The 288,358-nt window shown below is 40.8% G+C and overlaps 1 protein-coding gene across 3 annotated transcripts; it reads right to left on the bottom strand.

Moving 5' to 3' along the window:
- Positions 1-52,217: 52,217 nt before the first annotated feature.
- STXBP6 (syntaxin binding protein 6) lies at positions 52,218-278,693 on the bottom strand. 3 transcript variants are annotated; one of them, XM_058540806.1, is made up of 6 exons: positions 278,624-278,693; positions 211,366-211,554; positions 95,162-95,292; positions 94,055-94,220; positions 58,693-58,850; positions 52,218-52,498 (listed from the first exon to the last, which is right to left on the bottom strand). In XM_058540806.1, exons 2-6 carry the CDS (start codon positions 211,517-211,519, stop codon positions 52,475-52,477), a joined length of 633 nt encoding a protein of 210 aa, XP_058396789.1. In that variant the 5' UTR covers positions 211,520-211,554; positions 278,624-278,693; the 3' UTR covers positions 52,218-52,474. The 3 variants fall into 3 exon arrangements, with proteins under 3 accessions (XP_058396789.1, XP_058396788.1, XP_058396790.1); XM_058540805.1 differs by having other exon boundaries at positions 94,055-94,133; positions 278,624-278,670; XM_058540807.1 differs by lacking the exon at positions 278,624-278,693 and adding an exon at positions 262,440-262,469.
- Between the last annotated feature and the right edge of the window lie 9,665 nt (positions 278,694-288,358).

Below are 288,358 nucleotides of genomic sequence, written 5' to 3'. Positions count from 1 at the left end.
CTACCCTCATGACTTTGTCTAAACCTAATACCTCCCAAAGACCCCACCTCCTAACACCATCCTCCTGGAAGTTAGGGTTTCAGCATATGAATGTGGGGGAGATAAACACGCAGTCCATAGCATCCTGAGACAGGTTTTTAACTTCACAGACACCAACTAAATTCTCTTTAGTAGCATTTTCTCTGGTCTTCACCCTGTGTTCAAGCCTGAGTTCTCAGATTGATTAGCCATTGGGAGATAATTGAAACTACTCAAAAATCACATTAGTCAGAAATATCACATCTTAGAGAATGTTTGATTGTGGGAAAAGGAAACCCAATCAACTAATTTAAACAAACAAACAAAAAATGGGGGCTTTTGGAAAGATAAGTCAAGCCCATGGACTGGAAGTGTAGCCGGGCTATCGAAGGATCCAAATCAGGACCGGTTGGCCAGGCAGCAGCTATCACCTCTGTTCCTTTGGGGCCACATAGTCTCTCATCTCTGCGTGCCTCTGGGAAAACGCTCCTTTCATCCGACTCTTTGCTACCACCTTTCTCTGCTCCATTCAAACTCAAGTTAAGAATGGCCTCTCCAGCCCTAGGTTTAAGTCCCCAACAGAATAATAATGGTCTTTGTGTGCCAATTCCAAGTTCTTGGGAGGCAAAAGCTAATGGATGTTACTTGAGTCCGATGGTCATCCTGATCTGATCAGTTATTGCTGTAGAAGATGTTAATGGATGTACAGGACTGCAGGGTCCAGCCCTGCCAGAAGGTAGAGATTTGGCTGAACAAATAATCCCCCAAACCAGAAAACAGTTACAAACACATTCCAGATTCCCCTCCCAGCTCCAAGGGGCTATGGAGCAACAGAAAAACGAAAAAAAGAAAAGACAGGCATGGCCTTTAATCATGTACATGTGTATGAACACATGTGTGTGTGTATGCACACATGCATACATCTCTCTGACCCTGGGGATTGTATTCTTTAACACAGTGAATCCTCCTTTCCCCCACCCCCACTTGCTGCCCTCTTCTTGTACCAGTTTTACTGCCTCAGATAGAGGGTAGAGGGCTCCTTCAGGGCTGTGGTCAGCAGGGAGTAAGTCAGTCTCTTGGCATGCAGGTGACCCTGGATGAAGAGAGCACATGGAGTCAAGCTAATGTAGGGTACGGGGTGAGGTCTGAAAGACAGCGGCTTTCTCTGCTGTCTTTCTCAAGGCTCTGATTTCTCAGTCCCAGCACCAGAACTCGCCTGGCAGACAGTAGGCATTCAATAATTTTTAATGAGTGGATGAATGGAGACTAAACAGTGCATCGTGACAAGGGTGAGGGCCAGAATTGGATAAGCAGAGCTCAAATCAGGGCACCAGGCCACTGAGACCAGAGTAACAAAAGAAAAAGGTAATCCAGGAGCAGGCCTGGCGGTCACCTACAGCTGCCTACTGCCCTGTCCCTGCCATACCTGAGGGTGAAGAGGGGGGAGTGAGGACAGATTGCATTTAGAGAGACAGGGACAGGGCAGAAATGATGAGAACATCTTTAACCTTATATTAAAATTGTGTTTATACTCATTTATCTCCTCTTTCATTTGCAAGCTTCTCGAAGGCAAGAACGATGTCTGATTTATCTATCTATCTTCCTAGTCCCTAATAATAATATATTCTTGCATACAGCTGGCATTCAACAAATACTGGTTGAATGAATTAATAAATTAAAATTTTAGGAAACCAAGAAAAAATTGTTCTCAATTGATTTGATATAGCGTTTTTAGTGCAGAAAGTGGACTTTAATAACTGTTTTTGCCCTCAAGAACTCAAGTACTTGTCAATAATGTAGGAATATTGGGGATAATAGTTTAATTTTTATGTTCATTTTAAAAAATCCTTATTTCTACAGATGACTATTTCTTGAAGTTTGATTTACAACTGATTTTCAATACTTCACGTTCAATGAGAACATCTTCTTAGCTTAATTTCCACTTGTAATATTTACTGTATGTTTTGTGTACTGTGCATTCAATCAAACAACATGAAGCCTATCTAAATGATATTATTTCTATATCAGCTTTAGTTGTAGCCCTTACACAAAATAAGCTACATCTAGTATTAGCTGGAGAAATTTATTTTTTATACTGAATTTGTATCCTGTAAACTTGCTAAACTCATTTAGTAGTTCTAGTAGCTTTTTTATAGCTTCCTTAGTATTTTCTATGTATGATCATGTCATCTGTGAATAAATACAATTTTACTTAACTGTCTGCCAGAAAAAGGCAAACACTCTTTAAAGGAATGCAATAAATCCGGCACTCAACAACATATATTAACAATGTTCCGCATCCAATTAAAAGTGATTAGCTATTCAAAGAAGCAGGGAAATGCGACACACAACCAGTAGAAGAATCAGTCAATAGAAACAGACCCTGAAATAGCAGAGATGATCAATCAGCAGACAAGGACTTTAGCTGTTATATATTCTCAAGAATTTTAAAGAAAACCTGTACATAATGAGGAGAAACATGGAAGATTAAAAGAAAGAACCAAACGGAACGTCTAGAGATGAAAAATATGCTATCTCAAATTTAGAAAAAATTACTGGATGGGTGCATAGGTATTCTGTTGGCCTTTGTCCTTCGACCTAGCAATGCCATTTCCTCTCTCTTGAATTCCCTCTGCCTGCTCTGAACAAAAACAGGCTCAGGTGCAACTCCCTCCTTCCTAGAATTCAGGAGGCAAGACCAAGGGAGGCTGGTCAATTGATGCTGTCAGTTCCACCATCTGCAGTGTTCTTTTTTTTTTTTTAATTTTTTGTTTATTGCAGTAACATTGTATAAATTTCAGGTGTACATCATTATACTTCTATTTCTGCATAGATTACATCATGTTCACCCCCCAAATCCTAATTACAACCCATCACCACACACTTGTGCCAAATTATCCCTTTCGCCCTCCTCCCTCCCCCCTTCCCCTCTGGTAACCATGAATCAAATCTCTGTCTCTATGCATTTGTTTGTTGTTGTTATTATCTACTACTTAATGAGGGTTGTGTTCTGTGATCATCTTTCACTCTGAAACATTTGGGCCTACCTTCAGCTCTATATTTGGGAAAAGATGAGAGGGAAGATGGCTTAGGTGATTATTTCTACAACTTGATTTGATCCTTTTTCTTGATACTATTTATTTACAGCATCTTCCAGTATTATTAAGCAGCTATTTCAATGTCCTCAGCCATTTCTCCCCTAGAATATAGATGGTAGATTCAAAGACAGGAGTCTGAGGAGGACTCCTGGTCTCTGGTTGGGGTTGCTCAAATCCTCTTTCCCCACAAGTTTTAATGTAAAATATATTCATTTGGCCTCTGCTTTTAGAACTAGGGCATTCAGAGTCTTGATTATAGAGACAATTGTTGAAAATGACCTTGGAATATACTGCTGTTATAGGCATATACAGAGGGATGAAAATTAGACCATAAAATCTATTTCCCAATTTTCAAAAAAGTTCTTCCAGCATCTCTGTACAGAGCTTGTGTGACTAATAGGCTATAAATAAACATAACTTTGATGCATTATGCCCCATAGAGTCTGACAGGAACTGAGACAAAGGAGGCAAATAGATGCTCTATTCAAAATCATCAGAATCTTTAATGATAAAGTTCAGCTAAAGCATATGCTATTTTTTTTCAAGCCTGAACACATGTGAAGGAAGTACTTTTAGATAACCCTTATGTGCAGATATTAAAGTTCATGTATTTTTATTTCTCCTTTTTGTAAGATATGAGAAAAACTGCAAATTTGTAAAAATGCTTAAGAAAATTGGTAAGCATCCCCCAAAATATATTATTGGGAGGGAGCGTTCCTTGAGTTACCCGTATCTGTCCTATTTCTTTCTTTCATTATTGTTTCAATTTAGTTTTAATAGGTAATATGTTTACATGGTTAAAAAATCATATAGAGATGTATACATGTTTTTACACGTGTGTTCACGTGTGTGTGTGTGTGTACGGTAGAATTTCTCTCTGCAACCCCTGTTCCCCCACCTGCTCAGATCTGTACCACAAATGCTACCACTGTTACTAATTGCTTGTTTATCCACCTGGCATATCTTTCTTCAGATTCAAGCTGATATCATATATATTCTTATTTTCCCACCTTTTTACCCAAAAGGGAACATACCATACACTGTTGTGTACCAGTGGCATGCCAAAGGCAGGGTGGTGGAACTGCCCCACCCGGGCCTAACAGAAACTTCAGCAATTGTCTAGAACAGAGACCCATAAAAGAGTTTTGGAGGAAAGACCGTTGACCTACATGGTTTAGAATTATTGGTACACAGCTATTAAAAAAAAAGCAAACCAATTCTTAGTCTATTTTTAAAATTGCTTCAAAATTTCTACAGACAATGAACTTCAGATTGCTTGCATCAGAGGTGTAATGCTCCGCCTAGTCTGTTCTTAGTGTACCACTTCACATACTAATCTACAGATCTTTCCGTATTAGTGGAGAGAGACTTCTCTGTTTTCACAGCTGCATAATATTCCACTGCATGGAGGTGCAACAATTTATTTACCTAGTCTGTCACTAATACTGATGATCTTTTAGAGCTGCTTCCAAGCTTTTACGAACTACGCTGCAGTGAACCGCTCATATTTATGTAGTTTTCCATATGTGCAAAGTATCTGTAGGATAAATTTTTGGTTATGGAATGCTGGGATAAAAGGTTTATGCATTTGTAACTTTGATCAAAATTGGAAAATTTCTCTCCGTAAGGGAGAGTAGATTTACACCCTCACCATCAATGTGTGAGACTGCCTGTTTCTCCAAAGCCCTGCCAAAAGAGTGTATGGTCAAAATTGTTCTATATTTGCTAATCTGGTAGGTGAAAAAATATGTATCTCGGTGTATTTTTAGTTTAGATTTTTACTGTGAGTGAGGTTGGACATCATTTCATTTTGTAAGGTGACATTTTATTTATATTTCCCTCTCTGTGAACTCTCTGCGTGCATGCTTTGCTCATTTTTCCATATGGCTGATTTTTCTTTTCTTATTTATTTCTAGGAGTTCTTTACACATTAGAGAGATTAGCTCTTTACAATATGCATTGCAACTTTTTATCCAGTGTAGCATTTGTATTTTAACCTTGCTTGTGATGTTTTTGATCACACAGAATTTTGTGTGAGTACGTGTATGTGTTTTCAGTGTGTGTGAAGTTGAATTTAGCAGTATTTTCATTATGACTTCTGGAATTTGAATCCTGCCTTTCTTCTATGAACTCAGGGTACCTCAGGGTAACCAAGTAGTTGTTGAGGGGAAATTTTTTTAATGGAAGAATTCCACCAATAAATAGAAAAAGAATGATAGAATCAGAATGTCACCTTCTGCAAGCCCTGGTGGATTAGTGAATCTCAATACTGACAATCAATGGCTGCTAACATCACAAAAAGAGAGACCTGCAGGCCTATTACTTGCCTCCTAGTAGAAAGAGATAAAATCATGATGAAGTGGTCTTGGCAAAATAGTGAATCTAAATTTTATTAAGCCCATAGATCTAACTATCAATTTACAAGAAGTATAGAGGAGAGTAAGGGATGAACAAAAACATTTCTTCTTCTCCATGGAAAATTGGTTTAACTCTGTTTCCTTGAAAACTAGCTTCTCTGCCCCTGCAAGTCTGAGAGGCTAGATCTTAAGCTAACTCCATCCTGGAAAGATCAGATTAGCCAATTGTTGGGTTTTCAGAACATTCTATTTCTTCCTGGTTAATAACAACCCCAGGCCCTATTACTCTGTGGGAAAAGCAGTATCCATTTCCAGGGGCCACCGGCAAAACATCATCTAATGGACTTGCATGAGCCCTATAGGCTCAAGTCTTTCTTGAAACCCTTTCCCTCTGCGCCTATAAAGTCTGCAGAGTAAATCCTTATTAAACTGATAGCTATTATTCAAAACAGCTCACATTTCAGAGCAATTATATTCCCCAGCCAACTAAATGCTCAACTAGTCTTTAATAAAAACAGCACCTAGCACAGTGCCCAGCAGAGAGGGTATTTAACAAATCCTTTATTGCCCAATTCATTTAACTTGAGTGACCTACCTAATATTTATACATTTTTTTTCTGAAATAAATACTACCCATGGGTTGACTATGAAAGAATTATCTTGACTAACTCCCTTGTTATAATGAAGGCTAATCCACAACAGGAAAGGCATGTGCATTATTCCTTTTGTCCTCACGTTATCCCTGTCAAGAACAGGAGGACTGGTCATCATTATTCTTTTAACATAGACTCAATTTAGGGCAACGATCATGCACGTTTCCTTTCCTGTCCCAACTCCTACCCGCCTGCTCTCCGAGGTGTATGGGTGTGCAGACAGGAAGGGGGGATCTGTCCCCACTTGAGCATCAGCACAGGGAGAACCAGCTTGTAAACCCCACTGGGGACACATGAACATGGCACTAACACTACTGTACTGGCTTCTCAAAATATAAATCTAACCAACAGGGTTTTTTTAAAGTGAAACATCAAAATGGATAATCTTAAATGGATTTACTGGATTCCTCAAATCAGTATTTCAACAATTTTGAGCTTAATTTTGACCACTAAGTCCTCCTGCCAGAGCTGGCAGTAGCTCTTTGTCAAGAGTGTCCTGGTAAAGTGTCCGTGTCCCACTTCTCCATCATGATGTATTACTATGTTGCCCTCTTTTTATTCATGCTGCAGAGGACTCAGAATATTCCCTCCTCAAGGTGTTCAATGTACAACTCTTAGGTTAAGAGAGATTTGCTATGCTTGCTACAAATGCTTATAAGGGCATTTTTTTCCTTGCACATTGTAATAGCCATGCTGCTTCCACGCACTTTTACTGTCTGCCCTGAGCTTGTGGATAGTGTTCTCGGTTGTGCTGCTCACTTGCACGTGCTGGCTTTGTGTGCATTTGCAGCAGAACACTTTCTGCAATCCTATTGTTCATTTTGAGCTGACTCTCTGCATGGGGGCAAGTGCTTTTTGTTTTTGAGGATTAGCATGCTGTTTTGGAAAGAGCATGGAATTTGGAATTGAAAGACTGAAGTTCAAATCTCAGTTCTGTCTTACCAGACATATGACTTTGAACAATTTGATTAATGTTTCTTAGCTTCCCAAATCTCTTAAACAGGAATATTACTAATCTTGTAGAATTTTGCGAGGATTAAGTGAGATAATAAGTAATATTTCTAATACATATTCCATGCATAATACTATATCTTATTGATTATAAAACATACCATTATGGGTTGATAATATTTTCTGGGAGCAGGATTTAACATCAGAAGAATATGTACCAGAAAATCCCATGCATCCAAAGAGAGCTAGGATTTGGAAAAGTGGGGAAGAGCAAAAACATGAGGATAGAGAGTTCCAAGGAAAAACTTAGCCTAGTTTTCTTGGCCCAGCTGTAAACCTTCAGATAGAAGAGAGACTGAAATTTACAACTCTTTTGAACCATGTTTTGGTTTCCTGCAATTCCTTGCTATATTAGATATTTTGACTACAAGTAAAAGGAAAAACCAAGAGCTTTAAGGAGAATTCACCGAGTCCAAGGTGAGATCAGATGGCCTATGGCTGCTGCCCTGGTCCAGGACACCTGTGTGGGTGGCCTCCTACCATCTCTGCTCTAGACATTGGGACGAAAGCTCTGCATTGTCTCCCTCCTGCATTTACTTCTTGTTGATGCATAGGAGAGGCGGCATAAAAGGGACTGAAATTTGGGTAAGGGCCTAGGGGGAAGGGAACATATAACTCCTTGTTCTGCTTTGTTTCAGGCCCTAGGTCTGTCTCTAATCTAGACAAAGGAATTCCTTGACCACCAAGGGACAGCATGGGTGCAGCTCACTGAGTATAGGATTTAAGGACCCCGGAGCCTCCTACCTTTTTCAATGCCTTTCCATTTGCAACATCTGATGTACCTGCATGAAGGAAAAGACACAATGGAGTGAATCTAAAAGAGTCATATTAGGAATTTCAATGGCTGAAAGGGACAGAAACAAAACCTTTTAATTCAGAGGCATCTAGAAGTTCTGAGATAAATATGTGCTGTCTGTTTATTGAAGACACTCTGCCCCTGTTTTCTCTCCTAGCTCCTCCTTTTCCATCACTCTAGCAATACTTCCCTTTCCCCTAATCTCTTTAAACATCCAAGGAAGTTTCAGATTGTCTCAGAGAGATTCTAGGCATAACCTCTTTTCCAACCTTGGTAGAACAAATCATCTCAGGAGTTGCTGAGAGAACCTTATGGCTGAACATCCACCAGATTATTTATATCCGTTGAATTGTTGCCACATCCATAAAACAATTTACCATGAAGTGGTCTGTGGCTTCCCTCACCAAGAGGACTTCAGTAAAGAAAAAGGAAGAGGGCTGAGCCTCGGGGTCAGGGACTATGCAGTCCTGACTCAAGATAGCAGTTCTCGAAGAAGTAGTAGCTTCTTACCTCATGGGGAAAGGTGTCTGGCAGCTGCTGGGGCTGCAGTCAGGAGGGATGGAAGCAGGTAGGCACAGTAAATAATACAGACCAGACCTCATGGGCTTAGGCCTGGGCAAAGGGTTTCACATGCAAAGGTCAACATGACACCAGAATAAGGTCTCTACTTCTGTAAGGCCACACTAAACTAACTGTAGCCTGAAGCCAGGGGAATCCCAATGGGCATGAGATTCTTTGGGCAGAACTAAAATTATTTCTCTACCTTTTGCTCTAAGCTCTGAAAGCTCCCAGCTTGCTCACCAAACGGCTGCATTTTGTGTTTGCTGATGCAGAAGAATAGCACCTCCCTATAGCTTACCACCAGATGGTAATTGGATTCTAATAATAGAACAAAATACAGAGAATTCCCACTGCTTGGCTGGGTTTTAACTGATGTGACAGCAGAGAGCCAGCCCCTCTGCTGTGTACCCGGGTGGGGAATGAGCTGTGAAGATTTGGACCTGTTAAGCTCTCTTAGACACATTGGGTCAGGGGAGGAGTCACACAGTTACTGGTTGGGGTGGCCCCGGGGGCTCCAGCTTTCTCTTTTTGGGTTGACTCTAGGTGATTGTCTGCTTCTTGTATTTTCAGAAATCCCCAAGGGACTTTGGGCTTCTGTATGTGAAGCCAGCTCTTCTCCCTTCTCTGTGGTCCTCAGGGGGAGGCAGTCTTCCAGAACCAGTGCTTCAACCTCAGGAAGGAGCCGATTTCTCTCTGCCACCATCCTCAGACCAAATCCTAAGCACATGGTGACTCCCAGGAAGACCCCTGCCATAAACCATAAAATACCTTGGATGGAATTGGTTTTCCTTAGGGTCTTGACTCCAATTTCTGAAAAAATGGGAATTGTGTAATTTAGGTATGAGAATATGCGACCTGCAGCACATCTCAATTTATCTGTACTACCTAGAGGACATTTCTCAGGAAAGCTGCTCAGCATGAGAGAGTTACAAGAAATTTGAACTCCCTGAAAAAATAAGGCCAGCTGATCAATGTAACTTTTGTTTTCCAGAGATCATTTCTAAAAATATGCCCATGATGGCAATCCACTAGATCAGGGCCCATCTCCTAAAGAATTAGGACTACAAAGACACTGACGATAATCACTGATTTCTTGATTAATCTAACAATATTAAGCACCAATATTTGCTCACAGTGCAGAAGGAGCCAAAAAAAAAAAAAAGGAAATCAGGACATGAGGTGCCTGACCTAAAGGCGTCCACAGCCTGAATCATAGACCGAGCCTCAGTAATCACCTAGACCAGCCTCCTCCTTTTGTAGATGAGGAAAATAAGGATTAGATAAGTAAAGTGACTGGTTCAAAGTCACGAAACTAAGTTGTGAAAGAGCCAAGAGTGGCATCCAACATGCAACTCATATCCATAATTATATTCACAATGCAAATCTAAACTATGTGTGCAGCCTGGAACAAACTGGGAAAGGAAGAGGAATGTGAGAGTGGGGGAAGTCAGAATTCAAGTATCTTGATCTCTGATCTCTGTGGTTAACCTTGTAAGAGACTGTGGACGGCCCAGCAGATGGTTTGGAGAACTTGAAATGCAGACACTCACAGGGAAGGAGAGCAAACTCTACATGTGCGTGACCTTTACAACCTCTCTGCTGTGGAGGTTCAGAGAGATCACTTTGGGCTGAGCAATGAGGGAAGGCTTCCTGGAGGTAGGAACATTTGAACTAAACTTTGAAGGATGCTACAACTCAGATGAGGAGGAAGAGTAGGACCAGGAGGCCTAGCCTGGGCCCAAAGGTGCAGTCCTGGACATGTACCAGCATGAAGCCAAGCGCCCTTTCAAATGCGGCTACAGAAAGAGCTAAATGCCTGCGTTATTCAAGAAAAACATTAACAGTGCTCAAAGCCTCAGAGGTTACACATCAGGAGCAAGAATGAGAAAGTCGATTATCCGAGGCCGTGGTAGAAAGGACTCACAAATGTTGCCTGTTATAACGTTGTCTGGCCCTGAATCTGGGTGTTTATATGTATACAACTGTATATTGAGATCCATGTCTGCAGGAGACGAAGACATTTGAAGACTAATATAATAATAGAATTCTTGTGTTGGTTTTGGGGACTGAATATGAGCCAGAGGGAAATATCTAGTGAAGAGCAGAGGTTAGCTCTCATGGAGCTAGATATCTTTGGGGCTTGGGTTAGTGAATAAATTACTTCGGAAATTACATACACAGATGTTTCCTGCCCAATGTGACCTAATATGAGACGCTGGCTGCCTCCCCTGAACCAACCCCAAAGATGTCACATAAACAAGTTTGATGCAGCTAATAACATGGCAAAAAAAAAAAAAAGGTAAAAAGTCCCTGGGGAGGCAGAATGTGATTGGGACCCAGGGTGTGTGCATTTGGGATGGGGAGGGATGAGATTGAAGAGGGAGAGGAGATCTGGTGCCAACTTTGGAAACAGATTACAGAGGGTTTTCTAGTTGTTTCCTGCTTATTCTCTTACATTGCTAGGAGCAGAAAATTGTTAACCAGGCAGAAAAGCAGACTTGCTGGCCCAGAACCAGCTAGCAGGATCAGGGTGACATCAGGGAAGTGCTGGAACCCACCTGGGTAAGAGCAGATAATAAATTGGGGCAGCGGAAGGCCTAGTTCCTGAGATGTCCTCTTTCCCAGGCTTCCCCCGCCCATAGTATAGAAGTTAGGAGCAAACAGCCCAGACTCCAATCCTGCTCCACCCCTTACTGCTCTGTGGCTCTGGGACTGTTACTTACTTTCTCTCTGTCTTTGTTTTCTTGTCTCTAAAATGGACATAATAATACCACGTAGCTCTTAGCATGGTTTAAAAGACACAATGCATGTAAAAGTACTTAAAATTGGACTGATGCATTGTAAGTGCTCAAGAAATGTTAGCTGTTATTTTGAAAACTGGAGGACATTGCCTTGAGGGGCAGTGTTGCTTTTATGGGAATTGGGGAGTAAAGAGGGAATGGTGGAGCCCAGAGGTATGTTTTTCACACACTACCCATTCCCTGAATTCAGCAAAAGAGTCACAAGCAAGGACCTGAGCTTCCGCCCTTTCTCCCAGATCCCACTATCAGCCAAGATGATTGATCCTCCCAGGGTAATATGAGTCGCAGAGAAAAGGTGACAATACATCATCTACACTCTCAAATAAAAGCAACAAGAGAAATCATGCAGAATTAATAAACCAGACAGAATCAGATTTAAAATAAGCATAAGGAACACCCTCAATAAGATAGGGAAAGATTTTGGAAACATGAAGCAGGAACAGTCAAAGAAAAACTGAATGAAGATGCTGGAATGAAAAATATAATTGTTAAAGTAAGGAAGTCAGTGGATCATTTGGATAACAGAATGGATATAACCACAAAAATGAACAAAACAAATGAAAGATCAGGTCAAGAACACTCCTGGAAGATTTTTAAGAAAGATTAAAACAGTTGAAACTATAAAAGTAAAGGTTAAGAGAGATGGAGGATAAAAAGAGAAGTTAACATCTGTATGTTAGGAATCTCAGAAGGAGAGAGCAAAAATAAGTGTAGGGGAGAAAATACTTGAAAAAAGCAATCAAGAATTTTCCAGAATAAAGGAGGATGTGGTAGATTTTGCAGTGATGGCCCCCAAGTTGTTTGACCTCCCTATATCCATGACCTTTGGTAGTCCCCTCTACACTGACTCTAGGCTTGGCCAAATGACTTGTTTTAGCTGATGAGTCAAGAGAAAAATTAATACAAGCAGAGACTTTAAAAGTGCTGTGCTTTGGGACTTGCCATCTTGTGTTGCTTTGAGAAACTGAGCCACCATATGTAGAGGCCCAAGCTAGCCAGATGGATAACGGGGGACATATGGCCCAGTTGACCCACTCTTCCAGCTGACATCCAGTTAACATCCAGAAGCAGAACCATTTATCTGATTAGCAGCTTACTACAGAAGAACCACCAGCAGAACCCCACCCAAATTGCCAGCCTGTAGAATACAAGTTGATAAAAGTTTATGCTTTAATCCACTACGTTTTGATGTGTTTACTACACAGCAATAGAAAGCTGATATAGAGTATGTTAACAGACTGAAAAGGCAGATAGTGGGTTAGACAGGACAGATTTAAACACACACACACACACACGTGTGCGCGCACACATACACACACCACTAGAACAAGAATATAAAAAGCAAAGCGAAAATTCTAAAATCTTTTGGAGAGAAAAAAGCAGATCATTTTCAAAGGAAAAGGAATCAGATTGACATCAGAATTCTCAACAATCCTGGCTGTGAAAAAATGGATATTTTTAAAGTATTAAAAAAAAAAGAGAACATCAAATCCAGAATTTTTTATCTAACCAACCATTTAAATATGAGAGTAGAATAAAGATATTCTCAGACATACCAGGCTCCAGAATATTTAACATACAAAAACTGCTTGAGAAAATCATTAAAAGAATTATTTCAACAAGAAGAGAAATTAAAACCAAAGGCTATGGATGTAAGGGGGAGAAAATAAAATGGTAAACTTAAGTTTCATCTGAATAAGCACTGAAGAAAGGAAGAAAGAATGGAAGGAAGAAAGGAAGGAAAAAAGGGAGGGAGAGGGAGCAGGCATATTCTTAATAATCCAGAAGTAAAATTTTAGGTGACAGTAACAGGCAAAGACTGAACCACACCGTGGTTAAGCAGTAGGACTCTAGAGCCATATGCTCTGGGTCTAAATCCTGCCTTGTCCTTCCAGCTGTGATCTTAGATCAGTGACTTAACCTCTCTAGGCCTCGGTTGCCTCACTTGTAAAATAAGATTGATAAAACAGAACCCATATCATAGGATTATTTTAAGAATTCAAAGAGCTTCGTTTTAAAACTCTTGGATTCATGCCTAGTTCATAGTAAGCTTTCAATAAATGCTTGATGTTGTTATTAATATGGGGAAGGGGCTAGAGTGAGACAGGAAATAGACAGTTAAAATAAATGAGCCAAATGAACCACATTAATTTAGACAGCAATAAGCACTTTAAAGAAAATCACTTGACTTGGATGACATGTGGATTGTGATGCTAAGTACCAAGGACAGAGACACATTCCCTTAGAGCACTCCAGAGAGGGGGCAGGTCATCAATGAGGAATGGCTCATGCTTTCCAGGGAGGTACAGCCCCAGAAGGAGGACTAGAAGGTGCAGAGATTCCTGAGCCTGTGTATCATACAGTCACAGCAGAACCTCTCATTTTCAAGAGGCTATGTGATCTATATGAGACGACAGTCAGCAGGGACACGGGGACGGATTGCCAGAGGGGCCTTCCTGAATGGCCTGCTCCGCAAAGGAGCTTCAGGACCTTCACGTGCCCCTGGGGGGAGGGCAGCGAGAGAAAGAACCCTAGCAATGACTAAAATTGAATTGCCCACCAATTCAGAGTGATGGGGACCTCAAAGTCAACTTCATTAAAGAAAATGTGACATTTCTTACACGTTCTAGTTTGTAAGATTGAGATGTCTACTACAGAAACAATTCTTTAACTTCCTTATTTCTTCTACTTTCCTTCCTCGTCCTTCAACCAAACCCTATCATCGTCATCTTTGAAGTCATCTCTGGAAAGGGATGCAGACTATTTGACTGGATTCAAGAAACGGTGTTAATTACTAAAACACCTGTGACCACAGCTGAACCTTTTAATCAATCCACATAGACCACTGCTCAGCTAATATCATAAGGCTCAAGCCAGTGTCTCTTTAGAGTGAAGAGATCTTTCAGAAGCCTAACTTGGAAGTCAGATAAGAGGATTTTAGGTCTCAATTCAGTTGGGAAGGTGACAGGGATCAGAATTCAAGACCCTCTTACAGAGCTTCTTGAAGAGCTGACCACAACCATCATCACCATCACCAACACTTCTCCTGGCCCAACCTCTGATTAAAAAACCAGATCTGATTTTTTAAGAGTGTCCATTGGCACCAAGCGCTTCCCTCCTGTGTTCCTAATTTCACCGATAGCTTTAGGTCTCTGATCACTCTTACTCCGACAGTGTTTTTTTAGAGCTCGGTCAGAATGACTACATTGTTGGAAGATGCTGATTCACTCTGTTCTTCCACTGGACTTTCAAAATGTATTATCATGGAAAAGTGTGACCCAGCTGGCCAATTTCATAAAGATATTGTCTCTAAAATTCTATGACTCTGTATATCTTACTGCATGACCTTGGGCAAATTACTTAACCTCTCCAAACCTCAGTTTCATTATCTGTAAAGTGGAGGAAGTAACAGGATTGACCTTGTAAGGTTATGTAAGGATTAAATGAGATAGTACATATAAAGCACTTAGCAAAGTGATTGGCTCTTGGGAGCTTACAGTAAGTGCTTAACAAAATTTGTTACACGTGACATTGGTGAGAAGGGAGAGGTTTGTATCAGACCAGGTCCAATCGGGAAAAAAGAAGTCATGCTGTACATTCCTGAATTATAGGTCTTAATATAGAGAATCAAGGGCTTATAGAACCACGGGAATTGCTGAGGGAGCCAAGGGTCAGGGAAGCTGTCCCTCAAATCTCAGCCTGAAGCACTCAAGTGGATACTTTTCATGAGCTCACCAGAAATCACAGTGGTTCTCGACCATTTCTGGGACATCCCCACCAATGATCTCAGTCTGAGTCATGATGAAAGTATAGCACATCAAGAGCTTGCTGGGAAGCTGCTGAGAACCCCAGGTCGGCCACGGCTGGTGTCACTGCCCTCGGAGAGGAAGGCCTCGCCTTCTCTTCCACCTGCCCATATCAGGTGAGAACCCCTCAGTGTAGACTCCAGCTAGGAACCGTAGAGGGAAGGGCACTCTGGGATATGTAGTTCCAGTGCTTGGTCTGCATCCACACCAAAGCTTTAACCAGAGTTTCTCTCAAGTAGCAGGCTGAACTGGTTAGATTTTCTCATCTTATTTCCACTCCGTAAGGAGATGCTAATGAACAGGGAAAGAGTCAAGAAAAGACCTAGGTAGGTGAGAGAGTATTCCCAGAATAACTGAGGTTTTGCTGTAATCTGCCTAGATTTTTCTTTTCCAGAAAGAACTCTTTGCATGACCTGAGGATGTATTTCTTATTAAAATAATGGTTGCTTGTATTGATACAGCATCTTTCAGTTTGTAAAGATCTTCTATCATCATTAGCCTCCTTTTACCCTCACAACAACCCTATGAGGTAGATAGCATTACTTCAGGGTCACAAGTGTCAAAACCAAGACTCAGAGACCCTCCCAGCCAAGACTTCCTAAACTTGCAGTTCAGAACCTGCCCTACCACTATCTTCCTTAGTGAAATAAGTAAATTAGAAAGCATCTGGAGAGGCTATTTGTACCACAAGTAAAAACAATCTAAACACAAAATTTAAAAACTATATTGTTCACATTAAAAATGTTTCACAGGCAGCCCCGGTGGCCTAGTGGTTAAGTTCAGCATGCTCTGCTTCGGCAGCCCGGGTTTGGTTCTTGGGTGTGGACCTACACCACTCATCAGTGGCCATGCTGTGGCGGCAGCCCACATACAAAATAGAGGAAAATTGGCAACAGATGTTAGCTCAGGGCAAATCTTCCTCAGCAAAAAAAATAAAAAAAAAATTTCAAATATACGCGTCATAAGGATCTTTTGTCAAGTTATAATCAGACTGATGGTATATTAAATGCAGACAGGACATTACAGCCCAACCTCATTAGTCCAGGAAAGCTAAATCTCTTGCCCAGAAGTATGACTTGAAAATAATGGATTTAGAACGTAAATTTAAGTGCCTGGACTCCACAGCCCACTCTTGATTATTGACAAGTTGACATGAACTTGGTACATTACATTGGTACTTTTAGCTCCTGAGATTACCTTTAAATTTTTGCCTCATTTCCCCCACTGCCTATTGGAATTATGGATATCAGAAACCTTTATACAAGGCAGTAAGTCTTTGATTAAACTTGGAGGCTCAAGCACCAAGTTTTGGCCAACAGTAATGGAATCCAGGGCAGGAAGTGAGCCTGAAATGGGTTCTAAGGAGGAGAGTAACAATATGCCTCAAACAAGATGAAAACAGCTGCGCCAATTAAAAGGCAATTAAATGTGTAATAAATGGAAATGTTACAAAATTGTTCTGTAAAAAAGTCCAAATGGGAATTGTCGGGGTGTACTTGCTGAGTAAGGAGTGTGTGACAAGATGACGGTTACCCGTTTTTTAGCTGATGTGCTGTTCCGTAATACCAACGAGGCATCTTTCAAGATGACAACTCAGAAACAGTCCTTTTCAGAGCATGTGTGAGTTGGGTAAATTCTGCTGGCCCCTGCATGGCAGAGAACGGAATGTAAAACACACAAATGGGGTGGGGTGGGGAGGATGGAAGGAAATAGTGAGAGGAGGACAGCTTGGCAGCTCTTCCTTGGCCAGGATCCTGCAAACCTGAGCATTAAATGGTATGAGGGCTGAGACAGAAGCAGCAGAATGTCAAAATGATGTTCTGAACCAGTAAAATGAGCTAATAAGGAAATTCACAGACGATAGCAGTCAATACTCTCCCTTTGGGAGAACTGCTGTCCCATCTTTTCTGTCTGATTTCATCACTTCATAGTCCAGGAAGAAGATGCTCAGGTTAAATCCTTATATGTCAAATATTGATCACCCACTTCTGTATTACAGGCCTCTCTTGACCACCAGATATCAGGGCAAATCAGCCAGGGTTTAATCAGAGAAACAGAACCACTATTCATCATGGGATAAAGGGTTTCTTATAAGAACTAGACCTAACTCAATTATGGGAGGGTCTGGAGAGGTGAAGGTCCAGGAGGAAGTTGGAGAATCAGAGAAGGAGTCAATATCCAATGTGCTTGAAATGCTAAGTGTGACTGGCCTCCAAAATGGGACTCAACAAAGGAGAAGGTCATGGGAGGTATATGGGCAGCTGTGCCTCTGTGGGTCTGCTGGCAAGTGTCTGGGGAGGGACCTGGAGCTATCCTTGTCAACAGAATCACCAGACAGGAAGAAGAGCTGGATGCAGAAGGGAGGAGAGCAAAGATAAGCTGGAACCCACTGGCGCCATTGGAATGATCCGATTTGGAGCTGAGATTTCAGGTTAGCATGCAGGGTGGGGGACAGAGAGGGGAAAAAGAGAGAAGGAAAGGGGGACTCAGAGCCAGGTCAAGATATTGAAGAGGCAGGCAATGGAAAAGTTGGGTGTTCTGAACAAGCGCATTTCTGAGAAAATAAAATTAGCTTTATTTCAGTATGAGTGCTGAAGCAGTGCTCATTTTAAGTACTCAATTGTGTTGGCGTGAAGGAGGGGCATGAGGTTCCTAGATGTTAAAAGGGTTCTCATCTGTTAAAATATCCTGTCACCTGGTCTATATAATCAGGACAACTCCTTGTCGAAGCACCAAGACAGGGCCAACCTGCAGAGTTGGCTGGAGCCACCCAAATTCAAGTGTCTCTCAGTAAGAGAGACATTTTCTCTACCTCGAGTTTTAGAATGACCCTAAAGGGAGGTGCTTGAGAGGGGCTCAGCTACATTATAGATGAAGTTTGTACAAGCCTACTTAGGTAGTAATATATAAAGACTTATAGATACATAAAATAAGCACTCTACAAATAAAACTATGTGTTCTCCAACTACCATTTTTTTTTTTTTTTGTGAGGAAGATCAGCCTTGAGCTAACATCTATTGCCACTCCTCCTCTTTTTGCTGAGGAGGATTGGCCCTGGGCTAATACCCGTGCCCATCTTCCTCTACTTTATATGGGATGCAGCCACAGCATGGCTTGACAAGTGGTGCGTCAGTGCGTTGGTGCATGCCCGGGATCTAGGCCTGGGAACCCTGGGCTGCCAAAGCAGAGCATGCGCACTTAACCACTATGCCATCAGGCTGGCCCCAACTACCATTTCTTTTTAACCCAAGCATTAACTACTAACTTGGGTTATTATAATTTGGGTATGAGTATACACTTGCCCAGGAATGGATAAGGTAATTTTTTTGTAGGGGTTGTCTGGATCCTGCAGGTAGATAATAGAATGCCAAACCCACATGAGGGCAGGCTTAAGGTTACACATTCTCACAAGAAACATTTTGTAAAATTTCCAACCAGAATCCATATCAAGATGGGCCAGCTTCCTCACCTCCCTTTGCTGGTGAGATGACTTCTTTTTCTATTGTGTTTTTCTCTAAGGTGTAGGCCTTTGAGGGACCTGAGTTTATGTGGGGCCTCTCACTTTCCACTTTGCATGGGCCCAAGGCTTTGTCTCCCCAACGAGCACTACCATTAAAACCCAGGCCTCCGCCCTGTGGCTTAGTGGTTAAGTGCGTGCGCTCCGCTGCTGGCGGCCCCGGGTTCGGATCCTGGACGTGCACCGACACACCGCTTCTCTGGCCATGCTGAGGCCGCGTCCCACATACAGCAACTAGAAGGATGTGCAACTATGACATAAAACTATCTACTGGGGCTTTGGGGGAAAAATAAATAAGTAAAAAAAAAAAAACAAAAAAAAAAACAGACCTCTTAGTTCCTGGAACTGGCTCCTAGTTTGGCTTACAGCAGTGCCCTATTGGAATTCCCTACTTTCTTCTGAATTCAAACATGCATTTAAAAAATACTTGATATATTTTATGCTGTATTTCCAGTTGTTTTGTATGAGTGGTTCAGTGGTTTTAGAATGCTAGATTTCTGGAGGATGAAGTTGCCAAGATGATCACTAAAATTCCATCTGGCCTACACCGTGCTACAACACACTGCAGGAGTCTGACTGGAATTCTAAGTCCTGGGCAAGAGAGGTTTCCTTGTGTCTTATTATCTCAGAGTGTTGGGGTGGGAGAGTAACCCCATCCATTATCCTACGTGCATTATATTGTCAAGGTTCTTTGAAATAATGAAATATAGCCTTTGTTATTGAGTTTGCATTCTTAAAGTTTATTGTTGGTGAGAAAACCAATCGTTACCTATCTCTTTGAAGGCAAAAGACCAACTAGCTCTCGGTGTAGCTGTCTTAGTGCTCAGCTGTGGTTTTGAAGCTCCAAATTAATGATCTGTTGAGTAATGGAGACAAGCTCCTGGGAATTCCTGGATCTGGCAAACCATCTGCTCTTCTCTCCGGGTGCACCGAAGATAATCCAAGCCCAGAAGTCAACGTGCCTTTTTAGATTAAGAACCAGTCAGTACCTAGAATAAAGGAACAGGAGTGGAAAATCAACTTTTTTTTTTTCACTCCTAGTTGGAAACATTTAAATGGAGCCTTTGACTTGTTCTTCCTTGTCATTTATTCAGATGCTACCTTCATGAAAGTAATAAGCATCTCTTACCTGAGAAAGAGCACTAAAATGGAAACAAAACTTATTCACTCAATAAATAGTTATTGTACCTCTTCTATATCTTCTCTGTTAGGCATGAAAAGGATAGGTCTCACAAAACAGGTCAGAAGACCAAAGGAGACTGGCAGATAATGGGCTGTTCTGGACCTATGTTTGAGAATTGGAGCAGATGTGGTTCAACTCAGGGACTGAGCATCTCAGTGCATGTAGTCTGGCATGTGTGCAGCATCAGAGAGTAGAGACAGGTGAGTGGGGTTGGGAAGAGGGCAGATATGTTGTCCCAGTCTCCCAGAAGAATGTCTTGTTGAAAACCTGATGCAACAGTCAAAAGTACCTAAAATCAGATGACATGTGAAGTAAAAGTCACATTTCTATTCATTCTATAACAGCATAGCTAAGTCTTCATGAGGATAGAAAATAAATACAAAGAAAGGTTATGAGTGCTATTCTGTACTTTTAAGTTATAAGTGTAACTCTTCTTCATTTCTTTTACCATTTTATGTCCCTAGCCACTTAATTGGTGGGTAAGTGTAGGCTTCTCAGTTTCCCTCAAGCTCTGACACTAGCACATATCTCCCTGCCATCCCAACACCACCATCCATTCTCCTTCTTAATTCCATCATCTCTGCTTCCATTGATGTTCAACCAATGGTAGGTATTATTACAAAATTTTTTGAGCACAGTCTTTTCATATTGGAACTTTCTACAACACCATGTTCTCTCCCCTAAGCGAGGGGTACTTGTGAGCAGAGGCAACATGAAATTAAGCAAAGTGGATGGAATATGATCTTCATGAGGCTAGGGACAGTATCTAGTTCAGTGCCGTATCTCCAGGACTATAGTGGCCAGTGCCTGGAAAGTGGTGGCTGCTCAATAAATATTTGTTAACTAAAGGAATAAATGAGGAAAGGAGGATGTCTGCAGGAAAGTCTACTGCAGAGAAGTTGATGGGAGTCCTTGCCAGGAGAAACGTCTCTCCCCAAGTGGGAACTTTAGGTGCAAATAGTTTTCTTAGGACATTTGGAAGGTTATGGATCTGCTGCCTGCTAAAAACCAATGAAGTTCTCCCAGGCCCCTGACACCTGAAAATAGTTGGACACAATCTCAGGCCCCACAAACCATGATCATTACGAAAGACAGAGAGTTAAAGCTGGCAAGAAGGCAAAAAAAAGTGTGCGGAAGGCTATCAATGCATTACTCCTTCTTCAATATCATCAGTGTCAACAGTGGTCTTGGTGGCACCAGGTAAAACGTATTAAAAGTTCATGCACTGAATTGTCCTGCTGAATACTGCAGAGAGGAAAAGTGACCACACTATGGTCTCTACTTCTGGAAACTCGGAGAGCCCTTCTGTGATTCCACTTGATATGGACCACAAACTCACAAGTAACAGCTCTGTCTCCACTTCCCCTGCCTCTTTAAGAGATATTGCCAGCCCTCCTTCTTTCCAAGATCCTAACTAAATCATAAGTTGATTACAGACAAAATTAATAACCAATAGATAAGTATGATTTACATAAAAAAAACAATATAAATATACAAGCATAAAAAGAGGCAAACATATAAATGCATATAGTTTTGTGTCCAAACTGAAGTATTTTCCAGCAGCAGAGGAGGGAGGAAGGGGTGACTTGAGGGGAGGGGGATAGAGAAGAAAGAAGGGAGTCTAATAGCTTAGGAGTTAGGAAATCCAGCACTGAATAAAACTTGCCCAGTCATAAAATTCCCTTAAGATGGGCTCTTTGAAATATCCCCATTAACCAACATAAAGCGCCCACAGATGTTCAAGCAGTCTAAGCAGTTGATCAGCAGAACGTCTAAATGTCTCCATTATGAAAAGAGAGACGTTCTCTTTCAGAAGCAATAATGAGCCGTTTCCCGTTGATTCCATTGGAAGGGAGGCTAGGGGACTTCAATCATTTTTTTTCCTCTATGATGTTACTGCAATTGTAAAGTTGAAAGTTAAATGTTAAAGTAAAAAGTTAAAGAGAGGTCACCCATCTTCACCCACCCATCTGCACCATGGCTGAGATAATTTTGCGCTGATCCCTCATAAATTCTCACTCCCATAAATTCTTCAATTTACTACAATCTGACTTATCTTCTCCAGTCTCGTCACTAAATAATTTTAAGATAGACTAAACTATTTTAAGATTACCAGGACCCTAAAATTTACCAAATACAAAAAATTTTATTTTTCCCTCTGAATGTTTCTGCAGAATTTGACACTATCCATTTAAATTCCTCTTCTCTTGGCTTCCTCAAGTCACTTCTCTTGCTACCTAAAATCATTTCTTATATCTCCTTTAAGAGGGTCTTCTTCCTTTGCTGACCCTTAAATGTTGCTGCTCCCTGGTGCCATCCTGGGCCTCTCATCTTCTCACCCTACTCACTGTCCTGGGCGATCTCATCTGCTGTCATTGAGTCAACTACCATCATTAGGTTAGGCTGTTCCCCCCAACTTCATCATTATAAACCCAACTTCTCTATGGGCATTTTTCTACGCAAACTCAAGATATCTGAAAATGCATCATCATCTTTGCTAAGCTGGCTCTCATTCCAAGATTATCTCATTTTTTTTAGTTCTCCATCCATCCAGGCATCCAAACTAGAATTCTAGCAGACAACTTTGATTCTTTCCTCTCCCTCACTCCTCATATCTAATCAATCACAATGTCCTTTTAATTTTTTTCTCCTAACAATTTCTCTAATTTATCTCTGAAGGGTCGTCTCAAGTTTCAGAGCTCCCATGGAACTAATGTTTACAATAAAAACAAATCAAGGATGGATGATCAGGAGGCTAAGGAGTCATTTTCAGATCTAGAACCCACTAAGTGAAGGAAAGGCTGGATTCCCTATGAATGTTTATTTGGGTAACTAGGAAAATGGGAATATACAGTCATTTTGAGGAATGGTGGACATAGATTCTAAGTTAACACTGATGCTCAGAGATCCAAAGTGTTACTATGGATCCCTTTTTTGGGGGGGTAATTACCAGGAGAAAGGTAATAACTAGAATCTTAGCCCAGGACCAGCTCACAGTGAGTTCACTGGGTCCATGGAACCATCCAGTGGTCATTTCCCCACTCTCCAAAAATAATCACAAGCACAAATGTGGTTGGAAGAACCGCCACACTGGTTCCTTGAAACTAATCCCTCCCCCAGACAAGATATAAAATAAAAAATATTCTTTCCCAAGATGCATGGTGGAGATTAGTACACTCTTAAAGAACTGAAGGATGCAGAGCTAATGGTCCTCATTTAATTCACCAGTCTGATCCTGACAAAAATCAGACAGATCTTCAATGATGACACTTGAGTGAGTACTGCAAACTCAACCAAGTGGTAGCTCCAATTCCTGCTACCTTGCTAGAAGTGGTATCTTGGCTCTAAATCTAAATAGCAGATTAGCACATCTTTAAGTACATGTTATGAGACCATCAATTTGGCAAATGTGTTCTTTTCCATCCTAATCAAGGAGAGCCAGAAACTCTTCACATTCACAGGAGATGGACAACAGTATACTTTTGTGGTTATTCAGCACAAGGATACCACTCCTTTAGCTGTGAAGAGTGTTGACTGCTGATGGCTCACAGCTGAGTCTCTCCAAGGATTCGCCCTTTGCTGAAGGGAGCTGCCATGGAAAATGTTCCTTGGAGCCAGGAGCTGGCCCAGCGGCGTAGTGAAGTTCACACGCTCCGCTTCAGGGGCCCAAGGTTCACAGGTTCGGATCCCGGGCACGGACCTACGTGCTACTTATCAAGCCATGCTGTGGCAGGCGTCCCACATATAAAGTAGAGGAAGATAGACCCAGGGCCCATATTCCTCAGTGAAAAGAGGGGGATTGGCAATGGATGTTAGCTCAGGGCTAATCTTCCTCCAATAAAAAAAAAAAAGTTTCCTTGGAGTCAGTCCATGTCCAATGACTGGTCAATGCAATGGTATAAAGCCCATCTCATTTACCTTGATTCAGGACATCTCTGAGCACCATCCCTGGGGGATTGGCTCATGTCTCTGCTGCAACTGCAGTTCAACTTCTCCCTTTACCCAATCCTGCTTCCCTCACTCCCTTAAAGATGTTGTTCCTGAGACCACTCCATAATAAACCACCTGTATGCAAATCTCTGTCTTTGTCTCAGAATCTGCTTCCCATGGAACCCTTTCTGCGACAAACCCTGAATCACTTGCATGGCACCCACATGCATCGGTGTTTCTTTCTTCAGTGCCTTCCTCTGTGTAGAAAACCCTCTCCTCCCTGTGGGAGATGCTGTGATCTATTGGCTAGATCCCCTTCAGGAAGGAAGGACTTATTTCCCCAGCATCTGGAATTGCTGCTGGGAAACAGTCCTCAATGAAGAAAATTACTCATCCTAAGCCACACCTCCTTCCAGGGGCAGGCTGCACTCAATGACTGATCCACATGATGGTGTAATGGCCTGGCTCCCTCACCCCTACTGGGAAAAATTCTGACGGGACCACCTCAGTTCTAGAGCTCTTCTGGGATTGCCCAACGCCTTTGTTTGGATTGTATCACCACTCAACTCCTCCATCTCCCCAATCCTGCATCCTTCCCTCCGAAGAGCGTTTTCTACTAAATGTCTCATATGCTAGTCCCCATCTTAGAATCTGCTTTATGGGGAACCCAACCTGCAGTGTCCCTCTTCTCCAAGGTAATTCTTACTCATCCTTTAAGAATTCAGTTCAGAGGGCTCCTTATCTAGAACCTCCCCCAGCTGTACCCATATCCAATCTCCCCTTCCAGACTGGGTTAGTTTTCCTTTGTAGGTTTTCCCATAACATCCTGTATATGGTTCCATCATCCCTATCACAGAAATTCTCTCTCTTTCTCAATATTTATCTACCCATGTGGTTTTCTTCTGCACTGACTGTGTGTTTTTTGTGTTGCCCGGCTGATCATCATTCCCCTGTGATCAGGGGAAGAAGAAAAAGCAGTAAAGTACGCTTCAAAGATCTGAATTCTAGTCTAGCTCTACTAGTAATTTTTTGTGTCCTTACCTCTCTGTGTGTCAATTTACATAGCAGTAAAATGGAACAGTAATCTCCATCCTTCCTCATTCACCCAACAAGTTTAAAATCTATCATTATAGTTGTAGTTGGGGAAACTCCAGGCAGGACTCCCTCAGGGGTGGTTAAAGATACTCTCCACTTAACAACGTCACACTTCCAGCCTTCCACAGGTCAACAGGGGAGCTAGCTGCCTGCAAGGAGACAGGTGCAGAACATCAGTCTTTTTTCTCAGGCCAGAGATATGCAAATGTCAGCATAGATCAGGGTTTTCTGGGGCAGCTTCAATTTAATTTTTAATCCAGATGATTAATTAAGCATATTTAAATGTAATTAACACTCATGCTTTTGTAGCACTTTGCCTATAAACAAATTCCTAAACCAGAAAAAAAAATCCTTAGACCATGTGACCCAGTTTGGTTTTGGAAAATTATTAGTCCGTATACACACTAAATCAAAGTAGTAAATTGGCATTGTGATTTATATAACTGCCCTTTATGCATTTGATTAGTGTGAATCCATTCCCCGGACACCTGTGTAATGAAATTTAGTTGCTAAATTTGCAAGGCTGAGGCTCTGACTTCTTGGAGTGCTCAACAACGTAAAGTCACTTTCCTAAAGCCTAGCTTAAAGTGATAACATGTAGTGACAATTAATTGAGCTCCTAGTGTGGATCAGGCTCTGTTTTGGCCACTTTTTAGTTATTCTTTAATGTTTATAATGCCCCTGCAAAGTACCTTATCCCTTTTGTACAGATGATAAAACTGGCGCTTAACTGGTGCCTATAAGGCTTACTGGGTGCCGGAGTCAGTTTATAGAGGCTATGAGAGCCAATAGTACAAATCTCTTCCCAAATTTGCATTCAGTGACAACACATTAGTAGCTTAAAATTGGCCATGGCTGGAGTATTTGCACCACAAAAATTGGCATATGTTACAAATTAGGGCCTTATTTATTTATTTTAAGAGTCTGTTGTTAAACATCTACCAGCACACCACAGTTTGCAGCTACTAACCAGCTAGGCCAAGATTCAAACTCAGATCTGCCAGTCTCCAAACTCTTGCTCTGTTCCCCTTGTTAGGAGAAACGACTTGCTGATGTCAATACCTAGCGCTTTCCTAAGGCTCTGTTCTGAAGACACCACCTCCCCTTCCCAACTAAATTCTGCTAACTGAAATAGGAGGCAAATTTCAGCCAGGGCCTATCCAGAATTCTCTTTGTTCTATTTCAACTCTTGCCAAAAAGGAAAGTCAAATGGCGAAATTGTTAGAGAAAAACGGAAGAGATGAAGTTTGGCTCCTGTTTGTTCAGTACCCACAAATAAATGCTAAGGAGAAACTGAATAAACCATTAGTTTCCAAATGCTTTGAGGAGCTTCACTGGAGAGCTCTTTTACTTGGCAGTGAGGAGAAGGACCCCATGGAAGCCTTAATCAACACCATCTAATTAAGGAGATGGAGTTTAATCTCTGGGCCAAGTGTCCATCTGCTTCCCATTTCCAGTCATTTAGCACACATTGAAAGGGAACACAGCATAAATGTAAAACAATCTCAGTGATCCATTACATTTCCGAGACAGGAGTAAGACAAGAAAGGAACTTCAAAGAAGACAACAGCAAAACAGGCCAAATGCCCAGCTAACACCTGCCACGGGTTGAGCCAGATATTCAGAAAACAACCTTTAATAAATAATTTTGTTTTTAATGACACTGGACTCTCCACTGGCTAAGATGATTTATCCATCCTGAGGCAATATTTAATCATCTTGCAAATTCATTTCGCATGTATTTTATAGTCCTTTTCTTTGCATGTTAGTTTCACCTTCGGTTTTAAATTGTTAATTCTTTGAGGATAGAGACCATGTCTATTAAGTCCCTGTAATAATAAATTGAGCGCTTTTTGCACCATAAATATGATCTAAGATTGAGTTGCCAATACTGGTGATTGTCTCCGACTTGCAGAGAGACACCCTTCAGGACCATCCCTCCCTCCTTACACGATGACAAAATTTCCCACAGTCCTGTGCCTCACTCTTGCTTACTTTGCTTCAAATAAGGGAGTGGGCTGGTAAGGGTTGAGCTGGCAATAGCACAGGACAATGTTCTGCTCACGCCCAACACAGAAACCACCGTCTGTGACCCTGTGACCTGCTGCCTTCTCAGTCAGTAAAGGGTGTGAGCAATTGCCTGTTCAGAGCAATCCAGGCCAAAAGGCGAGTCTTGAAGGACAGCAGAGGAAGGCTGTCTTTCCAACAAACCTAGGGAACGCGTGGCCCAGGGGAAACATTTGCCCTTTGAATATTAACGGTGAGCACATTAACAACATTAATAACAGCGTAATCAGGATTTTGAAAGAGCTTTGTTCATACGGTAGAATAGAAAACACCTTTATCCCCATGCCCACCTGCTCTCTGATATAGTTTTTCCTCACGCCTTAGATGAAACCTGGAGCAAACTCGCTGGTTTCCAGGTCATTCTCAGAGAAGGAAAAGTGCTGTGACCACTGCATATTGCAAAATAGCACTAACTGTCTCAGTAACCAAAATTTCCAGGGTAAGAGTCAAAAATCCAAACTTTATTTTAAAAATAATGTTTAAAACTCCTCCCTCCCCTAGCTTGGCATTGCTCAAGATAGAAAGCTCTCGGTGGAAAGGAATGTGGGGTGGGAGAGGCTGGGTGGTTCGTTTCTTCTTTCTTGATTCTGCCATCTCCTCGCTCCACTCCCAATTTGCCACTGGGCCTTCTGTTCCCCTCCAGAGGAGTGGAAAGCAGGGCTACAGGTGAGGACAGGTCTTACCTGACTGCTACAGTTAACAACGGGCACGGCTGTCTCTGGGCTTAGCAGATGTTCAGTGCTCTCTTGCCTTATTGCCTTAGCAAGCATCTCCAGTAAGTACAATATTGACCATTTCTGATCTCAGGTTTTTTTGGTTTCTTGTAGACACTATCAGATTTATCCTAGTATGCCGAAAGTTTTTACTATGAATGACTTGAATTCTATAAAATTTTGCTACATCCATTGTGATGATCAAATGATCTTTTTTTCTTTATTCTGCTACTGTGTGAATTACATTGATTGACTTTTTAAATGTTAATGCCTGCATCCCTGGATTGAACTCCACTGAATCATGATATATTATCCTTTCCTAAATCACGGGATTCAATTTTCTAAAATTGGGTTTAAGATTTTGCATTTATATTTTTTGAGGAAGACTGACACCATTTTTTCTGTTTTGCAATGTCTCTATCAGGTTTTGTTATCATGGTTATGTTGTCCTCATAAAATAAGTTGAGAAGTATATACTCTTTTTCTATTCTCTGGAAGAGTTTACGTAAAATTGGTGTTATTTCTTCCTTAAATGTTTGCTAGACTTCGCCAGTATTCTTCACATTAATCTTGGAGGTGTCTTCACGGGATGAATCTATTTCTTTTGGATGCTCTGTGGGTTCTTTGGAGATTCCCTCATCACTAGGGACCATTCATCTATGAATTTCTGCTTCTGAGGATGCACTTTCCAGCTGACTGCCAAATACTCCTGTATTAGTCTGCTCAGGCTACCATAACAAAATATCACAGACTGAGTAGCTAAAACAACAGACAGTTATTTTGTCACAGTTCTGGAGGCTGGAAGTCCAAGATCAAGGTGCCAGCAGTCTGGTTTCTGGTGAAGCCTCTCTTCCTCCATTGCAGATGACTGCCTTCTCACGGTGTCCTCAGATGGCCTTTCCTCTGTGCTCAGGCGGAGAGAAACACCAGTGATATCAGATTAGGGGTCCACGTTTATGACCTCGCTTAGCCTTCACAAACCTCTTCAAGGCCCTATCCCCAAATATAGTCACTTGAGCTTTAACGTATGAATTTTAGGAGACACAATTCACTCCATACCAACCCTGACTCTTTCTGACCACCTCCACACACTCTCTTCCCTGGTCTTTTCCCACTGCTCCTCCCGGTGGCCTCATGGGCAAAGTCCCTCTCAGATGGTTCTGGACCATCTCTCTCTCTCTCTTTCCTTACCTCTGGTGCAGAGAAAATATCTTCATCTTAAATCCTTCAGTAGAGGGAATGAAAATTACTCCCAAACAGGAACCTCTACACTGTTGCCACAAGATGCTTCAGCTAGCCTCCAGCCACTTCAGATTTCTCACCTGTGAGTCAGAACCAGAAGACTGTTCTCTTAGAGGGCTCATCGGAAGCCTTCTGTAGGGTCCCCTTGACACTCTTATCACTAGGCTCGGGGTAAGGCATAAACCTCCCTCATGGAAGGGGTAAAGAGGCTCTCAGCCCACTCACCTCCAGATAAAAGCCTCTCTCTAATTCCCATCTTTTCTTTTGATCTCTTCAACCTCTTGGTAGGCTGGAGATGAGCGATGGGTTAAGAGTCACAAAAACTGGATTTCACATACCTCCATCCCAATTTACAGGACTTAAGTGTCTGGCTGGCACCTAGTCTTGAAGCCATGGCTGACATTGAGACTGTCCCAATCTAACCTCCTGCTACGTTAGCTCGCATACTATAAAATTATCTCTATTAACAAATGCATAGGCAAGGACACAGAGATTGAAGATTATTTTATACTGAGACAATTTATGAGTAATGCACAATAACCATTTAAAAATGATACTCCACAAAATGTAAGTCTATCACCATCCTTCTTTCTGATGGTTTCCTGAGTTTGTCTCAGAACTCACAATGCCACAAGCACTCAGAGTAGACAGTTTTGCATCTCACGGTGCCAGACTTATATTGGGCCCCATTTCACGCTCCCTTTGAGAGTGAGGACTAGGAGACCATAGTCCTGCTATGATGTCTCTTGCTCAGATCCCAGGTCCACTGCTCCAGTGTTAGAGACCTCAGCTTTCCACTAGACCCTTTACTCATGGCTGCCTAAGAGTCGCTGGCCGCTATGCAAAGGAAACAGAAGAGAGCAGCAAGAAGTGAATGTAGTCAGAACCTTAGAAAAATCACAGAGCAGAAATGAGACTCTAACTTGAGTTTGGAGAGCTGGAGAAAGGCATTCCAGTGCCTTAGCTGGGGAGGGGACAGAGGGACCTCCTTGGCTGGGCTCAGAAGACAATACCCAGCAGAGAGGAGACCCTCGGGTGTCAGGACAGAAAAACTGGTGGGGTAGAAATTCGTGATTATCCATCTGCTTCTGAACCTTGACCTACCTAGTTTTGAGGCTACTTTGCAAATGAATGTCGAAAGACTATTATGGGCAGACTTGGTTCTAAAACTCAGGAATTCCTTGGTATGCTAGTGAGGTCTGGTATTGGGGGAATTGTTTACAGCTACCAGAAGTCTCCTAAAAATCCCAATTTAGTGACAGTAAGGTACATGGCTGATGAGTCCACTCCCAGTTACATAGAGAAGAAAAAGCAGTGGATGTAGGGTGTATGCAGAATGCTATTTAGAAAGACCTAAAATATTAGAGGGTTGCATTGTCAGAAACTAGTTTCTCTTTACCTTAAAATGTTCCCAAGGTCTCCCACATACCACTCCCTTGTTTAGAGTTCAGGTGGTGACTCCAATGACCACTATGGGCGAGATATTTTGCTGGCTCTAAAGAGATGGCTCTGCTTATGGAAAGGACACAACCTACCATCACAGGGAACAGTTGAAGTAATCATATATATGATAGGGGATAGCAACAGCATACTTCTGCAAAAATAAATTTTGCATTTTTTTCTCTTTTCAAATTGATTTGTGCTTCAGGGTCTGGCTTAAAAGAAAGAATGAGGGGCCAGCCCCATGGCCTAGTGGTTAAGTTCAGCATGCTCTGCTTCCGCAGCCCGGGTGCAGTTTCCAGGCGTGGACCTACACCACTCATTGGTGGCCATGCTGTGGTGGTGACGCACGTACAAAATAGAGGAAGACTGGCACAAATGTTAGCTCAGGGCAAATCTTCCTCAGCAAAAAAAGAAAAAGAAAAAGAAGGAATGATAGCATGGTGGTTGTGAGGCTATTGGGTCAGCAGAGGCAAGCTGGGATCTTTTGGGGGTTTTCTTGGGTAGTTGATGAGAGAGAAAAGGGTTCGAAGTCAGAAAGGAGGTTAAGGGAGACAGGGAAGGAAGACAATTTACTGGCACCCACAGTTGCCTACACTGCTTTCAATTTTCAGTCCCACTGAAAGGAGTTGCCCTGAAATGAAGAGAGGCTAGCAAATAATTTTGGTGCCTTATTAGTTTTTCTAGGGCCACTGTAGCAAAAGTACCTCAGACTGGGTGGCTTACTTGACCGAAATTTATTGTCTCACAGTTCTGGAGGCTACAAGTCCAAAATCATGCTGTCAGCAGGGTCGGTTCCCTCTGAGGGCCATGAGGGAAGGATCTGTTCCAGGCCTCTCTCCTCGGCATGTAGGTGGCCATCTTCTCTCTGTGTCTCCTCATATTGTCGTTCCTCTATGTGTGTCTCTGTGCCCAGATTTCCCCTTCTTATAAGGACCCATCATATTGGAATAAGGCCGACTCTAATGATCTCATTTTAACTTGATTACCTCTGTAAAGACCCTGTCTCCAAACAAGGTCACATTCTGAGGTTCTGGGGGATAGGACTTCAAAATGTGAATTTTGGTGAGGGGTGGAGAGTCACAATTCAACCCATAAACAACAGGTGCCATCAGCAAAGGCTGCTGGTTCATCCTGGGGGCCCAGCCTCGGATCACATAACTTACTCTGCTCACAGAAGGGGCCATGGAAAAACAAGAGTCAGGCCACTTGGCTCTGCTCTCAGTTCTGCCCCTAATGATCCACATGGCACTGGGCAAGTCCCCTCTCCTCTCTCAGCCTCTGCTTCGTCGTATAGAAAATGAAGTAATTGGACTAAAGCCCCTGATGCTCTGACCTTCTATGGTTCTAAAGAAAACTACAGGAGAGAGCCAAGATGGTGGCAGCTGCGGCCACCCAGTGGACCTCAGAGCCCACTTTTGTTGGGGGAGCACAGAACCACTGTTCCTGACAAGACAGCGACTTAAAGCCAATTAACGCCCAGCTCAGGGTTAGTGTTTTTTGAGTACTAAGTAGATTTTCAGGTGGTCCAGCTCTCTCAGAATGCAAACTGTGTATTTCCCTCGGCTACTTTTCTTCCTCGTGTAAGCCGATGAGAGGATTAATGCTGTAACGCTTTATTTCTGATCTTTGGGAAGAAGGCAAAGGAGAGCTAAACAAGAGAACTGGGTCAATATGCATCATTTCTGCTCACAGGGACTTAGAAGCACAGGGCATTAAATCCGGAACCTCTGATGCTACCTCGACCAAGTTCCATATTTTATAGTCAGGAGTACTGAAACCCAGAGAAGTTTAGTTAATTAATTGCTGTCACTCACACCACTAGTTAAAGGGAGCATCAGAATTAGAATCCAGCTGCTTGGGGCATACTGCACTTCTCTGTAGAAAGAAGAGTTCATTCTTGTGTCTGTGGGAATTAAGATTTGAAAAAATCAGTTCCGCCTTTGGGTAAACAACTTTGGGATTGTCTGCCATGCTGAAGAACCAATTCTTCTCCCACTTTTCCTGAGAGCAGCAGTGTGGTGGTGAGGTGACCATGTTAACCAACCAGACCATTTCCCTGGGAGATTGGGAATCAGGATTAGCCATTCTAGTCCAGCCTGGGCTCCTTTCAACCCTAGACTGTGCTGTGGCCATCCTCCAACTGCTCTGTGGGCTAACAGGCACGCAAGCCTGGTCTTTGGGGAAGAAGAGATGGGAGATGGAGAGAGCACACTCTCTGGTGCCAGGGGCTTTCATATCCCAGTCTGGTCCTCTCAGAGGCTCTGCTGCTTTCCTGTCTCTAGGGTCTATGCAACACCTGCATCTCAATATGAAGCACCTTCATCTTTTTCCCCCCAAAAGCTGGTTTAAGTTGAATTGGTGCTGTTATTGCCACCAACAATTTTAACTAACAGGGTTTCCTCTTATCTTAGGGAAAGAGTCATCTTGAGGAGTTGACATACATTTTACTTCCATGTAGTTTAATAGGCATGCTATCACAGAGGACCAGTCTCTTCAACTCCTTCCAGAAGCCAACATAATAGCCACCTCTCCCTCTCCCATCCAATCAACTGCTGGACAATTGCAAATCTGGACAGTTTTTCTTTCATAAGAATTTTCAAATCTATTGCTTTTATCCATAACTAATGCCACTAAATGTAGAACCTTATTTCTTCACGCAGGTCATTTGCAATAATCTCGCAACTGGTTGACTCGACTCTCGTCTCTCATTTTCAATTCGCGGTCCCTTCAGGTGCAGCTCCTGGGCTCGCTGTGATTGTGCCCCTGCCTAAGTGTTAAAGAGGCAGAGTTTGAGCCACCGAGCAGGAGAGTGCCAGGAAGGGGCTGAAATAGTGTATTGCTTTTCTATTGCTACATCACAAATTACCATACATTTAGCAGTTTAAAACAACATCCATTTATAATCTTACAGTTCTGTCGGTCAGAAGTCCAGCCGACTTGTCTGGATTCTATGCTCAGTTTCTCTGAAGGCCAAAATCAAGATGCTGGCCAAACTAGACTGCTACCTGGAGGCTCTGGGGAAGAATCTTCTAAGCCATTCAGGTTGTTGGCAGGACTCAGTGCCTTGTAGCTTTCGGTCTGAGGTCTCCACTTCCTTGCTGGCTGTCAGCTGGGAGTCACTCTGCTCTAAGAGGCCACCCACATTCCTTCTCACATGGCCCATCCATCTTCAAAGCAGCATCGAGGCATCGAGTCCTTCTCATGCTTCAATCTCTGACTTGCCCTTCTGTTACCAGCTGAAGAAAACTCTACTTTCAAAGGGCTCATGTGACTAGATTAGGCCCACTTTCTCTGATTAGTAACCTTAATTAGATTTTCAAGATCCGTTTTGCCATATAACATAGCATAATCATGAGAATGGTATCTCATCATATTCACAGGTTTCCCCACACTCACAGAGGGGAGATTATACAAAGCTGAGGGTCACTGGGGTCATCCTTAGAATTCTGCCAACCACATACAGGGTCATGTGGGGATTGCTCACCTAAGCAATTTGGGAGAGGTCAAAGGTATGAATTCAGACATGTACAGTGCAATGGACTGAAGTCAACGATGGCCAATGACTTGAGTCTGAGGGAGGTCAAGGTAGCAGCAGGGTCAGGATTGGAGACAACAGCTGGACTTTTTCTGCAGTGTTTGGGGTGGGAGAGACAGTGTGAGGAAGGACAGTAGTGGGATGGAGATGTGCCACCAGAGGAAGGTAGTGGAGAGTTATTTGCTATTATACAAGCCTATGAACAAGCTGTCTGATGGGTCTAGAGAGAACATTTCTTTTTCTTTTTTTTTTTTTGTGAGGAAGATCAGCCCTGAGCTAACATCTGCCAATCCTCCTCTCATTTTGCTGAGGAAGACTGGCCCTGGGCTAACATCCATGCTCATCTTCCTCTACTTTATGTGGGACGCCGCCACAGCATGGCTTGCTAAGCGGTGTGTCGGTGTGTGCCTGGGATCTGAACTGGCGAACCCCGGGCCGCTGCAGTGGAGCGCGCGCACTTAACCACTTGCGCCACCAGGCCGGCCCTGAGAATATTTCTTTTCTTGGTGCAACCAGAGCTCCAACAATCACCCTCCTGCCTAAAATATTCAAGAGCTTCCACGTACTCCTCAGTCTGGCATTCAAAGCCTTCCTTTACAGGCTCCCACTTACATTCCGGCCTTACTTCTCATAAATCCTTCCAATGCATCTTCTGCTGACATTTCAGTAGAACTGGTACAGAGTGAAACTGGTAACGTAGTGAAGGATCAATGTCAGGCAATTGCTTCCTAAGAGGAATCACAGGTGGTGCTGTTAGTTTGGTGGATTTACAGTGATCTGGCGTCTATCTCCAGTCTTCAGGCTCACATACTTTATTTTGTCAGGACCCCAAATGCAGGCCCATGCTTGGGGCAGTGCTCAAATTGACACTAATAATATTGGCCTTCTATGATTCCCTCGCCCCATGTACTGATCTTTGCCTCGCAACCACTGGCTAATCTCCGTCACGTCTGGAGTTTCCAGCCTCTAAGCTTTGGCTCAGGAGGTACTGCTTCCTGACCCCTTGTGAATGCTCCCCTTTTCCAATAATTGTAGCAGAACCAGCCACTAATTGGTGGGACCCAGTGCAAAGTGAAAATGCAGGGCTGTTCAAAAATGATTAAGAATTTCCAGATGTCACTGCAGAGTGTTGAAGCGAGTACGAGGCCCTGTGTCACTGCACAGGTCACTAATAATTCACCCTCCCTTATAAGGCCCCCCCATTTCTCCCCACCCTCACTCTTGTTCACATCCACATAGTAGGTTCTCAAAAATTACTTTTGAATGACAACCAAGGATCTCAGATGTGCTGGAATGATACAGAGCTCTTGAAAGTTCTTTAAATCCATAAACGTTGCATTGAGTTAAGTCTTTGGCCTAATGCATGCTGTAAAAATGATAACAGATGTGTCTGGTACTTTAAGTGGAAAACGGCAACTCAGTATAGGAAAAGTCACCCAGACTTTGAGATGTGGAATACTGACGGGCCAGCTCATGGGAGCAGCAAATAGTAGGGAAGGCGAGGGACATGTTTTTGAAAAAAATGAAAAAATAACCCCCACCTAGCAAACATCAAGGCTTTTAGGTTTTGGAGAACTGCTTTTTCTAAGGGTGTCAGAGGCATTCTCAAAACCACCTTGGAGAGAGTTGGCACAGTGGGGCTGGGGTGGAGCAGGACAGGGGTGGGACAGAGCTGAGGTCTTTAAAACAGCTGTTTAATGAGCTTGAATAGTTAGCAGGGCTGCATTCTGCCTCTCCATGCTGGGCCTGACAGGGCAGTGAGAATCATGAAATGGCCGCTGGCAGATGAATGGGGATTGCCTCCGCCATCTGTCTTCCAAATGATCCTGTAGGTACAGCTATTATTTCAGTCAGACACTGGCAGGCGGGCCATTGTTCACAGCCTCTGTGAAGAATAGTGGCTGTCAAGGGTTTGGTGAGTGTTACGACTTTCCACAGATCCGTTTCCAGCTTGTCTGAGACATTAAAACCTGGAGGGGCACAGGGCCTGTGACTGAGCAGGAACTCTTGGGGGTTTTCCCATCACCTGGCCTCTCCACCCCTCTTCCTGCATTTCCCTCCTCCCTGCTCCCCCCACCTCCCCTCACCCCAGGCTGTCTCCCCACCCCTTTCTCCTCCTTTCTCTTCCTCTCACAAATCTACACCAATATCTGGGGAGAAAAGTTACTGTTGCCTCCAGGAGGCCTGGAGTGAGGAGGTAGAACGTGCAAAGGAGAAGAGACTGACACCACTGCAAACCCAACCAGAGGTCAGCTCTGATCCCTGGTGGTGTTTCCCCAGGGAGGGAGAGGTACAGGCAGGAACTCAAAAACAGAGAGAGGAGGTGCCAAAAAAAGACACACAGCTTTAAATATTGTTAATCCTAATAAGTTGGCCAGAAGATAAGAAAACCAGCTAGAAGACACAGAGTCTCATCAAAATCCCCCAAAGTTAGGTGTGAACTTGAGCACACTCAATAGCTTCCTATAATTGGACAAATGTGCTCATTTATCAGCATTGTAATTCTCTTCCCTTTATGGACCAATCTGAGTGACATGATTCGGCCCACATCAGGTCCAGTGTGACAGATGGATTCAAAGCCCCACACGTAGCTCTCACCTCTGCACTCCAAAGCACCGTCCTGGCACAGACTCAGAGCTGAGTAGGGCCCCACTGTCTTTGAAAGGATAGCACCCTGAGAATCAAGTTCAAGGGTAGAATCCAATGACTGCTCTGTAAGCCAGGTAACTATGACAAGAGACCTAGAACTCACTGTCTTTCTCCTTCAGCCTAGCTTACATTATATTCTTCCTCTCCGCTCTTTCCTCCTTCCCTTCCCCAGCTCTCCACCCACTGCCACCATCCTGCTCATACACAACGCTTAAAATCAAAACAAACAAAAAAAAAAACTCTTCTCCTCAGCTGCTTCAGCTGCGGGAGGTGTCTTATATTCAAGTCACCGTATCCCATTAGACAATGTAATTTATGTTTCCTCACTTTAACTCTGCCAGGAAGAGAATCCGAGTGCTGTATGTCAAGTAGTATTGAAATGTCTGTTTTACTCACAGTCAATCTACTGAAAGTGTTCTCTACTACAATTTCGGTGGTACAGAGACTTGGGGATCATTTTTTATTCTGTGCTGAGATTAGAGCTCAAAGTTATTCTTAACAGGGCGTGGAGTGTCTAGTGGCTTCCTGTCTAATCTAAGGCCCCACCATTAGAGTGACCATATGGCTAATGATGAAGCCAGGCGCTTCTGAGAATGAAAGGAGTCCGTGTTCATGATGACACCAGCACGATGGATGCAAGCCTGGACTGTCCTGGACACACCTGGGTTCACAGTCCCCTGTCTCTCATGGGAAGGCTGAATAGGAGGAGAAGCTTTTCATTGCAGGCAAGGATGGTTACCTCCTCTGAATGCCTAAAGCCCTAGCTGTACTTTTCACCCATTTGGCATTTAGTATATTCTGCCTTAAAATTTTATTTTTCTTTATATGGATCTATCCTTGAGATTGGGGTCTGAATTCCTATTTTCATTCCCCAGGAGAGATCCAAAAGACTCAGTAGATCCTTGTTGATCATGACCAAGTTTGGCCAGAGAGGAGCTATTGGCTCTCCCTGCTTTCAGAGGGACACCCCTACCCCCCACCTTGTGGGACATCCCCCCTGAGAGCTTAAACACCTCACCTTGGGGGTTAAGGACTATGTTAGTTTCCCATTGCTTCTGTAACAAATTACCACAAATGTAGTAGCTTAAACCAACACAAATTTATTATTTTACAGTTCTGGAGGTGGGAAGTCCTCAAATCAAGGTGTTGATAAAGCTGTGTTCCTTCTGGAAGCTCTAGGGCAGAATCTGTTTCCTTGTCTTTTCCAGCTTGTGGAGGTTGTCAGCTTTCCTTGGTTTGTGGCCTCTTCCTCCATCTTCAAAGCCAGTAGTTTAGCATCTTCTAATCTCTCTCTCTGCTTTCATTGTCACATTGCTTTTTCCTGACTCTAACCCGCCTGCTTCTTTCTTATAAGGACTCTTATGATTACATTGGGCTCACCTGGATAATCCAGGATCATCTCCCCATCTCAGGATCCTTAATTTAATCACACCCACAAATTCCTTTTGCAACATAAGGTAACATATTCACAGGTTCTAAGGACTGGGACGAGCTCATCTTTGGGGGGCATTATTCAGCCTACCACAAGGACCCTCTCAAGCCAGACTCTTAGGTTGTTTCATTAGGCACTTTGTTATCTATAGGTCACAGCCATCATTAGTGTTTCTCATAGATCTGTTTTCAGTCCATCTGAACAGATGACATTTATTCCTTGCAAGGTAGCTAGGGGAGTGAAGAACTCCAGTGCATGGGTAGTTACAGAAGTGCCATCGAGTTGATCAAAGAAAGGAAGAAAAATTCTTCCCCAGGTGGCTTAGACATTCACCCCCTGGGGCTGAGTACATACTCTCAAGGTTTCGTCTGGCTCCTGTTTTGCTCACCTTGGGGTTCTACATGCATGATCTATATACATACTTCTCCTGAGAAGGATCTAGGAGAAACCTTCAGAAAACAGTAGAGATACCTAGAATGTAAGAGTTCGTGACCAGCACTCCCTCCCCAGGCCTACACCTCCTTAGGAAGGACCAGGTCTGCTCCCCCTCCTCTCTGCACCCTTGCCCCCAACTCCACCTGACTTGATGGTTCAGAAGTACCAACTGTGTTGCTGGTGTCTGTATTTCAGAGTAAAAATATCTACCACCATCTCCTCCAACCACTGCCACACAGAGTTTCATTGTCAAGACCAGTGATGTCCCCTCTGTCTTAGGCTCTCACCTTGCTTTCTGTTCCAGGGATGTTATGATCTCATTCTCTTTCTTCTGCATGACCAGTTAGGGACTTATAATAGTCTTTGCACAACGTACACTGGCACAGCTCACACGTGCCTGTAGATTAAAGAGTCTTTTAGACATATTGTAGTGAAAAGGAAGACTTCAGCTTTCTCATAGCCAAACATCCATACAACCACCACCATAATAAATTTAACAGGCGTTGAATGCCTACAGTATGCAAATCACCATGCTAAGTACTTTACATGTACTATCTCGTTTAATCCTTACAACAACCCTTTGAAATGAGTCTTATTTTCTAATATTATAAATGAAGAAACTAAGATTTAGCGAAATGACTTGTCTAATGAGTGCATACACATATACGCAACATATAATTCTCAGCAGAGTTTAGGTTGAAGAAAAAAAATATCCAGATTAAATAAATACAGACTAAATAGAAACAGTAAAAGAATATTAAAGAAAGAGAAAAATACTTTAGTTGGCCTTTTCTTAAGTGGGGGAAGATGTGATAAAGCACTATAGCAACATGTTTTCATCCATGTCTGCTATGGACTGAATGTGTCCCTCCCCCCAAACCAAATTCATATGTTGAAGCCCTGATCCTCAATTTGATGGTATTTGGAGGTGGGGCCTTTGGGAGGTAATTAGAGTCAGACTAGGTCATGAGGGTGGGACCCTCATGATGGAATTAATGCCCTTATAAAAAGAGGAAGAGACACAAGAGCTCTCTCCCTCAGCCCTGTGAGGATACAAGGAGAAGGCAGCCTTCTGCAAGCCAGGAAGAAGGCCCTCAGCAAGAACTGAGCCAGCCCCACACTAGTTACCGCAGCCCAAGCTGACTAAGACAACGTATTCATTCACTACACGAACACACAGCTATTGAGTATTTACTAACGTGCGCTCTGAGATATACAGGTGTAATTGAGATTCAGTCTCAGTTCTCTGGGAGATGCCTGTTTAGCAACGAAGGCAAATCACATCTATAATATACAGAAGAATATGCCAGAGTATCAAGAAAAGCAATGGCGGTGTATAGGAAGAAGTGGTTATATCAGCATGGGAAAAAATCAGGGGAAATTTGGGGGAAGAAGAGATGTTGAGTGAAGCCCTGAAAGATAGACAGGATTTGAACGGATCCGTGGGAATGTCATCCCAGGCCCAGCATACAGTGTGACCAAAGGCATGGAGGTGAGAAAAGCAAAGACCTCTCTTAGTAGAATTATGACTGAGCTGTCATATAGGAAAGGGAGGAGGAGGTTGGGAAGATGGCTGGGGTTAGATCACGTAGGACTTTGTATGCCAGACTGTGGAATTCAGATTTTATTTTGCAGATAATGAGTAGGCCTTAAAGGTTTTTGAGCAGAAAAGTGACATAAAGGAGACATCTCCAAATGGGATATTTCACATAAAAATACCTACTCCTGGTTTCTCTTTTAAAAAGCCGGAGGATCTGGCAGCACTGGCCTGCATCCCATATGGCCACAGTGACTGAAACTGTGTAACAGCATGCCCCTTTAAGGCATATACTCATGCACTTTTGCCACAGTCCACAACACTCCTTATTGCTTTCTACAAATCTGTTTCATTCCATTTCATTCCCTGTCTGACCTCTGTTGGCATGTGAATTTGTGGGCTCTGACATCAATGATCAGATCTGTCCCCCTGAAGATAAATCTGACAGTACTCACAGGCGGGTTTGGATAAAGGAGACAGGAAAATGCTATTACAACCCCCAATCTCTGGTGCAGCCCTCAATTCATTTAGGGTTTTATTCAATTTATATGTTTGCCTTTCCCACCAGAGTGGAAAGTAGAACTATTTGAGACTGGGTATGAATTATCTTATTATCCTCCTTCCCTGGGAACATTCCTGCAAGGTTGCACGTAGAACACATTGTATCTAGGAGACTACTGATAAATGTTGACGAATTTGAGTAGTTCAGGTAAGCTGAGGGTTAGAGCTAGGTCAGAGGCAGTGTGCAAAAACACAGGCAGGAATGGCTATGTATAAGAAATATAATCGTCAGACTTTCACTACTCTAATGGATTATATTAATAAAAATCATTAACCTCATAATGGTTTTACAACAAAATTTTATCCTCGCACAATCCCATGAGATATGCATTATTATTATTCCAGGTTTACAGTTGAGGAAAGGGAGAGAAAATCAAGGAGAGCTAAGTTTTAAGCCTGAGTAGGATGTTAAGAGAAGGAAAACAGGCTTGTGAGGAGAGAAGATGAATTCAGACTTGGACCTATTGAGCTATGTGGCAATTTCTAGCAGGAAGTCAGAAATTCAGTTCTGGAGTTCAGAAGAAAGGTCAAGGCTAGAGTAGTAGTATTGCACAGAAGTAAAAAAAAAAGAAAAAATCAGTTTGTGGAATGAATTCCTTGACTTGGAAAAAGTGTGTAAAAAGAGAAGAAGGCAGGACAGAATCTTTGGAAAAATATGCTCTTAGGGGTTGGAAAGAGGCAAGCAGAGGCTAGAAACTAGAAGATTCCAGTGCCACTGCAGAGAAACGGGCATTGGACTTCTGGTTGGGGCATCCCTGAGAGAGCAACCACAGCAGCGTAATGGGGAACAAAGCCAGACTTGTGAGGGCAGTGAGTCGAAATCACTCACTCATGAAGTTTGTTGTGCAGGGTGGTGAGAAGGTGGTATCTTAACGAGTAGTGAGGGCAAGGAAAAGTTTTTAAGACTTCAGGATTAAGGAGGCAAACACGTGTCCTTCGAGAGAAGGAAAAGTGGAGAGGGAGAGACTAACGATACAAGAAAATGAGGTTATTGTTGACGGAGTAAGGTCCTTGAACAAGTAGGGGAGGTGGGGATCAAGGGCTCCAGAAGAGAGGTCCTTCTTAAATAGGTGGAGGGGTATTAAAGTTGGGAGTGTAAGAGAAGCAAAAGAATTTAGAGAAGGAGGTGGGCGAATTGAGATTATTTTAAAAAGGATAGGGGCCAGCCCAGTGGCATGGTGGTTAAGTTCACGCCTGGGGTTCGCCGGTTTGGATCCTGGGTGCGGACCTACCCATCGCTCCTCAAGCCATGCTGAGGCAGCAACCCACATAGAAGAGTTACAACCCTACAACTCTGATACACAACTATATACTGGGGCTTTGGGGAGAAAAACGAAAAACGAGGATGATTGGCAACAGATGTTAGCGCAGGGCCAATCTTCCTTAAAAAATAAATAAATAAATAAATAAATAAATAAATAAATAAATTAAATAAAAAGGATAGTCCTGATCTTAGCAAAGTAGGAAATTAGACCATTTGCCAAATCCCTAATAAGGGATTTGCCAAGAGACCTGGGGAGAATGGTAAAGACCTGGAGCGCGTGCTGTGTCCACTTGCCTGAGAATCTACTGACATGGTAATGTCAGGAAGGGTCCAGGCAGGAGGAAGAAACCACGCGGGTTATTGGAATAGGAAGAATGTAATATAATTGTTAATTAGTAAAAGGTAGTTAACTGCTGGGGGGTTCAGAAGCGGAGGTGGAAGGTGACAGAGTCCAGCTCCAGCAGCACAAAGCAGAGCAAAAAAGGGTAGATTTGGAACTGAGAGATTCAATAAATTCATTACTGGCATAGATTCATAGATTCATTACAGGCAAAATTCCTTTATTCAATTAATAAATTGATTACTGGCATAGATGAATAAAAAGTTTGCCTAATACGGTAGATAAATAATTTTCTAGCTTAGAAAATCATTATTCCTTCTTTCCTTTCCAGATGCAGAATCCCAGAGAAAAGGAAAGTACTGAAGAGGCGAGGACAACACATCAGTGCAGAAGTTGGATGGGAGCAGTGGGGGATCTGATAATATCAAATATAAAACAGGAAAATAAAAAGCGGGGCTTATTTATTGTATTTGTTTTGAGGAATTAAGTGACCCCTGATACCTGCTTTCTGCCTTCCAGAGGCTGGAGAAATTTATTGTAATTCAGCTGCTCTGATGAGGGTGAGCTAGGAAACAACCATGCGGGTGTAGGTACAGGGTGGAGTGGTCGCAGGAGTCTGGTGGTTGGACCCACAGAGCAGGGACCTAGGAGTGGGGCTGAGTTGGGGGGCAGGTATAAGCAATTTGAATCTTGACAAATGTTGACAATGTGCCTTCAAAAACGTGGTCTCAATTTATACTCCCATTCAATAGTACTTGATCCTCAAGTGTCATCAAGCTTTGGAATGCTCCCTTTTTAAAAATTTGCATTGCTCTAAGTATGTGTGAGGCTAACTCTCTTTTCACACGTTTAGCTATTTGGATTTTTTTCTGCTAACTCCCATTGGGGTCCTGCATGGGGGCTGTAAGCGGAGGATAGTTTCTTTACGTAATAAGTGTATGAAGTGCCTGGAAAATCTGAGGTCCTGATGCAACCTGGGGAACAAAACGGACATGGTTCCTGACTTCTCAGAGCTGAATGTGTCTGGGTGAGACAATAAAGAAGAAAACAAATGTATAAATACACATATTCCAATAAGTTCTATGTCAGGAAAGAAGGGATGCTGTTTGAGGGTCTTGCCTTTGGATGCAGTGACTAGAGAAGAGCTTCTGAGGAGACAGTGGAGCGGAGACTTGAAAGACAAGAAACAATCACCCACGTGAAGAGTTGGAGAAAGAAGTATTCTTGGCATCAGAGACTGCACAGGTGAAGATTTTTTTTTTTTTTTTTTTCGTGAGGAGATCAGCCCTGTGCTAACATCCGGCAATCCTCCTCTTTTTTTTGCTGAGGAAGACGGCCCTGGGCTAACATCTGTGCCCATCTTCCTCCACTTTATATGGGACGCCGCCACAGCATGGCTTGCCAAGCAGTGCGTCGGTGCGCGCCCAGGATCCGAACCAGCGAACCCAGGGCCGCCGCAGCGGAGCGCGCGCACTTAACCGCTTGCGCCACCGGGCCGGCCCCCCTACAGGTGAAGATTTTCAGATGCAAAAGGACCTAGAGTGTTTGAGGAACTGAGAAATGGCCAGGTCATTAAAGCAGAGTGAGTAATGAGGGGGACATATTCCCGGTCCTGACTGAGTTCAGGGGATAGATCCCTTCAGGCCTAAGCAGACCTGGGCACTATAGTCAAGCCTTTCTTTTCTTAGGCACAAACCCTACGATGAAATTTTAGGCCAATGCCTTTCCTAGGTTTGCTTGTGGAATTAAGGTTTGCTGGGACTTTTAGCTGACCTCTGTCACTAGGCAAGACTACTGTTGGATCATTCCTCGCAAAGAAGGACAGGTTTGAATGGCTTCGGAAAGTAGATTCTGCACTTATCCCTAATTGCCCCTTCCTGTCTCTCAGACTTCGTAAGGATGATATTCGTTAGAATTAACTGCTATCCCTCATGTGACAACATCGGCCTCCTTCTGCCTTTCACCTGCCCTCATTTCACCTCAGAGGAACTGAGTAAGGGGGAAAACAGAATAAGGACCTGAAAGGAAGCCAGTGGGGTGGACTGTGGTTCACACGCCCTTGCTCCTGGTGGAGTCCTCAAGCTCCCTCGTCTGACTTAGCTGGTGAGTAGCATGTGCCGATGGCAGCCTTGTGTGTGTGTGTGTTGGGGTCAGGTGGTGAGGGGCTCACCCACCACAGAGAACCTGGGGGAGCCCAGAGAACAGAAGCATGAGTAGGTGGCTTAGACCAGCTCAGCATTAGCTTTGAGAGGAGACAATTATGCTTTCTTCCAGCCCTTTCTCCTGCTGTTTCCACAGGGAAAGTGAGGCCAGGTGAGGCACCCCCAAAGGGGTGTACAGAGCTGGCTGCCCAGGGCTCCCCTAGTTGGGATAATAATGCTGCTCCCAGTGAGTGGAGCTGAGGAGTGTTGGGTCTTTCCTGCGTCTGAAAGAAAGTTCTCAGATCGCATCCTTCAGTCGGTATCCTATCTCTCTGGAATAACTGCTGATTATCACTCCTTTGTACTCAGTGAATTCCCAAGACTTTGGCCATTTCTGTGGCCCTCTTCATGTTAATCTTACGTTAGCACAACCAGACACCGTTAAGGACCTGAATGTGCCTCCATCCAGGCCCTGTACGTGGGCAGTGTGTCCGACCTCCCTGATTGGTTTCTGAAACTTGGTTTTGTTTTCAAGGAGTCTTCCTATGAGGGTGAAGACCAGCTTCTCCAGCAAGATGTCAGGACCCTCGAGTTACCCGTGGTCCTGGGGTGAGCTGTGTCCAGGCCCCCTGCCCAGCACAGTGCTGTCCCTTAGCCCCTGGAACACTCTGAATCTTTTCCCTGGGGGGTTGTCTCTAAGCCTGCTGTCCCCTTCCTTGAGCAGTGTGGGACTGTTTCTTACCATTGCCTTTGTTCCGCTTCCCATGATGGCTGGTAGCCCCAAGCTGTCTGTAGGGGATTTTTTTCTTGGGAGAGGGGGACGTGGAGGTGATGATACCGCCTAGTACTGCAGGATGGACCTGTAGGGGAGGGGAGGGGCAGATAAAGGAACCCCTCAGGCTTTGGGTGGGTACGGTTGAAGCCCATGCATTTTAGGGAGTGACCCACACCTCCTTAGAACTTTGTATTTCGCAGGGCTCTGTCACATTCCACATCTCACTTCAGCACCAGGACTCTTAGGCAGGCAGGATGTAGATTACTTTCCTTTGAAACATGAAGAACCAGGTACAGAAAAATTATGTAATTTACCTGAGGACAAAAAGCTAATGACAAAGCCAAGAGGCTCTCTGATGGGAAGGATTCTGGTTAATTTACTTTTTAAAAAGAAATTTGAATGGCTTATAATTTGTTAAAAAATCACACAGTGCAAATTTTAGAGGAGTAAAGTCTGGGATTTTGGTTGGGGGAGGTCCACTATTATAACCAGCCAGATCCTTCTTATCTGGACAGTCTTTTACAAATGACCTATTTCCCAAATAACGTTGAGTTTCCTTGGACATCATAAATAATAACACCATGACAACTATGGGAAAACAGTATGCCGACACCTTGATTTTTCTGCGGCCTTCTTTCCTTATTTTAGCTGAACGCCTAAAGATGCTTCCAGAAAAGGTGTTTTATCCCGATTTACACTTTAGTGAAAAATTAGTCACTTCCTTTTTTCTCTTAGGGCTAGTTTCGCTCTAAGCCCAGGTTCCATCTGTGGAGTCAATGGTTCTCTTTAAGTTACTCTCAATTTAAGTTGTGTGAGAATAGTTTGAGTAGCAGCATCCTTGGAATCACGCTAATACATCTGTAGACATAACTTGAACTTCTTCTTTAAAGAGGAGTATGAATTACTGCCCAAAGGACACGTCAGATAATCTCCCAGGCTATAAAACCACTCACTTCCATTCCCATAGTTGATGACACAGACACTGAGGCCAATTTCTCTTACTCTTCTCTGTTGTGAATTTAGTCTTTTTGGGAATTTCCTCCAGAAAATGGCCACCACTGGGTGCCTTTAGGCCAGGAACCTCTCCTTTATCCCAGAGCTGGGATATATGAAAGGTCAAGGGATCTATGTCCCCAAGCCATAAAAATGGCCAGGGAGGCCTGGATAATGTGTGCCCATGTGACCTGTGCCAACATGGGTTTAAGAAAACCATTCTTCTGGCCAGCAGCACAGTCTGGCAGGCACGCAAGCCTGTGAGGTTTACCACTTTATTTTGGATCCAGCCCAGAGAAGTAGCTCACATACAGTGGAGCCCTCATGTGCCAGGCAGGGGGCTAACGGCTTTGCATGCGTTATTTCATTTAATCCTTATTTTAACCTGCGAGGTAGATAACCGCTCCCATTTTAAAGCTAAGAAAACAGGCACAGAGACAGTAACTTGCCCGAGGCCACCCACCTAGCAAGACGAGCTGGATCTGGAGGCAGGGCAGGACTCCTGGGGCCCAGTCTCTTAACCACAGTGCAACACTGCCTCCAGGAAACCACCACAAGAGGGCACCCTGCTCACGTCCACTCCAGTTAAAGATGTGGTGTTTTGTTTTTCCCCCTGGGAGTGTGGGGTGGGGCACAGTTCGTGCATTCTTTTTTCCCAGTTTCTTTCTGTCCAAATACTGAGGCTCCTTCAGTATTGGAAAGTTTCAGATGGATGTAAATTACAGTGACCACCAGTGTCGGTCACTGTAATTTCAGGCCTAAAAAAGTAAAACTCCCTGAAGGAAGCCACCATACCGTGAATAAAAAAGCACGTTCAGTAGTAGGAACTAGATCCTCCTTCCTGGGGCAGTAAGAGAAAGGATTGGTTTTAAGGAAAACTAACAGAAAGTTCTAGGCTTCAATCTCCAAGGATGTGGTATTATAATTAGAGCATTTGGTGCACATGGTCAGAGCATGTAACAGGAATGTTCTTTAGAAATTGTGACTCAGCCATGTTTTAGATTTCAGGGTAAAGCTGAGAATTCATGGGCTCATTTTTCTTCTTTCCACGTCGTCTGACAAACAATCTGAGTGGCAAAGCAATTGGGAAACATTGTCATAGGACAATGGCTCATACCTAATGTTGACGAGTGACACCTGCGCCTTGCAGGACTGGAGATTCCTGTCTAGCCTCTGACACGTGGAAGTATGGATGTGGGACGGGGCCTGGCCCCATCTAAACAGGCATCCTTGAGCCGGCTGAGCACACGAAGACAGGAAGCAATGTATGTATGTTCTGTAAAAAATCTTCACTCCATCAGAGAGAATCAACAGCGTTTAAAATGTCTAATAGACAAAATGTGAGAGCAGTGACAACACACCTCAGCAGCTGCTCAGAATCTCTCAGGTCTGTCCACCAGTTCCTGCGGACTGAGGGAGGCAAGGCAGCTTTGCCTCACCAGCCCACGTCCAGCAGTGCCCAGTGCTGGGGCCACGGAAGCAGGCCCACCCCCTGAAGACCTGTGATGCCCAGGACCATGACTCATCGGCAGAAAGAAGAAAATGTGGCAGAAAACTTTAGGGGGGAGAGGAGAGTGGGAAGTGAAGATATGACTCAGGACATCCTGAGGCTCCAGATGAGGCTCAAGGGATAAAATATAAGGGGGGTCAAGGCAGAAGGCTACACTATAGCAGTCATCAAGCTTAAATGCTCATTATATTTAATTTCCTTGACAGCTTTAATTTGCTGGTTTAAATCTAGTAAGTATCTGGGGAAGCCAGAGGCCCCACCATCCGGGGCCTGCTGGAGTCATTTTTTTTTTTTTTTTTTCTTTGCAAAAGACAAGATGGCCAGGGACTCCAAGAAGGCAAAGTTGGGAGTAAAATGTGAGCCTTGCTAATAGCTCCCAAGTGACTGACACACAGCCAGTATGGAGCAACTGCCCTTAGCCACTGTAACCAGCGCTTCAGGCGTGGGTAATACTTTAGGACGGGAAGCTGAAGCAAGATTAAGAAGGATCGAGAAGCAAGGTGAAGGCCATGGAGGTGAGAAAGGTGATGGCTCCAAAGGCTGGGCTGGAGATATAAATGAGGATCCGTTTTGTGTCAGGCTGACCCTGGCTGTACAAAATCTTTTTATATGTAATTTCTGGATTTTCAAAAAGCAAACCAAAAGAAACTCCACGTTTTGCACTGTCTTGTTGAGAGAGTAGTTAGCACATTCACATTTAGAGAAGCGAGCCGTGCCTGTGGGTCGGATGGGCTCTTTTCCAGTTCTCAAGTCTTGGCATTTCTCCGTCTCTATAAGGGCCCACCTGATGCTCTTTCCAGTTAGCTGACCTCTGGAAATGCTGTCACCTGCCTAGCCATGACCAGAAGGGCAAGAAGGTGTCATGAAGTGATTTCAGGGGCAGCTAGGAGCACAGATCAGCTCCTTTCTTGACGCCAGCTGTGTGCACACGCACGTGAACCTACAACCTGACCAGCTCCAACCAGGCTTGCCAGCGCCAGGGGAGGGGGCACAGAACAGCATTAACAGGAAAGAAGACTCAAATATTTGCATTTCCATTTAGAAATTTATTTCTGGCATTTTTTTCCTCTTCTTCTTCTATCCCCCCCTTACCCTCAATCTGCTTATTCAGGCAGACGATGATCATGATATCAATAGTTTTGCCTAAGCATGTTCTCATTGACGGCCAGAGGAACGCACCATTGATTTTTTTAAAAAACATTTATCATCTTAATCCTCCCATAAAATTTGAGAGTTGGTTGTGGTATAATTGCTAATAAAAGTTATATTAAGAAAAAAGATCATCTTTACAAGGCAATCAGTTTATAATTAGTTCATAAGAACTCGTGCCTTGAAATACATAATTAAGGCTGGGTCTTCATCTAGGCAAACCATCTCTCTATCCTTCTTCTCTGAAAAGGTGAGACTGCAGTGTTCCCTTCCACCTGCCGTCCTCCCAGCAAGTATTTCAAAGTCCTGCCTGCTTTGCTGAGTGTCCATGCCAACCCAGAGGTGCCAGTGATACTATAGTTGTCACCTAGGTCACTTCCCTTGAAAACAAATGGGGTGATGCGAGAAGTTGCGTTTGCTTTCTAGAAAAATAAATCTACATAATTTGATCAAGTGGTCTTTCCAATTTCACAGGACATAAAACTAGTCTGCTGAATAAGGGTATACACTGTAATAAGTACTCGAGTTGAGCACATCATTAATATCAGCAGAGAGGTAACTATTAATCGGCTTAATTGCTTTGCCCAAGAGAAGAAAAAATATTAACTCTTGCTGGATAGAATCTCATTTTCTAAATTAAGATTAGCTCCTTAATCTTTTTTACATTTCAAGATTTTCCATTAGAACGTATATCATAATGCTATGAAACTTGATCGTAATGCTGATCCTTGTTCTTAGATCTCCTGTAGGCACACAAAATCTTCCCATTAGCACATAAAGTGTGATGATGCCTACCTATTTGAGAGTTTTATAGATTTCACAAATAACTGAGAGAAACAAACTTCCATCACAGAGTTAAAATATTTAATGACAAAATTAGAGTTTGCTGTAATAGCGAATCATAGAGCGGGTATTACTTGTCTCTGAAAGAAACGAAAATTATCTTTGACATTTTAGAGGACTTCCAAAGAATTGATAACTGTACAACAGACATCAGCAGTGTCACAATTCTAAAAATTAAAAGCGAAACCTATCTCTTATTTAGGGCATTCTGTAAATATTTTTACATAAATGCACAACTTTTGCTAGCCACAAAAGTAGTATTAAGACAGATTTCACTATAATTTTAAGTCTAATACATCATCTTTATCTTTTCAGAGCTTAAAAAAAGTTTACTGATCTTGTTACATTTTACAAATACATTCTTTAATATGAAACATTAACCTGAATAACTGTATACTTCTTGTACACAGATATCTAATAATACTAGTGAAGAATACTACAGCTATGTTCTAGGAAGAAGTGGAAACACTGGGAAGTTGCTTTTCTTTATGCGTCATCAATTCAAGAAGTCCTTCACAGAAATACAGTACCCCAAAAACTCCAGAAATGAAACAAACAGAAACTGTTTTCTAGCAAGCCGTTGAATTGGTCCCAAATGAATTGGTCCCAATAATGTGAGTCATTTTAGCAATTTTCTCTAGGTTACATTGTATAATCTTTTGTACTGCAGCACCTTCTACAAAAGGATAGCAAAGAACTTCACGTGTGTCATCACAGGCTCCTCTGCAAGAGGTCAGGAAGTAGAGGGACAGGGATTGCTGTTATAGCCTCTCTGTAGGGTGGAGGCCTAGGCAGGACTTTGACACAGGGAGGTCAAGGGCATGACCACGGCCTGGAAGCAAATCAACAGAAGAAGCTAATAAAGATTCAGATAGGCATTTTTCTAATCCAGGCTATTTCCAGTAAGACTTAAGGCTAAAAAGATAAACCGAGACTGAGGAAAGAGACTAAGATGTGGAATACTTACATTTATGAAGCATAACTATCACAATTCCACCAGGGAGGAGGAATCTCCAATTTCACAGCATGCTATGACCTCATCCTCTGCTACTTTAGAAGCAGCTTTGCAAACACTTGTTAGATAGTTGGCAACAAGTTTTATTTTCGAGTTTGGCCAATTGTCAGGGGCTCTTCGATTGACCTTTTCAATTATTTATACCAACTACCTATCTCTGAAGCTAGAATCCAATTTGGGAAGATGAATATCTCTGTATGTGTGTGTGTTTTATGAACCGAGGGCTGCAAACAAAACTTATTTGGAGTGATATATTGGGCTTTTCTTAGAAATTATAAATGCTTCTAATGGTACTCACTGGATAGCAAGTTCTTTGCTTCTTTAAACTTTTTAAAAACCAAAAGTACAAAATATTATAGTAAACTTATATAGTTTACCATATAAATTTTACAGAGAGTTTTCTTGAAGTGGATCATCTACCTAAGAGGATTCAGAAATTTGTCTCCAGCAAATCCCATCCCTTTGACACATATTGCCTACGACAATTTTTTTTTCCAATAGCCCAACTTTCTACCTCCCTGGGAATGTTTCATCAGGAGAACTTAAGCTATTTAAATCAGCATAAATAATCCAATAGTCATCTTATGCTGCTGTGTAGGAGGCTACAATACACGAGGACTCGGTCAGCTCAATGGATAGGGAGGAACAGAAAGGGGTCCTGAAGATTCAGGCAGCTTAGAAATCAATGCACTGCAGCGTGGGGCTGAGGAGGTGTCTGGGATGTGCGGCTTGCCTCCTTGTGTCCTGATGACAAAGCACAGCTTCTATGTTTAGCATTTTACCCCTCTGAGAAACAAATCTCCCCGACTCTAAAGCCAGTACTCTCTTGAGTAATACAAAATCAGGAGGTATGTGAACCAACTTGATTCAATCTGACTGCAATGTCAAGGATTCATGACTGTGCTGTCTCATGTCAGACTGGGCAAAATGCAATTGCCATGAAATGCAATTTGTCAAGAAACTCACACTTTAAATTACATTAAATAAATAGACAGCAATAACATCAAAACCTCCAAAAATCAGATACCAAGAAACTGAAGGCCATTTCCGAGGGACACTGTGAGAGTGTCTCTAAAACAGCATGACTTGGTAAAAAGAAAAGAAAAAAGGTTTTAAATGTAGTATCTTTTCCTGTTATCATTTACACAGACCTTTATCTGGACAAATCAATTATTGATAAAAATCCAAGCTCTTTTCAATCCAGCTACATAATTTGCGACAACAAAAGAAAGAAACATCCACGAATGCATTGAGGCTTTTAAATAGGCTTCTCTTTAGGTCTTTAATCTCAAATTTTTATCCTTCATATGATAATTCCAAATAATCAGCCTGGAAGCAAGGAGCAGGAAGTATTTAAACTGTAGCTCAGAAAGTAGATTTCTATCTGTGATTCTGATTTGTTCTTTTGAATGCTGGTGATGGCTCATGCAAAAGATTACTAAATAAAAAGCAAAATCTAAGACGGCTGTTTCCCCTGATAAATCCAATTGTTTTCCATAATACAGACTTATGTCTCAGGATAGAGGATCTTAACCTTCAAATTAAGAGTAGCTAGGAGACGGAGAAGCCAATCACTGCTTGACTTTTATTTCCATCCAGGAACAATAACATCTGATATCACCATATTAAAATGTCTTCCTGCTTAATATCAGGGAAAAAAATACATGTTGTCAGTTTAGACTCAGCTCAGTATATCATTTGGTCCAAATTTCATATTCAAACTACCAAAAAAAAACTTTTCAAAAAGGGAAAACACAAACACACACATACACACAGTGGAAAAAAATGAAGCTGATGCTATGCGGCATGTCTTAGCAAGATCATTAGGGAAATGTATAAACACATCTTCTCTTTCATCTTAACATCCATAAAGGAAAAACAAAAAAAAACCTAAATGTCCATATATTGGAAAAAAAGAAGCAAGTGGAGGTCCGGAATTCTTGTAAAAACCGCTGAACAAGCTCTTCCATTTCTCTTAAGAGGGTCACCAGGAGAGGCAGTTTCTCAACATTTGTGCTTCATGGCAAGCTAAGGAGAGAGAGGGATGAGAAGAGTCCAATGTTATTAGCAGTGGGGAGAATCCACTGTGTTGCCCCTTTCCCACATTCACCATGAGAGCAGCACCAAGATTCAACTGGCTGTGGCAGAGCCCCATTACTAGGACACCTAGTAGATGTGCGACATTTTCCCACATAGTTCACTGAGCTCTACATTCGCATGTGGTGTTCCTTCATTCCGCTGAAGGAACAAATGGAAAACCCAAAGCCCAGGCAGAATGAGTGACCTACCCTGGGAACAGAGGTGAGTAGAACAAAGGCCTCTGGGCTCCCAGGTTACCAGTTACCCAGGAAAAACAATACTCCTCAAAGGTAAGTATTTACTGACATCTCATAAATTATTACAAATCAACAACTACAATAATCCACTCAATATCCAACCTGGACATTCAACCAAGTCCAAGGCACTCCATGACACTGTGATAATGACATGGGCTGAACAACAGACCAAATCTAGACCTTGACTGACAACCCCTCCCACTGGTATCTGAGAAATGTGGTTTACTGAAATGTTAGATCTGTATAAATGGGAAGACTAAATACCGTTCAATCATTCCCAAGCCCAGATGGAGCCCATGATGACATATTAAAGAAATGCATACAAGTATAAAACATAAAATTAAATCTGATTTTGCTTTTCTTAGCCAGATCCTTTCCAAGGGTCCCATACACTGATGTGAACCAGAAGGGAGACTGAGGCTAAATTGCAATTCCTCAAGTGTCCAGAGTCCGATATTAGGAATTAATCCCTGAGGCTGGGGCTGGGAGTGGCGGGGTAGGGGCCAGGGTTCTGCAATTCTGAACGTTTCTGAGCAAACAGCAGGAGATTCTCTGCAGGCAACGACTGTAGAAAGCCCTGTCATCTGCATCATGACTAGGTTCTCGGCCCTCGAAGAATTAGCAAGGGATCTCCCTGATTCCACCCAGTAGCATTCTGCGTCATCCTGGAAGATGTTGATGATCCATTTCTCTAGCGTAACCCGGGGCAATCCTAGTCTCCTCTTCCTCTTCTTGATGTCTTCAGCAAAGAAGTTATAACCCTGGGGCCACCTCAGCTAGGGAACCTGCAAGACCAGCACTAACATCTCTCTCATAGCTGGTGCCCCTGGGCCAGGTCAGCATGTGATGGAGACGGGACCTGCGGGCCTAGCCCTTATGTTGCTAAATTAACCTCTGCTTGGGGAACCTCAGGTGAAAGAGCTCCCATCTCAGCCTAAGCGGAGACCTCCACAGACCTTCTGCAGTGCTGATGCCAACAGTTAGTTAGCTGTCAGACAGTGTTTGTGAAGCCCTGAGTATGCTCAGGCTCCCCGGCTAAGTGCTGTGGGTTTTTGCCAAGAAGGATGGAGGTGGCTATTAACTCCTGACCTCGGGGCGTTTATAGTCCAGGAAACACAGTGGGTGGAAATGGCAGAGCCAGGGCTTTCCCTCAATTGGTCCCACTCCCTGGCTACACTTTGAGCCCTCTGCTGTGTGGCCTCCACTTCTTGCTGTGTGTCTAGTTTTTATACATTATTTAGCAACATGGATCACTCAAATCAACACAGAGCTGTTAAGTGTTGTGCGTAATGAATACCAACCATAAATATTTGATCAGTGCTGCTGTCCTGTTATTCACTAAGCTGTTAACCTTCAACTAATGGGCTTGTGCCAATTCACCCACAGTCATTAATCTTCTGCTGCGACCGTGCTGCTGTTCACATCAGGCCCTGATTACCACTACGGCGTGTCTAGAAGGGCGCTAAGGGAGCCCCAGCAAGGCGGGGCGTGGCCAGCTCAGCTCCGCAGAAATACAACTGGATCGGACATTTTGCTATTGGAGTATTTTTGCAGAAAGTGGCATCATTTGCATGCTACCTAGTTTTGTTTTTTTTTTTTTAATTCCCTGGGAGTTAGGAGCTTTAGAATACAGAAGGCACGGTGCTGTTGCTGCTGCAAATGTTCTGTGTGAGCTTGAACTCTCAAGTCACAACTGCTCTGTACCTCAGTTTCCTCCTGTCTATAAATATGGTCTCTAACTCAGATGCTGATGGATCAATTTAGAGGTCAGGGTCCTTTAGAAGAGGAGTTTAAAATTTCCTTTTGATATTGGGGGAGATCAAGATTTGGCCACCCTGAAATATATCTCTTTACCTCGATTGTTTTCTCTGAGGGACATTTGACTTCCCCCACTAACTGCCTAAAGAATTTGACATGGTGGCTCCTTCCTGGAACAGATCTTCTATCATGATGGCTGTAAAGATAATGTAGGATAGAGGTTACAGTAGAAAAGGCACCAAGCCTCTTTTATCAAAAACTCTGTCTCTCCCTGACCACATTATCTATAGATGACCCTGAAAAGAATTGTCTTCCTGGCCTCTGAAGTCCCAGACCACTACCCACACCCAACACATTCCTTGCCTTTAGCTGCAATACTTAAGCAAGCAGCTTAGACAGAGGGACGAGTTGCTCATTTCTGAGTTTCTCCCATGTATACATGTTATTAAACTTGGTATTATTTTCTCCTGCTAACCTGTCTTGTTAATTATTTGGCCAGCCATAAGAACCTTAAGGAAAAGGGCAGAGGGAGATTCTCCCTCTTCCCCCGACAATATCTTTTGTTTTCTTAGTATCTGATAGAAAGCTTTCTCTTTCAAAGCTGTGTAAACCACTCCATTAAATAATAATAACAATAATAAATCATTACTCATACTGGGAGGATTCTTTAAAAGGCATGGACTCTTGAGGGCCCTTCTGGCTCAGAGACCCAAAGGGAACAGAGACTGTAGTAGGGACAGAGGCAGCCACCCCCTGCCAGTGAGAGAAATGCCACTGACCACTCCCTCTCCCACAAACGTGGGCTCGTGAAAACAGGGCGGTTCACAGTTCCTTTCTGCGGGAGATGTCCTCTGAGGATGCCTAGGTGTGGGCACCGCCCTCATCTGCTGACTCACCACCCGTGGCGGGCGTCAAGGAGCTGCACACAGTGCCATGTCATGCTTTTTGGGGCAGGGGAAAGTAAGCAGGTCCGCTCCATGGCTGAGCTGCACTTTTTCTAAGGCCTGAGACTGTGCCAAGCCCACAGCTCAGGAAGGAACCACACTTCCTTAGGCCACGATGAGCGGAGCTGGGGGAAAGGGGACGCAGAAGAATTTTCCATCTGCTAAGCAGGAGACAAGCACGGGCGTACCCTGATGACAGGGTCACGAAAAGGCGATCCACTCACTAATGTACCTGGGTCATTGCAGGAGTCCTGGGAAAAGCTAGAAAGCCAGAGATCCTTTTCTACTGCAGTCTAGAAAGGCGTGCTGCACTCTCCAGCTGGGGTTGCGCGCCCTTATTCGACAGGGAGCACAGAGGAACTGTCACCTGGAATTGCCATTCTCTGCTCAGGGCTCTAATATGTGCACTGTGTCTCCACTTGTGGACGCAGCCCATTCTTTACGAGTCAACACAGCCACGTGTGTCTGGGGGCGGGGGGGAGTGGAAGGCCTGAGTTCCATCTCTGAACTCTCTCCTCCCCAGCAGGTCTGGTGGGGGCTTGGCCAGTGAAATGACATTTTCACCGTCAGCCTATGTCAGTGCGTTCAAATCAAGTCTGAGTCCCTGGGAAAATAGCCACACCTTGTCTAAAGAGGTCAATGCCCTCGTTAGGAACCCCGCCAATGCTGGTGATTCATAAGCACACAACCCAGTTTCAGAAAACTGCACATCTGGCTATAACAGTTTCTCTCTCACACTCCCTCAAACACACTAACAGACACTAGCAGCCCCCCACCCTCCCTCTCCCCTTAGAACACCCATAGGAGGGGCAACCAAAACAAGTAAGTGCAGACTGTGAACACAGGTAACTGGGTGGCACTCATCTCCCAGTGGTCAAAGCCAGAGGCCCCTTTGCCTTTGGTGGCCTAATCAGGTTCAGTCCTGACAGGCCCCCAGGGCTGCTCTGTGTTTAGAAAGTATCAGCTTTTAGCAGGAGGCCCTCCCCACCCACTTTGGAGGGCACAAGATCTTCATCTCCAATCCCTCCCCATCCCTACACTGGGATCCTCAATCACATTTCTCCAGCTCCCTACAGTGCTCATTACGTGACCGAATAGGTCAGGTTCAGCTGAAACCATCTTTACAGAAATAATTATAACTCATATTAATTTAGATTGATACATGCCAGGAATTGTGCTAAAAGATTTATACGTTTGAATGCATTCAATTCTCTCAACATCCTAGGAGACAGGTACTATTATTAATAAGTCCAATTTTACTGATGAGGAAACTGGGGCTTAGAGAAATTAAGCTCTCACCCAAGGTCACTGAGATGGTGAGTGAAACACAAGATGTTCACAACCATCCTACGCTGCCTTCCCAACTACTCAGCAAACTTGGCCACAATATCAGGGAAACAGGGTGAGCAGGGCCAAGAATTCGGCCATCTGGTTAGGTTATCAAACCCAGTGTTTGGACAACCCCTCTGCAGGGGCCGCCTACGTGGATGACCTCCATGTACCGTCTGCTCCAGCAGGAAGAGCGATTTCACAGACTTCCTTGGTAACCTGGTTCATGGTATAATCATTAACCTAAACTCTTGTTTTAGCAGAATTTTATCAGTGCACTATTGATTGCTTTATTCTGTGTGGTAAGGCATGAAAGAGAATTGCCTGGACTATCATCACCCTTCCCAGACTGGTAGACAATTAAAAATTATTCCCTTTAGTCTTCTCTTTCCCAAATCAGCACTTTAAATGTTTCCCCAGACTTCCCGTGTCCATCCCCCACTTAAATCACGAAAACTGTTGTTGTTATAAATGAAGCTGGGGCTGGAATCCTAGCACGACCATCTTATCATTATCTCTGTATCATTATCTCTGTATCATTATCTCTGGAGAAGGGGCATAGGAAGAGGGGAACCTTAAATCTGAGCTTGCTCCTTCTGACAATAGCAACAAGCTGAGGCTCTGGCCTCCAGCAGGGCTGCCTGCATTTTCAGACAGATCTGGCCAATTCTCATCCAGGGAACTTCAAATGGGTCCCCAAGGCAGCAGTGCAGTAAGACGCTGTCATGATAGAGAATTGATGACACAATGATACAGGTCTGTGCAAAGGGGATGCAGGAAGAGAAGGCAGGAAGCATCCATTCAGAATTGAATCACAGTCTAGCCTGACCCTGGGGCTCTGCGAGAGGCCAGCTCGGCTCAGCTGGGGAGATTTTTCTCGTTACTTTTCAGGCTGTCCGTTCTTGTTTCTTTAGCAGAAGTGGGGTTTTCTGTTGAAGCAAATTATTTTTTCCCCCAAAGGTCACCTGAAAAGTGTATCTGAAGGGCCAGATCATGAGTCTGAGACGCCAACAGTTATCAGCAGAAGTTGTTTCTGGAAACCTAAATCCAAATCACTAGCCAGAAAAGAACTGCCCTTTGATCTGAAGCATAAGAACAGTAATAAATCCTCTTTATCACCTGACCACCAGGGCCTCTCTTTCCCTTGGTTTGTGACTGCCGTAGATAGCTGGCTGCCAATAAAAACTCCCCTTTCCCCTTCTGAAAGGCGCATTCTTAGCAAGTGTGTGAAGGTGTGTGAGTGTTCCCACGGTCACGCGGGAAACACTTTTCTCTGGGTTCAGAGGCAGGAGGGGACCTTGCAGGCAGCTCTGCACTGTCAGGCCAGCCTCAGAGGCCCACAGCCCTGCAGAGGGGAAACCAGCCCTGAGGTGTGCTGTGCCCTGGACTAGAGCTTGCTCTTCACACGGTGAAGAGAGAAGAAGGATGCTAAGCTTGTGACCAGAAGAGACAGCAAGGAAAAGTAAGCAGGAGCAGCCCAAAGTCCTCTTTCAAGTATTGGCCAAGGGAGGAGGGATATTCTGAGATCTGACCTCTTCCCCCGCCCCCATTCTGTTCCCTGAAACTTGAGCCCTAAACTTCTGGGCAAGAATTAAAGATGGTTTACGTTTCCCAAAGATCCAAGGTCAGAGAAGGGGATGAAGACATCACAGAGGAGATAACTGAAGAAACAGGTACAAGAAGAAATCCTCATGATTCTGGCCCTTCCTAAGTGGCAGATGGAAATTGTATAAAGGGGGGAAAAAGGCTTGATTTTGTATCTGTCATTATGGGAAACATACTGAAACAAAGCTTCTTGGCACTGAAGCTCCCTGACAGCGCAGAGCTGAGACCTCTGCCCTTCTGCAGAACTCACCTTGTGTGCAGTTTCCGCAAACTGCTGGGCGCTGTTCTTCATGTCTTCCGTCTTCTCCTCTGCTCGGCCTAACCGCTCCCCACGCTCATTCAAGGCCTGGCTTGCCTTCTGTACGGCACTGGTCACACTATCGGCTGCTGAATGGAGGATGCTGTTTCCTGAAGAAGGACATCAAGAGCATCAGAAGCTGGCTCGGCTGACCCGCAGTGACAGACCCCTGCCGGGGTGAGCACCCTATAAGAGCAAGGCAGGTCATACTAGAGAAAGGCTTCAAATGCAGGAAACAAGTCAACATTTCTTCTGATTTGATCTGACTGACTTCCTTGTAGGGAGAATCCCCATTGACTGCCAGACCCGGGCAAATACTTCTCTCACACCCCCATCCCCAACATACCACTCATTTCCACTCTACTGGCATTCTGTTTGGTGAGGCTCAAAAGGACCAGATCCATCTGGATTTAGGACTTGGCTTGCAGGAGTAAATGGAAATCCTGACAAGTTCAGAGAATTAGGTAAGTTCAGTGAGACGTATCTGGATGTTTTGTGCATTTCCTCTTGACCCAGAGTTTAGGTGAATAACCACAGGAAAACTGAAGGCACAGAACTTTCCCAGTATAATGCTCTATATTCCTTTCAACTCTTCCCTTCCATTTTACCCCTTCATTCTTAAATGTATGGTGCCACGTAAGAAGCTCTGACTCAGTCTCGAAGTTCAGAGTATATGTGTCACCCTTGAATACTGAGCCATGGCCTGGTTGGGTGGGCCTCCTTGCCTCTGATCTCCAGTATACGAAATCTGGGGCCTCAGTACCACACTTAGCCAGCAGGTAGAAAACAGAGACAGAAACCAGCCTTAGAAGAAACTTAGACTCACAGATTCACAAGTGATGATACTGAGAAAGTTGAAAACCATCACATTTCAACAGTTTACACATCTCTGACATCCCAATTGCCAGGACTGGGAAACAGAATTCAGCAGTGAAGAAATGGCAGATCCATAACCCACCGAGAACAGGTAACTTGCAAAATGACAACCAAAGGAAATTTATAGCTGTATTTTGTTAACACTGAGTGGAAGATATTTAATGGCATTTTGTGTAATAGCTTTATGTCTTTGAATAAGTTTATTACATCACTTCACTTTGTACCTGGGATGGATATATCTAGCCACAGACAGCTTTTAATAGAAATCTAATTTCCACTGGTCTCAGCTGCAAATTTCTCCTCTGTGGGAACAGTCTGTGGTTTGTGGCAAAGGTTTTCAGGCAGAGAAAGTGCCTGGCCCAGAGGAAGCACTTTGTAAATTGTTTTCCATTTTTCTTCTTTAGGGGTGGATTTCAAGGGCTCCCACCATGCACTAAGGGAAGGAGTATGGGGTTAACTTAGTATTACTCAGTTGCGTCAAGCACTACAGGAGCCAAGACAAACCAGCACTGATTAACAGGGACCAGAGGAGATGAGGCTGTGGAGAAATCTGGCTGAATGCGAGGGTTGGAACGGAAGGTCTAGGTCTTCAGAACAGATTTAGGAGGAGAAAGCCTGGTCCTGCTTTGCTTTCACATCATACTCATGACTATGATGATAACCTACCACCACTGCCTAACATTTGACTAGCATTTTGCAATCATAAAGCACCTTTATGAATATTATCTCATTTGATTGTCACAGAATTCTACTAAGAAGACTGAGACTAGCTGAAGTTATGTGGCTTGCACAAGGTCATATCACCAGGGAAGTGACATGGCAAGCACTGGAACCTGGCTTTCCAATGACTTTTCCTTATTCTGTACCTTCCTCTTTGCAGACATGGTGTCAGTCGTGGGAAGCAGTCACTGTGACAGAATTGTGAGCAGACTAGCCTAGATAGGTTTTGACAGGTTATTTCCCAAGGTCACGCCTGACTGTTTCTGTCCTCAAGGTATTCCTGTTGGTAAATGAGGAGTTATTGCCCATGCACTGCAAGTCAAGTGTTCTCAAGAATGAAGAGGCCAATGGGATGGAATGGGAAGATGGAGAAGGGACTGGAAGGTGCAGAGGAGTGGGGGGAGGGCACAAGAAAATCTCCTCCATTTCTGCTTCCTTCTACATACCCACAGCATAGCCACCAGAGGCTAGGGAAAAGACAAAATGGGGCAGGGAGTCTGCAACCTCACAGGAACCTCAGCCGGGAACAGCTGCCTTTAAAGCAAAGAGATTTTAGAATTGGCTACGAACAAATTAAGAGAGTATATAACCTGGACTTGTCTTTTCCCATTGGAACTGACTCTCATGATCTCAAAGTTGGACACATCTGTGTTTCTCAAATGAACCTGCTCTGCATACGCCATATTGCTCTCCTGTCGTGACTTCCTTAATCTTGTCTATGATGTCAGGTAACGCTGCACCCTGTTTTACATGATACCGTTTAACCAACAGTCGTTATAACTAAAAGAGAACAAAATGTTATAACTAAAAGAACCAAATGCTGTCACTATTCAAAGATGACACTGCTGACCTCTATCAGTAGAAAATCACCTTCAGTTATTTCCAGGTGTGAGGATGGATTTGAATAAATCTCATTGCCTCAGTTGGAATGCCCTCTCCTGGTTTCAGTTCTATCCATATTTCAGGCCCAATGAAGTCTCATCATCTTTATTAAGCTTCAAGTCAATTCCATCCGCTCCTTCCTCTCAGCTCCATAAGAATTCTCTATATCTTTCTTGGGGGCTTAATCAAATATAGTCATGGGCAACTCTTCTGCCTCATTTCTTCACCTGTAGATACAGTGACTTCCCGGCTGGATTATAAATTCCCTGAGGGCACCATTTTACTCTGTTGACCATTTCCTAAATCTTGAATCTTTCTCCTCCTGATTTGGGGCTCCTGGTTGCTTACTTTCTCCTCGGATCCTCTTGTTAATGCTGTAATTCCAGCATCTTTGGCCCTTTTCTCCTTCACCCTCTGCAGACTTTCCCTGGGACAAGTTTACTCAGCTCTTGGCTTCAGTGACCAAATTTTTGTGTTCCCCTAGGTTATGCTGCTGAGCTCCAGACCCAATGTTTTCTTACTGGACAACTCCAGGTGAGTGACCCAAAATCATCCTGAATTCATCATGTCTAAACCTGACCCCGTTATCTTTCCCTCCACACTTGCTTTTCCTTTGGGGTTCCTTGCTCAGTAAATAACCCCACTATCTGCCCAGCTTCTCAATTCAGAAATCTGGTGGTCCAGTTTAGATTTCTCCCTCTCTTTTACCCTATACAACTAAAGGTCACCTCCTACACAGCTCTCTACTCTCTGCCCTCTGTACCATCCTCATTGTCTCTGTATTGATCCAGAGCCTCTTGCCTTCAGAGATATAGCAATAGCCTTTTGTCTAACTGTCCCCACACCTTTTCTAGTCCATCTTTCACACTTCTATAGTAAACTTTTTTAAAGGCAAATTTGTTACCACCTCCCCACTACTTCAAGATAAAATTGAGACTCCTGCCCTGCCTCTCTCTCTCAGATCACCTCTTAGAACCCTATGCATTTTCCCTCCTACCCGGCATTCCCTAATCCCACGCCTTGCCAAATTACCCCAATTTTCACAAATGTGTCATGTTTCTTTTACTTGTATGCCTTTGTACATATTGCTACCTCTGTCTGGAACTCTGCTTCTCATCTCAGCCTTCCCACTCACTCCTGAGTGCTTCAATATACCTCAGAGCCCTTTCCTAGGAAAACTTGTCATGTCTAGCCCACTCTACCCACTGCTTCCCACAACACACATATTATCTTGTGTCATGAAATAGACATTTCAAATGGTGCATTCATTTTTTCTGCATGTAATTGTCAGATATCTGGTGTGAGCTCCTTGAAGGCAGGGACTGTGTCTTTCTCACTTCTGGATTCCCAATCTATGGTACACAGTAGACACTCAATAAATGTTGGTTGACTTAGAAGCAGCGAGAATATATAACCCCTCTCGTGTTTTCTTCATGGCTTAGCAGAGAGTTGGACACATAAGTGATGCTGTCACATGATCTAACTAGGTCCTGAAATTCTGAACTTGCCAAATGACTAAGAATCTGTTTCTAGTGAAATAACTATGTCCTCTAGAGATTGTGCCAGGAATTTAATGAATTAAGTCAACAACAACAAGCAAAAAAAGAGAATGTTTTTGCTATAGTAAAAGTAAAGGGGGAGTTTATAAAAAATCTGTTATTAGCCTTAAATAAACAACTGTAAGGTATAAAAATAACAGAAGTTAAATAGCTTAATAAATCCATTAATAAATGCAAAAATGACAGTTGCCTGAATACTTACTATGTTCTAGGCACTTACTAAAACCTGCTCCTCACGACAACCTTCTGTGATAGGCATATCATTAATCCCATTTTTACAGATGGGAGCACCAGAGTACAGAGAGAGGTTTAGCAATCTGCCACGAATTACACAGTAACCGAATAGCAGAGCTGGGTTTTGAATCCAGGAAGTCTAGCTCCAGAGCCAGTTCTTACTCATTGTGTTACATCGGCTTTCCATGGGAATTCTCTTGTATTGAGATTAATGACAAGGTCTGCATTAACTGTATGGAATGAAGACTTCAGTGCAGCAGTACTTAATGCATTTCTTAAAATTACAGTACAAAACAAAACATCCTGTTAGTATTATAAGTTAAAAAAACTCACTGTAGAAAATTTAGAATAGACATTACTATAAAAAGGCAATAAAATCATGTAATATTCAATTGCTTAGAGATAACCACAATTTACATTTATGGTACATTTTATCCTAGCAATTTTTCTGTCTATGCTTTTCTAAAACATGGTTGAGACCATACCACATACATTTAGTTCTATACCCTGTTGTGGGTACCTTCCCATGTCACGAAAAATTTTTTGAAAATACTTTATAATGGCTGCATGACACCATTGTAATTTATTCAACTATTTTCTTTTTAGGTATTTGGTATGTTTCCAAAAGTTTTGCTTTTTTAAATAAGGCTGCAGTTACCTTCTTGCATTTATATGCGCACGCACACACACACACACACACACACACACACACGCACACACAATCTTCGCCCACATCTCTGATAATTCCTAGAAATGAAACTGCTGATCCATAGGATATACACATCTTTTTTTTTTTGGTGAGGAAGATTTGCCCTGAACTAACATCTATTGTCAATGTTCCTCTTTTTGCTTGAGCAGGATTAGCCCTGAGCTAACATCTGTGCCACTCCTCCTCTGTTTTGTATGTGAGTTGCTGCCACAAGCAGCATAAGGTATAAGCATAAGCATAAGCATAAAGGTATGCTTTGTAAATAAGATGCCTAACTCAAAAGCTGGGGCCCCTCGTATTGTGCAGAGTTAAATCTGAAAATAAAACAGTCTCCAATTTTATTATCTATATCTATATAGATAGAACAGTAATTCTCTCTAAATAGACAGGAAGCATATTAATACCCAAATGTATTCAAGCGGTCTGAGAAGGGGTTGTCAACCACAGAAAATAAAGTCAACTATCTTTTGAATTACAGTCTCTGGAGAGTAGAACAGAGATCAGTCTTACTTCATTGATGATGTATTCACATCAGTTTCACTCAATATATGCTTTTAAATATATATATATATATATTTATATGCTGGCATCTTTTATGTTAAGTGATTGAGAAGACTTGATCGAGACACAACTTGAGATAAAGCTATAACATTGTATTCAGTCACTGTTTGAAAAGAATTAAAAGAAATTTAAATGTATAGGAAAATGAGGAAAAAAGAGTAGGTATATTGAAAAGTAACAATAGAACAGAAAGAAGAGGAGAAAAGATCTTTAAAAGCACACGAAACACACTGACAACTCAAATATCAGCATAATTTCTTTTGATAATCCTAGACTTCAGGCTGTATCTTGGTAATCAAAATCCTAATTCTACAGCCGGTAAAGAGGCAATTTAAATAGAATTTTCAGCAGCTACTTCCTATATCAAATGCACGTATAGATTTTGACATACAAAGTACTCATCCTGTTTGGAAAAAAGAAAGCAGAAAAATCATTTAAAAAATAACTGATTGATAAATCTGTGCTAATCTGTACTCAGTGCTGAGTAGACATGCTCATCTCAGAGCACTCTTTTAAAACTGAAATCCGGGGGCCGCCTCGTGGCATAGTGTTTAAGTGCGCGCTCCGCTGCGGTGGCCCCGGGGTTGGGATCGCAGGCGCGCACCTACGCACCGCTTGTCAAGCCATGCTGTGGCGGTGTCCCATATAGAGTAGAGGAAGATGGGCACGGATGTTAGCCCAGGGCCAGTCTTCCTCGGCAAAAAGAGGAGGAGTGGCATTGGATGTTAGCTCAGGGCTGATCTTCCTCACAAAAAAAAAAAAACCCTGAAATCTGCTCAAGTTTTGCTTGGACTACTTCTATTCCATAATCAATTTAACCACCTAGGAATTACTGTACAATAAAGTTCCATTTATTCAACCTAACTTAAAGGAAAACCAATTACGGGAAAAAAAATATATATATATAGTGGATTTGGGTTTTAATACAATAAACTCACAAAAATTGTCAGGGAGATCTATTATATTAAATCTGTTCATAGGCCAGGAACATTAGTAACTTTCATATTATATGCCTAATGTGTTCAATAATAATTTATTCTCTGGGTAGATTAAATAGTCCCTATTCTATTCTTATCTATGGTATTAATTTTCTTAACAAAACCATTTCATGGTTAGACATAAGGTACATTTAAGTGTGGTCCAGTATTAGTGATATTCACATTAATTTTACTGGATACAAATCTATGGGATTCATGCAAGATATTTTTTCTTTCCTTTTTCTACTTCCAATCTTCATTGCTCAGTGTCTCTACCACTAGAGGACATATTAGCAAAAGAAAAGAAAATTCGCACAGAAGTCTGGTTCCCTGACTGCAGGGTCCCTTCACAGTGCTAAAGCCACTCTGAACTACTTACACACTATTCTGCTTCCAGAGATGAGCACCCTCATCTGCCTCCATCAATAGTAATTCAGTTGCTTCCAAGGAGGTTGTGCTTAGTACTGTGGCTTGCACAAAATATTTTATAAGCACATAATAATTTAAATAATGATGATGATATTAATTTCTATTTCTACAAAAAGAGGATTAAATGCAAAGGCCTACCCAGTGAAACAAGCTTGTTCTTAATTCACAGACTCCATTAATTATCCGTGAGCTTGGGTAAATTATCAAGCTCTTTCTACATTACATTGACTAATCAATATTAGTTACACCACTGCATTTCAATGTTGGACAACCTCTAGGATCCCCTTTTAAGATGGAGATTCTTTCAAAAGGTTGAATTTCATTTGTACTTTCGTGGTAATGACTAATCAGATAAATTCTGTAACAAATCCCGGTTATGTTACATCAAGCCTTTCTAAAAGGAAGAGCTGCTAACTCGTGTTGGGCACAGACGCAGTGTCATGACCAGCCAGTCACTCACAGGAACAGCTACCATTCATTGAATGCCTACTATGTGCAGGTGCTTTGGTCAATTGTCATATTCCTCAAAGAGATATATTCTTACCCTATTTTACAGTTGAGGATACGAGTGCTCAGGGAGGTGAAGGAGTTTACCCAAGATCACTCAGATCTTGACTCCAAAGCTCTTTTTTTTTTTTTTTAAATACAAATTGTCTATATTTAAGGTGTAGAACATGATGACTTGATATACATATACATAGAGAAATGATTACTACAATCAAGCTAATTAACATATCCATATCCTTACACAGTCACCACTTTTTTTTTTTGTGGCGAGAGGAAAAATCTAAAATCTAAAACCTGAAATCTACTTTTTCAGCAAATTTCCAGTATTCAATACAGTCTTATTAACTATAATTGTCATGCTGTGCATTAGATCTCTACACTTATCCATCCTACATAACTTCAACTTTGTACCCTTGGACCAACATCTCTCTATCTCCCCCACCTCCCTGCCTGTAGTAGTAAGACACAGAAAGAAAAAAGCTGCATGATCACACTTACATGATGTAGAGTCTAAAAAAAGTTGAATACATAGAAGCTGAGAGTAGACCCCAAAGCTCTTAAAGACTTTGTCAGCATTTCCCAAAGTGGTTCTGTGGTTTTAAAAAGCGCTACATAGAAAACTCAATTCTATGATAAAATGACTTTAAAATGCCAATCCAGCTAGCTCCTTTATTGCAGAACTTTGGAAAACCTTTAATATGCTAATGTAAATTGTGAATCCAAAAGAGGTAGGGGTGGGAGCAGGAAAGATCTGCTAGCAGAATTTCCCAAACATATTTACTCACAGGGTCCTTTTGCATATTATCTTAGTAGGGTAGATTTCTGCAGAATTTGCTTTGGGAAATGACTCCTGAACTAAAGGAGGAAAAATAAATCCAGGCTGTCCTCACCAATTTGGTAATAGATGGACAAGTCATGTAATTACATTAAAAAGGCTTGCTTTACAGAGGCAGCAGAACAGATATAGTATGCTGAACGCCAGTTCCAGAATTATCTTTTGTCTCAAGTTGGTGGCTAATTTCAGGGACCATGAAACTTGTGTTTGTTGCCTGCAGCTGGAAGACAAAGAAAAATGGACTCAGCGCCCAGGAATACTTTGTAAACCCATAAACTCAAAAGTCTACTTGAAGGAGACCTTGGAATTATCTATTGCTGGCATTACCAAAGGAGGAAGAATGAACCATTCTATCAGGCAAACACCTTCTGTTGGCAATGTTCTGCTAATTTAGTGGAACCATGCCTGTTCCCAAGTCACAGGCATGCCCCACAGCTAAGCACTCAGGAGAAAGCCCAATGCCTGCCCCCCCATCAAACATTTAGGATTTTAGTCATGTCTCTTTAAACACTTAAACTCAGGATATGTGGAGAAATTCACCAGTCCTTTAGTATTCACTTAGGCTTGGTCCTTTTGAACATGTTCTTATAAGAGTTATAGGACATCAGGAGAATGAATTCAAGGACACCTAAAGTGGCTTTAAATTTGGCAAAATGGATTTTGTTCCCTGTCTTTGGTATCTATGGTGATAAACCAGTTATGATCTGCAGCTCTCTGCTTTTATTACAGTTGGCAGCTAGTGACTTTTACTTTAATAACCACAATTTCAAGTCCTGATATACACAATTTGAAAACCTTCCACAATGCTACTGGCCAAGACTAATTCTGTTGCACATGTGGAGCCTCCTACCTACTAGCTGGGTGACCTTGAACAATTAACTTACCTCCTCTGTGCTTCAGTCTGTTTCCTCACCTGTTACAGGGGTTGGTCTAGTATCCACCTCACAAGGTTGTCATAAGGAATCAATGAGGTAATGTACAAATGAGGCACTTAGCACAGTGTCTGGCACAGAGTAGCCACTCAACTTTAGCCATTACTAGAGGGATAATCTTGTTATCTGGCACTAAAGAGTCTTTTGTTAAACTTTCCACTTTAGTTCATCTTTCCCTAATCTCATTCGCCATGAAGATTCTTGAAGAGTCTACTTCTACTGTGACCTCTCACACTTCCCAGTCACTCTGAACTTTCAGTGAAGTGGCTTCCACCCCACTCTACTAACACTGTCTTTCAAACTCACCAATGACCTATTAAGTCTATTGCCTATTTTAAGCTTCCTCCACTTGGCAACTGACCACAAGTGGACTGACCACTTCTTGTTAAAAGCTGCTCTTTCCCTGGGCTTCTACAACAAAGTATTTCTTGATCTCCCCCATCATTTTGATTATTCGCTGTCAGTTTCATTCCTCTCTTAAGGGTATGAGGTCAGAAAGGTCTGGGTTGGAGTCTGTCTCTATCAGATACTAGCTGTGTGACCTCAGGTAAATTACTTAATCTCTATGAGCCTATGTTTTCCCATTGGCATAATGGCAATAAAAACAGTACCTACTTTTCAGAGTTTGTTGTGAAAATTAAATGAAACATATACTCTGCATAGTGTTAGTAATGCAGTATGAGCTCAATATACATTTTGTTATTGGTAATATCCGATTCATTCAGCACATTTACTGTAGAATAAACATGGGACAGACACTGTCTACACTTGTCTGCTTCTCAAATTATACTTTAATATTAACCCATTCTTTCCCTCCCCATCCTCCATCTGACCTCCTCCTCCTGAATTCACTGCATTAGTTAGTGGCCCTTCTGCCCACCTAGTATCCTGTGCTCAATTCACCTTTGACTGTAATCTCTTCGTCATATCCCACACCCATGTTCATGCAGTCCAGGGCATTTATCTTGGCAAGGGCTCTTCACTCAGCCCTCCACTCTATTTCTAGTCCCCACCAGGTCTTACTGGACCACCACAGCCGCCTGGGTGGTTTTCCTGCCACTGGTCTTTCAGTTCTCTATACATCATCCTTTTTCCACACTACTAACCTGATCATGCTCCTTCCTTGCTCAGCCCTTTTTTGGCTCACCCATAACACAACACAATCAACTAAAGAAGGTCCTTCCTGATGTGGTCCCAAGCTACTCACTTGCCGCCCCTCACTGACTCTAGTCTGTACCTACTACCTCATTGTTTCTTGACAAGTTTTTTCTTAGAAAATTGTTAATGTTTTATCAGTTTCTTAGTATAGGTGGAGTAGAGCATATAATAAATGAATTTGGAAAAAAACCAATGTGATAAAAAGCTTAACAAGGAACACGGTGTCCAGCTCTGTCCTTAAGGGTGTTCAAACATTAGCAATAGCACTTGTTGTTTTTGCAACATTAGTACTCAAATGCCAACCTTGCGCTTAGATTTTGGTCTAACACTCTTTTCTGCTAGAAGAAAGCAAAGTTCTTTGGAAAGTAGCAGATTCCATGACTTGCGGCAAGGAAAACTCAGGTGGCCTGAAATATTTTATTATTGCCAGACAACAAGGATACCTTCAAAGATGGTAGGAACACTGCTAAAAGGAAGAAGAAGCCAGTTTAAAGCTGGTTCTACTGGGCAAGTTGTGATATTTGGAAAATCAATAGTAATAAAAGATGAAGATGATAATAATTTCATATAACTTTGTGGAAGCCATAACTTGTTAATGTTGAGTTAATATAAAATGTACAAAAATGAAGTTGAAATACAAAACAAGGCTGACTATAATTGGATGCTTAATTTATTTTATTGCTTTCAATAAGTAAAGAGTATTAAAATGTTTGGGTATTTTGTTTCTTCTAAGTATTTATCTATATATAAAAGTATATACTATATATATACATTATATATAAAAGTATGATTTGTTTCTATCTGTGTGAGTAGAAATGGGTAAATACAGGAAACTATGAGTAAGCCAAAGAGTTTCAGAAAGAGTAGAAATTCTTCCAGAAAGGACTGATGAGCATCAAGGGTCAAACATAAGCACTAAGTAGAACAAGTGGCAATGACACATCCTAAAGTAGTGAATGCATTCTCCTCTTAACAAATTTGGCTCTATGTTCAGACTAGATTGCATCTGCTAGGGGAAGAAGCCTCTAGATAACTTGAGAAATTACAGTATTAATAAGGTATCTGTATGTTTCCAATAATGATAACATACCAGATCAATGTATACTAATGACATGGTGGAGAATTTATGTAGTGCTGGCCAAGCCAAGCAAATGATACACTGTTCTGGGAGAAAATCCAGTAGGATGACAACATAGGACTCTTGTAAAAACCATGGGCTTAAATAGTGCTATTGATGTGAAATATGAAGTTCAATTATGAAAAGGGACCCAGTGAGATATTTAGGCTCTCAGGTTTGAATCATTTTGGGAGAAGAAAGCAGGCCTGAGACTCCACCCACCAAAAACCAATTGTTTGACAACCCAATTCCTCTAGACTCAGGAAATATGAAAATAAGCATTTCAATTAAATTGGGAACATGTCTGAAGAAGTAAAGAAATAAAGAAGACATAAATTAAACCCACGGTGTTTCTACTTCATAACAAGTTTAAATATAATACTCTAAGTATTGTAATTGTTATTTTTGAATATGTTTTGCCTATTTAAAGTATCTAAAGTATTGAATATAATCAATCCTATTAAATTGTGATTGAAGCTTAAATTGTTTAAGAGAATTTAACAAAGTTTAGTGAACAATGTTCAAAAATTTAAGAAAATTTGATCTTCTAAGTTTAGTTTAGTAGAAATATTTAATAAATCGAGCATGAAAGAAAGTGAAAATAAAAGTGTTACCCCTCTATGCACAAAATCCCATCAGTCTTCAAGGAATATAATCAATGTCCTCAAACATATCATCCCTTTTCTTGCCTTTGAGCCTTTGTACACTCTGGTCACTCAACCTGTGCTGTCCCTTCCTTCCTTGACCAACTGGTAATTCATACTCATCAGATGTCACTCCATCTTTCTCAATGTCTCTGCTGGTTTGTTTGTTTATTCACTGAAATGTCTTTGGTGGCCTATTTTTTGCCGTAGGCACAGCAGCAGGTGGGGAACACAGTTGAAGGTAAAATAGACACGCTCCCCCCAACAGTCCCCCACCCCATGCCAGGTGAGGAGCTTACCCTCTAGAAACAAGAGGCAGATTATGTATAGGTTAAATCAATATATATGTAGGTGTAAGGTGTGTGGGTACACATAACATATATGGGTGTGTACATACACACACAATTGAAAAATTGCCAGGTAGTTAACAATGTGTTGTGAGAGTGAATTCAAGAGGAGGGGGACTGACTTAGGAAAGTCTGACTTAAGAAAGAGACTGACCTCTTCAGAGAGGTCTTGACTTAGGAAAGACCTCTCTGAAGAGGTGACATTTAAGCTGTGATGTGAAGAGACAAGCTTGGGCAAAGTCCATGTGCAAAGGCTTGAAAGGGGAAAAAAAAACTTAGATGTTCCAGAAACTGAAATAAGACTAGTGTGGCTATGGGGGGGAGGGGGGGAGTGGCTTGAGATGAGACTAGAGAAAGAAGCAGGAGCCAGACTACACAGGGGCTTATAGACCATGGAAATGAGATAGATATTAGGTATAACTGGAAGCCACTGCAAGGTTTTAAAACAGGGGTAGCCTGGACTGAGACTATTTTTGAAATTATTACTCTAGCTATAGTTTGTGAACAGGAGAAAGAGAGAAAACAGAAGGAACAGTTAAGAAGCTATTATTGCAGTAATTCAATAAGAGATAATGGTGGCCTGTACTAGAATGATGTTAGTGGAGATAAGAGATGTGGAAAGATTACTGATGAGCTGAACATGGGAGATGGGGGAAAAGAAAGAATAGCAAGGGAATCCAGGTTTCTGATTTGAGCAAGTGGGTATATAGTGGTGCAATTTACAAGATAGAAAAAGCTGTCAGAAAAACAAATTTCCTTGGAGGGTGAGCAGATATGAGGATCAAATATCTCATTTTGGATAAAGTTATGCTTAAGTTGCCTGTGAAATATCCAAGTGAAGCCAATAAGGCAAATAGGTATTCCTGCATGATGCTTTGCAGAGAAGTCTGGGATGGAGATAAAGTTTGTAAGTCAACAGCATGGGGAGAGAATGGGAATAGATAAGCTTACCTAGGGAGCAACACTAAAGAAAGAAGGGAAAGGATTCACAAACTCTACTTTAAGAATTTTAACATTTAGAGTTAAGTGAAGGTAAAAATGCCTGCAAAAGACACTGGGAAGAAATAGCTTGAGAGGCAGGAGAAAAACCAAGGTGAATTGGCACAGAAGAAGTTAAGTCAGGAAAGCACATCAAAAAGGTGTCTACAAGAGTGTCAAGATGATTCAATGGGGAAAAAACAGTCTTTTCAATGAATGGTGCTGGGAAAATTGGACATCCACATGCAAAAGAATGAAGTTGGACCCGATCTCACACCATATACAAATTTAACTCAAAATGGATCAAAGACCTAAACATAAGAGCTAAAATATAAAAGTCTTAGAGAAAACATAGGCATAAATGTTCATGACCTTAGATTAGGCAATGGTTTCTTAGATATGACACCAAAAGCACAAGCAACCAAAGAAAAGAGCAGATAAATTGGACGTTATCAAAACTAAAAAGAAGGTTGTGCTCCCTTCTCCATGCTTCGCTAGCACTTTATTCATGCCTCTGTTACTATATATAACACATTATAATTATTGGTTTAAGTGTCTGTTTAGCCAATTAGGTTGTGAATTTCTTAAATTTCCTTGGCTGTCTCCTTCCCATTTGTGTACCTGCTGCCAAGGAGAGTACTAGACTGATACATCACACGGATTATGTGGCTGGCACCACCGTATGAAGATAAACACATTTTTATAAATAGGAAATAAGAATATAAGGGGTTGAAAATACAGAGAAAGCCCACCAAGGCTAATTTATTAACATGGAGTGGGAAATTAAATGGCCTTGGATTAAGGTAATAAAAGGCTAAGTTGTTTGAGGCTCTGAGAATAAAAAATGATGTCTGAGGTTGAATATCTTTTACAAAAAGCAAAAATGAATTTACCATGCTCTTTGACTCAAGAAACTATACATGCCACAATTAGTATGTGTCCAGGCCAAATAGGTTCTTAGAGATATTTTACTTTAATTCAAATTATGTCACAAACCTATTGTCATTAAGTGATCAGGCTCTTTGGGAGTTTAGCATGACTTCCTCACGTAAAACAAACAAATGCCCCATTGCTTTACACTGGAAAGCAACTTTGTAATCATCTAATTCCTTGGAGAGAAAACTGTGGTCAGAGGGGTAAGAGAAAGAATTTGCTCAAAGTACAAATGCGATTACATCCCAGGCTATAGCAGAGCTGGCCCCAGAAGCCATGTTTCCTGACTGGGAGCTCAGTGAGGTTTTCGATGCACTTACGGTCTTCAAAATTTAAGAAAAACACACAGGGAAGCAGAGAATAGAAGCTGAGAATCTGGCAATTGATTTCCTTAAAACAATCCGCGCTCATGCCCTCTTTGGAAAGTGTTACCATTACCTTTTGGAGAATTTCACCCCAGTTTGTGATTTTAATATACAACACCACTCATCTTTGATTTCATAATAACAAAATCCAAGGGAAAAAGCCCCAGTGGCCGAGTGGTTGCGTTCACGTGCTCTGCTTCAGTGGCCCGGGGTTCGTAGGTTTGGATCCCAGGCGCGGACCTACACACCACACATCAAGCCATGCTGTGGTGGCATCCCACATACAAAATGAAGGAATATTGGCACAGTTGTTAGCTCAGGAACAATCTTCCTGAAGCGATAAGAGGAAGATTGGCAACAGATGTTAGCCCAGGGCCAATCTTCCTCAACAAAAAAAGAAAAAAGTTAAAAAAAAATCATACGTTTCAAGGAAAAGTGCATACATACCACCAGGGATATCTTACATGGTCAATTTTTGTGTCCAAAGGACTAAATAATTGTGAAAAAAATTTTCAGTTACTGACTGCTCTTCTGTCTGACAGTTCAGTCCTTAAACTGGCCAAGTGACTAGCATCGAACAGTACACAGGAAACATCTTATCTTGAGCAGGAGAAATGAGAGAGATGAACTCACACAGACAAAGATAATCTGCTAAATTTAAGGTGAAATATGCTGATTATAACCAAAATCTCCTATTATAGTCACCAAGGTCACTTTACTACTGGACTAGGTAATTATTGCTGTAGTTAAATACTATTATTTAGGAGATAATAAAGAGAATCAAATCAGTCTGCAGCCTTGACCTAGTTCCTTTTATGATATTGGCAACTGAAAATTTCAAAGCTTGGGTCAATTATGCTTCAGACATTGTCATCAGGGCAACAGAATTCAGCACACAGCTCACTGAAGTCCAGCTCCTCTTTCCGACTCTCCCATGCTGGTACCCACAAGAACTTGAAAGGCATTTAATTTCTTGTTCTAATTTGATGAATACGAAACCGAGAATCTCACCTCAGAGACAGATTGGGAGTATGGTGATGAATGAGTGGCTATGCTAACACATGTCAAGTACTATTTCCATCCAGGCTGATAGTTGTAGGGTTTTTTTTTTTTTACCATGTCTCTGGTATCACACTTAATTTTGAAAATGATATGAAATCTCAATAGGTTTCATGACTATTCATTAGTCATTCTATGGTCTGAATGTATTTTGTTTGATTACTAATGAATTCCTGTGACACATTTTACTTCCTAAGAAGGCTGCTCTGAAAACTCCTGCCAATTTGTCATTAAAATCCACTACAATTATCATCAATGGAATAAAATTACTATCAATTATATAGAGGAGTTAATCCACAGTGCATCATTTTAAACACAAACATTTTCAGTTCATATTAACAAGATACAAACTGAAGGCAAGAATGCTCAACCAACTGAAGACCTGAATGTCTATTACCAAAGTTATAAATGCAACCCATTTCCATTTATTATAGGAAATCTGATTTTCTAAGTGCCTGCTATGTGCCAGGAACTGTGTTAAATGCTTTATATCCATTATATAAACCTTAAGGGCTACCTTTTAAGATAGATACTATTATTACCCTCTTAAAACTGATGAAACTTACCTAATATTATACTGCTAGTCAGTGACAGAATCTTGATTTGAATTCAAATCTGGTTGCCTCTAATATCGATATTTTTTTTTTGTATCACGAGAGTTTCCAAAGTTTCTTAAGGGTACACCTTGTGAGATGAAATCTTAAAGTACCCAGAGCAGATTTTCACTTGTTCCAGCCTCAGAATGGTACATTTGTACCTAAGAGATGTGCATGGCATTCACATGCTGCTTTCCTGTTCTTGATGTCTCCTCCTCTTTTCAAAAGCTTGGTTACCTAACCCCAATTCCTCCTCCAGGAATCCAGTTCTGATTCCCTGAGGCTGAGTGAGGTCTTCTGTCTACGCTTCTCATAGTACCCTTCTCATTTCTCGAATGAAGTATTTATTACAATGCACCAAGACTGTTGGCCAACTTATTCATATACCTCATTAAACTAGAAGCTTCTTCATCACAGGGGTAAATCCTTTATTTTTTGACATGTCCAGGCACAACGTCTATCTGTAGATGTTCAATAAGTGCTGGTTGAATGGATAGTGAATTGATAAAGAATGGAAGATGTCTTTGGGTTTATAAAGATGTGATGAGGTTACTATTTACACCTAAATCATCATTTTCATTGGTATTCACCTTGGATTGTTCTATGCTCATCAGCACACAGAAAGGATCAACTTCTGGATGTATTGAAATATAATTCCAGTTATCCAGCGTTTTTCTTAATTGTTCTAAATTTTTTTTTTTTTAATTCTGTCAAAGATATAATCACGTACAAAATACAAGCTCAGGATATCTGATTAATATGGAAAAATTTACTTTCAACAGAAATAGCAGTATTTCCAAAATTGTTATGGTTCTAGTGGGAAAAAGATGACACACAAAGTGAGTGAAAAACCAAAACAGATTTGTTTCTTCCTGTGTTTACTCTACTTAGAATATGAAGGAAGGCATGTTTTTCGCACCTTCTGTTTAAATGCCACACTTTTAAAAAGGATTAAGCATTGAAAACTCAATTTAGAAAAGTAAACTTTTAGTATATTTCATCCCTAGGCAACACACAGGTTGCAATGTTAACAGAATCACATCTAAAAGATAAAGATTTCTGTCAATTTAAAATTATTTTGTATTTCACTCATTGAGTTTTCCAAGTGTCATTATAAGCCATTTACAATCCTTGTTGTGGGAAGGATCCTTATGGTATGTGACCCTTACATAACACATGAGCAATACAGAAGGTGATGCTTCTTGGAATTTATGAGGTGAAGAGACCACACAGGGCTGAAGAAATAATGATGATCTAGTTGGGGTGGGACTGATGAAAGGAAGTAAGGTGACCAGTGATTGGACTATTGACATTATTTCAGGAAAAGATGACAAGGGTCTGAGCTATAATGGTAAAGATGGGAACGAAAAGAGAGCACTCAGCAGGGTAAGGGAGAAAGGCTTGTTAAAGATGACTTGTTTGAAGACAATGTATCATGGATTTCTAAAGGGAGAAAGCACAGTCTTGGGGTTGATAACTTACTATAAGATCAAGTTCAAGTCACTTGATTTAAAATTATGAATCTCAAAAAGTGCTTCTCAAGAGTTTTCCTCCACGATACACACAAAGGGTTTGACAAAAATAATGGTAGGTCTTCAAAAAATTGTTTTGCTTTCTTCTCCCTGGATACCTAGAAAGTATCTATTTTCCAGCCTTCCTTGCCTTGTTAGATTGGTAACATGGCCAGTGGGCTGTAATCAGAAGCAATGAGTGTTACTTCTGGACTGAGGTAATGAGAAGCCCTTGGGTGGCCTTCCACTCTCTCTTCTCCCATAGAATTTGACTCTGGAAGGTGCTTGTTGAGAGGGTGGATAAATGAGATACAAGAAAACTGGATCTTTGAGTCACCACTTAGAAGCTGTCCTAGAGAGTCACTGAACTCACCGACCTAGTTGGAGTGAGAAATAATGTCTTATTTGTTAAGCCACTGAGATTCTGAGATATGTTTGTTATTGCAGCATAACCAAGTGTTCTGACCAATAAAAGGAGTGATGTCCACATTTTCAACACATTCTGAGGAAAGTACCCAGATTTAGACGACTTCCTTGGAAATGTTTTCTTTAACTAAAACAATTCGAGTCAATGATATTCTATTTTGCATATAATGGTGGGAGAAATGGAATTCATAAATGCGTTTTATAAGCATGTAATGAATGAAATTAGCCACTTAAAGATTTTTAAAATATTGTTTTAGAAGAAAAAATAAATATAGATTATCTGTATTAGTCAGCTCAGGCTGCTATAACAAAAATACCATAAAGTGAATGGCTTAAACAGTGGAAATTTATTTCTCACAGTTGTAGAGGCTGAGAAGTCTGAGATCAGGGTGCCAGAATGGTTGGTTTTTGGGGAGAGTTCTCTCCTTGTGTTGCAGACGGCCATCTTCTTGCTATGTCCCCACATGGCAGAGAGCAGAGGGAGAGAGGAAACAAGCTCTCTGGAGTCCCTTCTGATACAGGCACTAATCCCACCATGAGGGCTCTACTCTCCTGACCTAATCACCTCCCAAAGGCTCCACCTCCTAATACCATCTCATTGGAAGTTAGGGTTTCAACACACGAATTATGGGGGAACACAAACATGCAGTCCATAGCATTATCTAATTAAAAAAACACTAAATTTTATTTTTTAGGAAGTTCATTTCTTTCTCACTTCTATGCTATAAGAACAAAAAAGTAGTATTGAAAAATAAGCATTAGCAAACCTACTTTTACGGTTCAAAACATAAAAACATAGACTTTATAGATTAATATACTAATATGTATACTATTATTAAAATCTCATTTTCCGCTTTGAACTTGTAACTGTGGCTACTCTTAGTAACAGTATCCATAGTGTCATTTTCCCTCTTGTGCAGCGTGGATGCACATATCCATTCTCTGCTTGCCTTCCTATTAAAAATGTATGCATGGGTAAACTAAAAGGAAAAAATGGCAGTAAGGTAAGAAATATAGTATCATACAAGTGAGATCGTATATTGCAATCGCCGTGACTACTAGGGGAACTAGAAAAAGGAGCAGAGAGAAGTGGGGCAAGAGCTGTCACTCTCCTTTATTCACTGCCACCCAGAAAGCAGCAGCAATACTGAGTGAGCAACACCCGTGAATATACGCACGAAACCACACTCAAACCTTGGTACTTGAATGGTTTTTAATAAGATTATTGATAACATGCCCTTAATACTGGTACTAGTCGATTCGGTACAGAAAAGGAATAAGTATGAAATATTTATTTTGCACTCAAGACCTGGTCAAAATACCAAAGATAAATAGCATTTGAAAACTCACAACTCAGAAGTGAAAATCAATAGCCAGTCAAGAGGGCATCTATTAATCGACAGACTAAATTTTTCTTATGTTAGTTCTTACAACAGGGGAAAAATAGGGTGGAAGGATGGAGAAAGGTCAATAAGTGAAAAAGGAAGATGAATGGGAAAAGATACTCTTTTTCTTAATTCGTTAAACCTTCAGAAAAAACAATCTAGCTTCAAGGAAAATCTTACATGAGTCTAATTAAGCACTTTTACTGTAGGACGAAGCTATAATTAAAGTTTTACCTTATATGGTTTACTGACTTGCAGCTGCAAGCTGAATGTTTTAACATATCATCATATTGGCATTGGTTTGACAAAATGTAGTAATCGTTTCCTTTTGTGGACCAGAAGACATCAAGGACATGCATATTTTAATTCACATGTTAGCCGATACAGACATAATTATTAGAGGTTACAGGGAATACACGGCGTTGCAATTTTTTCTATTCCCTTTTTTTGGGTAATTGAATGCTTTGCTTATTTTGAATAAATGTGACTTGACACAAATGATCTAAAACAAGGAGTTGAAACAGCAGGGGAGATGGAAGAAAATAGGACCAATTCCTAAGCTCTGTAGAACATAGGAAAATTTAGTATTCTTAACGATGAAAAGCAGTGTGAAGGGCCACCAGACAGTTATTTCCACGGAAATACTTAAATTTACACTCTTGTAAGAAGCTAGACTACTATCTCTCTTGGTTTAAATTCAGGAATGGAAGCATATCCATCATCTGAAATCTGACCTTTTATTGCCACCTAACTATACTCTCAAGTGGCATAATCATGTAAGTTCTTCCACACATAATGCCTTAGTCAAAAGCAAGAAAAAAAGCCAGAAAAAAGTTCTTCTGTGGCTTTGGGAGCTGGAGGAGGAAATGTGTGCACAGGTTGGAACTGTCAATCTCCAGGACTTTGGGGCTGAGTCCAAGGAGGGCACCTACCAGCACAGTCACCCAGAGCTCTGCTACTCAGGGACATGTGCTCATTTCAGGGAGGGCTAGGACAGAACTTCTCTGTAAGATTAAACAGAAAGGCAACAAATGAATAGGAAACATACTATTGCTATTAATCAGAGGTCTAGGCCACTGCTCTAACATGACCAGCTGTAGACGAGTGTCTTTATCTTGGACTTTCCCACCCTAAGTGGGGTTGGCCAGAAAGACTGAGTTATCTCTAGGGAGTGAAGTGTTAGAGATGTGCTGGTTGAGTGATGGTGGCTGGAAATAGGAACTAGAAAGGAAAAACAATAGCTAATGATCTCTGGGTGTTTGGCAACCAAAAATAATCTTTTTCTTCTTGTTAAATTCTGATCAAAGATCTGGATTCAGTTTCCCAACTGAGAGCTTCACTGGCTTTTAAAAGAGCATCAAACACATTTGTTGTGGTCTGTTGTCATGGAATTGAAGAACATATACACATTTTTAATAAAATGGCCAGTATACTTGAGGGTCCTTCCATGTTTTATTATTAAGTTATTATTATTACCTAGCATCCAATTCCTTTCAGAAGGGTACTCAGGGAGACTGAGTGGGTTTGAGCATAAACACCTATATGCATGGACAACTCAAATACCCTCCCTCATTTAATTCCTACTACTTCCTTCCCATGTTAAATTCCCAACAGATTTAAACAGTGATTTTTTCTATAGGCTGAGATTAAAAAGTCAATCAGTCTACAGAAAACAAAAGGTCCAAACCACTAAAAGAAAAGAAAAAGGTAGCCCCAATCATCCAAGTCCAAAAGGCCTTGAAAATGAATGCTGGAAAGATTACAGAAATCTCCATTCTCACTGGGAACCTGGCCAAGCAACCCCACAGGGACTTGAGTTCTGTGATTATGAGTGAAAGTTGCATTGTCTCTCCCTGTCTGCCCTCCTTCTGTTCTGTTCTCTAATTTTAGACATACTGGCCTTGAAAGCATCCCTTAACAAAAGGATCAGCAGCGAGAGCTCAAGTCCTAAATCTGACATTTTCCACACTAAGAGAAAGGTGTGGGATTCCCTACCATCTTCGTGTAGGTCAATAGCCTTTATGCAATCACAAAAAACATGGGGGACGGGAACCATATCACTACCAATTTCTTTCTAATTACATTAAACTTCATATTTTCAAAGTACACTAAAGCCAATTACTAAATGTATCCAGAAATGCTGTTTTTAACTAGCTAAAGACTTACTGAAAACTTCTACTCTAGGTCAGGAGTCAACAACTTTTTCCGTAATGTGCCAAATAGTAAATATTTTAGACTTTGCAGGCCGTGGTGCTCTGGTGCAACTACTCAACCCTGCTGTTGTAGCATGAAAACAGCCACAGATAATATGTAAATGAATGGGTGTGGTTGTGTTTCAATAAAACTTTATTTGTGACAACAAGCTGGATTTGGCCTAAGGCCTGTAGTTTGTGGACTTGTGCTCTAGGTTCATAACTAATAAGTTATCACAACTGGCTGGTACCAGCACACAACCAATGTATTCAACACACTGTGCTGATCTACATTAAAAAATAACTAACCATGGGCAAAAGAGAATTTTGTTCCTGATCCAAATAAACCAAAATTTGGAATACACAATCTAGCAATAGCGAATTATACGCAGCAAAAAAAAAAAACACTTCAGTCAATGTTTGGTTCTGTGTTTAAAGGATCATATTTCCTGACAAGGTGACTGTTTTTAAAAACCTGAGAAGTAGGATACACATATCTACAGTGTGACTTGTATTTCTTGAAAAATAAAAGTACTAACAGTTAATACATACTGAATACTTACTCTGTGCCAGACACTATTCAAAATGCTCTGCAAGAGCTAGCTCATTTAATCCTCACAACAACTTTGTGAGGTAGGTACTATTATTATTCCCACTTTACAGAGGGGAAAACTGAGGGTCAGATAAACAATTTTGCCCAGATCATAAGGCTAGCAAGTGAAAGAAGTAGGATTTGAATCCAGGCATTCTTGCTCCTGAATCTGTGATCTTAATCATTACTCTTCAGCGAGGAAGAGGAAAAGGCAGGCAAGTCAATGCTTCGCCCTGGGAATTCTGCCTCATAGACATCTGCTTGGCCCACTCTTTGTTGATCAGCAAATATTTACTGTCTCTTTACTATGTGCTGGGTAACATGCTCAGTGTTTTATGTATATCATATCATTTAATCCTAACCATAGTGCTATATGGGAGGAACGATTACCCTATTTTACAAAAATGGAAACTGAGGCTAGGAGGGTTATGAATTGTGTAAGAACACACACCTAGTAAGTGATGGAACCACCTATGCTGGTTCTTTGGGGTTTCACATTCTGAAAATACAGTGTTCACTTTCTGAATACATTACTGAGGAAGGAACAGGACCAAGTTTCAGGCTAGCGGGCAGCAGGCATTCTCATTATGACGCAGAGCTGTGTATGTGACAGAAGCCTCTTGAGCCTTTACTTCCTCCAAATGAGATCTGTGCCACAGGGTTGCGGAGAATTCAGTTTCTTCCCTTCCTCATCAACAGATTGGTTCTCACAAATATGGATTTGACTGTGTGACTCTTTGTCCAGCCCTTCTTTCCTGGCTTGTCCAGGCATCATGCCAGACTGAGTCCATCAAACTTCCAGAGCTTTCCTGGCATCTGCTCATTGTTCCATAGAAGGGATTACCGGCATCCACTTTGAATCATTTCATTCTGCGGGCTTTAGGCTTTGTGCGAGACTGCAGCTAAGAGAACTCTCTCTGGGATCTACCTTGACCTTTCCTGTGCTTGTCAGCCCTTCCCCACATATAGGGGTTTGTAATTAGAGAGAGCTACTCATCTCATCTGAGATGGCTTGCATTCCTACATTCTCCCAGTTGACTTTGGATAATGTTCAAGAGAAGAGGAGAAAATCATTTTTTTTATTCTATAATTTTAGAACCAGAAGTGTAACAGATGCAACGGTTTTTTTTTTTTTCCCCTATCAAAGTCAAATTAATTCAGTAACTCTTATTCAAAGTACAGACTTCAGCGTGGATTAACTAGTCACTGGACACACAGCATAGGACATTCCTCATTAATTCTGTCAAGAATTTTAGCTCCTATTTTTTTAAGGAAACATTCAGAATAATTTTTAAATAATCATTAGGCAATTAGTTTGGTAATTTTTGTGATCACATATTTGCGATCACTGGCATTTCTTACACCCTACACCTTCCCTTTGGGTTCACTTAGCTTCATGTTGGAGCACATCATTTAGTAGTTCTTTCAGCAAGGGTCAGGAGGTGGCAAATAATCTTTGCTTGTCTGAAAATATCTTTGTTTTCCTTTTCTACAGTATAGTTTAGCTGGGTGTGGAATTCTAGATTGACAGTTATTTCTGGAACTCTGAAGATATTAATTTATCAACTTCTGGCATCTCTTTTCACTGATGACAAGCTATTAGTTTGTCCTTCTACTTATAGTAAACATTCTTTTATTTTCAGTATCTTTTAAGATTTTCTCTTTGTCTTCAATGTTTTGCAACTTCATTAAGTGTTTGTCTAGGTATAGCTTTGTTTAATTTTCAAGTGTGACACTTGGCAGTATTCTTAATTTGAGTCTTCAATTCTGGAAAAGTTTTTGCATTATATGTTGGAATATTGCTTTTTCATCATTCTTATACCCTCTTCTTCAGAAACTCCTATAAGATGAATGGTAGAACTTCTCATTCAATGTTCTATGTACACCTGCTCCTTTATATTCTTCATCTTTCTGTACTGTATTATGGGTGAATTTCTCATTATCTTCCAATTCATTAATTCTGTCTTTGACTATGCCCATTCTAGAGTTTACTCCATCAACTGAATGTATTTCAAAGACCATATTTTTTCATTTCCGGAATTCATTTCTCCCACTACCTTGTCTTTTCATTTAGTGTTGTTTTTGTTTTGTAACATTTTGTTCTTTTTCTAATTCCTTTATCTTTTGAGTATCATAAATATACTTATTTTAAAGTCATTTTCAAATTGCTCTGTTATTTGCATTTCATTTGGAGTGAATTTAATTTAAATAGAAGAAAACCAAATTGCTGCTTTTCCACTAATAGTATCCACTGAGTTTTAAAAGCATGCACACACACACACACACACTTGCTATCTCAAAATTTAACCATTCAAAAGTTGGGTAAAGTAAATAAATCCCTAAGCCAATGAAGACTAGTCCTCATTCTCTTTCCTAAAGCATGTATTTTTACCCCAATATAATGATATACTTATTTTCTTGCTTTCCTGCCATTCTTGTATTGCAATTGAAATGTTTATGCTTAATGTGCTCTCACAGTCAGAAAATACTGAAACAGATATCGTTCCCCTTTCACAGGTATGAGCCATTGAATGGTTTGTGGCACCTGCAGCAGCATCATCTTTGGATGCTAGACTCATATAGAGCTGGAAAAAAAAAACCCAAACCAAAGCAAACAAGCAACAGCTAAGCCATGGTTATTTTCCATGCTTGTTTACCTGACAATGAGAGACGGCTTCAGATGGGCAGCGTGATGGATGAAGGTGAGCCAGAGCTTGTAGGCAAGCCAGAGGGTCTGTCAAGGGATCTTGATAGACCAGCCATTTCCATCACCAAGAAAACCATTAGACTGGTGAGAGAGGAGGCCAAATTTTAAAGTAGCAGCTTCCTGTTAGACTTCTTTATTCTTTTAGTTCTTGAGACCATGGAGCTTCTTACCCTGCCTCCATAAATGGGAGCCTTTGTCCTGCTGGGCGCCCCCACGAGTCTATGGCAGGGTCCTTTTTTTGTTCTTGAGAGTAAACTCCCTCCTCAAAACCAAGCCAAAGACATTCAGACTCAGAATTGAGCTTTCTCCCCTGTGCAAAATTAACCAGGAATCTCATGTTCAGTTATAACAGTGCTGTAGTGGAGTTCCTATACTTACTGCTAACTATAGTTTGCATTTTTACAGTGTTATTCTATGCAGAATAGCTAAAATAAGACATGAATGCTCTAAATTCTTCCAATAGCCTTTCTTAGCAGACTGTCTCATATTTTTATGTCTGTTTGTGTCTTTTTTGTGTGTGTGTGAGGATGACCAGCCCTGAGCTAACATCTGATGCCAATCCTCCTCTTTTTTGCTGAGGAAGACTGGCCCTGGGCTAACATCCTTGCCCATCTTCCTCTACTTTATATGGGATGCCACCACAGCACGGCTTAACAAGCGGTGCGTCAGTGCACGCCCGGGATCCGAACCAGCGAACCCCAGGCCGCCGCAGCGGAGCACACGCGCTTAACCACTTGCGCCACTGGGCCGGCCCCTGTTTGTATCTTTGAATGGCTAACCTAACATTATGTCTTTGTGATCTCCATCTCAAATTATCTTCAAGTCCTAATAATTGTTTGGCCATCATAAAGTTTGACTACATAACAACATATTTATTTTGTTTTCCATATTTGTTATTGTGGCAAGAAAATGGGAGGGCAGATGCCCATGAAGGTTGCCAGGTAAAATACAGGACACACTGAATACCTTCTATTTTTATTTCCTAAATCTGACAACACTAATGCTCTTGTTTCTTGCAGGACACCTAACGAACCCAATCCTGGGTAGGCATATTGCAAGTAGGAGGGTGAGGAATGTTCAGTCTCATAAATCTGAAGTCTCAAATTTATATCAAGGTCCAGATTTCAAATAACTACCTATGCTAAATCTAGTGATTTAGTCTTACTAATGATCAGAAACAAGGCTGAAATTTTTAGAAGCTTAGGATATAATGTGGACAAAAGATAAGTCATTTCATTTACCCCTTCACTAAAGGTTTTGGAAATCTCATATTCCTGCATGGTTTCTCAGGTACTGTGCACAAGTTCCTTACTTCTCTTCTAGGTAAGGACTGAGACTATGGGCTTCAACTCTCAAAATGACATTCTGATCTGCTGTCCAAAAGGTGTGTGCTCTGAGTGGTTTCCCCAGAAGTGGGGATGAACTTGATACATCACTAAATTACCATTTTTGGAACCAGTTATTGTTCTTGAGAATTTACAGCTTCTCTTCACTGACATTGCATGTAATTTTTAGTTCTTGATGTTTCTATGTCACAGCAGAGCAACAACTTTTAACTGCCAGGTAATGATGAAGTTTTATTGGTCTATGTGAACTAAGAAAAACAAGGACAATGTAGTAAGTTTTTCATAAAGGTAAATGTTTCCAATTTAAGGAATAGCCCTTTATGCCTAGAAATTATGTCTTTTTTATCTTGCAGTGTTAAAGTAAACTTTCCTTTATGAAATTATGGTGATACTGGATATGAAGATTTTTTGTAATGTCTTTATATAGGAAATTGGTTGGCAAACTTATGTCTCCCAAATTCTTTTAAGAATTGTACTTTTCTGTAAATCTAAAAGGATGGACATCGTGCAGCATGCCTTTTCTATCTGTTTCAGAGATATCAATTCATGTCTAACAATATTAAACAATTTTACCTCTGATTCATGTATCTCTACTTTTGGCTGTGGAAAGAGAACTGGACTCAAAGAAATATTCGAGGCTGAAGACATGTTGGTGGAAAAAGAATATTTCTATTCTCTTGTAAGGTTCAGAAAACATGATTTAGGTTTTTTCTTTCCTACGATAAGATCTGGATGATGTGCCCTGATCTCTGGCACAGTGTCACTCGATATAATTTCAACATTGTTGTTTTGGTAAATCAGCAGTAACATACGTACTCTACAAATGTCAAACACGAAATGCAACACATTCAGCATTCTATAAACCCGAGCAAACAGTTCAGCATTCCAGACATTTGAAATGTCTATAATATAGCTTAGTTCACTCCCACTTGGAACAAAGGAATTACTATTTTTCTGCAATGCCGACAGGGATTAAGAAAGCTCAGGAATATGTTCTTGTTTCTTTCATAAGAAAGGGCTTTTGATAAATATCTTGGAAAAGAATCTTGTAATATTGTGAATATGCATATTACAATTTTCAAGTTTTTTAAATAGACTATTCAGATGTGTACTGGCACTTTGCAAAAATCCCACTTGACTGAATATTTTAAAATTCATTTTAATCCCCACACAATTCCTTCAAGGTATATGTTACTATCCATGATACAGAAAAGCATGGAGAGGCTGAGTGTAAGTTAAGAAAATTAGAGAAAGCTACAGCGTGAATGAGCGATGCCCTCAAAGGCAGAGGTAAGTGAATCCAGCCTGTGCTCTTTTCACTGTATCAGTTGTGCAGTTATGTCTTCTGGTTGATTCTGAAAGCAGGAATGGCTCTCATCTATTGCAAATTATTTAACCATGGGATAGACAAAATATGTTCAAGATCCTCATCAAGCCAATAAATGATACCTCGAAAGTACCCTTACGTAGCCTTGGTTTGGTTCAAGATTTTGATGAGCAGATATGATTGAAAAGTGTTTAATGCACGAAGTCACTGCTGGCTCAGGATGACTAACCATAACCCACTAGCAGTTTCACAGCATGCATTTCAGTGTAGCTTACAGCCAACGAGCAATGAAAAAGAGAAAAGCACATCTGTGACCCAGTTTTTCTTTAGTTACTAGTCATTTATATCATGCACGGAATTGGATGGAACCTAAGGAAGTAGTCCTTGGTTACTTCAATTTTCTCACTTAAAATAAAAGCATCTGCTCTTGATTCACCTCCTGGGAACACGATAAGGTTGAATGACTGACTCAGAAAATATGAGAAAGCACATAAACCACCCAACATAATGACTGGCAATGTTTAAAATTTAAACAATAAATACATTAAAGATTCAGATCCAGAAATATCTCATAGTTTCTGCTAGAATGTCCTGCTCCAATTAGTGCTCGGCTGGTGTCAGATGGTTATGTCAGTAGCTCACACAGCACCATAAATATCAAACTTGTTTGATGCAGCAGTTACACTGGTGGGATCCCAAAAACCAAAACAAAAAAATGCCTCGAACTGGGCTTTTCCAATTGTGTAATTTAAATATCTGCACTGTTATTTTTATTGATGCATTTTTCTGGATTCCTCTTTTTAATTTCTTACCTTCTCCAAAAAGTTTCTATAAAGCAAGTCTTTAAGGAAATATCACGCTTTCTATCATGCAGTGTTGGCTGCAATGAAGAGGATGGAGTGATGGAAGAGTGGATGATAAGTGTGTATACATGCTTAATATAATTAACAGTCATTTATAGAGGACTTTCAAATAGAATTTTTAATTTGATCCTCAGAAATATCGTGTTAAATTGGTGTTATCTCCTCTTCTGCTTAGTTGAACCAATATAAGGAAAAGAAGACTTGTGCTTATTAAGGGAACTTGGAAGTCAAGGTGTTCATTGAATGGGATGGGGAATAAGGGACAGGCCTTGACTGAAGCACTAGCTCTCTCCCTTATTAGCTGTGGGATCTCGGGCAAGTTCCTCATAAATCATTTACCTTGTTGTACCATGGTGGAGGGTAACTGAAGTTTTTTACTTTGTTATTTCTTCAAGGGTAATGAAAAGAGTCACTAGAGGAACTATGACATGGATTCCTCTTGATTTAAAGAACTATAAGAAACACTTCACAGCTCTCTCACAACAGTGCATCAGCTAAGCAGCCTGGCCTCCTCCTCCGCTCTGCATCTACATGTCAGCGTCAAGGAGCAGTAATATGGTGGTTTTAATACAATTTAACTTGGTATGTGAATTATAATCAAATATACGTGTATGTGCGCATCCCCAAGTATATTAAAGTTTGAGTACTAGCGGAAAAATTGCACGTGAATTTATTCTTGAGAAATAAGCAATTCATTATAATGTGTCCCTGGCTGAAGCATGTATAAGAGTGTAAGGTTCACATGCCACAAAGCCATTATTCATTGACAGAAAACATTAAAACACAAGGAAGAAATATAAAAGTTGTGGCAAATGCTACAGATTCCCTTTAAGCAGTATATTAATATATTGGGATTAAGAATGACCATATTGATCGTATTTTTTTCCTATTAGGATGCACATGTGTGCTCTCTTTATAATTCATTTGTTACCTCACCTTACACAAGCCCATGCCTGGGGTTCTCACAAGCTGAAATATTCGCGGCCTCACTCAGGGATGACCCTGCATTGTTTGGAAGAAAAGTACAATACAAAGTCACACTTTGAATCCTGCAAGTCGATTCTACCCCAGGGACTCCAGGGTAAAGCCATTGGCCCCTTTAGCATACCAATCCACAGGGGCAAATGAGGGCCAGCCTGCTATGAAGGAGGCATCAGAGACATCTGTGTCCCTGGAATTCTAATAGAGCTCAGAAGTCTGGGCTTTATATCATCATCTGAAGGGCTGTGCATAGACAGGCAATGCTTAAGAAATACCCTTTGATGATGATGAAAATATATGGCACTTCAAAATAGCCTGCTTTGTGGAAAAACAATCTGCCACATTCCGAATTCTGAATGTAGTTAACATTGAAATGAAACTGTCTGGATGAACTCTTGCAATAAGAGAGAGAGAGCTCATTTCATCCTGCCCTTGTCTGTCTGGTAATGGCTAACCATCCTTTAAAACGCAGCTTGGCAATCACCTTGGTGTTATCGCATTGTTTTATATCTGTTTACATCTTTTGTCGCCCCAGAAAGGTAAGTAAAATTGGCAAAGGTGTCTGCTTTGTTGTTGGATGTCCAGAGTTAGCTCAGTGCCTAACAGGCAGACGGTGCCAAGTAAATGCCTGTGGAATCATGAGGAAATGTGCACAACCAGGACACAAATGATATAGGTGGGGCCCACTGAAGGATGACCCATAAAACAGGAGAAAGAGTAAGAGGTAATTGAGTTAGCCAAGGGTGTTTGGGGTTAGAGTTCAAGAAAAATGCTAGGATATGCTTCAGTTTGTACAGAACATCCTCTTGAAGGATAAATCATATTTTTTTCTGCAAATAATTTGCAACACATTAAAAAAGAAAACACATTTGCAAAGAATCTACTTTGTGGTTCTAACACAGAAGTTGCCAACACTACTAAAGATTTCCATAGTTCACAGTTCAGGTAAAAAAAAAAAAAAATAGGCCAACAGTAAACACTACAAAAGTTCAGTGTAAAGAAAATAGTGATGGGGGACCTTGTGGGATTTGCCTACATTTTACTAAGAAGAATGAAGAAATCAAAACAACAAAGTCCCCCTTGGGATCTGGACTTAATATGACACGCCCATTATCTAATCTATTCTTTGGAGCAGAACATGTTTCTTTGAAATGAATTATTTGAAAGCAAGTCTCTCTTCTGGAGTCTAAAGTTATACACATGTGATTAACTCCTCCAAGGCATCTTTGAAGTACAAATGTGTTATCACACATGTAACAGTATATCATCATCTCTGCTTGCAATAAACAGAAAAATGCTACCATCTCAGAAGAAGTAAATATAACCTATATGAACCTAAGACTTCACTTTCAGCGCCTCTGATGATGCCATGAGGCCATGTCACATTTCAGGAGCCAGATTGACTCCACACCTTTGCCTTCAATCTCTGTGGGTTGCTGGGTAGCTTAGGGACATAGTAACTAAATGAATGGCTTTGTATTTTTGAAGGTTACCGATCTTTAATAACTAAAAGAGAGGTAGAGTGGCAGTTAGGAAAGACCAAGGCTTGAGGAATTTGTCCTAGCTTACAGGTCCTCCAACCATCCAGAGAAGAGAAGATGGCTGCAAAGATGCTGACAGAGCATGAGAAGAAACCAACACTTCCCCCCTTCACACTTGCTTAGAGCATCCTGCCCTCTTTCAATTTACAAGGGCCTTCACCCAGTCCTGTAGACTGCACACGTGTCTCCTGGATTCTGTAACCAACATCAGAAGATCAAAGCTTCCCAGTCTGTCCTCTGGAGATAAGGACATATGTTTGGAGGAGAGAATTTCAAGCATGCTAAAGAATCCATTTCTGTGTAACTGACTTTCCCCAAGGAAAGAAGAAAAACATGGTCGTATGGGATATATACAATTAAAATACAAGAGAAGAACTGCATGAAATTGTAGATATTTAAATGATAATCTTATTTGAACTGGTATTAAAAAAAGTATGGTTCAGTGGGAGTCAGGCAGACTTGCTTCCAGGCCTGTGACCTTGGTAAAGTCATTCAAAATCACTGGGCCTCAGTTTTCCTAATGATGGAGTTGGACCAGATGCAGAATACTTGAGAGGCCCAGTGAGTAGCCAGGGCTCCATCATATGCCCCATTCACTAAGACAGTTCATCTCTTTAATATACTGAAGTTCAGATGAACAAAAACAAAAAGCAAGATGATTTTAAGGGTCCTCGATGACCTTTATTTCCTGATGATCCTTCATTCTCAGGACAAAAAAAAAAAATGCTTAAGAGTTACCATCTTAATTATATATCTGTGATAAAACTAGACAAAAGTTGAAACTACCTATAATCTCTCGCCCTCTCCTTTTATATCCCTTTTTTAATACCAAGGAATGTGCTGAATTAAACATTTCCAAAAATTCCTGCACAACTCCAGGGGGCACCATTCATACCAAAGACAACATCAGTGGTGTTCCCTGGACTGGGGCGCTCAGTGGCCCTGAGGAAGATGCTTTTAGAGTGGAGAGGGCCTGTGTTTGAATCTCATCTCTGCCACTTACTAGCTATATGAACCCTGGCAAGCTATTTAATAATCTCTCTGATCCCATTTCCTTCTCTGTAAAAGGGAGACAATGTATTTCCAAAGGCTGCTGTAAAAATGAAATGAGATAAAATATGTAAAGAACCTGGTGCAGGGCAGCATACCAACATAAATGTTAGTTCTCTAAAATCGCAGAATCTATCACATCTCACAGTACAAAAAACAATTATGTCTACAACTTGTGGCCCACGCTATAAAGACAGACAAAAGGATATTGTGAAAGTTGGAACAGATCTCATCTGCTGAAGATGGGGTAGGTATCCCAAAAGTTAAAGGGGTTGGAACGTAGTGACCCAAGAATTACATAATTTTTAAGTCACCAAATCACAATAACTGGCAGAAAGGAAGACTAATCAGTGTGCTAATTAACTAGGGTGTGTTGGTACAACTGTTACCAAGGACAAGCAACTATTTAAATAAGACAGGTTGCACTCATTAAGCACATATGTGCTCCCACAAATTACATTGTGCTTAATTCAAACTTTTTTGTCTTCCTTAGGAATCGGGACCAGTCAATATTTAACTACACCAAAGTTTTGATTCTTAAATTAATAAGTGGCTAACCTCCACAGTAAGCTATAACTTAGGAATTATAAATTCTCAAAATGATAGAACTGAAAAGGATTTTAGATATCATCTAGTCTAACCTCCACATGTTACACCAGGGAAAACTGAGGTCTAAGGAAGATGAGAGACACCAATGGTCACAAAATGTAGAGCCAATTCTGGCACTTGGTCTAATTTTTTCTTCTTCTTACTACAGAGAATTAATCTTTAGCTTTATCCAATACACACACCAACAATTTAACATTGGATATATGGATTCCTGTCTGAACTCTGCATAATTTGGGGTTTGTAGGGCACTGGAAGACAGCTGAAGGACTGGGTCAATGACTGACAGAGCAGCTGGGTGGGACTGTGTGGGGAGGTCTGAGGATACTCAAGAAGGGAACGAAGAGCATATAGAAGGGCTGTTAGGGATCTGCCAGTCTGGGATTTGGGTGGTGGAAATAAGTGTCTAGTAAGGGAGCAACTACAGAATGATTCTCCATATCCAGGATGTAGCCGAGCGACTAGCACGTAGTAGGTATGTAGCACTTACTCGGTGTACAATTAGATGATGAACCAAGAGTGGATGAATGAATGAAAGGACCTGTTCTGAGAGAAGAAATGAGAACTTCAGAGGCAACAGAGAAGAGGGACTGCCTAGCTTAGTCCCTTAGGAGAAGAGGAAGAAAAGAACAACCAAAGCTCGCCTAATCTCAGCAGGAAGGAGGTGGCTCGTGTCCCTTGCAAGGACAGTGGAGTGAGTTTGTGGCTCTCCCTCTTCAGCCTCACATTTCCATTCTGAGGAAAGGTAGTGGTTCCTACAGCACTGCCTCTGCTTCTGGCCACTCTGCTCTCAGGATGGAACATGGAGAAGTGGAACGCTTCCGGGGAGTCTATCTCCAAGGGCAACAGAAATTTCAAATCCATAATGTCACATTATTTCTAAAGGGGACTCTGCTTAAGTGCTGGCCGTGCAAGCTACTGACCATACTGACGCGAAAATGTTTCATACGAGGCACTTCAGATCAAGAAACAGTCTGATTCTAGGGTAGCAGAGAAAATCCTATCTAACGAATAATAAGGGAAAGCTGGGATTTCCTGGCCAATTTTCCACTCACTGAAAACACAGCCGTGTGGTCTTAAGCCCGGTGTGCTTTGACCTTCTGCCAAGTATGTTAAGGCTGGACTTGCAAAGCAGGATTCATTTGAACAGCACTGGTGGCACAGACATGTTAGAAAGCTAGATCTCATTATATTTTCCAAACAGTAAGAGGTTAGTGTTTGATATTCTCTTTCCTTTCAACATCTATGTCTAATTGTTTTCATCTTTGTACCACAGGATGTGGCTAATGCACCACACATCACCTCTTATATTTTTCTAGGACTAAATAGAGAAGATATAATAAAAGACTCTGCATCAATGCTTAAGAAAGACCTTTCAAGGTTCTTATCATGTAAGCAACTTCACCTTTAAGAGGAACATTAATGCTTCAGTGGGTAACAACGAAGTATTGGACAGCGTCTTCTCCATACAACGTCCAGCAGACTAATGGCAAAATGACAGCAGCCCATCGGTTGCTAGGACAGAATAATGGATTCTGCCTCATATTCATGTATATATCATGGAAGATATATACAGGCAAGGAGAAGATGTAATGTCTCTAATGTGACCTTCATCTGCCATTTGATTAAGATAAAGTTGGTGCATTTTTTAAAGGATTTCTTTCAAAACCAGGAGAACAGGCCAGAGAAAAGACCACTGATATAAACACTCTTCCTCAACTCACAGAGTTATTGGCAAGGCTTTTATATTTTTAGCACAGTTTCAATTCCCTAAAAAGAAATGCCACCTAAAAGAAATGTGTGAAGCATCCTCTAAATGTTTCTCCTTCAGTTGCCAATGCTGGTACTCATCCCTCGGCTGGCTTACAGAACTCGTCCTAACTCAGCTCTGGACACCATTCAAGGAATAAGTATGAGACTAATCGCTGTTTGAAAGAAAGGGTCTACATCTATAAGAATTTTTATATTAATATTTGTAAAATATCTTGAGAAATAATAGGAAGAAGCAATCCAGAAAACAGTGTTCTGAAATGAAATTATAGAAATGGTGGTAAAGAAACCAAACTGAAAGGTTTTTCTAATTAAGAGAGGTTTGTTCTCATAGTACAAATCATCTTAGCTAAGTGGATAATTCTTATAAAAACACCAGCTTTTAGATAAGAGTGAAAACATTGTGTTTAGATTTAGCACTTGTCTAGATTTAGCATACAATGAACTCCCTAGAATGGTTCTCATGCTGCCTAGCTCTGAGCACATTGAGTCTTTTTATTTTTTTTTTGTCTTTAATTATGGTGCAGAACACTAACTTTTTTATGTACAAGTGAGTCTAAGGAAACAGGATGAGTCAAGTCACACAAATGCTCACTTACCTCCCATGATTTTGGATTGGCAGTTAATGAATTCTGGCTTCCTGTCCGTGAGGTACCTCTGGCAGGTGTGGTGGAGTATCTGGAAGAAGGTGCATTTTTCTGAGGCTGTGCTGGCTACCCACTGGTCAAAAGCATTTTCAAACAACAAATCAAACTCTGCAGAATCCTGGAAAAGACAGTGAAATAACTACTGATCTCAATCTATAAAAACTGCTGCTTCCAGCCTACCCCCAACAAAAGATTCATAAAGGCTAAAACATCTTTCAAACCTTTGGTCCTAATCATAAGGCTCGTCTTTATTAGCACCCAGGTGCATGGCAAGGACACCTTTCTCTGTTTATCAAGCAAACCCCAAATCTCACAGTATTTACAGATGTCCTTAGGAAGCTGGTATCACAGAAGTCCCTACAGTCTACTACACATTGACTTGTGTCAGAATTCAGATGACTTACTGCCTTTCCAATTACTCGGAAAAGGATTCCTTCAGGTTCTCAGCACTGAACCGTATTAATCCTGCCCCTCATCTTTGGTAGGAAAAGATTCTCCCTTATTATCTTAGCATATAGTTACAATTTACATTTCAGCTTTCCTCATTATTGATGCTTTGTGTAGTGAGTGGGTGTGAGTAAAAGAGAATGTGCTCTGAATAAATAATGCTACCATAAAATAGTTCTCATATTAAATCTAACAGAATTCTAACACATAATTTTTAAGATACCATTCATTGATTATTATTATTTTTTTTTGGTAAATAAACCTCATCATTGATGGCATTAGGAGATAAATGAAGCTTCAATGAACATGGAGTCTCATGTTGATAACCATGGGCATATCCGAACTCTGCTCTCTGCACTTTGCTGATAAACTTATTCCTAGAGGTAGCATTTCTTCAGTATGCATCCCCTTAGGTTTCTGCATCAAACATGATGAAAAGATTTATAATTCCCCCTAAGAAAGGCACAGAAATCAGAAAGTCGTAGTCACATAACTGAAATAGAGAAACAGCTTTGTGAAAAATGACACAGACAATTACCACCACCTCCAAGGTCAGTGAGCGAGTCATGGGGTAAAGAGACTGCTCCGCTCAACACCGGACAGTTCACTCACTCGATTAGGGTCGATGCCATTAACCTGGCGAAGCTGCTCCAGCATCCATTGTGATCTCCGCACGAACGACGTGGAGCCTTCAAACTGTTTGACCTTCGTGATGGACGCCTGTGTGGGTTTCTTGTTTGTCACTGCCAAGAAAAGACCACTCAGATTAGCGGGCGTGCAGGTTGGTTTGTTTCCTCACCCAGTGGTGTTTCTATCTTATACCCACATGCATATGCACAATGAGAGAGAAAGAGAGGAAAAAAATATATATATATATATAGAGGGAGAGAGAGAGAGAGAATGAATATGTGTGCCTTTGGTGAGGGGTGAACTCAAAAGAAACAGAAGTTATAATCCCCACTCTCTAGCAGTTACAATATAATTATAATCGTAAGGGCTGCCTCATTTATGTCTTCATCCATTCAAACTGAACGTGACTTAACCGAGTAACACCAAGCACGTTTCATGGAGGCTACAAGTGCACAATGACCAACCGCAGGGAAAGAAACACACAGGGCTGACCGGCATCAGGTAGGAGTCAGTGGGAAAGGCTGAATTTTAAAAGTGGAGGTTACTGGCTTCCCTAGGGAATTGCAATGCATGTTTCTAATTTTACAGTCAAGTATAAATATTTCAGGCTTCTGTGATAAGGAGTAATACCTCATTCCAAAAAACAAACAAACAAACAAAAAAAAACAGAACCATCTGGCTTTAAAATATAATCCAGTTTGTATCTAGTCTGTGTCTGATGACGACTGCATCTGGCATTCTGGGTGCCCCCTCTGCATGAATTCCGGAGGTCACTGCACCTGCAGGACCAGGACAGCTCCTCCTCCCGGCCTGGCTCTACCTTCACCACCTTCCATGCTGAGGATGTACAGTGTCTCCTCTCAGACAGACGTCAAGCACCAGCCACCCGGAGAGCGCCACTCTGGATATGTCTCTGTCTGCTTACTTCGTGACCTAGAGCCTCAAGGGTAGGGAGGAATTAAGTGTTTAAAAAGAGCTTTCCTAAAAGCTCCTTCTGAGCCCTGGCTGTAGGAACTGTAAGATTTAACAGAAACAATGCTATTTAAGGGACTAGGAAAGGTGGAAAGCACTACTTGTCCTAATGAATGCAATCCTAATAAGACTGGGCATCCGTGGCATATTCTTTCTTTGTTTCAAATCACTCCACAGATCCCACATTTTCAAAGTAACTATGCAGATGCTCAGCAGATGGCAAAGAGAATCCTTGAGGGATGAAGGACAGAAAGCCCCGACTCCAATCATGGTTGGTGGTAGGAAGAGTCTCCTTCACGCATACCAGAGTTCACTGAGGTTTCAGTGCCTGGGCTCCTTAAAGCAGGAGAGCAGGACCAAGAGGGGAAGGAAATGTGGGCACCCTGCCATTTGGTCTGATGAGAACTCTAGGGTTCCAGGACTGAAGACTGTTTTTATGATCTCAGTATAATCTTCTCCCTTTCCTCCTAACCACAATTTAGCAAACATTTTTTTTTTTAATTTCAAATAATACTTAAGTTTATTACCCATTATTTCAGTTCTATTTGGCTAAAAGCTTCTGAACATTTCACACCAATTATATTTACTTTCATGGTTAAAAAGTCATCATCCCCTTAATACCCACGATCAGAGGAAATTTTATAGTCTTCTATTCACAAACAGCCTGTCTGGCCTACAGCTCCACGTATAAGCCTGTTAAGTCCCATTAGGAACAACTATTCCCCTAACTAAATTCAGGCAATCTTACCGGTCTGCCCAGGGCTCTGTCTATCCACTTAATTTCATTCATTTCATGTGTCTCCTATGACACAAAAGGGAGATCTAATAGGTTTCTCTGATAGTCATGCTCTGCCCTTGTGTTTTAATATTAAAGGAAACAACACACCTGGAATATATGCAAGTCCTAAAGTGTGCTTAAAAGATTAAAGAATGCTTTTCAATAACAGGAAAACACGGGTTCCTGTATTAGATACACATCCCTAAACACACAAAGAGGATTTCCTCCTTTGTTTATGTAAATCACTCGACATTTAGGCATCCTGGGCAACATGAAGGTTTTCTTTCTAACTTTAAAGTTGTTGTGAATTCCTGTTTTTACTTCGGATCCATTTATTTCCAAGTAGTTTTACAGCATTATAAAAGCTCAAACACAATGCAGGATCGCTGTAATTATTGGCATGTTTAGGATTGACATTTTAGGAGGCAAGTTCCATTGGAAGTTTGCCACTGACATAAGAAGGGCAGGAACCCCACCCACACGACAGATGTCCCAGGGAATTGCTTCACCGCGACCCTACTGCAGAGCGGTCCTTTTAATGCAGGCAGTTACAACTCCATCCATTCCTGCCTTTTTCCCCCATGAATTTATTCCTTGCCCAGTTCTTGGAATCTGGGTAGTTTTCCTGGGCACTGAGCCCGGTTTGGTTTAATTTTTGTTTATTGTTATTATCTCCAACATCCCAGTTTCTATTTTGAAGTAGGTGCCTAAAAATTATATTATTATATACACATTATATAGAGTTAAATAAAGACTTTCCCCTTCTGAAATCAAATCACTCGCACAAACACACCATTGCCTGACTTTCTGAGTTCTGTGCTTGAAAGAGCCATGTTTTAACCCTTTCCTTGTTTTGCTGTTTACCATCACAGATAAAAAATAACCAAATTCCAGATGTCTAGTGAAAAACAGTAATTTACCTTCTCCTTTCAAAAGAAAGTTAATTGATAGCACACCCTGAAAAATGCAACCCAATGACCTGGAGCAGAATATCCTAGTGCTGTAGGTCCAGCTCCCCCACACAATAGACTCCATAGCCAATAACCAGGGCACTTCTGTCATGCCTTCAAATTCAGGAGGAAAAGGTAAATATGAAGGCATTTAAGGGGTAGGGTGGCATACTTCCAGGAAATACTGCAGACCACCCAGAATCAGCCCCAGCCCCCTGGTTGTCCACTCCAACCACATGTCAGAATCACTGGGAGTTTAACAACAAATATACCAAACACTGTGAACCAGAATCTCTGTGGTTGTGGCCCTGGCATCCATATTTTAAATCTCCCCACGTAATTCTGAGGCACACTGACTCCTGAGATCACTAAACTTGTGTATGTACTCATTTTACAAATATTTATGGAACATTAATTAGAAGGAAGACACAGAATAAGTTTTGTGGGCAATTCAAAGATTGAATAAGATGTGGTTCTGAAACAAGACCTTAGGTGGTGGGGGCGGATAAAAATGATGCAAAACAGTATTAAGGCTTAATAGGATAAATGACATAGGAGTCATCTGAGGTGTTGGAGGGGCGGTGGGAGGGAGGCAGCTTTAGGGACCAAGACAGAGCTGGGGAGGGTCAGGGACGCTTCGTGAAGTAGCCATATTCCAGGCAACACACCATTAGCCCTCCCCTGGACTTCTATGATTTCCCCTAAACTGGCTTCTCTGACCAGCTTGGCCATTCGAACTTAAACAAAGAAGACTGAACCATCTTTTAAAAATTCCTCAATGGCATCCCAAAGCCTTTAGAGTAACACCCAAGCTCCTCACCATGACCTGCAGGGCCCTAGAGGATCTGGCCCCTGAGGACCTCTCTGTTCTCATCTCCTTTCACTCTCCCCGCTTTGGTCCACCAAGCGTCAGACATCTTTTGCTCCTGGGAAACAGCAACCTCTTTCTACTCTTTGCAAACGCTGTTCCCATCACAGAAATACTCCTCTCCCCCACATTTTTTATGGTTTTACGGTTATCTGGTGTTCACTATTCAGATTTCAGCGTACATGTCAACTCCATAGAAAAAAACTTCTGTGATCATTTATCCAGGTAGGTTCCCTCCCCATGTTCTTTCTTTCACTGAACCCTGTTCATTGCAAAACAGGTCCATTTCAAACCTGGATAAAATATTCAACATTTGCTTCTCTGACATATTTGTGAAGAACAAAACCAGATTGCTATTATGTCTATCTAGTCCTAAAACATGAAGATGTGGATAAACCCCCACATGGATCTTTTAAGCTACCCCTTACCCGCCTGTGATACAGGAGCCTAAACGTTGACACGATAACAAACCACATTTTCCACAGCATTTAAAATTTTTAAAAATCTTTTTTATATAGCTTCGTTTTTTTTGTCTTGCACTTGACAACATGTCTGAGATAGCGGCAGGGTTATTGCTACTATCCCCCATTATACTTATAGACAAGGAAACTGAGGCACAGGAAGAGCTGACTTGCCAAAGGAATACTGTTAATGAATGAAAAACTATAACTCACACAATGAGCTTGGAGCCCACTGCTCTTTCCACTATAGCTTTTTGCTGCAACGTCAAATGCCACATTTTATTGGGTGTGGGATGCTCATTAAATAAGGATTAATTGAATCATTTTGTTCTAAAAATGATACCACTGTTGCGATTTTGACAATATCCCGAACGTTTTTCCTTACTATTTCTCTTTTTTACTTAAATAAGTTAGTGAAAAAAATACATATTAAAGCCATAAATAGATACACAGCTCTGCCCACATTAAATAGAAAACTGTAAAAAATACAATTAACACACAAATGCTATTAATTTCAAATTGGAGCATTGTCAGTGGAGCGCTCGGATCTGAGGTCTACTCTTTGGTAAATAGTGATTAGGAAGTGCAGTCAGGTGTTAAAGACTTTCACAACACAGATGTTCCCCTAGATATAATCGCAAAGCTTAACCGGAAGTGGTTTCTCTAAGATTACTGCGTCATACCCACTGGGGCTCACTTGGTCAGTCAAGTTTTGGGGTTATCTAAGCCTAACACTGCTTTTTCACTCACTCCGACTCCTGGAAGCCACTGCTGTCTATGGTGGTTTCAGAGGAAGACAGAAACATGGGGCCAACCAAATTCAGATCCTTTTACTACTAGCTTTGACAAAAACACTGTGGTTTTCATGGCCGCATGCCTCCTCTTCAGCTTTCATGTAGACTGGATCTACGTCTCAGCTGCAGTTAAGAAGCAGTGATAGGAGCTATGAGGTCCAGATTATGATCACCATCATTACTCAAGTGATGTAATATCTCTATCTCACGAACTAATGGCTTAACAAGGTCCTTTAAAAGATGGTCCCTCCATGAAACATTGTACAAAAATAAAATCAGACATTTAGCTACAGTCAAAGAACGGAGACCACCAGCCTTGCTTTTGCCCAATCAGAAAATTCTATTTAATTAAAAACCAATACACCAGCCAATAGCAAAGCACTTTCTTAGATCAAACCTAGTCTTGCAGCAAGTCAGGAACTGGTGGACGAGTGGACAAAGACTGATGAGGAAAGGAAAGACAGAGATGCAAGTTACTGGCATGTTATGCAAAACAGCAGAAGAGTGCGCACTGCCAGTGATTAAGAGGCTGGTCCTCCATTTCAATGGTTGAGAGACCACTTTTTTTTTAAAGAGCCACATTCTTTCCCCTACAATCTCATTATTCACAGCATCATTTCTCAATCATTCCAAACAGGAAAATCAATTTTGCCTCACATACAAAATATCTAGTCTCAGTCTTAAAATATTATTTTAAAGGAAATAATCAGCAGATAAAATTATTACTCACCACCTCTATATCCTCTACATCTCATCTTCCAAAGGCATTTTTGTATATTTACTAACATTTGCACAAACATTCTTTTACACATTAAATTCAAATTGAATCATCTTATAACATTATGTGGTCATTTCTATCAAAACAAACAAACAAAAAAGGAGCTGAAGAACAAATACTATCTACAATATAGTTTGATGTTGAGGCCAGGCAGCTAAAATGCAGAATTTACCATATCTATGTACCTAAGATACCTTAAAATTTCCTCATGCATAGTCTTACCATGATCTTATAGTTAAGTGAAGGTCAGTGTTTTGCGGTATGCCTTAGCTCTGTACTCTGCTGGAGTCTAATGGCCAGACATTTTGATTTCAACAAGACTGTTGATGAGAAATAAATAATTTGGAGCAAGAAAGAAAAGGGATATCCACATAGAATCTTATCAGGGCCACTCTCTAGCTGTATCAGAGGTGATTGACACGAAGGGAACAACAACAACAACAAAAATCCTCTGAAATGTGATTCAGGAAGGAAAAGCAAGATTGAGCATACCTTCTTGGTGCTGATGTGGTGAAGAAAGAAGTTAACAGGCCAAGGTGAAAAACGATTACTTGGAACTGGTTTCCTTAATGCTCTTCCAGAACTCTAATGTATGATAATTCTAGGTGGATTTCACAGTATTTATGGAGAAATAAAGATCAGGTGTGAGGCTGCATCAGCAATTTTATTTGGAGAGACGGCTGAATGTTTACAAAGCTTACAAACAAAAATATCTAAATTGTTACCTCAAATACTTTCAGAATAGGGACACGTCATCACCACTATAGTTAATGGGAAATGGAGCATGGTGCGCTCTGCGCGGGGTTATGGTTTGCTTCTCACAGTGTTTCTCAAAGGTGTGTTATGATTTAGGACATAGTGAATGTTGAGACTCCACAGGCTCCAACCAGACCAATTCATGAAATGGCCAAGTTTGTCTTTAGGGCCCTATCCCTCTCCTCCCCGTGTTGGGGACTGGGGGCTCTCTGGCCAGATTCCTGATAGGACCCAAGTAAACCTGAAAGGGCATTCTCAAATCTGTGTGTTTTTAGGAAGAGGTTTCTAATCCAAATAAATAATAGCCACCACAACAAAAATCATGGCACTTCAGTCATGAGCACCAAGCCAGTAGGGAAGAAGGCAGGATGGCCTTCAACAGTCCCTGCTCCACTAACCCCAAAGGGGAGGGAAGGGGAGAGTCAATGCATAGGGCTTTGAGGTTTGTTTCTTTCTTTTTTTTTTTGCTAAGGAAGATTAGTCCTGAGCTAACATCCATGCCAATCTTCCTCTATTTTGTATGTGGGACACTGCCACAGCATGGGTGACGACTGGTGTTAGGTCCACGCCTGTGATCTGAACCTGCGAATCCAGACCGCTGAAGTGGAGTGCTTGGAACTTTAACCACTAGGCCATGGGGCCGGCCCTGAGGTTTGTTTCTTAAAATAGACTTCCTTGGTCTACAGAAGGGATAGCCACAAAAAAAAAAAAAAAAATTTTCCACACAGAAGATTCCTTATTTGGTATCACTAGTTTCTCAGCCTATAGCTACATCACATTCTCACCTCCAAATTGGAGGAAGAAGGGGAGAAGGAGGAGGAGATTGAAAGTCTAGGAAGTTTCTCCAAAGGGATACTGAAAAAGGAACTGTTTGTATGGGAAACTTCTTTCTTGTATAGAAGTTTGGATAAGTCCTTCAGTAGAATGAGAAGAATAAGAAACATCTTGCATCAAGCATACCTTAGGAAGGATGCTTTTAATACGAACGTACAGCACCATATGGAGAGGAGCTAACAACTACACATTAATAGAGCAAGCAAGCCCCCTACACCAACTTTGCAGGAAGTACAATCTGGTTTTAATATTTCCAAATTACCAATAAGAAAACAGCATGACTTTGGTAATGCACAACTTCAACGTCACATGCCAATATGAGATCTAGCTGGTACTTCCAAAACCTAGTCCCTTCTAGTTGTAATCTTCTTTACCCTGTTCATAATTTTACTATATTTTTAGCAGTAAAAATATGTATACTTTTATTTTGAAAAGGTATTCTACTTTTCAAGTCAATGACAGGTTCAGGTACACTACAGGTAGTCTTGAGCTGTTAAATCTTTAGCCTGAAATCAGGAAGCTTAATCCCCAGAAGGCTTGAGTTCCCCACTGCAAGACCAGTACTGGCCTCTCCAGACTAGCACCACAATGTTCTGTATGTTATAAATTGATACACAGTACCAACTTATGTACGCATGCAGAAATGAGTAAACAAATGGCTCCTCAACAAAAGGAAAAATAGTTCTGTGCCCACTAGAAACCACAAATAAACTAAAAACTTATTTCAGGTTCAATTGTTCTGTTTCAAGATCAAGCCACAGTTTTAAGGGATTTGAATTATTTTCTTACTGGAAAAGGGGGGTATCCTGAGAACTAGGGAGAGAAGAGAAAATGGTAAAAACCAAGAAATCATAGAAATATCAGGAGACGAGAAGGAAAGAAATTTGAGGGTTAAAAAATCTCTTTTCCTGTAATCCTTATTGTAGCAACATCTATCTTAAGCAATTCTGTTTCAGCCTCCCAGAAAACACAATTTCAGGGTTGAGATTCAGCAATCCAAAGTTTCCCATTGTGCTTGATGTTTTAACTTCCTTCAATCTTTCCTCATAGACCTGAAGAGAAAATCAATTTGCATGCATTTGGGGAAAAGGATAAACATACAATGAATACAAAACCTGGTTAATGTTAGTTATTGCAACTTAATATGGAATATATACCCTTTATATGGAAAGGGTATAACCTGTATGATTTACATAGTGTAATTGTGAAACAAACAGGTCCGAGCCAAGAAGTAAATGCCTCGAGTTGTGAGAACTGTGATGGCTTCTGAAAGAGATTAAATCAAAAATCAAACACTATAACATACAAGGAAGATAACAGAAGGGGTTAACTCCAGTCATAAAGTCTTATTCTGTTCTTACTTCCTCAATTCTGGAAACAGATGTAAACATCATTTTTGATCTATTCTTAGGAGATATTTACAAACAGAGGAGCTAAAGACAAAGGCTTCAAAGCAGCAGCTACCTGACTCAAGAATGATTACTCCACGAGGAGCTCAAAGGCTGGGAATAAGAACTTGAAAAAGAGATTCCTTTAATGTTATGCTTTCCTTTAACATTATCCATTATATACTGAAAAATATAGGCCAAGCAGCAACTCTCTTCAGGGAAATGTCACACTTGGTAGAAATTCAATACATATTTTACCTATGAGAGCTGCTGAAAAGCATTATTATTATTATTATTATTTTTTTTTTTTGGTAAGGAAGATTAGCCCTGAGCTAACATCTGTTGCCAATCCTCCTCATTTTGCTGAGGAAGATTGGCCCTGGGCTAACATCTGTGCCCATCTTCCTCTACTTTATATGTGGGATGCCGCCACAGCATGGCTTGATAAGTGGTGTGTGTAGGTCCATGCCTGGGATCTGAACCTGTGAACCCTGGGCTACTGAAGCGGAGCATGCAAACTTAACCACTATGCCACCGGGAGCCCCCGAAAAGCATTCTTAGAGCTCAAACACCCCTAGAGTGAGAAGAGCCTGAATCTTTGTGCAGCTGCTACTTCCCTGGCCCTCAGCAGCTATGCAGAGGGGCATTCCCTCACCAGTGTGTGAGCGAGGGGCCTGGTGCCATGTCCCTGACACTGTGAACCCCACTGCAGAGCATAATCTTTCCTCGGAAGGATGTCATGTAGATACGGATCTCCTTTGATGTGAGAATGGTATTCTGCAAAACGTGAGACTAAAACTTGGAAAAGGCAGAGCCACAGAGAATTTTCCAGTGGACTAGGTACTAAATATCATTAGGTTTTTGGAAAAACCAAAGCTGTTATTACTTAGCCATCATATGCTGTCAAGTATAATTACAACTATCAGTCAAACAAAGATTTACCTATTCTCTCTGCTTTCCTCTCTCTTTACCATGACTTACTCAATTCTTTTAATAATACATTTTAAATGAGGGTATACATCACTGAAGTTCTAAAAAACAACTGAATGATATCACTAAGAACCTGTCACCTTCACTCTTTACTGTGTTAAATCGGGGAATAAAATCTAGCAACATTATCTGGTTAAAATGAATGTCAATTACATTAGTGAAAATTATCTACAATTAAAATTAGCTGAATTTATTTTGGTAAACTCCAGGCAATATCTACTAAAGCTAAACATGTATATATTCTATGACTCAGAAATTCTAATTCTGTGTCTACACAACAGAAATGAGTGTTATGTCCACCTTTCTGTTGGAAGAAACAAACATGGACAAAATATATGAAACAATGATAGTGATCACTGAGAGATGGGAAATGTAAGAGGTGAGCCCTCTGATTGCCCTAGTTTAATGGTTTGAGGGAGTTTTCCAGGCTGTGGTGCAAGGAGGAAGAACCCAGGCAGAGAATGGCACACTCCTAGAGTTGAACAGACAGAGCTGAGAGCCCAGGGAGACCAAGGCGATTAAAATTCTCAGGACAGAGTAGCGAAGAGAGAGAACTACACACAGAGATAACTCCAGAGATCTGCAGAGAATCGCTCTTGAGTATCTAGTGGAGTACTTCTCACCACCTGTGTGTGAGGAAATTACCCAAGGCCTGAGAAAGAACCATTCAAAATGAATAGAGGAAACTGTACTCCAAATAGGGCTGGGAATAGTCTCTGTTCCCACCAGCCAGACTGGAAAACCTCAAGATTCAGGGGGCACTGGGTAGAATACACAGAAGGGTCTTGCCCCATTAGTGAGGAATAATTAGCCCTAGACTGAACAATGCTCTAGCCTTGCTTCCAAATGACAATGTGGTATGGCGTTAATAACACATGAAAATGTAAAACGTGTGACAACAATAGCATAAAGGTCAGGATGGGAGAAAGGGAAGTGAACTATTGGAAAGTTCTTACACTATAGATGAAGTAGTATATTATCACTTGAAGGTAAAGCATGTTAACTTAAAGACGTATACCATGAACTCTAAATCGCCAAAATAACAAAACAGAGTCATAGATGTGATGATTAATTTTATGTGTCAACTTGGCTAGGCCATGGTGCCCAGATATTTGGTCAAGTATTATTTTGGATGTTTGCCTGAGGGTGTCTTTGCATGAGATTAACATTTAAATTGGTGAACTCTGAGTAAAGCAGATTGCACTCCATAAGGTGGTTGGGCCTCATCCAATCAGCTGAAGGCCAGAATAGAACAAGAGACTGACTTCCCGAGAGCAAGAAGGAATTATGACAGCAGATGGTCTGCAGACTTGAACTGCAACATCAATTCTTTCCTGGATCTCCAGATTACTAGCTCATCTCGCAGATTTTGAACTCAACAGTCTCTATAATCGCAAGAGTGAATCCCATATGTAAATATAAATATAGATAAATATAATATATATATATATATTCCTTTCTCTACATATATACACACATCCTATTGGTTCTGTTTCTCTGGAAAATCCTAATACAATAGCTAATAAGGTAACAAAGAAAACAACTCCATGTACAATAATATCAAAAAGAATAAAATACTTAGGAATATATTTAACCAAAGAAGTATACGACTTGTATACTGAAAACTACAAGATATTGTTGAAAGAAATTAAAGATGATTTAAATGTAAAAACATCCTATGCTCAAGGATTGGAAGACGTAATATCACTAAGAATGACAATAATTGTCAAATTGATCTATAGATTCAAATAGAGAGAAATACTATAGTCATGGGTTAGAAGACTCATTATTATTAAGATGTCAATTCTCCCCAGTATAATCTACAGATTCAGTGTTATCTCAATCAAAATTCCAGGTTTTTTTTTTTTTGGTAGAATATGACAAATTGATTATAAAAATTCATATGGAAATGCAAGTGATCTAAAAGAGTAAAAATAACTCTGAGGTGAATAAAAAACAAAGTTGGAAGACTTATACTATCTGATTACAAGATTCGTTATAAGACTAATCAAGATATTGTGGTATTGGCATCAAGACAGACACATAGATCAATGGAACAGAACAGAGAGTACAAAAAAAGACTTGCATGTATATGGAAATATATAGGGATATATTTGGTTTTAAATAAAAGTGCAAAGGCATGATACAGGAACAACTGGATATCCACTTGCAAAAAAAGGAACTTCAGCTCATACTTTGGACCTTGTACAGAAATTAAGTCAAAATGGATCAGAGACCTAAATGTAAAAGCCTAACCCTATAAAACTTTTAGAAGAAAATCTTTGTGAGATTGGGCTAGGCAAGGCTTCTTAGATATGGCACCAAAAGCACAATTCCTGAAAGACCGAATTAAGTAGGACTATAATTAAAAACGTCTGCTCTTCAAGAGAATGAAAAGTCACAAACTGGGAGAAAATATTTGCAAATCATTGTCTGATAAAAGATTTATATCTGAGTATATTTTTTAAGACTCTTGATACTCAATAAAAAAATTCCCAGTTTTTAAAAAATGAGCAAAAGATTTAAACAAACCACTAAAGAAGATATGGATGGAAAAAAAAGACATGAAAATATGCTCAATATTATTAGTCATTAGGGAAACGGAAATTGAAAGCACTATGAGGTACCATTGCACACCTATTAGAATGGCTAAAATTAACAAGACTGACCATACTAAGTATTTGCTTCTTCACAAATATTCAGAGCAGCTTTATTTGTAATAGTCAAAAACTGGAAACAACTCAAACGTCCATCTCAAAATAATTACGTTGAGTGAACAGCAGACCAAAAACAGAGTACATACTATATGCTTCCGTTTATACAAAATTTAGAAAACGTAAACTCACGTATAGGACAGAAAGAAAATTCTTGGTTGCCTCCAGATGTGGGGTGGGGTATGGGAATGTGGCGGCCAAGGGAGGATTGCAAAGGGGTATGAGGAAATTTTGGGGGATGATGGATAGCTTCATTATTTTGATTGTGGTGACAATTTCTTGAGTGTATATATGTAAAAACTTACCAAATTTTACCATTCAAATACGTGAAGTTTCCTGTATGTCAATTATACCTCAATAAAGCTGTTAAAAAACTCACAAAACTAATCTGGTAATTGTGGTCAAAATAGAGATCACCTTCGATGGAGGTAGAAAGGAGCCTTCTGGGGTGCTGGGAAGGTTCTATATGTTTAAATGGGTGATGCTTCCATGGCTTTATACACATGTAAAAACCTCATTAAATTGTACGCTTAAGATCTGTATACTTTCCACTATGTAAATTATATCTTATTAAAAAGTAAGCCAATAATAATAATGATAATAACGGCAGGGTTTGAGAATTTCCCAGTAGCGGTGCTATGAACTTCATTGCTACCAATTTGTAATCACTAACCTTGATAGGCATATCTCAGCACTTGCCCCACCTGGTGCATTCCAAAATTACTGTCAGTAAAGAGTCACACCACCCCGGATAGTCTCCACAGAGGAATAAAGTACAAACCTGGAAGCTATCATAGCATGTTTGAGCTATTATAACAAAGTACCACGGACTGGCTGGCTTATAAACAGAAATTTATTTCCCACAGTTCTGGAGGCTGAGAAGTCCTAGATCAAGGGACTAGCAGATTCAGTGTCTGGTAAGATCCCACTTCCTGGTTCACAGACAGCCATCTTTTTGCTGTGTCCTCACATGGAGGAGTGGGTGAGAGAGCTCTCTAGGGTGTCTTTTATAAGGACACTAATCTCATTCATGAAGGCTCCACCATCGTGGCCTAATCACCTCTCTAAGCCTCCATCTCCTATCATTATATTGAGGGTTGGGATTTCAACATATGAACTTTGGGGGATACAAACATTCAGTCCATAACAGAAGTGAATTTATTCACTGTAATTCTGACACTTGCTTTTATAAAAATCTACCTGTGGGACTTGGAAGTACATACTACTTGCAAAACTCTCCAGTTGGGTTCATGGTCCTCCTCCTGCCCATCTCTTCTGGAACCTCTCTCCAACAACTCCTCTTCTTAGTTGAAGCTTCCATCACTCCCTCTTTTCAGACTTCTCCACTCTGCCTGAGAACGTGCTTAATGCTTTCTTTTCCTGTGAGAATCTTCTACTTGACACGGCCAGTCCCCAAGCCCTCTCCATTCTTTTGAGAAATGCGGTGGTGAGAGGAAAGAGTTATGTGTGCTTAGTCCCTCTACTGCTTAATACCCACTCACCACTTAACCCACCACTTCCCTGCCCCCTTACCACTCTCTAGAAACTGCCCCATGAAAATTAAAATGCCTCCAAATTATAAAACTCAGTAGCTTTTTCTTCTGTCCTCATCTTCCTTGATTCATCTCACCACTCCCTGTAATCTAGACATACCCCAAGACAATCCTGCAGTCATTCTGTGGGAATGATAAGTCTTTTGGGCACAACAGTTAGTGCCAAAGTTCAAAGGTGGAAAAGAGCTTGACATGTTCAGGAAAGGGAAAGAAGAACATGGTAGGCAAATACTGAGGAGAGAAAAGAATGAATGAAGTCATGGACGCAAGCAAGTGACAGATCATGAAGGTCCTGGTGCACAAAACTGTCAGCATGAAGCAGGAGTGTAACGGGATCTGAATCACATTTAAAAAAATACTGGCCCATTGCTGTAGGGCAAATAGGTTATGGGAAGAGTGTGCATGAAGGCAGGGAAACCACTCAGGAAGTTCTACTGCAGTCATCCGGGACAGAGGTGACGGCGGCTTAGACCAGACGGCGGTAGTGGGGATAGTGAAAAAAGGGGACAGTCTGTCCCACTCTCCATAGGTGTAACCTCCCAGAGGAAATCTTCAAGGTCAGTCACCGAGTCCCAGGCATCTTCATACCCTAACACCTAGTGTACTGTAGGCTATTATTTATTGAACATCACACTTTGTGCATGTCAGAATAAAAATCACTCTCTGATCTGTATTTTTGTTTATTTGTATGTGCCACCTCACCCACCTGATTATAAATACCCCGAGAATAAAAGATCCTGTCTTTTGTACTTCAGAGCACCTGGTAGGCTGCCCCACTCAGAGTCCTAACTCAAATATGCATCGCATGAAATATGTCCATTCCTATCGGAAATAATCAAGGATTTGCTGTATGTACTGATGACTGTGGTTAGCAATCTCATCCACCCTACTCTCTTTTTGGCCGTGTCTGTTTTTCTTTTTGATATCTGGGGTCATTTAAGGCAATGTGGGGGAAGAAAAAAAATAAAGAATAACCAGGCCCATCTGACTACAGATTCTGACATGCCGTCAAGAGCTCCTTCTCTGGCTCAGCAAGCCAGCACCTCTGTGACTCCTGCTGCAAATTCCAAGGTGGAACACATTGTTATGCACTTCATTAGTATTTAGGTAACAGCCTAGGAATCATTTCTGAAATAAATGATGCCACTTGTGTTAAATGATTCCTTCCTAAGATAAATCCTTGGGGCTCTTTCAACCGCACAGCCTTGATGAAGATTCAGAACAGAAGAAGTAGAACACCTGACCCTCTGGTGCTGAATGAGTGCTGATAGGCTCAGCTTTCTCAATCCAATTTCCCACTGACAATTTCCACATAAATCAGACCATAATTTGAGGACAAACTATCTCAAGGAGATGAGACACAAACATTGATACATTAGCTCTTCTCAAAACTCAGCTGGTCATGATGTCCGCAGGCCTCCACTTGCTTGTCCCAGGGTAGCTTTCCTCTCCCTCAGACTTCCAGCCTACACCAGAGGCTATTCTGATAAGGCCAGTCAGGATCAGAGAGCAGCCACCATGCGGGGCCATCACTCTATCTATGACAAGGAGAGGAGCTGCTGCTCTCAGTAATGCTGAATGTGGTCACCAAACTCTGTTCCCATGAGGCTCAGGGATATAGCAGAGTGCTTACCCAAACCTTTGGTGTATATACTGTGGAGGGCAGTTCCTTAGTTTTACTGGATGTCACTATGTGTCTTCCACTATGAAATAAAGACATTATATTAAAAAAATGAATAGCAGGAGCAAGCATTATGGATAGATATGGTTTGTGTTAGGCAGAGAATACATTTATGGAAGGATCCTGCATGCCAGTAAGTGGACCCACTAATACTGAATTCCCACTAATATTGAATTCTCAAACTCTTTGCTTGAAGTTAACCTGGTACAAAACTTCAGTCTACTTTGACTGAAATTTGGGGCAGAAATCACCAATTTTGCATTGCTGGGTAATTTATACTAGTTTTAAAACTAAACTTAGCACCCATAACCAGGAGTCAAATATGTGAATTCCTTACATCAACAAAATACTAAAAATTGCAACTTCTATTGGTTCCTTCAAAAGCAATGCTTTGCATTCTTTCAATGTACACGCTAAAGGTCTGTTTGTTTTGTTACACCATTTTTTTTGTGTGTGTGTGAGGAAGATTAGCCCAGAGCTAACATCTGTTGCCAATCCTCCTCTTTTTGCTGAGGAAGACTGGCCCTGGGCTAACATCCATGCTCATCTTCCTCTACTTTATATGGGATGCCACCACAGCATGGCTTGACAAGCAATGCGTTAGTCCGCGCCTGGGATCTGAACCTGTGAACCCCAGGACAGCACAAGTGGTGTGCGCGAACTTAACCGCTATGCCACTGGGCAGGCGCATGTTACATCAATTTGATATAACTAAAGCTCACTTAACTGATCTAACATGTATGGCTTGCCTTTCTGACTATGTAATCAAGGTAATTCAGAATTATGGGGTTGGAAGATGTCTCAAGAGGTTTATTATTCATCCATGTCTTGCCTTTGGGCATGTCACCTTCCCAGCTACATGATATAGATTCTTTTTTTAACTTCTTTTACCTCCATAATAATAATTTACAACTCACCCTAGTACAGTCATGTGCTGCATAACAAAGTTTTGGTCAATGACAGACGGCATACACAATGGTGGTCCCATAAGATTAGTACCATATAGCCTAGGTGTATAGTAGGCTATACCATCTAGGTCGGTGTAAGTACATTCCATGATGTTTGCACAATGACGAAATTGCCTTCTGATGCATTTCTCAGAACATATCCCTGTCATTAAGGGACACATGTCTGTAGTTAAAAAGCTTCATGATAAGAAACTCTCCTTTTAGGTTATGATTAAAGCCATTTGTATTTCACATTCTTGCAAGTCATCATTTAATTGGTCTCCAGTTTTCTTCTAGTTAAAACCTTCCCAGTTCCTTCAGCCCTCACAGATAGATCTTCTTTTTCAATTACCACCTCCTGTGGGCCTCCACGGATGCTAGCTGAGTTCTCCACGTTCCCTTTTAGACATGAAACCAGATCTAAGTAGAACAGTTCAAAAATTGTTAACACAACGCAATGAATTCACATTCAGCATTGGATTGATTTAGATTCCTATTTGGTTATGCTCGTATTTTTTAAAGCCATGCTGCTGCATGCTTATGGTCGTCTTAATATCTACTGTATTTATAGGGCCATTATTTGGCCACATTCTCAAAGAGATTAGAGAAAAATTTTAATTGACATTTTAGACTTATTTTTTCTCTACAAGCCACACCAATATTTTGCATCCTATTATGTTCTTTTTGCCACTGTTTCCATATGGCAGGTATACAAGCCCATTTTGAGCTCCTTGAGGGAGAGCAGCTTTTCCTATCCTCACTAAAGAATTTTGTACTGTACAGGCATGGCTCCTGCTTCTATCCCTCTCCAGTCCCCACTTGCAATCAAAATACAGTGAAGTATCTAGCAGAGTTCCTTGTATACATTAAGCATCAATACCAAATATCTGTTGAATGAAGGCTATGGATATCAGGGGATGGGGTTGTTGAAAGTAGGAGGGTGGCACTGGAAATAAAAAGATATAAAGTGAAAGTCTTTGCATGTAATCTGTCTTTGTGGGTGTAACTGGTAGTTTGACATGGTTTGAACAACTGCTATGGAGAGTATGAGTACGTGCTGTAGGTCTTGTTCTGTCAAACTGTACATCAGGAATGTGCCAGATGATGATGTGTGGGGCCCAAAGGTCACCAGATCTCTCCTAATGCAACAACCAGCTGAATATTTACTACGTGTAGAAGCAAATGATAAAATATATCATCTCCAGCATGTGGACCATTGTATTGCGCTACTGCTTTCCAGTCAAGGCTCACTACTAGACGGCACCTGGAGGGCTTGTGATGAGACTGGGTCACATTCTCCAAATGTTAAGATCACTAACTAAGAAACTCTGATGTCTTCCCATAAGCTAAGTTCTAGTCCATTCAAATATCATTGCTTAGAAACATGGACTCAAAATACTCACCTCACTCTTAAGAGGCAGTAACTTTGTAAGAACCTGCCTCTCTGGGAAAAATGAGGTAACACAGGCATTGCATCTGCCTGAGGGTTTTGACCTACAATCTGGTGCCTCTTCCTTGTTCCACTGATGGCTAAAGGATTCCTGATAATTCCTGATTATCTCTTCAAACATCCTAATGGAGGAATTTCCAGACTAGGTACAAATTTGTACCAATTTTGCTTCATCTGACTCCACAGGCCAAGATCTCCATGGCCACCAGAGCCATTCCCTAATTGGCCTTTGCTGAGCCTTCAGCATACATTAGCACCAATAGATACTGGCACTTCTGTAAAGACAGAAAACTTTCTAGGAACTAGCAATATTAAACAAACAGAGAAACTAAACTACACCAAGATTCTAGCAAAGACTGACTTTTTCAAACTCAAATTTTAGTCCATCAACAAATCCAGAGACTCCTGGACTCTCTCAGCTGCTGTGATTTTGTACCTGTAGTCATGACAATACACCATCGACTTTCTCCCTTCTCCTGAGGGCTCTTCTGGAAGGAGGTTCATTCTGCAGATGAAAGTCCACCCATGGTTCATTCTCCCCTGACTGATGGGAACAATGAGGGTGTGGGGGGAGAACTCACAGGGACAGTGTCCAAACATGACAGATAGTGGTATCCGCCCGGACTCCTGTGTATGCTCTGTTCCTAAGACAACGTGTCTAACAATTCATAGACCACCGCACCCACCCCAGAGAGATGAGGTGTCTAATCTTGCTGATGTGCAGGTGCCAAAGATCTCCGCTGTCAGTTCTGCTGCCCTATAAGCGAGATATGGGAGGCATGTGTACGATCACAAAGTAAAGTTAGCATATACTGAGTAATCCAAACGGGAACTTCAAATCTTAAGTAATGGCAATTTTTGAGAGAGAGAGAGGGAAAAACACCCTGCTTTGTCCTCGGTAAAATACTCACTCCTTCTCTCCTCCTTTTGTGGGTATAAGGAAGATTTGCTGGCCAGTGGTCTGAACTGTGGGGGGCAGGCTCCAGGCTGTATATCAAAGCCAGAGGAGATGAGAGATAGTTACTCAGATTCTGATGTCCAGTGCTTACTCCCTGATATCAGATTTGTGTTATAATGGAATTCATTATACTATTAGCCTCCATTTCTCATTCTCCATAGTGTGTGTTTTAGGCATGTTCAAAAGAGGATTGTTGAAAGCCCCTCACCCCAGTTCTACCCACAGGTAGGTACTATATTATGTCACAAGCTCCATCCCATCCACGTCATCCTGGCCACCATGCTTGAAAGGCTTTGGAGAAACACAGCCAGAACCCAAATTAACTCTTAATGTAAACCAGCTTTGTTTACCAAAATATAAGGCAAGCAGAGAGCTAGCATGGTTCATGCATGGTCATGGGTGGAAGGTCATCTTAATTGAAAAAGCAGAACTAATTAAATGGCTATTTTTCAGATATGAGAAAAGAGTTGTTTGCTGAGACAACAAAGTAAAAGGAAATTTATGTGAGAATACATAACAAGTTTCCTGCTGGGAGCCTTAGGAAGGTCCCTTCAAAAGAACCACAGCTCAACCTGCTGTCTCCTGAGAGGGAGGTAATGCTCTTTCCTGAAACCTTGTCAAAAGGACATGCTCATTAAAATGGCTCTCCAGCGGAGGCTGATGTATCAAATCATCTTGTAGTTCCTCACTTGTTCCATCATAGACCAAAACAGCATTACAGGCTCAGGATTTGGCCTAGAAACTACATGATCCCCTCTGTGAAAAAAGTTGCTCTACATGGGGAGTGAACTGTATGTCCATTAGCAGTGGTCTGTAGCTCACCGAATCACAGCACTGACTCTAAGGGGGAGGAGGCCTCAGAGAGAGCGAGTGAGCACTGGACTGAGGTCAGGGAGCTCAGGTTCTTGTGCCCACTCTGCTGCCTGTCTATGGGCATTTTATACACGTCTTTTACTACTGGAGTCTCAATTTCATCATTTCTAGGACGGAGCTAGGCTAGAAGGAGGCTATGAACCCCATCTAGTTTTAACATTCTATGGCTCTGTGAGTCACTTAAATGCATGCTGCATGCTATGATGCCCATGCTCTCAAGCCTAGATGTCTCACTAATATGTGAGGAACAAACACAGAAAACCATTAGATAGATAAAAATAGTAAAAGCTGATCTCTCCAAATCAAAGCAGAAAATGTAAAATATCTATTTATTTTAAAATTTCCAACACACAAAGGATATCTTCAATTCCTTATACCTAGTCATTGTTCTAGACATACCTGAGATTCTTAATCAAAGAGACTATCAGCTCTGCTGTTTCCCTCTGCAGAGCTGATGAACTGTTGGGGAGAGGAGTGGCAAGGGGAGGTCTCTTGGCAGGAAGGGAGTTTCACCGTATGAGAAAACTATTCTGTTGGGAGTGGCAAAATGTTATGCTCATATCTTTCCTCAATTCCCCTGGAGGGAATCATAGCTGAATATGAGATGCTTATGTAAATTTTCTTTTCGCTTAAGAAGAATTTAAACTGCCAACACTTAGATCATAAAGCAGTGTGACTCTTCTATTCTTTTGGAAAAATCTGAAGGTACAAATAACATTCATTCAACAAATATTTATTATGTGCATACTGAAGGAAAAATGATTCACGGGGGTAAGGGTGGAGGGGAGATGAGTTGAGGGGTGGAAACGAGGACAAGGTGATCCAAGCACAGCCCTACTCTTAGGAATTTTGCACTTTTGAAGAGAAATGACAAGTCCCTAGGTGCTAAAATACGACATGTATTTCTTACCACCAGCAAGTGTATAATTAGGTGTCTGGAAGATGGAAACAATACATACTGAATAGAGTGGGGGGTAGGGTGAGAGGTGGGTTTTTGGTGGATGCAGGATAGCTTCTTTATGAAAGAAGTATCATCTGAGCTGTAGCCAGAAGGATGGGTAGAGATTATAAGGATCAATGAAAGAGAAGCAAAGCAGATCTGATTTGATCAAACCATCCTTGTGATTCTATAACTAAACAGATGGGCCGTACTGACTGGGAAGGGCCAGTTTACAAGTACAGGAATAGGACCACCCAGAGAGCAGCTGATTTCTTTTAGATTACCTTGACCTGTGATGAATCTTAAGACAACCTATTTCCTGGCCAAGAATCCTGGATACTCCTCTCTGCTCAAACTCAATGTTTAGGAAGTAATCTTGTGAAATACGTATTTATATTCAAAAGCAGAATTCCAAGCTTCCTAGTCTTATTTCCTGCACTCAACACAAAGGCACTAGTATTTTCTTGAAAAGGAAACTATTCCAGTGCCCTTGCCCAGGCTCCAACGGCTCCTGTTTGCCCTCAATTTTCTTCCTCTTCTTCAAAGGACACGCACAGTTATAATTCACACTAGTTCGGGACATCATACAGGGTTGGATGTAGAAGCAGCAATGATGTGCTTGTGTTCCTGTTTAAACTGTGGGAACAATGTTCCTGGGTGAGAACACTAAAATCTCACTTCCCTTGAGACCTGCCACCCATTAACTATTCAGCTGCAGGGCTAGGTTCATCTCATCTTAAAATTTAAGTCAAGAGCCTAAAATTGGTAATTGGGCATTTAATTGGGTATGCGAAGACACATACTGGATTTTAACGCTTCAACAGGTAATGTTTAAGAACATTAAAAATGAGAGCAAAGATGAATCAGATGCAAATGGAAAGTGAGTGAATTTTGGCACTATAATTTAACACACAGCTAACAAGTGTTTTGAGCTGAAGACGTTGAGCTTGGCTGGTTTTCTTAAATTTTGTTATATGCCAGGGGTTATCAAAATATTTTACTTTTTAAGCTTGGCTTCACCTCTCACAAAACTCCACCTTATAAGTGTTCAATTCAATTTAGCAGGTATATATTTGGCCTAATATGCAATTGGTATTGCTTAAGCCTATAGGGAATACCAAGAAGGCTGAGCTCTATGAACACGACATGGTTAAACAGCAAAGAGCATATTAGACCTGGCCACTCACTGGGACATCCAGAAGACAGTCGACTAGACATCTGTCAGTCGAGTGGAATGGCCCTTTTATGATGATCGATAACCAAAGACCTCAAAGTCACTTATAACAACTGCCAGTGCCTGTTGACTCCTTATTCTTTTCTAAATTTTATTTTACTTATTTTATTTTAAATAGGTGATAATATTCATGTGATTCACAAGTAATATACTGAGACATCTTATTCCCACCTCTGTGTCCATCTACTCCATTCCTTCCGTCCTCCCCTGCTCTCTTGTGTGACTCAAATTCAGTAATTGCTTTCTCCTTAGGAGGTGGTTTGATATCTGCTTGAATAGATTTATGTGAGCAATATAAACTAGTAAGGGAACTATTACGCCTATGCCCATTCTTACTTAAATGAAACTGAGAGCAAGAAAGAATGACTATAAAAGAACACAATACCGAAAGTTCTCATTATACTGTGTTTTACCAGAACCACCACAGGCCTCAACATTTAAAGTGATAGAGAGTCTATAAAGAGTAAAAGTATGGGAACACTAAAAATGAAAACAAACAGAAAACTAATGGCCAAGAGAATTTATACCACAGGAGCCATGCCATTGAAGTTGACTGAAAAACAGCTTCCTTTTAAAGAAAAGGAAGGAAATTTCCATCTATTCAGTTCATCATCCCTATGAAATAATTAGTGATTAAATATTACATAGAAAATAATATGTAAGATTGCTTTCATTATGGCCATTGGTATCTTTTCTATAGCCTTCTATATAATGTGAATAGAGGTCTTCCTTCTTAAAAAAGAAGGAGAAAAGAACAGAGTTCTGTACTCACTGCTTTTCCTATAATCCATTTTGATATTGGGATAAACACTTAGTATCAAGATATTATTGATCAAAAAAAAATCTCTTGCCCTCTTCTCTGTTGCAGGCTGGCTCTCGGCTCTAGATCAATATTGCTTTTCATTTTCACTCGATGATCTCATTTGGTACACTTTTACTTACTTGCCTCCATCCAAGATAACCGACTCTCAGGGTTTGTTTGACGGCAATTCTATTCTAGTCCTAAACCAATTATTTTAAGAAGAGATGAGGAAAAAAGGAGAGGAACTGTACAAACAACTTGACAGAATCTATTTTCTTCCTCTCGTTTTAATGCTTCTTGCCTCTGCACATAGCCTTTCTTTCCCTGAACTCCACGCACTCTCTTTACAAAACAGAAACAGGATCTTGGTTGGCAGGAGCTGCCCTCCGTGAACAATAAAAAGCCCAGCAGAGAGAATGATTCCCAAACAATTGCAGGGCAGCTCTAGAGGGGCTATGGAGGGCGGTGGACTCCCCACGGGGGTGTCTGGCTGCTCTGCTCCCAGCCGGCTACTAACACGAGGACAACACTTGCATGGCTTGTCTTTTGTTCCTTTTTATCCTCTTGGTGTACACTCTCTCTCTTCACCCATTACATGGTGACTATTTCTACCACTGACCTTGACAGCCATGTACTCTGAGAAGGGGCTGGCGCCTTTGTGAGTGAAAAGACCAAGAAATGACATTACTGAGCTGACATTTGTCTTCTCTCCTCATCATGTTCTGAGTTGTCTTGTACTAAAGGGTACTGGGGAAATGATCTAAAAAACAGACTTACTAATTCACTACATTGTTTAGAATATTCCCCAAGGGAAACTAGTGGAAAATTTCCTGAGCTGGGCAGCACGAGGAATTTGCTTCTGAAATAAGAAAAAAAATGCAGTGGCTAGGAACACGATCAAAGATTTTGAAAACTTCCCAGAGAAAGCAAAAGCTATTCTCAAGCCATCAGGAATACAATAATGCTTAGTTCACTTCCATACATTTACTCTGCCACAGGTAAGACTGAGGTTTGTCCTATCTGAGGCTTTGTGTTCAATGTGCATAGAGAAGAGAACCTCTGAAGGATGGGGAAGGTCGTAGCTGGGAAACGTACAGGAAGTAACAGCACCACGTCCCTACTGCTGGGACCTGCGGTCTAGGTGCATGATTCACCGCCCCCCTGCCATCTGCTGCTGGGAATTTATGCCCTGGCGGTGAAAATGAGAGGTAAAGGCAAACACAAGAGCAAAAATCTGGAAACAGCCCAGTTCCCATTAATAAAAGAAACAGTTATAAAAATGACCAAATACATAAAAGTGGGTCATGTATGGATCAATGATGAGAATGTGTCACGAACCAACCATTATGATGAATCTAATTCTGTACACCCAGCCCTACAAAGAAAAGGAGGGGGGCCGGGGACAGCTAGAGGGCCGAGAAGAGGACTTAGTAGAGTAGACTGGGGGCAGTTCCAATTTCTGAAAGGTTACATGAGTCACATTTCATAAGCTTTTCTACATTCATTCACTGCAAGGCTGTTTTCTCATTGCTTTGAGAATCCAAAAACCAAGGATACTGTTCAGATACTAGTCTGTGGTTTTGAGACCATTGTTCTCACACTCTTTTCCCTCCCTGTTTGCTTCCCCTCTGGACAGCTCTCTGCAGGTGAGGGTACCACCAGAGAGCTGTCCAGAGATTTACCCTCCTGGATTTCTCTGCAACTCTGAATAGAACAAAAGAATGGGCATTCTAGGGAAAGGCTCAGGCTATATTCAGTGTTTGCGGGTCATTAATTCAAGGGTAAAACTCAGAGGCAGCACTCTCTATACCTTCCTTGGAACTCTATGACTTCCTGAAAACTCCTCATTTTCTGAAGGCCGTGGTGGGTGGCCAGAGCTCCCGCCAGCAGAAACAGTTTATATTGGAATACTCCTCAAGTTATGGAAGAAAAGCAAATCCCTGTCCAGGGAACAGACTTCAGAAAAGAACTCAAGTCAATATTTGAGCCTCCATTCAAAATATCGTGAAAAGGCATCTAAACTTTCTAGCAGCAAAATGCTTGAAACAAGACAAAACATTAAGAAAGACAAGTCAAACAACAGAGATGATATTCGCAAATTTAGCATATCTGGATACAGAAACTCCACTTTTAAAAGCACTCAACAAGGGGACTTTTGGGAGTAAGGAGTTGCTGTGTCTAGATAGTTTGCTTAAAGCACACCCCTCCCAGTTGCAGGAATTTGAGGTTTCATCCTCCATGAGCACTATCTCCATGTCTACTACATAAACTTTTGTGGTATCCTTGATAGATCCTGGAAGAGAAAAAAGACTTTAGGTAAAAATTATCCTCAAATATCTGAGGATAGTAAATGAAAGGTAAACCACATTTATTATCTGGGACTTGAGGCCATGTTCATATATTTCTGCACACGGAGTGAATGGGCACCCATCCCCAAGAGGTAGTAAATTTCCATTCACAAGGTAAGCTCAAGTGACATGGATATCATAGAGGGATTCATATAGCCAGTGCTCTTTAGGGTCCTTTTCAACCTAAAAATACTTAGAGGTCAAAGATATTAAGAGAAGATCAGTTTGGACTCAACTGAATGAATAGGGAGGCTTTCAGGGAGAAGGCAAACCTCGAGTTAATATCTAAAAGAATAAATGCCATTCATTTGTGGGCTAACAGGTCAAACCGCTCTTACTAGAAGAGAAACAAGGAGAACCAGAGCTGTACCTGCATTCACCATCCTGGGTCCTCTGTTCTCTGACCCTTGGTTGCCCTTCACTGTGAAGGTAGGGGATTGGGAGTGATGGTCTGTAAGGTCTGTCCATTCCGGGCCTTCTCAAGGTCCCGAGGGGACCCTCCTGTAGCAAGCCTGCCCAGCCTTAGCAATTTGCCCTGTGGTCTTTGGATACGCTAAATCTTGGGTATAGAAAACAAGTTCTCTGCAAGGGACACTTATTTTGGAGGTGGTGAGGCCCACCAGAGCATGAAGACTAGCCCTGAAAAGCAGCTTCTGGGAGAGGAGGCAAACAGCCCAAAAACCTCTCAATTCAAAGATATCAGTTGTGTTTTTTTTTTTAAAGCAATGCTTTTGCATCAAAGTAAAGAACAGAAATATCACAGAAACTCATGGTCCTCCAGATTTTCAGGGATTCTACACTAAGTTTTATTTTACCCTGAATAACTGGGTTGAAGCCTTGAGACTTTTTCTTTCCAAATGGACACATTGTTCCTGCTTCTTAATTTTCCACGGCTGGGCCAAAGCAGGGCACTGACAGGGCCAGAAGTGAAGTCAATCTTGGAAAATCCAGGAAGGCAGTTTCTTTGTGTTTTCCGAAAAAACTTTGGAAGACATGCTTCCTTACGTCTTTTCCTTGCAGAAAATTGTTTCTGGTGTGACTTTAGACACAAAGGCAAAAACCACATCAAGGCACAGTAAGGAGCTTTAAAATTCAATATTTCACTTTGTCTGTACCTCTCATGTGGCAAAAATATGAAAATGGAGAGTTTATGAATAGTATTAAAAATACAGATCTGCATGCTTTACTGAAGACATGCATATTTTTTGAAAGTTGGCATTGAAGATTGATTTGCCAGGAGAACTCCTTTGATGCCAAGGCCTTCTATGTGGACGTGTGGGGAAAGGACATAGAGATGTGGTCTTTGAATTGCCCTGTCAGCAAGTGCTGCCCCTCTCTTATGGACTCTTGGCTCAGGCAGGCAAAGCTTTGGTTTTTTACTGCTATTGGAAAGGGGAGCTATATTAGAATCACTGTCCTTTGGGAAACAAGTCAAAATAGGATTCCTTCAGTGTGTCACTGAAATTTAAAACGAAAATTTGTTGATTCAGACCTAGAGCTATTGGTACCTTCTGTTCCCGAATTTCTATTCTGAATGGAAGACAGACATCGGGAGCTGTTTGCAGCTGTTCCTTCAGGTCATTTTAACCAAATTTTTAAAAAAGTTATGTTTGAAGGTATAAATATGTTATGATATGAGGAAATTGTTCTGGGTTTTTTCTAGCATACCATTTAAGGAGTAGGCTAGTCTGCAACCAGCCTCACTCCACAGAATATAAGTGGCTGATGGATCCATTGAATCTCAATGGCTTACTGAAGTCTTCTCTTTCTTTTTCTTCTGTATAAGACATGTCCTTTTTGCAAAGATAGCTAGATAATTACAGGCTAAAAAGTGACTATGACTATTTCTTAAAGAAGGGACGACAGCCTTTAATAAAACAGGATTTTTGTTTTCGTTTTAGCTGTTTCCCCTCCTTTTAAACATAGCTTGCTGTTTTATTCTTTGATTTGCCAATTATTTAAGAGCTTGCGTTATGGGAAAGTTCCAATTCAAAACATTTAAAAAGGCATTCTTCTTGAGGAAGATAGTCTGACATTTCCATTAGCTTTTGCAGAAGAATCCCGGGGTATTCAGACACTATGGAAGAACAAATAACTGGTCAATGAGTCAACTCTCAGAACCAAAACAGCACAATGGAGACTTTGCTGACCGGTTCCAGGCCAGCAATTGCAGTGGGTCATTTTTCTCTAATAAATCGAATGTTTTAGACGTTTTAAAAAATATCTAGTAGCAGCTTTTAAAGGCTTCCATTTGCTATCCTCAGATATTTGAACTTAGTCTTCACGAATTTGCTCTTATTCAGGGTAAATATACCTAGCTTCATCTATGATCACACATTGTCTTGTCTCCTTACTCAATTGCTCTAATCTCCGATCTCCTCAGTAGACTAGAATCTCCTACAGGGTAGGACAGCCTGACAAACACTTTTTGTATATAACTTGCTGAATCTTCTACTTGCCCCAATAGCTTAGAGTTCATAAAAGAGAGAAGGGAAGCATTAGTTGTTTTTGATATTTTACTCTTTGATACAATCTTCAACTGGTGCCAGTTTTTGACATATAGCAGAGTGATTTAAAACTCTTCACTTTGGGGTCAAGGAGACCCAGTTTCAAGTTCCTGATCTGCTACTTCCTATCTGTGTATGACTTCAGCTGAAATTCTTTATCCACAAAATAGGAATGATAATAGTAATTATAAATCTGAGTTGTTATAAATGCATTTAATGACCTTTAGTACAAGGCCTGACATATATTAAGCACACTATAAATGTTGGTTATCATAATAATCATCTTTAGAAAATCTTTGATATCTAGACCTCATCAACAATTCAGATTAGATGTTCTTGCTATTTTATTCTGGAATCTTGGTGGTATTAATTGCCCTGTGGAATGCCAACAATTCAGTTCACCTCTACGATCTGTTATTTAATTTTAACCTTCAAATATTTATACTTTGTCCGGTACTTCAAGCAGACTGAACTTACATCAGACTTTCAGAGTAACACCATCACGATTCCATATCACTTTATCCTTGTGCCACACTCATCTTAGCTTTAAAAAAAATTTAGAAGAGTTTAAAAAAATTACCGATAAAACAATTGAGAAGGAATTGCTTGAGGACGTGCAATTAGTTATTAGATAGCCCTGTATTAAAACTCGTCTCCCAACTCCTAGTCAAAAATATCTTGCTGTTTCTTGAATCCAAATAGGTACCGAGCTAGACCCTCTGCTCCCTGAACCCTCCGAAAAGAGGCAGCCAAACACGCACAGAGAAAATATGAAATCCCTTATGCCATGTTTCTAAATGACTAACATGAAAGTCTAGAATTTCATCTCATTTCTGCCCCACCCTAAGTGATGTCAGGGCTCAAAGCATGAATGAGAACACATTTTGGCAGAAATGGGATTTTGCTTTTACGAGCTCTTGACAGTCAAGGCCTCAATGAAGAACTTGCCAAACTATTATGCAAGACATACCCTTTCTCTACACTTTGGTGCTTTGTTTCATTCCAGTTTCTTTTTTTTTAAATGTACCTTTTGTTAAAAAGTTAAGTCATATATCCATCCTGATTTTTTTCCCTCAAAATCAGCAAAATGCTGAACCTGTTCATTTATTATCACTAGAAACTAAGAAATTCCAACCATTATACTCAGAACACCTTGCCACTATTAATTTTTGCCCTCCATAGTTCAATTTTAATCTTTCTCTTTGTACCAAAAATGAAAAGGTTTACGTTTTAGAGGAAATTCACTCTTCTCATCTGAGTTTAGCCTTTCTTCTTAAAATCTATATTTGGATTCAACAGTCAGTGATCTGAAACATTAATGGGCTTTCCACTGAGCCATTACCCTTTTTCTCTTTTTGTTTTGCAAACAGGGCTTATTAAATCTTTGCTGTAGGCACCAGGAATGAAGAACAGTGAGAATGTGCTGATGTGAAAGGTTCCACTGAACTCAAGCAAATCATTTCTGATTTGCCACAACTCTCGGGCAGTAAATGCCAAAAAAGCATGCTGTTCAGATGGCACATAGAAATTCCCATCACATAAAAAATAATAAAGGAAAACCAAAAACCCACTCTTCTCCCCACAGTAGGCATTTAAAGCAGAGATGTTGACTGCAGATGCTTCTCATTAAGTATATTCAAATCATCGTGAAGAACAAATCTTTGGTGCTAGTGCAGCTTGAAGCAAGTCCTACTAGCAGTGAAGGAAAGAAATTGGTGTATATTTTAGGACACACTGCATTTCTTTCTCTAGCTATTCTCCATTCTATTTTAAGTTTAGATACACACACACGCAATCAGGTTTAATAACACAGTTTAAAGACATACACTACACAATTAAGTTTAATAACTAATCAAGTGAAGATATGGAAAGCAAAATCAATATCCTTCTATTTCTTATGAGTCAAAGAAAAGTTAACTAACTTCCAGGGCAAAACCATGGATCCGCACATACTCCTTTACTTGCAGTCTCTCTTTAACCTGACTAAAATGACAGTAGGGGATTTTGTTTTAAAGGAATAAACTCACAGAGACAAAGAAAATGGTAGAGAATAAACATCAACAAAACTTTGCAAGCTAAAGAGCAAATTGATGGGTGGTTAGTGACCCAAGCAGTCTCAAGACAGCTGAAACCTAAGTGGTCAGTGGGGAAAAGCTAAAAACCAACCCAATTTATGGTAGAGAACCTCAAAAGCTAAGGACTTTAAGGCATCATATAACTTTGAAAGTACGGGGAAGATGGAGCTAATAGAAGGAATGGTTGAAAATCTGTTCAAGAAGCATTTAGATGTCCCATCCCCTTCCCTGCTCTTACAGATACGGGCCTGACTTTTCCAACTCTCACTGTACCAGACACAGTTTAGAATGAGGCAAACTACTAAAAATTATTGCTTTTTTCTTCAAAAAGAACATTCACATTCTTATGCTTAGACCTCAGATTCTCTTTTCATACTCAGTGTCCAGGACCCTGGCAGGTGGCCCATACTTCAGAGGCAGGAGACTATACAATACTTCTCTGGAGAATCTAACCTGCACAAAAAGAAAGCCACAAAAATGCTGACATCAGGAGTTCCCCCAGTGAAACAACAGGGAAGCCCAAAGGTAATAACACCCTACCATACGCTCAGGGCTTCTAACTGGCTTTTAAGGCCCTACTCTTAAATATGAGCAGATAACCAAGGATCACTGGGCCAAATCTTTAGTATGAAAGTTAGAGACCCAAACAGTCAAAAGCAACTTGGAGAAAACAGGGACTACATAGAAAGAAGCAAACTTAAAAAAAAATTCTATAATTAATATCCTCAGAAAGGTAACAGAAAATCTATTGATAAAATAAGAATAGGATACTGTAAGATAGGAGCCTTCAGATAAGAAAAAAGTGTGCTTAGATATTACATGTGTGTGTGTATACATGAATTTAAAAACTCAATTACTCAATTGTAGAGTTAGAAGCTAAAGTGAAGGAAATCTCCCCCCAAAAATACTGGAAGACAGAAAAAAGGTAGAAAGAAATCAGAGAAACAAATCCAGGAGTGTCATACTGCTCAGCGTTCTTTGCAGAGAACAGAATCCATGCTAGTTTGTTTTACAAGAAATTATTTCTTACAACACGTTAGATTACACAATCACTGGAAGTGCTAAAGAAACAGATTTGGGGTTGAGATTTCAGTACAGCTCCCGAACTAAACCAGAGAGCTAAGCCACAAAGGGAGGTACTACCACTTATAACATCAGGAGACTGCCTCCTGAAGTGACAAATTGCTATGCATAGCTGCCAAATCCAGAAGCATGTTATTGTTTCCTGCATCAGAGTCACAGCTATTGCTGTTGGCTCCAAAGCCAGGCTGTGCTTGCCACAATCCATATGAGCAAAATGGATGGCAAGCAGCCTGCTTCTTGACCAACTCACAGAGCTAGTAACCAAATGCTGGGATGCCTGTTAATGCTGTCCCAGGGTAAAAAGCCCCCATGACCTTGCTTGCAAACAGAAGGGGACGAAGTACTGTCAAATCTAAGGCACATCCAAACGCTAGCTGCAAAAGAGTCTGGGAAATACAGTACTTAGCTTTCCAGCCTCTACAGTACCTGAAGGTAAACTAGAAGGAAGTTGGAATGGATGTGAGATAATTTACCATATCTATAACAATGTTCTCAACATCTGAATAAGAAAGTTTCAGAAAGAAAAAAAGAAAGAGAGTGAGAGAAAGAGACAAAACATGGGGTTGGGTGAAGGGGGGTCATGCATGAAATAATTCAAGAAAATATGAAAGAAATGAATTTTAACACCATAAGGGCACACTAAGACTACACCTAGATATATTACTATGAAATTTCAGAACACCGGAGATGAAAAGAAGATCTTACAAGCTTTCAGAAAGGCAGAAAGTAACACCATATAGAAAAGATCAGGAATTTGAATGCTTTTGGAGTTTTCAACAGCAATACTGGAAGCTAGAATGCAATGGAGCTCCACCTTCAAAATTTCAAAGGAAAATCACTCCAGTTTAGAATTTTATACCCAGCCAAGCTATCAATCAAGTATCAGGGTAGAATGACAACATTTGCAGGCAGGCAAGTTGTTCACTCCTAGGTACTGCTCACACTGGGTTCTATTTTGACCCTAATCCTGGGACTTCTCTTACCTCTCTCCTGTGTTGAATCTCTGTTTCTTGTATCTCATGTCTTCCTCTTGCTCACTTATACTCTTGTTCTCAAGGAGTTTCCTAAGGAAGGGCTCATAATATCTTCTGTGCATAGATACCTTTGGGCAGTGTGTTAATTAGGAGTTCAAATAAGGCCTAAAAACAAGTCAGGAGAAAAGACTACCTCCACAGTCATGGAGCCCTTCTAATATGCTTATAGACATTTCATTTTCAGGCAAAAATATGCCCAATTAAAAAAAAAGGATGGCAATCAATTAAGAGTTTGAGTCTGTCTCTCATGGTGCTGCTCTCTCTGAATACCATGTTTATATTCTGTGATGTTTAGTCTATATCAAAAGACTATGTCAAAAGACAAAGAAAATGTTATTGAGCTTAGTAAAAGGTTGAGATCTCACTTCTCATAAAAAATTCACACACACACACTCCCATACCTGTAAAGAAAGGATAGTGTCAGGATACCCCCTAGGAATTTTACTTAGAATCCTTTTGAATGCTATTATCTATCTCATTTAACTAAATAGAGGACAACTGATATTCTTTTCACCCATCACTGGTATTAGCCTTAAGAGCACTCATACCTCCTTGATAATTCAGAAAAAGTTACCTGAAAAAATAGGTAAAACTTTGGTTTGTTGTCTCTCAATATATATATATAAAATCTCTGTACCAAATTAAAAGATAACTTTTTAACACTGTTCCTTCTCTTCTGACATTTCTATCAGAAAACTTCTTCTAATGTCTTGAATATGCAATGCTTCTTCCAGCTCATGATCTTTGAGCATGAATTTTCCTCTTCCTGGAATGGCCTTCCCACCCTTTCACTTCTTTGTTAACCCCAGTTAATCCTTCTAGGACAGCTCAAAAGGCACATCCTCTGGATGGCCTTCATACAACTCCCAGACCAGACTAGGCTGTCTTTATAAATGCTCATGGCATCTCTTTGTATAATTATATATTTCTGAAATTATTTAACTGTTTCGCCCCATCCACACACGGTGTTTATGTTCTGTGGAGTAGTTTTGCTCATCCATGTATTTACAGCGTCTAATGCACAATGCAGGCAGCCTATAAATACTTCATGATTTAATAAAAAAGAAGGAAAGATGTGTGTAGATAGAATGAAAGGGAAAGAAATGCCCAAGGGAGGAAGGGAAGGATGAGGGAAAATGGAAGGAAGAGGAAACAAAAAAGTTCTAAGTATTAACCCTGAGTTTAGGTAGTAGAATTTATTTTTTAATTTAATTTAATTTTCATTATTTATTTCTGTATCTATCTATTTATTTTGCTTTATAAATTTCAGAGGAGGCCAGAGGACTTGCAAAACGAACCAGATGTTTCTATACTCTTCTAAGAGGAAAATAATTCTGAGAGGGAGGAAAACGTGGAACTGCATCCTCGGAAGGCAATCCTGATTCTGGGCCAACCACACCCCTTGGATTGAGAATCTGTTTCCAGAAGAGTCATGCAAAGGGCAGGGCTCCTACTCTCTCTGTGCTGTCTTCTGTGAGCATTCAGAGCAGACGGCCTGAGCAGGTGTCTGACCTGGTACCTGTGCCCATGTGTCACACTGACTCCAGTTGTGATCCTCTGGGCTGTGTTGCTCCCACACGGGCTCCATGTGGCCCACAGACCACAGGGTTGTTGAGTTGTGGTGGACCACCAGGGAGTATATAAAATGTGAGGCACGGTACCAAGATGTCACCAAGCAGGGGCTGGGAGCGAACTGGGAGAGAGGGGAGTAGACCCCGCACATTCTCAACTCTCAATTACTGTAAATAGAACTCCCATAGTCCTGAACAGGAAGCAGAATGAGGCTCGTTTTCCACATTCCGCTGCTCGGAAGAGCTCTTTGGGGAGACACTCAGCGAGGAGGAGAGCCCAGGAATAGCGCTCTCAACAGCCAGGCTGCAGGGGGTGGAGCGCGCTCAGCCTCCAGGGTATGGGGGGGTGCAGCCTGCCCACTCAGATGTCCAGAGACACTGACTGTCACCAAATGATAAATTTTTATCTAGTGATAGAAATATTAACAGAGAACAAAAGGAAACCGACCTTGTGCATGATTAAATACAGCTCTAACAACAGCTAACACTGAGAGGGCTTATTATGTGCCAGGTCCTACTCTAAGTGTTCTGCATATGTTAACATTTAATCTTCGCCACAAACCTAAAGAAATTGCCCTTCTTAAATCCACTTTACAGATGGAGAAATAAAGGTACACAGAAATTAAAGAATGTGCCCATGATCACACAGCTATAGGTGACAGAGCTGAGATACAATGGAGCCACCTGGCTTCAGAGTCTGTGCTCTGACCCACCAGCTGCCTCACTAGGCTGGGAACCCTCAAGTACTCAGAGTGTCAGGTAATGAACAATAGATATAAAAACAACAACAAAACCCTAACTGCAAAATGTGGGGTATTAAAGAGGAATCTGTGATTTCCAGTTATGACTAAAATCTTGCAAGTAATCCCCAACAGAGAACGTAACAAATAGCAGTTGGGGGCAGAGGGACACTCAATGTCAGTTACTTCATTCTCCTGTGTTCAAATAGGAATAAAAAGTATGCCCCCCCATTAATATTTTCCAGGAATTGCAATGTTAGAGAATAGACTTTCTTAGTGACATTCAAGGATAAGATCACAAATCTCAGAACAGTTAAGGAACAGCTAGTTTTACAGTAAAATCTGGGTTTGAACTTCAATCATTTCTCTTTTGGGCAAACGAGATTTTACAAGAAGGCCGTAAAATGTAAAATAAGGATAATATATAAACAAGAATAAAAATCATAGCCAAGGATCATAAAAATATGCACCTAGCATCAAACCAGAGGAAAGGAAAAAGCCCATGAGATATAGGCTCCATGGTAAAAGCAGCTTGGGACCTGATTAAGTCATGTTAGAGAATTTGGTCTGTTTTAGAAATTAGGCAGGACTATTATAATTAGGTTTGCATTTGAGAAATAAAAACATTCTGGCAACGTTGAGGATTTCCTGAATGGAACGGGATAGAAAAGACAAAGATCAATTTGGAAAGCATCTCAGTGCTTTATAAGAGAGAAGATGCAGGTCTGAAACAAACAATGTAATATGACAAGGATTTGGTGAGTGACTTAATTGTAAAGGTAAAAAAAAAAATTGGAAGAGCAAAATCCATCAATTCTAAGGTGTCTAGTTCAGGGAAAAGTGATAGAGAGTGATATAGTCATTCAAGGGAGGGAGACCAGGAGCTGCTATGTGGCGCCTGATTCAGGTCAGGTGGAAATATTTAATAGGCAGCCGGGCAGGGTGGAGTGGGCAGAGGACCAGAGACAGTCTAGTTAACTGGAGGAGAACCAGGACAGGCTGGTCTCCTAGGAAGAGAAGTTAATGCTGGCTAGATGAGCTCTAAATGATTCCATATCATCAAGGCCACAGAACACATTGCATTTTCTTTTGATTATATTCATAGCCTGAGAGCTGGCTTTGCTCACACGTGTATGCTTTATGGGGTACTTACTTACGTCTCACCACTCTACTCACTCTTTCTTATAGGCAAATGAGGCAGGGACATACACCCCTCTCTACGCAGTCTAAGCAACTCTTGTATTGCACTACAAAGCGGTAGCTACCAGGCAGATGAAAGGCTGATGGAGAACGTGGCTTCCTGCTTGCAAAATTTCCTTGAAAGTTTACAAGTTTTCCATTCTAACTCTTTTTTTTATTTCTGCCTTTTTTTAATGCTCAGGAAAATTTCTCCAACTCCTCCTATGTCACATACCAGTGGCTTTATGATATTTGCCTTGAGCTTGCCTGGCTATTTTTCTCTCTCGCGTGTATTGGTTCTGACCTCTAAAATAAGATTCCAAGGCAATAATGCCAAGTCAATATCTATTTTCACCTCAGTCACCAACCATGGCCAATGCACTTGGCACCAAAGTATTTCCAAGAAACATCAGTCTAATTTATAGCTGGTCAAAATAGTGGCATTTTCCAATATCAACAGCAAAGGAGCAAGGTACAGAACATAAAAGTGTCCAGATTCTTTCCTGTTGAAATTACCATTTGATCAACTGTAGCCAGGAAACTAATTAGAAGTCACAGGGAATTCCCACATGTGATGCTGTTTATCTTGTTCGATTTGTCCCACTACAGAAGAGTGACTTTGAAGTGATTGAAGTGTAATGCGCTGGCATTCCATCTAGAATGCCATTCTTCCCCTCTGACTTAAACCACAGGCCTAGGCTTACTAGCATTCATGCCCAGCGAAAGGAAGAAGGTTCTAGGAGTTGCACTTAACTTCTCTGAAAAGCTACAGAAGCATCCAGCCACTCCTGGTAGTACGTTCTTGTGTTGGGCAAGCTTCCTGTATGCACACAGAGCTCACTAAACATCAGCTACATTAACAATTATGTTCATCAACATCATTCTTATTAGAAATGATGCCTAGGAGAGGTCCAGATACACACCGAATTGAGGTTATACTCATTCACACACAACATACTCAAAGATATGATTGAAAAAGCAAATGCTCTCAAATGCACAAGAGATAAAGCAGAGTTTCGATTATAACAGTAAGTCGGGACACTGAGAACTACAGAAGTGGCAGCTGTAGCAGTTACAGAGCATGGGCTCTGGAGTCAGCTCACTTGCGCTACCATCCCTGCCCCACTTTTCATTAGCCGTGTTGCCACAGACACACTGCCTAACCTCTCTGGGCATCTGGGTCCTCATTAGTAAATGAGGCAATAATTACACTTCCTCTTAGGGCTGTCTTGAGGATTGAATGAGATAATTTATGTAAAGTGATTAATATGACCCCAGCACACAGAGCTCACTAAACATCAGCTACATTAACAATTATGTTCATCAACATCATTCTTATTAGAAACCAAAAGAGAAGAGTGTGTGGTATCTTTGGTAGAACTGAGGTATGGGCTGCAACTAGGCTCTCTCCAATCTCAGAAATCTAAATGCAGAATAGGCAGCAATGCTTCTCAAATGAATGTCTTGGGCAGAGGATGTCACAGATGAATTCTTCAGCTCTTGAAGTCCACAATCGAGTATTCCCAGTATGAATACCAACCTGTCAGTCTGCTGGCACTTGGCTGGTTTTGCACTGGCCATGGTTATTTCCCACACTTTGATGTTACTACAGGCATGAGTGACTCAAGTTTTGCTCCACAGAGAAACCTCCTATATACTTGTTTCTAGAGACTATCCCATAGTCACCATCATCTGTTATGGATTTAATTGCTAACAGAGTCACACAAAGGAGAAGAAATAAGACAAGAAAAACAAAGGCAGCACTTGTGTGTGGATTGATGTTGAGGCCACATTTGGTTTTATGTTCTGATTCTGGAATCCTAGATCAGCTTCTTGTTTCAAGAACAGAATCTGCCATCAAGCTCCTCATAGTCAAGAAGACGAAACAGAAGAGTTTAAATAATTTGAAGCTTGTTAATATGCAGTTACTTGGATCCCACTCAAACCTACTGAAAAAGAAATTCCTGGGAGACAGGAAGACGGAACCCAGGAATCTGTATTATAACAAGCAGAATTTCATGCATATTAAGGTTCGAGCACCACTGCTCTAGAGGTTCATAATTTAGTAGAGGGTACACACAGATAAGCTATTCCAATACCAAGCAGTCTTCGACAGGTACCATAATAAAGACTTGGAGCATAGAGGGTGAACAGAAGAGAGAAAGAGTCACTCCAAACAGGTTTACCTAGGAGAACCTCCTGGAGTAGGATCTTGGAAGGCAGTTAGGATAACAGCAGAAAAAAGCTGGGCTAGGGACGAGGAGCAACAGGACACAGGACAGTCACCGGTGGAGGGAACCAGCAAGTCTGGAATGTGTTGGAGCATATAAGTAGGGCTGGAGCCCAAGCACATGGCTTGTGGGTAGGGTCCACTGCCTTAGTTAGAGAGAGACAAGGCTGTACAGCTGGATGAGATACAAGATGGAAGGCCTTTAATGCCAATTGGAGTCAGGTCGCTAATGTCTCCACATGAACTGCTGTGGAAGGTTTCTGCAGAGGGGTCATAATGAGATCTGAGCTTTGAGAAGGTGTGTCTGGTATGGTGGATTGGAAAGGGTTACTCAGGCCAACAATCCCTTATCTACTTTCCAAAATCCAAAAAGCTACAGGAACAAAAAGATTTTTTTGTATCTCATTTGGTGGCAAAACCTGCCATGAAACGAAGTGGGGTTACTTATAGTCATTATTTATCCAACTTATTGTGACTCTTCATGCATTCTGCTGCCAGAATACTAATGTGTTTGATGAGGGGTGTTGCTCCAAACTCCACTTGGGGGTGTTACAAAATTCAATTCATATACTATATAACATTTCTGAACTCAGACAAATTCTGAATTTCAAAACACATGTGGGACTAAGGTTTTGATAAGGAATCGTGGACCTTTACAAACAACAGGAGAGGTTTAGTAGACTTGATGCTTTAAGAGACCAAAGAAACGTTTTAATAGGTGATATATAGTGTGGTAGTCAGCGCCATTTCCTAGAGGCCAATTTCCCAGGACCACTTAATGGCTGTGGAGGTTTGTCTACACGCGAAGGTGCCTTTGGACTGTCTAAGTGGTTTGGCTCTTATAATTCCTCCCCATTACTCTTATCGGTCTTCGCCTCCCTGTCTCCTCAAGTGTAAATAAGCAAAGCCTATGATGCTGCAAATTGGAAAATAGATGGTGAGCCGATGTAGACAAAGGCTGTTTCATCTTTACGCAGCTGTCTACGTATGTATGTGTCTCTGTACACCAAATCCAGTGATTTCAGAGCTGCAGAGTTCCTTAGAAATCATTTAGTTCAACTCGTTCATTTCACAGATGAGGAGATTGAGGGCAGAGGAGGGAAGTTGTCTGCTAGATATCCCACATCAGAGGCTGTCACATTAACATTTACTGAGCATCCCGAGTTTCCATCTCTGACTACAATCTCTTTTAGAACAAGGAGTCCATCTATGGTGACTAGACATCGACTCGTACAGGGAGCATTTAATAGATACTCCTTTTTTTTTTTTTAAGCTACAAGCAAGAGTTTTTTCGTTTGTTATTTTTGATGAAGATTGACCCTGAGCTAACATCTGTTGCCAATCTTCCTCCTTTTTTCCTTTTTCCTCCCCAAAGACCCAGAAGATAGTTGTATGTCATAGCTGTACATCCTTCTAGTTGCTTTACGTGGGACGCCGCCTCAGCATGTCTCAGATTAGGAATCAAAGGGTTTATAAAGAACGATCATAACTTTGTAAATAAATGAAGTTAATCTACGAATAGAAAAAACATCCAAAGCCTGATTGGAAATAAAACAAAATGATTATATCTGGGTGGTAAGCATATAAATCATTTAATTATTTTCTTCTTCTTACCAGCTTATATTTTCCAAAATAGCTTTAGATATTGTATATAATTTGATTTGAAAATGTATTTCAATGAAATTAAAGCACTATATTAAATAAAAAGTCAATACTAATTTGTCTCCCTCTTTATCCCAGTAAGAATGTCAAAAGATACTTCTTAGGAAATGATAAGAAAGTTCAAATTAGCACAGATATTACAGGGATATCTTACTTAACCCTTTAGAGAAACTATTCTGTGCCAGGAGGAATTCAAAGTGCTTTTGTGCCTCACTGAATCATGATAACAATCCTGTGAGGTGGGGGATATAATTGCCACCATCTTTCATAGGGCACCAAGAAAGTGAGTAACTTGCTCAAATGTCACACATTTGCTAAGAATTCAAACCTCAGCTGCTTGGCTCCTGAGTGGGGCTGTTAGATACCATGCTATGCAGATGCTTGTTGACCTCCAAAGTGAGAGGATCCTTGGATATCATTAGTACCAACTCTCATAAGGAAAGAGAAGTACAGAGAGGTTAAGTAACTTGCTCAACACCACATGGCAAATTACCCAATAGGTAAACAGAGTATTATGTGTTGCAGATTGTAATTTATAAACACTAAGAAAGATTAAAATGAATGCAAACAATCTTAGCTCATCTGCTCAATTTTGTATCTAATGTACAATTTTTCTTTTTCCATCTTCTTAGGACCTATATTAAGGGAAAGGCACATTTCTGTGGTCTGTAAGGGCTTATATCCCTGAAGTCCTAGGGCTAGCACATCTCAGGTTCTCTCCTCTCAGGTCTATTGAAGAGCTACATTGCAGCCCAGGCGAGATAACATTATCACAGAAATGTCCTCATCAAAGCACCTACAGGGTGGGGCACTATCCCAGGCTTTGGAGAACAGCAGACTCCAACAGAACCCTCTGAACCACAGGAGAGCAGCAGAAGAGTCAAAACAAAATACAGCCATTTGCCAAGAGCAAGAAAGAAGCTCTGTGTCTGCTTATTTTCTAATCTATCATGAAGTCCAAAATAAACTCCAGGCTTCTTCCTCGCATCTGATATAGATTAAGAGAGTCAGACCTCTGTTGGGAAAGCAATGTTGGGAGAGCTCTACACCAAATAACTGGGCTAAATGACAGGAGAAAGTTTTGCAAAATTGTTCCCCTGAGCTACTGTGGCTTAGTCAAGGCTAATTTTTTCAGTGTGCTATTTAGAGGTTTCTGGACCCGTCTCCATGGGATCGAGAGAGAAGGAAATGAGGTCCACATCAGACTGTGAAAATGACAGGACCCAGTGATGTTGCCATAAAAATCATAAAAACAAACTACTTCTCCATCCAGCACTGAAGCATCAGCCTGTCCTATAAAGCAAGAGCAGTGTCTGTCTTCTCTAAAGTAACAAGGACTCCCAGTGGCCCAGCTCTGACTAAACATCAGAAATAAATGATGACCAGCAAGATCTAAGCAGAGATGAATGCAGTAAAAATTGGGATGTATGATTAATTGGGAGAGGAAGGAGCAATGCTGTTTCTAGTAGCATTAACTGTATCATCCCAAGAGTGACTGAGTCTTGAAATTTACAACTTAAAGCAAGAAGCTTGTATTTAAAAGTCAAAACTCAAAACTGAAAATCTGATTAGTCTTATTTTAAATAAATAGAAGAAAAATAATGTATTTAATTGGCCTGTATGTACAGGTTTTTTCTGTTTGTTTTTTGGCTTTTTTATCTATTAAAAAGTAGGACTAAGTATAGAGTATATTAACATTTTCTTTCATTATATAAAATTAAAATGTTCTCAAATCCAGCTATTTAGGATCATTTTAGACATACACACTTTTTTTTAAGTTAAAAAAATGAATGAATATTATGCATATCTGCCAGGATGGCTAACATAAAAACAAATAAATAAATAAATAAACTAGGCTGGCAATACCAAGCAAAGGCTAGAATTTGCAACAACCAGAACAATTACACATTGCCAAGCAGAGCATAAAATGTCACAACCACTTGGAAAATTGTTGGCAGTTTCTGATAAAATTAAGCATAACATTCCTATGACCCAGTAATTTCATTCCAATCTGTGTACCCAAGAGATATGAGTGCATACGTCCACAGAAACTTAGACTAGAACGTACAAAGCAGCTTTCTTAATAGCCAAAAACTGAAAGCAACCCAAATGTACGTCAAGAGGAGAATGGATAAAGAAATTATAGCTCATCTATACAATAGAAGACCTCTCAGCAATACAAAAGAACTATTTATACTAGCACAAGCAACAACATGGATGAATCTCAAAAGCATATTGAATGAAAGAAATCAGACCTAAAAGAGTGAATACATACCGTATGCTTCCACTTATATGAAGTTCAAGAACAGGCAAAACTAATCTACAGTGATACGAGTCAGAAGAGCAGTTACCTCTGTGGACTGGGGCTATTGACTGGGAAGGGGAACAAGAGAGCTTCCTGAGGTGCCAGAAACGTTCTGTATCTTAATCTTGGTGGTTTTCAAATGGGTCTTCGCACATAGGAACTATCATTAAGCGGTACACTTAAGATGTGTGCATTTTACTGCACATAAAATAAGAACAACAGTGAAGATGTTAGTTTTTATCACAATAAATTTTTTTAGCATCAAACAACTTGATATCTTGTGCAACTAAAAGACAACCAAAAATCTTCTTATAAGTAAGAAGTATAAGAAATACCTATTTTTTTGCTAGCTAAAGGATGAGTACAATGCTTTAGGTGCAAGAATGTTCGTTGCAAAATTGCTTCTTACAGGGAAAAATTAGAAAAACAAATATAAATGTCCAATGATAGAGAACTGGTTGTGGATATATTTATATGTTAGAACACTATACCTGAACTAAATAAAAATGTTACAGTAATATTTTCCATAGACATGGATAGAGAAGATCTAGCAAAAGAAAAAGCTGGGTATAAAAACATGGATGGTCCCTTTTATACAGGTATGCATGCAGAAAGGTACACTGTTGAATATACAGTATCAAAATGTAGCAGGTTTTATCTTTAGGTGACATAGTTTTCCTTTGTAAATCAGAATATCAAGACATAGTTTGCATGAGTGATTGTAAGAGTAATTTAATTGTAAAATTAGACATTTATTTTATTTATCTTAAAAAGTGTAAAGAGCTAAATACAAACAGTCTTGAGGAAAGCCAGAACGAAGCAGGGGCACTGGCTGGAGAAGGAGCTGCTGCTGTGGCTGCTTCACCATCCACTTTATTTTCTTCACGTATTGTTTTAAAGTGGTAGGATCATTTTTGGAACAAAATCTTAAGCAGATCCCCTACATATAAAACAGGTAAGAATAGACGTGCTCTAGTAGGAGGAGGGGAAGGATGCTGGAGCATCTAGAATTCTGTTTTGCTGTCCCCTGCTGTACCTCCGGGTCTCAAAGAACACAGTTTGAAGATCAGTATTCTATGAGGCAAATTTCAAACCTCAAGTATTAAATGTTCCACGTCCTAAATCTAACTCGAAGGCATCTTTTCTCCCTTATCTATGAATGCTGTCTTCTATAAATCTTTTTTTTTTTTTTTTTTTTGCCAGACTGGCCTAGTTACTGTTCCCAAAGATGTCTTGTACATCCCTGATTCTCCCTTTATCCCTTTATCCTGGAATGCTCTGGTGCTTCCCATATTTTACTGTATTATTGCTCATTCTTGAAGGCTCAGCTAAATCTAAATTTGCACATCCCCTGGGATGTCTTTCCAAGTAACACCAACCTGGTGAAAACTCTCTCTCCCAGAAATATCTCTACTCTGTACCATTCACTTGGCTAATTAAATTTTAAAGGCTCTCTATTAGCTATCTACTGCTGCTGTAATCAATTACCACTAACTTAATGTCTGAAAACAACACAAATGTATTATCTTATAGTTGTTGGTTAAAAGTCTGACACAGGTCTCATGGGGCCAAAATCACGGTGTTGGCATTCCTTCTGGAGGATGTTTCCTTACCTTTTCCAGCTTCAAGAGGCAACCCACATTCCTTGGCTCATGGTCCCTTTCCTCCATTTTCAAAGTCAGAAAAAGGTTCTTCACTTATAGGGAATGTGATTAAGTTGGGCTCACCTGGATAATCCTGAATAATCTCCTCATCTCAAGGTCCTTCACCTTAGTCACATTTGCCAAGTCACTTTTGCCATGTAAGCTAACATAGTCATATGTTCTGGGCACTAGAGCTTGGGCATCTTTGGTGGGGACGTTCTTCTGACCACCACAGATGCTTCTCTAAGCATCCGAAGAGTGAGGACCACTTGACCATCCTTTGGGTAACCTCACAATGCTATATACAGAGCTGACAACTGATTATCAAATATTCACTAAGAGGTCAGTGATGCATGGAGTTAAATACACTACTTGTCTATCTCTCCCACTAGTTTCGTGGGAAACTTTGTTGAGTTCAATTAGGCCTTTTTCCAAACAAGAGACAAAAATAAGAGAAAGTTAATCAAGAAATAAGACCTGATATCTCCTAAAGTGAGGGAGGTTGATGAGATGGGTATAGCAGAGTTTCCAGGGATTATGGCTTCATTTAAACCTCTTTGTGTTTGTAGGTAATTCCATGGGCTCTTTGTATAAATACCCAGGACTGTGGTTGGTCTAAATTGAACCAGGTGATCCATCCTAGAATTTCACCAAGGATCACACTGAGTTATGCAAAATATTTTGCAATGTATTTATCTTTGAATAGGATTTTACATTTAATTTGAACCTTGGTGTATCTATAAAAGATGGCTAATGACCACATTGAGAAGCGGCTGAAAGCAAGCAACTTGTAACCATTTTATCAGAGGTTTAAAAAAATATTTTACTAAGCAAGTTTCCTTTGTTTGAATTCCTCTGAATTATCACATGTGCCTGTGGCCTTCCCGTAAAACTTCCTGATCTGTTAGAGCTCTCATTTTTGGTATCTGCATTTGATTTGGTTTGTCTCTGCTTTTGCTGTCTCGTTGATACAGCGTTCAGCATAGACTGGATGAGCTGCGCTGAGAATCAAGCTAACGCAGAGACACTTCAGTATTTGAGATTCTATCTCAAAGCTCTCCACTAACTGTCCACGTGCCTGGGCGTCTCTCCAATGGCCCTTGTCACTTATGGCTTTACATTACACTTATTTGAATTTACATTTTCTCTCTCCTACACTGTACAACTTAAGGACAGAATTTTCATCTTTATTTGCTATAGTGCCTAGTACAGTCCATTAAACAAAGTTCTCTATAAATATTTGTGGGATGTATTACAATTGGTATATAAATGAAACTCCAAAATTTAATACGCCTAAACATTCAGAGATACCCAGAACATCGAATGTGAGATCTTTCTATTGTCAAAAAAAGATCTACAAAATAATGCTTCATTTTGTTATATGTATGTTAGGAATATAGCAGAAGGGTAAAAAGAATATGAACTTCCAACTTCAAAACCCAAGCGTAAAGCAAAGCTTCACCATTCCCTCCACTTATAAACTTGAACAAACTATATATCATCACTGAGTTTCAAAGTCCTCATCTATAAAAATGGGGATATTACTTACTTCACAGAATATTTGCTAGGCTTAAGTGAGGATTTTTATAAAAGGGCTTGTACATGTATATACTAGATTTATCTTTCCGACTCTGCTTCCCCCTCCCATCCTGACCAAATCTTTGTTCTCTTTGCTGCATTAGGATAGTTTGGCTGACCAGACCTAGAGAGGTTTTGATATAGTCCCTTTGGAGCAAGAACAATGACATTCAGTCACACACAAGTCAAGGGCTGGCTTCAGGGCACAGGCAAAGGATGCCAGAAGTTTAGCACCAGGAACATCACTCTTGCGAGTGACCTTGTTACTCACTCATATTAAAACCAACAGAGTTAAGGAACTGAAATAAAATGCATTCCCCAAACCCCACATTTCCAATCCAGACACAGACCCAAAGTCATTGAAATGGTTGTATGTGAATAATATGGTGACTACATCCTGCTACAACTTCACACCATTAGGTCAAGCATCTCATCTAAGTTGATAGGGGCCCACTGCTCTAATACTCCCTTTATTCATCTAAAGCAGATCCATTTGACTACAGCCAACTACTGGAAAGTTACCATCCCATTTGATTATTGCTTATTAAGAGGATGTTGAAAAAGTCCAGCCTGAGTCTTTTTCTAGACAAAGTCTTGGCTTTGTCACTAGAGGCAATGTGGCCATGGGTAAACCACTCAACCTCTCTGTGCCTCAGTTCCCCATATATAAAGCTATCCTTTCCAAATAGAGAATTCTGTGACTTATTTGAATGCGTCACACTTCATATGAATTTTTTATCAGAGACCAGAAAAGGGACAGATGAGAAACCATCTCAAACAGGATTCAGACTTACCAACTACCCTTTTGGGCTATTTGAAAGGTCCTATGGTGGCTTCAATGTCAGGAGACTTGAGTTCAAATCTCAGGCCTGTCTTTACACAAGGTAGCATTAGGTCAAATTATTTACATTTTCTAAGCTTCAGCTAGCTCATCAGTAAAACGGGCTAGTAATATCTATTTAGAGGAGAGTCATCTTACAGGAGGAAACCGAGGAAGAGATCCCAAAGAGCCTGGAACGCAGCAGACATTCACTGCATGCTTGTTGAATCTGAATCTTACTGTGCACTCCCCACCCTAAGACTCTGGTCCTTTGCTCTCCTGTCCCAGTATGTCTAATGAAGAAAACCTTGAGAACCTACAGGAAGTCTGCTGTTCTGATCTACAAACAACATGGAACCTATGGCTCTGTGATTCATGGAGCAAAACTACCCGAGGAGGAAGACAACCCACGAGGCTAGTTGTCTCAATCCAGTTCCATATGTTGGACAATCCTCTCCCAGCTGGAATCACCTTTGTTTCTATAATATTGTTTCTCATTTACTCCAAAAAATGAATACTTAAGACTTTTTGTGTATCAGTTCCTGAACAAAATCTCAGAAGATACACACATAGGACCAAGGTAGGGTCTGCTTGTAGTTGAAGCTCATGTAGCTTTTTGCTCCCACACCTATGCACACGCACGCACACACACACCTTTTGTAGAATATGGTGCCAAGGTCCAATGGGAGATAGATTGTGGGCCCCAGAAATCCTCTTATCCATCATAATAAAGTAGTAGTTATGGAAACCTGAGAATAAAAACTTTGAGTAGAAAAAAAGGTGTGCACACATACACACAGAACACTCATCAACTATTTCTAATTATTGTTTCTTAATCATAGAATTTCCCTAGAAGGTGAATGTTTCTTGATTAAATATGTATTTTCATTGCCCCAAATAATCAGATTTTCTTTAAAAAGCCCACGAATGACAATTATATCCCTTTATTTAGAAGGTCTGATAATGGTCTCTATTCCTCTCAATAAAAACCTTACTACTATAAAATAGATGATATTATATGTTACTTTTCAATTTGCATATAAATTGTTCCTTTAGACTAAAAATATGCAGGGTTAGAGACATATTAATGATATTCCACAACACAAAAAAAATTTCAAAATCACATAGGTATATGGCATACATTTTACTCAGTCTTTTTTATGAGGCCATTTTAATGACTTTTATATACAGCAATCCAATCAACAGATCAAAAACAGCCATTGTATCAACTGACATTGCTTATGATCTTTTGTGTACAGAAAATATAGTTAGCTTTCTGTGCTTGGAGAATTCCAAATTCAGAGTTACTGTATATTTCAGCAATGTTTCCCTTTTTTATCTGCCATCTTATTTCTTAAGTCATTTGATTTAGATATTTTAAATATCTAAATAGATTGTTTTGTTATGAAATCTAACCTGAGAAGAGAGCCTTCATGACAAATTTTAATTAAGGGCTACAGGAAAACGAAGGATAGAGCTGAACTACAAGGTTTCCTTGTCAAGTGGGTCCCTCACTAGAGGGAATCTGGCTAAGTCAAACTTCTAAGCAGGCAGTTTGACTGGTTTTTTACTTTTTCTGTGCAGTAAATTGATGTAGTATGGAAATATGACATCAAGGAGATGAACTGTCTACTTCACTATGTCCCACAAGAGGAAAAATGAAGAAAGCAAGAACTGCTCAAGAATAGCAAAGATACAGACTTGGAAACATTTAAACAAGTTTAAAAATACGTATTCAGGCATTAAAATTTTATTAAAAAATTTATAACACGAGGAATTGTTCCTGTTATAATGTAGAATAAAAAGAGCATTATACACAGTTGTCTATATCTACACAACATCACCTCAATTACATAAAAATATCTTCAAAGCATTAGGCACAATTGGAAAAACACCAAAATATGGGCATTGCTTTTAAAAAAATATTTTATTGAGGTCATAATGGTTTATAACATTGTGTAATTTCAGGTGTACATTATTATATATCAGTTGATGTATACACTACATTGTGCTCTTCACCAGCAGTCTAGTTTTTATCCATCACCATACACATGTGCACCTTTACCCCTTTTACCAACCCCCAAACCCCCTCTGGTAACTACTAAACTGTTCTCTTTATCCCTGTGTTTATCTTCCACATAGGAGTGAAATCATACAGTATTTGTCTTTCTCTGTCTGGCTTATTTCACTTAACATAATACCGTCAAGGTCTGTCCATGTTTTTGCAAATGGGACAATTTTGTCTTTTTTATGGCTGAGTAGTATTCCATTGTATACATATACACCACATGTTTTTAATCTATTCCTCAGTTGACAGGCACTTGGGTTACTTCCACATCTTGGCTAAGTGAATAATGCTGCAATGAACATAGGGGTGCATAAATCTCTTTGTATTGTTGATTTCATGTTTTTTGGATAAATACCCAGTAGTGGGATAGCTAGATCATATGGTATTTCTATTTTTAATTTTTTGAGAAATCTCTATACTGTTTTCCATAGAGGCTGCACCAGTTTGAATTCCAACTAGCAGTGTATGAGGGCTCCCTTTTCTCCACATCCTCTCCAACATTTGTTATTTTTTGTCTTGTTAATTACAGCCATTCTGACAGTGTAAGGTGATATCTCATTGTACTTTTGATTTGCATTTCCCTAATAATTAGTGATGCTGAACATCTTTTCATGTGCCTGTTGGCCATCTGTATATCTTCTTTGGAAAAATGTCTGTTTATATCCTCTGCCCATTTTTTGATAGGGTTGTTTATTTGTTGGTGTTGAGTTGTATGCGTTCTTTATATATTTTGGAAATTAACCCCTTGTCAGATATAAGATTTGCAAACATTTTTCTCTCAGTTTGTATGTTATCTTTTCGTTTTGTTCATGGTTTCCTTTGCCTTGTAGAAGCTTTTTAGCCTGATGTAGTTCCATCTGTTTATTTTTTATTTTGTTTCCCTTGCCTGAAGAGACCTGGTATTTGAAAAGATGCTGCTAAGACAGATGTCAAAGAGTATACTGCCTACATTTTCTTCTAGGAGTTTTATGGTTTCAGGTCTTATATTCAAGTTTTTAATCCATTTTGAGTTAATTTTTGTGTCTGGCGTAAGATAATGGTCCACTTTCATTCTTTTGCATTGTATATTCTTGGCTCCTTTGTCAAAGATTAGCTGTCCAGAGAGGTGTGGTTTTATTTCCAGGCTTTCAATTCTGTTCCATTGATCTGTATGTGTGTTTTGGTACTAGTACCGTGCTGTTTTGATTACTATAGCTTTGTAGTATATTTTGAAGTCAGGACTGTGAAGCCTCCAGATTTGTTCTTTTTTCTCAGGAATGCTTTGGCTATTCAGGGTCTTTTGTTGTTCCATATAAATTTTAGGATTCTTTGTTCTATTTCCATGAAGAATGCCATAGGGATTCTGATTGGGATTGTAGTGAATCTATAGATTGCTTCAGGTAACATGGACATTTTAACTACATTTATTGTTCCAATCCATGAGCATGGAATATCTTTCCATTTCTTTTCGTCATCATCAATTTCTTTCAATAATGTCTTATAGTTTTCAGTGTATAGGTCTTTCACCTCCTTGGTTAAATTTACTCCTATATATTTTATTTTTTTCATTGTGATTGCAAATGGGTTTGTATTCTTGACTTCTTTTTCTGCTAGTTCATTATTAGTGTATAGAAATGCAACTGATTTTTGTAAGTTGATTTTTTACCCTGCAAATTTGCTGTAGTTGTTGATTATTTCTAATAGTTTTCTGGTGGATTCTTTAGGGTTTTCTGTATATAGAATCATGTCGTCCGCAAACAGTGAGAGTTCTACTTCTTCCTTTTCAATTTGGATACCTTTTATTTCTTTTTCTTGCCTAATTGCTCTGGCCAACACCTTCAGTACTATGTTGAATGGGAATGGCAAGAGTGGGCACCCTTGTCTTGTTCCTGTTCTCAGAGAGATGGCTTTAAGTTTTTCACCATTAAGTATGATGTTAGCTGTGGGTTTGTCATATATGGCCTTTATCACGTTGAGCTAATTTCCTTCTATGCCCATTTTATTGAGGGTTTTTATCATAAATGGATGTTGCATCTTGTCAAATGCCTTCTCTGCATCTATTGAGATGATCATGTGATTTTTATTCCTCATTTTGTTAATGTGGTGTATTACAATGATTGATTTGCAAATGTTGAACCATCCCTGCATTCCTAGTATAAATACCACTTGCTCGTGGTGTATGATCCTTTTAATGTATTGCGGTATTCAATTTGCCAATATTTTGTTGAGGATTTTTGCATCTATGTTCATCAGCGATATTGGCCTGTAATTTTCCTTCTTTGTGTTGTCCTTCTGGTTTTGGTATCAGGGTAATGTTGGCCTCATATAATGAGTTAGGAAGAGTTCCATCTTCAGTTTTTTGGAATAGTCTGAGAAGGATACGTATTAAATCTTCTTTGAATGTTTGGTAGAATTCCCCAGAGAAGCCATCTGGTCCTGGATTTTTGTTTTGGGGGAGGTTTTAGATCGCTATTTCTATCTCTTTACTTGTGATTGGTCTATTCAGATTCTCTATTTCTCCTTGATTCAGTTTTGGGAGGTTGTATGAGTCTAAGAATTTATCCATTTCTTCTAGGTATCCAATTTGTTGGCATATGGTTTTTCATAGTATTCTCTTATAATCCTTTGTATTTCTGTGGTATCCATTGTAATTTCTCCTCTTTCATTTCTAACTTTATTTATTTGCACCTTCTCTCTTCTTTTCTTAGTGAATCTGGCTAAGGCTTTGTAAATTTTGTTTATCTTCTCAAAGAACCAGCTCTTAGTTTCATTGATCATTTCTATTGTTTTTTCAGTCTCTATTTCATTTCTTTCTGCTCTAATTTTTATTATTTCCCTCCTTCTGTGGAATTTGGGCTTTGTTTGCTCGTTTTCTAGTTCTGTTAGGTGTAGTTTAGATTATTTACTTGAGATCTTTCTTGTTTGTTGAGGTAGGCCTGTATTGCTATAAATTTCCCTCTTAGCACCACTTTTGCTGCATACCATATGAGTTAGTATGTTGTATTTTCATTTTCATTTGTCTCCTGGTAATTTTTGATTCCTCCTTTGATTTCTTCATTAATCCAATGGTTGTTCAGTGGCATGTTGTTTAATGTCCACATACCTGTGCCTTTCTCAGCTCTTTTCTTGTAGTTGATTTCTAGTTTCGCAGTATTGTCATCAGAAAAGATGCTTGATATGATTTCAATCTTCTTAAATTTATTGAGGCTTGCTTTGTTTCCCAACATATGGTCTATCTTTGAGAATGTTCCATGTGCACTTGAAAAGAATGTGTATTCTGCTATTTTTGGATAGAATGTTCTATATATATCTATTAAGTCCATATGGTCTAGTGTTTCATTTAAGGCCACTGTTTCCTCGTTGAGTTTGTCTGGATGATCTATCCATTGATGTAAGTGGGGTGTTGAAGCTGCCTACTATTATTGTGTTGCTGTTAATTTCTCCCTTTAGGTCTGTTAATAGTTGCTTTATATACTTTGGTGCTCCTGTGTTAGATGCATATATATTCATAAGTTTACGTCCTTTTGGTGGAAAGTCCCTTTTATCATTATATACTGCCCCTCTTTGTCTATCACTTTTTTTATTTTGAAGTCTTCTTTCTCTGTTATAAATATGGCAACACCTGCTTTCTTTCGCTTGGCATTTGCTTGGAGTATCATCTTCCATCCCTTCACTCTGACTTTATGTTTGTCTTCAGAGTTGAGAAGTGTTTCCTGGAGGCATCCTATTGTTGGGTCTTATTTTTTAATCCATCCAGTCATTCTGTGTCTTTTGATTGGGGAATTCAATCCTTTACACTTAGAGTGATTATTGACATGTGAGGGCTAATATTGCCATTTTATCTCTTGTTTTCCGAGTGTTCTATATTTTCATTGTTTCTTTTCACCTGTATTTCTGACTGTCATTTCAGTTTGGTGGTTTTTCTGTGGTGGTTTTCTCTTTATTTATGATTTGGGCTCTGCTCTGATTTTGTTTTTAGTGGCTACCATGAGGTTTGTATAAAAGATCTCATAGATCAGTCAGCCCATTTTCTGATAGCGTCTTATCTCCATTAGTGTGAGCAGGTCTCATCCCCTTCCTCTTCTCCTTGTGAGTTATTATTATCATAAATTACTCTTTTTTGTGTTTGAGTTTGTGACCAAATTGAAGTGCTTATAATTATTTTTGATGCTTTCCTTCTCTTTCCCTTTTATGCTATAGTTGTTTGCTAACCTGTTCTGATAGAGAGCTGCAATTTTCTGATTTTGTCTGTCTGTTTATCTCCTTGCTCAAAGCTTTGTAAACTTTTGCCTTTTTGTTATAGGTAGGAGGGCTTCCTTCATCATTTCTTGTAAGGGAGGTCTAGTGGCGATGAACTCCCTCAGCTTTTGGTTTTCCGGGAAAGCTTTTATTTTTACATTGTATCTGAAGGATAGTTTCACTAGCTAAAGTATTCTTGGCTGAAATTTTTTGTTTTTCAATATTTTGAATATATCATTCCATTCTCTCCTAGCCTGTAAGGTTTCTGCTGAGAAATCCACCAAAAGCCTGATAGAGGTTCCTTTGTAGGTTATTTTATTCTGCCTTAATATTTTTTCTTTGTCATTGACTGTATCAGTTTAAATATTATATGTCTTAGAGAAGATCTTTTTGCACTGATGTAATTAGGAGTTCTATTTGCTTCATGTACTTGTATCTCCAGTTCCTACCCTAGGTTTGGGAAGTTATCAGCTATTGTTTCTTTGAACAAGCTCTCTGCTCTTTTCTCCCTCTCTTCTCCCTCTGGAATACCTATAATCTTTATATTGCCTTTCATAATTGAGTTGGATATTTTTCAAAGAATTTCTTCACTTTTTTAAAATCTTAGTTCTCTCTCCTTCTTGAACTGAAGCAGTTTTATATTTCTGTCCTCTAATTCACTAATCCTGTCCTCCATAACATCAGCTCTATTTTTTATGGTTTCTAGATATTTTTCATCTCATTAATTGTGTTCTTCATAACCAGAATTTCTGTTAGGGTTTTTGTTAGCATTTCAATCTCTTTGATGAAGTATTCTTTCTGCTCGTTAATTTTATTCCTGAGCTCATTGAACTATCTTTCAGAGTTTTCTTGTAACTCATTGAGTTTCTCTATGACAACTGTTTTGAATTCTCTGTCATTTAGATTATATATTTCTATGACTTCAGGATTGGTTTCTGGAGACTTGTCATTTACCTTCTGCTCTGAAGTGTTACTGTAGTTCTTCATGGTGTTTGATGAATTGATCTTTTGCCAGTGTATTTGTGGTAGTATCAGGTTACAGATTCTACCTTCCACTGCTTGGGGGGGAGCAGGAGCTGTGTTTTCTGGTCCTGCTTCATCTGCTGGAAGTTGTGCAGGTAGGGCTTCTCTGTGTTTGCGCAGGCTGGCCACAGCTGTTCTGCAGGTTGCACTCACATGGGCAGGGACTTTGCACTGGGCAGGTGGGTCATGCACCATAGGCAGGGCATCTGTGCTCAATGGATGTGTTGCTCTCACTCAGGCAGGACCACTTGGGGGGGACTGACTGGGCTGCTGTGCTGGGTGGGAGGCGTGCTTTCACGGGGGCTAAGCCAGGGTGCTTTGTGGTCAGGGTGCCTTCTGAGCAGACAGGGTGCCTTCTTGCCTGCTCTGAGCTCAGTGGGTGGGCACCCTCACAGGAGCTGAGCTACCACTCGGTGAGTCCCACAGGCTGCTGTGCTCAGTGGGCAGGGCATCTTCTGAGTGGGCGGGGCACCTTTTTGCCTGTGCTGAGCTCAGCAGGTGGGTGCCTTCATGGGGGCTGAGCTGCTGCCACTTGGTGTGAGTATTCCCACTGGTGGGGCCACTGAGGCACTGAGGGTGCTCCCCCGGGCTAGGATACAACTCCAAAAGCATTTGCACCGGCTGCTCTGCCCCGCCTCTTCTTACAGTTGTGCCAGCCACTGTGTAAGGATCCGTGAACTGGCTCGCTGCCACCAGGGAGGAGGAAGGGTGCACTCACATAGTTCCACTGCCTCCCAGGGATCCAGTTCACTCACCTTCAGATGCATGGCTGCGTGGATTTCTCAGACGTCCTTTTGTGCTATGAAGGGAATCCTGTGCTGGTTAATGAATGTCCCTTTAGTTGTAACTTAGAGGGGAGAGACAAAGGGAATAACTCACTCTTCCATGATGCTGACATCCAAAATGTTAGCATTTGGAAATTGGAATTGCCATGAAACAGTCTTGAAATTTTAAGAAATTTCTCTTCTTCTCTATGTTTTCTATTTTTAATTTTTTAAAAATGAAAATGTATTGCTTTTTAATAATCATTAAAAAAAACTAAAATAAGGTAGTCAGTCTGAATTGTCTTTGTACTTAAATTATGCTGATAACATTCTTTCCATGAAATAGATACTGATATTATTCACTCTTTTTAAAAATTTTACCAAATATTTTTTTCCCATTACTTTTGAAGTGTGGTTCCTTCTGCTCCCTCTTCTGACTCTCTCTCTTCCTCTGTTAAATCTCTAAATGTTGGAGCATCCCAGGTCTCTGTCTTGGCTACAATCTCTTCCTATGTGATCTGAACCATCCAACGTATTGCCTTCAACACCAGTTCAAAGCTAAGGCATCACAAGTCTTTATCTCCAGCCCACATCTCCTGAGCTCCAGATTGCAACCCTCTACCCAACAGTTCCACTTGGGTGTCTATCATAGGTCTCTCACATGTAACATGGCTAAACAGCATCATTGATTTGATACTTCCTCCCTCTCCTAGTCTTTACTATCCACTCCTCCTTGAGTCTTTCACCTTCCCAGTAAATGGTTTCACTAATTTACTCAGTTGCTTTCACCAATATACTAGGAGTTATCTTTGATTTCATTCTTTTCCTAACCATCTCACCCAACTCAGTCCATTATTAAGACTTGCCACTGCCACCTCAACACACATCTTGAATCTAACACTTCCCACCAATCCTGCAGCTTCCACTTGGCCATAGCCAATCGTATCTCAACTGGACCTCCTCATCAGCTGCCTAAGTGGTGTATACTCTGACGCCATTTGCCTTTGTGGTAGCAAGAATGTGAAACATGTCATGTCATTTCTTTGCTTAAAAACTGTCCCCATATCCACTATCTGTATGATAAAATCTAAGCTCCATATCACGGCTGACAAGGCCTTATAGGATCTGGACCCTCCTACCACCTCAATCTCATTTCTTCTCCACTCCCACTGTGCTCCAGCTATACTGACCTTTCTCTGGTCCCTTAATTGCATTAAACTTTTTGTCACTTCTGCCTGGAAAACTCTTTCCCAGGTCTGCCCCCACAAATGGTCCTTCCTCTACTATTCAGATCAAAACAGACCTGATATTTGCAAACTCCCAATTTCCTCCTAAGGCTCAGGTAGTTCCAGCACTGCCAGGCCAGCAGCTGCTTTCAGGAGATCCAGTAGCCCTGGAAAAGTCAGAGGCTGGGCTGAGCTGCAGCATTTGTAGAAAGGAGCTCATGACCCCCTGCAGTCAGATTTCACTCCAGGCAGAGCCCATCACCCACAGTGGCTAAACTCTAGATTACACAGCTCAAGGACAAGTTAATGGGATTTGGCAGAATATAAAAGGAAACAAGAAATTACAAAGGAAAATGCACTTAAAATAGAAATAGGTAAAATACACAGTAGTAGAATTGGTGCCAGCTAAATACATCAAACCATATTTACATTTCTGTGTTATCTTTAGGGACAAGCAGGAAAGGAGATGCAGGGTTACTGAGGTATTTCTAAAGTTGCTAGAATGTGCATTTAACTCTACTTCTACGATTCTTGAAAAATCAGAATATAGGGCATCTATAGAACCCAAAGTGCCACACGTTGGTTACATAGGCTTGGCCTTGAATAGATCAATTTCCAAACTCCAGGCTTGTCCATCAGGAATCCCAGCCACAGGAGCCGTCCAGCTCTAGCAGCATATCACGTGTAGAGAGCTTTGCGGTTCACAGGGCCTGATCTACATTATCCTGCTTGGATCTTACAACCCTAAATTTTATTTCCCTCATTTTACAATGTGGGAACTGATGTCTAGGGAGTTGATGCAATTCGACCGAAGAATCTGTTACAAAGGTAAGACCACACCATGTTCTTCTAAGTCCTAGTACTTAAAAAAAAATAAAGTTGTGGTACCCAGAAGGGATAATGACCTGGAATGCAGGAGACATGCTAGTCCTGGTCTTGTCATCAACTAGCAACTCTGACCTTGAGCGGGTCACCCTGTTTAGGCCTTAGTTTCCTCATATGTAAAAATGGGTATAATGACATCTGCCTTAGCTCTACCACAGAACTGTTCTGAGGAGCAACTGTGACCTCTGATCACATCTCTTATTGCTCGTCCCCAGCTCATACCACTAGTCCACGCTGCCTCACAGCTGTCCTCACGCAAAGCACACTCCCACCTGAAGATCCCTGCTGATCCTTAGAATGCACTTCCCTTGATACCCACAGCTTGTCTCTCATTCCCTTGAGGCCACTGCTGACTTGTCCCCATGAGCAGGGATTTTTGTCTATGTTGCTCACTGCCTGGCATCCCCAAAGCCTAGCACAGTGGCTGGCACAGAGTATGCCCTTTAAATTCTGATCTAGTAAATGGATGAAAGAATTGAATAAGCCAATTGTATGAATGAATGTATTACGATTATCAAAATATCTAGTCCCTTCTGGGTCTATCTACTGTAAGACAGGCTACATACAGCACTCTTGGTGTCAAAATCTGTATCTTCGGGGCTGGCCCAGGGGCATAGAGGTTAAGTTCATGTGTCCCTCTTCAGCAACTCGGGGTTCGCCGTTTCGGATCCTGGGTGCAGACCTACTCACTGCTCATCAAGCCATGCTGAGGCAGTGTCCCATATAGAAGAGCTACAGCTCGACAACTATGATACACAACTAGGTACTGGAGCTTTGCAAAAGGAGAAGATTAGAAACAGATGTTAGCGCAGAGCCAATCTTCCTCAAAAAAAAAAAAAAAGAGGGCCTGTATGACTTTGAAAAAAAAAATCTGTATTTTTAATCAGGGTAAACTTTGTAACTCACAATTTTATATAAGCTAGCAGATCATAGGTCTAGAAAACATATATGATAACTAGTTACTACAGCCCAAGTTTAGCAACATACATCTTACAAAGCCCTCAAACCTTCTATTTTTATCTCTATTGCTAATACCAGAGATGTTAAAAAAAAAAAAAAATCACCACCCAGAATTGCTACAGCTGTGAAAAAATCAGAAAGTAAAAATAAAATTCCTCACAACAGACAAAGAATTTCTGCACAATTCAGTGGCCATTTCTGGGAAGGAAAAAAATGGAATGGTGGTGATACGACTTTAGCTATATCCATAACACTAAAAAAAGAGAAAGAGATAGAGATGGAGCAAATAAGGCAAGACATTAAATCTGGATGTACTTTTCTATAGGTTTAAGATATTTCATAAGCTAAAAAAAAAAAACGAAAAGAAGGAAACCAAGAAACCAAGAAGCAGGATGTCTCCACTACAGATACCAGAATCTGCTATGTCAGCTTCTCAAATATGGAAAACACCAAAGATGGGAAACTAGCAGTCATCCAGACTAATCTGTATCCAAAGCATGAGTACCCTTCTCCACTAGCCCAGCGGTCAGTCATTTGCCTGGCAGTGCTGCTTCACAATCCCTTTCTTCCTTGGTAAGGCCTCTTCCATTCCTTGGAGTGAGTATTTCCAACTTTTATTCTATTATTATCATCACCACCCCAGCAGCCTCATCTGCAGCAGAGGACCTCACATAGCTGAGAAAGACCAGAAGAGTTCTTCAGTTCCTCCTTGTCTTCTTCTAAATGTGTGTGTGCATGTTTGGAAATCTTTCATTTAGCTGAAATCAGCCTCTCTCTTGACTTATACCCATTGCTCTGTGTGCTCTCCAGTCATAGAGAGCAACTCAAACTTCTTGTCCACATGGCGGCCCTCCAAATATTGTAGGCCAGAAAGTGCACCCCCTTGAGTTCCTTCCATGTTAAACATTACCACTTTTCCAACTTACGTGATGGGAAGAGAGAAGCTCACCTAACCACCAAGGGCAGGCAGTATCTGTTTGGTATGGAAGGTCCATCAAGCTGGTGTTCTGCATAAGTAATGCTATATTTCTATGGACTCAATCTTAACATGGAATTCATGGAACTCAAACATTTTTTAGCTGCTTGAGATCTGGGTGAGATTAGAATTTAATACGATTATTTTCCTATAGTCTTAAAAGCAATTTTAAACAAAACTAGGTCTCAGACTAGCTTTTTCATTTAAGTAATTCAAAATTTTTAAAATTACTTTAAGATATGAAAGCTATCTGGATGGATGTTACTGAAAATCACTTGGTGGCACCATTTGGTATTATAATAGGGAGAAGTGGCTGGGTAAGATTTATAACGAGGTGATAGGAAATGAAGACAAGGAAATGTGAAACGCAGCAACTAGCATTTGCCAGATAATTGTTAAAATCTTCTACAACTATTTAACAACATATAAGAGTTTGCAATTTAGATATACTTCCATCTATTTAAAAATCACAGCCTTGTCTTAAGGGTATACTTTATCTAAAGGTTTAAACAGCAATTTATTAAAAGAATAAGAAGATTTGGAACAGCAGAGGGTACAAGTGAGTAAATATGAGTGCACAAGATTAGGGCTCCTCAAAGTGTAGACTGTACACTGTGCTATTTGGTACTGTTCTTCAACAAGAGCAGAAATTTGAGACAGAATATTTAGAAACTTCTGTAGAACTTGGACAGAGTAATTTTATGACTTTTGAGCCTAGTACTTTAAAAAAAAATGTAGACAATCTTTTTTTATTTCATCTTTCTACCAATTCATTTTTACTCTATTCTACTACAGTATTGGTGCAAGCAGACTGGAAATTAAAAAATGGGTCATTCACCATACAGCTCTCTTGAGACGCCAGCACCAGATTAATTGGAATTTGAGCTCTTTTTCTTATTGATATATTTTCTTCTTTGCAATCCTGAGTTATGTGCCCAATTTCAATGCTGCAAACACCTACACTGCCAAGAAATGGGTGTAACTAGGGAGTAATTCACAGAATCATTAAAGGATATGAAACTCAAACTATCTTAAAAGATGCTGAACAGGAGAACTTCCATTGAGGGGATTCCACCTAAAAGAAGTGGCTCAACCGTTACGGTTGCTCACTCCTTCACTGGCCAAAGGGCAATTATTCCCTCCTTGCTGAGGGGCGACAGTCCTGGAAACAGGAGGTGAGGACCACTTAATAAAGAATGGGTCATCTTTGTGTGTGTCCTGGGCTACTTGGAGAAAAGAATAACCATAAGCTCATTCAGAACCCTAGTTCATGGGGACGCTGAGAGGAAAGTCTATGAGGCAATTAGTCTTCGCTGGAAATTTTTTAAACAATTTGAAAAGTGAATTGCTCTGCTGTAGTCTATAATTTCTACATTTAACCTTGTGTTTTAAAGGCATCAATTGAAAACAATGAGTGAGGAAATTTTTTCAGTCTTTGAAAAAACTCTGCTGTCTTGCTTCACATCTTACCAATCTCAAAAAAGCACCAGAGTGAAGTAGAAATGGGATAAAGAGGTTGCGAGGACATGGAAAAATAGTGTTTCTTCTCCAGGGAAGGGGTTTGAGGATGCAGGTAAGGATTCAAGACACACTGCAGTTGACAGGCAGTAGGGCCCTTCCCTCTCTGCTGTGCCTTGTTTTTGATGTCAAAACGTCATTCTTTAGCTGCTCAAGGTTACCGGGATTTACTGAGCCTAAAATTATGCATCATCTTCACTGTCATTTGGTAACAGACACTAAAGCTGGTATCAGAAAATATGCCACTGTGATGCAAAATTATTTAATTAATTATTTAAAATTAATTTCTCATGGATTTTTATCTCGTGGGTACCTTAATTTCCAATGGCTGAGATCAGTATTTTTCTAATTAATCATTTGTCATTCCAGGACTATCTTCCAAGTTTTGGTCACAAGATATATTTTAAAGTTGTCCTTGATCCTTGTCTTATTTTTTAGTATGATAGGTTAGTACCAGTTCATTATTAATGTGGGTAGCACCGTTTTATATACTCTCCATCATGAGATCGAAGTGTGAAGTTTGCATCTTAACTGGATAGTCAAATGCTTAGCTTTTTGTTTTGCTTTGTGTTTTAACTGAATTTCAAAATCCCAGCTAATGCAATGATTCTTGTACTGTTCTTAATAAGTCAATGGGAGAAAAATCTACGAACTTATGACAATTACACACCTTCAAAGGCAGGCCAACTGTATTGTCTTAGCCCTTCCTAAAGAAGATATGTCTCCCTTTCTTTCCTCATTTAAAAGACCACACGAGACTAGCCTGTGTGCCAGGGCCGCAACCCCTCACAGCCCTGGCGTGGACTCTGCTGGCTCTTGGCAGACTTCCATCTCTTCCATAATCTTGTATCAGTTGTCATGAAGTCTCTTCCTTTTTCTTAACTTTTGCATTTAAAATGTACATTAGAAGGATGGCCTGTGCACAATTCTCTGATGGAGACTTGCAATGATGGATCAAGATTCATGAGCTTGCTTTTGCATATTTCAGTATTTGCTTTTGCATTATAGTATTTCATTTATATATTTCCAAGGAATGTGTAGCTCTCAGCTTAACAGCTTTTGCTCATTTTCAGAAAATTATTTCCTCAACTCTTTCAAACCGAAGTACCAGGCAGCAGGATGGCTGCAAAGCAAAACATTAGTCTCCCTCAGCTTTCACCATTATTACCAGAAGTTATTTATCACAATGCTTGGGTCAACACTGTCTTTTGCAAGGAGGAGAGAGGGGACTCAGGTATGAGGACAATTTGTCACGTTTCTCAGGGCTTAACAAAAGTACACAATTGCGTTTCACATCATTACTGTCTATAGAGGACAGACTGGGAGCTCCTAGCATTCCCGTAAACACTTCAGCATAGAGATGGAACAAAAATGACTACATTGACATAAAAAGCACAAATGAGATGACTTCACAAATTCATTCATTTCACCTATGCTTCAGGACCATACCCTAATACAATTCCTTCAGCTAGTGGTAGAAGTAACATCTTCAAGAGTCAAGAAGATGCCAAGCAGACGGTCCATAGAGCTACCCAGACATTACACACATGCCGTGGCCTCAGATTCTTTCACTACTAAAACAATGCAACAATTACTGTTGCCATTGATATTACCACTATTATAATGATTACCATTACTATTACAGATGTATTTCATCCTAAGCCAGTCACCCTAAGTTACTGGTCCTTACTTACCAAGAACAACACATTAGGTAAATCATTTGGACTTTTAAATATACTCCAATAAGGTAAAATACAAATGTTTACTTTGCTTCATCCTTCTTCTAGTGGGGAAGCTAAGTTATAAGACTTTTTTTTTAAGAGTTATAGAAATTAGCATAAACTATGAAGTCATGGGTGTATTTATACAAATAGTCTTCTTCTCTTTTTTTCTCCCCATTTCCAATCCATATGCACCCCCACAATCCTATTCAACTACTTCTCATCCAGCTCCAAGGTAAATAATCTTTATCATGTGAAGATGGAATAAATAAACGAATCAGTAAATCAACCAATCATTCAATCAGTCTCTCCCCCTTTCCTTCCCTAGGCTAAGTTTTACAGAACAAAAATAGAGAATACAAACCTAAAAGAAAATTGCAATGATCATGAAAGAACCAAAAAATGCAGTTTATACTTTCAGAAATTCACTGACATTTTAATACTGGTTTCTCAATAGGGCTCAGGAGACAGATGTATGCCTTTGAAAAAAAAAATTGCTGTGTTTTAACTATGATAGTTAAAGTTTCAAGTAACTACCAGAAAAAGCAGAAAGACTATAATAATTAGATATGTGCCTTGGTCAGAGAGCAACCAGCCTTTCACTGTATGACTTAAGGTAAAATCACTCCCAAGAAATATACCATACAAGGTCTTTGGCCCATGGCTTTTGGGTGGATGTGAATTTCATAAGAAAGGAATCGGTGATATCTGTCTAAATTGCTATGAAAGCTTAACTGAACTGAGAGAAAAGTATGATTGTCCAGGTAAAGGGGTCTGACTCTTATCGCATTAAATTCTTAAATCACCTGGGGAAATCTATAACTTAAACAGCCAGCTGGACACTGTTCTCAAAACACAAGTCACATAAAACCCTTCTGAGGCATGATGTGGATAATACACGAAAAGACCAGAGACATCAGCCTGACATCACCCAGGCATATAAATCTAAGCTTTGCAACTGTGTAACTAGCACAGCAAAATTTCTGTAGGTTTTTCTAAGGGCAGATTTTCATTTAAGGAAGTTTAACCTCTACCTGATTGCAGCTGCTGGACTGTATCTGGAATACGTTTGCTTGTAGGATGTTGGGGGAACATTTTGTTTTATTAAGAAATTTTGTTTTGATTTTCAGAAAATTTTAGGGAGAACTCAGGGTCTGGACTAGGATGCCTCCAAAGTGTACCAGCTCCTGAATTCCCCCTAGAATTTACCTTACTTCTAGATAAGAACCTTACTTATCAAACTCACTTCTCAAAATGTGGTCCATGGGCCAACAGCCTTAGCACCCCAGGAAGAGTGTTAGAAACGCAGAATCTCAGGCTTCTTCCAGATGTAATGAATCACAATCTGCATTTTTAATAAGATCCCCAGGATATCTGCATGCACTGCTTTATTCCTACACCAGTCCTTTCCAGACTAAGGACCTTTTTAATTTCGAAATTAGAGGCAATTGACTCCTGGACACAAACTTGACCATACGAGACCACACTTACTTTCCAGGGTCATTCAGGCCTGGATAAACAAGGGATGGCAAAGAGCAGTCCTCTGATTTAGGAATAGCTGAGAAAACTCCATCTCTGCACAGGAAGCACAGCACAAGGAAACCAGAGAAGGAGGAAGAAAATGCAACTGGACCCCAGGAGCACTTGATAATTCCCAGGGGTTAAGGAGCTGAGCAACTCTAAACTAGGGAGGCAAAGGTAATACTAAAGTCCTTTTTCAAAGTTCTTCCTGATCATGGCAACTCATGGAATGATTTTGTAGAAAAAAATCCAACACTATCAGGAATGAAACAAAAATTAGGGGAAAAGGTGAAAGGATGAGGTAACGAAAAGTATATTTGCTTTCCTATATTTTGCACACTTTTTGACAAGGTATTGGCAATCCATCTGGGAACAGGAGGCTCATTACACACAAGAGGCTCTTCACAAAAGAGGACTGTGAGACAAGGCTGCCACCAGCACACCAGATTCCAGACACGGAGCAAGAGTCACCAGCAGCTTCCCCAGGCACCAACAGCATCATAAACTACCAAAAATAACCTACAGGGGTTACCATTTTCAATGAAAAATTAACTGCATCCAAGTCCTAGGAAAACCGGATATCCATCCACATACAAAAGAATGAAGTTGGACACTTATCCCATACTATAAACAAAAATTAACTCGAAATGGATCATAGACCTAAATGTAAGAGGTAAAGTTTTAAAAAATCTTGGTATAAATCTTTGTGACCTTGGATTAGGCAATAATTTCTTAGATATGACACACCAAAAGCATAAGAGATAAAAGGAAAGGAAAATAAATAAATTGGTCGTCATCCTTCATCAAAATTAAAAACTTTTGTGCTGAAAAGGGCACCATCAATAAAGGGAGAAGAAAACCCACAGAATGGGAGAAAATATTTGTTACTCATTTATCTGATAAGGGATTTGTGTCCAGAATATAAACAGAACAACTCAACAATAAAAAGACAAATAACCCAATTTTTAAAATGGACAAAGGGTTTGAATAGACATTTCTACAAAGATATACAGATGAGTAAAGAGCACACAAAAAGATGCTCAAACATCATCAGTCATTAGGGGACTGTAAATCAAAACATCCACTAGGATAGCTAAAGTCAAGAGGACAGATAATAACAAGTGTTGTCAAGGATGTGGAGAAATGGAAACATTGCTGGTGAGAATATAAAATGGTGCATTCACTTTCAAAAACTGTCTGGCAGTTCTGCAAAATGTTACACATACAGTTACCACATGACCCAGCAATTTCACTCGTAGGTAGATAGCCAAGAAAAATTAAGACATTTGTCCACACAAATACTTGAACACAAATGTTCACAGCAGCATTAGTCACAAAAGCCAAAAAGCGGAAACAACTTTGTATGATTTTTTCTATATTTTTGTTGCTGTAACAAATTACTACATACTGAATGCCTTAAAACAACACAAATTTATTATATTATAGTCTGTAGGTCTCACTCCTTTCTGGAAACACACGGAAAGAATGTTTTCTCGCTTTTTTCAGCTTCTAAAATCCACCCACATTCCTTGGCTCATGTTCCCCTTCCTTTATCTTGAAAGTCAGCAGTGCTGCATCTTTTTGATTCTTCTTCCATAGTCATATCTCCTTTGACTAAAGTCTTGAAAAGCTCTCCACTTTTTTTTTTTTTTTGGTGAGGAAGATTAGCCCTGAGCCAACATCTGTTGCCAATCTTCCTCTTTTTGCTGAGTAAGAATGGCCCTGGGCTAACATCTGTACCCATCTTCCTCTACTTTATACGTGGGATGCCTGCCACAGCATGGCTTGAGAAGCGGGACATAGGTCCATGCCCGGGATCCAAACCCGGCAAACCCCAGGCTGCCGAAGCAGAGTGCATGAACTTAACCACTACACCACTGGGCTGGCCCAAAAAGCTCTCCACTTTTAAGGACTCATGTGATTAGATTAGGTCCACCTGATAATCCAGGACAATCTTATCTCAAAATGTCCTTATCCATAACACATCAAAAAATCCCTTTTGCCATGTAAGGTAACATGTTCACAGGTCTAAGGATTAGGACATCTTTGGGTACTACTATTCTGTCTAACACCAACTCAAATGCCCATCAGTTGATGAAAAGGTAAACAAGATGTGGTATATTCATACACTGGAATATTATTCAGCAATAAAAAGGAATGAGGTACTGATATATGCTACAACACAGATGAACTTTTCAAACATCATGCTAAGTGAAAGAAGACAGTCACAAAAGATTGTATGCTTCCATTTATATAAAATGTCCAGAATAGGTAAATCCACAGACACAGAAAGTAGATTAACGGTTGCTAGGTGATTAGAGGGGAGAGAGATGTGGAGTGTGTGTTAATGGGTATGGGGTCTTGGGGGTGTGTGTGATGATAGTGGTGGTGATGTTTGCATAAGTCTTTGAATATACTAAAAAACACTGAATTGTACACTCTAAATGGATGAACACTATGGTATTAAATTATAAATCAATAAAGGAATCCTTAAAAAAACGAGGTGGTGTGGGTAAGGGGACAAAGGAATGACCCATGACAGTTTTATTTAAATTATGTAAATGTAAAACTAAAGTCATTGTCAAAGGAGCCTGAATTATGGGGTATTCATGGTTTGAGGAAGCTACTGATATTCCTAAGAATCATGAAAACATTTAATTTAAAAAAAAGGTGATTATCTCTTAAAAAAACAAAAACAAAAAATTAACTGCAGCCATGGATGTCTAACCAAGGGGAAATCTTGTTTAGTTGGTGAAATGGAAGAAAGGGGAAAAGTTTCATTTAATAAAATACTATAGAATTGGTAGTCTGTCAAATTGCCAAAGAGTAAGGATTTATCCATTCAATACAAATGCTTTATTATAACATGAGACGGAATTAAGCATCAGTCGGGTACCATCTTCTCCCTACGACAGGAGTTTACCGGGGCTGGTACATTCTTACCCTAGAACACCAACTGATTGTTGACAGATGAGATGTGGGAAGGCAAAATTATAACACCTCATGTTTGAGTATTAATTGGCAAATTTGGTCTAAATACTAGGTTTCCACTTTTTGAAGGAAAGGAACTTTTCCCCAACCGCACTCTGAAGTAATGAGTGCTTCCCGACTTCAAGGCTGTTGGCTCAAACTCCTACCCTGGGAAGGAAATCGGGGGCCTTGAATCTAAGTGTGTGCTCAAGATTATAGTCCTGCTGTCGTCATGACAGAGGCTCTGTCACTTACCCTCGCCCAAACTCCTCCTTCCAAGGCACTGGCACTCAGGGTGAGGTGCATCAGAGGTGCCCAAGTTGGCTGCCTTTTACTCACGCAACAGGCACACGGTGGAGATCAGCACTCTCAGAAATCAAGAAATTTCAGGGCAATTTCTGCTTAAAATAACCGTATTATTGAATCTCATTCTGACACAGGTACATGATATAGTAACTAGTAGATCATATTAAAGACAAGGAAGAAAGGTTTCTAGCAAAAGAAAAATTAGGGCCAGCCCCAGTGACCTAGTGGTTAAGTTCTGCACACACTGCTTCGGCGGTCCAGGTTCGGTTCCTGGGCGCGGACCTACACCACTCATCTGTCAGTGGCCATGCTGTGGCAGCGGCTCACATACACAAAGAGGAAGACTGGCAACAGATGTTAGTTCAGGGCGAATCTTCCTCAGCAAAAAAGAAAAGAAAAGAAAAATTACACAATAACAAGTACACTGGCAGAAAATGTGTGGTGTTTCATTTCCTAATTCTTCACAAAAACATTGTGGATGTTTTAACAACTGATGTATAAATGCAAAAAGCAAGTTTTAGGGTAATTTTTAGGGTTCATCAGACTCCTTTAGAAAATAATTATTTTGCAGAATTTTATTTTTATTTTTTTTGGCTGAGGAAGATTAGCTCTGAGCTAACACCTGTTGCCAATCTTCCTCATTTGTTTGAGGAAGATTAGCCCTAAGCTAACATCTGTGCCAATCTTCCTCCACTTTATACTGGGTCACCACCACAGCACGGCTGATGAGTGGTGTGGGTCCGCACCCAGGATCTGAACCCACAAACCCAGGCCGCCGAAGTGGATTGCACTGAACTTAACCACTACATCATAGGGCTGGCTCCATGATTTTTTTTTTTTTTTTTTTAACCAAATTGCCCTCAAGTCGCTAAGTACTTCAGATTCAATTCTGCTCCTACTTGTGAGCTAGGAGTGATTTTGTCCAATCTACAGTGATTTTAACAAACCTGTGAATGTGCTTCACACCTGTGACTATACTTCACACCTGTGACTCCACCGCACACCCTTAATTTTGTTTGTGTAAAATAGCAATTTGGTTAATGAAATAAATGTAAACTTGTTAGCAGAAACAGCAGTGGGAGAAGATGAGTGGTGTGCATGCGTGGGTCTGTGTCTGCATGTGTACTTACTTAAGGATGGGGCAGGGGAGTGATGATAGTGAGGCTAATTTCTTATAAATCTTTACTTGCTTACAGTGCCCAAGAGCCAAAATTTAGAAAGCATGCTTGTAATAAGGAGAAAAATACCTACTCAGATGACAGGATCTAAGAGAGACAAGTTAGGTCAAATTGAACATTACAGAAGCTTCATCTGTGTCCTATTGAGGAATGTAAAGTAAAATAAGAGGAGAGAAACCTTCAAAAAAAGTTTAGCCGTCCAGAGATTTTGATATCCAGAAACTTTAAAATTTCATTGTGATTCATATGTGTAGTCTTCCATCTTCCCAATTTAAGGGAACAGAATATCAAACCGTTAGGTATCAAAAAGTACCACAAGCCAATCTTGAAGCTCACCCGTGAACTTGCTTCTGGTACAGAAAGCAAAGAATTCGGTACTCAATACCCAAACACACTTGGAGGAAGATGTGTTAACATCTCGTGACTGTACACTAAACTAACTATCTTTTAAAGGAGATGTATTAAATGGGGCCATTTTTTAAAATAAAAAGACTATCATTTACAATTCATTTTTAACGGTTCCATCTTAACAGTTTAAAAACATTTGCTCATTAAAATCTTTGACTGGGGCCAGCCCAGTGGCGTAGTGGTTAAGTTTGCAGGCTCTGCTTCAGTGGCCTGGGGTTTACTGGTTTGGATCCTGGGCGTGGACCTACTCACTGCTCATCAAGCCATGCTGAGGTGGTGTCCCACATAGAAGAACTGGAAGGACCTACAACTAGGATATACAACTATGTACTGGGGCTTTGGGGAGAAAAAAGAAAGAAAGGAAGATTGGCAGCAGATCTTAGCTCAGGGCCAACCTTCCTAAAAAAAAAAAAAAAAAAATCCTTGACTATTTTTAAGGTCTGATCAACAGTACTCAACATTTTCTATTTATTGTTTCCAAAGAGATGAGGTGATTCCTGAGGGTTGTGCTATCTTATTCCCTGCTGGTAATAGTTTAACTACCCTTTTTCTAGTTTGATGAGAATGAAACTCAAGGCCCCTGGGAAAGTACATATTTCTAGCTATTCTCTTTTTTTTCGTTTCTAATAAAGCACTCACCATACATGATGGTTAGTTTTGTGTGTCAACTTGACTGGGCAAAGGGATACTCAGACAGCTGGTAAAACATTATTTCTAGGTATGTCTGTGATGGTGGGAAGAGATTAGCATTTGAATCCGTATACTGAGTAAAAAAGATTGCCCTCACCAATTCGAGTGGGCATCATCCAATCCATTGAGGGTCTGAATAGAACAAAAAGGTGGAGGAAGGGCAAATTTGCTCTCTGCCTGAGCTGGACATCCATCTTTTCCTGCCCTCAGACATCAGTGCTCCTGGTACTTGGGCCTTCAGACTTGAATTGGATCTATACCATTGGTTCCCCTGGTTCTCACACCTTCGGGTTTGGACTGGAACTACATCACCAGCTCTCCTGGGTCTCCAGCTTTTAGATAACAGATCATGGGACTTCTTAGCCTCCATAATTGCATGAGCAAATCCCTCATAATAACATCTCTTTCTATTTATTGATATATATCCTATTGGTTCTGTTTTTCTGGAGAACCCTAATTAATACAGCATGCCTTATTTTAATTGGAAGAATTCTGTTAATCAGCAAGGCCTTCACCTCAATGGAGTCACGCTGCATCCAGGGGACCTCATCAAGCCTGGTCTCCATCTTATTTACCTGCCAATCCCCAACGCTTCACTCAACATCAGATTCTTCAGCCCCTAACCACCTCACAGTCTCTCGCCTTCAGTATCAATCGTCCTAAGACACTTAACTTTTTATATAATGAAGCGTTTGCCCAGCAATTCCTGTTGGTAACAGAGACTGTCTTTTCCCACAAACTGTGGTCTGTTTCACTTGTTTCTGGGAAACAGGAAAACAAGCTTGGTTATCAGTGTAGCAGCACATGCCATGACCACCAGGGATGATGAGAACACAAGATCTAGAAATCTGGTGTGTGGGAGGCATTGCTGACTGCATAGCAGACACAAGGCGAGGGTTTGGTACTTAATCTGGCTTTGGAGTCAGCGAGACCCAGTTTCAAATAGGCTCTGCCCTTTTCTTGCTGCCACTTACTAGGCAAGTTGTATAATCTTTTCAAGCCTCATTTTTCTTACCTGTAAAATAGGAATAGCACCACTTACCTCACAGGGATGTGGTAAGGATTCAAAGAAATATTTGGAAAGTACTTAATTAATACAATGTTGTGCATACAAGATCTCAATGGAAGATGACAATGACTACTGTTATCATTCCATTGAACAAAGCAAGCCTGGTGTAAGCTGTATAATCCCTGCTTCCACCAGGAATCTGATGGTCTCTAACAGTTTAATCAGGTGCTTAGAGCACAGTGTGATCTCCAGGGAGGAATTTATAGTTATGTCCTAAGAATGTAATTTCACTAACATTTTCCAATATTTGCAAAAACATACTAAAAAGCATTACCTTAATTTAGTCTATATAATTTCCTTTCTGGATATCAAGTGGTGTCTTGTTTAATGGTAAGTTCTTTCTTTTTGTTTAAATACAATTTTATGGTAAGAGGGCAGGGGACTAAACCAATTTAGGGTATAAAATCAACTGGCATTAAAATAACAGGAGCTCAGTTACTCCTTTTTAATACCAGCTGGAGTCCTGTCCTTGTTACTCCAGAACAAAGATCCACACTGCACAGGCACATGCAGAGTCCCCAGAAGCTCGGGGACGTCAGGCAGCAAATTACAGTCATTTTCTCATAGGAAGGAAATCGGCCCCATCTGCCTATTTTAACCTATTTTATAGACTACCGCCCTTCCTACTATATTTTTAAATAAGAACATGGCTCAAAAGCCCCAACACTTCCTTTTACATCTCAGCTATTTCCTGTTTTAAAGTCAGCCCCCCTACCCCACCCTTTCTATCACTGGGACCCTATGAACCTTTCTGCTGCCTCTCCACCATTACTCTTCCTTGGTAAGACACCTGATGGACTCCCCTACTCTTCAATCCTCACCCCGCTTTTTCAGAACTCCGTGCTTCATAGTCCAGACCTTGCCAAGACTCCTTACATCCTTCAAGCATTCACCTGGGTCTTCCTTTTTATAATTGGCTTTCTCAGGTTGCTTCCTTTACGCTTACAAGAATGTCACCCTCCACCCCTATTATTAGGGCCTCTGGCCTTTATTCATGTCTTTCTGCCTTCTTCCCCTAACTCCTCTCCCTCACTCTTCCCTCCCTCCAGAAAACCCTTGATGAAAATTAGGTGACAAAGAATTTCAGACCTGAAGGGGGCCTTAGACATCATCAAAACCAATTCCCTAATTTTACAGATGAAAAAAATGAGGCTCAGAGGGACTGAGTGACCTCTGCAAAGCCACAGAGTCAGTGCACGGGGGAGCCAGGAGCAGACATCACCACGTTTTGATTCCTAGTCAGATAAGCTCTCAGGCAGATAGATGTACAACAAAGAACATGTCGGGGCCGGTCTGGTGGCGTAGCGGTTAAGTTCGTGTGCTCCGCTTTGGCGGCCTGGGATTTGCAGGTTCAGATCCGGGTGCTGACCTACTCACCACTCATAAAGCCATGCTGAGGCGGTGTCCCACATAAAGTAGAGGAAGATGGGCACAGATGTTAGCCCAGGGCCAATCCTCCTCAGCAAAAAAGAGGAAGATTGGCAGCAGATGTTAGCTCAGGGCTGATCTTCCTCACACACACACACACACAAAAAACATGTCAAGTGGAAGGGTGCATTTATTTGGTATTCAGGCTGCTGTTGGAAAGGGCCACATTCCTGTGTACTTATAGGAATTGGAAGACTGGAGAAAAAGATGCATTCTTAGAAGAATTTTGAAAACGAGCAGAATTCTAGCCACTAAGATTTAGGAAAGGGAAGGTCAGTGTATGCAGAGAGATAAGAAGGGAAAACAGATGATCTTTTCAGAGATGATAGCCTGGCTGCAGGAAGAGGAAGACAGGTCCTTGGCTATATATTTAAAGAAAGGAAAAATAACGTCATTAATAGCTCTGATGGATGAGAAGCACAGGAGTGCTGAGATAACATTTAACTAATACATATGTACTTCAGATACAGAAGTAGATTCCAGCCACTAATGAATTTAAATGAAAGAATGGCGTGTTCAGTTCAATGACGGACTTATTTATACCATAGATTTGAGCCAGTTTGGATTCAGTATTCTAAACTTTAATCTAATTTATATCTCTTAGTAAAGAGGTATTCCTTCCCTTTGCTTACATTTTAATATGAAATATTTCTGACCTTCAAAAAAGTATAGAGAATAAATAATAAAAACTCAAAGATCCACAACTCGATTATAAGAAATAACTGATAGCAAGCACCATAGATGTCTTCATGTACCCATTCCTGATCACATTTCCCCTGCCTCCAGTGAAGGTGAGCAAAAATCTGAATTTGATGTTAATAATGCCCATGCATATCTTTATACGTATATATATATTACTAACAATATGTAACATTTTTATGTTTTTAAACTTCATATAAATGGCAGTATAGAAAATATTTCCCACCGCAACTAGCTATTTTTGTTCAACATTATATTTGTGAAATTTATTCATGTTGATTCAGTTATTGTCATCACTGTATAATATTCCATTAAAATAGCACAATTTAGTCATCTATTTATTGGTGGTTGTGTTTAATTTTTCAAGATTACAAGTAATGCTGTCATGAAAATTCTCTTATGAACATGTCAGCTTCTCTAGAGTGTAACTGGGAGCTGAGCCCTATAAATACATCTTACACTTTGGGAGCTGTAGCCAGATGGTTCTCTAAAGTGCTTACATCAATTTACATTTCTACTCACAATGTATCAGTCCCATTGCTCCACATCTCCATCAATGCTTATATTACCAAATTTCAAAAACTTTTTCCAATCTGATGAGTGTGAAATGGCATTTCATTTTAATTTATGTTTTCCTGGTTACTAGAGAGGTTGAGCATCTTGCATCTTTATTGGTCATTTGCATTTCCTCTTCTTTGAGCTACCTGCCCCTAGACTTTGACCATTTTCTACTGGGTTGTCCCTAGTGATCTGTAGAAATTCTTCTTATTCTAATCCTTTGTCAGTTATACAAATTTTGCAAATATCCTTTCCTTGAATGTGGCAATCTTCTCACTTTATTGATGGTGTTTTTAATGTACAAAAGAATTTCATGTTAATGTAGCCAAGTTAACAATCTTTTCTTTCATGATTTGCCCTTTCTGCAGCTGTTTAAGAAATCCTTCTTTACCCTGAGAAAGTAAGAACAGTTTCCTACATATTTTCCACTGAAAGCTTTAAGGTTTTGCTTTTTACATTTAGATCTTTAATCCACCTAGAATTGATTTTGGTATTTGGTGCGAGCTAGAGGTCCACATTCTTCTCATTAGGAATAATCGAATGTCATGGCTCCAATTATCAAACAGTCAGCCCATCCGCACCCCACTGACCTGCAATCCACCTATCAAATATCAAGTTTCCATCTATGCGTGGACCCTCAATTTATTTTCTCTCTTCAACTTGCTGCATTAGCAGTCCGTATTTTTGTGGAAATGGCCCAGAAAAGTTCTTCTTATTCTAGGATAACCAGAGACCAAAACTCCTGAAGTGGAGATGCTGAGTGTTGATGGGCACACTGGAAACAAGCTAAGTGACTCATCTCTAAGCCAGCAATGCAATTATTTCTTGAAAAAATTACAAATTACTACCCAAAGGTCTGAGTTCACTTAGAAATAGATAAAATCTCAAACTCCAAGAGAGTAGTTATAAAAAAGTGTGGCAAAGGTCACGACCTACTTTTAGTTCTTATTCATTAACTCTGTGCCCTATTTGGTGTTTCTACATTCTCACTAGCCATCTCTGTACACAGCTGTGTGTTTCTTCAAAGAATTCAGTAAGACAAGCATGAGTTTCCCTCCTATTACAGTCACCACCAGGCTGGTGACGGGGGGATAAGCCACAGTCCCTGGGTCTTGGGGCATTCACACTCAGTGGAGACACAGACAGGGTCATGGCTGAGTATGAGACATCAGATTATGACAAGAGACAAGCTAGAGGTATACACCTACAGGAGGGAACAATTAACTCTGTGAAGGGGGAAGTTTAGCGAATTATCACAAGGAAGTAATATCTACTGAACTCTTTTGTCTTCTAAGAATTTCTTCAGAAAAGTTATAGCTAAGAATCAGCTGCCATAAAAAGGGAAATAAGATACCATTGTACCAAGATACTCTTCCGCCCATACAATTAGCAGGATTCAGTACAGTTCTGTATTCAAGGTATTGTACTCAATTTGGTAAACTGCCTGCAGTCACAAATGTACCCCACCTTCCCAACATGTGACGTGTAAAGACAAGGAATTACACAGTGGTAAGACTAGACCTTACAGGTGAATTCAAGACAGAAATTCATTAAATGGTGAATCCCCCTAAATGCATTTTCACTTAATTATTCACAAAATGTGGTTTAGACATCAACCTCTTAAGAGACCTTCTGCTCGCTACAAGACACACCTAGATGAAGAAGACAGCCTATGCCCAGGTGTCAGAGTCACACAAAGCAGACTGCAACCAGTTGAACACAAAGATCCTAGGTACCCTGAAGATCAGCCATTACTAGGGAAATTAAACAAGACTAATTCCACTTCAGGCACAAGCAATTACAGAGGCAAAACGACTAAAGTGACAGTGGCCAGAAAACATACTGCAGGATGTCACAGCTACTCAGGTATTCGCCTCCATAAATGTCAAACTACAATCGCAGTGGGAGAAGGGAAGTCTCTGGTTCAGTCCCAGGAGCTGCCCGATTCCAGAGAAGACACCAAGGAGAAAGGCCTCGGCATTTCTCCACAGTCGGACAATTCTCGACTCCATAGGATTTTTGAGTCATTTCTCAGAACCCAGCAATCCCACTTTTAAAGATTAACAAGAGGATATATATGAACGAAGCAAAACAAAATTACTTAACTGACTTTAGAAATACTGAATAATCTTGCACAACAGGTTTTTAAAGTATTTTATAGTCTACAAATACCCCTCAGAAATAAATTTTATAATCTCTGCCCCTTCCCTACATTGAAAAGAAAAAAGGAGAAGAATTCAACTAAAAAACGACTTTCTGATTTGTTTGGAGGTTACCCCACAACACAAAGAAAGCAGCCTTTCACCTTGCCCCTGCCAGAAGCCCCATGGAATGTATCACCTAGAAAATTGGTAAAGCAAGTGTTTCTGAGTGGCTTGGATATAAAACAAAGATGGAGCTGGATTGTTACAGTGGAAATATTTATGCAGGGAGGGCTCTGACACGTTCTCAAATATTTCTGCTCTGCTGCCTGCCTAGTTTTATTTAATTTTTGGCAAGGAGCTTTTACGCTTGTTTCTTTCCTTCCACTTTTGTTCTTTCTATAAACAAACAAGCAAGCATTTATTTGATTTCCCACCAGTCTAGCAAAGTCCTGATGAAAAAAGGAAAAAAAAAAAATCTTGCTAAAGAGAGCAGAACACAATGGGAATCATGAGTAGGTGGTGAAAATTAGGACAAGAAGTGTGGGACGAACAGGGGAGATTAAACACACTTTCTAGAATTGCTTCTCTTGATGTCCTTGGGTTCACAACATTGCTCTGATTAGTCATACGGATACCTTTTCCGCCAGGTAGGAAAGCCAGGGGGTTAGTCTATCCCAAAGCCTTTGACTTGGGGCAAGTAACAATGGATGCTTGGCAAATTAGAGTTGAGATTTCACATATTTCACTCCCTATGATTACTGAGAAAAACACAGGCTAGGGAACTATTAGTACACTGCTCTCATTTTGTTGTGCTTCCTAAGGAGATTTGCATCTATAGCTAGAGAGAGTAAACTTGTAAATAAATAAATGATAAATTACGATTTTTTAAAAACTGTTTCCAATGCAGAGGCTAGTCATTTGTCAAGTGGGAGAGGATGCATAATGGTTAAGAACAGACCGTGAAGCCACGCTGCTCAGTTCCTATTCCAGCTCTGTGTTCACTAGCTGCATAAACATGGGCAAGTTACTTCACCATTCTATGCCTGGCTCCTCATCTTCAGAAGGAAGGTAATAACCTGAACCATGTCATGGGTTGTCCTGAAGATCAAATGAGCTGACATACAGGCAGCGATTAGAATATTACCAGGAGCAAAGTGAGTTGGCACTCTGTGTTAGCCCCTCTGCCGTTTTTTTTTGAAAGAAAATTTCCAATTACTACTAACCAAGGTTGGCTCCCTAATTTAAGAATAATAGGGCAAATTTCAAACTTTTAGTGGACAAAAACAAGGAAAAGTTTGTATGTAGAATACTATAACTGAAAGTTAGAGGTGTAAAGAAACCAGAATGGATACATTTCTAGTGTTCTTCTCTTGCTGTGAGTATGATATTCAGGCTCCGCATGAAGAATTAGGCACTGTGACTCATTATTAAAGAAGAATGTTTATGAAGGCAGGTCTGAGGTGCTGTGAGCGATGGAGGCTTCCTTGAGGGTTTCCACACTTCCACATCCAGCCCCACCCCCTGGCACCCCCTGCGGAGGGTCCTTCTGCACCCACCCTCCTGGCTGAACACTCCACATTCCCTCAAATGTTAATCTTTGGTTCTCAGTGGCCAAGGTTGTTTCCTCCTTGGCCTCTGGACAGACATGCTTCTGATATAGAGTCGAGTGGAATAAGCAAGAATATTTTTCACGTTATCTATAATTGCTAAAGGCAGAGCGTATGATGCTCAAAATCCTTTAAAAACCCTAGGCGTGATATCACTCCAATCTTGATTTGCTAAGAAAGTTCTTATAACTATCATACTTTGCAATAACCTTTTCTCTAGAGACATCTTCAAAGAACAGTTTGTTTATTTTCTAAATCACTTCTGACGTTGCCCTCTTCCCCACTCTTGTGCTGAGATCGACTCATGGTCCCGTTTCCTCCTTCATCCAATGGATGGGTTGCAGTAGCCTTCCTCCGGGTGACACTAGCAGAAATGTCAACCAGATATGTTTGGGCTTATTTTTCTTTATTATAGTTTCCCTCCCTTCAGTGGGTTGTGTTAATGTTTAAAATTAAATATTCCCAAGTCTTTATATTTGCAACTTGAAGAAAAAGTCCTTTTTCTCTAATTCTGGAGAGCATATAATCAGTCAGGGATTTAGTTCTCATTAATCTTAGTTTACTGCACAGACAGCCTTTGAATTACTATTCGATGTTGTTACACCTCTGCACACAGAGACAAGCGAATGAAGGGAGGAGTGAGGAGAGAGAAAAAATGGAAACACAGAGGTGCCCTGAGATGCCCTGCTCTTGCAAATAGTCCTCCCAAATTTAGAATCATCATTCCCTAATTGGATTGATCTGTCAGCACCCTACAGCCTTCCCTCACTTTGCTTAGGAAACCAGGCCTCATCTATACAAATGCACATCGTTAACAAGTGGAAAATTCCAAACTGTGTACAATTCCATAGGGGAGCAAGAGAGGTCAGGCCCCAGAACTACAATAGAAAGAACTGGAAAGTGGGGAGAGAATATTCTGGAATATAGAGAGATTTCGGTTCACCCTTCATTCACTTTGCTCCTTTGTCAATGTATCTAAACAAACCAGGCATCCGGAGGGCTTGTTTGGTGTTTTATTTTGTTTTTTTCCAATTTTTGTTTTTATTCTCATCACAGCCATATGCTAAGTTGTTCATTTACAATGTTAATGGCGTCTAGCTCACAAACTCATTATTTCTTTTCCTACTAGCTTATTAGTCTATTAACCACCTCACACTGTGAAAACAAATTAGAATTACATAACCTACCCAGCTTTTGACACCTCTTTTCAGCTCTTTAGCAATCCCTTCAGCTACTGATAAACTATATATAGAAATAAGAAACACATAGCTGAAATTATTTAGTATCTTGGTGATTAAAGCAAAAACACGCAATCACCAGCTCAGAGCTTCCAAGTCAGCCTTGCAGTCATATCTGATCATTGTTTATTTTGATTAATTTATTCCAAAGGTACCTGAGACTATGTAATCCCAGATATTTAAACATTTCTAGTATCCTGGTATGTGGGTATTAAGATGAAAATACAGTTTTTAGTGTTCTTTAAATTTACTGAAAAATAAAAGCGCTCTGAGTATCAATCTTAAGTAGTTCCCCTGGGTTGGAAATTTCCATTAAAACCCAACACAGGCAGTAGACGAAAAAAAAATTGTGTGACATTCCACAAGGCCAACAGATGACAGATGATATCAGGTAAAAGTTCAGCAGAACAACCAAGGGAAACACCCCCTGCAGGTTTTCAAGCCTCACACCGAACACAGCAGAAAAGAAGAGTACACTCAGAAATAGAGAGTGAACACAGGCCTCCAAAAATATCGACTCTTCACAAATTCGCTCTTCAGCCAATCCCAAGTACAAACTGGTTATCTGAGTAAAACCTCTAACATTGTGGAAAATTATTCTCTTTGGAAAGTCATAGGCATTTCAGGAAAAGTTGTCCACAATCAAAGAGTTTTCAGAAGCCTGTCAATCTTCCAATTCCACGGACACAGTTAACATCGCAATGACAAGCACCTTCCCTTCCATCTTTCCAACTTCCCACACATTACATACACACAGCTGAAGCCGCTCCCTCTCTAACCCACTTTAAGGTGTGAAACACTTAAGCAAAAGGTTAGATTTCTCAGTGTCTCCGTATGCTTATGACAACATATAGTCCAAGCCGTTCCTCTTTCTGGTACAGCAAATTAATTTGCCTTTTCCTAGAGACTGCAGAGATGTAAAGTAGTAGCTAGTAGCTCTAAACAGCATCCGTGCCCACGTCGGCAGCTTCAGGAAATTTTACTGTTGAACTTCCGAGGGAGCTAATAAACATTTGTCTGCTTTTCCCTAGAATACACAGTACAAGCAGAATTTCTTCAAATTAGGTATTCATATCAGCAACAAACTTTTATAGACTTTATCAGCTTTAAAAGGCTTAAGTGGAGAAATAATGTTCTACAGAGGATGGGCAGTGACCTCTACTACACCCTGGGCATCCTTCACTGAACCGGAATGACTATTCTCAGGAAAACATGCACCCTTAACTTCTTTTCCCTCCCTCCCCTCAGATACCAGCTCTTGGAAAAGCGTCATTTGGCAGAAATGGCAGCAGTGTCACACCAACAGGCTTCTAGAGAATCTGGAAAATACGCAGCTTCCTAACCACAAAGCAGCACTTTACCACTACACTAAAAAGAACATTGGTGTATCTTCTAGGTGCAAGGCTGAAACTTTTATAGGCACTTCAACTTCCCCAAGCCATAGGTACAGAAATATTTTGTTAGATTTCTTCAAGATGTGCTATACTTCTGCTAGCACAGAACTAATCCACTTTTGGAACCAAATCCACTTTAAATTGTGACATCTGCCTCAGATGGCCGTTCTGGCAGAATAGGCCCACAACATATCACATGGAGATAAGACAGCTCGTGCTTGTCTCAGATCTCACCAGATCTACGATTCCCTAAAAACATGGAAAGTATTTTAATGTATTTTTAATCTGTCCGTTGAACTTGTAGTTTTTGAAGAAAAGCTATATTTCCTTAGAAAAATAAATCATATCCTTGCTGATGAATCTTTACGACACATTTTTGAGACTGTGGCATTGTGCTAGTAATAACATAGATTTTACAAACAAGACTTTTACCTATACATAGTATTCCTGAAAAGAAATTCTTTCATGATGACCTGTTACAGGGGATGTGCTCTATGCCTTATTCTCCATGAACTAAACAAATCACTTTATTATTCTGGTGATCACACCCAGGGTGTTTCTATCACAATTAACCAGGAATGCTGAAGAGAAAACTTCTTGAGACATTCTCCTCAGATATAAAGAGAGGTCGGTTTACTGAAATTACAACTGTATCAAAGAATGCAGAAAAGTGTGTGTTTAGCTAACAGGATTAAGGATTTTGGTTCTTTCATAAGAAATTTTTTAAATGGTTATTACGCAGCTATTTTAATAAAATTAATTAAAAATTACCTGGATGTGTAGAATTTAATATCTTCCTGTTTAAGCATATGATGCATCCACACCAAGCTATTGTTGAACCCTCCTGAGATGAAAAAGTTAGATGTGAAGGATTATTACCAATTTTCTCCCTCACTCCTCAGAGTGCCACAAAACTTTTCCTGGTAGAGTTAGGTTTCTTTCTTTTTTGGAAAGGAAAAAAATACATTTTAAAGACAGACTCATTCATTTATTCAACTGTATTTATGGAGCACATGCTGTTTCAGGGACTGGAGCATGTTCAGTGGGACAGTGGGACAGCTGGAAGACGTGACACAAAAGGAAGGGACAGAAATCCTCTCTAGGAGCCTCACCTTCCCAGAGAGAAATTTGCACCATCTAGACCTGTGCTTTATAAAAATTGATATTCCAAAATGGCACTGAATTAAAATCATTTAGTAAATATGAAAAGGTGGAAAAGGCAGATGTAGGATCATTGAGTGTACTCAATCCATAGCAATAAACAATTTTACAATAATTGTACCCTGGGGCCGGCCCCATGGTATAGCGGTTAAGTGTGCGCGGTCTGCTGCTGGTGGCCCAGGTTCAGATCCTGGGCATGCACCGACACACCCCTTGTCAGGCCATGCTGTGGTGGCATGGCATATAAAGTGGAGGAAGATGGGCACAGATGTTAGCCCAGGGCCAGTCTTCCCTAGCAAAAAAAAGAGGAGGATTGGCATGGATGTTAGCTCAGGGCTGATCTTCCTCACACAAAAAAATTTTTTTTAATTAAAAAAAAAAATTGTATCCTGCAGAGCCCCGTAATCGTAGATAGACTTTGCTGCGCAACATTTATAATATAGGAATTTCCAAATTAAGGAAAGAAATGAATTTTGGGCAATGGAGAAAAAGGTATAAGTAGAAAAGGTAGAAAACAAAATTGAGAATGAACTGAAGAGAAAATGTCAAAATACAAAACAAAAACAGAGAACAGATAAAAAGCAAAATCTAGGGAAAAAACCCAAACCCATACACGATTCATGTGAAAATGAGCTCACCAAAAAATAAAAGCCAAACTAAAGCAAAACAAGTAAGAATGATGTGAATTTTAACAGGAAATAGAAAGCTGTGTGAGGTGAAAGAATTGTGAGAGGAAGGGAAATTTAAGATAATCTAAGATGGAGTTGGATGGGCTTGCACACAAAAAAATAGTACTTCCTAAAAACATGATAAGCATAAACATGACCACAAGTGGTATAAAATTTCTATTTTCAGAATATACAATTACAGAACTATAACAAACTTGGAATTATAGAATTACAGAATTGGAATTACAGAATTATAATAAACTAGAATAGAATTATACTAGACTGCTTTTTCTTTGATGTGTTTTCTTGAAACCCAAGATTAGCCAACACACCTCCACCTAGAAAGGCTTTCTTCTCAGATGTTGTATTGTCCTTGGAAATAGCAATCTTTTCCAGCTGAACCCACACCACAAAACAACCTAGCATACATGCACAGACCAGATAAAAATAATTGGGCAATTCTCATTCATATCTACTTTCAGAGGAGAGATCTAGCCCAAGAGTCCAAAACAAATGGGAGAAATAGGAGAACAGGTGTAGAATCGCAAGGCACATGTAAGGCTTCCTTTGGTTTAAATGTGTAACTTTAGGTTGGTTAGGACCAGATGTATTTGAACTCAGCTTTGTTTTCATGTCTGTAACTGATAGCTCCACTAGCCAGAGACCTGTGTCGGGTCATAGTCAAAACCTAGGGCCATGTGGGAGTCTAGTGGCTTTCTCTGTTCCATTAGCCCTGGACTCTACACGGCCATCCGTCTTTTCAACACTGTTGTTCTCACACTTACACACACACACACGAATCACGGGCAAAAGAACATGGGTGGATTGTTACTTAGTGCATTAAGGGGATACATTGGATGCTCCAAAACCAGAGTGGCATGCTCTTTGGATGCTGAGTCAGCAATGCCACCTTCAGATAGATCACTGGTTTGTATTAAGATGGAGAAATGGAAAATATACCCACAGGACGAATGTAAAGGAAAAAATCCACATTCACTTTGCAAAAGTCCTGATCTAATATACTGGTTTTCATCATATCCAAGTCACTATTGATTATCAAGATGCACCATTATTAATGTAACAGTATAAAGAAACTACCAATTAAACCATGACACAATGCTTTTTGATCACATACTTTTATTCTATACTTACTGAGAGAGATCTTTTAGATTCGGACTTATCATATATCATCATGTTGCTCCACTCCTGTGCTTTTATATATATACTGAACAGCATAATCTTTTGAAGGCAGCTTAAAGCGTAATTATACTCAATCTATCTTAATTCAAGTGATGACAATATGAGCAGTTCTGCTCACTCTGCACAGCAATCACACTGATGTCATAACTGCCAGCTGGCTAAAAATTCAAAGATGTCACAGATTCTAAGATACATCCCAATTTCAGAGTTAGTAAAATGTGAAAAAGAAAATCTTAGAAATATGTAAAATATAGTAATATATATTACCATTTCTGATCATAGCTGATATGTTTTAAACATGTGCATACACACAGAAACATGAGTAAAGAACCTTAAGAAATTATTTTCTTGGCTGTAAGTTTTGTCTTTAAATATTACTGTTTGATGTTAAGCTTTATTGTTCCTGTGTATGCGTGCACGCATGCACAATCATTTGGCTGAGATAAAATAAAATTGCCTGTGTACATTCAGCTTTTCAGAGATTTTGGTAATCATTTTCTCCCACTATACTGGGCTTTATGGTCAGATGCAAAATTATACACAAAAATTTTGCCTGGCTTTATGTGGGGAAGACAACAATTCACCTTACCTATCTATGATGCACACTCTATCAAACAATGGAAATCACATAAAATTTTATATAAGATAAAATCAGGGCAAGAACCTCATATTTGGCTGCTTGAACTGAAGACACTGAATATGCTGGAACTAGAGCACTCTCATCACTTTTTCTTAATATGAGAGTAATATTACCCATAATGTAAACAGGTAAACTGCAGAAGAGCTGCTTCATCAGATGCTGGACCCTGCCCACCCAAGCTAAGGGCCGCTTATCTCCCAACATCTCTAGAATAGCTAACTCAGTCAGGCAAAAATTTAGCTTTTCAAAAGGTTCCACTTCTCCTTCTTTGATGATTTTATGATTATAATACTGAACTACACGTCACACTCTATCCCTGCTAAAAACAATAATACCCGACCCCAAGACTCCTCTTTGTTTCATGTTAGACGCCACTCCGCCAATCATTTCTAAGGCATACAGAAATCAATATCTACACCAAATCCCTTTCCAGATTCTAAGGCCCAGGAGAAGTCATTCTTTCCAATAAGAAAAGGAAAACAAAAAAAAAAAAATACAAAACAAAGTTAGCTCATTATACTAGTCCTAAACTTCATTATAAGGAATGGCGTTTGAAGTTTTCAATATTGTTTATTTGCTTCTAATGGGGGCAAGTCAGGCCTAGCCATCCTGGAAACAGAGCAGAAAGTATCTCCATGGTGACCCACACCCAAAAGCTTTCCCAAGGCCCCTAAACCACGTCCCCTTCCCACTGGCCAGACGTTCCTATTAGAAAAGTCACTTTGCTGGTTTAAGACATTGTCTAGTTCAGTTTCTGTGCTAAACACTTGCTCGACGTGCTCAAATAAGCCGTGTTGGTGGAATAACAAAGGGGGAGTGCTGATATCCAGGGGGAAAGAAGAGTACTTAAGTGGTCTACTCCAGGCAGCCAGAAAGTCCCATAAACCCAGAACTGAAAAAAATACGTTAGTACGAGGGATTGAAAAGCAGAAAATTAATTACATCTCAACATTATATGAAATTAACCATATTGCATTTATTTGCCTTTGTCTAAAGAGGTACGATTGTTTTAGATCAAGCTAAATATTGAGATGTTTTGCTCCATTTGCCTAATAACATTTGCCTCCCCTCATGGTGATCTGGTGGCCAAGGAAACAGAGATACTACATCAGCAGACCATATGGACAAATGTAATTCTGGCTCTTGGTGTCTGAGCATCTTCCTGACTTCTATTCTGGTTTGGGAAGTCTGGATGCCAACTCTAGATGCTCAGTTAGGCAACTGAAAGGCAATGGGTTCCTCGGAAACAACAGGGATAAATGAAAGATTTTAGCAAAAGGTTCAATTAGATGAGGTTACACAATGCAAGTATATCTATCCTTGGAGTCATAGCTTTTTTGTGCTAATCTGAGAAGTGAAAATTGGGGATTTTCTCTTGTTCTGCTATTGGGGATGGCCATTATCTCTAAGTCAAAACTATCAAGATATGCATATTGAATTCCTACCATGTATACTGCTTGTGTACTGTACCATGATGTTGCAACACTAGACCAGCGCTATCCAGTAGAAATAACATGTGGACAACATTCACTTTTCTAACAGCTATGTTAAAAAGAAACAGATGACACTAATAAAATCTTTTATTTAACCCAACATGTAATAAAAATAAAAAGGTTGTTGAATTATTTTACTTTTTTTTGTACTAAATCTTCAAAATCTGATGTATACTTTAGACTTACAGCACAATTTAATTGGGACTAGTTTTAATTACAAGCATTCAATAGCCACGTATAACTACTGGCTGCTGTAATGGACAGCAGATCTCTAGACCTTTCTAGAATATATCATATTGAGGCCCTGTCCACATCCTTTAGAAAGAGGGGTTCTGTTGCCTGTTTGCTCAATGTCTTAAAAAGGTATGTCATTACTGACCTCCTACCCTCTAATCCCCAAGTATTGCTCTCTTTTTGAGATATCTGATATATCCATGTTTTTATACAGCTGCAAGAGTGATGTAAACACTACAGATTAACTTTGGAGAGTGACCTGCCTCTCCATCCAATTGATACGTACAGCAGAATACCCAACTGGGGTAAAAAGGATGACTTGTACTGGAACAGCTCCCAATGTAAGACAGAATGACGGGAGCTAGTGTTTAGAAGGATGGTTTCAGTTTTAAAACTCTTACCTTTACATAGGCACAGGTAACCTTAGTGGGAAATATGATTGCTGACAGGGACAAGGCAAAAAAATTGTAGCTCAGAATTGTGACTATGCAAAATCAACATTCATATTAAAAGCATTCAGCCAGGCGGTGGTTCCATGGGTGAGAAACTGGTGAAGTATATGTATATATAGTCTGTGGTTAAGATGACGTTCATCTTTCCTTCATCCTGCATCTGTCATCGGCTGCCTTTCATTACTGCTCTACTGCCTTGATGCTTGGAGCCTCTTTTTTGACCTTTCAGTAAATAGGCTGACCGCAGACTGATAAGAACTGCGGGTCTATTTTTATGCTGGTGCATGTCAGAGACTTGTTGACCTGCATGCAAACCTTTTCCAAAATCAATCTTCTTCCTCTCTTGCCACAGAAACTTCCACCACTCCACTCCACCTCACCTCAGCCCCAACCCCAACCCCAACCCCAACCAGACATTCAAATAAGTCATCACCAAAGGACTTGGCAAGTAGGGTCTATTATGTCAGTTGGAGAGATGAAAACTGCAGCTCTAAAATTTGATAACAGAGCCAGTCTCTTTTGGTTTTACCCATTAATTCAGCTAATAGTACTGAGCAACTACATTCTGTCAGACACAATGTTAGACACTGTGTTTACAAAGTTGAATAACATGTGGTCGCTAACCTCAAAGTCCTGCCAGATAGTAGAAGGGCAAACGACGACTGCAGGGTGGTGTGCTAAGGGCCATGAGAAGGATACACAAGGACGCTATGGGAGTACAGAGGAGGGGCATCACTCGGAGTGGGGGACTCAAGTAGGCATCTGGGAGAGACAACATGTGAGGGCAGGTTGGAAGGACTTGTCAAATTTGGCTGGGAGAAGAAACAGGAAATGCAATTAAAGGAAGGTGGAAGAATGTGAAAGTTCATCAGTTAATCAATACAGCTGACATGGACATGGAGGTTGTGTAGGGAAGAGGATAGGGAAAAGAGTGGCTATATATGAGTGGGGACAGGAGGCTGTGAGTAATAAAGAAATAAGCAAAAACCCGATCATTAAGGGCTCATAATTATAAGTAGAGTCTAAGCGGGGCCAATAGGGAGTAGACCCTGTATCCACTAGCTACGTCAGGTTCACTGCCATGAATATAGAGCTCAGTAATCTGTTCTCCCTCTCAGGGTTAGGCCAAGCGCCCTCCACCTGGCGCACCACCTCACTTACTCCTAGGTGTCTACCCATTTCTGCCTCAGTCCTCCATCTTCCTCCTTCCTCCACTTGAGCGAGTGCCATTGTATGCACTTAATTGAAGGCCCACCAGTGTGAAAGCATCCCAGAGACTAGCACAAATTAATGAATTAAGTAATGCTTCCTCCAGTTTCTGAGAGCCTGCAAGTATAGGTACAGGAGCTGCCGGCTGAATGCCGACAGGCTGTCATGACGCACACCTGCACGAGTTCCTCCTCATAAGTCTGTCTGGGTGATGGGTTTACTTCAATTCATGCTGTGTTTGAGAAACTTGAGACTGTGAAGAGATTAACTGCTGAGAAGAAGAGAGAATGAAAATATGGTGCTGGGAACAGAGTCAACTTGTAAAGAGCAATGATGCAATGAAATTGCAGGATGGAATTGGACAGAATTCCTTAAAGAAAATGAAGGGAAAGAGAGTAAAGAAAACCAGAAACCAATTCTTTTCAAATAGGTCTTGAACCATTTTTGATCCCACTAATGGTTGTCTTAACAGTAAAAATGAGACCAAAGGCATACATGTGGTGCCATTTGAGTCACATTTTGTATAGGAGAAAATTAGAACCATGTTTCAAAGCAGGCTGGATAACCAAAAGCACATTGCCAACAATTCTGTCCAGAAGAGCAGAACGGTGAGCCCAGCAGACCATCTGGAAATGGTTCACACTCAGTGGGTGAAGGTGGGAGGAAGGTGAACATGTGAAAAACCCCCTGTGGTTACAGTGGTCGTCACCACCTCAGGGGTCATGCTGGGTGGAAGACAGTTGTGTCATGCAGAAAACTGCCATCACGATGCATGAATGGTATTCTCTCACACTCCTCCCAAGAATAATCAAGTGGCCAGAATCAAATGGCCAGTTATCTTGTCCTCATGCTTTGACCACGGACAGTTTGATTTTTTAATTCAGCATGTATTGAACACAACCACCTCTGATCTGAGGGCAGATAGCACTGTGAAGGCTATGAAAAGAGCGAGTCAATTACTCACAAATGGCATGCGTCTCCACGAAAACTAATGGGGTGACTCATGCCCTTTGGGACTATTCCCAATTCTATAGACCAATATGTAAGTGCATATTTAATTGTTTTCAAACTGATTGCTATGTAGCAGAAAAATCAAGATAAGTCCACTTACTAGTAAAGGGAAAAGTGACATGGCCCAGAGAAGAAAACAAGTGAAAGAGGGGTCCGAGAAAAATCTTAAGTTAATAAGAATGAGTTCTTTAAGGTGAAATCCCTTTCAGAAAATGTATACGTTCACTTTCCAGGGGCTGACAGGGTTCATAGTCTACCCAATGTCCATTTTCTTCTTCTTAACAGAACCCTGATTCTGGCGGTGGGAAGGTGGCTTTGTGTTTTCAACCTCACTCACAGCTGGGGTGGCCACGTGACTGAGTCTTGGCCAATGAAATGCACTTGGAAGTCACCTGGGTTTCTGGGAGGACTTGTGAAAGCTGGCCTGTCCCCTCTGCCCTCTGGCTTGCCCCTTCTTCCTCTGGAAAGGCAGGTGTGACACAGCAGGTGGCCCACTCCTCAGGCAATCACGAGGCAATTCAAGTTAGGTAAGGCTGACAAAGCTAAAAGGCAGAAGAGCAGCCATATCCATCTGGGACTCTTACATGAAGAAATACTTCCTGATTTATTGAAGCCACTGTTTATTCAGGTTTTTCATTATGTGTAGCTGAACAGAATCCTAACTGATAAGTGATTCATTCTAAATGTTCCATCAGAATCAAAACCTTACATTTTTACATCTTTAAGGTTTATGCTCCTTATGACATTCAGTAATTAAATTCTGAATTCTTTGTTAAAAAGGTAAACAATGAAAACTGCCAGTTTTCATTCTGAAGTAAAGGACATTTGAAAACTTGATTGCTGTGGATAGTAAAAACCAGTTTTTCTTCAGTATTGAGCTGAATAAACTTAATAAAATGTACTGCTATATAACTGGATTGTAACATTCAGAAAGGAATAAAAATTGGTTTCACTGGTTAGTATAATGCCTGTATCTTGAACTTTAAATAAATTATTAAACATTTTGAACAGTAGGCGCTCTAGCTTTGACTCTGAAGTGCCAAAGAACTGGAATGAGTACATATTTTCTTATTGAAAAAAATTTTGTATTTGGTGATTCAAAATACTTACTTATTTGTATAGTCATTGAAATTCATTTGTTCTTTTTATGTATTAAGCAATGTGAATTTCTTATATGCTTCGTTTTCCCTCCCAAACAAATTTTAAACAGAAATTAGGGCTTTTTTTTTTTTTTTTTGGCCCCTGCCTCTCTCCATCTTTCGTTAGCCAGTCAAAATGTAGCTTCCTTTCCAAGAAGAGGCCCAGATTGTGCAACAAAAAGCTGTCAGCTCAAGGAAGTACTGAGTAAAAGCTAGTTGACAATTCCTTTTTTCCTATTTGGAGATGAGTAACCCTGTGGAGTTCTGCCATTGCACAGAAGGTCTGCTCACTTCCTCAACCTTGGGCATACTGACCATCACCAAGAGCAACAAACAGCATAACCATCTCCATCTGGGGCGGGGCAGGCTCTGCCCTCAGGCAGAGGTAGATAAACACAGCTGTTATTCTCTTTACTTTAAAACCTCCAAGGAACAAGTTCTAATTACAGTTATTTTCAAATGTATCACGTTCACATAGCCCTCACACCATCACGTCAGGAGCACATCAGGAATTTGGGGGAGGGTTTCCTTTGAAACCCATAGTTTTCCCCAATGAAGCCCAAGGGTGTCTTGAACGGGCCACAATGCATGCATTTTGTCATGTTCAGATCAAAGCTGGGGATACTGGAACTAGAAGGAGCTTTGGGATCTTGTCCAGGACTCTGGGTTTATGTTGCAAAGCTGTTGAAGGGTTTTACACCAGGATCTTCAATCCAAGGCACTCATCACTACACTGGACTATGAACCTTTAGAGGATGAAGTGTAAACACATACCTCCCTTTTTCCTACCTTTACTCTCTTCTCTCTTTTTATATATAAAACAAGACCTCCTTTCTTGTTTTCCCAAACCCTCCTGTTATCAACACCTATGGTCCCCTTCTCACAAAATCTCAACCATCTTCTTGGGTTCTCATTTTGTTTTTCTCTAGATCACTCTTTGTCTCCTTTCACCTTCCTCTTCTCCTCCATCCATTTTCCCCTAGGACAGTCTCCTCCACTGCTTTATGGAAGGCATATTGGAAAGCCTTCTAGGTCACTCTGTGGGCATGGGGAGCCTGTGTGAAGCATGGAATAAGAAGAGAACTGGGAGCCAGGAAGTCTGAGTCTCAGCCCCTGGCAAACAACACGATCTTGGAGAAAATTCTTCTGGCTAGGCTTCTATTTCCTATTGGCAACATGAGAGCAATGGACCTGATGCTCTCTAAGCTCTATAATTCCCCAAACCACTTATTAAATAACTACTCCACGTATGATGTCTTGGAAGATATTGTACCTCCAAGGTCTCACAAATTATTAGGCACAAAAATAATTCTCCAACCTGAGCATGTATAAGAAGCAACTAGGAAAATTTGTTTTAAAAAGCAGGTTCCTTGTTCCCACTCCCACAGATCCTAGTTTGGCAAGTCTGTTGTAGGGGAGCCCAGGAATTTGCTATTTTCTGAACATCTCACATTGTCCTGGACTGGTCAGCCTTTGGACAACAATGGAAAACACCACCCTACAGAGAAGGAAAGTCAAATCATTGCTGCCACTATGTCCATAAACAGACAGATGTGCTCTTCCTTGAAGGAGTTTCCTATGTTGCAGGATAATAAGAATTGTAAAAATAATAACAATACCAGCTGACATTTAGTAAACGTCGACTATGTGTCAGGCATTGTTCTAAGGGCTTTACGTATATTATAAACATACACTAACTCATTGAATCCTTCTCAAAAGCAGCTTAATTAGAAACATAATTTGATAATTTCTCCCTAGAATTAGTAACTAGGTGGTTTTCAGGGATACACATTGGATTTGGGAATAATCAAAATGGTTGACGTTAAGAGAGAAGAACAATGAAAGGTGGGTGAGTCAAAGAAAAAGATCTTAAAATGTTTACCCCAATATCTGGTGGATTGACACCACCCTGCTTAGAGGGAGTGTGTGGCAATTAACACCAATAGAAAACCAAGATACTGAATGTCTGAAACCAAAGAAAGATACATTCAACCATTCTTTCAACAAATATTTGAGTCTACCTTTTACACAAATTTATGACAGAAACAAAAATGAAAAAATATATAGCAGTAGCACCATGTATGAAATATTTTCTATATTCTAGGCAGCTTATGTGTTTTATTATTTTATTGTCATAACTCTTTTACAACATAAATATAACAGTATTAGAAATAAAAGTTCCTAACATTTACGGATCAGAGCAGTAAGAATGTGGAGAAAGATGGGCCCGGCCCCGTGGCCGAGGAGTTAAAGTTCTGAGTGCTCTGCTCCGGCAGCCCAGCTTTGTGGCTTCTGAGCCCAGTGTGCACCTACTCCACTCACATATAAAGTAGAGGAACACTGGCACAGATGTTAGCTCAGAGTGAATCTTCCTCGGGGAAAAAAAAAAAAAAAGATGTGGAGAAAGATAGGAAGTATAAAATAAAAGGCCCCAAGACAGAGCCTGAGAGTCTCCAAATTTAAGAATTAAGGTACAGGAGATCTGCAAGGCAGACAAAAACTAAAGTAAGTGATGGGATGGAAGGATAACCAAGAGAGTACAGTATGTCTGATGCCAAGACAGAAATGATTCTAAGGCAGAGAGAGCAGTCGACTGTGTTGGGTGCTACCCAACAGAGAGAGATGGGGTGAAGAGGAAGGGAAAGGAAACCATTGGATTACATAGCACAGGGGCTCCCCAAACCTTGCCAGGAGCAGGAGTCGGGTGAGGAGAGTCTTGGCCAGACTGAAATGGGCTCAAGGCTGGAGGGATTAGCAAGCGCCCAAAACAAGTGCAGACATCTCTCCAGGAAAGGCAGGCTAAGAGAAGAGGTTGGGAGGTGGTCTGGAGTCCTGAAAGGATTATTTTTTAAATGGAAGATATGAAAGGGTGTAGGTATATTTATGGGAAGAATTTCCTAGAGCTGGTTGGAGAGAAGATAACTGGAAGGCCACAGTCTTTGAGAAAGTAAGAGGGTATGGGATACAGAAGACAGGTGGAGGGACGAGCCTTTGAAAGGAGGCAAGAAGACCAAGATGGATGTTGCCAGGACTTTTAGCATTTGCATCAAGAGACTAGAGCCTTGTAAGTTAAGAAGTTACATAATATGAGTAACCGAGAAATTGCTCAGAAGTAACAACACAAGAAAGTAAAGACAAAAGTCAAGCAAATTACTATCCAAGTCAAGTGCTTATTAACTAACAAATCAAAAGTGGCCCCACCTATCAGTAAAAGTCTCCCCAGATAATCCAATTTTGATTAACAAGGTGAGACAGGTCTTCTGAAACAGAAAGCAAAGGAGAAAAGCAGATTTAATCATATAGAGCTCCATAGGTGAAGGGAAAGCAAAAGCATTCAGTTTCCTGACTCTCTGGGACCAAACTGGTTTGCACAAGAAGCTGTAGCTATGCTCAGACAGGAGTGACAGCCACGATAGGAACAGCTCACAGAAGGGAACACAGATGGGTCTTGGAAGAAAACAGGGACTGAGGAGCACGACATGGTGACAGAGAGTGACGGAGAAGTAAATGAGAAAATCCAGAACAACTCCAACAGAATGCCAGGAGGCATGGTGTACGCATGCCCAAGAATGACACACAAAAACCAATTACCGTCAAGAAAGTCACTGCCAACTACAGTGGGAAGCAGCCAGGACTGGGAGGAAGAAAATCAGTCATGTATCAGCTACCCAAAACAGAGATGTTTCCACAAGCAAAACTTCCATTCTTAGACAGCATTCTTTATAAAGGCGGGGGGGGGGGGGGGGGGCGGGGGCGGGGGTCAGGGAGAAACTGACTAAATAGAGGCTGGGTTGGAGGCTGTTCAACATAACAGTAAATAGGCAGTGATTGGATAAAAATGTGTAATACCATAGCTAAAGTTTAATGATCAAAAAATCCACACATCGGCCAATTATAGAATGATATCACCACTCCACACAGGCTTCTTGAAAGGAAACCTTCCCCCACAGGCCACTTTCCAAGATGTGCTTTTGATTTAGAAGGATCCACACTCAGAAGTACCATTTTGTTATATAAGCTCAAATTTCTACACAGATTGATTTCTGCCTTCAAGAAGATCACTCAGATTTTTACTAACGATTAACAGCTTCTTAGGTCAGATCAGTTTCCAATCTGAAAACATTAATTTAATGTGAAAACGAAGTCTCCACGTGCAGTATCCTCTGCCCTCGTCTTACACAGAAGGCACAAAGTACGACATCCCTGAAAGTGGGATTGGGAAAAGGTGCCAGATCCCACCTCCTCTGGAGAAAGAAAAATGCTTGAAAAGGACATGTTCTTGAAAATAAAATTCATGAAGATCCATTTTCGAACTCATAGTGGAGCCAGATATGAAGGCAGGGCTTTGTAGAGTCTCCTAGGCAATGACATAGCCCTGTACCTGGACCCAAAGAATCTCTGAGGAGAAACTATAATGATTATGAAAAGCTTAGACTTTATGCCCTTTAATGAAACCTTGCACCCACCTCTCTAAGGCTGGGGGTCAGATGCTTTACATAAAGAATCTCTGGGAGCACCAGCCCTGTGGCATAGTGGTTAAGTTCGTATGCTCCACTTTGGTGGCCCAGGTTCACAGGTTCGGATCCCAAGCACAGACCTATACCACTCATCAGCCATGCTGTGGTGGCGTCACATACAAAATAGAGGAAAACTGGCACAGATGTTAGCTCAGGGCAAATCTTCCTCAAGTAAAAAAAAAAAAAAAAAGAGGAAGATTGGCAACAGATGTTAGCTCAGGGTGACTCTTCCAACAAGCAAAAACGAAAGAATCTCTAGGGGGTGCCAGGAGCTCAGGCAGTCAGAAGCCCTGTGTCTCACCTTCAGTAACAGACTCTGTTACTGGTCCAAAAAGGGACCACCTGACATTACTCTCACATGGCTGATTTTCTGAGCTTAGAGAACTTTCTTGAAATAGAAAAACCAAGTGAGAACTGTCTTCAAACCATGAGCATGGAGGAGCATCTTTAATGGTTCTTAACACACCAGTTTCTCCTCTTGTGCCCCACCTTGGCAGGGGCTCTCCTGGATTAACCAGAGACCAATTAGGGGTAGAGTTTATTCTTAATGAGGCTGTCAAAAATTAATAACAGGTGATAGAGGAAAAGAGCATGCCCTGAGTGTAATAAAAACAATGTTGTTGGTTCTGTCACAAATAACAATTAAGACAGAGCGAATGCAATTGGTTATTAATTACTCAAAAAAAAAATCACATACACTCTTAAGTACTGAGGAGGTGGGTCTTTCCCATATGACAGAAACCTATTCCATAGATAAAGTGGAGAACAAGATCTAGCAGTCATCCTAAAACTGATCGTAACACCGTGGTGCACATCTTGACACACAGCTGATGACTTCAGTAGGAAAGGGGAGTGCACACAGAGCAACTGGAAAGAGGAGGAAAGGACGTAAAGTAACTACAGGGGAAAAGGCATGAATCCATTTGAAGCAGGACTAAATTCAACAAGAAAGAGCATAGAGTAAGCACTGTTAGAGCAGACATATCTTAGCTACGGCAAAAGCTGGTTACAGCTGGACACCCCACCACACTATGCCATGATTTTGACATCTAATATCTTTTACTTAAAAATGCTAACAGAAGTATAAAATGGATGGGCCAGAAGGTAAGCTTTTTCTCTAAACTGGGTAGTGACTATCTCTTCCCAACTTTAGTTTTCTTTAATTTTCATAGTTTCAGAGAAATGCAGAAACTAAAGAGGATTGCACAGAAGAGTAACAGAGATGACTAGAGAGATGCAAGTGTGTACTTGGGTTAAGCACAAGTGGGCCTTGAAAAGAAAAGACTGAGAGTCACCTAGATAAAACTGCTCCAGATTTCTAAGAGTTCTTTCCAAAGGAATCATGACAAACAATTCTCTGTTTTCATCACAGCCAGAGGGATACACGTACAGACAGACGACGATTATAAACAAAGAATTAGATACTTTATAAATGAGGAATATTTTTCAGATGTAGAATGAATGAGAAAACTTTCTTTAATCTGGCCAAATTCCATTTCCTTAAAATTGCAGATAATTAAACAAACCAAAAAAAAGCAATGTGTTTTCTAAGCACTATATCTAAGATTTGGAAGAAATACTTTTCTTACATCTGCCAATTTTCAACTGCAAAAATTCAATCAGTAATCCGTCCTGCCCACTTAATAATTTACAATTAATAATGACCACACAGGGGATGGCCCAGTGGTGTTAAGTTCACGCACTCCGCTTCAGTGGCCCGGGGTTCACAGGTTCGGATCCTGGGCGTGGACATACGCACCGCTCATCAAGCCATGCTGTGGCAGGCATCCCACATATTAAGTGGAGGAAGATAGGCACAGATGTTAGCCCAGGGCCAATCTTCTTCAGCAAAAAGAGGAGGATTGGCAACAGATGTTAGCTCAGGGTTAATCTCTCTCACCACCAAAAAAAAAGACCACATATGTGGAGCAACTGGCACTCTATACACTGCTGGTGGGAGTACAAATTGGTAACACCTCTTGGAAATCTGTTTGGTAGTATGTATTGAAGCTGAAGTGGTATATACTCTTCAACTAGCAATTGTATTCCTCGTATATACCTAACAGACAGATGTAGGAAAGTTACCAAGAGACATAAGAGAATGTTCACAGAAGCACTGTTTGCAATAACCAAAACCTGGCAAAAATCCCAATGTCGATCAAAAATAGAATAAAAAATTGTTACAGTTTTTTACAGCAGAATCCTATTGAGTAATGAGAACCACAAACTACAGCTACATGTAACAACATGAGTGAATCAATTTCACAAACAATATTGAGAGGAATAAGCCAGGCACCAAACAGTATATACTCGAGGATTCCATTTATATAAAGTTCATTCACAGGCAAATCTCAACTATGGTGCTAAAAATCTAAAATAATAGTTAACCTGGGGGGTAGGGGTGGGGGGTAATGAGGAGAGGGGCCCAGGTGCTTCTGAGGAGTTGGCAACATTCCGTTTCTTGGTGTGGGTACTGATTACATAGACGTGTTCGCTTTATGAAAATCCACTGAGCTGTACACTTACAATTTATATACTTTTCTGTAAGTAAATATAAATTAAAAAAATTAAGAGACTAGCAATTAATTGTGCTGTGTAGGCCTCATTTGCATTCTAACTAGAATTGTACACAAACATATATATGTATGTATGAGGTACAAGATATATATCTTATATATTTTTATACCTCATCTAAATTTTAACACTTTATTTGAGCTTATATATATGAGAGATAAACATACATGGGGCAGTTGGGAAAGTTGGACACTGACTCGATATTTGATGATATTAAGGAATTTATTTTGTGATACTGGTATGTTGATTGTGTTTTTAAAATGTCTGCCTTTTAAATATATACATATGGAAATATTTAAGAATGAAATGAGATGATTTACATAAACATAATCTAGTGAGGGGAAATGGAGAGGAAATAAATGAAATATGACTGGCCAGGAGAGTTCATTGTTGAAACTAGACGATGGGTACACAGGGCTTCATTATACTATTCTCTTTACTGTTGCATATTTGCAATTTTCCACAAAAATATTTAAAAAATAATAAACTCTTAGAAAATCCCATTAAGACAAATAATAAGCTTATTTCAAGCTTGTAGACCAAGTGACCTATTTAAGTAAATGCACATAAATAGTTATCACACTTCAGTATAAACACAGTTATCATATATTATATTCACCTATTAATAGCTAGACTTTTTTTCATAAACATTTTCTAAACCTCCAGAAAGTTCATTTCTAATATTTTGCACAGCCAAGAGCAATTGTGAAGGATGTTAATGTAAAATATCATTTTACTTCTCTTTTTGAGGTATTCTAGACAAAACTAAATTTCCAAAGTGCCAGGTTTGTAACTATCATGCTCTGCAAGCAGCATTTAATGCTCAGAATCATGAAAATTTAACCCTGACCCCACAAGGAAACTTTATCATTAGAACAGAATTCTGAGTTGAAAGATTTTAAAGTACTGTTATTCAAGGAAAAAATAATACACTAAGAATGGGGTAAGTACCTCATCTCACTAAGCAAGGAAAAAGGTATATTTTCCTTCCTGATTTGTTTAATGCTGTCAACAAATTTTGTCAAACAACCAAAATCAGACAAGATGTGACCAAAGGGCACTCCAGCTCAGAGGAGGAAACCATGTCACGAAGCTGCTGATAGTAAAGAGATACCCCAAACACACTTTATTTCTTCGTTTCTTCACATTTCTTGCATTTGTGAGCATTTGCAAAATGCTCAATATATAGACATGTTCCTGCTTGAATTTCTGATAGATAGCATGAGGGTAAGAATAATATCTTCTGTACCTTTTATAGCATTCTTTTGTGTCTAAAGGAATGCGCCTTGTCTAGATGTCTAAATGTCTAAAATCCTGACTGCTGATAATGTAGAAAGTTGGAAGTGAGTGGCCTGCAGTTGCCATAACAAGTTACCACAAACTGGATGGCTTAAAACAAGCTAAGTTTATTCTTTCCCAGTTGTGGAGGTCAGAAGTCCAAAATCAACGTGTCGGCAGGCCATGCTCTCACTGGAGGCTCAAGGGGAAAATCTGTTCCTTGCCTCTTCCAGCTTCTGATGGCTGCCAACATTCCTTGACTTGTGGCCACATCACCCCAATCTCTGCCTCTGTCTTCACATAACCTTCTCCTCTGTGTATGATCTCCCTTTGCCTCTCTCTTATAAAGACACAAGTGATGGCCCACCAGCATAACACAGGGTATCTCATCTTAAAATGATTAACCTAACTATATCTGTGAAGACTCTTTTTTCAAATAAGGTAAAATTCCCAGGTTCCTGGGATGAGGATGTGGACAGCCCACCCCAATGTCCATCACTCTCTCTTTGCTTGCTGTGCAGTAGTCACACCAGCCTCCTTTCTGTTTCTCGATGTTGGCCTGCTCCCTTCTGCCCCAGGAGCACAGGATGTTTGTCTGTAGGCCCTGCCTGGGATACCCTTTCCTGCTGTTCCCATTCCCTCCCCAACACCCCTAGTAAACTCTTTTCCCACATCACATTCCACTTTATCACTCACTTCCACTGAAGATGTCAAGTTCTTCTGCTCTATGCTCTCCTTCATAGAAATCAACTCAGTATTTTATAGCTTATTATTTAATTTACGGCTCTCTTCCTACCTAAACACCATAAAAACAGTTGGTCATGTGTATTTTTGTCCACAGTGAGATCTCAATATAAATATTTATTGAATGAATGAAAAACCTAACTTGGACTAAACGGTGGCCATAAGGTTTAGAATTGCTGACACTAATAGCAGAGATCAGCATCTTCACAATGGACACAGAAAAGGCTAAGAGCATGAAGATATGGTTATGTCACATGTGCTCCTTGCTGTTCTCGGGCGGGGCGGGGGTGGCAGTGGAGAGTGCTGGAAGAAGAGAGCGAGCTCCCAGGATGGGCTGAGGATCCTTGCGAGGGCTGCCAACGCAGAAGAAGAAAGAGGATGGGAGCCGGTCACTGGTTCGTAGCGATGAAAGTGACCAGTACTCTTGCAAAGAAGACAGGTCCAGCCATCATCTCTGGCAGGCGTGTGAGGGGACAGTTACCAAACCTGGGCCTGAGAGGTTATCACAGCTCCTTCACTAAGGTAACAACAGGGAAATAAAGTTATTTCAAACCCTCACTGCTTTCTAAGGAGGGTGGGTCCTAATGACTAGGATTGCTTTATTTCTATTTTGTGTTAAAATGGGTTTGGGTAAGCAAGGTGGGGTAGCAGCTGAAGAAGTCCTGACTTGCTCTGCATAATGTGGGCGGGGGAAGCAGACTGACGGGAAGAGAATAGCTAGCCAAGCAGAGCCCTACATCCTTCAGGAAAAGAGGGCACTAAGAGACAAGTCCCTGTAGCCAGTGCAGCCAGGGCTTTGGGGAACAGACAGTGCTGTTATCTGCATTACCTGCTGTTGTCTATGATGTAAACACTCTCTCCCACCTTTACTAAGGAACCTCCACGACATTTACACTGCTCACTACTGCCTTTTGCTAAGTGAATTGCTCTGAGTGGAAGGCCTAAAGAAGCAGTGAGATCTGCGTATGAGCTGATCTAGTGTGACCACAGACATGGAACGGGTATGCGCAAGAGCAAGGTGATGAGAGGCCCACTGGTGCTGGGTCCCATGGTAATTTAGGCCTGGGGAGGATACGGGTCATCTTTCCTATAAAGTGAGGCTGCTATAAGGCAGTGCTAGAGTGATGTTAAAATAAATTATCAACAATTCCCCCTTAGCTTCTGGTGACAGAGGAATATTCTCTGAGGAGTGGGACATAGCCTGATAGGGACAGAAGTGGCTTTAGGAAGCATCTCTGTCCATAGCATGGAGGTTAAGTGCTCAAACTCTGCAGACAGAAGGAGCTGGATTGAATCCCTGCCCCAATATTTACTGGCTCTATGACATTAGGCAAGTTACTAATCTCCCTCCTCCTCAGTTTCCTCATCTGAGGAAAGGTGATGACAAGCACACATGCCTCTCTGGGAGGGTAGGTTTAAGGATGAAATGAGATCATGCGTGGAAACTGTTTAGTCCAGTAACCAACATATACTAAGTATTCAATTAATGGTAGCTATTTGTACTGTTGCTCCCATCTGAAAGTTCTTTTACGTTCAGCTATTGGTCTATAGAAATTACCTTGAACATGGCAGGAAGGAAGAGAAACATCCTTGGGAAGGATGCCTAACTGGTCACCTCCTTCCAAATGGTCAAAGGGCCAGTGAGATGCCTGGTAGATAGATATTAAAGTGATCACCCTCCTGGGGCCCGCTTTCCCACCAGACCAGGGAGTCCCATGTCTGAAGCCAAAGCTTCCACAAGCCACTGATCCAGATTCTTCTGCTCCAGCTACCACAACAGCCATCCCACTTGCTGCAGCTTCTCCATCTTCATCCCACTGGTGGAAGGGAAAGGCTTAGCATCTGTTATCGATCAGGCCCCTGGGATCCTGGCTGCCTCCTTTGCTGGTAAGGACAGACAGGGTGGAATGAAGGTGCTCTGGCCGCTTTGGGCACGATTGCAGGGTGAACTGGTAGCATGGAACTCTCATGACCAGCAACGACTAAGAACATTCAAATCCAAGTGGCAAAGTGAGGCTGGAGTCGTAGCCCTCAGCAGAACCAATCTGGGTGTAAGGCCAACAATGAGCAGTGGGCGGCCGTGGTGAGGAAGCGAGGGTGCCCCTGAAGGCACAGCACATCTCAGCCTGCAGGTGGTTCAAGGATCTGGTCCTGCTTCTCTCAGCAAGTTCTCCTCCACAGAGAGCAGCACCCATTGTCTAAACCAACTGAGCAGACAACCAGGAGGTGACAACCATAGCAGCAGCAGCTTCCATTCAATAGCACCTACTATGTGCTAGGAAATATGCCAGGTACTTCACACACATTACCTCTAATCTTTACAGCCACACCAGACAAGCAGCTTTAGAGCTGAGGACACCAAGGCATGGAGAGAGGAAGCAACTTGCCCAAGATCACTCAGCTGGTCTCAGTGCAAGACGCAAACCCAAGTCTGTCTGACTGCAAAGCCCAACTTCTTTTCTCCACTACATCATGCAGCTACTGGTTACTGATCCCTATGCATATTCAAAAGCACAAGAGAGTTTAATTTCCAACTGGTAAACACCTGGGTAATTGAACATGAAGAAAACATTGCCTACTAGGTATTTGGTCATGCAGGTCAAAGGAATTAAGAAAAATAAATCACTGCAACTTCAAATAGACTGGAGTTACACAGAAAAGAATAAGAACTCAGTAAGAAGTTCGGGACCAACTTAGAGAGGCTGGCACACCGACAGCAGAGGGCTTCACCACTGTCCACCGGGATGAAGGAAGAGAGAGATAGTCAGGGACACAGCTGAAACGCTACAGACTAAGTCCTCAGATGCAGACTTTGGCTTTGAAAGTTTTTAATGGTGGAAGAAAATCCAGAATAATGGCACTAGTTTGCATAAAAATGAACATGGGGAAAATAAAACGATAAACCAGAAATTGGTTTTCAGAAGTTTCTTTTATAGTCTCAAAGCGTGTTATCAAACTGCAGGGAATTTGAGCTCTTTGGGGACTGGGCACACGGCATAAGCCATCCCCGTGCACGGACTGGTGAAAGCTGCCTGCTGCCTGCTGCCTGCTGGGGTTTAAGTCTCTCCACCCAAACAAAGACATTTTAAGAGGAAAACAATAATTGACAGTACATGAGGTTAAAAACAAAAACCCCCACACTAAACAACTGGGCAAGTATTTGTGTGCTACATTTTTGTAACACTGATTAACCATACCTTCAAAATGAAATACTGGAACTTAGCTCTTAAGAGGACCAGCACTCATGCGGAGGCCAGGGCCATGGCACTTCAGGCATCAACAGGTACCACAGCCATAAAGCAGTCAGGTGTGGTCCCCACTGTGGTCTTCTCTTAAACGTACCATTTTAAGCATCCAGTATATTCTCATAGATCCTAAGCTCTCTGAGGATGGAGCCGCATTTTGAATGATTCTGCACCACCCCCAACACACACACTCACAAACATTACACTTAGCACACCATCAACCAGCATTTACTGAGGTCGCCAGGCCCTGTACCAGCTCTTTGCAGGTGGTACCGTATTTAATCTACACACCAAGCCCATGAGGTACGTATGAGTCACCCCTGTTGTTTGGGTGAGGAGAGCGGTTCACAGAGGTTGGGTACATTCTGTGGCCACAGCTAGAAAGGGATACGGCCGAAATCCGAACACAGCTGTGTCTGACTCCAGTTGTGCTCTTTCACCACACCGACACCTTCCAGCATGTTTAATTGACATTAAGGACTATCCAGCCTTCTCACTTTGAATTGAAACTCCATTGGCTTGTCACTCATTTGCTCTTCAGAAAGATGGATAATTTCCATCTTCAGTATGGATAATCTCATACAAGCCAAAAAGGCAGTGACAAACTTGGGATCAGGCTCCTAATGTGTGTCAAGCTCCTTGGACCGGAAATCTTCTTTGGCCCCTCGACAGGGTTTCAATTCCTGTTTGAGGAATGTGCAAAGTCACCAGCTGCTTTCTTGCTTTTTCTAGTTCCGTCTCTGACAGATGACTGATGACTCTTACTCCTTGTCATCAGTAGAAGAATGCTTTCAAATGTCAGATAAGGATGATGAAGAAACCAACTTTTATTAAGCATTTATTATATTCTTGGGCCAAGTAAGGTGGTTTATGTATATCTTCTCACACAATTTTTTAAGTCCTCACAATAGTCCTCTAAAATAGATGCTTTAATCACCAATTTTACATAAGTGGAAACTGAGGCTCAGAAAGGCCAAGTGATTCTCTCCAGATTACACAGGTTACACAACTAGTCAGTGGTAGAACCAAAATTCAAATCCAGGGGCCAGCCTAGTGACACAAAGCTTAAGTTTGCGTGTTCCGCTTTGGTGGCCTGGGGTTCCTGGGTTGGGATCCTGGGCATGGACTTACACACTGCTCATCAAGCCATGCTGTGGCAGCGTTCCACATACAAGATGGAGGAAGATGGGCACAGACATTAGCCCAGGGACAATCTTCCTCCAGCAAAAAGAGGAAGACTGGCAACAGATGTTAGCTCATGGCCAATCTTCCTCACCAAAACAAAACAAAACGAAAAATTCACATCCATATTTTTTGTGTCTCCAAAGCCTTTGCCCTTAGGCAGAGTTACTTCTGATCACTCTGATCCTGGAAATGGAAGAAACACAGATTATGTGCACAGGACCATCACTTGATAGCCATCACTGGGCCATAGGTTTTCTCCACTCATTACTCTGTGTGTGACAAAAGAAAGCCTCATATCAGAAGGGCTTCTGCAACTTCTCACCAATACAGTATACCTGACCTGTCTGCATCAACAGAGAACTCTTTTCAAGACCCATTAGAAACAGGAAAATAATGCTTTACAGAGCATCTCTCATGAAAGCAAAACTTGAAAGTTCTAATTGGATTCAATGTGGTTAGGCTAAAATTAGAGTAATCCAACTCAAAAATCTAAGTAAATCATTCCAATCCAAATCTCATTTTTAATATTGCGCAGACCAGAGTATTTACGATAACTAACTACATTGTATAATGCCAAGTACTGTATCCTCAAAAGACTTTAAGTACCACCATCCTATTCTTACCTCTAGGCAAAAATTAAATTGGGCACAGGGAAATTTAAACTCATTTCTGTAAAACTTTCCCGTTGCTTGTGACCTGCAAGGCATTTCCAGCCCAGACTCAAAGAGCTCATTTTATGGGCAAAAAGATTCCTTTTCTCCTCTGACCTCAACATTCACAGAGCTGTACTATAGCTCAAAATAAAATTAGATTTTGGAAGGAAGAGAGTTTGAAATATTATGTAGAAAAGTCTTGGCAACAAGATCCCTATCATATCACAGTCTTAAAGCCAGAGAGTTTTATCTGGAAGGCTGGCTAACAGTGATTTTAAAAAAACACCACAAACACTTTTTTTTTTTTTTTTGTGAGGAGATCAGCCCTGAGCTAACATCCGCCAATCCTCCTCTTTTTTTTTTTGCTGAGGAAGACGGCCCTGGGCTAACATCTGTGCCCATCTTCCTCCACTTTATATGGGACGCCGCCACAGCATGGCCTACCAAGCAGTGGTTGGTGCGCGCCCGGGATCCGAACCAGCGAACCCCGGGCCGCTGCAGCGGAGCGCGCGCACTTAACCGCTTGCGCCACCGGGCCGGCCCCCACCACAAACACTTTTTGAAAGTGAAGGAGGCATTTATAATTCTAAGTGCCCTTGTTTTGTAAGGTGATTTATGAAAATGAGTGATCCAAGGTTCCTTAGTATCAAGTTGCATTTTTTCTGTAATATTCTGTTAAAACGCAAAAACCCACAGCAGCCAAATTAAATGGAATCAAAGTCCATTTAACCGCTGCCCTCTAAAATTCAAGGTCAAAACCATCACCATATGAAAAGGTTCCAAGCAAGAGTCCTTAAGTGTCAACAGGAAACGAATGCCTCCAACAGATACACAAGTTAATACGCACTACAGAGTAATGATCAGAACAGGACGCCCACGTTTATCACAGCGTGTGTACCAATCTCAGATATAATTATCTGAGAAGGTATTAAATGGCTGATAGTAGTTGCTCAGTAAATGCTCTCAGTGTTACTATGACCACCCCACCATCACCACTGGCTTTAGAGGGGTTGCCATTTTTTGCAAATACAAATGCCCTCAGGGAAGGTATTCAAATTACATATCAGTCTTAAAAGATTTTTGTAAAGTATATTATTTCTCCCCTAACATCTTACATCAGTCACTCTGAGGAACTGTGTTTTTAATAGTGTTGGTGAGGGAAGAGAAAGAGCAATTTCAAAATGAGGGAACAGTGGCCAACCATGGCGGGCTGTAAAGAGAGGCTCTGGGAGGCAAAGGGTATTAGAATCTGATAGCAGTTGAACAGGACACGTGAAGCGCAGAGCAACATAGGAAGGGAGAGCAGAGGGTAAAGGCGAGCTCTGAAATACACACTCACAGAAAATCCAGTCCCATCTCAGAGCTCTGTTATTTCTGAAAACAAAAGTATTTTTTTAATAGTTCCAAATTCCATGGAAAAGGGAGCATTGTGACTTGTGTTTCTCTTCATGTAAGATGTGGCACATCTGAATGTCTTTTGGAGACCCAGTATTTGAATTTAAGTTCAAAAAATTTCTTTCCCAAAGGATGTCGGCATAGCTGTGCTATAAGTAAGTGGTCTACACAACTCTTACATGTGAAGTATAACAACTGACAAATAAAGAAAAATAATTATGTACAAAAAAGGAAATCACTAGTTCAAACAGAACTGCTTCTACAGGAACCAAGGACTTTGCTATATCAGCAAAGAACGAGGCTCTCCCAGACGAATCAATGAATGTCAGGTCCAGAAAGGAAATGTAAGTTTCCCTTTTCTAAACAGTACAAAAGGCCAAGAAGCTTCAGAACTAAATAAACCAGACCCAACCTGATGAGAGTGTACTGAAAGCAAAGTCGCAGATGTTTACCTCCAGTCCAACCCAAACCTAATACCAGAACTGAAACCAATAACTGTCTCAGCCAGATTTCAGGTTCCAAACGGAGAGCCATCAGTTGCAACTACCAAGTGCTAAGCACTGTGACAGGCCCCTTGCCTGTGTTAGGATGCTTAGTTCACACAGCAGCTGGCTCTCTACCTTCCAGACAGCCATGGAATCACAGCGGGCAGGGTGAGTGGGGGCTGAGACTGATTCCAAAGGGCAGTTATATGCTCACTACATTGGGCAACTACCTCTAAAAGCCAGAGATTTTACAACAGATTACAGTCCACCGGCCAGAAATTACTACTGCAGCAAAGGCTTCCATCCCCCAGGACTCTTGCTGGGGCTCTCCAACCATTTTTCACCATGCATTCCCTCAATAAAAAATTTATGATTATATGCCTGTATATGCTTATTATAAATCATATACTTGGACTACTGGTTTAAAATATTACAGTGATTATAAAGCATACATGAAATACATAAATTAGAAAATGATTTTTTTTTTTTTTTTTTTTTGGTGAGGAAGATTGTCCCTGAGCTAACATCTGTGCCAATCTTCCTCTATTTTCTCATATGTGGGATGCTGCCATAGCATGGCTTGATGAGCAGTGCGTAGGTCCACACGCAGGACCTGGGCCCGTGAACCCCGGGCAGCCAAAGTGGAGCACGTGAGCTTTACCACTATGCCACCAGGCTAGCCCCAAACAATTATATTTTAGATAGACATTCTAATATTTTCTTCTCTTAACCCAATGGATCAGGCGGTGTACCACATTTAGAGACAACGGTATTTTGACCTCTCCCCTTCAAAACACTCTCACTGGATGCTCTCTACTTTAGGGGTCCCCAAGCCCAAGAGGAAGTGACAGAGACGTGGGATAAGCCTTCACACTTGCCTTTACAGCTGTACCCACACCAGTTTCATATAACACCCAAAACCTAGAAGAGACATATCCACTTCTTTGATTGGCAGCCGACAGGCTCCTCCGAGGAGTGAGTAGTACAATTGCTCCTGCATACTGATGTGAAAAGGAACAGCACAGAGATATGTCCTCAAATTCAGCTCAACTACTAATCCTATCTCTTTCTCATCTAGCCCTGCTTCAACCAGAGTCACTCCCAAGGTGAAAAACCAAACTGGCAAGATCTGAGCACGTTTTTTCCTCCTTGTGCCTGACTGTAGTGGTTCTGTGATGTCAGCCAGGCCATCCAACCCCTCTGGGCCTCCTTTCTCATGTAAACACTGATGTTCGATTTGAGAATGACTAATCTAGATATAAAAATCTAGAGTTCTAAAAGAAAATTCCTAAGAAGTTAATTTCCCACGCCCTATTTGCTCCAAAGGTCCTAGTGTTGGATAGGATATAATGTCAGATGTGAATCCTTAATTAAATGCACGGACCTAGAAAAAAAAACCATGCATATGTTTGGTTGACATTTACCACTTCCCCATCCCTCACCTAACAAAAGTACAATAGAAGATGTCTCATGAATTCAGAAGTGAACCAGAACAAAAAGATGAAGTAAAGAGCTGCCTCTTAAAACGAGCATTAGAGCTGACTGGAGGTAAGACACATACCTTCTTCCTTTCTTTCTCTGCAAACACAGACACAAACACATGTACACACCACACTTACACACAACTGCAAATGCATATGGAAATCCAATAATGCCCTAATCCTAAAGGGAGTCGGCATCATATGTACCTCAAAGAGAATTTGATGTAGAGCAATGTTAAATATCATGGGGAAGGTTAACTAGTTATTAAGCACACAAAGTACAATAGGATATTTTACTTGAAAGGAATTCTGGCAGACGCGAGTTTTGAAATAAGTTCATTTTGGTCCACGGCAAAGCACTGAGCAGAGCACAGACCACTGAGGTTCCATTCTCCTCCCCAGCAGTCTGGACATTTCTTCTAACAAGTTACCTGTGTGCTCCTCAATTTCCTCCTACCTATCTTAGGTATTTCCAAATACCTTAAAAAAAAAAAAAAAAGCAAGATCAAGTTCCTTATTTCTCACTGTGAAAATTGAAAAAACAAAATATTCAGCAATAGATGAATGGTTAAATGCCCTACGGTACACAAGACACCATTAAAATTATCTTTATAAAGACTATATGAAAAATAAAAATTTTGTTACCATGTTAAATTAAAAAAGAGGGCAAAATTGTACCTAGAATATTATAGAAGGAGGAATATTAAAAAACATGAAACCTAAAAAGCCAAAGTCACTATTTTTACATAATTTTTCCTTTTTTTCTTCATTTTTGGGTGGCATTTTCTATGTTTTTGATAAAGAACAGATTTACAGTTATAGGGAGAAATATAGTTAAAAATTCATGGATCTAAAAACACAATTGACTCTTATCTACCCACAAGATGGAAAGGATTCTAACCAGAGAAAAACTTACATAACTGCTGCTTACTCATATTAGCTGGCATATCAAAAAGGGAAGTTCTCAATTCTATTGCTTCCTTTTATGAAAATGGAAACTTAGATCTCAAGGAGTCAAGGCCAGGTATATTCTCGCCATCTCAAATCCACTTGCCAAGCCCCTGTAAGGCTCTCAGAACAGCATAATTTGTTAAACTGAAACAAACATCAAAATGCAGTTGGGCATGAGGTCTATAACCTAAGCCACATGGAACCCACATGCGGTGGATGAAAAATAATTTGTGTTAAAGGTATGTGTGTGTTGGGGGAGAGACAGTATGAATATCCTCAGAGAGATTTTTTAAAAAATAGAGTTTCTATTTTTCCCTTGAAAGCCCTCTTTAAGGAAATGCAGAACTAAAAACGATTACTGTGAGAAAAAGAGCATTCAGGGAAAGTTTTGATATATTCGATGCCCATTAAATGATCATTTATTCCTCCATAATATGAACTCTGTCATCAGAAGTAACACTCAGGTACTTTAAAACTTTGAGATAACAGCTTCCCACTGTTCCAGGTTACAATGGCAGCATTTATAAATCGCTCATTTTGGATAATTCTAAAAGTCTGAAAAAATCAGAGAAATCTGCATTGTCTTCTTGGCAACTGGGCTGGTAGGTAAAATAAAACCTCCGCTCAGTAACCTGATGAATTCGAAGGGAAATAAAAGACCACCCAGCAGAGTGTTAGCGTGAATGGCAGCAAAAAAAAAAAAAGTCAAACCAAGCGCCAGCTGGTCTACCCTAGAGCGCACGCGTGAGCTCGCAGCCTGGAGCTCCAATTCACAAAGTGACCCCGAGCCACAGTCTCGGCAGGAGTGGGATTTTGCCTGATTCCCTCCAGGCACTTCATCTGTTCCCCACAGGGACAGAGAGGTGTCTACAACACGGTCCCGACCCTCTAGAGGCTGGCAGCCTGGGGAGGTAAACAGAAAGCAAACCGACAAATACAACCCAGCAACGCTAAGTGCTGCTACGGAGATGACATGGGAGGCCAGAGGAGAAACGTGATCAAGTCCAGAGCACAGTAACTAACTGGTCATCTATTCTTCACATACTGGACAACCTGGCAGCCTCCCTGTCCTTGTAGTTATTTATAGCTTCTTCTGGAATATTCTGCATATGGTTTAGCGTGTAACGGGGATGGAAATATCACTTGTATCCATTCTCTCTCTCTAAAGGAAGGGTAACAGGAAAGAGTTGGGCAAATAAGAACTTGATCTGGGCTGAAAAGCTGGGTCCACAGGCGTTTGTACCAGCCTCTCCCACTTCTACTGTTTGCTTAACAATGCACTGGATTGAACCCAGAGAATGTTTTGTTTTATTATGTTTCAGTTTTTCTTTTGATCCAGTGAAGATAGGTGTAGGAAAATAACATCTCCCATTTCAGGGACAGGAACTCGATCGACTAAGCCATTCCTAACTCCTCACAAAGTTAGATAAGAGGCCTGCACACAGGGACTTCAGCATTCCGTATACCCAGCAATGCGCAAATACCCACGAGATCAGAGTGGATCTTCAAACTCTCGGAACCAGAACAGCAGTGTGATGCCCCCCAGGATTCTAGTTTGGGGAGGAAATAATTTTGGAACATAGAGAATTAAGAGAAGCTTGGTTTAGAAATCGGGAGTCAGAATGACCTTGAGATTCCTGGCAGGGGCGGGTCATACAGGGAAAGGGAAAGTCTGGAAGGGGAAGGAGGAAACTCCCAAGACAAATCTGGGCTTTCATGTGATTTTTGTCTCACACGACATGGGTCACAGAAGCCTGTCATAGACATACATTAACACGTTTTTTTAAAAACTGCAGATGAATTATCTTCATATGGCAAGAATTGGTCGATGTCCCATTTAATGATAAGATAATAATATTGCTCATCAAGCTGAGTACCTGTTAGGTATCAAGCCTTATACACACACATACATAGTGCAGTTAATCTCCAAAATGCCCTTGGGATATAGATATTATTTCCATTTTATAGATAAGAAAACTGAGGCTGAAAGACATGACAGAGCTAGTACAGCCAGTATTTTACCCTAAGTCAGTCGTACGCCTAAGCCTGTGTTCTGTATAGCTGGGTTGGGAGCAACAGGGACTCATGGTGTCCCCACGTGCCTTTGACTACAACTTAGTGACAAATGAAACCCTGATGATGTTCAACCTGCAATACAACAGCAAAGAGCACTAACTTCTAAAAGTGGTAACAGAAAATCACCACCAACAAAAAAAGGCATCCACGTGGATTAAATCCCTGCCTTCTTGGTGGGCTGCTGTTTAGGATGTCTGCCAGGTACACAGGGCCTCGCCAGCCACATTCCAGAAGGAGAGCTGCCTTAGTTTGCAATCTCCCTAACCACCACTTGCTCTACCTTTGCAATTAGTCAAAACTAATCAAAACGAACATAAGTGAATCAGCTGTGAAATTCCTGTTCTTAACAGTGGGCTGTGTGGTGGGAGAGCGCACAGATGGAGTTTCCTTTTTAAATGAAATGTTTTGGCAGTAGCCTGTGTGGAGAGTTTTCCCTTGTTTCCATCTGGTTTTAGTATTGGAACGTGTACAGGAAAGAATGAAGAAGAAAACTCTGTTGGCGTGCTAAACCACTAAAAAGCTGAAGGGGTCATCAGCACATGCTCTAAACTTTCGGAGATTCAAACACTTTGCTCAAGGAATGTTGTCACATTGTTTTTAAGGAAGGGGAGAGTTCTGTTTCTCGGCCCTAGCCCTGTCCTGGAAAAAGGTTAAGAAGTGTTCATACTTTGGAGGGAGATGGACCCAGACTTGAGCCTCAGCTGTGTCACCATCTCACTGCCTGACCGTAGGCATGTACTTACCCACTGTAAGCCTTGGCTATTTCATCTGTAAAATAGAAACAATAGAAACCACGTCACAAGGCTGTTGTAACGATTAAATGAGATAATATCTGGTAAGTGCTTAGTTATCCATTTTTGGATTCTCCTATTCACAAAGCTTTAGAAAAGACAGATATTATTACTACCAGTTTTCGTAAGAAGAGATCTAGAACCACCACGGAAACTCTGAAAAAATTCTAAGGTGTCTACTTTTTTCTACTACACAACTAAAAAAAACAAGTTCATACATGGCAGTGTCCCTCTCAGGAACCTCTCAGAATTCCCCTTGGGAACTAATTTTCTCTAAGACTCAAACACATCCGCTGGCACTATCCTTTTAATATGAGGTTTTCTTAACAGCCCAACTATTGGTGTATAGGACTGTCACCACCCTGACAAAACCCATCAAGGCCCAAACCCTAGGGAAGCAGAGTAATACCAAGATACAATTATCACTCAAGTTGCGTGAGGGAGGGTAAGAAAAGGTGTTTGGTTTGGGAAGTCCTCTCTCACCTAACTCTTATGCCTGAGAGAGAGAGACAGAACACAGAGGCTAAGGGAATATAGGCCTAGAATCAAACTACCTAGGTTGAAATCTCTGTTCTGTAACTCACAAGCTGATGATCTTAGGTGAGCTAATTTATTTCTGTAAGCTCAGTTTCCTTATCTACAAAATGAAGATGGTACTGTTATCTACCTCACAACATTGTTGGATTAATATATTTAAAAGGCATAGAACCATGTCTGATATAGGAACTCAGTAAATACCATCACTGCCGTTATTATTATTACTACTAATTCAAAGGTGGGCTGGTGCCACCGTAACCGTATGGAGCACTGAAGCATGTGATAGGTGTGTAGCAGGTGCTAAACTGAAGGTCATTTACAAATGACATCCGATGGCAAAATCTACTGGGCCAGAAAACATTTCAGAAGGAAATCCTTTCTCTACTTCTAATTTCACATAACCAAGGATTGCTGTTACAAATGTTTTAATCAAATGTGTCTATGCATATATCACAAAAGAGCCACATTCTCAATATAATGTATGACAGATGATACTGTATTTTTATAAAATGAAAAAGGATGTAGAAAGAAGGAGATAATCAAGCCACCGGAAATAACTTTGTTTTTTATTGCATTGTCTTTTAGAGCTACTTAAGGTTTTATGGATGGATTTATATACCAATCTCTATAATAAAGAGATAAAATGCTTACCCTGATGTATATTCCAAAGGTAGGAAAGTCTATTAATCAATAACCTCAGAAATGAGATAGGAAAACATAGTGTAGGTCAAAACTGTTCAATGTCTTTATCAACTTTGAAGAATTAGGGAGAAATCTACCCCTTAAAATATGGCCCGCTCTACGCCACACCCCCTCTACATCACACCCCTCCCAATCTAAGTCAGAAGAAAAGAGATGCTACGGCAGTATGAGCATGGCCACTAGGGTCACAAGGACTGGGTGGATTTCTGAGTCTGTCACTTCCAAATTGGTGACTCTGGGATGTCACGATCTCTCTGATGAACACTTGTCCCTTCATCTGTGAAATAAAGACCATACCACCTAACTGATAGGGATGTTGTGAGGATTAACTGGAATTAGAACAAATAATACAACATATACAAGATGAATGATTTTTATTTTTTATACATAATTTTTTAAAAGTTTCATATTTTCAGCAATATTTACTACTTCTACAATAAAGAATAATAAATATATATCATTATTGTAGTAGTTTTGCATTTCTTCTTTCACTGCTAATACCTTTGTACATCTCTGTTCAGTGTAGATTTCTTCATTCATTCTGGATAAAAACTCTTAGAAAATCAACTCACCACTCCTGAATAAAGCATTTCTATCAAGGTCAAATTCTATCTGCCTTGTATTGTTCCCTTCTCTCTCTTCTAGTATTTACAGACCTTGAGATGAGATCCAGTCTGAATTAGGAAGTGATAAAAACAATTTCTTTCTTAGCCAGATCCCTGACAACTAACTTTGGCTACCCTAATTCCAATAACAACCTATAAAGAATGTTCTCAAACCCTCACAAATGTTTTAAGTGTCCATTTGGATTATTAACAACCTGAATTTTTCCCTACATGACATGTATGGAATAAGAATGAAATTTGGTATAAAACTTCCAAGGGGGTTCAGAATCCTAGAACCTCAGAGCCCAAAGGAACCTTTAACCTGTCAACTGAATACACTGAAGCCCAGGAAAATTAACAAGTTTGACCATAGCCAGTCAACAAGAAAGAGACTAAGAAGTATTCTTTTGATAGAACCGAGTACCAAAAATATAGCATTATATCAAGTATACCAATAATGCAACCCAGAGTATAGCTCCCCAAGACAGTGAAACTTCTCAACCTTAGCTTCAGTATCTCTTGCATAACACTTTCAAAATACAGGTAAGTTTCCCCACTACCCCCGGTCCTGCAATAGTAGGACCTAGTTGGAACCAGGCATCTGTATGTTGAAAAGTTCTAGGGGTTATCCTAAGGAATACCCAGGATTGGCGACGACTAAGGTAAAGGACAGTATTGCCAGGTTCTAGGCTCCTCATCTACATCATTATCCTCCCTGGGGATCCATTTACATGAATTATTTCATGAAAGAGCATTCAGAGCTTTTTCTTTTCAAATAAGAAAATTTTGTTCTCTATAGATCTAAAATCATTGTGAAAAAGATTGAGATTTTCTGTTTCAACAAAATACGTACAGGAATCTATTAATCACAAAAAGTGAAGTTTCTTCATGCTCCTTCTATGGTGACACTGAACAGCAGAAAGATTTTATCTATTTATGGACATGAAGGCTAGCATTATACATTACACATATTAAATTAACACAGGATCAGGAAAATAGATTTTAAACATGAAATTATAGAATGTTCAGTAGGTAACTAGCTTCTAATAATAAACTGATTCTAACTCCCCCCCCTTTTTTTTTTGTGGGGAAGATCAGCCCTGAGCTAACATCCATGCCAATCCTCCTCTTTTTGCTGAGGAAGACTGGCCCTGAGCTAACATCCGCACCCATCTTCCTCCACTTTACGTGGGATGCCACCACAGCATGGCCTGACAAGCGGTTCGTCGGTACACACCCGGGATCCGAACCCAGGCTGCCAGCAGCAGAGCACGCGCACGCAGCCGCTATGCCACGAGGCCAGCCCTGTGATTCTAACTTCTTAGCATGTTTCTAGTTTAGTTTTATAGACTTGAATATCATGGAGAGGGCAACCAACTTGTAGAAATTGTTGTGGGCAGGGCTTGCTTTACACTATGAATGAGTTTTCAGTTCTAAGTTATAAATAAAGTCTACACAATAATCAGGTATGTGGTGAGCCATAAATTAAATAGCATCTTCCATTTAAACATCTATTGTGTCTATCCTAGGCAACGTGCCAGGTGCTATAAGGAACTTAGCACACATTGACACATAGATCATATAGAAGCAAGCATAGGTTTACATGATGCTCAGCTCTTCTAAGAGTTCAAAAAGGCCATCTAGGATAACTTCTCATACCTATAAATGAGAGGCCTACATTCTGTCCACCTTACAGGGCAGACTGAGATAAGAAGGTTAATAAATTCTTAAGATCATCCCACTAGTGACTCCATAAGACATTTTTTAAAAATCAATTTTACTGAGATATACTTACAAAAAATAAAATGCACCCATTTTAAGTGTGTAGTTTGATGAGCTGTGAAAAATGTATACACCCAAGTAACTACCATCACGATCAACACATAGAACACTTACACCATTACAAAAAATTCCCTCACGCCCCTTTACAGTCAATCCCCAACCCCATCCCGTGTCAATCACCAATGGGCTGTCTGTCGCTATAGCTAAGTTTTGACCATTCTAGAATTTCATATAAATAGAATCAGACAGCATATAGTCTCTTCTGTCTGGTTTTTCACACAACATAAGGCTTTTTGAGATTCACTCATGTTGCTGCATGTATTGGTAGTTCATTTCTTAGAGTAGTATTCCACTGCATAGATATAATTTGTTTATTCACTCACATGTAGATGGATATTTGAGTTCTGATTTTTGGTTATTATAAATAAGACTAATATGAACTTCTATGTACACGTCTTTATGTGGACATATGTTTTTATTTCCCTTGGGTAAACGCCTAGGCGCAGAGTTGCTGAGTCTTAAATGCATGCTTGACTTGATTAAAAAAAAAAAACCTGCCAAATTGTTTACCAAAGCAGTCGTATCATTTTTACATTCCCACCAGCAAAGTATGAGAGCTCAAATTGCTCCATGTTCTTGCTAACACTTGGTATTGTCAGTCTTTTTAATTTTAGCCATTGTCAAAAAGAAAAAGTGGAAATCAGTGCTTTAAGAATGCTAATCAACAGAAGCATGTCAGTATGTGAGCATTTGCACCATTCAAGAAGCCACTCAGGAAGTCCAATGAGAAACACTCAAATTCTATCCCAAGATGAATGAACTGGAGAGATTATTTTTCTCCTTACATAATCACAGCTAAATAACCCAAGAAAGACCATCTAATTCCCCCTGCTCTAGCACCTTTAGGGATTCCTCCAGAGGATATACAATCCACTCTGAAAATAATAAGTCTTGTGGCCACAGGCCTCAACCCCTCAAATTATAAATTCTGCCAGACACTGGGGGAAAAAAATTCACACAAAGAAACATTAGTAAAAGACATTGGATATATAAAACAGCCATGCTTACATGCATATATTGGCAAGCTTTCAAAGCTATGATACTCTTCCTTTTTTAAAAAAAAATTTAACTCTTTATGCTGTTTGAAAAGTGGTTAAAAATTATTTGCAGACCTTGCCTTAATTTGGACAAATTTTGCCTGTTCAAAATGGATAGCTGGTTTTCATCAACAAAACCACAAGAGTTGAAGAACTTGGCCTCCCAGAAAGCGTAGGTGGTTCACACTAACAGCAGGAGGGAGGCTGTCATTCCAGGGCTCTGCTTTCACTCCAAGGCCTCTTATGTGAGCTGAGCCACAAAAGGTCATCCTTAGACCACATAGGAGAAGGAGAAACTCAAAATCAGCTCAGTCTGTGAATGAAGCTGCCATTCTCCCTGCCTGGAATGCCCTCTGCACCCAGCGCATCCTCTTTTCAGAACCAGTGAGGCCCTACTCTCCTCGCAGCTCTGGGTTCCCCCGACCAGGCCAAATTCTCCTCACGCATGCTTTCACATCACTATATTTTTCCTTTTAACCTTTCACAGTTAATAACCATGTTTATAATTACTAAGTAACTTATTAATGTCTACTGCTCCTTCCCCACCAAACAAGGTAAGCTTCATGAGTTTTTCTCATACCTGAGCCCCCAGCACCAAGAATGCTTAGCACATAAAAGAGTACTTAACAAATATTTACTAATGATTCACTTGTTAATTAAAACAGGACCTTTTCAGAGATGTAACTGGTATGCCTCTAAGCTTCATATAAGTTAGAAAATAAAGGCGGCTGCTTCTTTCTCAGTATAATAAAAATCAAACTGCAAAAAACTTGGGTGTCAAAGTTGCCTGGCCTTCTCCTGCTGCAATTTCCATTAAATCATCTGCTTAAATGTCAGATCTACTTTATTAACCCAACCTCTCAAAATTCAAATTTATGAAAAGGATGAAGACTTTCAGAACAAAAGCCTCTCCTCCATTAGAATACAACACAACTCTTGTAGTTTCAGACTTTAAACCTGAAGGTCTTGGAGGAAATGTGGTTGTCCCAATAAGTCCCAGGTCATTATCTTCTGTGGCAGGGGAAACGGTTATGCTATTTCACTGAGATGAGGCAGTTAGAGGCCCCATATCACTCTCGCAGACTTCATGATCAGAAATAAGGGAGAAGCGGGTGAAGGGGTGGACGAAATGGGTAAAGGGGCACGTGTGTACAGTGATGGGTGGCAACTAGACTTTTGGTGGGGAACATGATGTTGTCTATCTAGAAGGCGAAATATAATGATGTACACCTGAAATTTATACAATGCTATAAATCAGTGTTACCTCAACAACAACAAAAAAGACATAGGCTGACAATAGCATATACTTAAAATGCAAACAAAACTGCCCTCTTTTTCAGTTATAGACATGTACTAGGCAAAATTCTAGAGACTTCTAGACCACACACGTTTTCTTCAATGACCTGTCTACAAGAAATCTCAATACGACATTGAGAGAATAGAGCTTAATAAAATTAGAATCACACTATATGTCTATGCTCAGCCCACGTTCAGCGCAGACCAAACACAAAACAAAATTTATTGTAATGCATTCTATTCATTATTGAAACAAGTAAAAACTCTAGAATCTAAACTTAAGAATATGAAAATACTTTTAAGACCTGAATCTCATTAACAAAATGCTAGGAAGGCCTTAGGAAAGGCTACTTCTTTCTTTCACTTAGTCATTAGATATTAACTGAGCTCCTATTACACGCCAAGCACTGCCTGGTACACTAAAGGAATGGAAATGTCCAACCAGATTTTATTAACCTAATTCTTATTTCGAATTAAGAAAGAGAGACAAATACTTCAAAGTTTCTTCTCTTATACTCATTTAAATAAAAGCTTTCTTCTAACCACTGAAAAGGCGTTCTTACCAAAGGGCTGTGTTCTCATTTCATTTTGAACTAAGATACAGTCTTATTATGATCTTGAAATGTTCTTTCCAGAAAAAAGCTATCTCCACACTGAAATAAATTCTGATAAACTTCAATGATCAGAGGCTTAATTTTTTTAAAAAGCTAAAAACAGGTCCAAAAATAAAGTTTTCTTTAGCCACAATTGAAGGAAATAAAAAAAGATGAATGAAGGTAAGCTTAATTCTTCCATTGCCCAGTTACAAGAAATATTATCAAGAGTATTACAAATGCCCCAGGTATTCAGATTAGCATCACCCATAACACCATGGAAAACTTATCCAAGTTTTATCTCAAAAAACTTGGTATGAATCCACAGTAAATCCCACAGATCTCCTACAATCACAAACAGAAAGAGGAAAAAATAATCCAACAAAATTCTAAGCTTAATAATACAGATGCTTTTCCTGTCAAGGAACGGCTGTCAGCAAAGCAGTGATTTGTGAGCTGAGCTGACTTGCTCACATGCCATAAGGTGTCGATATTTATCGAGACAAACCATAACTGATTATTGGCAACTGTTGAGAAAAAGAAAGCCAATGAAACTCAGGCAACTAGTAATGACAATTATCCAAATACCGGGAATTACTCCAAAACAAAAATCTCAGAGGATAGCCCACTTTCTATCGATGTCCTAGTGAAGGAAAGTACAAATAAATGTGTCTGCCAAACACTCTACAGAAGCTCTTCATGAATTGGAAAATACATTTAAAACTGAACTTCATTACCTTACTCTTACAAAGCAACCTCAAAAGTAGAGGCAAATAAGGATCAGAGAAGACAACAGAGAAACAGGATATAGGAGTGGAAGAGTAGATGTGTACAAAAGCTGGGGTACATAACCTTCTTAGATACCTTAGAATTAACTGTTTTAAAATAGAAGTTGTTTTAATAATATTAATATCTGGTTTTCATTACCTGACAGGCAGATATAAGTTAAGTATTCGCCTTGACCCCCAGTTGCCAAGAAAGGAATCTTTTTCTTTGTCCTCCTCTTGACTTGGACAGCTCCCAGCATCCTTTCATCAAGAGGTGCAAAAATCTCCTTGCTGATGGCAGATTTGGCACTCATTGTAGAACAAGCGAGGAGGGCACGCAGTGAGTTTTCTAAAGAAGAAAAAGAAAAGGCAATTTGGAATTGACAATATTGTAAGGGTCCAAATAAGAATGAACAGCAAGTTGATTTGCAGGTGAAGAAATTTTTCATTTGTGGTTTAGCCTTTCGCCTGCTTGAAAGGCATTACAGAATCATTAAAAGCAAGGTCTTCACATTTGTATTAATTATGAAACAATACAAACCAAAAGAGAATACTGATCTACTCACTGAAAAATGTGAAATACAATGTGAGATGAGTAGCACGAAATGGGATCTAGAAAGTGTGCCAGTCTCTACTCTAACTGCTCCTAACTCTGACTGACAAGCAGTACCCACCCCCACTCCTATTCTGTAAGGAACATGATTTCACATTTCCAGTTGAGAAGACTTTCCACCGTCCAACAATCCTTAAAGTCAAGAAATTCTTTATGCAACTTCAAAATCTCCTTTAACTGTAATGTAAATCCATTTTCCTAATTCTATTTAAAGTGGAAATAATTATATCATCTTCTACATAAGAAGTACACATGCAACAGAAGATCATTAATTTAATCACCTTCAGCTGCTTTGGATCAGGCTAAGTAATTTTAATCCTTATTTATTAGCCTCTTTCAATGGGTCCTATTTTCCAGAGCTTCTCTGCATCTAGCCACGCTCTGGACCATTGCCAAATTCTCCACATTTTCCTTCAGCCAAAATGGACACAGAATTCTAAAAGAGTGTCTGACTAATGTTAAGTGTTTTGGAAATGTTACCCAGCAGTTCCCCCATGTTATGCTCCTGTGGTTAACTGGCAGTGTGTGCCCAATAATTTAGAAAATAAAGCAGTATGTTGCTGACTCACAATGAGTTCCCCCCTCACCTCCATCCAAACTCAGATACACACAGTCCCCATGTTATATTTAGTTTTCCAGAAGTTGTACTTTCCTAATGATCTTAATTCTGCTTATTTGTGTCTATTATATTCAAAATCAATCTGAATTTTTACCCTATCATCCAAAAAACTCAAAAGCAACTTGAGTAAACTTGAGTAAATGTTTTCTATTCCATCATCCTAGTCATATTCTATGTCTTAATTAGTAACCAGCATTTGTTCAAGCAATTAACAAATCAGAATTAAAGGTGCAGAGAGGGCCTATGAGTTGGTCACACAGGTTGTACAGAGTATTCAGAGATCCTGCATATGGATGAACAGCACAGCTATATATGGTAATGGCAGCTCAAAGAGTTGATCAGCCTGCTGTAAATTTGTGCCAATTTGTAAGCACAAATACCTACTATGTGCCACCTCTATGCTCGATATTAGAGAATCAGGAAATAATTAAGACATGGTTCTTGTTCTCCAGGAGTTGACTACTGACTACATCAAAGGTTTCGCTTAAATCCAGATCATTTATGAGGGAAGACCATGGGAACATCCTTCCCAATGCAAGATTCACAAATGCTACCAACACAGCTGTCTTCCTGTAACTGGCCTACATCTGTAATCTTATGGTAGGAAAGAGTATATTAAAAATGAGCATCCAGAGGCCGGCCTGGTGGCATAGTGGTTGAGTTCATGCGCTCCGCTTCGACAGCCTGGGGTTGCAGGTTCAAATCCCGGGCGCAGACTGACGTACCACTCATCAAGCCATGCTGTGGCAGGCGTCCCATATGCAGAGTAGAGGAAGATGGGCATGGATGTTGGCCCATCCAATCTTCCTCAGCCAAAAAAAAGAGGAATATTGGCAACAGATGTTAGCTCAGAGCCAATCTTCCTTACCAAAAAAAAAAAAAAAAATCAGAGCAACCCCCTAGTTAAAGAAATTTCTCCTAGTTTCAATTCTGTAATAGAACAGGTTTTCTTAGTGGCACTAAGAATAAAGAAAAAAAGTGTTGCTTTTTATTACATGTTATAGATCTATACCCAGACCTATCTGTGCTCGGATCATGACATTTTATCATTGCTACCAGATTCTTCATATTGGCTGAGAACAAAATGACAACAGTGTAGGGGGACCTGTTCTTCAATGTGTTGACCACTAACTGATTCCCTGTGATTTCCTAGAAGTTGGCAAACAGAACTTCTCTCGCCCTGATTTACCCCATGACTCTCGCCCTGATTTACCCCATGACTTTCTTAGGCAGGGTGTTAGAATTTACAGGGACATTTCTTAAAAAGAGAGAAACACACACTAGTTCTTTTCTAGTTTCAAGGCCTCTCATCTCTAACCATTTGGGGACATGTGAAAAAGAAAGCCAGTGGTACACGGTGGCTTCAAACATTCTATAAGCAATGTAGAAAGCAAGTCATATTCCCAAACTCATCAGGCGTTCTCTGACCAGCACCTTCCCAACTGTGGCATGGCTTCTGCTTTCCTATCTCGGATCCACATTCTCTAAAACTGTGGTTAAAAGAAATAAAAGGCTATCATTTTATTATGTAAAATCTGTCAGACAAAAATAAAAAAGAAAGAAAAGGACACGCACGTTTTACCAAACTCTTAAGAAATCCTGTCCTTCTTTTGAAAAACTAGTAAGAAATGGAAATGACTTTTTGTTATTTTTTTATACTGATATTCAGTGGCCAAGAACAAAAAAAAAGAGAGAGAGAGAAAAGATAAAATCAGTAACTTCATTGAGCACAAGTTTTGGAATCAAACAAACCTGGGTTCAAATTTCAGCTCCAACACTTACGACCTAAGTGACTGGGTAAATCTGTTAAAATTCTAGCCCCTCAGTTTATAACTGCAACTTGATATTCTCGCCTGCCTCGTAGAACCGCATATTGAAAGAATTCAATTAAACAATGCATGCAAATCACTTATTCTAATGCCTGAATAAATGCTTAAAAATGGAAAATTTTTATTAACTCCCCTACCACAGTATAAAAAATAAAAGACCCTCTGAACTTGTAGAAGCTGAGTAAATGTAGCCATCCACACCAGGTGTCTATAAAAGAGAAACTCAACTTTATTCACCAAAGCCTCACTTTCCTCATTCATGGGTATGAAACCTTCTAAATACAGATAAATGGCCTATTATATGGAAGGCTCTTACTAAGTGTTTTATAGGCTTCACCCTCAGGAAACTCACTAGTAGGAGATTATCAGATCCACTCTATGGGAAATTGTCAAAAGTTTTTGTTCAGGACAATGATATTAACAGGACTGTGTGACTGCACACATGTGTGTATGTCTTTAATGCCACCCTGGGAGTGGGAATGTACAGTGGATTAGAAGGGAAAGAATCAGAAAGTAAAAGTGGTGCTATTGTAGCTTTGCGGCAATAATCTACAAGAGTGTCTCCCAAACCTAACTGCACATCTGAATTCAGCATGGTGAACTTTTCAAAAATGCAGACTCCTGGGTTCCTCTTTTATATCCACCAAATCAGAATCTCGGGATCTGTATTTTAAACAACTGTCTAACTGGTTCTCATGCAGCCATGCTGACACCTAATTTAAAAGCCAAAAGCCTAAAGAGGAACTAGGGGATGGAAAGGAACGTATTCTCAGGAGAGAATACAGGAAGAGAATGTACAGAATTTTTTCTCTTGATTCAACCAAGCAGCTCTATCAGGTCTTACATCTTACTGTCGGTAAATCAATGTCCAACCCAAGGCTGGGGCCTCATTGTAAGGAAACGAGATGAATACACAGCAATACCGCACCAATGACCACAGTTACTCCAACCTACATCACCCTGAAGGTAGCAAGACAAGCAACCTCAAAATATGCCACTTTAGTATTTTGATTATTTTGAGCTGAAGGCATCTGAAAAACAACAAATGCAGGGAGAGGCTTTCTCTGAACACCGTTAATCTGCCTAAAGACAGGTCCTCCAAAAGGAACTCGATTGTCATAAGTCCTTTCCCCGGGAGTTTCATCAACCAGGGAAAACCGACTCTTGTCACAGAAGAGGAGGCTAGAAGTCAACACCACACTCAGACAGACTTGGTTACAGACTATCATACCTCCCATCTATTCTTCTGAAGGCCCATTCATCTTTTCTAAAAATCCTTTACTCTCCCCTAAGAGGTCTATATCCCCTCTCCTCTTTCCGCATAAAAATGGTATTTGATCTTGAATTCTAAGCCACCTCAAGGAGTTACTCATTTTTCCCTGGGTATCTCCCATGTACACATGAGGTATATATGTTAATAAACTTCTGTTTTTCCCTTGTTAATCTATCTTTTATTACAGAGGTCTCAGCTAGGAACTCAGAAGGGAAGAGAGAAAATTATTTTTCCTCCCCTACAACTCCATGGAATTTTTTTCTCTTCCTGGTCCACAGTTTCTATAGGCTGTAAATTACAAAGCTTTTCCATCCAAGAAACCAACCTACAATATGATTTGCAAGTCAAAGCAGCTGGCTCCCTTAAGTGGTAGTTGTAGAACCTAATTGCAGTTAATTTTAATCTTTCTCAAGGCTTTTTCATCTATCTTCTTCTCACTTTAAGCCATCTAATCCATATCCACTTTTGTTAGTACAGGGTTACTGTAGTGAGACGGCCCTCCACCCCCCCCCAAGTAACCAGGAAATAAGATAATCCTACAACCTCAGGGATTCAGCAGATGAAGTACATAAGTAAAGGGGTACAGATGTAAGATGTTCTTGTATTCCAACACTATCATTTTGGGTTTCCAGTGGTGGAACTGGCACTTACCCTCTGTGGTCAGGGGACAGGAGACAAGGAAGTGGTAGGGACTCTAGCAAGTTAAAACTGCAGATGCCCTATGGCAGGCCATTCATTACCATGAGATGATTCTAAGGGGGTGTAGCCTATGGACCTTAAGTACTTCTCACCTGACAGGCAAGAACCTCCTCTGGTGAGATAGAGGCACCATCTATTTAGCCAAATAGTGTAAGATAACTGATTCATCTAACCTCATTAACTTCTCTGTTCAGATCTCATGTTTAACATGCAATCTTCTGGTCATATTTGGGCATTGACCATGCCAACACAAGTAATCTGGACTGCAGGACAATTATATTCCCATTGCCAATGAGTAAGCAGAACCACTGGTTTTAGACATCATCATCTTAAACTAGTTAATGTGACTCAATCCTGAGGCAGGTGCACTCAAAACAAGCTGATTTCAAGTTCCAGAATTCTCCAGGTTAACAGCAAATATGATTTCACCCTGGAAGACTTCTGGAAGAATCAGCTAGTCTTCTCTAGTGCATGGGAACTTTAGTGAGGCGACCTCAAATAACTTAGAAATAAGAGAAATAACATCATTCTCTAAGATAAGACTTCTCTGCATTGTCACTTTCTTCTTGAAATTCTACAAATGCAACTTTGACTTCCACTTTTAATCTGATGACACTAATCACGCACCCAGCTCTGAATGTCTTCCTGGCTTTAAATCCATATATCTAGCTGCCAACTGAGCATTTCCACCAAGAGTTAACCTAAACTCCGCCTTTTCCCTCCAACCCTCCAATCTCCCCTTAACAACTAACCAATCACCTAGTCCTGTGGATGCAATTTAATATTTCTGGACCCCACCAGTTCCTCTTCACTCTCACATCCTCTGCCTTGGTTCGGATCCTCATCATCCCTGGCCTGAATGCTTGGATGCCTCCTAAAAGGGCTCCAGTACTGCTCCCATCTTGCTCACAACTGTCCTTCTACACTTCCCAAAGTACTATTCTCAAGGATAAATATGATTCAAGTTTAACTATATTTAATTGCTTCTTCTCTACGCCACAGGTCTTGACAGAGACACACAATTATCTTGACAATGAATGGGTCAATGTCATAAACATTGAAACCCAAGTGGAGAAATATTAAATCCACTTCCCTTAAAACCCACAGTACACAAATACTAAATGTTACAAGTCAGATGTTATTACATGGTCATTAAACCTTAAAATAATCTAAAAATGCTAATTTTGCTCCAAAATCCAAAAACTTCACCTGGCAGTCAGAAAATACGCAATTTGTTATGCAATGAAAATCAATTTTCTTTTTTCTGGTTTCATATATTAAGACCAATGAGATAATTTGAGGCCAATTTAGCTTCTTTATAAAAGTTTACTCAAGTAAGGGTTACCGATTATTCTAAATATGCAAAATTTCTACTGAGACAACTTTACTCTTTGATAAGACAGTTCTCAAGATAAAAACTTTAGTCTCTCCATGCATGTATGAGTACTGATAAATTAAATAAATTAGACAAAAATTTCAGTCCACCAGCCAATTTCTCCATGTAGTTCAACTCTACTCTTAACTAAAACTTCTTATACGTAGACTTTACACAGGGAGTCAGATATGCCACTAGAATAGATAGATAACTTTAATCTGGTGATAACATTCAAAGTTGAAAAGTACCATCACTTGAAAACAACAAAGACTATGGAATGGGCTTGCCATGGTGTGAAATCAGATGGGAACAGCATACCAAGCACTCATGCTTAAGACTTCACAAGATTTACAAAGATTGGGACTAAATCAATAAGTCATACAGAAAATCCTCTAAAAATATCCTGGAAGGAGCCAGAAACTTCCAAACAGGAAAATAAAAATTTTAAGTCTATGAAAAAAAGCTAAAAATATTCTCTATTTTGCTAGAAAAATATTTGGAGATAGACAAAGAAATACCTTAAAGAAGGAATTCCGAACAAAGACTGTACTTACAGTGTCAACTGGGGTGCTGTTCTCAGAGCTGTTCTCAGAGATTCAGGGGGTCTGGGGGGCAGGGCCTGGGACTTGTTTTGTTGATGATCTCTTTGGTTTATTCTGCTGTATAATTAGGTTCAGAACCATTGTCTTTGGGTTTTTCCTCCCTGTATTTAATGATTTATTTATAAAATAAATTTTAAAAACTCCATAAACGTTTTTTGAGAGTTCATGGCAGAGACTCTGTAGAGCCCTAGTAACAGGGCACCAAGGTTTGTACAGCACTTCATGATCTACAAAGCACTTCCACACGCAATCTCAAGTGTACAATCAAGATAGCCACTAAATGTATCGTCCAAAGTTTGCTTTAAGATTGCAAACTACAATCTTTAGGTATGTGTTTTTATGAATGGTAAAGTATGCCACTTTTAACCCACCCCCATTGGTCTAAAGATTATGAGGAAGTTATAATCCCTTTCTCACAGAGATTAATATTTGAGTTGGAATCCTTTGAACCAGCAGCTCTGGGTCCCAAATCTAGAGAAAAGGGGAGTGCTGTCTATGTGTGTGTATTAAAGATGATGAATGCTTCCTTCAGATTTATTTTTAAAAGCAAAACATTATAAATGACCTAAATATCCATCAGTATCCAATCTTCTTTGGTTAAATACAGTACAGTCCATCTGCCCAATGGAATATTACATAGCCTTTAAAAATCACAGCATAGATCTCTAGATATTGACTTGAAAAAAATGACCATGACATAACACAGAGTGAAAAGAAGAAATGAGCTCATGAATGTAAAGTTATACGTGTGTATTTATACGCATAAAGAGATGTCTAGAAAAAAGCTTGCCAAATGTTAATATGATTATCTCTGGATTTTGAAACAAGAAAATAGGTCAGAGATTCTGCAGGGCAGTATTCTTATCCTGCTCTAACCTGATTCGACTGCTTCTTAAAACATTTCGTTTCTGAGATATACTCTTTCCCTTAAAACTGGAGGATATATCAAAATATATTTTATTGAGATCCAATTATCGGTCTGTCCTACTCTCTTTTCAACTCCTGTCTAGGCATGGTGTTGGGAATCCCAAAGGTGAAACTGGATAAAGTCCCACCTTCAAAGAGCGGTGAGAAAGAAGAGCAAATGCTGTGAACAATTACAAGGCCTGCAGGTATTTTGTGAAAAGAAAATGGCACCTTTCCTCTGAGCAAATGCAGCTCCACGCCGGGGCTCGTGGCCTGGCGGACAGAACACCAGCTGTATGTCAGTTTGCACTCGCTCCCTTGGACATTCACCTTCAGAGCAGTGCAAAAATAGCACAACCGTACCAGCAGCCTTGCTCATGACGGTTCACTCTTTAAGGAAGGAAAAGAGGAAGCTCTCTTCCACCATCAGGCTACCAAATACTATCAGCCTTGGTTGGCTTTCTTTCCCTGTGTATACAAACCCTCCTCATGTGCGAGACATGATGTTCACAGGATCCTCCAAGCCAGTGACTCACATCTGCTTCAATTATAAATCTAAACTATTTTCATCTCCTTTTTCCTTGTTTATATGTGCAGTAAGCACGTTCTTCTTCTAGGTTTAATATTCAAAGAACAAACTCTATTCTATGCCCAGACCACAAGACCTGTGTTTACACAAGTTTATTTACGTTGTGGGAGGACTTTTTAGGCTTCTTGTCAATCACTACGTCCTAACTTGAACAAATGATATGACAAAGCCAAAAAATAACATCACCGCCAAAAAAAAAAAGAAAATGCTGCTGGAAATATGCCATTTGGAGGATTTGTTAAGGTGAGATGAAGATTTCATAAGCATCACTCATTTTGAGGGATTCATTCTAAAATAGACTCTCCACATTCACAAGTTTAAATTCCAAGGACCAGTTAAATTGATTCTACAGTACCCGTGTACTGATTCTACAGTAATGGGTAGAAACAAAGGACCACACAGACAGGCAGGCTGGAATGCACTCATTGGATTATGATAGGACTATCACTCCAAAATGTGAGGCAGGCCTTAAAAATGAATTTAACCATTTCAAAGAAAGAACAAAGGGTTGTAAGAGAAAACAAACCAAAAGGAGCTCGAATTGTTGGCATCTCCCAGTTTTTGAGTACTCATGTCACTGTGGTGTCCAACAGCTAGTTGGCAGGCTAAGAAAACAATATATTGGCCTGAGAGCACTGTCTATAGCAACAACACTGGCAATAGACAAATCTTTTCAGACCAAATATGGACAAAGCCACACAAGGACTGACAATGTGAAAATAAAAATTTTAATTATGTGCTGTGTCTCTACTGCTTGCTGAATTTCCACGTTCCTTTTACTTACACTGGGGATAAAAGAGGGAGGACACTAAACCTACACATGAAAGGAAATGAAGACTTAGGTAGTGATTCAGGTGTCTTCCTCTTAGAGGATGGGTTGGGTTTATACAGAAGTTTATAGAAGTTATGGATAAAAAAAAAAAGACCAAACATATCAACCATTAAAAACAAAGAAACAAATAAGTGTATAATCCCCACAACCCCAGTAAGCATAAGATGAGCCTTTTATATCAAATATTTGTTGTCTCAAATCCTAGGTAAATTATAAATTCTCTTGATTCAGCTATTTCTATTTTAGGACAGACCTGGAATATAACAATAAAAGGATAATAAGCCTTTAAAAAGACCCTCCATCTTTTAAGAGTATGAAACCTATAAAAACCTAAAATATAGTTGAAACAAGTTTACATATTTCCTAAAACTCAGAGCAAAACTTCTCAAAATATTCTCTAGATCTAACATCAATTTTAAAATAGTATTTCCTACTTGAATCCGTGATTTAGAGAATATCATCACTTTATAATTTCTTGAGAGAGTTTCTATAATTGATATTTTATCAGTGTTATACTCTGACATGAAGTCCTTCACAGCATTGAGGGGCAAAGAAGAAATGTGACACACCCTGGAGTCATTTTACAAATATTTACCTTGTCAATTTAAAAGGTAAGGCACTCTGTTCTTCAATGTCTCAATTTCACAAATGAGATTTTCTATAAGGTGATTAAACTCTTCTACCTCATAAAGATCTGGCCAAGGACTATAATTTCAACTTTAATCAGTCTCCCCAATGGTCACCTTCATGATTTTATGCCCGTGCTGTATAATGTGAATGGTGATGGAAAGATTCCCTCCCAGACTTCAAAAGCTTTCCCATCCGCTATCTCAAATTCTGACATTTAGATATGGGACTTCAGCATCTGAAAATCCTCTTTAACGTGTTTGTCCCGTTGGGGCATGGAGCGAGAGAGGCGAAATTCCGTTTTACAGATGAGGAAACTAAGGCTCAGAACAGTTAAATAAGTTCCTCTAAATCACAGTTTTTAAAGCGCAGAGCAGAGATTTGAATCTAGGAAGCATGATTCCAGGAGTCTTTGCTCTTCCTCACTATCTCATTGATGAAACGAGAAAGGGAGGAAGAGGTCAGGTAGGAATGCATTCTAGGTAAATCAAGACAAATTCATGTGCCTCAGTTTTGCCTCTGATCAGCCTTGCTTTCTGGTGGACATGATACTGTTATCATCCTTGCCCAGCGGCCCAAAGATATGAATCAGGCTGTAGTTTGAAGTCCTTCTTTCTGGATATCTGTTCATCTCGGGAGTGAATGTCATGCTGTGCAGCTGGCAAAGAAGATCACGTAGTCTAGTTAGAATAGAGTTTGTTTTGATTCCCTGAGTAAAAAACTGGGGAGTTGAGAATACCTTAGCAGAGAGAGTCTGCAACCGATCTCTGTCTCTATAAACAGGATGATGCCTGCTGAAGCCTATCACAGCTGTTCTGTTCATCACCCTCCTTTGGAGACCAGTAGTTTTACAACAGGAGTCCACTCCTGCGAGGATCTTGGATGGCTGCCACAAGGCAGTTTTATGAACCTTGTAGGCTATTTTCCAAACCGGAAAAGGCTTAAATATGAAAGGCACATATTTCAAAGGTTTCTGCTGGTTCTCAAGGGAAACTCCTCTTTCCACTTCCTTTGCTGGATTACCCCCCTCTGACATTTTGAAAGCACCACTTGGACCCTCCTTATTACCTCCACCCTCACTCTTTCTACGCCTTCTATCATTTGCAGCCAGGCCTTCCAACACCTTCCTTGCTTCCCTAGCAGTAATGCCCAGGGCTTCACAAATTTAAAAGGCTCAGCAAGGGGAATTCCATCTGCTTCACTTTACTGAGAAGAACTCAGCAAGACCTTCCTCATGAGCCAGGCAACAACCAACCCTTGACACCCAACAGCAGCTTATACTTAAGTTGAAAGGCATGGACAAGTTAGTATATTAGCATTCTTAAGTTTAAAGATTTAATAGTTGGGAGTGATCTTAGTAATTGTCTAGCTCACCCTATTCCCTCTCTTAAATCATAAGAAAACTGAAGTCCAGAGCATAGTTCCCAAATCATACAACTAAAGAGAAGTAAAGCCAAGATTAGGGCTAGCCATTGCTCTCCACTTTGCCACAATGCTCATTCAAGTACAAGTTATTATAGCAGGCCCAAATATGTGGAAGGCGACAATAGGTGGTATGGCAGAAGGGAGGAGAAAGAGAGAAAAAACACAATTTATCGCAGTGGGGACTCTTCTCAGATTCATTCATTTTTATATGAATTGGCACAGAATTAAGGTTGGACTAGAATACCTCTAGCCTATAAATTTCTAAACCTCGACTTTTGGCTATCACCTTTTATTCTCTTGAATTTTCACAGTTTGTCTTCTTACTTGGCTGTTAAGGCCAAAAGCAATGAAGGCCTGCCCAAGTGGAACAGCCTGAGACAGTCCAAGAAGCATGGAATAGTTTTGGCCAAGTCCCAAGCCACTGGGCTCTGTGCTGACCCCAACTAACAGGAGCCCCTCCTATAGTCTCAGCGCTCTGAGCCATTGAAAGGAGAACGTACCGTGGGCAAAGTCACATGTCCATTATCAGTCTTGGATTTAATGCCCTGGCATTGCTGGTCTCCTGACAGCACAGGCTAACCATGCCAGGAGCCTGGATCAGCTTGTAAGGATTTCTCAGTACCTATTCCAGGCTCCGGGAAACCACAGGGCAGGAAAACAGGAATCTGTGAAGCTCAGTTCTTGTCTTTGGAACTGCACCCTCAGCCTCAGTACCAAAACACCACCAGGTGCCTGCAATCTGTAATCAGTGCTCTATTAAAATGCTCCCAGAAATGCCAGAATTATCCTGATTTCCACACGCAGCTGCACAAGGTCCTGTTGGGTAACTGAAGAGTCTTTACAGGTTCACTTCAGACTCCCCAGAAGCAACAAACTAGAATGCCTTGGAGAGAATCCAGCATCCAATCAACGGCTAAATCTCCACGTGAGAGGGATGGATGGGTAGGTGGGCACCCCTGTTCTGTGTTTGGGGATGCCACAGAATAGCCTACAAATCCAGGTCAGACTCAAGGCCCATATGCAAATGCAGACTCTGCCCCATTCAATCAGCTCTTCTGTCATTCAATGTCAACCTCTTTTTTAATCAGTATGTTCCAGAAAATAACTTCTGACCTAACTAGCTGTGCAGTGTTTGATAGGGAAGAAAAATCTATCAATTGAATACTACTCTAATACTAACTCAAGTTAACACTAGTACAAGTTTATGGTATCACATGTTAACAAATTCCAGAAACATTCAAGCACATGTGATCAGGCTCACCATCCAGAATCCGGGCCAAGGCACGGTGGTCACTTCTTCCCTGCCCCAATCTTACCCATGTTAGATGGTGAAAAGAAGGCTAGATTTGTCATCAGGTGTTCTAGCCTGAGCCTGTCATTGCCTTTACTCGATGAATAATGTTGGCTAAAATTCTACATCTCTGAGAGCCATATCATATCTTCATCTTTAAAATGGGATAGCGCCACCAACTTCACCAGATTGTTGTGAAGGATGAAGAAAGAGGTTAGGAAATCAGCTCTCTGGGTCAGCCTGCTCCCACCTGGGTGCCCTGGTTCTAGAAGGGCAGACAAGCATGTGAGCACATCAGCTTACATCTTCAAAAGCATATACATGTCACGGTGTATTTTACAAAGGTTTCCTCAAGTATCATCCTATTTCATGTCCCCAACTTATGAGGGAGGTAGGGAGGTACTATCGTCTCTCCTCGACAAGTCAAGAGAACAAGGATTAGAGAAGGGACCTACCTTAATGACTCTGCTAGACTCAGCCAGGGAAGAGATGGTTTTTCCTTCTGCAATCCTGCCCTGCTTCCGTCACCCCCTCTGCCTCACTGTATGGAATTTCCAGCTTAGGCAGGAAAATAATGACAGAGCCAATTTAAGTCTGTCTGACTGTGGATGGACTGTTGTTACCCAAGGGAGATGCAGAGCTGTGTAGACCTTTAAAAAAGGCAAGGACAAGAGCAAGGAGAGAAGAGGAGCACACAGAGCAGAGCAGAGCTGGGTCAAGACACAGCCGCACTCATTAATCATGCAGCACTGTCCTAGACACTGAGGGGAACAAGATTGACAGTTCCTTCCCTCAGGGAGCTTATATTCCAGCAGCGAACAAGTTAGTAAATCAACACTGCTGTTGAAAAGAAATCAATGTAGACAGGTCCTGTGGGTTCAGCAATTAAGCAAAGGGATCAAGAATAGTAGTCACTACCATTCACCACTAACTGTCAGACAGGGAAATCAAATAACGTGGAGCCACAGCTCTCCAAGCCTTCTGAAAAGACGTTCATCTGGCTTTGATGACTATTTCTGTTCTAACACACATTGTTCTTCATTACCAAAGGTAATAAGGAAATTTCATGTAAGGACAGGACCTATCCTTCTTCATTCAACACACACTTACTCAGCAATTACTGTGATCTGGCCTCTATGCAAGGGATAGAGATTACGGGCAAATTAGATATATTCAAGGGAAAAAGTCTAATCGAGGAGAAAGACAAGGAAAACAGGCAACTGCCAGACTACATGAGGACTCTGAAGCTGCCGCTCCACAGCAGCAGGAGAGGCAACACTTTAATCCTTCAGAGGCTGGTGATCAGGAGATACTTTTTCTGTTAAGCCTATGCTTGAAATGTAATTAAAGAATTGAATTAGGCCTGCCTGCACGGATCACACAGGAAGATCCACTTCCAGGGAAAGCCACGGAAGCCCTTGGCTCTGAGTGACCCAGAACATAACGCCTCAGCTTCCCCCTGGGATGTGCACAAGGGGCATGCTCTGGACTGCTTCAGCTGAGAGATGGACATGCCTTGACCTGAGCCTGAGGTGAGCACAGAGGACACTCTGCAGGGACACATTTCTGCACAGACGCTACACACTTTCAGAACAACAAGAGGAAACTCCAGGAACATGTATGGCAAAGAAGAAAGGAACGGTCACGGAGAAGCTACCACAGAAAAAGGCGTCTGGGACATATATAAACTCCTCAAACGTCCATTTGGCATGAAGTATTATTGGGGGAAGAGGGAAGGAAGGAAAACTACTTTTAAAATGTTCATCCCCATTCACTGAAGCGGGAGGGGATAGACCTGAGGTCATAATTGGAGAGTTTTGCAAGAATAAGTTTTCTTGGCCCGTGTACATTTTAAGAATGCATATTTTATGTAAAACAGATTTCTACTTTCTCTTGAAAATTGGGAGGATCTAGCAACATTAGGCCCCCCCCCCACCATCTCTATAATCTCAAATTCATCAGTCCCCACCACTCCCTATTTTATTGCCCAAATTGAGGCTTAATGTCAATTGACCTCCATTATCCCTATAACCTCCATTATAAGAAGCCCTGCTCTTCTTATATCTGGCCTGTTCACTAATTTATTCCTGTCTGGTTACTGAATATGAAGAACCTGGTGTAGATACTAAATTAATTAGCATACTTGGAAAAGTTGTAAGAATATATAAGACAGGAAGAGCACAGATTACAAAAGAAAAAAAAAAAGGAACTGCCCAATGGGAGAGTAAAGCAGAGGTCAAGAAATCATCACACGAATTTTGGGGAATTAAACCAAAGGCATCAAAATAAACAAAAACAGAGGCCGGCCTGGTGGTGTAGCAGTTAAGTTTGTGTGTTCCACTTCGGCGGAACACATAGTCATAGTCATCTTAAAAGTTTATGAACATTTTATATTCTCATCCCCTCTCAACAAGCCAACTGCTCTGAGAAAGTGCCATCAAGCAGGCTCTGGAGACACAAATACAAACACGGTGAAATGTGGTGGGTGGGGACTCTGGCAGTCTCATATACAGCCAGCTCAGATAGCCTTCTACAGGACACTTCAGTTATATTTATCCAGAGCTCTGAAAATAGGCACAACGTCAATTCTACTTCTAAGAATTTATCCTAAGGAAATCATCGAACAAATGGGCAAAGATGCATATTCAAGGATGTTCATCTACTCGGTTGATATTCTTAAAACACCAGCCTGGTAGTTTTCTTTCACTGATATCCTATTTAATCTCTATGCATAACCTCAGAGTCAGTGTTTCACAGAAATTTGAGGCCAAAACCTTACCTACTCACATTTTCATCCTTTCCACCAGATATTTCATCAAGTATCTACTGTGATCCCAGTCTATGCTACAACTCAAGACAACTGCTGCACATGGAGAGGTACAGCAGGGTGGGCCTGGTCAGGAGACTATGACAGATGGAGCTCTGAACCTGCAAGGGGGCTCTCAATAACCACTGCTCTCTTAAGGACTACTGGCTTCATACGGAGAGCTTAAACATATAAGATCTGCATTTTGTTTTTTTAAAAAACTTTTTTATCTAGCTTTCTCTCTTAGTCCATGCAGTAAACTTTCTAGATTTCTGTCTTCATCTCAAAAACACCTGGAGAGCAATAAATTACATGACGCCAAAGGATCAATCCCATGATAATCACCACCTGCTATACTCCCTACATGAAATACCTAACACTATACATCGTTACATAATTGGTCTGTTAATTCTGCTGTGTGCATGTTTTCCTGTAACACAGAAATCCCCCTATGGTTCTGGATAGTTGTGTCAGTGTGATGGTTAATGGAATGGTTTCTCCTTGAGTAAGTCCAATCCAACCCAGCAAAAGTGGGGAAGCCCTGAAGAGAAAAAGGGCAGGGCTGGGACTCAGGAACTTTTACTAGGTAAATAAAATATGCTAAAAAAAAAAACCCAAAACACTCCAATGCTTTAATTAGTTTGAAGTTATTTGGTGGTTGATGGTGGCAGCGTTCCCTGATGCTTGGTTATTTGCGAAATGACTAGGCTGACTTCCTCTATTCTAACTCTACTCCTCATTTATCACCTAGTTCTCAATCGTGTGTAAATACAAAGACAGCTCACTGTACTTACTAAGACAGAAGAAGCACAAATGACTAAATGCAAATGCAAAAGTCATGTCAATATAGTGCGGAAAACTAAATCTTTCGGGTTTTTTCTATGCAATTAACTTAGAAACCACATGGAAATCAGCCAAGAAAGAATGCTCAGAGATAAACAAGCTTGATTACAGAATCCAAGCCCCACCACAGATACCTACTCTATCTACTACAAAATCAGAGTGCTCTAAATTCTTAACAGAGGTTGAAGGGAAAAAAATCCCAAAAGATTCTGGTTTGAGATGTATCCACTGAGCTGATATTTCTATTCAATGTCACATCATTAACTACTGAAGAACTAAAAAATAAAAAATAAACCTCCAGAACCAGATTTTAACAAAGAAATGCACAGAGAAGAAAAGTAGAAGGAAAGTCATAGGAAGAAAACAGAAGATTCCATGGTATTTCCAAAGACCCAGGTCAATCAACAGCCTAAAGACAACTCTCGAGTCATTGTTGACAGATCAAGGAACTCATTTCACGGTAAAAGAAGCAAGGCAACAAGCCAAGGACTTAAGAGTCAGGGTTCCTCCAATAAACCTTACTATTTCCAAGCATTCGCCTTCAGAATGCCTGCAGGAGGCCGCTCATCACCAAATGTGGGCTTTATTCTACTACATAGAGAGTAGGCTGAGCCAGTGACCAATGTATGATGTGTCTTTCTCACAGCTAGATGAAGAGGTGGAAATTTCTTCTCCCCTTTCATAAATGAGCATGAAGATAGTCCCCACCATTGTGCACAGGGTGTGTCAGTATTACATGTAACTTTTAGTCCATGTGTTGCAAAATAGCTAGACTGCATCATGAGAGAACTAGAATTGAAATGGACATCACTGAGAGTTGTGGATTCAGATTGGATGATGCTTTTTAAGTGGTCCCATGACTGCTTCTCAATGTAGCAGTTGACTATGACTTTGGGATGCTTCCTGTTGGGAAAAAGGTAAGTGAATGTGTGGTTTTACCTATGGGGATTGGATTATATTATATTAGAAGTGGGTATCTTTGGAACTGTGTGTAGGACATGAGTTACGGGTCAGGCAGGGAAGGGATGTACTGGACAGGTCACAACTCAGGACACCTTGCTTCTCACTTTATGCTGCTGAGGGAAGCTGCCCAACTTCCTGCTTTTATGATTCACACGAGTACACCTCCCCAGTCCAAGAGGAGGGCTCTTGACCCAGGAAGAGTCACTCCAGTACAATATGGCCTTGTTTGAAAAGAGAAGCTGGGCCAATCAGATTCTGAAAGAAAACAGAGCTAATGAGCCAAATAGCAGTGAGAACTGAAGCTTTATTTGTCAGTCATGATGCAGAGAGAGGCTGAGAGGAGAAGACAGATCACATATTTACAAAAGTTACAGAGAAAACTGATCTTAGATTGAGGAAAGGATGGTGCAGATAGGCAGAGAGTAGGGGGGAGGAGGGAGAGAAGGAAGCACCCAGAGGTGCCAGGGTTTGCCCAGCTTTCCAGTTTACATGCAGGGTTATGAAAAACTCCTATTTTCCTGAAGTGATTAGAATGAGTTGCTGTTACTTGCAAACAAAAGAACTTACTGAAAACAATGAACATTGACAAATAACTTAAAGTGTGCAAGTATGTGTCTCACTTTCTTTATTAACATATTAGGCCTAACTCCTGCCCAAATAAGTTCACACAGGTCATTGGGAGAGCACAGTCAGATTAATGTGAAGGTGTAATTTGTTGCTATTGAGGGGCATGAATAATAAAATGGCAGCAAGTTCAGACTTTTAAATAAACAGAGAACTTCCCTTGCCTATGTTAGATGCTCAGCTCACGGAGCTTTTATCGTCCCTAAAGGCAAGACAAATCCAGTCAAAAGATATATTAATGCAAGATGACTTCTGTACTTTATGTAAGGAGAAAATCAACCAATTCAAGGTTATGATTCCCACAAACTAAAACCACACGAAATATGTCATCTTAAAAAAAAAAAAAAAAAGAATACCTAGAAGACAAACTTTGGTGACGGACAAGATCTCTCAGAACTGCCTTTTCTCCATGACTGCACAGCCTCAAGGGCCCTACTTCTCACACAGGACTTCCGCCTGGAGAGATGGTAGACAGCCTCGCCTAGCCTCAGATCCTCTACATCCACTCCCAGCTCTGAAGTGGCAATGTGGTACCTGGTGGCCTCCTCCCAATGTGGTCATTCTTCCTCCTGCTGCTTCTCCCCAGGCTGCCCCTTTTCTGTATCACCTGTGCACAGCTTTATCACTGTGCCTAACACATGAGAGGGAATTGTAAGCTTCTGCTTATGGGTCTGTATCTCCATCCAGATTCTGAACTACTAGAGAAATCCCAGCACCTAGCACAGGACCTGGTACACCACAGAGCTGAAAAGGCATGTCTTAAATGCATGGATCCATGCTCCCTCCTGTTCCACCTTCCTTGCCCTAGCAGTTTTCCTTATACGGGTACTATGTAGCCCCACAGTCATGTTGAAAGAGACTACTCTAACCATCTGCTAACTTTTCTTTCGCTTGGCTCTGTTGCCTTCATACCAAAACAAGACCATGACCAACCCCGAGAAGGCACTGTCTATGCTCTACATCTTCCCTAAACATAATAAAAAGATTTTAAAAAAAGGAAAAGTCAAAGACACAATCTTACTAGCTTACATAAAACAGCTTCAACACCATAACCTAGGGATCAGCAATCATAAAGGACCACATAGTAAATAATTTAGGTTTTCTAGGCCATAAGGTCTTCGTCTCGACTATTCAATTCTGTTGTTACAGCATGAAAGTAACCATAGACAAGAGATAAAGGAACAGGCAGGCCTGTGTTCCAATAAAACTTTATTCACAAAAGCAAATGGCCAATCTACAAGCTGGAGTTTGCCAGCACCTGATAAATCTAATGCAATAAACATACATCAAGCACATACATATGTGCAAAACATCAAAGCCAAATGCTCAGGTATCTGTAGCACAGTGTCTCAGGCCTACATTACACTAGAGGAGAATCACCCATAAGTAACTCTGAAAAACAGGCAGACTTGATGAGTATGATAAAGAAACACAAACAACATTGAACAGCAAACTTTGGAGCACTTAAGTGTTGACCATGACCTCCTCTTCCAACACTCTTCCCTAGCTTCCGGGACATCACGCACTCTGGTTTTCTTCCAATCTCTCTGACCACTCTTTCACAGTCTCCTTCGTGAACCTGTCTCCACTACTATGCTCTTTCCTAAAATGTTGTTATTCCCTCCAGGTTCCTCTCTGTGCTTGCTTCTCTCCACGCTCTATAGTCTCCCTCGGTAATCTCATTCATTCCTAAGACTTCAAGTACCATCTATAGGCTTGAAAGTACATCACATCTACATCTTCTGACCAGACATCCACAAGGAATTTCCAGCCGGCTGAACCACAAGCACCTCAAACTCAACAGCTCAAAGTGGAATGAATCATGTTTGTCTACAGTTTCTAGTCCTATGTTCCTACCTCGGTAAACAGCACCACTATCCACCTGAGATTCAGAAACCCAAGCTTCCTCCTTAATTTCCTCTCATCTATCCTCTCATCCCTCCCAACACATCAGTCACCAAATCCAGTTCAATTTTGCATTCTCAATCTCACCACATCTGCCCACTTCTCTTTCTCTCTCCTCTCCTTGCCCTAAATCAGGCTGCCATCATCTCCAGTCTAGATAACCACCTCTGAACTGATCAACCTGAATCCAGGTTTGCCTCCCTCCCATCCACTTCCCACAGTAGAGCTAGAGTTACTTTTATAAAATGCCTGAGGCAGATTATTTACCAGCTGTCTTTCTGCCCAAGCCCACCCTTTTGTATTCTGCTGCAAACCACATTTCCCAGACTCCCTTGCAACTGGCTTCTTGTTAAATTCTGCCAATGGGAGCCACTGGCAGGAGACTGGAAGGTAAAGGTGGGGAAAAGAAACTTTCCTCCTGTTTTCCAGCTCCTGTCAGACTCCACAGTAGCAGACAGCTCTAGTTCCCCATGCTTTTAGTACTCTGTGTACTAGCCAAAGACCCCCTTGATGGTCAGAACACTAGCCATGAGGCTATCCCTCCCCAGAGGTCCAAGCATCTCCTCAGCAGTCAGCACGTCAGCTCTATGGTGGTCCCTACTCTGAGTTTCTAGGTTTAGTTAACCACATTTGTTCTCTTTTGTTCTCCCAGCCCTAGAGATGGCAGCTGATTCCTGGAGTTACTCATCTCGATTTTGCCTCTGCTTCCACTATTCACTCTTGCAGTCCTCCAATACGTTTTGTCCCCAATTCCTTATGTAAATCACCTCTATTTGAAATATTAGCATGGCATCTATTCTCTGACTGGACTATGACTGATGCAGTACTTGGTACCAGCAGTGGTTCCCAAGAAATAAACCCTAAAATGGGATTTGGGGATTGGGTCCCTTACCTTTTTGACCTTGAACAGTGATGACCTCATGCCTGACAGAAGCTACTGTGATTTTTATAGAACATCTGCCATCACTTCAGTGGCTCACCACTGCCATCAGGAAGGTGGGTTTGAGAAATCTCTCAGGGTTCTAGAGCCACTGTTTCTCCTTCTAGCATCTCTTCTTGTCACTACTTCCTCCTCCCTCATGCTACAAGCTCCACCCACTCTGACTCCTTTCCATTTCAGAACCACTTTCACTCCCTGCACAAAGCTGGTTCCCCAGCCTCATATATTGCTGCCCTAATCCTCTCTGTTCACCCAGTTAACTCCAACTTACCTTAGACAGCACTTTCTGCAAAGACTTCCCAGTTCTGCGTGCAGCCTAACTTCATCCATTATAGCAGTCACGATACTGCCTGTTAACTCTCTGTACTTACTCTGTATTCCCCATGAAACCATGAATTCGGGGAAGACAGGGACTATGTTTATCCTGCTCATAGTTTTAATCCCACACAATAGGTTTTCCAAAATAGTTTGTTGAATGAATGAATGAATCCATGAATAAAGAAGGTATAGATTAATTCCTACTAGGTAGATTTGGGAATGCTTCTTAAAGAAGGCGGCATTGTGCGCTGGGCTGCTAGACCCAATCTCTAGCACTGTAGAAATTTTACAGAAAATATTATCCTTAGTTTCCATGGACTCCCTAACAAAATAGGTAACAAGAGTTATTTTCCTTTTAGAGGTATCCAAGTTATCAAGCAGCTCTTGAAAAACAAACTTCTTGGGGATAAAACTTACATATTTAGGGTTTATCCATAGGCAACCACATGGACAAAACTATCTTAGAAATATAGTAACTAAACTCCTTTGGATGTTCATCAGCCAATACTCTCCCCTTTTAAAAGGCCTAGCCAGTTTCCAACATCTGTTCTAAAGTAAAATGTTCACGGAGAGCCCAATAAACTTACTTTATTGCTTTCCTTTCAAAAACCTCACACACATCAGATTTTAGAAACTGTTTTAACTTGAGTATGTTATAAATCTGAACGTTACTTTCAGAAGTCAGTAAATGGAAATAAAAGTGCTTCAGTGAGGTAAAAACCTTTATATTGATCTTTCTCTATAGATTTACTACACAAATTGGAGATGTGTTTCCATATTTGGAACCCATTCTTCTCCCACTCCAAGTAGAGAAATGGCCAAGTTTTCCTATAATTTTGTAACTTTATGGGTAAGAGTAACAGATAGATCTACATGAATTTCACTTCTCAAAGCTTACCTTCCATACTTTATTTATGATGAAATAGGTCAAACTTTGGCCAAGGCTTCCAGGTTAATTTTTTTTTAATGCTTCACACCATTTAGTAGACTTATTTCTGCTGAGTAAACATCATAACATTTTGCAGTTCAAAGGTTTTAGTCTTTAGGAATTTGGTTAATCACTTATTTTTTCCCTTGTTCTTTTGGTAGCAACAAGATACTTAGCAGCAATCAGTGATGGCACATATTCCTCCTTATTTATTTTCAGGTCATTATATTAAGACTATTCCTGGCACAAGGTTAAAATAGCATAGCAACACAAAAGGAGAAATCAGTCTCTAAAGTCACTTAGCTTTTCATAACAGAAAATTGATCCCACTTTCCATCATTACTTTACTATCTCTTGACTTTGATCAAACACCTGGTCCTGCCCCTTTTTGTCCCTGCCTTCCTTCCTCACACCAAATTCCTTGGTAAACTTGCAACTGTCAACCTAAATGATTGACTCTCTCAGCGTCATTTCCCTCTGTCACATCCCAAGAAACCCATTCAAAACAATGATCCCCAAATCACTTCTCTTTTGAGTTTCAGTTAAATCTTAACTACCTCATTCTTGGCATCACATAGGGTTTCTATGCTTCTCTCTTCAAAAAAGGAAAGGAACGGGGGCAGAGACATAGCTACAGAGCATACAAAGACACATGAAAGAATGGGACCACACCCTTCCCGAGAACTGACAGCTAAAAATGGGAAAGTAAAGAAGCTTAGGCCATGGTTAAATGGAAGGGCTCCAGAGCCAACTAGGCCATGCTTGAGTCACAGTTCTGACAATTGTTTCTCCATGATACCATCACTTTATGTGCCTCTTTATGCCTGCCTTGGTCTCCTTACCTATAAAATAATAATGATGTTAACACCTGCCCACAAGACTGTCATAATGATGAAATGAGATAATTTATGCAAAATGTTGAGAACAGCACTCACACCGGGGAGTCATTAAGTGTTGTTGTTGTTAGTGCCATCGAGTTGACTCTGACGCCTAGCGACCCTGACCAGGAAATGAACCCAGTGAGAGTGTTAAATCTTAAATTACTGGGAACTTAACATATTGGGGAAACAACCCAATAAGTGTTACCTATTATAATTTTCTTTGTACACTAAAAGGGGAAATCTGTCCACATGGATGAAAGACAAGTGGGAAAAATCAATAAGAAATAAGAGATGTGAGAGAAGAGAAATGGCAAGAAGATGGGCATAAATTAGAGAAGCACTTTTAGTATAACGAGAAATGACACTGAACATGGATGTGCACCAGAACCTGGGGTGAGGAAGGAATTAGCGCAAAATGGAGACAAATCTAAAGGTGAAGGAAGCACTGACATCAATAGAACTTAGTGGCACAGCCATAGAGTCTTCAGACAGGAAAGGGCTCTCCTGTTCTGCTAGGCCAGGGTCTTCCACTGGTGCTCCCCCAAAGCCCTGGGCATTCCACAGAGCCCCCACAGGAGCCTTTCTGAGGATGGGGAGGGGGAAACCTCATCATCACCTCCCACCCATCAACTACAATAGCTCAGGTACAACAGCTCCACTTTTATCTGCTTTATTTGCTCCAATTCAAAATAAAATTTCCTTTGAATAAAAAGTTCTACTTCCAAAGAAAAAAAGGGAAAAATAAAAGCACTGGAGGTCAATAATTTAGTCCAACACTCTCATTTAACAGATTAGGAAACCGTGGCCCAGAGAGTTACATAAACTCACACAACATCTATGTTTCTTTGTTAGCCTGCCTGTGAGCTCCTTCAGGGCAGCATTCATGTTTTAGTCTTTCTTTTTTATATTCCAGATGATAGCACAGATACTCAATATTGTTGGTTTGAATGAAAAAGTTCTTTTCTTTCAACATTCTGAAGATTTCACTCCATTCTCTTCTTGCTTGCATGGTTTCTGATGAGCAAGCCACTGTAATTGTTATCCTCATTCTTCAATAGGTAAGGTGTTCTTTTTCCCCTGTGGCTTCCTTCAAGATTTTCTCTTTGCCTTTGGTTTTCTGCAGTGTGAATAAGATATACCTAACTGCAGTTTTTTGGAGTATTGTTGTATAATGGAATATATATGTTTGGTCTTTGTCCCTAGTTCCTGGCACAGAACTCCTAAAACTCTTGGAATTGTTGGAGTGATAGGAGTATCTTGTTATTCATAACAAGCCCCTTTCAACCATATCTGAGTTTATGCTAATAAGGTGACTCTTAAGGACCCCTAGAGAGCTTCAGGATGGGGGCTGGTTGCCACAAACACCAAGGCATGATTAGAGGGTTGGAATTTTCAGCATCCCCATTTTCCTGACCTCCAGGGAAGAGAGAGGGGCTGAAGATTGAGTTCAATCACCAATGGCCAATGATTTAGTCAAGCATGCCTATGTAACGAAACCTCCAAAAAAACCCTAAACAGTGAGGTTTGGAAAACTTCCTCATTGGTGAACACATGGAGGTGCCAGGTGGGTGGCACATCCTACAGGGCATGGAAGCTCTGTCGTCCCTCCCCCCACAAACACCTTGCCCTCTGCATCTCTTCCATTTGGCTGTTCCTGAGTTGTCTTCCTTATAATAAACCAGTAATAGTAAGTAAAGCACTTTCCTGAGTTCTGTGAGTTACTCTAGCAAATTATCCAACCTTGGGTGGGGGGCACACAGTCATGGGACCCCCGAATCTGTGGTTGGCTGGGCAGAAATAAGGGTAGCCTAGGCACCTCATTTGTGGCTGGCAGCTCAAGTGAGGACAGTCTTATGGGACTGAGCCCTTAACCTGTGGGCTCTGTGCTAACTCCAAGAACTGGTGTCAGAATTGAATTGAATTGTTGTTGGACACCCATCTGGTATCAGAGAACTGGAAAATCAGTGTGAAAGAAAGTCACATATTTGGTGTAGGGGGGAAGAAAACAGGCATTTATTCAGATATTTATCTCTGACCTTCCTGGATCTGTGGTTTGGTGTCCATCATTAGCTGGGGAAGTTTTCAGCCATTATCGCTTCATATATTTCTGCTCCTTTCTCTCTTCTCCTTCTGGTATTCCAATTGCACATAGGCTACACCTTTTTATATTGTCCCACAGACACTGGATGTTCTGTTTTTGTTTTCGTTTTTAATTATTTTTTCTGTTTGCATTTCAGTTTGGAAAGTTTCTATTAGTCTATCTTCAAGTTCACTGATTCTTTCTTTGACAGTCTCACGTCTATTTATGAGTCCATCAAAGGCATTCTTCATTTCTGTTACTATATTTTTGATTTCTAACATTTTCTTTTGATTCATAGAGCTTCAGTCTCTCTCCTGCATTACCCATCTGTTCTTGCATGTTGTCTACTTTTTCCATTAGAGCCCTTAACATATAACAGTTCTTTTAAAAGTTTGGTTTTTGCTTATTACTTTGTCCTTCCAGACTGTGCTTTCTCTTGCCTTTTGGCACGGCTTGCAACTTTTTGGTGAATGGGGGCATGTTGCATCAGTTGATAGGAAGTGAGTTAAATAGGTTTTTAGTGTGATGATTTATGTTATTTTTCCATTACAGTGACTATAGTGAAGGCAAGGGGTAGAATTATCTTCCACAATAAAGTATATTCTTGAACTTATTCATCACTATTCCCTGTTCAAACATGCACCTTCTACTAGGTCTTTGGTCTAAAATACGCATGTAGGGCCGGCTTCGTGGCTTAGCAGTTAAGTGCGCGCGCTCCACTGCTGGCAGCCCAGGTTCGGATCCCAGGCGCGCACCGACACACCGCTTCTCTGGCCATGCTGAGGTCGCGTCCCACATATAGCACTAGAAGGCTGTGCAACTATGACATACAACTATCTACTGGGGCTTTGCGGGGGAAAATAAATAAATAAAGTTTAAAAAAAAATTAAAATAAAATAAAATATGCATGTATAATCACTAAGCTGGTTTCTCAGTCTACCAGTTGCAACAACATCATTTAAGTCACTATGAAAGGTGGGCTCACACCACCAGTCAAGGTCAGAAAGAGCACTAATCTAACCACACTACAAACTAGTTGCTTTTTTTGTAACTCAACATACTGATACTTGGTGAGGACATTGTCTAAAATTATTTCCTGTAAGTTGATCAGACTGGATTGATATTTTCAGGCCACTATAATGTCATTTAGTCCAGTGAATTGAGATGCAGGAAAAATTTAACTCCTTTACTATTAATCATCACAGACAATTTTGATAGAGGATAAGCAGCTCCATATTTCCAACATAAATGCTTACACCTTTTTAAAGTTAATTTATGACAAGGAATTCCATACACTTGAGTTTCTTATGGCTTTCTAAGCCTTGTTAAAGAAACAATATTTTCCCTGTCCTCATAAAGCCAGTAGAAGTTAAGCAACAAATAAGTCAGCACTGAAATGTTCATATCACAGATCTTAACTGTAAAGGTCAAACAATCAAAGATGTGAAGATGATCTTCTGCTTCACTGACTTTTGGCAAAAGGATCATAAACTGACAAGAATGAGAAGAGTAAGATCACAGAAAAGCTCTGGCCAGCTTCTTTCAAAGTCTCCTCTCAGCTGGAGTGGAAGGAAAGACCAGTTGTTAAGTCTAAAAATGAAGGACGACATTGAGGTAATCCCACCATTGCTCAAAGGAATAGATATGCTGATGAAACCCCTAATTACAAAGGAGAGTGGAGCGCTCTTCCTGTAAAATACCTTCTTTCCTAGCCTTTAGTGTTCTAAACCCTGTTAAGTCACCATTCTGTCCTATTACCACTATTAAAAGGTGCCCTTAAGAAGGAACATAACAAATCCCTGACGGAAGGATTTCAGCTGTAATTTTACTAGGAGAAACAGTGTCATTATGGATGCATATGTGTCTCTTTCCAGAGAATTCTCCAGAACCTTCAGTGAGTTAAGCAAGACCTACGACATAAATCTAGCTACCACGCAGAAAAATATTAATCTGTTGTTTATTTATTAAACTGAGCAATATAGTACATATAACACGAGATGGCTCTTTTGCCAGGAAATCATAGGAATGTGGTTCAGTATCATCCACCAGACAAGACCCTTCAAGTACCTTTAGGACCAGGTCAAGACACATCCTACTACACTCGTACAGCAACCATTTAGCATGTTACCAACTTTCCCTTCTTAAACATCATGCTGGGTGACTCCTGCTACTGACTAAGGTCAGGCCAGTGTCACAAAGTTAAACAACAAGATGAAACATCACAAGAACTGACAGCAACACAATGGCAGCAGGAAGTGATGTTAGCCATGTAAAGAACTATTCACCAAGCATGAAACTAGCTCAAGAAGCTCTTCTAGTTTAAGAATTTAAGTAACCAGTTAATTCATCAAATATTTAATGGACCATACATAACATATAAAGCACTATGCTATGCTCCGGGGTAACGGACTAGGGAAAAAGAAAGAAAGATAGCTGAAGTGTGGTGCCTACCTCCAAGAAGTATACCATCTCAGAAGGAAGACAGACAAGTTGACAGTAACAGGACAAATGGGAATAAGAGAGCAAACTGAAGAGGGAGACTGATGATGGGCTAAAGAAGAAAGCAGCTGATCTTCAAATTCCAACTTGAAATACAGTGATGGGCCAAATGAAGGGGGCCATTGACTCTGCTGAAACTAACAACTAAAACACAGTTGAGCAGGATTTTCTCAGGTTACACATGCTGATGCCCTCATCTCATAATCCAGCATTCACAGTACTCAGTAAAGTAACAACTTTGACTTCCACTGTGGGCCCAAGCTCCATGGAATTCAAGGGGAAAAGGGCACCCAGTCAGCTTGCTCTGGACACTCTGCAACACCTGCTAAATGATCCATATTAGAATTATACACATGAGGAAAGGGGAAGGCAATACTAAGTAGAGGTGCATACTGGACTTTGCAGTTGACTACCTAAAATAAATTTCAGGGATAAACCTGACTGGATTAAGAATCACAGAGAAACAGCACCTAAACAGCACCTATGTATTTCTCAGCTCTTGATAAATCACTACTGTTTAAGCAATTTGACTTGAGGATTTTGTTACCTCCAGCTGAGAGTCCCATTTGAGGTGGTGTGGTCAACAAGAGTTGTTAGCTCTTTGCAGTTACAGTCCAAGTTCCTTTCATTTCTAGGTGTCCCTAGTAGCACCTAGCACAGGGTCAGCACAAAAATATTTGAGGAGAAGAGAAACAGAAGAAGAAAAATCAGGGGTCAGCTAGCACTCTCTGAACTCTACTCTCAGCCATCAGGGGGTGTAGCAAGGAGCACAGATATCCGTAGGCAATGAATGGTGAGTGCAGTAATAAACACACACACAGCCTGAGCCTATAGGCACAATAACCACCCTCAGCCAAGAACGCTGATTCTGCCATTCAGGTGGAAACAACCGGGGCCAGCATCCCCAATGAAGTAACAGTAAGGCACTGAAACTGTAGTCTTTGCCTCTCGTTTACCACATATAGTATCAGTATTACGGAAAAATAGTTACTGCTGAAATAGACCCAAAAACATATAATGGCTCAAACATCTCAGAACTCTGTGTCTTGCTCCCGTGACAGGAAATGGGTGAATGAGGTGTTCCTCTTCCTCACATTGAAACAGGGATTCAGGCTGATGGGCTCTCCTTCTTCATCATGGTCATTCTATTGGCTAGAACTCAATAACACGGCGGCACTTACGTCCAAGGAAGGCTGGAAAAGCATTCTTGCTGTGGGCTCAGGAAAATGAAATTGTGGATTTGGGTGGGTAGCCAACAGCCTCTGCCACTATATTTTATGGCTTTTCCTTCCTCTTACAACCTTTCCCTTGCTGTGCTTCTGTGTATATTAGATAGAAGACTGTATTTCTACATAGTACACTTTTGATCCCATTTATATAATAAATGCCAGGGATGCTCACACAAAGATGGCTGACTATTTCTGAAGGAAAGGGAATAATCTGACATTAGGGCCTAGATGAAGTAGCTCATGAAGAAGCCTTGCTTAGCTTCCTCCATGAGAGTCACCTTCAGACAAGGGAGATAAATTCTTCCATGTGCACACTTCTCTTAGTGACCTTATCATGATTCACCCAAATAATACATATAGGAGGAGTTCATTTCCAAGATGGCAAATACTAGTACAGCACATGATTTCCCTCATTTTTTTGTTAGTACCATCAAGTTGAGTCTGACTCCTAGAGACCCTGTGGACAGCAGGGCTGAACCCTGCCTGGTGTTTTTGCACCATCCTCTCACCTTCCGGCGCTGTATGAGACAATGTTCGCTGCTACTCATAGGGTCTTCATGGCCAAATTTTTTGTAAGTGGGTGGCCAGGTCCTTATTCCTAGTCTGTCTTAGTCTGAAAGCTCCACTGAAACCTGTCCACCATGGGTCACCCTGCTGGTATTTGAAACATCAGTGGCATAGGTTTCAGCATCACAGCAACACACAGCCACCACAGTATGACAGCTGACAGGCAAGTGGTGTGGTGCCCTGACTGGGAAATGAACCTAGGTCACGGCGGTGAAAGCATGGAATCTTAACCACTAGACCACCGGATTTCCCTCATAAAGGGAGAAAAATGCTAAGTATTCTCTTGAGACCCTCAATGATTCCATTTTCTGGCTAAGAACCATCACGCCTTAGACTCAGCACTTTCATCACCAGCACTAGAAGTTGGCTTTCTTTTCAGAGCAATCTTTCACAAAGAAAGCATATTTCACTTCAAAGGCAATTTACACATTAAACAATAGGTAGGAACCATGCTGCAGCTGGAATGTGGACACCGGGCAACTGGCTAACACACTCCTAGGTTAGTGACCCCCACACCTGCCTCCCAAAGCATCCGACTGAAAATCATGCCTCAGCAAAGTGCGAGATCAGCATATGTCGTGGACCTTTCATGGTCTATCCCAAATGTTAAGTCACTGGCATGCAAATGATCTACTATACACAAATACACGCCACAATTCTCTATATAGTAATATACTCTCTACTATACTAGAATATAGGCTCTTTGGGCAAGGTATATATGTGATTTATCTCGCTATCCTCCACAATATCTTGTATATACCATCATTCAATAAACATTTGTTGAATGAATACAGTCATTTGATTTTGTCATCGGTAAGTCCACTGCATGTGTCCACATGAGGGCTGCCAGTCTTGAGGACAGACACGCAACTGTATGACTCATTCTGTACACAACCTTGCTAATAGGTGTGGGGCACATGTTTTCTGACTGTGACAGTGATGATGCTGGTGGTGACAATGACAGCACAGTTAGTAAAGGACTGTGCTATTCCATGCCTGTGGGTCCACTCAGTCACCATAAGGGGTGCAAGACCACAGGTCCTAATATGGTTCCCTCACCTCTCGGCACTGTTCCTCCCTCCCTTCCCTATTTTAATTTTCTCTACAGCTCATATCACTATCTGACATATTTAACTTATTTGTGTGTCTCTCTCCCCTCTAGAAGCTCTGTGAGGGCAGGGAATTATATCCATGTTGTCCAGCACCCAAAACAGTGCCTGGCACATTAGAAGAGCTCCATAAACATCTGTGGAGGAAATGGATGAAATAAGGAAGATATTTGGATTCTTTCCTTTAAATCTGAAGATTTCAGCCACAGAAGAAATTATCCCTGCAATGCTCCAGCCTATTCACATTCTTCTGATAGAGAACATCTCAAAAGGAGATCTCATAGATAAGCCACTTTTTATACCATAAAGCAGGGTTTCTAGAAACCCAAGTAATTGTCATGCCATCTTCAAGTCCCCAAATAAACTGAGAATGGACAGATTCTCCAGAATTGGACACACTTTTGGCACCTTTTCACCAAACAAGAACCATACGTGCAGGCCTGGCTCACTGTCCACCCTCGAGTCCAGCCCATGGAGCCAGCACCAACATCCAAGGCATGAAGCCAGACAGGAGGATGGGAAATTCCTTCAAATGCCTTCAGAAACAAATTTGCCTGAGACCCACATGAACAAAATGATCAGACCTTACACCCAGCTCTATCCATGGGAAGTAGCCACAATTCACTTAAAGTAAAGAAAATAGTTCAAGTTAAAATTCTCAGCTTTCCAAATGTGGTTATGTACCTAATAGGATAAATTACTTTAGGTTGCTAAAAAATCACTGAATATCATTATTAATCTGCCAAGCTATTGCTTGATGGAACTTTAAAATCCATGTTTTATTTAACTCTTGGCATACGGAGAACAACATCTATTGGCAACTATGATCCCTGCTCATTCATTCTTCTGTTGTCTCCCAAACAGTAATTAACTAATATTCCCAAAGTCATGGTGAAAGAGACTACCAGTTTGAAAATGTGTAACACAAAAGATACTTTAGACTTCAGAAGTTCTTATACATACAGAACATTTTACACATCAGTTTTTAGAATAGTAGACATTAGGATCTAACAATTCATGGAAGAATGGCAAACTTTTTAAAGCCCAAAGAGAAAGGTTGTTCTAACACCCTCCACCATACTTCTCAAACTTTCCACCAAGACTTTCTTCCAATACACTCTGGTCCAAAGGTTAATTTCAAGTTTTTTTTTTTAGTAAATACTACCCCAGTCATCCTACCCACCAGCCAGTATGTATTATGTGTTAAACCCAGTGCTAGACATAGAGAATATGGAGACTAAGATAGAACTTTCATTGTGAGTTATTGGATTCATTAGCAAAATCCAAAAGGGTAGACTGGCTGATAGCTAAGTCATTTCTAGTTAACTTTTTTTGTTTTGACTTCAGAACAAGTTCACAAAACTATAAAACTTTATAAGACATCAAGTGAAGGCAGCAAGGAAAAAAATGAAATTTCAAATAGTTCTATAAGTGGAGAATTCTTGATCACTGGGTTTTAATATTTGATGTTCTAAAACTTAAACATAAATCTTCATAACTTATTTAATTTCCTAGAGAGGTTTTCCTCTTAATCTCATTTACAGATCACTTGGGTTCTTTGCTTTTTCATTTTCCTACTTGCCTCTCAAAGTGAGAGAGAGAAAAATTACACAAATTATATTAAACTATTCAAGAAATAATTAAAACACATTTCTTTCCCAGACCTAAGCCCAAAAATATCAGGTTACACAATATCATGTAGTATAATCAAATGCATAGAAAAGCTCTCCTCCCTTAGCGAAAAAGAAATCCAACAAGCCCAACCCCACCAACTGAGCAACATGGCCACAATGTCACATACTCTTTAAGAACTCACTCCAACTCAGCACTGACCCTCTACTAAGCAGTGCAGGTTTTCCAGTCCCACTGCTTTCTGTCCCTGGGCTTCAAAGTACCCACATGTAGCCTCTTCATACAAAATGACATCAGGCAAAAAACTTGCATTTAGAACCAAACCAAAATACTACAAATTTGTACGTGAGATGGTCCTAAATCTTCAGCAACAGTGACTGCCACTGAATCAGTTACAGATCACTATTATTTATCTTTTCTAGCAAGAAAGGCACGCTGCAGAGAGAAATGCTATTCTCATAGGCTACCTCCAATCTCCACATCAGCCTAACCTCAGCTGTGTTTTAACTCTAAAACACCTAAAAGATACAAAACACAACTGCTCCCAACAGGGGCTCGCTGAGATTAGGGAGAATGGAACAGAAGCCTTCAGAGTTTCAAAAGTGCACTGGGAGATTCTAAAATAGCCTCATTTCCTCTTAGGAATCATCCTTATAATCGATTCCACCTCCAAATGTATTCCTGGAACTCTGAGTTCTCACCATAGAGATGTTTAGCAAGGCAGTCCTCACAAAGATTTGTTAAGTTATAGCTGAATTTGCGATGGATACACTCAGCTTAGATTTGAAAATGAGATTTATGGACCACTCCAAAGTCACCTGTAATTAGACACAAAGCAAGAACAAAACTAATCTGGCCCTCATTTTCACTTCAATAAAACATTTTCGCCAGTAAACCTGTTCAAGCAATTAAAATCAATCCCAATTTCCACCTCCCCAGCCTTCATATTCTTTGCTCTTGAAAGAAAGAAGAGAATTAAGTAAACAAACCTGAATTTTAAATCTGAATTTGAATTGCCTGGGGCTACTTCATACTTAAGTAAATAATTGTATGGCATAAATTGATAAATATTTCATCTATATGTAAAATATGTTCTTATAAAGCATTCACCTACCTTTAACCCAGCCTTTAGTGAGGATTGCACTTTATGGAAAACTCCACACACCAAGCACCTTTCCTCCTTGTACTTCAAGGTCCTTATGAAGGAGCAGAACTTTCTAAACAGGAAACCAAATCACAGAAAGGCGGGGCCATTTTCCTCAGTGACACTAGAACCCCAAATTCCTGGCATTCCGCAGCCACAAGTTCAAGGCTCGCATTGTCATATACCACATGCTTTCCATGTGGAGATGGGCCTGTTCAGTGAATTTAACATGAAACTTAAAACTTTTTTTTTTGCAATTTGGTCCAAGTGACAGATATGAAAGAAAGTAAAATTTTGACATGACCAATGGTAGTGCCCATTCCCATGAAAGACTTCTTTTCCACTTTATACTCTGACCGGCATGTATTGTAAAACTATCTTCAGCAAAGTCAATGAGATGACTTGCTAGAAAAGCAGGCATCTGACTTTCCAAATACATAAATCCTAACACAACAGGTCACCTAAAGCAGATGTTTAAATCGTTTCACTATGACAGATTTAATATTGAGAAAAATAACCAACAAGGCTCTAGTGAAAACTGAATTTGCTCATAAATATAAAAACTTATTTAGTATTTAATATCTACCTTCCAACAAAGAAATCTATATTACTCTTAGACTAGAGCCCTGAAACCCTTGACATAGTCTTTGCCTCACTCCTCACCTGAACCACAACGTAATGATGAAGCACTGAATGGTGATGTGGGCTCTGATCCAAGCTTCCTACACGATGACACTTCTCTAGACAGCACCTGAGGCTGTCAGGTGCTTCTTACGTTGGTAAATACTCAAGGACGTTACGTAAGGCTGCTCCTCTCCTGTACATACATAACTCCAGAAGGCCACTGCTAGCTTCTGAAGCACATTTCATTTTCACATGATAGAAACTCTTCCTTGTGCCTGAGAAATATGAGCTAATGTTGCTCGTTACCCAGGAGAAGCTACAGTTATTGGGAATGATGAAGAAAGGACGAGTTACTGAGTTCGGTTCAACAGAATGAGACAAAATAAAGACTTCCCCCAGGACCCAGAACTACAAAATCCAGTGGTTTTAAGTAGCCATCTTTTAGATATTTGTATACTATTCAGTGACAGACTAATGAGAGTCCCAGGCTTACAGCACCATTATTCAGCTTTGAAAACTGCAGGATGCCTTCTTGTAGGATTTGGTTCAACTAACTACAAGATGAAGAAAAGTGTTTCCAAGCTACATGGTCAAGCAATCAATTGGATCCTGGGTTCAGAAAGTAGTGAAAAATGCATGAGCCATTACTGAAATCCATGGGCCAAGGAAGCTTTTCTCCAGATGGCTGAAATCTTCAAAAGTTAACACTCTAATGAATTACCACTGCATCTTGAATTTTCCTACTGTGACCAAAAAAAACAACATATTCAGTGCATTTTTTTTCATTATACCATGAAGCTATAGCAACCACTCATCCTGCCTCTACATCTGTTTTTCCCTTTCTGTGGACCATTCCATTTGAGAAAAAGAACTGCCAATTTTACTTGGTGGCCCCTAAAATGTACGTGTCTCATGTAGCGGGCGTTGCTTACAGCTTCTAAGCTTTAATTAATCATAAATTTTTGGACAGGAGTGACTGTTTTATGGGGAAAAAACTACTGCATAAATATCTAGGTACAAATTCTGGTTTTTCTATTTATTAGCCATGAGACTCGGAGCAGATCACCTACACAGCAGATCAAGAAGAGTTGAAATAAAAAGCAGCTAATTTATAAGGTCACCAGTGATTTCATGTATGAGGCAAGAAATGTAAAAGATCACCCTAGAACAGCAGTTCTCAAGTTTTTTGGTCTCAGGGTCCCTTTACATTCTTAGAAATTACTGAAGACTCCAAAGAGCTTACCTTAGAAAATACTAGAAAATACAAGAATATACACACACACATTCTAATAGCCAACATGTGGTCTCTGGAGAAAATGAGAATAAAGGGGTAAATAATGTCTTAGTACTGTTATGAAAATTGTTTTGACTTCACAGACCCCTTAACAGGGTCTTCGGAACCCCCAGGCATCCTCAGATCACACTTTGAGAACCACTAGCCTAGAATATCCTAACATACAGAAAGCAGGCAAGCTGTCAAAAACTACTAGAATCCTATCAAAAGGATTCAGGAGCCAACACAAAGGAGCTCCCACTGGCCAAAGATGGGACAATTTTATATCAATAAAAATGAATGCAATGGATTGAAACACCAATATTTTTAAATTTGTGAATTCTTAATGATTCACACACCTCTCCCTCCCTCGCCTCTCATCTCTGTCTCTGTTTCAATGGTTACCTTTGGAGAATAATATTAACCAGTTGGTCAATGGAACCAACGAATTAGTTTGAAAACTGGTAAATAAAGGGAAAGAATCAGGCATTTTTCCTGCCTTTTCTACATAAACTGTATCTCAGGATAACCACAAAGCTGATTAGCAGGAGTTTCTCTTTATAGAAGTATTCTAAGTAATAAATGAAGAAATGATTGAAATAAGATTTTGAAACCCCTAATGAATTGATGGATTTAAGCAGCAATAATCACCATTGACTGTCAACATCTCTCTCTCTCTCTCATGCACACACCCACGCACGCACACACCCATGCGCGCACACACACACACTCACACAGACACACACAGGGAACTGATGTTAATTTAAGTGCCTCCTAGTGGGAAAACACAACACACTCATATAGTGTTCTTAATATATGAAAAGAGAATTTGATCCAGCCTCTAGATGTAAGTACCAGATCACAAGAAATACAGTGGCTAGAGGAATACGTTAAGCAGAGGAACATTTAACATTTAACTCTGTGGAATGTAATTGGCAAAATCCAGCCTAAGGGGAACTGCAGAACAAATGGCCCAGTTTGGCAAAACAAAAAATTGCAAAGAAAAGATAGCGAAGGGTGAACCTATAGATTCAAAGGGAATGAAGAGGTTATGTCAACCAATTGCCATGCATGGACCTTATTTGGATCCTGATACAAACAAACTAAAAAGAAAAATGAGGAAAACAGATAAATTTGAACATTGACTACATATTCCATATTCAATTATATTAGAGAAGGCCTTAAAGTATGATAATAATATTACAGTATTTAAAAAAGAGAATCCATATCTTTCAGAGATGTGTACAGAAGTGCTAACTAATGAAATAATAGGATGTCAGGGATTTGTTTCAAAATAATCCAGGGTAGGGGAGAGGACATTGGGGTCTAGAATGCAGCAAGACTGGCCATAAATTGATCATTGTTGATGCTGGGAGAAAGGCAGATGGGTTCCATTACCATATTATCTCTATTTCTGTTTATGTTTGAAATTTTCCAGATCAAAAAAATAAAGCAAAAGTAGCCATGAAAATGCCTGCTGGTCTTCTCCAGCATTTCTGTGAGATACCCAAAGGCAGGACCTGCGCTCTGCCGCCCAGCACTCAGGAGCGAGGAGCACTCAGTAGGTGTTCAGGGAGCACTCCATGAACTAGGCTGCCAGCCAAAGGTCTGTAAAGCTGTCCTGTGACAGCATAGGTTCAGCAGAGAAGTCCTGAGCCAGCTGTCTCTGAACCTGAGACATCTTTCCAACAGAGCAGGAAACAAAATCATACTTACAGTATGATCATAACCAAGAAACACAAACAAAAATTCTTCACAGATAACGAAAATGCATGAAAACAGTAACTCACTTTGGTATAGGGACTATTAGAGTTTGCTTTACTTTGCTTTTGTTTGTCTGAATTTTCTAAATTTTCTGTAATTACTACATTATTTTAAATGTAGGAGGAAACCTAATAAGCTTTCTTTTTAAATCATTCATAATATCAAAGCCCTATCCATAGCTATTTTAAAATAATAATAATATTTTGTTATATTTCTATGACCCTTTCTATGGCTTGGATAAGAAAGAATATTATAATAATGAAGAAAATATGGAAAACTATCATTGAGGGATTTTTAAATTGAATTATGAATTATATAAGAACACCCTTTTTACATTTGAAAAGGGGGAGATATCATTCATTATCTTTTCCCCTACAAAAGAAACGAGAATTGCTATTTTAAAAAATCACATTTGAGTAACCTAGCTCGAGGTGATCTCTTAAGGTTCTTCTAAAACCTCAATTTCAGGAAGCTGGGGGCAAACAGGGATGCCTGGGACCTAATGAAGGGGCTTCTGTGCAGAAACAGGACAGATCTGGATATATATACCCAGATACTCTGTCCACCACCATCACCACCCCCACCCTGCTCCTTTCCATCAGCTCAAGGAAGGGAAAGGAAAGTTTAATGCCAAGATCCCACACCTGGTAATAACATTCTCCAAAAGAAGATGTGTCCCACAAACAAAAATGGATTTTTTCTTTTTTAGAGAAAATGTTCCTTCCAGATAAAGATTCTTAAAGAAGTAGGCAACAGCTTAGAATCCTATGCTAGCTTCAATTACTTCACTTAGAAAATAAAGGAAAGAATATGTGTACCAGTGATACTAATAATCAAACACGAAAAAAGAAAAATATTGGAAATTTGGCATGGATAATTGTTATGTTTTCCACACGGGTCTAATTAAACTTGATTTAGACTGCATACTGCCTTTTTTTAACTGTGCTATTAAATAAATAAACAACAACAAGAAAAAAAGCTGAAAGTGCCACTTCTCCTGTGCTTTAGACATGCTGTGGGAGGCTGTACTCAAAGGGAGGGAAAACGTCAAAATGACAATATATGGCAGTGTATCCTTGTAGCTGAGAGTGTGAGCTTTGGACCACATCGCCAAGGTTAAAATTGCTGATCTGCCATTTATTAGCTGTGTGACCTTGGGCAAGCTCTTTAAACTCTCTGGGCACCATGGGTTCCTCACCTATAAAATAAAGATAAGAAGGGGAATGTCATGGGAGCGTTGGAATAACAGATGAGAAATGGACAATGCTTTGCACAACACCTAACACGTCCATGCTCTACAAACGCTAACCACCCTTCTTATGATAACCTAATACATTTTCTTCTACTCTCGCCTCCCTTTTTTCCTTTTTTCACCCAAGAAACAAAGATTTTACAAACTTCTAATTGTTTAGCCTCATCAGCGAATACTGTAATCTATTTTAAACCTTGACTTTTCTATTTTCCCCAGAGTAGAAATTAACTTTTGCTCTAGAAAAAAACAAAGATGGAGTTAGATTCTCTATACTTTGTGCCAATCAGGAATGGTAGTAGATTCCTAGCTGCTAGAACCTAGAAAGACTCTCACTGTTTCTGAGGTCCTAAGCAATTCTCAGAATTAGAGAGAGTGACTTGCTGATGCCCCCCAAATCCTTTGTATTGGGGATCTAGTTTGTAATTACACTAAATCTCTCATGGCTCTTTTGAGAAAAAAGACATTCAGACAATCCATGCCAATAAGAACAATCGGGAGAAATTCATATCATTCTAGAGAAAGGAACATAAGTCTTAAGAATATTTGCACATAATAAACAACTTTTACTCAAAAGAAAACGCTAGGTGTGTTTGTACTACCAGGGGGACTCCTGGATTGTGAACTTACCAACAGGACATGAAAAAGATTGCTGAAATCATAAAATCAACCTAGGAAAGCACAAAACTAAAAAAAGAGAGAAAAAAAAGATCAATATATTCCAGGCTACAAGGAGTGGGAAAGGAGAGATGGACTGGGATTCACAGATGCTTTGGGCTCTAAAAACAGAACTGGTATAAGAGCGAAAAGTAAAGTTATACGTCTTGCACTGAAGAAAAGAGGTTGACAGTTAAAGGAAATAAAAGAAATTTGAGGTGAGTGCTGTCCAAATGTGTAGTGTACAGTGCTGAGTAAGCATTAAAATGTTTATTAGCCATTAATTCAAATACTCCAGTAATGGCATAACCAATAGCCTAGTCATTAGACATTAGGTATAACATAGAATCTCTGACTTTATATATTTGCACCTAAGCAGAAGTGCATGTAATGAGACAAATCTTTTATTCACCAGAATTCTTGGAAAATAAACAGTATTCACTTGTGCTAGTTGTTAAGGTGTAAAGTGAGGATTCCTCCCCGCCCCACAGCTGCCCCAGTGTGGGGAGAACTTTGGCTGATATTCAAGTGAGAAAGAATACGAAGTAGGGATGTAATCAGTAAAGCTAGTGAAAAATCACCAGTGTCAAACTGTGACTTGTCAAGTCTTCATTAAAACCTATTTGATGGCACTAGAACCAAGAGTTCCCACAGGCCCAGGGGCCTCTCTGAGCCCAGGCTCTTCTCTCTTGCTCTTCACCAGATGCATTCTCCAAGTGATGACCTTTAAAATGATGGGAGGCTATAATTATCCCCCAAACCCCAGACTCTCCTGGTTTTCCAAAGTACTGACCCAGAATTTAATTAAAAAAACCAGATGTAGAAGCCAACCATCAGAGAAGAGTAATGTGGTAAAATACCAGGGAGCTGCACCTCTCGATTTGATGCTAGTCATCGACATCACCACCCAGGGCTAGGGCACCCTCCAGACACTACCCCTTTCCTCCTGTCTTTCCACATTCCTCCCTGGAGGGACTTTTCAGAGTCACATATCTTGGTGTAGTAGGAAAATCCTGGTTCCAGAACTCAGAGAGCTGTGTCCTGGTCCCAATCTGCCAGCATAAACAGCACAGCCTGGGGATGGTCACCAACTTCTCTAGGCCTCAGCTTCCTTCCAGGTTACATTTTGGATACTGAGAGCTATTTCCTGCCAGCTGCAACACTCTATGACTCTAAGGTCCCCATTTATTCTTTGCCTGGCCTAAGGGTAGAGAACTACTGTGATATGAAAATCTTGAGGTTCAATTCATTTGGAGATAAGTTCTTAGTTTATAAACTTCTTCAGTTTGGGATCTTTCTGATCAGCCACATAGGCTCAAAAAGAACAGCTACCACTAATGGCCTACTTCATGCCAGGCACTGTTCTTGGCAGTTTACAAACTCAACTGAAACTTCCTAAAGGATCTTAAGGAGGCTAGGGCTTCTTGGCTGCAATTTAACTCAGCTCCCTTCCACTCCATCGAGCCCAAGAAGCAATGCTTGGTAGACTTACACCTCATCTCCCACTTTACAAGCTTTACAATACCTAGTAAACATGTACAGAAAAGCACAGGAGAAATTTTAAGCCACAAAAAGACTCATGTCTAAAATGAACTAAGGCTTTCAAAAAAAATACGCTAAGAACAAAGCAGGTGGTTTAGTTATTTTGAGAGCAAGAAAAAATGATCAAGGCAGGGCCAAAACTATTGCTTGGGTAAAATAGTATAAAATAGCAGATGTCAAGGACATGCAATGCTCATCAGCATCTCTTTGTTCTCTTTATTGGAGAAAAATACAGCAATCTTTGAACGCCCAAAGCCCTAGACAGGAGAACACAAGTCTCCAGACTCTTGAATACCCCCTGAGTCTAAAGGAACTTGCAGGCTGTAAGCCTTGAGTTGGGTAAAATGATTTCTGCCTTGGGAATAGTTTGAGAAGAAAATCCAAGGTTTTTCACAATCTAGCAATCTATAAATCTATCAAAGAGCTAACTTACCAAATTATGCAAACAATAAACACAAAGGAGTCAGAGACAGGAAAGATCGAAAGATCTAGCATCATGTTGGACTTGGTTTTGGCCTTACTGGGCAGGGAAAAATTGATGAGATTCGGAGAAAAGGGAAGAGAGGCATGGGGACGGGGCAAAGTAAAGGCAAAAGTAAGGATGAATAAACAGGCTCCTTGGGGAAGAAGGAGGAGACAGACCTACTGAGAGCTGAGTGAGTGGCTGGCTGGCAGCAGAGCTGCTCTGGGCTGTAAGACATTTCATTCTGAGCCAGATCTTTTGAGTGCTAAGGAACTTCTCCAGCTATCTTTCCTCATCATCCTCAGCCTGAAAGCATGGACACTCATCCCATGCTTTGTCATTTACCTAATCTTTTCAGAATCAGTAACGAACAGATGCTGTATCTGAAAGCCTACATGCTTGAATTCTTTTTTTTTTTTAGATTATAGACTTCCGCATCCTGATTACTTGGTGAGGATTTTGGAAGTTCTGAGATTATCAGATTTAGCATCTTCTTATAAAACCCAAGTGCTTTTTCTTTTCCTTAGTGAGCCTTTCAAACCCTTTTTTCCTCGAGTATAGAGAATGCTGGCTCTGATGCCTTACCGTTCAGAGAAGTATTTTCTGAACTCTCAGATTACTGCTTATAAACTACAGACTGGCGGGCTTGCTCAGCTCCAGTTACTGCCAAAGCATGACACACGTTACAAACGACAACAGATGTCTCTAGCATAGCTTCCTACTTACCCTCCCTCCAAAGTTCATCCCAGTGAGAACCACAAGGGAGTCAGTTCAACCTGGCTTCCTCTTGAAGGTTTTGACGGCACCGTCAGTCACCTTCAGAGGCAACATGATCACGTAAGGCAAAAGCACCAAGTCGTCCCAGCAACTGAAGATTCCATGAACCCATAAGGTTTAAATGATTTATGTGTTCTTTAGTAACACAAAGTGATTAAAGACACATTTTTCCTGATAAAATATCACTTTCAGGACATATTGCAAAAACATAGAGAGGTGAGCCCCAAATCATTTAAATATACTCTCCCAGTTGAATTTCTGTTGAAACCAAAGATAAGGAGGTTTAGAGGAAACAGATAATCTGTTCTTAATAAGCAGTCAATCCAATTACTAATAAACTCATCTGAACCCTGGCCAAAATCTTCCTTTCCTCCCTTAACCCTGCAATCGGCACAAGTGACCTGAACAGCCAAACCACCCATGGACACTCTGGTCTCTATTCTTGACTGCCTCACCTCCACCAACCCTTTCTTCACTCTGCCTGAGCCACCCACCACCCAAATACCCCACCATTTGACTACAATATCCTCAGCTTCTGCTTCCTTATAAAATCCCCTTCACTGTCATCAAACATTCGGGCCTCATCAGACGTTTCATTTCACATCCCTTCTCACTCAGCTTCCTTTCTAAATGCCATCATTTCTATAAGACACTTCCCATAACACCCTTGCCAAATGCTCTGAACTTACCTTGCTCACCCTTTTCTCCTCCTTCTGCTAAACCCCAGCCTTAGATGGCACCTACTATAGCTGCGTCTGTGCCTACAACTGGGCACCTGAGCACTGGTGAAAGTCACACACGGGCAGACAGTGTTACTCTACGTTCATATCACCACTGCAAATGAGTCCTCCGCAAAGCTGGGCGATCCTACCACATTTCTCTCATGGACTCATTCTATCACTCTCCGCAACTATCATTTCACTTTCCACCCCTTCTGACATCCACACCACCACCACCACCCCCATTCTCAGATGATCTTGTCTCCTAAAAGAGAAATGGAACCCATCATATAGCAACCTCTTGTTATCCGCCTTACATCTCTACCAACCTTCAGCTTCTTTCCTCCTGTTGCATCCTGTTCCCTCCTCTCATCCAAGGTCAACCACTCCACTTGGGCTTTAGATCCTACTCCATCCTACCTCCTCAGGCTCACATAATCAATTACCCCTTTTTTCTCCTGTTTATTCAATCAACTTCTCCCTTTCAACATCCTCAAGTCCTGCGTTTAAAGCACTCCACCTCAACCTCACATGTCTCTAGCTAGTGCCTTATTTCTTTGCTTCCTTCACAGGAAAAATAAAAACTGTCTTCCTTGAGTATCTCCATTTCTTCATCTCCCATTCATTTGTCAATTCACTCCAATCTGGCATGGCTCCATCACTCCCTGAAACAGCTCCAGGCCAGGTCAACAGTGACCTCTTTGTTGCTAGATTCAAACGAGAATTTTTTTTCATTCTTTATCTCATTTGACATCATGACAGTATCTGAAAATGTTGATCAACGCTTTCTGAAGTGCTCTTTACCTTGGCCTCCACAACCAATGCTCTCCTTCCTACTGCTGGGGTTCCCTTCTCTTCGTAAGCTTGTTCTCCCTTACCTGTTCTGTAGGATTCAAGCTCCCCAAAGCTTGAACCTAGGCCGCCTTTTCTTTTCACTCTATTTCAGCAGTCAAAAGCCCAGCTACCCAGAGGGGCAAGCAAGTAATACAAGGAAGTGAAGCAAAGTTGACTCTCACTTGATCTCAACTCTACAATTTAAAACACAGCAGAATGAGCAGGAAAACCGGCAACCGAACCTAGGTACCAAGATGAGATGACAACAGGGAGAGGTATAGACTATAATAAAATGGAGAGCAGAGGCTCCGGCTAGAACAACTACTTAGGTCAAGCCAGAAGTCCTGAGTTATACATGAAAACTCACAATTTTTGAATCTTGACAATTTCATCAATTAAGATTTCTTTCTGGTGCAAATAAAAGAAATCCTGGTTATACCAAAAAAAAGTATTGATTCTTTTAACTGAAAATCCTGGAGGTACAGCTGACACTGGGTCTAACCAATGTGATCAAGACCAGTTTCTCTATCTGGATTCCACTTCTTCTTCTCATCCCTTTCATCAGATAAGCTCCACCCTATGGCAGCAAGGCAGCTGCTAGCCCTCCAGACCACATCCTGCCAGGTTTAAGCAGGAAACAAGAAAGATTCTCTTCCCGGAGCTCCCCCACAGTCTCAGAATTCCCTCTGATTGGGCCAACTTGTATTACAAGGCCATTCTTGAAGCAACCATTGTGGCCAGGCCACTCAGGAGAAGACTGGCCAGCCCTGGGTCACACATGTCATTTGGAGTCAGGCGTGGAACTTAATCTAAAGCAAGAGGTCTGAGACTGAAGGATAGGAAACTTCTTAAAATGAAATTAGGGTTGTACTATCAAAAGAGAAAATATATTCTGGGCAGCCAAAAAACCATAAACATGCCACAGCAGCTCGTTCAAATATTTTAAAAACACTACGCAGGCCAAACAAAACAGGTTTGCTGACTGAAGGTGGCTTGTCAACCTCCAGTTCCAATCCTCCTTTCTTTTCTTGTTTCCTAGGTGATTTCATCCAAGATTGAGCCTTCATTTACCATCTCTATACCAAAAATGCCACATTTTTATCTCTGACTCACAAATTCAACTGCCTACTCAATAGCTTCACTTGGATGCCTCAAACTCATCTCAAGAACAGTTTGTCCAAATGAAATTAATGATCTTCCAACCCCACATCCTCTCCCATCCAAGACTGGCCTTCCTCAGAGTTATGGGGGGTGGGGGAGGTATGAGGGGAAATAAGACCAACATGACCAAGTTATTGTTTAAGAGAAAAAAAAATCTTTCAGGAAGTGTAAGACTTAAAATCCTTTTGTTACTTCAAATATTTAAGAAAGATATTTGATATCTTAATTCATCTAAATTTGCCATTTCCATTTTCCATCTCTTCCCAATTTTTTCTGAGACACACAGAAATGAAGTTTCATCATAAATACCAGCAGGAGAAAGATTGCCAAGGGGCCTCCAAAGGTGCTTTTGCTTGTTTGTTGGCACAGCTGGGGTTTTCTAGCAAACATATTATCTGATTTGATCCTGACAAGCACCCAGGAGGTTGGTAAGGCAAATATTACCCCAGTTCATCAAATCTAAGAAAGCACTGATTGTAAGATGCACCATCATTTTACGCACCACTATATTAGGGAAAAAACACCACAAATTAAACCATAATACACAATGCACTGTAAAACACATCTCGCTTTCAGATAAACACAAATGTATGTCTTAGAATCTTTGAAAAACATTATGATAAGCCCCACTTTTCAGATAAGGAAGCAGAGGCTCAGAGACTTGCCCAAAGTTGTAATTAATAAGTTGAAGAATGGACTTGAACCCACAGGGATGAGTTTCCTAATCTATTTTGCCCCCAGTTTAGCCCTTGGGTCTGAACGATCTCTAGAGTCTTTTCTGGGGCCCCAAACGCTTCTCTGATACAAATTTGGTGAAAGAAAATCAGAACTGCGTCAATTTAACAAATGCTTTTAACTTGACATGGATCCTAAGACTGAGAATAATTTAGAATGTGACTTTTCTCTAATGCCTAGACAGCCTAGGAAGTACTGTAGCATAAATAGCAATACATGCCAGGTGTGTAAGAAAAAGGATACATCCTCAGTTTCACTGCTAACTCAGTGGGGTTGGCACAAAACTTACAGCTGACCATTAATTTTAAGTATAATTCACAAGTCAATTTTCACTTGTGAAGTGATATTACTGGGCATCTAGTCAAGCTAAAACTTTCATTCTTGTATAATAAAGTATGCCTACTTAATGACTTTGTTTCTTTGTTTCAAAAATCCCCATTTGGAAAGGTGCCCTGTTGTACCTAATTACTGCATACACTAATGCAAAGCAAATGGGCAAGCCTAATAGTTCTAATCATTCTGTGCAAGGAGCCTTTCAACATTCATTGAAAAGAAAACTTGATGCAAAAGCCAAGAAATTTGGTGTGTGGGATCTGAAGAAGATAGAATAGGCTTCATTCATGACAAAGTTTTCTTTTTTTTTTTTTTTTTTTTTTTACATCTAATTGTGTCACATTTTGTATTCCCCACAGAACCTAGAGCAGTGTGTCTTAAACATATAAACTGCCTTATAAGGATACATGATGGGATACACAGTAAGAAAAACATTGGTTCCTCTGTTTTTGTAATGTTCCTTCCTCCTAGGCGTGTGCTGGCTCTGGAGGAGAAAGTCTAGCAGGTTCTTGGTGGTGTCTACTGTGAGTCTATCTTTGTGCCAAAGGCACATCAAATTTAATACTAAAAGTTCTCAAGGAGCTGACTGTCTAATCAGTGGGTACAAATATAAAAGATAAGCAGGTAGCAGACTACCTTTAAGTATGCTTAGTTACTGAGAAATACACTAAAATGTCTTAATATCACGTGCAAGCAGCAATGGATGTAGCATTAGGAGAGCTGGTGCAGCCAGGTCCTAGATATGACCTTGGGTAAGTCACTTCTCTGAACCTGTTTCCTTAGTTATTACCTACCCTTCCCTCAGGGTTACTGCCAAACAAAATGAAGACAGGAGAAAATCTTTTGCAAACCCTAAAGCACTATACAATGTAAAGTATCATTAGGGATGCTAGTAAAACGTCTTGTTGCCCAAAATATTGCAGACCTCTTTTTGGGGTCCGTTAAGATGAAGTCAGAGGGCTCTTCCGAAGATGCAACCCGATCATTCGTTCCCGAGTTTAAAGACTGCTTATTGCCAAAGGATAAATTCTCAACTGTTCAGCTTGGTAGATAAGGCTCTTCAAAAGTCTCATCTCTGGCTTTACTTTTCGAAGACCTCAGCAAATATACAACAGCTCCTTGATCACATTCTCTTCCACACTTCTTTGCCTTCGCAATTTTGGTGAAGCTTCTGGCTGTGATTATCCTGCCCCACTCGGGATTCCACAGATTGCTAACATAGCACCTTCCACATCATCATGAGGCTCTGAGTTTCTTCAGGGCAAGGAGGGCAATGCCTTCCTATTCACCGAACCTAGTACAAAGCCCAGCCTACATGCAGCTCAGTAAATGTTCCTTGAGTGACAGGCAAGGGAGATCCTCATTTGCATACCACAAAAAATAGTGCCAAGGAGAGAGGCTCAATGGAAGGCTGTCAACTGAAAAAAGGTTTTCAGACCCTAATAAAAATACTACGGGTCCACATCACTTATCCAAATCCCCTAAGGCCAGATGTGTTTTGGAATTCAGAAATTTTGATGTCTTCAGAAAGGCAATGTGTAGCTTATGCTCCCAGTAGAGTGTAGCTCAGCACCCCATACTTCAACACAGGAATACTTCTGCAGTGAAGCTTATAAATAACCACACTAAGTGAGACAAATGAAGAATATAAATAGACTCCCATTCGTTCAAGTCAGATCTCACCACCAAATGGGTTACGAGAGCTTTCAGGGCCTTTTGGATTTTGGAATTGGAGAGAAAGGATGGTGGATCCATACCACCTGACTTGTGTACATAGCTCGTTCACATCTATTTTCTCATTTGCTCAGACTGACCTATATTTAGGCAAAAAATAAAAGTGGCCACACACCCAAAGAGCAGCAGACAGGCTATAAAATACTCTGACAAGAAGGGGTTCAGAGGCACATACAAATGGTCATCATCATTGGCAACCATAGCAGCCTATTAGAACAAGAAGAAAAAAAAATTGCTGGATCCAGCACTGAGGGACCAGGTGAGAAAAGCAGGGATACAGAGAGCAGAAACGAATGTATGAATGATCATGTAAATAAATACCGTTAGAAACTCCTATCATTGATTTCTAAACGACTCTCCAACTGTGGGGGTAGAAATGTACACATACAAGCAATGACATTCATAAGCCAACATCAAGCTGTCTCAGACCAATCCGACTTGCTTCCATATCAAAATGGAAACAGTAGTGCATGCCGCCTGCCCTCCAGGACTGCAGGGAGGAGCAGAATAACATTTTTTGCAAATGAATACATTGATATAAATATATACATATATTCTTTTAAACAACCGAAAAGACTCCCATGTAATGCCTCATGTAAATTTGTTTTAGAACCAAATGCTGGCAGGAGTAAAACTTGTCCTAAGAAACTGGCAAGTGCTTTCCTTTCTGAAAAGAAGTGCCACATAAGCAGGAAGAGGAAAGGGAATGCAGAATCCCATTTCCAGTGAATCTTAACACCTGGACGCCCATTTTGTGGTTAGCTATGAATCTGAAAGTTCTTATTTCAGACAGTGGGAGAATTCAGCCTCAGAACATTTATAACAGGGACCTTCTGATTCTATCACACCTCAGAGGCCAATAATAACAGCAATAGCTACCATTTACCCTTCTGAGCCCTCACTATGTGCAAGGCAGGGAGCTGAGCACAGTGAAAGTCTCCATTGACCCTCAAGTTAATAATAGAACCTACCTAATAGGGTATCATCCCATTCTACACTGGAAACCGGATCTTTCACTAAAGATCTCAGCGCTTTTAAGAAGGAAAGCCAAATAACTGTGATGTCACCTCTTGTCAATTACTTGGCTTCTACTCTGAAAAAAAAAGGCACAGCTCATTCTCCATAGCACACTACTATATATACATTTTTTTCAGTAAGCATGTAGCAGAAACTACTCTCTTGTCCACATCTAGAGCCTTTCCCATGTATCCCAGCTATAAATGTGTTCTCTCTCTCTCTCCTCCTTCTCAGAAGTTGTCCTTGAATGTGCCCCACCACCCACCTATCCATCCCCTTTTGGGCACCTATCGTATACCAGGTACTGTGTTGAAGGTAAAAAACATACAAGTCACAGTCCCATCTCTCAAATGTTCAGTCTTGATATGCAAGCAAATAATCATACTTGAGCATGATAAGTTATGTATGGCACAGGAGGAGCACAGATCAGCTCTGCCTCAGGGCTGAAGTTCAACGGTCACAGAAGGCTTCAAAGAGGTGGTGTCCGAAGAATGATGGCAAAGGTACAAGATTGACGAGGAGAAGGGCATTTTAAGGACAAAAGAATGAAAATGAATGATGCTGGTAGGCCATTCAGAATAGTATCAAATGACAATGGAGAGATGAAGCTGGGAAGGAGGGACGGAGCCAGTCAGTAGAGAAGCAAAGGTGAACAAGCCCCGGTCCCCAAAGTCCAGTCTTCTGGGCCTGTCTGACCACAGCACCCAAGACAGCACCCCGTCTGTAGGAAGGGGAAAGGAAGGGCCAGGGCAGCCCAATGGGCAAAGGAAACCAAGGAGCTCATCAACACACCAGGAGAGCCTGGCCACCTCTTCCCGACATGCTTTCCAACTCTCCTCCCAGTACCCTATTCTTACCATAAGCCGTATGGAATCTAAGAACTAGTCTCTTGCCCTTTTTTGAGGCTAATATCTGCCAGTTAATCATGACTCTAAGATCTTGAGTTGAAGACAAGAAGCTGTTCCATCAAGGACCCTTCATCCTGAGGGGCACCTCTGGGGGCAGCGCAGGAAGGAAAAAAAAATGCTTGCTGAGCTGGGCAGGGGAGCAGAACTGATTTTAAGTAGATTTTAAACAGAAATAGCTAGATCATGGATCATCAGTTACAGATAGCTTCAATATCCACCTGAACACCAGGGCACAATCAAGACTGACAGAGTTGCTGGGTTCTTATCCACTCCTCCTGGGCCTTTAAGGTAGAAATCTCCAAGCTTTCTGAAATTGCTATAGCCTGTCTCCATCTGATTCATGGACTCCCATCTCCTCTTTAAAAGAAAGAACAAAAGCCTGTTGCTATATAACATGTTCTTTATTTTTAATTAAAGTGGATTTAAACTAACTGTTATGAGGATTTCCTTACACCCTATATGATAATTAATTAGACACATCCTGCTTTCCCACACAAACTCAGAGTGAAAAATCATCAGTCCAAAGAAGCACCCCTCAGAAAGACCAAGATGATAGAGAAAAGACAGTATGTTTCAACACAAACGCAATCTCCTCCAAGTGGAAATTTGGCCAGACACTTGAAAATTATTGGCACACTTCAAAATTATTATTCATATATACAAATAATATTGCCAAACTCAGTAAATATTATTTATAGTGCTATAAATTTTTATATTTTAGAACAGCCAAAGTTATTGCTTGGTTCTGCCCTTGTGCTGAACCAATTTAAAGCTTTGTTTACCACAAAGCAAGGAAACAACTTCTAAGAGAGAATGACCTTAAACTGAAAGTTAGATTTTAAAACAAAGAATTTTAGAACTATTTTTTTCTTTTTTTTTTTTTTGTGAGGAAGGTCAGCCCTGAGCTAACATCCATGCTAATCCTCCTCTTTTTGCTGAGGAAGACCGGCTCTGAGCTAACATCTATTGCCAATCCTCCTCCTTTTTTTTTCCCCCAAAGCCCCAGTAGATGGTTGTATGTCATAGTTACACATCCTTCTAGTTGCTGTATGTGGGATGCAGCCTCAGCATGGCCGGACAAGCGGTGCGTTGGTGCGTGCCCGGGATCCGAACCTGGGCTGCCAGTAGTGGAGCGCGTGCACTTAACCGCTAAGCCACGGGGCCGCCCAAGAACTATTTTAAAGTTCTAGAAGATCACATTGAGCTGAGGAACGAAAGACTGGAATTAAGAGTCCTGGATTTGCTACTAATTTGTGGTAGAACTGCACAGCCTCGGTTTCCTCATCTGTAAAATGGAGTACACAAAAAGATGAGAAGACAAAAGGGTTAGATATCTAAGCCCTTTTCCCGATTTCAAAAAAATGAATTTTGTATATACACAGAATAAATTCTTTCTAGAAAGAGAAGAATTCTCTGTTTCAACTAAAAGATAAAAACTTTAAAAATAATCAAAGAAAATAAAGATGGAGGGCAATGAAAGTGCTTCAATCATCTAGCATAAGAGTAAATTGCCATTTTTATGCAAATATCAGCTTATGAAATAAAAATGACTAAGTGGCACAAAATATTTTTGAAAAATGTCTATATGGGTCTCCTAAGCAATTGCTGGCTCACTTTTGTGTGCCCTAATGTACAGGACAAGCAAGGACAATTTGGCATGTGCTATTATTTCTCATCATCTCTAGTTATTTTAAGAGAGCAACATGTTTATCAATAGTATGCTTAGGACAATGATCAGCAGAGGAGAGTAGAAATACTACAAAGTCACCCTTGGAGCCTAAGAAATGCCCTGTTTCCAACAAGAGGATGAAATGGATGATGGTATCATTGAGTTCCAAGAGAAAGTAGAGAGTGGAAAAGACAATAAAAAAAAAAGTGGTGAAGACAGAAAGAAATACACTAGTGTTCCAGAATGTTTGAAGTGACAGAGAAATGACAGGGATGGACAAAATAAAGGGACTTGAAATATAAAACCTATAAAATGATGGAGAAAAATAAACCAACTAATAGGAAAATCATTTTGAACAAGATCACCAACATAGTGAAAGCATTCCATTCTGTGAGGAGAAAGCATTGCTCCCAATGACAACCATCACACCAGAATTATCCTCTCTCCAGTCTTCAAGAAGTTTGGCGTGAGTACCATCATCTTACGTATACGTATCTACACTGAGGATCGAGGTTAAGAAATCATTTGTCCTCACCACACTCTCTGTCCAGGGGTTGTGACTTGCCTTGAGCACCTTAAGAACCTGAAATCTAAAATAATCTCAATTAAAAAGAAACTAGATCTAACCTTTCACTCTTCTCTCCCTCAGTCTTCGGACCAGTCAACAGAGTCACATCAACCAAAAACTCACCCACTGACTCATCATTTTACAGAAGGATTGGGTGAAAAAAGAAGCAGAGGCATTTACCTATGCATGAGCAGCCACCCAAGAGAGATACCTCATCTACTAAGAGTCAACTGTCATCATGCGGCTGGTGCCCTCTGAGCAACAGCGCCCACTAGTGGTGGGGAGGAACACAGGCGAAAGGAAACAAAGATTGACAGATTCCTTCAATTAATGTAAAACCCTCTACATTTCACAAAGTTATCAAATATAACATTCACAGCCACCCAGAACGTTAGTGTTACTAGGGTCATCTTACACTGGGGAAAGTGAAGATCAGAAGGGTTGAGTCTAACATAAATGGAAAAATACCGACTTCTAAGTCCTGAGAGGCTCAAAATTATTGGAAATGCTTCCTGATAACTGAAGGCATATCTCTATACAGTTAAACACCTTTGGGGTTGTACTCCAACTATGGAACTCTTCTCTTGCCCCAACCACACTAATTGGTACACTAACTGCTGCCTCCCACCAAGCACACATGCCATCATTCTAAAAAAAATCTCTCTTACTCAAATAATACAGTAAACAAAAGCTAACTGAGTAACTACTACATAGGTAGCATCATGAGGATTCGAAATTAAATTAGAAAAAGACCCTGACATCAAGCAGTCTAGAGTGTACGTGGGGAGATATGACAACGTCCGTGGAATGGCACTACTATCATCCACCATGCAAACTAGAAACCAAGGAGTAGTCTCTGATGCCTCCATCTTTCTCACTCTGTATTTACAACCCATTACCATATCCAGTGGAATCACCTCTTCCTATTTTTCTAAACATCCACCTAGTTCTCTTCATTTTTATCTCCCTGGTCAGGTGATCATCGTTTCTTCCTAAACTACTGCAAAAACTTCTAAACTGGTCCATCCGTATCTCCACTTGGACCCCTATAATCCATTCTTCCATTCTCTGTACTGCAACCAGAGTGATATCTTGTCAGTTTGATCACTTGAAACCCATGCCTTGAAGCCCTCATGACTCTTTGGAGAAGACCCTGTCTCACACCCCTTATCCTCCGTTCCAGTGACAGATGCCTTCTTCTGTCCTTTGCTCATACCATGGTCCCTTCCACCACAAGGACTTTGCACATTGTTATCTTTGTAATGCCGTCTCTTCTCTAAGTTCTACTCATCCTCCAGATCTCAGTTCATCAACACCTCCTCTGGAAAGCTGCCCAGTTTTCCTGAGGCCAAATCTCCTTGGACACGTACCTCTCCTATAGGCACTTAGAACAGCTGTCATGTAACATTTGATGCAATTATTGTTGTACACAGCTTCTTTTTTAAAAATTGTGTAAATGCAGAAAGCTTGTCTGCTTTTGCTCCCGATGGTAATTGGTTAAACACAGTAGGCAGTTTTGCTGAATGAATGAAAAGTCAGAGATAAGATGAATACAAAGCAAAATGGAAAATGTGCCCAGACGAAGATGAGAATAAAGGGCTCCTGCAGGATTTTAAACCAGACCTCCTGCCTTTTACAAGGGGTCTTTCCTGGGAATTTCTTGAGGTCTCTTCACCCCAACATAGCACTGTGACATGGTGTCCATGTGAGACAGGGGAGGGGAAATACAATATCTTTATCTGTCCTTTCTCTTCTCCCAAGCCCAGAGATGAAATAAACACGGAAAGAAGTGGGGCTCCACGTAGAAGGAGTTTGGCTCTGTCTATGTTTCCTTCCATGAAGGCAGGGCAGGGAGGGACTGGAAACACCCACAAACATACGGAAACAGCTGTTTCAGGTAAAACAGCTCCTAAGAAGTCTCTGACAAATACCACGTCATCTCAGTGGAAGACGTGCCAGGATGGAGGTCAGCACCCTTATACGAAGCCAAATATCTTTCCCTCTCCTTTAAATGTCACTGGAAGTCTCGCTCCTCCTTCAAAAATTCATCTCTTCTCGAAATCTGCTACAATTAATTTCCCCATCGCTCACCTGCACTGAGCATATTTAAAACACAGAGGCTGCCCACACTGATACACTTCCTATGAAGAAGTGTCTGATCATCCCTCTCCCGGTATCCAGTGTCTCAGGAGCAGCCCCAGCTCCCACCCAGGCCCTCCAGTCACTCACGGCCTCAGTACAGCGCAGTGTGGTGGTAAAGAGCCTGGCCCAGAATCACAATGCCAGGCTGCGGACCCTGGGACCAAGGGACAACTTCTCTGTGCCTTGATTTCTGGAAAATGGGACAAATGACAGCACTTAATTAACAGAGTTGGAAGAATCTACAAAACGTTCTTAGCACAGTGTCTGACACACTACACGTGTGCAACCATTAACTATTTGTATAATTAATATCAATATTAAGGAAGCCTCAGGTATTCACTGAAATGAGCTCCTTATTCCCAAACTAAGAGGCTTATAAAAAAAAAAAACTTCATAGAAAACTTCTCAGGAAAAAAAGAACTTTAGACTCTTGCACCTGTAAGATAACACAGCGACCAACAGAGAGACAGTGTTTCCTGGAGCTCTGCTGGAGACGACAGTGGGACTGTGACCTATATCCTAGTTACACATCCAGGAACCAGTCACTCATTACACCCACTCAAGAAAATAAGGATGTGGGCCGACTCCTCCTATCACAAGGTATAGCTTGTGTTTATCCAGTGCACTGTAAAATTCAAAATACAAAGCACAATTTATAAGTTTCTTTCTTTTGGCAGGCAGTGAATAATAAGTTCAGACATCCACCAGCCAAGTCCAAATCTGAGGTGTACAGACTGCACACATTTTGGGGATAATATAATCTGCTAAGAAAACAGGGGAAGAGGCCCCTTCAGGTATTCACAGTCACTGGGGGACAGCTGCTCCTTAGTAACACCTGGCTTTTCACACCTGATCTAGAATACTCTGCAGGATTTAAATGTGGTAGGAAAATAAATATCTTACCAGGGGAGGTTTTCATTAAAATGTCCTTACCTCACTGCATCCAGGGAAAACTGTGTGAATATGAAGGAAATAAAACTCTAATCTGTATAGGAAATGATTTGGTTATCTTCTCCCTGAAAACCAAGGCTGTACAGGTTACAAGGTGCTCAGAATAAAGAAACCAGCAAACGCAGAAACCATTCCACTGTGCTTTCTCAAGAGAAGTCCAGACGCTTCTTTGCTACTGCTTTGAGCCAGAAAAATACGCTGTAGCTTCTGCTTTCTGTGCAGTCAGCTTTGAGACAACATCCCAACCTCGGTGGGAGAAACCAGCTTGCTGGGGTCCATGAGCAAAGAAGGGTGAGAACAAACCCTGGGGTGGGCAAGTGCATTTTTGCGTCTCTCCCAGGCCCTTCACATCCCAGGGGCCGCTGAATGCCCCAGGGTCTATCTGAAAGCAATCTGCCCAGGGAATTCTTTTCAGGAATAATTTTTGAAATAATTTTCTTTACTGCACACCAAAGCGATTAACCCACTCTGTTTCAAAGAAAACTAATGGGTGATTTTCTTTTAAGATCAGGAATGAACGAGTATTAAGAACTCAGCAAATTCTGCCCCTACTGGTCAGGTTTTATACAAGTACCCATCCAGAAAGAGACTATTTTCTACACAGAATATAGTTTCTGACAGTGATAATATTCACCAACACGTCTTAAAGTATTTCCTGGGTGGCTGCTGGCTAGTCAGGAGGGAAAAGAAGCAGACAGAGTAAGGCCCACAGGTCAGACTATGAGTTCTGGCAGGATACAGAAAAGCCTGAACTGCTCCCAGGAACAGCAGGGCCCCAGGAATTGTGTTTGGGAAGAACAAGCACCCTGAAGCCTGACTCCCAGTTCTCCTCTCCCCTCAGAACCTCAAGGGCACAGGGCCCACCCAGATCCTGGGGGTCTGTACCAGGTCAGATGCAAACCAGACCTTCACCATCAGCACATGCTCTTTTGGCTGCAACAGTTTTGTAAATCCTGATGGCCCTCGGGTAAGGTAGAGCTAGCTTTGACTCCTAAATCATGCTCTTTCTCTTTCTAATCTCTGACTTTTTGTTCATAAAGTGGATACTCACAACAGCGAGGACCTTTTAGGTTACTGTAAAGATGAAAAGAGATCACGAAAGTAAGGCCCTTAGTGTGGTGCCTTCTGCCTCCCTAATGTCTCACTCCTTGCCCAAGAAAGGAAGTTCTGTCCCCTCACAGGCAAGCCTTATAAATAATGTTTTCGTTTTGAAGTCACCCATGAAGCACCCTGCTCAGTCACTGGACTGGGTTCAGAGAGGTCTTTTGCTATTTCTCAAAATCAAATACACGCTCAAAGGGCATTTTGAAACCAACTAAAAATATCCAAAACAATACACTCAAAGCAATTCCAAAAATGTTTTCAGCAATACTTTTGGAGTTGGTCTCCAGTATTCCAGAGTGACTTCCATACAAGGCAAAGTCATTTGTAGGTTAAGTGCTGCCAAGCTTTCAGGTGATCTCACAGCTTCACAATTGCGCTGGGCCACCTACCCAGGCCCCACAACTTCTCAGCATGTTCCCAGCTAAGGGTATATGCCTCTGTATATCCTCACCCACCTCGTCCTGCTGTGCCTCCTGTAGGAGGGCTCTCCAGAATTATGTTTGAGAATACAACCAGATATCACTGACAGGTGACCCCCATCACTATAGATTTCAAAGACTTTTCATAGATGTTTCTATGGAATTCTCACTTTATTTTAAAAAGTACAAAAAACACAATTGAAAAATAGGCAAGAGACTTGAACAGGCACTTCACAAAAGAGGATGTCCAAATACCAATATATACATGCAAAGACACTAAGCTTCAAGTGGTAATAAGAGAAATACAAATTAAAACCATAATGAGAGACCTCTACACAAACATCAGAATAGCTAAAATTAAGATGACTTATCAAACTAAGTATTGGCAAGAATGTGGAGTAATGGAACTCGCATTCACACCTGATGGGAAAATAAATTGGAATGACCATATTAGAAAGCTGTTTGGCTATATCTACTAAAGCTGAACATATTCACATCACAGAATCCAAAATTATACCCACATACACACACCAGAAATGCGTACCTATTTGCACCAAAAGACATACACACATGAATGTTCACAAGAGCATTATTCATAATGGCCAAAAAGTGGAAACAACTCAAACGTCCATAATCAGTAATTGTGGTATGTTTATGCGACAGGATACAATACAGCTACTGATGCATGCACGATATGAATGAATTTCACAATATGAGTGTACTTATATATAAAACTCAAAAATAGGCAAAAGTGATCTATAGTGTGAGAAGTCACAACAGTGGCTACCATGGGGCAGAAAGTAACCGAAAGGGGGCAGGCACAAGGGGAGATGCTGGGGTGCTGGTGGCTCTCTCTGTCTTGCTCTGCGTTAAGACTAAATGGGTGTGTTTACGGAATGGAAATTCGCTAAACTGTACTCATGTAATTTGTGCTTGTTTCTGTATGCATGTTGAACTTTAAAAAAATCATTCCTTTTTTGTTAAAAGCAAACTCATCTAGATGCCTCTTCCTGTGCAAAGCCAAACAGGGCAAACTGATTTAATTGTCCATTGGCATAAATTTATTCAAGCAGTCAGGCCTGGCATAAAGAGCTAGAGGCACCAGATCATGCTCCCTCCCCATGCCTGCTCCCAACCTGTGAGCCTGTGACTCTGAGGGAGTTTGACTCTCTGGGCCTCTCTACTCTCATCTATGAAAAAACAGCTGGGTAATCATGAGAGTCAAATGAGATACAACGAGAGCACTTTGTAGACCATAAATTCGGATTCTGATAATGGTTCTTAGGACATTATCACATACCGTAGCTGGAAAGCAAGGAGAACCTGAGGAGACTTAGGGAGATTTTGAGGAGTTTTGGGGGTTACTTTCAAGAATTTTAGGGGCCGGTAACATAGGTTCTTTATGAAATTTCATTTCAGCTTAAACAGGAGTTATTACACTTTTCATTCTCACCGCTGTCTCTCTAGAGCTGCTCTGTAATAAGCTTCCCATCAACAAAGGCTCTTCAGCTCATATTGGGAAATGACACACTCTTCATTTTGAAAGCATCAAATGTCCTTTACTCTCAGTTACGCTTTCATTCCGTCTTAAGCTTCTCTCAGACTTCATGTAGCTTCCGGTGTCTTGGTGTATCTCTCTCTAGATGTCTTATGTCCCTCTCTGGGTCCCCAGTTAGGAATTAGGTCTATTCAGGCAAGACAGGGCTTGGAAGCACAGGCGTGGCCTCGCACAGACTCAGGGCTCCTCTAGGGCCGTGGTTCAAGGACTAGCAGCCTCGGCCCTTCTGGAGGCCTGTTAGAAATGCAGAATCCCAGGCCCCATCTCAGACCCGGTGAATCAGAACCTATGCCTTAGCAGGATGCCTAGGTGATTCACAGCTACATAAAGGTTTGAGAGGCACTGACCTAGGTTACACGGCCTCAGAGGCCCAGGGCTAGAGGTCACGGCCTTGCCCAGGCACCAGAGTTCCTTCTCAGCAGCCCCTATGCTAATGGCCTCACCCCAAGCCTGCACTCACACGAATGAGCCACGGTGCTGTGGCTGTTCCTGTTTTTCAAACTCAGAGTCACATTTTTCTGGAACTTGGGAGTGTGCAGAAAGGGAGCAGAGGACAAAGGAATTGGAAAGAAGGGAAAATGGAAAGACGTGCCTGGTCTCATCTCTCTGCAACTCGCAGGAAAGCCAGAGGAGGCAAGGAAGGGTAATATTTGAGCACTGAAGCAGGGAGGAAAGGGGGTCACTGGGGCTAAGTCGAGCTTATGGCTGGGAGCAGGAACTCTGAGACCAGAGCACCCGGCTGGGTTCAACTACAGCTCTGCTACGTAGTGGCTACGGCGGGACTTTAGACAAGTCACTTGACATTTCTCTGCCTCAGTTTTTTCAACCACAAAATAGGGATAAGCAACAGTACCTACCTCTGAGAGTTGATGTGAGGATGAAAGGAATCAGTTTTCATAAAGAGCATAGAACTGTATGCTATCTTAGCACATAATCTTTAGAGAAATGTTAAACAGTAAAAATAATATACTGACAGAACAATTAATCTATTCGACAGTGGACGGGAATCCCAGAAGCAAACAGCTGTCCAGCTCAACATATTTGTTTTGCTTCTCTCCTATATACCAGACACGCGAGGCCTCAGTGATACAAAAGTGAAGATCCCTACCCATGGAGGGTTCATAGTCTAGTGGGATTGAGAGCCAGGGCTGTTCAGATACAAGGTGTCTGAGTTCAGGATTCCCTATTCCATTTTTAAAAATCAACAACCAGATAGACCAGAGGATGTATGGTTGGCAACGTTAGAAAAGGATCTGACTAAAAAGAAAAAGTCTCATTTTCCAGTAGATGAAATTGGGAGAAATGTCCATTTTATTAGCATTGAGGTCTTTCTATAAGGACCAAATTTCTACTTTCAAAGTAGTTTTTCTTTTTTTTTTAAACTACTGTTATAGTTGCATAAGGACTTAATTTTAAAAGGACTTACTTCAGGAACTCCCGGCTTTATATCCACCCAGCTCCTTCTCAGCAGCAGGACAGCTTCCTTATTGCTACTTAATGATAGGGTAGATTAAGTTCTTCAAGAATAATGTTAACTTCTCAGCCACTAGATCCTGCTGGCTTTCACCTTGGACTGTGTGAGGCAACATATTCCTAGGCAGTCTAAAAACGAAGAACAGCTCGCTGATATATAACCTCTGACCAAACTTAGTTATCAGCAGTGGTTATGAAGGATGATGAGACTATAGCACACATATTCACCCGCCTCAGAAATCAGTTCATGCCCACTTCCCAACGACACCCGACCCGCACCTTTGGGAAGGACAGTAAGTGCCAGTGAGGCCTGCTGTATTAGGCTTCAACCCGAATATCTTATCTGTGATTATTCGATGTTGGTGCAGCATCTGTTTAAATGCTCAGCCCTGGTGTTGCAACAAAGTGAACAATCTCATTTTCCTCAAAGTCCTCAGGCATTAAAGCCCCACGCCTGCCAATCCACAAAACAGTCAAACAAGGTGAACAGGGCCTCACACAGTGATATTACCATCCTTAAGAAAGCAATGAATTTTAGGCTGTGAAGACTGGAAGCTAGTTTGATTTACTGCACTTGTGGTTTTGTTAAACTCTTAAAAACTATTTGTGTGTATTGTTTCCACAAAGAAGGGGAAAAGGATTCTTCAACTTAATTGAAATGTAAACACAGTCTCTCATTTCCTCCCACTTCAAATGATGATCAAGGAGATACAAACAGAACAAAAGTTAAAAAACTGCAACTCACCTTGTGTAACCCCATGAGGACTAATGACCTAAGCCAGCACTGCAGAGTGACGGTGTGTCACCTTAGAGCTCAGAATGCCCTCACAGGTGCCATTCATTTAAGCCTCATGTCAACCCCCTGAGGCAGGTCAGCAGGGATTATTATCGGCCCCAAATAGCAACAGAGGAAACTGAGGCTCGGTGAAGGCAAGTGACACAGGCTCCAGATGGAAGAATTACAGTCAGAGCCAGGATTTAGTTCCCAATTCTTCCTCTTCGGTTGCTCCCCATTAACCTAATTCAATTTAACCTTCCCAGAGCTAATAGACTCACGGAAGGTAAACAAATGAAATGCCCAGATTTTCTGAAGTCGACAATGAAGCAAATATTCTCAACCTCATCCTTGCAAACTCTCCCTCATTGTGGCTGATGAAACTCAATGGTTTGCATTTTAGCTCCCTTTATTTTCTCATCCTCATAAGAAATAAACATCAATAAGTGAGGGGGGGAAGGCAGCTAGGCCAGGATGAACAGCGACCACCACACCAAGGAACTGTAGCACCAAGGGAGCAGCTCAGGGATGACTTTTTGGTCAAAAAGAAACCAACTCCATGAAGACAGAGTAAAGATCCAACACCGTGACTAAAAATTATCCAGACTCAGCTGAGACAAGCACAGTGACTTTACCAAAACTATGGTAATTTGAAAACCAATAAGCAGATTAACACTGCCCTGAGGACTAGGATTCATACCTCCTTCCCCTACATCCTCCCCCTACCCCAACCCCACCCCACATAAATCAAAAACCTCTTCGAAGCCCTTGGCTTTCTTCCACACATTTATTCCTTAGTCCTAACCAAGGAACTCTTAGCCCTTGTGGGAAGGAGAAGGCAAATAATAATTAACATTCCAGGGACATCATATTAGGCACTTCTCTGTGAGCTAGGTCTTACTCTGATCTTACAGACAAATCTGCAGCTCAGATGTTAATTATCTTGCCCAAGTTGCCACAGCAAACTAATGGAGAAGCAACATTTCACATTCAGCTCTGTCCCACACCAAAGCCCTCTCTTCCACACCATATCAGCTTCTACTCAAAGAGCAAAGCAGGGACCGACAGCATCCACATCAGTAGGAGCTACTTATAACTGCAGAATCTCAGGCCCCAACCCAGGCCCACTGAGTCAGAATCAGCACTTTACAAGATCCCAGGTGTTTCCTGTCCATGAGTCTGATAAGCCTGTCTACGCCATAATGCTAAAGAGAATAGAAACAGTCTCTACCGAGGGGGACGACAGCCCCAGCTCAAGTGGTGTTAAACCTCATTTAGTGTCATGACTCAAACCCAAATACACTGATGCTGGTGTAATGCCAAGTACCACGTGAAACCTGTTTAATATAGTCAGAGATTTTTTTTTAAAAGGCAGTCTTGACAAAGTTCCACAAACAAATGAGAAGATGACACTAAAACGTCTACCACAGTCAAATCTTAAGGGAGAAGCTAAACAGAAGCTGCCGAGTCAGCAACTGACGGCAGCTCTCTGGTGGATCACCACAAGGAAGTCTAAATACGGAATTAGTCTCCAGAGGGAAGTCCAGAAACACTTCAACCTGGTAATCACAAGGCATTTGCCATGAAAACTATCAGAAGCAACTTGGAACAAAACCCTTTTAATTCAGAGGAAGGATTTTGAATGAAAGAGTAAAAGGAAAATCCTAGAATATCCAAAGACAAACAAGGAGAAAGGAATTATCTAGATATTTCTTCCAGAGAGCAGATAATATGGCCTCAAACTGACACCCTATTCCTGGATCTCTCTCACTACTTTTTTTCTAATTACTTTCCTTTCACCCCAGCCACCATGGCCTTCTTGCTGTTTTTAATTGAGATGTAATTCACACACCATAAAATTCACCCTTTAAAGTGTACAATTCAGTAGTATTTAGTGTTTTCACAAAATTGTGCAGCCATCACCACTAATTCCAGAATATTTTCATCAGCCCAAAAAGAAACCCCACACCCATCAACAGTCACTCCCCAATCCTCCCTATCCCCAACCCCTGGCAACTACTAATGTATCTTCTGTCACTAAGGATTTGCCTATTCTGGACATTCATAATGGAATCATACGTATGTGGCCTTTTGTGTCTGGCTTTTTTCATATAGCATGTTTTCAAGGTTCATCTGTATTGTAGCATGAAGCAAACTTCATTCCTGTTTATGGCTGAATGGTATTCCATTGTAAGGATATACCACATTTCGTTTATCCATTCATCAATTGGTGGAGGCTGTTTCCACTTTTTGATGATTATGAATAATACTATTATGAACATTTGTGTACCAGTGTTTGTGTGAAGACGTGTTTTCTTTTCTCTTGGGTATATACCTAGGAGTGGAATTGGTCATGAGGTTCCTCTACGTTTAACATTTTGAGAAACTGTTTTCCAAAGTGGCTACATTATTTTACATTTCCACCAGTAATGTATAATGCACAAGGGTTCCAATTTCTCCTCCTCACTAACACTTGTTATTATACGTGCGTTTGATCATAGCCATCCTGATGGGTGTGAAGTGGTATCAATTTGTGGTTTTGATTTGTATTTTCCTAATGACTAGTGGTGTCAAGCATCTTTTCCTCTTTTTATTGACTATTTGTGTATCTTCTTTGAAGAAATGTCTATTTAAATCCTTGTCTATTTTTAAACAATTGAGTTATTTGCCTTTTTATTGAGTTGTAAGAGTTATTTCTTCTTGATATTTTTTGAAACTTCAGGCAAGACCCCTCTTCCTAGAAAGCTCTTCCCCCAAATACCCAACATTCTTCAACTGGACTTACATTTTAACTAACCCCCTGGACCTGGAACCACCATCCCTTAAAGGGCTAGGAACACTCACTCTCCCTTTTCTGTCCCATGCATCCTTCATGGTTTTCAACCTCAGCGTTGTGCCTCACCCCCTGTTTATCCTCAACTAGCTCTCCACGGTCACTAGAACTCATCTGCTACTTCAGTGAATTTACAGAATCAAGAAAGAACTTAACAATAGGTTCTTTGACCACTGCCACAGATTCACTCAGTCTCACTCTGTGCTAGGCACGGTCCTTTTCTAGTGTGCTCTGAAAATTATACATGCAGGCACAAGCGCATGTCTTCACACTCCTTCTCCGATATACCACCAACCTAAAATGCCCCTTCTCCTCTCTCCAAAAGTGCTATCCACCATTTACAACATTTTCATAGTCTAGTCCCTCCATGGAGACTTTCTTAGCCACCACAGCTTAAAATGGTTTCTCTCCACTCTGAAATAAAAAGCAGCATCTATAGAGTCCATTAATCAATTAATATCCACATTTAACGAATTCCCTTATATTTTAGGGAAATCCTAGATGAAACCATTCCATCCATAAATGGTGTTAACATATTAGAATTGTTGAAGTGTGCTAATTTAGTAATGGAGTACTAGAAGATAACACACATAACCTCAAAAATGTTCTATGTTCTGGGAAACATTTAAATGAATAAATTTAACCAAGTTTTCTGTTGTTGCTACTGTTAACTGTAGTACTTCTCAGGGGCTTTGATATGATGCTGCACATGCTGAGAATCTCCAAGAGAGGAAAAATAACAGGCAGTGCTTCCAAACTGATTTGCCCTTTACAAGAGCACACCTGTTAACAGCCACCCAGTAGCATCCTTCACACAGACTCTGGGAACCACTGAGCTAATTCAATTGCTGCTCAATTCTATCAGCTGGACAGCACTGAGTAGAAACCATATTTCCTACCAGTGCAAGGAACCAAATTAGCTTTGTTTTAGAATATCATCAATTGGAAGTTACTCTATTAACATGCCAGGTTACAGAAAAAGAAAAAAGAAACCATACATTAAATGTGTTCATAATTTTTAAGACCCATCTCGATTTCTGAAATTGGAAAATGATGAAATGTAAAAAAAAAAAAATGTATCTTAGAATTGAGCTAGTGCAGTGTAACTCGAGTTTTAGTTTAAAAGCACCCTCCAGGAAGGTTAAGGAGAAGTGTTCCAGGAATGGGCTGACTCTCTCTGGCCTAGTAACAACAGCTCTGCTGACCAAACAGAAATAAAGTATCATAATGACTGTCTCACAACAGACTTATCCAAGGGAGCAAAGATATCAAGTAGTCATTTGCTGAGAAAAGTGAACCACGGAGATAAGGAAAGAGGCTTTCCCCACGCTGGAAAAACCCCTAGCGGCGAAAAGCAGGGGTAACACCCAAAATATAAACATCAAGTTATGGGAACAAATTTTAAAATAGAAATGTTCCCTACTCGCGTTAAGTGGGAGAAACCATTTAAATTAGCTAGTGAATCTTAAGAACAACGCTGAAGGCTGTTTCTTCACCGAATGCTGATTACAGTCAGGAAGACAGGCATGAGCTCTGCAGTTTTATCTACTAAAACTAAGCGGTGCACTTGAGTTTTTGAATAGGTTTCTGATTTACTGATAGGTTTCTCTAGTGCTAATTATTTTAAAACTAAAACAAAGCACAAATGGAAAGCCGAGATAAAGCATGCTTGTCAGCTGGATTCCTTTGGCACGGCAACACAAAAACTAGCTGAAGTGCGGACCTCCTCCTACACCTAGTCCATTGAGTGCTACGTAAACCTTATTCCTTCCTCAGGACGTCACCTCAGGAACCCCTCTGACTCAAGCAGGCTCCTGAAGCCTCTCTGATACAAAGCAGTTAAAATTCAAGGCTAAATTTAGGACATCGTAAGTCATGGCGAGCTCTCAGCCCAGGACCATAGCTTAGGGGACAATGAGAAGAAAAGATTGGGTTGCGCCCAAACAGTGCTTGATTACAAGCTAAGTTACACAGAGCAGCACTGATACTGCATAGGGGCTCCCGAAAGTCAGTCTTACCCCCTCCTTGGGTCTTAGTCACTCCCAACACCACCATCCTCCAGAAGGAGTGGAAGGCCTTTCCCAGGTCTGACCACTACGGACATCTGTCACAGGGTGTACTTCACCTGCCCCCAGGCCTGGGGAAGCTGTTCATTCAGAGAAGACACCATACTGCAAATTCTTTGAAAACTTGCTCAAATGTGATTCAACCTGTTCTTCAACTTTAAGGTTCAAGCTGCCAGAATTTTATGCAACCTCCTTTCCACAAATGTCTGAGATCTCCAAAGAAAGGAAATAGGGTAATTGTTGATTATCAATATCAATCTTAGTCTACCCAAGAGTGATCTAGAAACCCCAGAGGCCAAGTATTTTACAGCATGAAAAGAAGGTGGAATCCTATCTTTTTTTGTGCAAAATTCATTCATTTGAAGAGCAATCAGAATTATTAAAACTGGGCAATGGGAACTGGTACAGGTATTGGAAATACAAAATGCTTTAGGTAAGTTCCTAAAATGCCCCCAAAGAAACCCTGTCTCTATATATGAAGTATTAAAATAATGGCATTTCAGAACAAACCTCACCTCTTTTAGTCTCCTTCACCCCGTAACTCAATGATTCTATAGGCATCGTCCCTGAACTAGCAGCATTGGCATCCTCTGGAACTAGTAAGAGATGCAAACTCTTGCCACCGCCGGCACCACCACCCCCCCCAGACTTAGAGCATCTGAGACTTGGGCAGTGCGGCCCGGCTATCTGTGGTTTAACAAGCCCTCCAGGTGACTCTGATGCTCACGTTAGAGAATCACTGCCCTAGGATTAGGGAAGAGGTACCACCTGGGGTGGGGCTCAGGCGCCTGATTAGACCCTTATTAACTGAATGAGAGACACTCTCACCTGTTCTTGCCTCTGACCAGCATTGGCTCTCAATCTCACAGACTGATTTCACCAAGGATGAAAGGTTGAGTTCTTAGTTCAAGGTCACCGTTAGAGGCCACGCCAGAGCTCCAGCCCAGGGCCTCCTGACACCCTCATCAGCCTTGGATCTCAAACTGGGGCCTTGCTGACATGCCAATTCTGGAGCCCAGGAGTCTGAACACTGACAAGCCAACTCCCCCCACGACCTCCTAATCTGTACCATGCTGCTGCCCTCAAATAAATATGAAGACTGAAGTCTCAACCCTTAAAATCAAGAGAGAGATGGATTTAAGGGAAGAGAAGTAAAGAAATAGGTACTGAGATCTAAGCAACTAAACCTCTTGGTGAGGAGTGGATAAAGGAGAGAAGACTTAGGTATCTTGTTATAATTAAAAGAATTAGCTAATTCAAAAAAAATGAGTAAAGCCCACAGCCACTCCAAGACATGAACGGTGCTTTAAAGTTTTCTTAACACTTTTCATTATCTCCCCCAAGTCTCACAATAACCCTGCAATGGAAGGAAATAAGGCCACTATTATCCCCACTTGACAGAAGAGAAAGTGAAGTTCCGAGTAGCTAACAATTTGTCTATCAGCACAGTCAGTCATCAGCTGTAAAGCTAAAATCTTACCTTAGGTCTATCTGACTCTAGAACCTGTTTACCCAAACCACGTGGTTTCCCCACATCTGGAAATCTGCCCCAAAGCAGATTACCCCCAAGGAAAAAGCAAAGAGGAAAAAATGCAGCAGAAATGATGAGCCCTTAAAATATAACACTTGAGCAGTGAGTGGGTGCCCCTTTAAGAACTTAACACACAAACCCCAACAGCCAAGGTGTTCAGCCAAAAAAGAAAAAAAGAGAGGCATATTTCTAGCCTGCATAATCATTTCTGGACCGATTCCCACTAGCAGCCTGGAGGCGAAGAGCGGCTCACTGCCTGGCTGAAGCTCCTCCACCCCTGGGGTTATGACAGCACAGTTCTGACTCGTGTGCGGGCAAACCCCCAAAACTCAAAACAAGAACTGAAAAAAGTGTAGCCAGGAGAAACCCTCAGCATCCTCCACACCCTCGCCATCTGCACAATGCCAGTTCCAGGGTCCTGGGGTCGCCTGGAAAGCGACCTTAGGAGCCAGTGGGATGAGGTGGACATTCTTGTGGACCCACTGGCCCTACTCCTTCCCACCGAGCCCCTAAGGAAGAATAATAGAAAGGGGAGAGGGTTCCTTATGAAGTCCTGGGATCGAAGGCCAAGGCAGGTACAATCCAGACAACCTCTCCTAAGGAACAGAATGTCATCCCAAACTCTCCACCTGGCCCTTCCCTCCAGGTCCTGTCCTCTGCGAAGATGAAGGCGGTGGGGTTGGTGGGGTGTTGTAAACCTAAGGCAAGGCTGGAGGAAAAATCGGGCCACCTACCTACCCTAGCCACATTGCCCCGCCATGTGTGGGAGGCTCGATTCTGGCGCGCACCACAAGCGGTGACTCCGAACCCCGCGCCCTTGGCCACGTCTGGGGTTGAGAAGGGGGCATCGCCCAGAGGCAAGGAGCCGTGCCCGCCTGGAGAGCCTACCTCAGTTTTGGCAGGAATGATTTTCCTAGAAGACTCCAGGGAAGCAGAGGTCGGGGTAATTCGTGGATTTCAGCCGGGAGTGAAGGAGCTCAGCCCAGGGGCGCAGCGACCCACTCCGCCTGGGGACCCATCCTACCGCGAGGACAGTGAGGAAAGAAGGCTCCATCCTCAACTTTCTCGGAGGAAACTGTTCTGCTCCGCAGGTTGCCCAACCCTGCCCGCACACCGGGTCCCAGGTTTGGGAAGAACCAGGGACCCGAGCCGCTCTCGGAGCGCACAAAGCAGCTGCTCCGGGGCGCGCAGCCCCCTCTCCCGCCGCCCGCCAACTTGAAAGCATCTCTCTGGCCGCCTGCCTACTCCTCCGGCTCCGCAGCCGGGTCCCTGCCCCGGCCGCCCGCATCGGACGGAACGCCGGGCGCCCCGATGGCCGGGGCTGCTGCAGCCGCATCCCCCCTAGCCTGGCCTTTGCCTCTCCCGCCCGGCTTCCCACGCCCTGGCCCTACCGTGCAGCCTGGCTCGTGCGCCTGCAGTGCCAGTGCGAGGCACGCGTCCCAGCCGGCGAGGCTCCTGCGCGGGGGCTGCCCCGCGCGGGGCTCCGGGCTCCGGACAAGGCTCGGCTGGCCCGGGCACTGGCTCGCCGCCGCTCGCGCTCCCGCTGCCGCGCGCGAAGAGGGAGGGGCTGGGGGAAACTCCCGGCAACTCCAACTCCGGGCGCTGGAGCTCCAGCTGCAGCCGCGCGCCCGCCCGCCCGCCGCCGAGTGCGAGCGCCCGCGAAGCAAACCTGCCCCCGCGGCCGCCTCTGAGCATGCCCAGTGCCGCCGTGGGCGAGCCCGAGCGCCCTAGCCAGGGCAGGGCGGCGGCGGGGGGCCGGGGACCCGCCCCAGGCTCCTGAGCGCGGGGAGTGGAGTGGAGAGCAGGCTCAGCGCCCGAGAGGGCAAAGGGCCAGGGAGAAACAGTGTGCGCAGGGCAATGCAAGTTTCACGGGTTGTGAGAAGTTTGTGGGCTAGAAAGGTGTGCTGCTTCTGCGAGCCTCTCTGCAAGACTGTACTCCAAAGGACAACGAGGAAACATTTACTCTCCAGGAGAGAACGAGGGGACCCAGCAGAGGGGTTTTATCTCCTGAATTCGTCCCTTCATGTCCACAGTCACAAACCCGAAGAGCTAATGGGACCTGGCAGGCAATGCAAATAAGTGAAACGGGCAGGAGGCGACGAACTGGAGAGAGCTCCCGAGGCAGAGCTCCTCTGCTCTAAATGCCCATGGCTGTCAAGGGAGAAGCCCGGCCTACTTTGGCTAGAGTTTCTGATTTTTCAAGAAATGACAGAGATTTCTATTTTTTTCTTGTAAAATATCCTGATTTTTAAATCTTGATAACAAATTCAGTTTTTTAAAAACACCCTGGACCAAACAAAACATAACTGGGATCCTTCTCTGCTCAAGCCCACAGACAGCCACTTTGAGGACTGTGCTCTCTGCATTCTTTTAGCAAAGAGACGCTGAGGGTCCACCGTCCTTTGGGAAGGCGCTGGAAGGGAGCCAAGATGATTCAGATCGCCGTCCAAGTACAACCAGTTACTAGGGGAAATATGTTCTCCAGACAGAGGAGAGTTACAAATAAATGCCGGGACATTCAAGAAGAGAAGTTACTGGTGTGCAAAGGGTTGTGAGAACTAACTTTTGGGAAACATCATTAATAAGGGTACCCTAGTGGGAAGTCACTGCAGGATGGGTAGCAGTGCCCTACGTAGGCATTTTGGAGTCTGAAAATAAAGGAAAAACCGGTAATACTGACCCTGCCTTTATTTTAAATTTTGATATTTTCATCACTTTTTTGCATTAAATTTTAAAAATATTGCATTAAAACATTTATCTTGATGATTGAGTTCTTTGATGTCCCCTGAAATTTTCTGGCCTGCCTCACCCTAGCCCAGGCCTTGCTGGCGTGTTAGATAGTGATACCCTGGTCTGCGTTGTTCTAGTAGGAAATAGCATCCTGAAATGAGAAAGAGCGTTGGAGTAGTGGATGGGGCCGGAGGCTGAGGACTTGATTGCCAGTTTGTGGAGACTGAACTTCATTTTGTAGGCTACGTGGAGCCAGCAAAGATGCTGGGGGAAGATGGAGACATAATCAGAACTTAACTCTAGGAAGATGGGCTGGGCTGCAGACTCAGGAAGGTGGTTTGGAGGGGAAGAATGGAAGAAATGGAGATACCCAGGGCATACTCACTGTTGTGGTTTTATGAAAATCAGGGGAATTTCCCTCATAATTTCAGATGTGCTCTGCTTATTTCTGGAGAGGCTCATGGTGGGGCTAGCTTAGTGCCAACAGGTAGGTCTCCCCCACCCGGTCTAAACCTCAGCCATTTCCTCCAGGTTTCCATGGGCACATGACTCCAAATTCCTCATCTGTGAAATGGAAAACAATTCTCACAGTGTATGTGTGAGGGTTCAGAGCAATGATGCACATCAAAGGGCTTTGAAAACTCAGAGTTGAAGCAAATATAAGGCATTGGTCTTATCTATACATCATCTCTATGAAATCTGAATTTAAACAAGGAAATTCTATGGCTTTACAAAACTTATCTTAAGTAGCAATCTTTTTTGAGTTAGCCAGCTCTTTTAGTGTGTTCAGGATTCTGTTTACAAATCTTTGGAATCAGCTTTTGGGTAATTCAACAATTTTATGAGTTAAAATGTCCCCGTAGTAGTTTCTATGGCTAGTCACCCTCCCTTCCACCACCTTCCTTGCCTCAACCAGACACCTGGGACTTACCTCAGTACTGCAGGTGAGCTCAGGGGTTGCGGCATTCACGGAGAACAGACCGCCACTTTATCTCTGGGAAGCATTTTAAGCATGCAGAACTCTCAAAGAAAAAAAAAAATGCTTGGATGTTTACACAAGAAGCTGCCCAGAGTTTATGGAACGGAAGAAGTACCTAGCCCCAGACCTATCACATAACAAGAAGTTACAAATATTTGCAGAATAAATAGCAATTTCCATCATCAAAATCTTCTGTATCTCTTTCGATCTCCCACAGTTCCTAAGAATTATTATTTTTAAAAAATCACAATAATGATAAGGTTGTAAAGAAGACCAGGAAGAACAGGATGTAAACATTTACAAAGGGAGGGGCTCTGTGCTTTTACAAGTAAAATGCATTGTCTACTTAAATTTTAAATTAATTGCATTTGTTTTTTAAATTATTTTATTAGTAGTAAATAATACATGATATTAAAAAGAAGCTCAGTGCAAATAAAGCTTATTAAAGAGAAAAAGTAAGTTTCCCTCGCCAAGAACTACTCTTGTTGCCAGTTCCTTGCATATAGTTACAGAAATACCCTATGCACACGAGAGCAAGCATAGTTGGGTTTTGTTCCTTAAAGTCTAATCTTGAAACCACAGAACTGAAAAATACCTTATAGTTCATCTAGATGCCAAATTATAGACTTTTAAATCACTGTTATATTCTGGAATAGAAAAGGAAAACATGAAAGAAGTTCCCTCTTATGGTACAAGTGAACTCATGATTGTAAGGACACCAGGTCACACAGCGAAACCCTCCTTCTGAGCATAAAGTGGTGCAAGAAAAAATTGACTTCACCCAGAATTCTCCTGAAACCCATAATGCCCGCTGTCAACCTCAACCTAAAACACCACGGATTGAGATGTTCTAGGTTGCATAGGGCTGTAGAAGGAAGTGCTGTCTAAATAACAAATGAAACAAATTGGCGTGGACAAAGAGAGCTTGATCTATGGAACCGTGCATTATAACATATCTATTTTAACAGCAATCATGTGTGGTATAGTATCATCAATCATAGTATGTCTTCAAAACTAGTAAAGTCTATATTTAAAAAAAAAATCCTTTTACACAGCATAGCTTTTCAAATTTTTCATTCTGATGATGTAATTTCAGGTAATAAATTCAGGAAGTCTCATTTTATCAACTTTTAGGTTGACCCATATGAAACTGCTATTTTCATTGGTCACAGTCACTTGAATATCGGCAATTTCATACGGTTCAATCAACCAAAAATTAGTCATTGTTTTTAGAGCTGGAGGGGTCTTTCCTTTAAGTTGCTTGGAATTCCATTCATTTTCCTGCAGGAGCTAACTCAGAGAAACCTATTTAACGTTTGCAGTTTGTAATGGTACCAGAATGATATCTGGTCCTGGAACATGAGCCCATTCTGTACCTGAGGTCTGCAGGATAAATCTGAGGTAGTTAAGTAGACAAAAAAGAAGCAAAGAAAGAGAATTTCAGGCAGCGAAAACAGCACGTGCAAGAGCACTGCAGTGGGAGGATGTGTGAAAGGTTGGGAGGCATCTTAAAGGTCTTTACGGTTAACCAGTTGTTAACCCCATAGACTTTTGATGTAACTCAACATCTTATAAGAATAGCTGCTGTAAAAGAGCAAACTAGCCTCAGCAAGAAACATAAAATAATCTGGTGTTAGGAGGCATCATGCCGTGGTAGAAAGGGCATGGATTTTATTTTAGACAGATTTAGGTTTGAACCTCTGCCTCAACTCTTCATTGCCGTATAACCTTGGGCAAAGTCTACAACTTCTCTAAATGCCAGATTTCTTGTTCCTAAAAAACGCATATTTCTATCTACTTATGATTTTCATTGCCGCATTAAAAGGGAACACATGAAATATACTTAGCACAGGACCTGGCCCACAGCAAGTGCTGAATAAATGTTGCTACTTTCATCCCATGACCATCCATCTTGGTAACTTCAAGAAAACAGGAGGGGGAAACCAAGAGTGTGTTTTGAATTTCCAATCCGAGCTGTTTCTTACAAACACTGCCTCTGCTACCAGCAATCACATTTTACCTCTACAGACGCAATAGAGCATTCCTGTTTTCACAAAGGGGGTAGACTAATAGTTTAAAGATTTCAGCATTGGTGTTTATTAAGTTAGGACTCAATTAAGATCTACTAAGATATTATACAGATAAATCAGTTTAAACAGTGACTAGTTCTGAATTTTGGTCACAAATAGCCAAGTATGGTTCTTCTTCTCTTATCTCTTGACTTGCTTGAATTTAAAGTCTTGCAAAACAGTATCCAGCAGAAAAATAAAAATATACTAAGATTGTTTTGATCACCCTCTGCTGCAGCAGGGCCTCCACCTTAACTCAGGCCTGGTTTGATGTATTAAGTTTAGAGTTTGGTAGACTGAACCATCCTAATTACTCCTTCTGTTATTTCAGCAATATTTTGGAAAATCTATTTTTGGTTTAAAATGACTGTCTCCACCAAGAGCCAGAAAAGCCGCTAGGCTTTGAGCTAACAAAGAATCCCTTATTCTGCCAGGGCACAAGCAAGTCAGTGACCACACAGAGCTGCTATCCCTCCCTGGGTTCCTGTGCAGCTGCCGTAGGTGGAGGATAGAGGGATGCCATCCATTTATAGTCTGAGTGGAGGGGTCTCCTCTATTACATAGGCAGCTCTTTCTCTTGTTTCTTCTGGTCCCCGAGCTCTCCCAAAAGACTAACAGTGAGAGAAGCTCCTGTTGCTCTGTCCCCAGAAGCTCTTCAGGCCAAACAGACCTGCCCAGCTGTCGGTGGCCCTGTGATTTCCCACTGCTGCTGCCTCATCTTAGCAACATGCGGCCTAGGACTTGGCTACTCAAAGTGCCCTTCTCAGTCTAGCAACTTCAGCATTACTTGGGAGCTTTTTAGAAATGCAGATTCCTGCCTACTCCAGACCTGGCGACTCAGAATCTGCATTTTAACAAGACTGCCGGGTAATGCATTGGTACATTCAAGTTTAAGAAGCACTGCGTTAGGACACCCAGCCAAGAAAGACAGAGAGAAAACAAAAAAGCACTTTAAAGGTGGAATCTATTTCCTTTGCCCTGGAGGCCTTTTCTTACTCCAATCTCCAGGCTGCATCTCCAAATCTCTAAATCCTACCCTGTCTTTCTCTGAGCTGTCTCAAATGCCTCCTTTGTGGAAATCTTCACTGACTGTGTCAGCCAGAGGCGTCTCCCACTCCTTTATCTGCATCTTTCCTTGACTCTTACCATGGTCTTTTACACTGGAGAAGTGGGTTTGCATGGGTCTAATCCATCCTGCTTGAGGCTTGAGCCTTGCTGTAAACTTCTTTATATCCTTTATAGTGTCTATCATGGTGGGCTGAAGAAAACCTTCTTTATTTATTGAAAGGAAGGAAGAAAGGGAGAAAGGGAAGAAAGAGCTCCATTAGTGAAGCAAATATTTCTGAAAAACTGAGTTTGGCTCCAGGGCTGGACTTGAGCTTGTTTGAAACAGGATCCCAGGAACCATATTATGTCCATCCCCAAAGAGCTCCAACAAGCTAGGCAAGGAACAGTTTTCAGAAGCTAACTGAACCAAATCAGATTCAAGTCTACCTTGTCACAGCACTCACCATCCAGACCACTTTCTAGCAGGCCTCTTTCTAGAATACAGTCATAATTCTCTTTGCTAGGGCCTTGACCCCTGGCTGAGGTATGCTGTCGGCTCTGAAAGAACAACCTCTTCACCAACTTTTTGTCCTGTATCTATTCCCACTTGAAAGTTAATACATTTATTTTTTTCTAAAAATCAAAAAGTATTTTTGAAAATCTTTTTGAGATTCTATTATCTTTTCTTTATAAAGAAATCTTATTGAAAAATATGTAGTGTTCATAATTCAAGTTTTTGTAATGCATCCTTGAGTAAAGGCAATGAGTTTCTGGCTTCAAGGTACCAGTTAAAAGAACAAGTCATTTTGTTACTCTTCATTGATATCTGAGTCAATAAAAGTCTTGACTCTCAATCAAATGTATGATGTCATAGTCACAATAAACATACCTTCCCGACAGACATCCTGGTGTCATTATAATTTTACCACACATAAAATATAATGGGATATGTTCATAGGACCTATAAGAAATTAGACATTACTAATGTCATTACTAGTGTGATTCATAAAATGAGTAATGACCCACATGGGGAGACTTGGTTTTAGGACTGGAGCTCACATAGAATAGCATGTTTTCTTTGATAAGCATTTAAAAAGCATGACCAAATTATTCAAGATAAGTCATCTTGGGGGTACTATAACTTGTTACAATACTTTCAAAGAAAAGCTGGTGATCCTGTGACCACCTCTCTGAATTTCTCTCGAGGAAACACCTCTACTATAGCAGCGTTATATAATAACAAAAATGAGTAACAGTTCTCAGGAAATGGGAAATAATTAAGTGTATTTTGTCATATTTATTTGATGGAATATTATGAATTTTTTGTAAACTATAAATGGGATAACTAACTAGAGACTATTTATGAAACCAGCTTAATTTAAAAAATCAGTACATGAAACTGTATAAAAGTATTGTTGAAACTAATCACACATCCAATATTAAAAACTTACTCTGGACCAGGCACTGTGCTAGACACTGGGGCTACAGCAGTGAAAATGACAAGCACGATTCCTGACATAGGAACCTTGTGGTCTGATGCAGGAGGAAGATATGAAACCGGTAGATATATAGCTACAAAGTATGACTCATGCTTTGAAGTAAGGGTGTTAATGTATACTATGGGAACCTAAGCTGGTTCTGGCAAGAGGGTGTTCATCAAGGAAACCTCTCTGAGGAAGTGAAGGAAGAATCAGAGTTAGCCAAGGGAAGACTGGGGAAGAACATTCCAGGTGGAAACAGCAGGAACAGAGTAACAAACCCAAAGGTGGGAAAGGGTTTGATGCCATCACAGAAGTGAAGGAAGGACCAGAGCGATTGGAGCATGGGTGAAAGGAGGATGGTGTACCCTGAGGACCCAGATCATGCTCTGCTTTCAGGATTTATCTTTTTAATCCTATGGGAAGTCATCAAAGCTTCTTGAACAGAGCAGTGGCAAAGACCAATTCACATTTTAAGGCCACTTTGTGCTATGTGGGAAATGGGTTGAAATAAATCAAGAGTAGAAGGGAAACCACTTTGGAGACCACTACAGTAGTCCAGGTGGGAGAGAAGAAAGTAGTTAAGACAAGATTTAATACTAGGGAGATGAGGAAAAGAGTACAGATTGAGCTATATTTTGGAGGTAAGAAAAATAAAATTTGTTAATGGATTGAGAGTAGGGAAGGAAACATTAACTACAATCTCCATATTGCTTCCTTAAACCACTGGGGAGATGGTGAGGTCATTCACATATTTGATATAGTTGGAAATTTAGGAAGGAAAACTCAAAAATCCATTTTGGACATCAAGTTGAGATCTTGTCAGAGAACCAAGTGGAATAGTCAAATAGTATACAGGTTTGGAATTCAGAAAATAGATCTAGTTGGAAAGTAGATATTTGGGAGCCATTAGCATTTAGATGGATGATGCTATTGTATAGAATGAGTACGGAATGACTAGCGGGAAAAGCCCATTTCAGCCCCAAGGAACTATAGCGTTAAGAGGTCTTGAGGAAGAGGAGCTATCCAAGGTGACTTCCAGGCTGGAAAGAGGTTGAGTAATTCTGGAGCAAAGAAAGTAGTATTTCGAGAAGGAACGTGTGGTCAGCTGTGTTGAAGACTGCTGAGAGGTCAAGCAAAATAATGTGCTCCTATGAATAATAAATAGTTTTTTTTACTAAAGTGGGGGTTTTAGAAGTATATTATTTTTTATAATGCTTAAGCTTTATTTAATACATAATGAACACCTAGTTAACATCTGATTATTTTTGATAATTTAATTTCAGCAGGATAACACCTGTGATGTATTTACTTCATCTTGATCCCCAAACTCTTCGCTAATCATTATTTTTTGCATCTGTCTATTTGTTGTCATCTTATATATTAAACAGTTAACTAATCTCCAGTCTAGGGTTAACTTTTCAAAAGTTGTAAATGTGACCAGCCCTCCACCCTAAGGGCACAACTGCTAAATGCACGAAATCCTTGCCTTATAGACACCACATAGAATATACAGTTTGCTTCATATAAGAGTTTTTTGAATGATCTATAACAAATGATCTATTCCTTCCTTTAAATTTATTTATAGAATTTTGCCAAAAGTGTCCCTTTCCTTAAAAACACCACCTTATTCAACTGTAAATTCTGGTCTTAATTTGACAGATGTGCATTAGGCAGAGATGACTGAAAGTATCTGAACAAGACAGTCCTTTTTTTTTTTTCCTGATATTATATTCAGGAACTAAAGAAAGGAAATGAGATGGTTTGAACAGGAACCATTGTCTTCCCAGTTTGGGAGGCAGGAGCGGTGAGATGGGGCAAACCCCTACTCTCCATTTAAATACCTTGACTATTCATTTTCTTCACTCAGAATGTCACCACCCTGAAGCACTCACAAATAGAAAAAAAGGAAGGAGCCTCCAAAAGGACTGGTCTCAACAACATTGGCAGCATGCCATTCACTTTCCCTAACTTTCCACCCTAATTACGTTGTTAGGTGGTATTCTCACCTTCAGCACAAATTCTTCTTGGCAAGAATTCACATTTATGCAGATTGTCTTCTGTAACCCTCTACAACTCTGTTATGCTTTACCAGAACCAGTCCAAAGTCATTTCCATGCTGAATGTCCCATGAGACAGGACAGATCTCCATGTCAGTTGCTCGTGTTCTTACTTTTCTACCTCCTCTTATCTGCATCATTGGGCATATTCAAATAGGCTTCAAGAAAACACATCGTCCTTTCTCTGTTTGCTATGGATGACACAACATAACCGACGCAGCACTGAGAAGAAAGGGAGTGAACGGGGATGTTGAGAACTCTGGCAGCTGATGGAGAGAGTAAGCAAGGGCACATTTAAAAGTTTTACATGGCAGGTGCCATGGTGCCAGAGACAAGAGCTCTTGGGGAAGGATGATTGTATTTTCTCCACTGACATCCTTGACTCTTAATTTTCACCTACAGAGAATCAAATACAGCCATGTTTATGCGTTTCTCCTTTTATCTGTTAGCTCAATAAATTCATCGGGTTAGGGAAGTATATTCTGCTACAAGAGGAAGGGAAAGTGATTGGATATTGGTTGAACAATACTCCTAATTATCACAGTAAGTGAATCAGTGACTGGGAAGTAACCCTCCAGGTCACAGAGGAAAAACACACCTTTCTCTGACTAGCTTCTCTTTTATCGCAAAGCAGCTTCTCTTTTGGCAGAACTATTTAACTGATTTTGGTTGTTCTTGGGGGTAGTTTTGCTGTGAAGTTGTCCAGTTAAGTGAACAGATATTTTTCATCCTGTGAAAGGAGGAAGGCTGTATTGGTACACAG

This window comes from Diceros bicornis, chromosome 5, assembly GCF_020826845.1.
Source record: "Diceros bicornis minor isolate mBicDic1 chromosome 5, mDicBic1.mat.cur, whole genome shotgun sequence".
In the NCBI taxonomy this organism is placed as follows: domain Eukaryota; kingdom Metazoa; phylum Chordata; class Mammalia; order Perissodactyla; family Rhinocerotidae; genus Diceros; species Diceros bicornis.
This window is presented reverse-complemented; position numbering and strand designations above follow the sequence as displayed.

Excerpts from the sequence above, each read along its gene's own strand:
- STXBP6 (XM_058540806.1), bottom strand. The coding sequence starts at position 211,519 with ATGAGTGCCAAATCTGCCATCAGCAAGGAGATTTTTGCACCTCTTGAT. Across the intron at positions 94,221-95,161 it reads ATGGCATCGACCCTAATCGA|GATTCTGCAGAGTTTGATTT; the intron begins GTGAGTGAACTG and ends TGTCTTTTCCAG. Across the intron at positions 52,499-58,692 it reads TTGCGGAAACTGCACACAAG|CTTGCCATGAAGCACAAATG; the intron begins GTGAGTTCTGCA and ends CTCTCTCCTTAG.